Raw genomic sequence first — 288,358 nt, 5'->3', positions numbered from 1 at the left:
TAGGAACTTCAGCATACTTAAGGCATCTAGCTTTTCTCACTTAATTCTGTGAAGTTTTTAAGACTAGCAAATTACAATGATATTTTGTTGCATGGAATAATCTTCCTTGCTCTCCCTAATCTCTTCGTCTCCACAGAGTCTATAATTTAATGGAGCAGGATGCTTCAAGATATTGCCAAGGCCATTATCTCTAGATGTATTAATAAACTTGCCTTCAGGACACGCCCATATTAACGTTACCACATACTGTAAGACCCATTTCACACAAAAAGCACACAAAATGCCTTAGCCCCCACAGGCAATGTTTAAAAGTTCTACGCAACAGAAATAGGTAGGGCATCGCAAACAGCTATACATGCATGCAAAAAAATGCTCTCAAATACACAAGAAAGCAGGCTGCGCAACTTATTTGCCAAGCTGTAAGTTTCCTCCAGCAAACAAGTCAGTAGGAAACTCCTCAAACAAGCCAGAGCTGGCCACACAAAGTGTCTGCTGTGAAGTAACCCCTCCCTTTGGTTGTTACATCAATAATGGGGCAATCCCTGGCCAGAGGGCTCAAGAAATAGGAAGGCAGGAACAGAAGATTTCAAGATTCAGCCCATGGAATGTCATAGTGAAGACTGCCTACCAGAGCACTGAAAAGAAAAATTAAATAAAAATTAATAACAATAACACAACAAAAACAAAAACCAAACCTATCTCCAGCAAAAACTGCTGCAGTAGATACCTTGATCTAAAAGCATAAAATAGATGGTTCAGTGAGACAGTCTTCCCAAAACAGTACTGAACTGCTTTGTCGGACAGTTGTGATTTCATAGGTGAGGAATCCATAAGCACAGGTTAATATTGGTACACATACAATCATCTTGAAAGGGCAATGAAGTAAACGTGGAGTATCTCCGTCTGCTTTGGTAGCTAGCCTGCTTGCTACCAGTGTGCTTTCTAGGTACTGCAGAAATAAGAGATGAGGTTGGCCAACTGTAATAAGACATACAGTGGGAACACACAATTGATTTCTGCCACACATTTTTGGTCCACATTGCAGTTGTGAATTCTTACCACAGGGGACAAAAGAAAAAAAAAAATTATTTATACCAACTTCATATGTTCCTAGACCTTATATTCCTACTCTGTCCTACATTATTTCTCAGATACATTAAGCCAGCCTCAGCTAATATCAGGCTGATTCAGAAACACTCAAGATCTTCTAGCTTCTCTCCTTGTCCTTCTGCTATTCAGATTTGTTCCCTACGTGGCTACTTATCCACTAATTCATGTCAGGATACTTTTCCTCTTTTTGATACCTTCTGAAGCGTATGGTCTGCTAAACCAACACAGAAGGCAATGAGGATTTTTCCCAATTTCATATACTATCTTTTGCCATTTGAGTAGATCCCCACAAACAGTAGTGGAAGAGATAATCAGGTAGCTTTCCCACCCGTACAACACTGAATTCAGTGATGACAATTACTTCTCTGCTATTTTGTGTCTGAGTGCTTCATTCCTTTTTCCTCTGGCTATTTGTCCCTGTGTTCTTTAGCACCCATATACTCATTCTAACTTTGGCTTTTCTGCAGATGCTGTCCAAGACGGCAGAGACATTATTTCACTTAACAACACCTGCCTGCTAACAGCTATAGAAGAAAAAAAAAGTTCTTGAATACATATCCCAACAGTCAGATAAACAGAAAGATGTGTTTTTAGTACCTTATATTCCTGAGCTATAAGATATTCCCTTGTGTATTAGTATCACTTGTATCCCATTGCCATCATACGCCCTCCATTTCCCCCATTTTACTCTAGAACAGAGAGAACACAATTGCAGATACTTTTTTTGTCCTCTTAAATCTATCACTCTAGATACCAAAGAGCTGGGGCAAGGCAACATGTTAAAGTAACCAAGCTTCGGTCTCAGCTTCAATCTGGCAAAGGAAGTACCCTCCATACTTCGCCACTTCAAGGTCTTTCTTTGAAAATCCTTTCTTTTCTTTAAGTAACAAGGGGTAGCAGTCAAGTGAAAGCACGGGCTACTTGATCCATTGTTTGGCCCCAAGCCAGGTTCTGCTGGTCCCGCTTTTCCTCTCTGCCACCCGTTTTTCTATCGTTCCTGTAATTTGGGGAGATTAAGATGTATAGCCTGTAAATTGGCTAAACTTTTCCAGGCTGCTTTAATGAGACTTCATATAATAGAGTTGGCTTTTTTTATTTTTTTAATATTTTCCTTAACGTGACCCATATGGAAATAAAAAGATATATTTTTTAATGTATGCTAGATTATGGCCGACATTTTCCTCAAATTAAAATCCATGCTTCAGCAGCAGCATACATTTTCAATGATGTCAAATATATTTTTTCAGCCAACTGGCTGGGGTCACCCTTATAACTCAAAGTTTAAGTGTGCTGGATAATCAGTAGAACATGTGAAACTCTGTAGGGCACTGTGGTTGCCTCAGCACAGCAGCACACAGGACCTATTCTACTCTCAGGCACTTGTGGCAGGAGACACAGTGTAGGAGAGTGGTAAAGCCCTGCCTCCGAATGAGCTGACAGCCACATGGTTCACAGCAAGAGCCATGTGGCAGTAGCCTATGTCAACATCAAACTCTTCCAGCAAAGATCACCGGAATGCAATCATCAGTCTATAAGCTTAGTCTTAGTCTGAGCATAAACTACAAATGCCAGGCGCTCACTCACCTACCAACTGATGTGATGCCCTTCATTTGTGGATGCCATTCAAGCCTTGTCAACCAGCAGTGCTACCATTTAGTTGGGAACAATTCCCAGCAGAGGCCACCAATGGCTGTTGTCAACATTGTGCACAGCCTCTATGTTACGAAAGTACTTATCTCCCTGACATTTCCCATCTTAAAAATAGGAATAAAGCAGGAATTTTAGTTACAGAGTAGCAAATATTTGGGCCAAATTAACACTATTTTTTAAAGGCTTTAAATCAACTCATGCAGTTCGCAACTACACACAAACCAGAATTTAAATGAAATTCTGTTGGTATATCTGGATAGTCTAAACCTGAACAAATTAGAGAAACGTTTACCAAAAGTTAAAGCACAAGAGAAAACTGTAACAATTTCCATATAAATATTGTTGTGTTTTTCTTTTTTTTTTAAACTACTGTTTTTGTTAAAAAGTCTCTGATAACAAAACTACATTTGTTTGGGAAAACAGAAGAAAACACCAGGCTTTCAGCAATCTTCATTTCTTTCAGTATTCTCACATTACAGCTTCTCATTGGAAATTGCATTGTTATCCTATTTAGACAAAAATTCCAGTGGCCATAAAAAGGTTAATTTATCTTTTCAAAACAATGCATTTTGAAAAATTTCAGAGCTTGCACAAGAACTCAGTGATATTTTTGGATGGAAAACTTGCCTACACTTAAGTTTCACATGTATATTTATAGTGTCTAGGTGTAGACAGCCCCCCCGTCACCCTAATGGGGATGCATTTCAAATGAGAAAAAAAAATTGTTTACGTAGTTTATTTTGGGGAGTGGGAAATTGTTATGAACTATGGCAACAAATGCTTCTTTCACAATAGAAGTTGTGACCCACTCCAAAAGTTCAGCGTTACATCTCTATTAGTTAATTTATAGTGACAAATCCTCTGTGGTTAACACATAAATAGCTACCAAAGCTTCACTCGCAGTTCAAATGGTAGATAACTGAGGTATACACGATGATATTACCTGGACTAGGATTCAAAGAAGATACATGACACGCGTCAGGCTTCTAAGAATAATTTTCTGTCACACCTGTCTTGCTGAACCCCTCAAGCTTCTCATCACCTTCTGCTTCTCTCACCTGGCTCCCACTGTTTAATGTTTCACCATGTGAAATATTCATTTCCAGTCTACGTCTCACAGACACTGAGCCCCTTGGAGCCTTACTCTGTCACTGTACAGCCCTAGAACATATTCACAGCGGTGCATATTCACAGGTTTCCGTCTGTGCACAGGCCGTGCCAGCCCTGCACCTAGCTAGGCAGATGTGTGTCACCAGACGCTCTAGCCCTGAAGTAACTTTGTCCCAGGACACAGAGCACAGGAAGGGAAACAGGAGCAAAACATGCTACCTGAAAAGCATGAACCTGCTGAACGTATTTTAGAAAAAGAAAAAAAAAAAAACATTTTGATAAAAGCTGTCCACCTTCTTAAGTAAAAATACACTTAATATTAGAAATATAGGCTTCAGAAAAAAATGAACCTTCAGGTTTTTTGTTGTTTTGTTGATTCTGAAATAGCACAACAGAAACCATCAGGTCATTTTTTAACACACTTCACGAAGAACGAAGCACATAACCCCACCCACCCCCCTTTCTAAAGTCATCCTTCAGCACATACCACATGCAGCTCCTCAAGGAAAGCTATGCCCCTTGAAGACCTCCACAGTGCCTCATCCCCGCTCCAATCCAGCGGCCCACATCTGTGCGCATCCTTTCTGGCAGCCATCTGAGTACCTAAACGCAGCCCTAAGCGCCTCAGGGCCAGCTCGTGGTCGCCTCAGGGCCACCCCGCCGCCATTTCGTGCCCTCCAGCACCTCAGCGCCTCAGGGCTGCCTCAGGGCTGCCTCAGGGGCCGCCTCACCGCTCTCCGTACCCCTCCGCTCCACAGCGCCTTCGCGCCTCTCACACAGCGCGTGCCGCTCGGGGTCCCTTCACCTCCACGCGGCGCCGCAGGAATTCCTCCGCCCCTCAGCATCGCACGATGGCCGCTTCGCCCTCGCTTAACGCCTCCGTGTCCCCCCGTCCCTCCCCGCCACCTGCTGGCTCCTAAGCAGCGTGCGGGGATAGAGGGCTCCGGCAGAAAAGAGACGGCTCACCCGGCTCGCTCCTAGGGGTTGTGTGAGTAGGTGAGGGCAGGCTCGCTGCTCCTCGAGCGGGTACTTAGCCCCCCACACTGCCAGGAGCCCCTCAGTGCCTGTCCGGCCACCCGGGGTGGCTTGCCCTGTCAGGATGAGGAGCAAATACTCCTTTAAAACACCGTCAGGCTGTCCACCATGCTGGGAGGGGACAAAGTGTCAAGCTGAGGGGGGAAAAAAAGTCACGTAGATGACCTTGTGTGACACAGAGACACTCTCAAGTGTGACCTGTGGGGTTCTGCTGACTTACAGAGCCTTGTACAAGGCTTGGCTCAACCTCAGCTAGGAGCTAGGGGTGGCTCTTGCTGTCCTGCCCTCTCCCTAGGCCAGCTGAGCCGACTGCCTTTGGCTCTGGGGAAGCACGGGCAGCCAAAGGCAGATCCTGAGCCAGCAGCAGTGCATTAACTACTGGCAGCCCCACTCCTTCCACTGGGGACCGATAGGGACGATTAATTCCAAAAAGCAAATCCAACCTCAAGGCGTTCTGTTAAACTCACTCCTGGCTTGTGGAGTGATCCACCGTGAAGCAGAAAGAACAAGGGTCTGTTTTCTCTCTCTGTTCATTGTTGTGTTGGTTTCAGTGGGGTTCCTCCTCATCTACACTGGGAAGAGCAAGACTGAAGTATTCAGACAACAATAAGGAGAGAAACTGAGGGGAAAACAATTAAGATGCTTCCTCATGAGATAGTTTGCCAGGACTAAAATCATACCAGATATTGCCACGTTTGTTGAAATAAAGCAAAAATACAATAGGTAATTGAGGCAATTTCTGTAAAAAATTGGGGGCCATCACTGGGTGCTGCAGTGTATTATCATCAAAACATCTGGATATTCTCTTTTAAGAAATTCCAAGAATCTTTAAAATGTTTAATGTTATGCTAGGATGTGCTAGTGGCTGGCATTGTAGGCATCACCTGTAAGCATTCAGGATGAAAATCCTATGAAGAGATTAATGTACTGTGCAGTGACTGGACCAAGGAAGTGATACAGAATATCATGGGGTAGGTTCTTTTAGTTGATGTAGAACAATGAGGATGGCTGGTAAGAGACTTCTGTGTGAATTTTTCAAGAGAGACAGAAATGCAAAGTAGCTGCCTTTGGAAACAGTTGAGGTGCCTAGTTTTTGAGTTCCGGATGATTGCTTATGCATTACATACCACTGTGCTGTGCAGTTATCAAGACTTGCAAATATTTTGGAAATAAGCCAATTATGATATGAAAACACCATTCTCAACATTATTAAACAAAAATACTTGTAAAGGCCCAGGAAATTGCCTCTGCTCTGCAGAATAATACTACCTATCAGCTGAAATACAGATTTGCTATCCCAGCTATAAAGGATTAACCATAGGATTTCATCAGTGGAAGCCTCTATTGCAAAGAACAACTCCACAAAATCATTTTCGGTATCGTAACATCAAATCATTTTACTTTGCTAAATCAAATTTGTAGCATGCAACCAAGAAACAGAGAGGCTGAGTTCTGAAACCTATTCAGTTGCAAGTGGTCTTTTTTGGGTTGGAGCAAATTCCCTGCCCAAATGATGGTTTGTCAACATATACAATCATATAAAGATGTCAACATATCTGTTTTACAGAAGTTACATACTTCTGCAGATATTCAGAGCTAACTACAAATAACAGTACTACTATGAACGGTTCCTACTGCCAGTACTTCATTTCCCATATCACAGGGTACATAATTCTACATTGTTGCAGAGCTGTATCCTCCAAAGAACCAGAGTCACTTAAATGACACAACAAAGCAAAGCGAGACTGCGACTGATTAATGACAAGATGTTATTAAATTTTAGCTGAGCACCAGAAACATTTCTGAACGATGAGATCTGTTAGATAGTGAAACAGTCTTCCAGTGGAACAAGCAGAGGCCCTGTCATTACAGTCATTTGTAATTACATTGTACAAAATTCTCCAAAATATTCTGCAGGGAGCAGTTTCAGGAAGAAGCAAACTGATTTTCTCTCTCCAGGATTTCTGTGGCTCACTGCATGAACCATGCGTGTTGGCAGCTATGAGGAAGCTCGTGATTTTCCAGTCTCCTTGCCTATACTATTGACCTGTGTGTGGTTAAATTTTCACTTCTGTAAGCTCTTCAGAACTTCCTGGAAGGTGATAAATAATCTTGACTCCCACTGAAAATTGAAATTATAGAGTTTTCAGTGACACAGAATGGCTGTATCTGCAGAATCAGGCCCAAAGTGAAACATGGGAATGTGCAGGAGCAGCCTTTATTTGAAATTTGAATAGAGCATTGATACTTATGTTCCTTCTGGTCATCACAATTTTTTCACTGTGTAGTAGTAACAAAGGTATTAATTTTGCAGTTAAATCTCCTCATGTCATTAAATAATTTAAAAAAAAAAAAAAAGACATCTCTTCTGAACTTTAAAAGAAATTTCAGACTATTTTTTGTTTCAATTCATAAGTAGTTGTTAGGTTCCAGCTTCACTTGGGGATTAAAGGAAGAAATAGAACTAAATGGCAAATGAAAAGAGGTATTTCTAAATTAGCAAAGACTCAGATATACTAGAAATCTCATGAAAACGTTACTTATCTGAGTTCTAGAGAGTGTTCTCAATCAGATGTCCAGAAAAAAAAAAAAAAAAACACCTCCAAAGCCATCCATGTAGAATAGAGAAAAGGGTGAGGAGAGAGAGAGGGATGAAGGTTTTCATAGAGGTTGAGAGTTGCCAAACAGAATAAATCTCCAATGAGCAACAGGAAAAAAGAAAGGGGAGATTCAAATTACTGCTTTTGCCTTCAGCAATAAGTATTGCAGAAATACCCTGCTTTGGCTGATGATAGGTAGAGAAAGGGATACAGAGGATCTTTGAATACTCAGCCAAAATGATCATCTCTGTCCTCTTTTTAGGTTTCCCAAGCAATGGAGTGATTTGAAACCCTGTCTGCTCGCAGATACAGCTGTATTCAGCCACACAGCCAGATACAGGAAACCTTTCGTCTGGTTGCCAGGACATCCAGAGTGCAAAAGTAAGTAATATAGGCTGGTGTCACCTGCTAGTCTTGTTTGTGTGTGCAACAAGTGTTGCAGGGTCATTTCTAGCACAGTGTAATCTTGTTTCCCCTGTTTAGGTACTCTGCAGTTTCAAAAAATATATTGTTTCAAGTGGTCATCCAATACTAGCAAGTGTTTTTCACAAAATTGATCTAATGTTCATTATGGCTCTACAGGAATGAAAATAGCTGTGGTCAGACTAGAAGAAGGCTATATTAAATGAACAAACATCATTCCTACAGGACAACTGTAATAACTTCTAGTTACAGGGCAATGGAGAAACTGACAGCATCATTTCTTTTGGATACAATGATGTCACACTGCACAGCTCTGGTTTGTTGACTGAAGGAGTTTTTGTATTCCCATGTATCTTATCGTCAGCACTTTCAAATCAATTTTGTCCTTTTGAGGACTGGAAGTGAGAGTTGGAGGTTGGGTTTTTATTAGACACAGCTGGTCTGAGGGACGTCATTTGTTCCTAAAGCTAGGGCTGTCTTTCATATGAAACCGTTAGCAATGGGGGTAGACGGTGGGCAAGGGGAATCACTTGAAGTAGTTTCAACAGCTGGGGGTCAAATTATAGAGAAAAGTGGAGAGAAGTGAAATTTATAATCTATAATTTGAAACCAAAATAAGAATGAGACAAGCTTATTTGAAGGACTGGAAGGAAAAGGATGTGATATATGGCCTGATACTGCCAAGCAAAATGAACACTGCCATTGCACTATTACTTTGCGGACAATCCAAAAAACCAAAAGGGCCAATTAAGGCTGCCTCTGTGGAAATCTAATTAGGTCATACAAACAATCCCTGTTGTTAATGGGACCCTTGAACTGCACACGGACGCCTTAAGAAGTCTGTAGCAGATATAGGAAAGATTGTGATCCATGAAGGAAATAAGAAGTGAAAGAGAGAAGGAATGATAGATTATGAACTGGCATAGGAGAAAACCTATAAAAACAAGAATGAAAGATGTAGGAGAGGAGCCACATTGTTTCCTAGGTATGACATTGTCCTGTTGCATGGGTACTTTGAATCTGCTTTCTTGGCTTTATGTTAAGGGAATGGAGAAGAGCAATTGGTAGGCAACACTGCATTTTAGGGAAAAGATAAAGAATTAAGGAAGAGCTTCCATAGACAATAACATGGGAAAGACAATGTTAAAATGATGTGCTTGCCTAGATAGAGTTCTGATACCAGTGATTGCCCATAACATCCTAGTGAAAGAGATATAAAGGAAAGATCAGTATAAATTAAAACAGAAATATACAAAGACCAGTGGGACCACTTCTGGAATGTAGATCTGCACTCAATGCCAACTGAACTTGTTAAGGCAACAGCAGCAGAATGGGACCTACCCATCCTTGTACTGAAATCATGGTCCTTCTTTACACTCGTTATCTTGTTTCCTTCCCAGGCTCTCAGGTAGCAAAGAGTTATTTCACACCCATTGCTCCCATTATGTCCCAATAACATTCTGACCACCTCTGTAACAGAGAACCCCACTCCTGTACTTAATATAACTGTTGAGAAATATTTATTTGAATATACCCTAGAATTTTGAACAAATTATGGATTTCAACCTAGCAGGATACTCTACAGACTGATGAATTTTCAAGTTATATAGCACTGTATCTACAGAGGGAGAATTTAATACCTGAATGTTTTCAGAAAGCACACACTGAATGGTACAGTTCATAACATACTTGGAATGTGCTGCTTGGTAACCAGTGAGGGTACGGTATTCACATCACCTGAGTCTTGTAACTAACCCACTTTGCGTGAATTTGCAGATGGGATATTCACAGCAGGCAAGTTATGAGTTATTTGCAATGAGGAATATTGCACACCGACATTTACAAGTAATAATGCATAATGTGGTATTTCAGAATGTCACAATCCACTTGCAAATAGCTCCTTACTATAAAGGACCCAATTCAGTACTCAGTCATACACAATCTTCCTATAGACTTAAGTCCCCCAGAATCAAATCCCCAAAGAGTAAAAACATGAGAAATAAATACTTCAGGCAGCTTCAGTAATCATATGCATTCTAATCCAGCAAGGCAGAGGTACTACAGCCTTTACTGACAGCATTTAAGCTACTAAATACCCATATGAGAGAGAGGAAATACAGTGCTTTGTTTATGCTGTGTTGAAATAATTTCCTGAAGTTTGTATAAGGAACCTGTAGCTCAGCCTGTAAAAAAACACTACCCTAACCCATTCCTTGACTCCCCATCAAGGAACGCTACAAGTATAAAAGTCCTGTGGCAGGAGATGCGTTAGATGACCTTTTAGGGTTCTTTCCTGCCCTGTTTTCTGTGATTCTATGCTGTTCTACCAAATAAGCCTGGGATTCTTCACTGCTTGGTATTTGGCAAGTCATAACTAGACCAGCTGTAGTGAAGTGATTGTCTCTACTTGTTACCTTAGATAGTTTTTACTAATGTGTGTTGCCTCAGAACCAAGAGCAAACTTTGACTGCTGACAGTCTGTGGAGGAACCCATGAGTTTTAGAAGTAGTTCTGAAAAAGGCCTCAGTAATGGGGCAGAATTCAAACTCAACTGCTTCTGGGTAGGGCTTTACAGAAAAATGTCTTAAATATGGAGTACTTTCTTGATTCACAGATCTGTCATTTGTATACACAAGGGAAGCAAAGAGTTGCATGGGAGTTCAGCCTGCCATGACTGAGCTGTTTCACTTTGGATCGAGATGGGACTTGTTTACAATAGGCCTTTTTCTGTTGCAAATAAAACTGCAAAAGTTTACTTGCATGGGTTTAAAATAGCCCAAAAATAAAGTAACAAAAGTTATTTTTAAGCATTTATAAAATTTAAGCAATATATACGCCAATTATATTCAGGCACCCTGTATATCAGCAGGTGCCATCAGATATAGGAAACTGTAGGCAATGATTTGGTAGCAAACTAACCAAGTTGATATGGTATTTTGCTGGTTCCTATGACATCATCATTGCTGGATGGCTCTCTAGAATAAATAACCTCTTCCACATGTCCCTAAGCACACAGCTCCTGAAATAAATTTCTTGCTGTAAGGCTCAAGGACGTCCTAAATCACCTTGGGTTAATAAGCAGCAGGAATAGAGGAGGAGGGGATCCAGGTTTTGTTTTCATTATTCCATCAGAAATATTTCAGATGAAGTCATTGTTAAATGCATTAGATAAAATGCAGCACAATCAGGAAATAAAAATATGAAGGCAGGAGTGATGTTTATATCGGATTTATCTACTGAAAACCTGGAAGGGTGTGATGAGGTAATTCATGTATTCCAAAGCTCTATGTGAAACCCTGGCAGCATTCAAGGCAGGTTGAAGTTCCATAACTGTTGAAAGAGCAGAGTGTTTGTTAGGCATCTCTGCAGAGATATGTTAAGAGATATTTTTCAGAATAGAGAGGAAGTTGAATTCTGCATAATTCCTAATTCTGGAGTGTAAATTGTGCCTTTATCTCATATTGTCCCCCTGAACAGAGAAAATTTAAGAAGTCCTGAACAGATGTGCCATGGCTAAATAAGAAAGAAATGGCAGTTTAATTAGAAGTGTCAAGATTAGTTACTTGTTCTTCCAGGAACTAACGTGAAAACAAGTCCTTGGCCAGTTTATGCTGGATCTCTTCTAAAAGGAGTACAGGTGAATTATTCCTCTGTAGTCTTTGCTTATTGGTCTGTAAGACAGACGAAGTTGTCTTTAGAGATAACTTGTGGCATGCTTGCATGTAGCATGACCTATCATTTCAACAAAAGGTAAGTCCTATCCAGGATACTCAGTTTGTTTTTCACTGGATTTTGGGGAGTTTTGGATGCAGCTTCTAGCCTGGCGTTTGTGATGCATCATAGAGAATACTAGGGTTGGATTCCCTGCAATTTTTGGAAGACTTAATGTGAATATGAATATTGATGGAGTTCCAGTCTCTAAAGACATACAAAGTCTCTTACTACTCTTCATAGCAGCACAAAATAGATTCCTTCCCGGTTAAACCCAGAACCTTTGGACATTGCAGCCTTTCAATACTTAAAGAGGGCTTATAAAAAAAAAAAAAAAAAGCAACTTTTTACACAGGCAGATAATGATAGGACAAGGGGGAATGGTTTTACACTAAAAGAGGGGAGATTTTGATTAGCTGTTAGGATGAAATTCTTCATTCAGAGGGTGGTGAGGCACTGGTACAGGTTGCCCAGAGAGGTCATGGATGCCTCATCCCTGAAGGTGTTCAAGGTCAGGGTAGACAAGGCCCTGGGCAACCTGATCTACTGGATGGCATCCCAGCAGGGGACTGAAACTGAATGGTCTGTAAGGTCTCTTCCAACACAAGCCATTCTATGATTAAATTACACTAGTGGAAAACTGGTTTCCAGAAGCCTGCTGCTCACCAGGAACTCTAGCAATTTATTGCCCACAGTTTCACGTGCACCTAAGGTATTGATTGCAGAGCTCTATATATTGCTTAGATAATGTAAAACTAAAAATCTTCTTTTCCTTTACCACAACACTCTTAATTCCAGAACTTTTCTAAAATGCATAGGTACTGGTGCCTTCAGGCTAAAGGCACAGTCTTTGCTTCTGGAATTAGCTTCACGTTTGGCCATAAAATCCAAATGCATTAAGACAGAAGAGAAGATAATCCTTTTTTTTTTTTTTGAATAGAAAAAGAAAGGCCTGTTTTGATGATGGACTTCATCTTGCTAATAAGACTGATTTTGTAAAGTTCATGGGTGATGATCGTGTTGTCAAAAGTCATTGTTTGTAACTGTATAACTTACCGCCACAATCAGTCACATTGACCATGAGCCTTATGGCATTTGTGTCAAAACAGAAGATGTACAGCTTTTCCAAAGTAAGTTAAAACCTTGATATAGAAGGAGGGAAGATAATGCGTTTATTTGTATCCAGGCTTACTGTATTTTAAATGTGATTGCATGCTACTGTAATGAAAGGGGTGCAGTAAAAACTGTTGGATGGGTACATGGCTGGATAGAAATGTCATTTCTATCACCTGGTCCAACCTTTAACCTAGCACTGCCAAGTCCAACATTAAACCACGTCACTACGCTCTACATCTATGTGTTTTCTGAAGACCTCTAGGGATGGTGACTTAACCACTTCCCTGGGCAGTCTGTTCTAATACCTCACAACCCTTCCAGTGAAGAAATCTTTCCTAATATCCAACCTAAACCTCCTCTGGTGCAACTGCAGGCCATTTGTTTCATGTATCTCTCTGCTACCTTTCTAATAGATGATGATTTCTCTCACTGAGTTCACACAGACATTCCACTTGATTCGGTATCATAAGCTTCCTGAATTTCACATCATCATCTGCAAAAGAGGTATCTGCATAAAGGCAATCCTGGCCTTTCAACTCTTTCCCAACTAGCTCCAAAACTCTGTCCTTAACAGCTTTGACCTGTCCAGGCAGGTGACGGCTGGACAGAAACAAAGATTTGACCAGTAAGCAAGAAGAAAAGGGACTAGTGAAAGTATACAGGTGCTGGTAAATTTTAAATACAAAATATACAAAGATCTTGTCCCTACGGCTAAGGAAGAGATAAGGGATTTCCTGAGAGCAAGGAGAAGGGGCTGAGAAAGAGTGATAACATTTTCCAAACGTCAGATTTTCCTTCTCCCTCCCCTCATGTTTTGTTCTCCTTAGACTGGATAATAAAGTATGAAAACATAAGAGTTTGACCTGAGAAGCAATCTCCTTTCAAGACCTAAAGGGAGTCCATTTACAAGGAATTGCTACCTCTTTTAAACAAACAAACAAAACAAGAGAAGAAAAGCTTAAGTTTGAGCAATTTATCTACTTTCTATGAGAAAAAATAGGCTGAGCTTACAAATGCAATGGGAGAAGTACCCAGTGTCCAGAAACAGATTTTTCTCTTCCCTTCTTCTACACAGCAATCTTCATACTGAGCTGAAACCAAGTTTCCCCCAAAAGTAATACACACCATATTGCAAAACCTAAAATTGTTCTGAGAGCAAAGTTCCAGGTCCTTTGGCTGGCTTCTGCTAATACACTATTGAGCACAATGCTATTTTGGTTCATGACAGAAAAAGATAAAACAAGCAAACAAACAAAACTTTCCAGCCTTTGATTGGCATCATCTGGCAGGTCAAGTGGTGTGCAGCTGACGTGGACTTAGAAGCTGTGTCATGTCTTTCAGTCATAGAAACATAAAAGTCTCATCAGACTACTTCATGTACATCTCTACCATTTCTGAATTGCTCCCCACAGGACAGCGTTTCCCATTGTCCTTCGTTCAACACTGCCTTAAACAATCCGAACAGCATGGTTTCACAAATTCCTTGCCGAGTCCATTCATCATCTCACATTTCAGCCCATCACTGCTCATTAAACTGCTCTAGAGAAGCTGAGGCAATACCTTCCCCTGCTTGGTGGTTACATGCTGGTGTGTTTGGCTTACCCACTGCAGCCCTGTCAAAGGTGGAGGTGGTCAGAAAGCAGTGAGTGGGAGACTAGAAGGGAGCACCTGGCACTGTGAGATCATACTAGTAAGAGCTGGGTTAAAATTTCTGTCAGTGATGGGCAGTTGAGAGATACTTGACAGTTTTATCACAGGATAGTGGAGCACATGGTAATTTCACTGTTTACATGGTGGCATGTGCTTGCGTTTTACTGGTGTTTGTCTGTCTGTCTCCTCACTTAGCTGCCACACTTCTCTGAATACAATGACTTGATTCACAACATTGCTTTACATTCAATTCACAAAATTGCTTTACACTCGTTCTCTCTCAGCCTCAAACCACATTACACTAGAAATTCAGTAGGGAGGAGTTTATATACCCCATCTCTCAGAAAATACTGTCAGAGGCTGCATGTTTTGAAATATGTGAACAGCACAGGAGGTTGAGGAACTGTCCACTGATAAAAGTCATTGTTTTAGACTTCTGCCTTAAGTTAGCATTTCGTTAACTATTTGCTATGTGGAAATGGTTCTCCTGTCCTTGGACCTAAATCCCATCCCCCTCCCACATTCCCTTCCTCACCCTCTGTATTTATAGAGCATGTCAAAGTCACACTACACCATCGTTACACCTGTCACAAAGTAGATATGCCTAGTCACAGTCTTTCAGAATTGTAGCTACTTGCAGGAACAGCATTGTCTGAGAAAACCATGGTCGTCCTTGTTTCCAGCTGCATGTATTCACATCATACACCTTATGGACCATGTAATGGGACAACTAACAGTGACACAGTTGTGCTTTGGTTGTTCTCATCAGCACTAGCCAAATGTTTCATCTTCAGATTGTAAAACCTTCCAGCTCAGTTAGATCTATATTATGAAGATCCCAAGCCACATTGTACTATCATAACATGCTTGAAATCACACAGGCAACAAGCCTAACCTTGACATTAAATCTTATGAGGCAGAGGGACCTTGACAATCATTTCACAGAAGCAGAAGTACTAAAGATGCCTGCATCAAGCCAGATTTTTGTAAGTCTTAACTTGTTCCACAATCCTTCCACAGCGAGTCTCGTGTGGTAAATTTTAAGTACACCCTTCAAGGTTGCTCATAAGATTATTAGCACGTAAAAAAGCCTCCATGCTTTTCCATAAAAGCAAGGCACGCTGCCTGATGCATTGAAGCAACCAAGCTAGCAAATGACCGGTGCGTGCTCTCTGACCTCCCAAGAAGAGAGCCCAAGTGAGCCTCTGACAAGCCTCGTCCTTCACACCCCTGAGACCTTGCTATAAGCGCTGTTCCTGCAGACCAGTCAGGGCAGCAAGAGGAAGGCTGGGACAGAGGACAGCAAGTCCAGGGAAGTTTAGTTTAGCAGGCTATAAATCCCCCTTCCCCTCCTCCCCTCTTTATTGCCTGTCTTTGGAAAACACAATCCGATATAAACCAGAGAGAGTGGAAGCAGGGCAATAAAACTGTACGGCAGGAGCAGCGAGTGTCGCAGGGGTGTTATATTACTGGCATTCCAAGTGGCTGATGTCAGGCAGTGAGCACGAGGGCCCACAACCCACCGAGGCAAAGAAATTCCCCAACTGTCCCTTGCAGCCCTGTGACATCCCTTCTTCTCAGATCTGTTCTCGGCTGTTATGCCATTCATCTCTTCTGCCCTTTGCTACTCCCAAGTCCTTGAATTATGGTTTGAGGGGCTCTGGTTTCAAAGCCATTCAAGCTGAGCACTCAGGCCTTTTGGCAGTGATGTTTTGAGTCAAGATGTTCTTGAAATGCACAGTGTGCTGTCTGATCCATTTGTCACATGATCAGCAGCGTCGCTCAGATAAAGATTATTTCTTAATATTCACATGGCTGGCTTAAAGTATACATATTTCTATATTATATTTTAAAAAAATTGCATGAATGTAACACCTTTTGTATAGGGCCAAGAGTTTCAAACATGATTAGCAGTTTTGAGCACCCTACATAACCTTTAATGAGTTGTTTTTGTGGGTGGGCTCTGAGGACTTTCCAAAACTCAGGTACCTTTAAGGTAGCGTAGATTGGGCACTGAAAAGAAGACAGACAGTGTTTCCACTTGTCTTTGCCAAAGCTTGCTGTGAAAAACTGAAGAAAGATGTTTAACCACAGGGCGTGAGATATAAATATTGCTCAGAAACTCAGACCTATTTGCATTCACAGGGGCTTGCACAGGTATTTCTTGGGGTTAGGTTTTTCTCTTCAATTGCCTGAAAGTTAGGTGTTTGCTATAAACTATCTGGCAAAGCTCCCTGTTTAATTGGTAGAGTGAAAGAAATATCTCTGAAAAACAATTCATCCTGCTTTTTTAGGATATGGTTGCACAATCAAAATTAAGCCTTCCTAAGTCATCGTGTACTGACTCTTCTGTAACTAATCTTTTTCTCTCTCTTGTTGTTGTTATTGTTATTCAGATTTGGTTTTACTTGGATCACTTTCCCGACACAATTAGTTACGGAGCTGTATGAATGCCTGCTGGCACAAAGGAGATGGCAAAACATGCAGCTAGGGACAAGGGAATATGAGGTGAACTTTTTGTGGACAGTTTGCTCCTACATTGACTTAAAGCAATTGTATAATGGCAGTGCCGAAGAGGCATACCAGGATGGTTTTATCATCTTTTAGGGCTTTTTATCTCTTTCTATTGACTTAATCTAGGCAACAAAACTAAACTAGAAACCTAACTTTAGACAACTGAAGTTAGATGAAGTGAATCCCACCATTACTTAAGTATACACCAGGAGTACACAGCAGCACCAGTATGCTCGTAGAAGCAGAAAATCAAGGTATTTTCAGAGCCCTTTCCCTTGCTCTAGATTCTGAGCCATCTTATAAAATATGACATATGCGCTCTATGGTACTTGTGAGTACATCAGGAAAAAATATCCAAATTAACTTTTGAAGTGGACTAATTAAAGCGTAGTAAATCCTTGTGTAGACACTCTTCCTGAGTATTGAAGAGGCCTTAATTCAGGTCAGCCTAATTTATTTTGAATTGATGTAAAACAAATCAAATAACAGTTGCTTTAATCCTAAATGAGAGTGCCTGTGCAGGCGGGTGGAGGGGGCTTAACGCTATTCAGAATTTAATAGTATTTGATAGCAATTACTTATAAAAGAATAATCTCCTTTATGAGGTTTTTGGACCCTCCTCTAGAATTAAGTAGTACTGTATAACTGTTAAATTATATGGAATAAAGATAGCACTGACGAGTTACCATTGGAAATTGAATTCCAGAGGGCTTTGCATACGTGAAATGTGGAGGTTTAGAGTGACCGAGGTAGCAGGAAAAGGACATTTGACTATCTCATCATTGTTGATTCTGCACTGCTCTTCCTATCAGTTATTTCTACATGTTTTTGCAAGTCCATGTATCACGTATTTTTAGATCTGAGCTTTTTGGTTCAAATGAACATACCACTTTCAATAGAAAGCTTTTAGATTAAGTTTCCTCTAATGTTTATGTTAGGGGAGGTCCAGTTCTGTTCTCTTCTCTATAAATATATATTTAATGAATTGAATATCATACTATTTTGCATTAATATATAACTTCCTCCTGTCATCCTCAAATGCCCTTTGAATGTCAATGAAGAAAGCTTCCCCACTGCCCCTGGGAAAAATTGCTAAGTGCCACTACCCCAATTTTACAGATAGGAAAGACAGGATGCTAAGAAGTGAATTGTCTTGCCTGAGGTCATACATAAGGAGAGAATGACTGCATGGAATAAAACAAATTCTTCTAAATCCCTGCCTTGTGACTCAGTCACAAGACTGTCCTTTTCTATTGTTTTATAACAAGCCTTTATTTCTCTATCTCCCTTTCCAGAAATTCTGCTGTCAATACAGGCCTTCTGTGGTAGCCACGTTGTCTTGCACTATCTCTTATGAAGGATGGAGACGTTAGCGGTCATCTGGTTTAGGGCTGCTCTGACACTTCAATATGGTGGGCTCTTTCTGCTCCTAATCCATTGTATTAGCTTCTGGCAATTCAAGCACCGTCTACTGAATTGCTAGGGGTGAAAGGTCAATGCATTAAGCATAGCAGATTAATACACTGCAGTAAATCCCAGAACCAGCACTTTAAGGAGCCAGTAATATTTCACACGTGATTGTTCTACCAATTGATTGCACCATCTTGTGAGTGCGTGTGTGTATGTGTATTTCTTTTACTCCATTTACGAGCTTTCCCAAGCTCCCCTGTTTAGTGGAGATTGCTGTGTCCCACACTGGTTGTACTTTGATCAGGGAAATTCAATACCTGAGGTCTGGGCTTTATAGGAAAGCAAGGTCCAGATTAAGGGAATTAGCCACAGTATATCACAACTAATAAAAGAGTGATTGAGCCCCACCACAGTGCTGCCCCAGGGGAAAGGAGGAAAAAGGTGGGGGGGCAGCTAGCAGAGGAGGGGGAGAAAGACTCGCAGATAAAGCCGTGTCCATAATTAGAAATGAACAAACCTGCTATCAGATCATGCCTCTTATAGTCCTAGTAACCAAAACACTTCTTTCAACAAAATCTTTCAGCTACAGCCTTTGCTTTACTATTTTCCTGATATATGTAAAATTCTTTCATTTTTCTGTTAACCTTCTCCATCCCCAGGTTTTCAGAGCAACTAAATTACTAGTCATTTTTAGGAACTGTATAGGGAAATAAATTACATATTCTACAGATTTTCATGTCCATCTGACACAGTGATTAAATAATTACCAATAGTAGGATCTGCAGTTTCAGACACTTGACAAAAGCAGGACTGGGAGCTACTGACACTATTGCCATTGTGTGAATGTCAGGGCTTCTCTCTAGGTGAACCCGAATCTACCTTTTGTGAAGACCTATTTATCTTTATGATGAACCAGATGAGAATCATCAATCATTCCTTCTCCGTGGTGCTTGAAAAATCAAACCAGGTCTGAGGATATGGTTTGCTCTATAGCTGTTTTTTGCTGGACTAACTTTGAAAGTTTTCCCACTGATGTGCCAAGACACAGTCTAACATCTTCATATCTAAAATAGGAGTTAATGTTTGTTGTTGTATAGACAGTGATTGAGGAAATAGTGATGAGCATGCAACCAAAGAGAATCAGATAGCTGCACTATCAACCATTATTTGGTAACAAATATTTTGTGCAAAGTATTTTTTCTTAAGATATATGCTCATTTTCTTCATATGGGAACACATTTCCATTTCCCTGACTTTTTTTTCCCCCCAAGTTCGTAATTCAGACACAACTTCCATTGGTTTTCTTTTATTTCCTTTTTTTTTTTTAAAAAAAGAGTTTTTTTCATTTCTTGTTCAAGCAAATCAGTAGGAAAAACAGCACATAATCACTGTGTCTGGCATGTCCTTTGCCATAAATGTCTGTGGCTGAGTGCACTGTTGTAGGTGTGGTAACACATGGTAACTCTTGATTCTTTCCCAAAGTCTGTGTACTTGGCTTTTCAGTTTTGATGTACTTTGTCCATGATACTTGTTTGGAAAACAAATACAGAAAAATAACTGACTTTATGGTATCAGTTTGCATTTAGACATCTGTTATCATAATAGAATTTGTCATTTATTAATTTAAATTTGCCTCTGTAGAGCAAAAGCATTTAAACATATGCCTAATTTGATTGTTGTATGCTTTAGGATCTTACTTGGAGTCAAATACATGGTTAAGTGCTTTGGTGATTCAGTCACGTTAATTTAAACTGTAGGCATTAGGAAAGAAGGAATGTATTAATTATACTTAACGCTTTACAGAGTTTTATATTTTCTGAGTGCTGAATAAATATCATCATCCTCTTCAGTGACAAATACCTCTCTTTTCCTAAATCTCTTAATTTTACCATTATCATTACCATTACTAAATCTCTTTTTACCATTACAACATGAACAGTGGTGAATACTGAAGCCAATGGAAAGAACGTGTTGAACTAACTGCTTATTTGATCAGGTTCTGAGATACCATAATAACAAATGGTATGTGAAAATGGTATAAGTTAGATGGGTATTTGGTATAATTAGGCTGATCTGCCTGAAATCCCTATTCATTTGCCAGATAATGCATTCTTCACTCATACGGAACAATAATTTTGATTAATTGTAAACCTTTTTTTTTTTTTTTTAAGAGCTTCTGACAATGCACAGTACTTCAAAAGCATATACAAACATTTTTTCTCCCCTCATGCCCTACTGCTAATTAAATTTGCCCCAGGTTTTTGGAAGTACATAAAGTCAAACTTTTCCAGGATTGGGGCTTTGTGCTTTCTAACGCTTCTGCTTCCTGTAACAGGGATCTTCATGCTACCGCTGTTATTTGTGCTTGTCATGTTCTCCCAGACAGCTTTGATATAATTCCAAGAGGTGACACAAAGGAAAAAAAAAGAAAAAAAAAAAAAAAGAGAGAGGAGGAAATAATGTTAAATTCAAATGAGAATTTATAGTGAAAATCCATCAGTAACTCATGGACAAATGGTTGGTTGATGAGAGCAGACAATTTTAGTTAAATACCAGTTTGTGACACAACTGAGCCATCTGCTTGATCTGTATCTGTCCAAGGTGGACTAAACTTAAGAACAGGGTTGTACATACTAGTTAAGAGAGACAGTGACAGTGGTGAAACAACAATGACAGCAGCTTGCCTGGCTACAAAAAGACCCACATTGATACATAACTTTGAAGCACTCATGCAAATTTAATTATTTTTTAAATGACTTTGGAAATAAGGTAGATAAATTCACAATTCTGAGATCATCTGCTTTTGAGAACTTTAACCTAAATTTCATGTCAGGAAAGAGCTTATTAGGCAATTTTCTTATGCAGCCCATTACCTCCCAGTAACTAGAGACCATTTCCATGGACAGACTGTGGCAGCACAGCTACTGAACCCTAGCTTACTGCAGATGGCCATTTTAGCAGTGATGCTGAGCAGTTTTCCCTGTGCTAACAGCCTGTATCACCTATAATTCTGTCATTGGTTATAGTACAGACTGGTTCAGATTATCCACATTCATTGTTTTAATATTTGGAAATGGAAAAGGAAAAAGAAGAAAGAGAAAGAAGAAACTTCCTTAAAAAAAGAAAAAAAAAGAAAAAAAAAAAGGAATGCTGGGAATGCTGTAGCTGTCATATCAGACGATACCTTTAAACCCATGCAGGAATGGATCACAAATTGGGGTATCAGTGAGACAAAGTTGCCGAGGGAAATCATGTAAATAAATAAATGTGGAAACTTGCTTAAGAAATACATTTTAAATCATGAAAATTAGAGCAATACATGTACCTTATGCACTTAGGCTTTTCTTAACATCCCTAGACAAGTCCCTGATAACGCTCCAAGCTACCACAAGATTAAGTCTACTTCACAGAGACACTAACATTTGAATTAGGCAAAAATTTTGTCCCACAGAAGCTAATCTCCAGGATATCAGAAATGTCTAGGTAAGAGAAAAAAATACTGATTTTTTTTATGTACCCATTAATCTTTCTTTCACACAATACTACCATTGAACTATAAAACTATTTTTTTCATATTAAAAGAAGAAAGTATTATGCACTAGTTTCTAGTTACATGAAATGACTTAAATGCATTTTTTTTTACATTCATTCAGAAAAAGATTATGAAAAGAGAAGTTTTCCAGTTTTCCTGATATTTTTTCCAATCCACGAGCAACATATGCAGTGAGGTCTGAATTCCCACTCCATTAGTTTTTTCTTCCTGCTACTATTCACATCAATGTTAAAATTTGGATAGATTTGAATGTTGTATGATCAAGGCTGGACGAGCTGATATGAAGTCTGCTGAAGATTCTCAGCAATACCTTAGTTTTTGAAGCAGCCCCCATGAGAGTAAACGTGAAGCAGCTCAATGGAATTAACTAGAATAACCCAAGACAAGTTTGTGACTGTAAATTAACCCTGTTTTATAAAGTGGCAGGAAATGAAGATGCTGTTGATGGGCAGACCTCAGGAAACTGATTAAGACCCTCAATCTCTGCTTTTGAGATTGAGATCCCCACAAGCAGTGGATGAATGCTACAAGGGATGATAAAATACCAGTGAGCAGGGCCAGTCCACATCAACTGCTTAATAGCTGCTTGCCAGATGAACAGATTGGTTGTCAGAGCAGCAGGATAGAAACAATTTGCCAATAACCATAAGCTGAAATTCTGGCAAGGCCAGTTCCTTCCTCACATCCTAAGACCGGGATGTTGACTTGTGATCCCTACTGAGAATGCGATATAATGCATATAAGTTAAAACTAATTTCAAGTAGTTACACTGGTTAGTAGCTAGGCATTAAAATAGCTGTGTAAAGATATCCTAAACTGTACTGAGCACTTCCTGTATGTTGCTGTACAAAAGCTGTGCTGATGGGACTTTAGAATTATGATGCTGTCATCTCTGCATTGTCATGAAAGATACTTTTATGAGACTTCCGCATCCAGCTCCGTTAGCAGATATTCCCTCTTCCACCTGAACTGTACGTTCCAGCACACTAAGTCCAGTCTCAGTTATCCAATAAAACTCATCTTTCTCTTTCATTTTAACACTTTTTATCCATTTATGTCAATATGTCTTACAAAGGAAGCCCATTTGTCCTTATCATTTCATAGAAAGGGACAGTGATTTACTCACAATCTCAAAACAGTTTAATGGCAGAGACAGCAATAAATGCAATCAGTTTCCTGACTCAGTGCCCTTTCACTGAACTACTCTCCATCTAATGCTCCGTACCATCTGCAATCTACGCTGTAGTCTATTATCGAAACCGTAATTATCTGGTATTATGCATACCAGTAATGTACTGCTTATAAAGTGTGTTCAATTCTAAGAAAAGAGACATTAACAAATATTAGCTATAATGCCTACTTCTCTGGTTTTGCTTACTGTTTTCCCAACTGCATAGTGTTGCAGTTACCATCATGCCATCCCTCTCTGCCTACTAATCACTCGTTACTAAACCATTTGACTGAAGTACAAACTTCATTTTACTAACACAGTAGGGGAGATTTTGGCATCTCCACTGCTTATGTCATTCTTCCCTTTTTTCTTCAGAAAGGTCCCTTATTAAAGTGAGGACATCTTCTATTCCAATCCTTTTCTTTATAGCAAATTAGCAGCCTGAGCTACAAGTTCCTCTTACATGCACACCATCTATATTTCTTTGCTGTATTTATAGAATGCTATAAACAGGTGTCACTTGACAGCTCAGTGGAGACTGTTTATCTGTACAACAAATAATTTTGTTCATTCTGTACTTGAGCTGGTATCACTTTATCCTCCTGCAGTTAACATCTACCACATCACAGGGGATACTAATCACAAGCTTGTTCTATATTAACAGACTAATGACTAAGCCATTAGGCCTCCTGTTTTTCCAAAGCAAAGGAGAATAGAACATTCAGGACTCTGGGTAATAGAAGGCAAACAAAATGCTTCCCTGGTCAGCCTGAAATCAAATGAATCAAGGACTATTTTGTATAAATACGTTCTTACAAGGTATTCAAAATGTTTTCAATACTTCCTTCTATAATGTATATATGAGTATGCAAGGAAGGTAATCCTTGGTTTGGGAAGCTGACAGATCTTATACCATAGAGATGACTATCATTGTATCCTGGCAGCTTCCTATTCTAGGCTGCCACATTTGGCATGGCTTCTGATTACCATTATGCACTAATAGACACTACACATAACATCTTCTAGTCAGGCTGCTGTGATGAAAAGCCTTCTACACACTGATTCTGGCTGATCTCCTTTTGCCCAGAGGTAATCCTAACAAATGAAGTGCTGCAGTCAGGAGCAGATGTTGGTATACACACATTCAGAAGGGTAGATTTGTTACTGAAGATAACACGGAAATAATACAGTGAGGTCAGTATCTGAGTACCCTGATGCCTTCAGTACTGACTCCTTCTGTAACTGTGAAGTCACTTACATAAAACCTGTTCTAACCTCATATTAATTAGCTGCCTTGTTTACGTCCACTTTTATAGCCAGTGTATCAATGAGAAGGCATGGGAATATCCACAGATAGCTTTCAGATCTCTTAATTTTCTTATGAGTTTGAGGACAGGCAGTATAATAGATTGTAAGAGATCACAGAAGGGATGTAAGTTGCTTATCCTGAGTGTCTTTGATCTGATGGAAGGGAGCCTAGTTTGGACTGGAGGCTAAGGCAGCAGTGTCTACAATAGAGTATTAGTGTGGGGACAAAGTTCTGCTGCATGGGATCCATGTACCTGGATCTATCACACTTCTATCACACTGTATAAACAAGGAAAACTTTTTCTAGGGAAAATTGGACTGTCACAGAATGCCTCAAGGCAGCAGCAGGAAGACAATACAAAAGTCCAGTGACCTTAAAAAGAAACAAAACAAAACAGATGAGATGTCTAGTACCACGTGAATGGAACATGAGCAATTAGAAGGATATAGACAAAACTTGGAAAATCTAGGACAACTAGTATTTTACCATTCTCTCCTCGCAAGTGGCTGTGTATCCACCTCTGCCATGGAGCTTGGCAGTTTCACACAGTGTCCCCACACCAAGTTGGTTGCCTGAGAGGAAGACTCTTCAGTGAGTTCAGTGAGCCCACAAGGCCTAACTGAGATAAAGTGAATGCTTATCCCTTTACTATGATTCCCTTCCCTGATTTTCCAGTAAGCACTCTAAAATGTATATTCACACCACCCTAGAGGCAAGTTCTTAATTTGCTTCCTGCCCTGCACCATGTCTTACTCTTTCTTGTATTTTTCTCTTATTTTGAGGGTAGGGGACTGGGTTTTTATAGTGGCCATGTTAATCGTATCCCTGGTGGTCACAAAGGAGTTTAATAAAAGGGGTGGGTGGCTGGTTTAATTATTTTTTCCATCTGTATCAGGAGAAGAGTGTTTTAAATAAATACAGCTCTGTTGGAGCAGAAGGGTTGCAAGGGTAACCTTGTTTCCCTTCTTTTTTCACCCCATCACCCTCCTTTCCCACCCCCTAGTTTATTTCCTGCTGTGGAGACAAGTGACTTAATAAACTATTATTTATTTGTTAAAGATGTCCCTTTCCAGCACTTACTTTCCTGCTAGGGAGATGAGTGTCTATAAAATATTCCCAAAGGTACCTACTTTAAAGGTTTAGTGAGTTTCCCCATTGCACACTCCAAGTCCCCCTGCTGTAAAGTTGGTGGCAGTTTATTTTGCACATGTAAGGGTGGTTAAGCTATAGGAAAGTTTAATTTCTCTCCAAATTATTTTATTATTTTTTTATTATTATTTTTATCTGCTTCAACTTTCAGTCTATGTTCTGTACAGCATGAGCAAACTTCCAAGCCAGCACTAAGCCTTATTTTGTTTAACAAGGCTCTGGTTTAGCTCAGGTTTCTACTGCACAGATTTGCTAAGCAGGACTCAGACCTTAATTTTAAATAACTCAGTGGAACAGTTGCTGAGCAGGGAGTCTGAAGTTTACTTGAAGGCCTTGGGCCACAGTTCTTAATATCAGATGGATCAACTCAGGTTTTTAGTGTTTCAAGATAAGAGTTTTATTATTATTATTATTATTACTGCTACTACTTTGGGTTTTGCTACACTGGTATATTTGGAGGAGACTGTACACAAATCAGGTTCTTGCTGCTTTGCATAGACTTTTTGCACCACAACACACTGATCCGTTTTATAAGAGCAGGCATTAGCTTCTCGTGATTGCTCAAAATTCAGTTTGCCACACTAAGTACTGTATCCAGCACCATTCTGCTTTCTTCATAGAGGTGAATACAGTTTACTGCATAAATAACTGCATTCTAATATTTTGTCACTACAAATGGTATTTTTTTCCCTTCCAAAGCTGTAGAATTAGGAGTTACTACTGTACATGGCTAAGTTTATGGAGGGAGTGCACATAGACTCCTACGTTTATCTGTTGTCCTAAAGGTGAAGCCAGTCCAGTTCTGCAGGCCTAGTTTTCATGAAAATGCAAACCAACAGTGTCGCTTTGGATGGGAACTCCTGCCTGTAGCAGGTTTGAGCCCAGGTTCTGGTTGTACAACACTGGTGTTGGACCTGTCACAACTGTTAAGCCTGGAGTCTGATTATGTACGCTTAGCAGCTAGCTTCCTGCTATTCCTGTCTGAAGCAGAAGAGCGCTCAGGAACCCTTCCAAAAGGAAGGAGCTCTTTGTGGTTCTCTGCTTCCCCCAGGTGGAGGTAACTGTGCTAGCAATTGGCTGCTGACACTGGCATGCCATTCACAGAGGGCACGTAGGGCTAGAGTGAGGGTAGGGGAAAGGGCAGTTTTACAGAAACAGGGCAGGTGAGAATGCTACTGAGAATTTTCCTGCGACAAAAATGGAAATAAGTCACTATGGAGAGTCACTGAGACAAATTGGGTGGAATAAATTGGCGGCTCCTGAACAGAAGGCAGGAGTACTGGCAGAGGCAAGGAAGAGGGAATTCCTAGGTTGGACAGTGGGCAGAATAAGATTTGGATGACCGGGTTGTTAGACTGACCACTGTTCTGTACAAGCTGTATTGGAGACTTCCTGAAGTCTCCAGGGACCAAAACCACTACCTTCTCATCGCAGGGAGAGCTCAGCATTGCTTCAGTGTAGGTACACATTACTTCTGAAAGAGTTTTCAGAATATTTGTGTTCACACTTAGATGAACTCAGAGGGAACAAACTATTCAAGGAGGAGACGGAAAGGGAAGAACTAATAGCTTGCCTGGAGATTACTTCTTTGAATCTGTGAAAAGATGGAGAGGTGTTATTCTCCACTGGATAGAAGAGGAAGGAAAGACCCTGAAACGAGGAGTAAAAGATACTTCAGAAGTGTAACTACTGAGAGGCTGCAGCGCTATCTGCTGAGGATGCACAGAGCTCAGTGCCACGTGAAGAGAGATTGGCCTTGTGATGAGCAGAAAGAATACAGAGAAGGTTTGGGTAGCGGTGCTTTTTGCCTAGTCAGTTGTCTAATCACAGAAGTCACTGAACAGAGATGAATCAACATGTGATAAGAAATCCAGAGAATGAATGGTGGAACCTGATAGTTAGCCAGCAGCAACTGGCAACCGTGTAAAACAGACAATTGTAATTGAGATTCAGCCCCACAGCAACAGTGACACAAATTAGAGAGCAGATTTTGCTAGCTTGAATTTTATTAGCCATAAGTACAGGACTCGGTCTGCTTTTTTTTTTTTTTTTTTGACACATTTAGGAGTAGGACAGCTGAACGGAAAAAAGAAATTAAATATTTAATTTCTGTGTAAGATTGAAAAAGCTAGTAAAGTATATGAAGAGACATCCTATGGACTGTGAATGAAATAATGTATTATATTTTTCAAAACCTTCAAATTCGAGCTGCTGACATTACACAACATTATAGCTATGTATTATTATAGTAAAACCAAAGGATGACCCCAGTTTTGTCAGTCAACTAAAAAAAAGAAAAAAGAAAAACATTAAACCAACAACAGTTGGATCACATGAGCTTAACTGACTTCAAACCAGAGAACTTACAACAGCAGTGTAAGGAACTTTCACTTCTTGCTCATCCACCACATTTCTCAAAAAAATCTAGCTGATGCACTTTGACAGCAATGTTGAAGCCATGCCAGGACTGAATTTAAGATACTGAAGCAACTGTCTCAAGACTGATGATCAAACTAAGTGGGAACTGGCATATTCAAAGCAGCTGAAAGAATTCCAGTTCTGACTTCCCTGTAGCTAAGGTGTGATGCTGTTGGTTTAGGACACCGGCTTAGTGATAAATAGTAAATAGTGCTGCGTGCTGTGACTTGGAAATCCTTGATAAACATCTCGAACATACAGGTTGCCAGCAGGGCTTGGAAGCAGTTACCAGTCATATTAGGTGGAAAGTTATTCAGTCCACTTCAGACTGTTACTTGGCATAGAATCAGAGGTCATGAAAATAATTGATACAGCACCCACTATCCTGAGTTCAGACAATTTAAAAATGTCATGGCTGTAAAACAAGCAGCAAGGTTTTGACTTCCAGCATCATCTCGGGATAGCCTTTTGTACAAAGGCACCTTATAGTTTCTGGTTTTATCGTTGTCCTAGGTTGGTGTTTTTTTTCCCCCACTTACACAGAACTATGCAAATCAGATCCTGGGTCACAGATACAGCGGTGCAGAATTAACGTATTCTGAAACATCTGAGGATTTGCAACACTGGAATGTGAATTCTGCATCTTCCCATAGATTTAATGACACCCTTCTTTCTCAGTAAGGCCCTCACTGATTTCAGGGACAGTCTTGCAAGTGTAATAAAGTAAACACTTCAAGCTTTGGCCCATAGAAGTAGTCATAAATTATTTTTTTTGTTTGTTTTTGAAGAGCCTGATCCTTCATTCACTAACGTTCATAGAGAAATTCTTATTTGACGTCATTTGGGAGGAACAGATCCCAAGGCGGTTGTTCTCAGGCATATCAAAGCAACTATTTTGTATTGAAAGTGAATTAAAATGCAATATTCTTACGTTTGCCAGGAGTGTAAATTTCAACATCACTAATCAAATCTTAATTGTGTATCTATGTTAAATATTCCTAGTGAAACCTGTGACACAGTCAGACAAGTTGTTGGCTAAACAATCTTTTAAGATTTTTGTCAGAAGTGAGATCATTCATTCAAATGATTACCTAAAATTACTTTTTAGTGGCTGAAGCACAAAGTGATCAAGATACAAACCTTAGGTATAACAGTTTTAATTTGGAGTTTGTCTGTAGTTTCTCAAAGATGCTTGAGAGCAGAATGTTGCCTGAACGAGCTACTCCCTACACTAACCAGAAGGTGACTGGACAATTTACACAAGCATCCTTATTGACGGCAAGACTGAAGAATCTTTTTAGTTGGTGAGTCTTGCATCAATGTTATTATGGGGGAAAACAAACTCTAAGAAGAGTGAAGGAGGGAGAAGAGCAGGAATTTCAGAGTGATTTCAGTTTTCTGTGGCAGAAATGCAGAAAAGAACAAACTGAAATTGTTTTTGATCACATGGAATTTCAGATTAACGGTAGGATATTGAGAGTAATTCTTACTGCGGCATTTAAAAATAATTTTCTTTCCAGTTTAGCAATCATACTTCACCTCACTTTTGTTCAACTAAAGTACAAAACATTCCTGACCCTGTAAATTCAATACTTAGTGCTTTGCATCCTTATGGTAAGGAGGAATAATTTTTTTGCTTGTCACATCAGTAGGCAATTTGGCTACCTTGAGTGACTTGCATGATTTACTTGCCATGGAAATCTTAGGGCATATATATGTGTGCATATATGTGCACGCGTACACAAACATGCACACCTTTGTAAGAGAAACTGAAATGAGTTGGTTTCTTTTCAGTTTTTCTCCAAAGTTTCTTTCCAGGCAAGGCAACTATTTCTAGGTTTTTATAAGCTGATGGAACAGGCTTGTCAAATAGTCTTTATGAGAGAAGAAACAGGAAGATGGTTTGGTTTGCAGACAGAGGGTTATTGGGCAATTATGTTTTTTATAGAGCTGTTGTAGGACAAATCACGGGCCTGCTTTTGCCTTTGATGCTACAAGGCAGACGGCCCAATAAAGATCAGAACAAGGGAGGGCAAAGGGGGTCAGGGACAGAGCCTTCCCTTGGGGTCCCGCTTCTGCCTCTTGGCTCAGAAACCAGACACCCCTTCCAGATGCACTGTAGCCACTCATCACGAGGCTTCGTTGTGACCCTCCCGATAGGCTGTGCTATGAAAAACGGGGACTGCTTCAGAAAGTTTTCACCCTGTATGTTTACTTAGATGCTTGCATGGATGTTTGAGAGTCCACAGCCCTCTACCGTGTTCTCAGAACCAAGCATGTTGTTTGCTACCACATATAAAAAGCCATCGTATGAACTCTAAAGAAACTCAGTATAACTGTAAGGAAAAAAAAACCCTTACTCACAGTTGTACAACTGGCATAATCTCTCCCTGCACGTGTTCCTTTTTTTGATATTGATTTCCTTCTGTGCTGTATGAACTCATCTCTCAGTCATCCTCTAACTTCTCGCAACTAGGAAGAATTTTCCTTGGGGCAAGCTGACCTATCAGTTTTTGATTTTGAGTTTATTTCACCTTTATCTTAGCATCTGGTACTGGTCCCTCTCAGAGACAGAACCTTGGCTTAGATAAAATACAAGTCTGTCTCTTTATGCCAATTCTTTTATGTAAAAGCAGCACTTAATAGAATGGTGTGTTTATTTTCATGATGGGGGTTCATCATGTGCCCAGATGGGGCACACTGAGGAAGTCACATCTCTGAAGATGGTATTTCATGCAGTGTTCCTGGTCACACAAACATTTCTGCTGGCATTTATAGATATCCCAGTTGGCCAGTTAATTCCAGGTATAGAATTGAGAAATAAACTTGAATAACAGTGGTACAGTTAATATCATCCTTTCGTCGCTATCTGTAGCAGTATGTGATATGAACCTGAGATGCTTCTGTTGTAATTTATTTTTCTTTGAGACACCTTGATGACAGCAGTAAGGTAGAGATCGTGTCCACATAAAGTTATGACTACAGTGTTAGAGATGTCTGAGAACGAGAGCCTTGCTTTCAGACAGGTGATTGGGATAAGTGTCAGAGCACAGAATTGCCAGGAGGGAAGAGGCTAAATCTTTGGTGCTTGGCTAATCAAAATAGTAAAATGAATATATACATGACAATACAGGTAGTACCGAGGAAATGCTTTGAGCAGTAGAGCTGTTAGAATAAAATTGTTTCAAAGAGTTAAGACTGTGGCTTAGTTACTTAAGAGACAGCTCCTGTACTGATATTTGGTGGTGGTTTCTAAATTAATCTATTTTGAAAAAAGAAAACGTGTTTAAGCACTGAGGTTGAAAAGACCCAGAAGAGGATTTAGGGGTAGGACAACCAGAATCATATGAGTTTATGCAGTGTATATTATGTCTGGGAAAATGGAAATAGAGTAGGGTGTTTTGACCCTTGACTTTCTCTGCTGTGAGTATTGACCTCCTCATCACTCATGCTATCACAAAATTATCTGTTTAGTATGAACTGGACTTAGCTTTTGCACTGTCAGTCAGTTTTGTATTTAAAAAAATCCTTTTATCCCCTCTGCCCCCTTCCAGAGCATATTGTGCCACTGTGCTAGTTGAATACCAATGGAAAAGGGAATAAATTTATTACTTGATGAAGCTTGTGGGTATCTACCGTATAGTTTATTTGATAAATGCTTGATTACTTGCAGAGAAAGTAAAACTGTCAAATTATTACTGGAATATCAGGGAGATTAGGTAATACATAAATGGTATACAGATAGATCAGTTCTGCTCACTATACTTCTTGCTTTTAATATAACTTATTTTCCTGCTTGACAGACCTGTGACCTTTCTCCTTCCACTGCCATCAGTCATGGTTAAGCTTTTTCTGAGATACCTCATGCTTCTTTCTGAGACATCCTTCAAATGATAGTTTTCTTATGTCTGATTCCAAGTTTAAACCATAAAAGTAACATGACTGGCAGGTGTTCATTATTGTTATTCAAAACTCAGCTCTAAAAATTAAGTCTCATTCTGACAGCTTAACAAATCTCTGAACTGCAACACTGGAGCAACCTTCAGATTCAGACAGAATGCTGCATCAGGGCTCTGTACAGGATGTACAGGATTCATGTTTCCGTGCTTACAAGATGCCTAACTAAATGTTCAAAATGTAAGAAAATGGTCAGTAAAGTTTCATGTTTAAGAGAGCAAAGGTTTCAAACCCAGAAGACCCTTCTTAATATGGGTACTGAAAGCCTGGAAGCCTTGAAGATGAGTCACTACAGGGCTTAAATCTTTACCTCCTAGAGTTGAGGAATCCACATGTAACCCATTGCCTGAGCAGTGGGTCCCTGACAGTCTGAAAAATGCCAAGAGCTGTCCCTTAGGCCTCTTGCAGCATTGTCATGGGCAAGAGCCAGACAGAAGCACCAAGCACCATGCCTAAGACATCTTGAACACTTAAAGAAATTATAACTGCATACTCCCTGCCCTCCTATCTGCCTCTGCCCCCAAGTCACGTTTGACTCTGTAATTCACCTACCTTTGGAAATCTGCAAAATCTCACCTGTGACAGCTCTGCTGACAAACAGAGGAGATCAGAGTCTTTCATCTGGGTGATGAACTGCCAGACTGTCAGAACGGTGGAGTATCTGTACTGTGCTGAGACAGGTCAGAGCTGCCGCAGGGGGGTCTCTGCATTCTGACCTTGGAAGGGTTTGGGGAGGACTATCAGCTGTACCTGTTCTAAACTGTCAGGGTCTACAGGACAGTAACTATGTGTGTTCTTGTAAGAGACAGACACACACTGATATGCAAAAAAGATACATCCCTGAGTGCAAACAAGGCTTGGAGAATTTTAGAGAGATTGCCCCCGCTGCCTACAACTGTACTCCACTTCTCAAATGAGGGCCTCCCACACTGGATGATTAATTGGCAAGTAGGTTCTAGAAACTGATAATGAGGTAATTACATGTAAAATTAGGTCTTTTAAGTACCTGAGTATGAAGCCTAGAGCATGGTATTATTTACCCACAGGACGGTTTGATCCATTTGTAATTTTTTTGTCTTAAAAAGGATCAACAGCAGCAGCTTTGGTTCTGCAGCCTGGTAATTGTACATAAATTCCACTTTTCTGTGTGCAACAGAGTGCTATTAAAAGAAAAATCTCTTAAGTACTGACCCAGGATGAAGGGTAGTAACAGAAAGTTCTCAGCTTTTTATTGCAAATAATGTTGTCTATTTGCTTTCTCCTGCACTAATTGCCCTCAGTGCAGTGACCTGGATAGCCACGCACTCAGCTCTGGATTGCAACTTGTTGATCTTTAATCATTTATTAGAGCAAATAGGAGATTGAATAGGAGGAAGATGACAGCAATGTAAGAGGACAGTAAGAGCACTACTTTTTATTCTGTCACTGGATCACTGTAGCATTTAATTTTTGATTGCATCATGTTTTCAGTCTTGTAGTTAACACTTAATTTGGTCCTTTAGCCCTGTCTAAATCTGGAGTGTGGAGAAGAGATCATAGTCTTTTCTTAGCTACATTCACCATTTCCATTAAGCACGGACTTGTTCTAGCACAGAGTAAATTGTTAATGTTCAGAAGTTGAAGACAGAATGAGAAAATCCTAGACCAGATTTAGAAATGTATGAGGTGCCCAGTACTGATATTTTAAACAATGGCTTAGTAAGACTTTCAGAAGTGCCCCCCATCTGCAGTTTTAATTATCTATATACATTTAAAAATAATCTGTCTGAAACTGGCTTTTTCTGATTGCCCTCAATCAAACGGACATCACTTCTGTTTTTAAGCCACCATTCCTTTGTAGCATGGTCATACAGTTTGCAAAACAGGACATAACTATAGTCTGCTGGAAATAAAGCAAAGTATCTACATGAATTAAATACTTTACCCTTGATTATCAAAGGCCAAGAACTAACATTACAAAACTGTTTTTGTTATTGTGCTGGGCTCCAACTATCTATTCAGCACCTTCTAAAGAAGGAAAAACAACTCACTTGCACAAAATGCTTCCCATCAAAGCAGAAGGAAGTAATTAGCTCTAGCAGATGCAGTGACTGAGGATGGTCACATCCCTTTAAGTGAGCCACCTCTAAGATTGAGAGTCTCTGGAATATGAACTCTGAAATACTGTCCTGTATGACACTGTGTGTATCAGAGCTGCACACGAATACTTAAGGAATTTCTCAACACATCCTCTTCCAGTTTCACTGGGACTGATCTTGGAAAGGGGAAGGGTTTTATCTGGATCTTTTGCTAACTACCTTTGAGGATGCATTCTGGATTGGGTTCTCTGCCTTATCATTACTGCTGGGATCAGTTCACTGAATAGCTTGTTGCTGAGTATTAGGACAGAGAAACAAGAAACATGTTGACCATTCAGCACTTTTTGGTTGGAAATAGCTAAACTATCAATTGAGAGATTTCCACGGCCTCCAGCTCCTGTTAGAAAATATGGTAACTCCCACAATTAAGCCTCTGAATGATTAATTTAATATTTTTTGGTCTGACAGCCAAATCCAGACAAAAAGGCAGGTCTGGATTACATAGACTAAATTACACATTTTGCTACTAAAATGAAGCAAAAAGTTTTACACAGTATTTAAAAAATAAACATTCCAACACAAAACAGACCTAGCTATTTCATGGTGGAGGAAGAGTGGACATTTGTAAGAAAAATATAGAAACCAAGGGTTAGATTCATAAAAGTACTTGCCATTGTTCCTTTACCTGTTAATCTCTTACTGAAAAGCATCCACCAAGGAGTTAGAAGGCCCACTTTCATTACCCATTTCTATCTGGAGCAATCTGAACCCACTTCTGATCTCTCTCAATAGAATGGCTTGAACAGTGTACTACAGTTAGTCTTTCTTGTGCCTAGGCTTAACATAACTAATATATATAAAGGATAGAACCAAAATAGAGTGATCAAGAGCATCTCTCTATCCCCAAATATCCCACATCTTTGTGTTAGTGCTTTTGTAAGGAAGATGCAAGATAGAGGCTTAAGTGAATGAATGCCTTTAAGCCACATTATTAGTTATAAGAATGAAGGCTTCGTCAGGCTGTCAACTTTATTTCAACCCCTCCTTTCAGTTAAAATTATTTTGTCATCTCAGAATTAATTTTTGTCAACACTTTGGAACTTTGTAGAGAAAGTTACCCTATCTTAACCCATCACAGATGCATTTTTTTACATACATCCTGAATATAAAATTCCAGTTTGGAACTAGAGCCAGAGGAAGTGGGGAAGGTGGCTTTCATTCAGGTGAAAGCCTCCTATGGGTGCATTGGTCATCTATTGCTAACATCTGTAATTCCTGAGGGGACTGACATGGGATGAGATTGTTTATATTTGTCCTGTTTCTTATAACCTTTCCTTTTGCATCCACTGATAACCATTGCAACAGACTGGGTGCTGCAATAGATGCAGCTGTGATCTAATCTAGTTTGACTCCGCTTGTGCAATTTGATAAGGCTCCAAAACCCTGCCTCCCCAGTGAGAGGATTTAAAAGGTTTACCCAGTTTAAATAGTCTTGATCAGTGAAGGTATGGGGCTGGGTTGCATGTAAACTCTTCACAGGACGGTGGCTTTGTTCATCTAAAGTGGAATCAGGAAGCCTCTCTCTCAATGAAGAGCAAGTGCTATCATTCTTTTTCTCTCTCACTCCCTAAATTTAAGACACTGAATTGTTAAGATCAGTTGCCTCAGGTTAGAATGTTTTTCAGTGATATAACAGGATACTCTTCTCCTGGGGAAAGTACCGTGTCTAACTAGTTAGTACCTCCTTGCTCTTGGTGATTTATTTATAATGGCAGACGCCGGAATTCCCCTTTCAAGCTTTCCACAGTAGAAGAGGAGAAACTTTTTTTCTCCCCTGATACCGTTTAACACTTTCTACATGTATTTTTGCTCATTCATAGACATTGAAGTCTAGTGCTTCAACAGCTAAATACATTTTCTCCCTTCCCATTTCCTCAAACATGCCAAGAAAGTCCCCTAAGTCCACATATTAAATTGGAACTTAATATGTGGATGCCAAGTTAGCTGGATCAGCAGTAAAATTCAAACTATAAGACACAGCAAGAAGTTTTGGGCAAGTGTTGATCACAGAGAGTCTGCTACAACAGTGGAAGGTAAACCTCAAAAGAGAAATAATCTCTGAATTGCTCTTTTGGACCTCTAGATATTTCAGGATAACCCTAAGTTATAGCTGCTTAAAACATCAGAAATACAGGCTTTGATGCATGTTGAGCCCTCTCTGCTGCTCTCCTAGTATAAAACACCCTTTCAGAACTGGCAGAAACAGACCAGAGAGAAACTGCTTGGGAGGACTTTTCTCATCACTTAGTCCTTAAATCTAGCTCACTGAAAAGTAAGGAGGATGCAACACAAGCACAACATTAGGAAGTAAAAAGGATGTGAATATGCTGGGGTGGTTCTACACTAGCACTATGACAGGCCCCCTAGGAAACAGGTATAGTTAAAATGGAATAACGTGAAGGTTGGTATCAAGACCAGTATGTAGCATCAAGGACAACGTACGGTATTTCGTATCCATCCCCTCCATTAAAGGAACAAAGAGTTGGCCTAAGCTCTTGTTAAAACTTTCCTTATTATAGTCCTTTCTAATTGCCTCTAATTCAGGTCTTAGAGATGTTCCGCAAATTCTGCAGAAAAGGGAAATTTGATTCTGCAATGTTGCAGAATCAAGAGAAAAGACTGAAGGGAACATACAGTCCTAAAACTCTTCAATTAGCTGCTTTTCCTCCTATCTCCCTGCTTCTTACCTCTGGGAGATATAAATTACACCACATTAAACTCCCTCCATCCATGGGAGTAAAACTAAAGTGCATAAGGGAGAAAGTGGGAAGGAAGAAGGAAGGGAAAGAATATGATATTCATGTCATTAAAAAGGAAGCAGGTTCAAAGAAGTGCAAGTTTTACAAGAAATACATGATGTTATGGGTCACTCATATTCTGCTAGCTGCATACCAGATGCACGAAGGGCGACCTCTGTAAATGCTCTCTATGGTCACTGTGTTTGAGCTCACTTATCTTGTTTAAGTCAATCCAGCTCAGCTCCTATGTACTTTTTCTTTCTCCAAGGCTTTTGTTAAAGCACCCAGCTGTGGGATTTGCAGATACCTTCCCTAGCCATATTCATCTGCCAAAGGAATGGTATATGCTCAAGTTTGTTTCACAAAACTGGTAGATCTGCCTTGCTGCCCTGTCATTTAGGGTTCTGTCACTAGACCCAGGAGCTGTTGGGAAGACAACCATCTGGGTTTCAGACTACAACTTGTTTCACAGAAATTAAAAGATATAGATAGAAGAATCTTAATCTCAAGGCAGCCAGCCCTCTTTTCCCCAAATAAAAGCATCAGAGAGGGGCTTTCCTATACTCTTTGTAGAAATAAAGAACTGAAATCCCATTTCACCCTCCTGTTCAGGATTGCCTGCCTGTACCTGCTCCTCCTGCCTCTGCTGGTCTGGTGTGTGTGTTTGGAATGAAAGATTTTCCCTGCAAGCCACCCTGAACCTCTTCCCTGGCCTGTCTGTCAGATTCTCTTTTATCAGCACAGGTTTCTCTGTGGGCCACAGTGATTTACTGTCCAAATAGTTCTGTTCTTTGTCAGAGATTGTGATCGAAAAGCCTTAGTTTGCAACTAATAAGAATCTCTTCCCTTTCCCTCATGTTATTTTTTTTTTAACCTTTCTTCAAATATTGTTTTACGAGCCTGTTGCTTGCTATCTGCTTGACACAGAAGCTGCACCTCAGGGCATCATTTTCTCACCTCCAAGCCAGAGGGTTGCTTCTTTGATGCTTGGTTTGAAAAGCTTGGAACAACTCCACATAGGGTATCTACCCTATCTCCCCAGGGCAATCTACTCATCTGAGGAAAGTGTCCTGCATGGTTCAAACTGGCATTCTTGGCTCTGTTTTTTCCAGCTGAGACAAAAGAAGGAACAGTTCTTATCCATTTGAACAAGGACATGAGCCTTTCATTCTGGGACCAATCTGTATGAACACTCAAAGCAAGGAAGGCATTTCTGGAAAGAATAGACAATCCTGATTTTCCAAGTCCAAAATGAAAGCAGTTGAGAATCTATACAATCTTTTAAATTAAAAGATGTCTCTAAACAGACAGTACTCTAAGTCTTCTTATCAGTGGTCCTAATTCTGTATTTAAATTAAAAATGGTAGTTCAAGTCATGCAACCAGAATTCCCATCAACTTATTTTAAAATATCTTTCAGGATTTTTGCTTCTAAGCTACAAATGCAGAATCCAGGTCCAGATTTGGATTGCAGTCTCTACACATATCTGGAAGTATGCTAACCTACATCTGGTTTCACCCTATTAGTCTAGATAGATGCTATTTAGAACAGTGGGACCTGCTTGTAAACACCTATTGTTTTCCAAGTTTAGAAATCTGGAGAATTAGAGTAACCTTTACAATTGAGAAGGCTCTAGCTGCTAGATCATCAGTTCAAGCTTTTATGTAAATGCACGCACCTGAAGTATGTTTCTGAAGGCTTATTTCATTTTGGCTCTAGTTCAAGTTGAGTACTATCAGTACATGCAAATCCTTAACTGGGTGTGACACCGTCTTTGATGGATACAGTAGCTCACTGCAGCATGCACGTCCTTGGAATCTATATCCTTCCCTCTGAAACTCAGTTAATTGGAGGATCCTATGAGAAACTACTTAGATTGCCCTGTTAATTAAGAAATCCCGAAAATAAAAGAAACAAGACAGTAGGTTTCCCTAGATTCATCAACACATCTGCAAGCCTTGTAATTCATTCATTTATCCAGCTTTTAAAGGAGGTTTATGCCCCATGCCTCTCAAGTGTTCAAGAGGCATTTGGGTAATACCCTTTATATGCTTTAATTTAGTTTAGCCCTGAAGTTGTCAGGCAGTTGGACTTGATCTTTGTAGATCCCAACTGAACTATTCTGTTCTATATTTGGTCTCCCATGCTGTTTTTGGAAATGCTTTGAATACCTTTGTTGTGTTTGAGTACACAGGCACACAACAAAGATTAAAGAATGAAATAAGAACTGAATGGAATATCAAAACATTTGGAGAGGGAGAGGACTTAACATTTATCAAATGCTAGGAAACTGCAACATCAATAGGAATGGGGAAATGCCTATAGTTCACTACTTGTATCTAAGGTTAAACTTCAAATGGCTGGGCACTTTGTTCTTAAGAGGTCAACACAGCAATCAGGGAAGGGTACTCTGGACTGTGGTATATTTACCAAAAAATAAAAAATAAATAGAAAGACAGCCATCCTCTCACTAGCTTACAACTTAGATTACTACCTGTCAAGGTCCTACATGAATAAGAAAGGTGATGTTTTGACATTGATCTCAATGAAACCAGAAGTCATGCTGCTTTGTTTTCATTAACAGTTTCTCACTCAATGCACTATTCTCAAAATGATACCATCCCATTTCTGGCTAGAAATACGCATACTGAAACTAGAGCCATAACCTTTAAACAAAATCTTGTCTTAAAATTCCTTCAGCTTTGTGGAAAGACTTTTGTAACTGCTGATAAATAAATGGAAATTGTAAATGTTTTATATCTTTATATCTTTAATTCAGGTACAAATACTGCATATCAGACGCATTCAGTTGATGATATTTCAAGCACAAGGCAATGGAGATGTCTAGACTACTTGTAATTCCACTCTAAATGGATTTTTCTTTTCTTTTTTCCTTATTTTACAATGGGGAATGCAAGTGTGCATTTCACTATTTATCTTCATACTGTAAAAATGTGTATTTTACCTTACCATTTTTCTCAAATGCATGTTATTATCTTGGTGTACACCTGAATAGTGATTTGACAGCCTATCATTTTCACATGTTAGAACACATTTTAAAATGTCTATTAAAAGAGCCTGTTCTTAACACCAACTACATTCACCCTTCAACAAGGCTGCTTATTAATCATCATTCACATAAAAAGCTGTTTCCTTTGACTGTGCAACAACACAAGAAAAAGAAAAGGGCAAAAAGGTAAAGATGCACAGATTCTTTGAAATTTAGTTAAGTACAATTGTAGATTGCATGCCATCTCAAGATGTGATCTTGTCAAATTCCATACATTTGAGCAGAATTACAGGGCAGTCAACAATATGAGTTCCCAAGTAAATGCAACATTTCAGTTAATGACGTATATTATGCAATAAATAGGGTGGCATCGTTACTAAACATCCTGCGGCACTCTCTGCAAGTATAGAGGTGCTAATCCTGACATCACGTCCAAATTCCAACCATAATTATATTCTCTCCCTTAATGTGTTACTGAATTTTCAATAGTGCATGTTTCTTTGCTTTCTACCCCGTGCTATTGTGTAACATCTGTCCATCACATCGCATGGCTGTCAATTTCTGCCCTGAAGGTGGCTTCATTTGAGCAACGGGTTTGTGGTGCTCCTTGTTTAACCAAAAGCAAGCTTAGGTCTTTGCTGAAACAGAAACCTGTTCCAACTACCTCACTGCACTGCTTGGTTCTCAGAAAGAAAAACAAACCTGGACTTCCCAACTGGCTACAGAGAGTGCCGGTACCAAGAAAGTCAAGAGTACCTGTCTAAAATGTGTGCTCTTTGACCAAAGGTCCAGAGACTTCATCTAATTTGAAATGGACAATAGTATGTTACTGATATGCTGTGAAACTTAACAAAAGATCAAATAGCTCTCCATTTATTTTCTTCCTAAAGTCGGGAAACCTGATCTCAAAGTAATAATAATAAAAACACTTAAACTGAATGAAAAATCTTTCAAAGTCATATTGAAGCCCATAAAATGCTTTCCAGTTGACTTATGTGAACTTTGGCTTGTGCCCCATAGCATCCTATACAAATTTGGTTTGTCTCATTCAGTTATGATGTCATTAAGCTTTGAGATTAGTTTATGGCTGAAGAAAGAACGAGCACGATAAACATATTGTTGCTGCATATAAGCAGAGCAATGAGTTGCCTACCAGTACAAAGGAATAAAATGATATCTGAAATTCTTGCATCTAAAATGTGTTCAGCTGTGACTTGGATGAGCGACTCAGTTTCCCAAGATGTGAGGCCAGGAATGAAGACAGTCTTTGTGAAGTGATGTGCAGGTGAACAAACTTAGATAAATGTTATCACCAGCCAAGCCCAGGAAGGTCACTGTAATGAACTCATATCCAAACTGAAAGATTTAAATTACTGTAAGAGCCAGTGATGTTCAAAAGACTGATCCAAAAGACGAGACTGACAGGGATTTTTCTGTATGACGTTTGGGTAGGGTGCCTGTATTCATTATGAAGAGTTATAGCGATTTATAGTGTAAAGAAACCAAATTAAAATACAGTTCTTGATTTGGTACAGGCAGCAAGAGTTCTGATAAGATCTAATACATCACAAAGCAGGACTAACCTTGTCTGATGTGGCAACAGTGTTGTGGGTTTGTGAGGGCTATGAGCCGCAGACTGCTGTGACTAAAGACAAGAATTGGACTTCATGTTCAACCACCTACCTCAGCCATATGGAAAACAGGTCACATAATTAATATTCTGAGACTTACTGTCACATAATTAATATTCCAGAGTAAGAAAAAAACAGCCCTTAATATATACAGAAAGGCAACTGGTAGCTAATTACTCGAATCTAATTGCTGAAGACTGTGGAGTTGAAAGTACTTGGTCACAGTAGATGTCTGGATGTCAAATCAGGATGACTGAACTGTTAAAGTTGTCCCTCTGTACTGACAATTTTATAGAGGGATAGAGACAATGCTTTTTCTGGGCAAAGATAACAGGGCTTCATAAGGAAAACTACTTCACCATAGAAACTGCTGCCTTTTCAGTGCTAACGGCTGTTACTGCTTAGTCCCGTTTGGGGGGATTTTGTTTTGGTTACCTTAAAAATGCCAACTAACGAAGACTCAGTGGCCATGTGCATCTGCTAGAATGAACCCAGCAAAGGGTTTCTCTGGTATAGTGTTACAGTATTGGGTTAGCATCACACTGAGAAAAAGCTATCACACTGAATACTATGCTGAGGGCTTGCTGTCCTTTCGTCATCTAATGCAAAGCCACTTTGCCACAGGGTCTTGGAGACAGTTGGCTCTGATTTATAGAAGTCTTTGCAACCTTGATTCATTTGATGCATTTCCATGTGAGGTGTGACTATTGCAGACCTCACATTGGCACTCTCACTTGTAGGCACCTGGCCTACCTAAAAATAGTGAGAGGGTAGTGCGACTTGTGAATTCTCCCAGTCAAAGTTCGTTTGAGAGTGATCAGTGCATTCTAGTTCTGTAGAAAACAGCTTGCCACCTTCCTTCCCCAAACCTGCACACCCATTTGAGAACAGAGACCCTTCAAAAATGCACTGAAAGAGCACTTACTACATGAAGAAGCGGTTCTTACTGGTAGCCTTATTCTTTATGTTGCTTCTCAACTGAGTAAGCAAGACTTTTTATTGTCAGTGCAGTTTTGTTTTTCCAAGTCAGATTTGAATTTGTTTTGTAGATGCCAAGTATTTGTGGTATGTGTGGAAGCATTCAGCATTAGTGATTACGTTTGTGAATACTGCTCTCATGGGCCTCAGACATGGCATTTCTCACTCTTTTCTAAATCTGAGCAGCATTTGAAAATGAAGCCTTTAATTAACTGAAACTCAGCCGAGGTGGCTGGTGACTGCTGTCTTGGTTCAAAGCAGCATTTCTTGTCCCATTTGTCAGCAGGGTGGGGGGGAAGAGAGAGGGAAGACCCACGTGTACAAAATCGCAAACCTATGCTCCTTTTAAAAACTTGTTTTAGCAGTTAGAAGAACTGAACTGTTTAAGCTTTAGGGCTGCTTAATTTTTTAGACTCTTAATTGTTGAACCAGCACTACATCATTTTAGTCTCTTCTGCAGCTTTCACGTTGCCTGTGTCAGAAGCAATGTCACTCATCAGCCAAGTGCCCACTGGCACAGGCACTGAAAATGTCCAAAATGCCAGCTGCAATTAGGTCCTTCTGTTATGAAGCCCCACAGTTCGCACATGGTGAGAACAACTTCACTGTGATAGCCTTCCCTTCTCAACAGTAAGAAAAACATTTTTTTCTCTCTCTTCCCAAGGAGTTTTTCTTTCAGGTACTCACGCTATCTACAAAGATAAGCATGCAATCTACATTTCAGCGTGTAGATTTAAACAACGTATGACCCTTTTGTGCATCCATCCACTGCTTACAGAGAGCAGAAATACAATTAACCTCATTTCTGTCCTCAGGATTCTCTCTAAAATAGCAACCACTATGTGAGAGAAGTCTGCTTGACTTCTCTCTGGAACAAAAGTGGTTTGTCTTTTTTTTTAAAAAACAAAACAGAACACACCACCGTGGTCACCCATCAGAGCTAGTAAAGTCAAGAAAGTGAACTGGATCTCAGTATCTCTTTCTAATGTCACAGAGCTGACATTTTACTTTTGTCCATCACTACTGTACATAGGGAAAATGCAACTGCTGTAGTTTACCACAAGATTTGATCTATAAATTGCCTAAATCAATAAGGAGTTGAGGCAACAGGCCCTCCCATTTCAGTATAAACCACTGCTTAAACAGCACTCCCAGGTTTGCAGAGACAGCAGTTAAAATCATGATCATTTTACTTGCAGATTAAACACACTTGATCTGAAGTCTTTGTGACACAAAACAAGACAGTGCTTCCTTCACAGTTACTTTTAACATAGAATGGCCCAAGAGGCCCTTGCTCTAGTCCTCAGGGTTTATATGGGACTCAGAGTTACCACCTCAGGTGGCTTAATTTATCTGGTTATGACATTCGACTAATGCAGTACTTCATCCTACACAAACAGATTTTTCTCTTTATTACAGAGCAAATAGGTTTAGATAGTGCAGATTTGCTTTCTTCAGGGACTGGGGAGAGAGAAGGCTGGGGCAATAAAATCCATTATATCTATCTTTTTGTATCTCCTTGTCATGAACTTCTAAGAAAAGGAACTAAGAGGATCACTACTGAGAAGAGCACTATAATTGTAGCTCCCGAGCACCGCATGGAGAAGATTGCCAAGGCAACCAATCATTCCACAGCAAGGGCAGAGGTAGTTGAGTTAAGATGAGGTTGTTACAAACCCCTGTTGTGCATAATCATATAGTAAGCAACATTTTTAAAAGGCTCTTGAATAAAATAGGACAGAGGGAAAAGGAATGAGAGAAATTAATTTCCTCTATTTTTCTGCTTGCTCACTGATTGAGGTACAAGAGCAAATTATATGCATGTCCTGCACCTGAGGACACCGGGGGCTGGCAGGGAAAAGCTAGCCGCTTTCTTCACAAATGTAATGCAAGAGGCTGTGACAGGTAGGACAATGGGCTAGTTTTATCTGGAAAAGACATAATTTAGTTCATAACATTTTTAAATATGAAGCCTGGAAAGAAAAGTGCTCTGATGCAGAAGCTTAAGTCTTTGCCATTTTTGTTACAAATTGCATTCTTGGGGGAATGTTTGAAGTCAACAAGATCTTTTTGCAAGTAGGATTTCCAGTATGAGATTTGCAGATTGAATTCCTAAAATCTGAAAAGGATAGGTCTTTCCCTAGCTTTCTCTATCCCACTGCTCCTAGTTACTTATAGGAGTACAATGGTTCATGGGACTGGATGGTCAGCTGAAGCAGATAAATTTTTCTGGCTGAAAGTAACCTTTATGGGGGTTATTTCAGTGATTCAACTTATACTGCTGCCCCACAACAGTTCATCAGCATAACCGAAAGGGGTGTCTTGCCGTGGCATAGGATGTTGCTGAATCAGATTCATTACCAAAGAAAGTCTACTATAATGCTTCAGTGAACAGAGCTGGCAATTTACCACCTCATAGACACTGCTTTCCCCTGCTGACCTTCCATTTTTCTTTTTATTTTTTTAAGAATAATTATTGCTTTACAAATGGCTGTTTCCTCTGGGCTTGCTGCTTCCCTGTTTTGAGGGACGTTCAGTTGCTGGCTCCTTCACTAAATTCTTTACAAACTAGCCTGGCAGCATTCTAGAGCCAGGTTGTAAGGATTCCAATTGCTACAAGTTTAATTGACCCCTATGTTCTGCAGCTAGATCTGCATCCACCAGATTTTCAGTTGCAATGGGAAAGAAAACAACACCCAAATAAGTTCCAACAGGTTATTCAGTGTTACTTGTTGCCAATTTCCTCTATGTAGAGCATTAAGCATCACCCTTACAGCCTAACATAAAAGGCACTGTGTTCAGGAGTACCAAGGGAAGAAGGATCAAAATGGAATTGTGTTTCTCATTCTGTCAGTAACTTGTGATATATTGGACAAATGACTTCTCAGTCCTCTCTTGCTTAATCAAGGGTGGCAGTGGTGTCTAAGCAGTAAAGGTACTAGGTGTGGTGAATTTATATGCATGAATTCACCCCCTCCAGCCCCACAAGAATGCTCTTATATCTAGGGGTTTGGCATGCATGGAAAAGGCCTTTTCTTTTACATTTCCAGGAAGTGTAATTGCTGTGTTCTTTTTTCACCAGCCAACTGTATTTTGTATGCAGGACCATTTCCTTGGTGTACAGCCCTTGCTTGTTGGAGTTAAGACAAAAACTATCCCCATGAAACCAAAGGTGAGTATGGCAGATATCAAAAGTGAGATTCCCCCACTGTTGTCCTGCAGTGATGCTGTGTTGCAAAATTTATCTGCAGCCATTGCAGGGATTCATTTAAGCAAAAACCAAAACATTCAGGGATGGCATTTTCAGACCTTACCATCTTACATGACCAGGAAGTTTGCTCATCAGGTGTTCTCCCCATCACATAAAACATGGTTGTTAGCATTATTTAACTGAACCTCAGAGTGTACACGAGTCTTCAAGGGCAATGAGGGCCTGACATGGACTGACGGTCCTGCAAGTTGCTTTCCCTCTTTTGTTAAAGACCTTTGGTGTCACCCATCTTTGTGGACTTAAGTACCCCTTGCAGAGAAAGGGGAGGACTTTCTGCTGCTTGTAAAAATTGTTCTTGCTGGTGTTAAGCTTACTGCTCTTTCTTCTGCACCAAGGTTCCTCCTCTATGTAGTAAAGCTAAGGCCAGATACAGGACAGCAGCTTATTTTCTTGGAACATCAGTTGATTAAGTTTTTTTCTGGACAAAGTGAGCTAAGAAGAACAAAGACTAAAATCTTGCTTGGCACTACTAAGTGTCAAAAGGGGCAAAAGGTCATGAAATGGGTTGGAATATGGCTCATTTAAGCAGGTGCACAGAATGGTACAAAGCACTGAGAGGTGTGGTCCGTTTCTGAACTCATTAAACTCATTATCCCACTATATCTTTATATATTAAAATAATTTCTTTATATGCCTGAAACTAAGTAATTGTAATCAGTAAACTCTGAAAATTCAATATAAAATCCTGTGGAAGAACAGATGTGAGCTGAAAAACCATTATTGGTAGAAAAACTGAGGCCCTTTAGCAGCCTGTGACTTGCCTGAAATTTTGCATTAGAAAAGTTTTGAAGCATCACATCTAATAAATAAGGTACAGTTCTTTGCATTATGGTGATTAATGGAGCTGATAAGCATTTAAATAGATATCTAGCAACAGACCAACTGCAGAGCTGTCCTGCACTGGGAACTGTCTTCATGAAGTTGCAGCTAAATACTCTATATCCCTTAGCTGGATGTTTCTTTTACTGAAATTAGGCTACAACTCACTCTTAAACAAGTAAGCTTCCAACTTTCTATATGCTTGCCCATCTGGGTTTTTGGTTTGCTTTCCTGTAAAAAAAAAAATATATATATATATATATATAAAACTTGCAAAGAACTGAAAAACAAGTTCTTTGGTCAGCACAGGCCACTTGAGGAAATTACTTCTTCCATGAATGTGAGATGACCAAAGAAACAGATATTTCTCTTACGTAATTCTGAGTCTCTGGGAGCTTAGTTGTTTGACCTGCAGTTCAAGTTCCACCCTCACATTCATGTTCTAATCCTCTTCTTCATATTTTATGATCCTCAAAGTAAACTGCATGTTTTTCATTGACATTCTGTTCAGCTCGTTTCCCTCCTTTTGTTTTAGTACACAAATTGGTCACAATTTTACTGTTGTCCCACTTTTTTTTTTTTTTTTTTTTTTAAAAAGTATCTTTCCCATTTTATATACCCCCTTCAGCCTGCAGTACCACATCTTTTCCATAAAGAATTCAGGTGTGGGTTTTGTTTGGTTTTGGTGAGGAAGGATGCTTTTATGTTGAGGCAGACAACTTCAGTTCAGGGTATTTAGGTTCTGCCCACAGGGCTTTTTACAATGTTTTAACAGTTTATTTAGCAAGTCATTACTTGACTTCTGTGGCATTGCTAAAAAAGATGGGAATAATACTTCACTATTTCAAGCCAATGCAAAACTAAAATAGTGCTTTTGAAAGTATGCTGAAACAGCCGCTTTCCCCTCAAATAGAAGGTGCATTGGAGGCACTTTGTTAGTGTTATCTACTTACCCAGTCTCATCTGGATTTTACATGTTTTTGCCCTGTGGTTGTTTATGTTGAGTAGGTACAAATGCTGGAAATATGATTATATGCTGTGAAGTAAATTGCTCTTATTTGCTGTTTTGTCCATAAAAGCTTCCCATAGGAGCTCAAAGGTAATTTAAGCCACGTAGGAGTAGGTTTTATGCACCAAAGAAAATTTTATCCTCTTCAATGCCCTGATCACTACCTTAATATGACTTGTGTGTCCTCTTCTCAAGAAGTTTAATGAGGGGCCCATGTGCAGTGACAAGACTAACTCATCAACAAAAAATTGTGCCCAAGTATGCAGAAGAAGTGGGAACTGCCTCAAACAAAGCTATAAAAGTCTTGCCTAGTTTTACAGGCTTTACAGCCCCAATCGCACACATGCTTCTGTAAACCTGTATTGCATACTAGTGGCTTGGGCTAAGAGGACAAGACTCTTCTGGTATTATTGCTTCTGTCTTCAGAGCACAACCAAAGCCTTCTTCCTCCGAGGGAGGAACACAGCACTCCCAATCCAGAGAACATAGAGTGGGAAACAGACCAAGGTGTTCTGCGCAGCGGCACAGTGTATTTTATCCAGCATACTCCACAGAGGGAGTCTTCTGTTTATGCCAGTGAAACTTCCCCATGAAATGAGAACTTATTTCACTTCCCCCTAAATTTGAAACAATGCAGATAGGGCTCCAGTTCACCAGGCCCAAGATGTTACAAACCTCTCTCTCACTTCTCACCTGGAAGCTGTGCATTCTGATGTCTCTCAAGTCAACATTTATCTCCCCAAATAAGCTGTAGGAGGAAAAAAGTTATTAAACTCCTGGGAGAAACTGGTTCCTTTTCTGAGAGATTTTGTTCCCTTTCCCATTGCCTAAGAATGTCATTGTATCTGCTGTTTGCTGAGCAGGAAATGCATTATTAAAGCAGTTTCTCCTCCATAAACTGCTTTGCATCTGACTGTTTCATTGTAAATCCGTAGCCACAAAGTCAGGCCACCTTGGGATAACCCAACGTGAAATCTGACCTGATGAAAATGGTTCATGCCTCCCGGCCTGCATTGCAACCTGCGAGAAGGGCTTTTATTATTTATTCAAAACCTGTTTAAATCCCCCTTTTTCTGAAACAACCATTTTAAAAATATTAAAACGCCACAGCTAAGCTGGGAGATTAAACAAGTTTAAACCTTATCATCGCAGGTGGGATATTAGTTCCAATAAAATGAGGAGAGATGGCAGGCTGCATGGTAACTGGAGCCCCTTCTACTCAGTAACTAATCACTGAGAAAGCATTTGGTGAAGGAGGGGGAGAGCGGATGAGGGAGTGAGACAAACAATGCATCCAAGCTCCTGGCAACCCTAACTGTTTACCATGGTGATGCACAAAAGGAAGAATGCCATGCAGAGTAGCAGACCTGGATCTGTCCCCATAACACTTGCCCTAGATTCAAGTGCTCTGAGAAGCTGAAAATGTGACCTTTGGATATATTTTTTGTGTGTGTTGGATGCTGCAGCTGGTCAACACTGTTCTGAAGTTGTCAAAAGGGTACACAGTCTTTACCTTTATATCTTGTTATATATTTTTCTTCTAAATGTTCAGGTTTAAGTGCAGCTCTACCAGATCTCTACTCTTGTACCTGTACTTTTTAAATTGAGCCTTTTTGTTTCCTGCCAGTAGTATTAACAGACTTATTGCTTCATTAAAAATAACTGAACTAACAAAAAGGATCAAGTTCTAAATTTTGCAAGGGAAGGGATGACTTTAAGTTCCCCTTCCCTCCTGCCCCCCATGGGAATAACACTTCCTAATGGGCTGGTCCTGTTCAGGGCATCATAGCTCCAGATTTCATGTCAGGAGTAGACCACTGGAACAACTTCATTGTCCCACAACTAGGTCAACCCTTATCTTTCTCTTCCCAAAGTCCTCCCACAGATGCAAGCTTGTATATAGTCCTGTGATGCAGAAGGACCACAAGTCGAAGCACAAAAGAAAGCTGGAGCCCCAGCACACAGTCTGGACACCTAACTCTTGAGGTACGTACAGAGGAATCCTGCAAAACCTAGTGAAAGTGCTAAGTGAGGCTTTCATCAGTGCAGATACTTCAGCATCTGACTGGTAAGAGGATCATTTACTGCCAAGAGAAATTATATTGGTTGCTTGCAAATATTCACCTCATTTGGTCATGAGCGTTGCAACTTATGTATCTGGTCCATTTCTAGGGCATCTTCCCCTAGGACACGATGTAAAAAAAAAAAAAAAAAGTGCAAGCCAGGTTTTGAAACCTGAGTGAGAGGCAGTAACCATTCAGTCCTATTTCAAGAACTCAAGTACACTGGCCATGAGAATCTTAGGAAAACTCTAATATGTAAAAATTCACTAGGATCCAAGGAGCTGGAGACAAAACAGCTTGGAACTCCATTACTCCTGTCCCTCACTGTTGAATCTGACAAAGTTTTGAAGCAGAAACTAAGACCGCCACTCCTCCATATACAAACACACTGTAAGGACAGTTGTTCGAAAGGAGAAGGAAAGCTTTGACAGCCTGGAGCTGGCTTATTTGGGCTGGACAGCTTTTGTATGGCCATCGCAGAGGAAAACGCTGGGCATACGTTAGTCTTTTTTTTTTTTAAACACAAACCTGTTTCTAACAGAAGAATTTGTGCTTTTACCATGTATCACAGGCACTTAACTCCTTAGGCAGGCAGGCAGTGTGATTTGTATAAACCCAAATCATTAAATAGCCCTTGGCCTTAAAGTGAGGCAAGTACCTGCCTGAGCTATGTACTTAAATTCTTAAGTGAGAAAACAAGGGGGGCAAGGTTAACAGAAGCCTCAGAGAGCTAAAAAAAAACAAGCAAAACACCCAGGAGAACTCCTGAGTAGTACATCCAGAAAGAAATGGGAGAAAATCTGAGAAGAGCAAACAAGGAGTTTTATCAGCTTTGATGTGTCAGTGGGGCCACCAATTGGTGTCAAGGACTGAAATGCAGTTGAAATATTGGTGGAAAACCTTATATGCCTTTGCTATATTGCTTGAGATAAGATCAAGAAATAATAAGACAACCAGACTGCACATCAGGAATAGTTGTGGTACAGAACCAGCTATCAGGGTCTATACAAGCACACCTGCTTGTGTATTTGCTGCCTATGTTGCAAAGACCTCAGCGATGCTCTCTGCCTTCTCTTTTCATGAAAGAGGACAGAAAAGTCTTCTTTCTGACTGAAAGGACACTCCAAGGAGTGGGACAAGGTTGATCATACCAAGTTAGGCATTTCCATGAGATTCCAGTGAGTAGCACATAAGTAAACCCACAGACAGGGCCTGTGCGGGGTGCAAAGCATCCCCATCCATTTTCTCTTGAAGGATTGACTTCCTACTTGTGAAGTGGTTCAGCTAAGTTTCCTACTGGGAACTTCAAAGGATTAGAGTGATTGCTTTTTTTTTTTTTTTTTTTTAAATTTCCCTTTTTCTTAGTCTTCACAGTCTAGGATATTTCCTTTTTCTGAAAGCATCACAGACAGTTCCTCCATATTCAGTATTCCTATATAGAGTTTAACTTCAGGCAGGGGATAATCATTTCCTATCTCAGCTATATTTGTCTCTTCCTATTTATGCCTATTCCTATGTATCAGCAGCCTATAATTACTGTTTGGGATGTAAAGCATGTTTAAAACTTCAGGTTTAAATATTCATTGTCTGCATCATCATTGTGATGCCTGCATCAAAGAGATGTATAGAAAAACCTCTTGATCTGATGTGCATGATTTTAAAACACCTCTACTCAAGGTTACTTGCTGTTGCCTGGTTTGCACTTTGAAAATGTCACAGAACAAGCAAGCCCTAAGAACCCATTGTGCTGGATGCCACAAGTAAAATAAATGAATAGCATTAATAGCAACAAATAGAAGTGATACGTAATTTTTTTATTTAAGTGTCACGGCACTCATTAAAACCCTGGAATTACAGAGATCCTCCACAAAACACGCAGTACTACCTTCTGCTCATGATGTGGTCCCACAATTCTAAGGTAACTGTGTCCTCAGTGGAAGAGTTCCTTAATTTTGCATCTGCTTTAATGTAAAATTATATCAAGTCTCTTCTGCATGCAGAAATTCAATCCCTTACCAGACCGAGTGCAAAGTCCCTCCATATTTCAAAGTGTCTGAAGCTTTAACACAAAGGATGCCACACAAGGCATCCCAGCTGGCAGCAGGTTCAGCAGCCCACAGGTAGAGACCCACACTTCCAGCGCTGGCCCACAGGCTTGAAGGTAAGATCCCACATGCACTTCAGTTGTGCTAACGACTTTGAATGTACAAAAGAAAGATTTACACATGGAACTTCACCTCGCTGCTGTCAGAGAGCACTAGAAAGGCAGCACCGCAGATCAGCTAGTTCTGGCATCTAAAATTCAGTTGCTCCACAGCTCTGCTTTTAGAAACCAGGTTTTCAAACATAGGCAAAAGACAACCCCCGGGGCAGCAGAGAAGCCCCTGTCACACCGCAGCAGCGCAACAAACTTTTCACGAGTGACCCGTGGAGGCTCCTGGCGCCTCCTGCTCCCCGGCACTCCCCAGCCTTGGTCTGCGGCGACACCTCCCGGATGGCTCCGGGAGCGGCCCCAGAGCAGGCGGCTGTCGGGATATCTTGTGACAGAGGAACGGCACACGCGTCCTCTCCTGCTGCTGTCTTTTGTCTGATACTCAAATTCACTACTTGTAAAGATCCTTTTGAATACAGATATTAAGACTGGGACCAAGAACTCAACATCCCTTGGCAGACCTTTCCCAAACCCATTCACAGAGGAAGACTGCACTTTCGCTCTCTCCAGACCCTAACCCTAGTCAGCACCCCGGTCCAACAGCACCCCACCTAGGGCTGCCATGAAATAGTGCTCTCAGTGGAGAACTTCGGGTAGCTCTCATCCTTTGGCAGCCCTTTCTTAAGCACAGCAAACAGAGGCAGCAAACAGATGCAGCACTTTACACAGCAGTGTCCAGGCTCTGGTTAGAATTTCTGAGGATCTTGGTGGAGGTTGTAGGTAGGGTCTGCTGAGAACTAGAGGTGATTATTGCTAGTCTTCTGATCAGAGGTGGATTCAGTTGACTTGACTGAGTGGTTCAAACACCCTGTGAGTCAGTGCCAGAAGAGGCCCATAGAAGAGCCAGACTCAGAGCACAACAATCAGAGGCAATGGCTTGTGCAGAAGGGTGCAAGAGGTCACCTTTGTTTCCAGTCCTTGTAGCACATTCTTCCTCAGATATGACCATGACGCACCAGAGAGCATATTCCCCAGCAGCTGCTGGAATCACAGCATCAGCTGTGTCAAAGGTCTCAACCCGGACAGACTCCTGACAACAGAGGTGTTTCTTCTGGTCTCAGTGCCCGGGACCTCTTCGGGAGGCCTGGACTGAGTCAGCCCTCCTGTAGAAGGCGTGCTGTTGTCCATGAGCTGTGCTGTCAGGTAAGGGAGTTACAAGAGGAAGTCAGCATGTTGTGAAGCATCTGAGAAGATGATCAAGAGAGGGACAGGGTGTTCATGGAGACCATACAGCTCCAGGAATCCCAACCTTGTCCAGCAGTGGAGTTGTCAGAGGGCTCTGCACAAAGTGGTACATCATAACACTATAGGAGAGGGCTGCAAGCTGGTCACTTCTCACAGGAAGAGAAAGGGTTACTCCTTACTCCTCTTACTGCTTCTGAAGCCTTGCCATTGAGGAACAGGTTCAGTGCCCTGCAGGCTGAGGAAGAGCTGGGCAAGACTTCAAGGGAGGCAACTGCGCCGACAGAGCCTGTGCCCAGCAGCAACACCTGGAAGAAGCAGCAGGTGATTGTGTGACTCCCTGCTGCAGGGTATGGAGGCACCTCTCTGCCGACCTGACCTCGTGTCTAGAGAGGTTTGTTGCCTGCCAGAGGCTTAGATAAGAGATGTCATGGAAAGACTGCCAAAGCCTGTTTGTGAGTTAGACTATTACCCTCTGCTGCTCTTCCATGTGGGTGCTAATGACACCAAGGGTAAATTAGAAGCCATCAAGCTTTAGAGCTCTGGGCATGGTGGTCAAGGGCCTGAGAACCCAGGTCTTTTTTCCTCCATTCTTCAAGTAGAGGGAGAAAGATAGGAAGAGGAAGAGACATTTTCCAAGTCAATGACTGGCTACGCTGCTGTTGTTGGTGACAGGGTTTTAGTTTCTATAACCACAGAACCCTGTTTGAAGACCAAGAACTGATGGGAAGAGATGATCCTCCTGTGGAGGATCCTCTTGCAGCCCTCCTGGGAAACCTGTAGGCTGTCACCTCCCTGAAATGCTTGTATAGCAATGCATGTAGCATAGGAGATAAACAGGAGGAATTGGATCTGCATGCAGTTACAAGAGTATGAGCTCATTGCAATTACAGAAACATTGTGGGATAGCTCACATAACTGGAATGCTGTCATGGAGGGCTATATGCTTTTTTTAGGAAAGACAGTCCAGGAAGGTGAGGTGGAGTTGCTCTTAATGTCAGAAAGCAACTGGAGTGCATTGAGTTCTGCCTAAGGGTAGATGAAGAGTGTCTTGAGAGCTTACGGGTAAGGATTAAATCAGCTCCATGCCATGGCTGATGTTGTTACGGGTGTGTTTGCTATGAGCCAGCTGATCAGGAAGTAGATGAAGCCTTCTGCAGACAGCTGGAAGTAGTCTCACAGTCACAAGGCCTGGTTTTCATGGGGAACTTCAACCTCCCTGGTACCTGCAGGAAAGACCACACAGCTAGGCACAAACAGCCCAGAAGCTTCCTGTAGAGCACTGATGACGACTTTTGGACACAGGTAGTCAAGGAGCTGAGGAGAGGTATGCTGTTGGACCTTGTATTAAGAAACAAAGAGCTGGCTGGAAATGTGATGGTTGGAGGCAGCCTTGGCTGCAGCAACCACAAGATGGAGTTGGGGATCTTGCAAGGAAGAAGCAGGGCAAGAATTAGGATTGTAGTCCAGGACTTCAAGAGGGCAAACTTTAGCCTCTTCAGGGACCTCCTTGGAAGAATCCCATCAGCAGGGCCCTAGAAGGGTAGGATCAAAGAGAGATGGTCAATATTCAAGCATCACTTCCTACAAGCTCAAGATTAATGTATCCCTACAAGAAAGAAGACAAGCAAATGAGGCTGGAGACATGCATGAATAGGCAAGGAGCTCCTGGCAAAACTCAAACAGAAGACAGCATGTGGAAAAGAGGGACAGGCTACATGGAAGGAATATTGGGAAGATGACAGCATGTGGAAGTGGGTCAAGGCCCATTGGGAATTCAATCCCACTGGGGATGTCAAGGACAAGAAGGGCTTCTTCAAATACATCAGTAGCAAAAGGAAGGCTAAGGAAAATATGGGCCCACTGCTGAATGGGGCAGGTGCCCTGGTGACAAAGGATACAGAGAAGGCAGAGTTACCAAATGCTTTCTTTGCTTCAGTCTTCACTGACCCTCAGGAACCTCAGGCCCTAGAGAGGAAAGAGGAGGTCTGGAAAACAGAGGACTTCTTCCCTTTGGTCATGGAGTATCAGGTTGCAGTCACTTAAGCAAATGTGGCACCCACAAATTCTTGGGTCCCAGTGGGATGCACCCACAAGTGCTGAGGAAGCTGGTGGATGTTATTGCTAGGTCATTCTCCATTATCTGTGAAAGGTCGCAGAACAGAAGTCAGAAATACCTGAGGACTGGAACAAAGCCAGTGTCACTCCAGCCTTCAAAAAGGGCAAGAAGTAGGAGCCAGGAAACTACAGGCCAGACAGCCTCACCTCCACCCCTGGAAAGGTGATGGAACAGCTCATCCTGGAGGTCATCTCTAAGCACATGGAAGACAAGATAACAAGGAAAATGTTTTAATAGTGGTTGTGAAGAGCTCTACTGCTTCTTGGCCTGGTGAAGAATTGTCAAAGGCCCAGAGCATATGCCCTGTAGAGACAAATGCAGGCAGTTCCTGACTGTAGGTAGAGACAAGCACATGTGCACACACTTTGGAATTTAAGTTTGAGGTCCGCCCCAGAACTCTCCCAAATTGTACAAAGCCTTTGTTCTGGCTGTGACCTTTGAAAGGTAATACATGAGAACTTAACATGAGGTGCTGCTCGGGGATCTTTTGGAAAGTCTGTGGTGCAGCTGACTCATTTCCACCTTAGCCCCGTTCAGACATTCTCATTACTGATGCTTGTTGTACTCTAATGGAAGTGGAGAATTTGAGGCCTCTATCAAAGATGGACCCTTCTAAAGTCTGAGCAGCAAGAAAGAGTCCATCACCTCCTTGCAACGATTTGGGCTTCCCCTAGCAAAAGTAAGTGCCTTCCATAGCTCTGAGTCGCACACCACTACTGAAACAATTCACTACACAAGTCCACCAGGTGGAACAGCCTGGTGACTGCAGTGGCTCAGAGGCCCTGTGGCCTCAGCTAACTTTGAGGGAACTTTGATACTTGTACATCCTTCAGTCTGTGCTGCTGCACAAGTACCCTGCCACATTGCTCTTGGAAGCAAAACTTGGGATTTCATGCAAACTTCAACCTGCAGGTTGTTGAAGCTGGATACTGACAACAGGAAACAACTGACCTCTTCATACTGCTGGAGGCAGCTCCTGCAAGCTCGGTCATATCCTCTCAGGTCTCCTCAGCACCGCATTTCACTCAGGGACAGTTCTTATTACTCCAGAGACAAACATGCAACAGCATCATGACAGGCAGACACACAAAAGCACACCAGATCTTCTTAATTTAAGAAGTGGGATCCTGAAGTGTTTTGTAGATGCAGACACCTGCTGTCAGCTGCTATATCGTGAGCAGCACAAGAACGCTGGCTACAGGACAGTGTCTCGCTACACTATTGACACCCCTTCCCTGAAATGGGAGTTAGACCTGTAATTGCAGAAGTATTCCTAGATGCTTGCTTTTCAGTCTCAGCTCTTCTCTATAATGTTCCCCACTCTACCCCCTACTCCCCCCCAGCCCCTCAACAGAACAGCACATACAACTTAACAGAACATAACAGCTTCTCTAAGGCCTCTTTGCAATTCTACAGGCTTTTGACACATTCCTCAGGAAGCACAAGGCCTCATCTAGTGAATGATTCAGATAAATATCAGCCTGGCAGCTAAAGATGGAGCAAGAGATGAATATAGAACTGGCTCGAGCTTTCTGGAACCTCTTCGCAGTCTTCAGCCTCCTCCCCTGGTTCCCATCTTCTTTGGAAAATAAACAGCTCCGATTGTTGTGCACTTGAGATTATGAAAACATCAAGTCCATTAGTATTTGGCAAAGTGCTCTCTCATTTCCTTCTGATGTAATAATTGAGAGAGAGGGAGAGGAGACTGCAAAGATAGCACAAAGCACAAGTTAATGACCTTCTCGCATGTATGTGTGGGCTCTTTTATAGGGAGCCTTTTCCAATCCCCATCTCGCCTCCACTCATACTGTTTCAGCTGAAACACTGCTTCAATGTGGCTTTTATTATTTGATCTGATGTCCCTTGGCTGGCCTTCAGAGGCAGCTAAATGGCAGGCAGGTGGGGGTCTGAGAGACAAAAAGCAAATGGAGCTAGTGCTTCAACAGGCCTACTGCATACAGTCATCGAAGCTTCACTCTCAGCAGGCAAACGTCACTGTAGCCAAATTCTTCTTCGCTGCTTTCACTTCTGTTACGCATTTGAGTTAATTTGTCGGGGTGTTCTATTCCCCTCTGTGGGAGATTATTTGGAAAACTGTAAGCCCAGTACGATCAGAACATGGGTGGAATGACCAGGTGTAGAGAAGAATCAGCTGTTGAGGGAAAATTAACTGAGGTTATTGGTTGCCACTATGAAATGTTGGACCAGCCACCCACTTACTGTGTTGCCAGATTTGTGGCTTTTCTTTAGGTACCTAGAGGCAAATTAAGGTCAGATAAATTCCACAGAAGGGTGTAGTGTTCCCTATTTCCTTCTAAGGACTTTACTTCTGTCTTTTGAATTACTCCCAGAAGCCTCCAGAAATGTGTAGCTTTCCACAGTAGCTTAGCTGGAACCTATGCCAAAAATGCCATCTCATTTTGACCAAAAAAAAAATCTTAATTCTGATCATGAGTCTAAGTTCAAATTTTAAGGAAATGAAAATTACATTTGTCAGAGGTGGTTTTAAGTTTTGGTGATCCACTAGGGAATAGCAAATTTCTAGGCTTCCTTAGCAAAAACAGTGATAAAGTGGATGTTCATTCTCCATCATAGAAGTCCACTGACAACTGCAGCTCAATCTAGCTCTGTACCAGGTCTCCTTACCCCTACAGTAGGGAGCATCCTAGAAAGAGGGTGCACATGCAAGATCACAGGAGGTTTCAATGGAACACCTGCTCCTATAGATAGGGCTTCTGTCAAGACTGCCAGTAGTGCCAGAAGGCAAGTTACATATTTCCTCAGTGCCTGGAGGAGTTCTCCCCCTTTCCCCAAGATAAGGTTGTGCATACATTTGTTCCATTTGTATCCAAGACTGTTTTAATAACAGAATTAAGCAAGTTTTGTCTGATGTCTCAGCAGGGTTTGGACTATTCATTTTTTGGCCAAGGCATACTAGGCTTACATGTTCCTGGACAAACCACTTATCCTTTGTACAGCAGCATTAGAAGATTTGGCAACAGGTGGGGAATCAGTTTTACCCTCTCTTAACCTCCAATTCCTAAAAGGAACTGACAAATGGATTACAGGATTGATGTGTCCCAAGAGATGCATGATTTTTGAGAAGCCCTTTAGAAGGGCCACCAGCTAATTTCAGGACTGTAACAATTTCCTTGCCTATCTAATATACCCTCACATTCAATCAAGAGATATTTCATATCATAGAATAGGGGTCTTTTTACAGACCTGGTTACATGTACAGTCATTTCCTTTTTCCTTTGTACATTTTCTCCCCCATATTTTATGTGTGCAGAGATGCATACATTCTTACTCCTTTCTGCCATACTTATGGCTTCAGTTTTGATTTCATTGATTGCACACACCAATGTCTGCAAAGCTGCCTTAACTTGAAACAGTTGGGAATTCAAGGTGATTATGCCTTTTTTTTTTCCCTGCAGATACATTGTTTTAGTTAAAAGCCACTCTGGCTGCTCCATAAGAAAGCCAGACACAGTGGTCCCCATTGTCCAACTCTTGGCCAAGGTAGCGTGTATGGATTAAGTGATGAATTGCAAAAAGGGCCTAAAAGCAAAGCTGCAACTTCACAAAAAGGCCATTAAAGGTGAGCGCTGTCAGTAAAGTGCCCATTTAGAATAAGCTTTTATGACCCTCAGCCTTCCTAAGATGTACACGAGCCACAGATTGTTCAGTCTGCCAGACTCTCACTGCTGCAAAGTGACAGATTCTCATCTGAACTTGGCTGGGAGACCTTGCTGGGACCATGGTTCTCTGACTATAACTATCCACTCCCAGTTGGTGAGAGAGAACAAAACCTTGGTCCTGATCAGAGACACAGAAGTTTGACAGTGAAACTTCAAGATGAAAAATTAAAAATTAGGAAAAAATATAACACCTACTTTCTAGCCTTTCCCCACCTCCCTCCCACACACACACACACTTAGCCCCATTCAGTTCTACCAAATACTATCAGAAATGATTCTAAGAACCATTTAGCTCCTTTCATACACTCTTTAAATGGTTCTAAGTCTATAAAGCATCTCAGACTCAGTGCTTTGCAGGTTTCTGGTAATTGGAGAGCCTACAGTTGGTAGGAACAAGGACTAAAGAAGCAAGGCAGGATTATAAGAGATGCCAGGTAGGACAGAAGCCTTTTTGTCATGGAATTTATGGTTGGTCACCACTGTTGAACAGGCTTTTCAGATTTCCTGAGAAGCTCTTAACAAGGCAGTTCCAATTTGTACACATCAATTTCTCACAGAGAGGTTAAGATAATTGCTGGTTTGGAACTGAAGCTCATGACTATCATTCCTTCATTTCAGATTGCTTTTAGGATCTTGACTGGAAGGTGTTATAAAGGACTAACAAACATTCACCATTTAGATGCCCATGGTGTGATCCAAGACACTTCTCATTCTTAACATGTCTATGCTGACTTTTTCCCCCCAAAGTTTTCCAGTTCCTTCTGGAAGATTAGAAGCAGTTTCCACAGCCTGCTATAAAAAACACCACATCTCAAAGCATGACCACTTCTACAGTCAAATTCAAACCTAACCTAAATATTCAGTCAAATGACTGCAATGCAATTGGAACAGATATATGTCCTAGAGCAGACAACATGAAAAATCTTTGCCAGCAGATAGCTCCAAATGCTCCTCTTTGGGTAGCCCTTGTTTCCCACCTGAGATGGAACAGAAGAAAACTTGCAGATGTGAGGAGGACAACTCACTGAATTATGACATGCCATGCCATTCTCCTAACTGTTCCTGCAACCTTTCCTTTTGTAATTTGGAAAAGCACATAGGAACAACAGTCAAACTCAGACAAAACAACTGAAAAAGCCTCTTAAATAATAGTGTTGAAGTACAAGTGTAGGCAGCTGGCAAACAGAAGGCTTGTCAGCTTGAGGAAGGAAGGGAAGTAACACATTTATGGTAGCTAAACGGAAGACACAGGGATTCACAGTTAACAGAGAGAACGAATAGACAAAGAGCAGGGCATGAGCATGTGTAAGGATAGGCAAGATGTTTCTTATGCAGAGGTCTAGACAACAAACCACTCATGAAGTCACATTACTTCCTACAGCATAGCACATAGTGCGTTAGCTTCAGTTACTTTCTTGATTCCTCCATCAGAATTCAGGGAGATATTTCATAAACAATTCTATCTGTCAATCCAGAAGTTTAAAAATAGTTTTATAGGCAAAGCAACTTGGAGGGCACAGGAACAACCTGTTTATTTCCACATATTCCAAAGATTATTTTTAAGAGTCCCCAAGAGCCCAAGACTTGCGCTATAAACACTTGATTTTACATCAGAAGAATAAACCCAGGCAGGCTAAGAAGGATGCAACAGTGGCCTAAACCTAAACCAGGCTCCTAACCAGGAAACAACAAGCTATTAGCAACCTGATCTAATTTTACAGTCCTTGTACAGCTAGCGCCCTGTGAGAGACCAGGCCTGATGCATCCTTCCCTGGCACAAGGCCCACCACATAACACTTTGCTACTTAAAAGAGAAAAAACACCAATATAACAACAAATATACAAAAAGCTTATCAGCACATAATGATTATTCTTACCTTGTAGGCTACTTCAGCTAAGTAGTAGATCCAGAGGTCCATAGTAGGTCCTTAAGTAAGGACTGCTTGTAAATGCCAAACACCATTTAAAACAAAAGCAACCCCACAAACAAACAAACAGAAAAACCACAGCCTAATCAAGAAGACCCCTTATAATACCTGTAGAGATGATAAATGTTTAGAGATGCACCTGTGGGCATGCACGTGTGGGTACCTGAAAGGCTAGATGGGACTGATCAGCAGGAGGGCCAGAGAGTATTTTAGGATCGGCTGACAGCAGACAGGTGGAAACACTGAATGAATCATTTCTAATTTTTAGATGGAAAATTCAGTTCTTACTGTGCTTTTTGCACTTGAGTCAGCCTAAGCTGTATGGGTCTTAACTAGGAGTTGGTGATGAAATTGTTGTAATGTGTTAGATACTTTTTTGAAATTCCATGGCTTTCCTAGTCATGTGAAGACTTCTAAGAGCACAAAAAATGCAGTGATTACACTTTTTCCTTTTCTGTATAAACAAACAGTTTTTTGAAGTTTACATTGAATAAGACATTTTAAATATCCCAAAACAACATACACAACTTTGAAGTTCCCTTTGTTGAAAGCTTCCAGATAGGTCAGATGAGGATACAGTTTGTTACCATTCAGAACAACTCCTGACTTTGAATACATCTTATAAAGTGGGACTTCTACCTCTTGAGTGGCTTTATATGTATCTGTGAATTATAAAGTACAGCTCAAAGAGTTGTGCCACAACATCCTCTGTGGTGTTTCCTTTCTGCCTCTCTCAAATAGTCAAATTTGATTTCTCATTCCCCACCTCAAGCAGCAGAAGAGATCACACGTAATAGCATACTGTGCCACCAGTCTTCACCCAGTCTTCTTTTTTTTTCTTCTGTGGAAAATTAAAGGTTTTGGTTTCAATAATCAAAGCACCTTCCAACAGTATATTCCACCTGCAGCAATCTGAACCTCTGTGCTTATTTTGGCATGTGGATAAGGGCTGGTCTGTACTGCTGTCCATGTCTGGATATTGTGCAGCTATACGGAGCGATCTGCAGCTAGATAGCACGGGTTCTGAAAGACATCGTGGCAGTGATTTAGGCTGCATATAGGTGTTACCTGGAGTTGAAGACAAGCTTGTAGAGGGCACACAAGCGGCTCAGCTGGCAACATGCAGTTATCTCGAGAACATCTTCCTGAGCTGTAAGCTCACCTCAGGACTGCAACATACACATGCTTCATGGTGTAGCCTGATACTTTCTGTAAGCTAAACGTGTGTCTGAGTTAAGAATACAGATGAAGGAGATGGGACCGAGCCTAATTCTGACTGTTTCTATGACAATGTGGTGGCCATATCAAGCTTCAAAAAAACACAGTTTATAGAGCAGCAGAATCATGATAGGTATTTTGATTGCTCCCTGAAAGAAAAACATGCATTTCTCTCCTTTGGGGGAAACTGAAAGGACCAGTTCACTAACTTCTGTGCAATGCTTTGAAATCTGTAATGTGGTGAACTCGTGAAAGGTTAGATGATGGATTGGAAAAATGGTGGTCTGAAATAGAGAGGGTTCTGCAAGCCAAACCAAATAACTTTACCTAGAAACTGGAGCATCAGATACCTTGTATAGCTTGAGGAAAAAGTTTTCTTGCTTTGGGATCAATAGCTGGAGGTGTTTCTTAGATGTCTCCAATTTAGCCTGAATTCTCTTTCCTTTTTCTCCAGCTATTGGCTGAATTTATTTCTTCAGACATCAAAGACAACAGTTTTGACAACATTTCTCTCTTCACAGCACAATATCCTCTTCTAGCCCTGCTTTTCTGCCCCAGCTGGCTTTGCAGAGATCCCCTTACTTTGGCCCGCATTAGTGCTTCAGATTTGAGTTCCTGCTTCAGTCAAGGTGCAGCCTGTAATTCTTGCCTGCCTCTGTCATTTCACATTTGACTGGGAAGAATAGCCAAGGCTGTGCCCTGTAACCAGCCAGAAGAAGTCTTCTGAATTTGATTGCAGTTATTTGCTTCGATGCAGTTGTTTCTACATGAGCAAGTCCCTCCCCACCACCCTCCCGGACATACAGGCTCTCCTCAGCCCTAATGAAGCCAGTCCTTCTGGCTCAGTGCCTGTGTTTGGGGCTTCACTTTGACATGTCATAGCCTCACACATTGCTGTGAAGGTGTTGGAAAGGCACCGCAGCCTCTCTCGGAGCGGTGCTCTTTAAACTTTCCACTGATTAGGGGCCTTTTAGCACTCAACTGGCTTTTCCTAATGGATTTTTCCTTTTCATTGAGACTTTTTTTTTTTTTTTTTTCTCTTGCAGGCGTTGCCAAAGTAAACAGGCCTGGATAGCTATTTGGAAAGCAGGGGAAAGAAGAAAGGGGCAGAGAATCAGAACTGGTCCAAATGTGTCCCGACAAGCACTATGTATCAATTGATATGTGTTGAGGGCCAAGTACTGCCAGAATGAAAATCTCTTGGAAAATGAGGCCGTTTGTTGAGAGACAAGCATGAGAGACAACTCCAAGAGCTTCTTTTGGACCAGAGATGCCACGCCTTCATCCCTGGGCCTTGAGGGGGAGAGAGGCATGAGGCTGGCATTAACCAGCCCCCTCTTTCCCCCCTGCTTCTGATTTATTTGCAGTTTTGAAGTCAGGGAGCGTATGAGTAATTCCAACCTTAGAGATTTCAAGCACATCGGTCCTTCACAGCTCTGAAATAGGTAAACTTTGTTCAGCTTGATGTGTAGGAGCCAATGAGGCACTATCATGAAAGAAACTCTCTTCCTTCTGTGCTGACCTGGTCAGTGGCATCCCCACATCTCCTTTTGGAGCTGTTCAGAATTTGGTTCATGCTGATAAAGAAAATTATGCACAGCAGCTCTGATGTTCCCAGCTGGATAAGCATAGCCATTCACTTTTGTGTAGGCCCTGAATGCACTGCAGACATACTCTGAATGTACCACATTCATGGCCTGCATTTTTATCTATCAGAGCTTGGGGCTAAGAGAAAAATGTCCTGGATTTTACCATTCTCTGATTTGCTGCCACAAGGTATGGGAAGAACATGTCAGACCTATTGAAGTTCTTCCTTCCCTGTCCCAGGTCTGTACTGCTTTTGCCTGTAGCTTGGCCAGCTGCTGAATTCCCAGTCTTTCCTGCTCAGATTAGTAGCAAAAATTCATATTTTTCTTCTTCAGCTGATGTTTGTTTGCTGCTGGAAGCTTCAGCTTTGTTTCCTCAGGCAGTGCACTGAAGGTTCACCTGCTTTGTTCTGGTCAAAGACGAGCAAGCTCCCAGTGCAAATGGGGTATTCTGCTCCGAGTTCCTCCACCGCCCAGCGCAATGGTCATGGATAGTCGGGCTCTGACCGGCATTTTCTGATGCTCACTAGTTCCCCCAGCTCCTCTCCCCACAGCAGATCCTCCTGAATGGCCGGGTGCAGGCTCTTGTACAACGTTGATCCATGCCAGGGCTGGATTCCAGATGGACACCTCCCCACTGCTGGCCTACGGGCATGTTTCACACAGGATTGATGGGGTGTTAATGATGCTACAATTTCAGCCAAGCTTCTTAGACGTGCTGGGTTGGGAATGGGGAGAGCTCGGTTTTTAATCAAAACCTGATGTAAAATAGAGACCTCTACCTGCAGCGCAGCCAGGGGAGCTACCGACACACCTAAAAGAGGGAAGTGAAGGTGGATACCTGCCCGATAGCACCCTACAAAGGCAGCAGTGGCTCTCTGGATTTTACCAGACTCCAGCTTGAATCAGGGCCCAGGATGAAACCATTTTTGGCAGGAAAGCCCTCACCACGGGAGCGGCCGAGGTTCCCACCTGGCACGCTGCCCTGCGCCGTGGAGGAGCCGCATGGAACTGGGCTGCGCCCCACTCGGCTCCGGCAACACCCATGCCTCTCACCCCGACGGCCGCAGGCAGAGCTGGGGGACAGGATGCAGATGGAGCCCCCCCGAGGTATCCCCTCTGCCTCCTCTTCCTCCGCAGGGCCCTGGGAGCTTCAGGACATGCGCCTCTTCAGGTCAGCCCTGTGCATCAAGGGGTGTAAGAGTGGTTTCCCCTGCCCTGCAGGCTGTTTCCCAGGGCTTGATGCCACCCTACAAGCAGGAGGGAGTGGAGCTGGTGGGCTCTGTGGCTGTTGGGTGTGCTGCGGTCGTTCTGGGGCTGATTGGTCTTGGCTATGTTTCACAAGACAGGAGAAACCCGGTTTAGGAGGGAGATTCCTCCTCAGTGGGGCTCATCCACAGAGCTCATCTGTCCTGGCTTCTGCAGGTTTTACAGGATGCTTCTGGGGCTTGTGTAGTGAGAACGATCCTTGCCCTGTTGGGCTTTCCTTAACTTCAGACAGCTTTTTTTTTTTCTTCTTTTTTTTTTTTTTTTTTTTTTTTTTTTTTTTTTTGGTGAAGTGAAGGACCCCATTGTGTTTAGTCTTTTTTATGGGCATTCCTTGGTTTTGGTCACATTTGTTATTGTTGTGCCTGTCTTTGTAGTTCTACTGTGTTCTTTCTGCACTGGATGGCTACAGGAGTGTGCAGAGCTGAAGCCACAGGGGAGCAGTGTGTGTGTGCTGGGGTTGGATTTAGATTTCTTTTATGCTCTCTTCCCCACCCTGACAGTCATGACAGTCCATGTGGTTTTCCAAAGGCATTGTGCTACTTCCCCTCCCATGGAAATACCTGCAGTGACTTTGGGACCTTTTGCATATTGCATCCTAATTTATGTTATATCTTCAGGTTGTGTCCTAGCTTAGAGCTGATTCTATACCCGTGTGTTTTGTTCTTAACTTTCTGTGTCTTACCATGCATTTTCTGAAACTGAATCACTTCTGCCATTTTATTTACCGCTTACTCAACATTCTGGGATCTTTTTGTAAGTCTTTGCTGGAAGTTTTAGTTTTCATTGACCTGAATGATTTTATATCAAAGTACAATAGTGACTGAAGTTTGCAGACTAATTCTCCGCATTCTTCTGTCCAAGATTCTCTCACTTCCAATGAATCTGACATCTAGACAGTTGTATCAATATCATTATGACTGCTACACAGACAAAGCATAACACAGCCAACAGCTTGCCCAGTATCATCCATCTATTATGGCAGTTTTAGAATTAGGGTTTTGATCTTTCCTATCTGCCCAATCCTTTTAGCATGTCTTGCTTATTAAATCTGGAGCAGTTCTTCTGTATAACCGTGGACTTAATAACTGGAAACACATTGTTCAGGAGGCTGACATGGTGGGTCGTAGTTGCACAAAAACTTGGAACAGCAGCTCCATTCCACAACTGCTTGGCCTCAGGCATACTGGGATTAGGCATTAATGCTATGTGCCAGTGCCCCTCACCTCTGTCGGTGCTGTGGGCTGCCTTGTGCTTGCCCTGGTGGCTGGTTTGGTAGTAATGCCTAGCAAACAGAGCACAATACTCCCCTGCTATCTGCTAGATGTCAAAGCTAAGGGGAGAGGGAGGAGTGGGTAGAGAACTAGGTGGGGTTGCAGGAGGGGCTGTAGAACCACAAGAGGAAGGTGGACGTGTGGCCTGGTGACTGCAGTGAACAAGATGCAGCTTGGCAGCTCTGCTTTTGTGCACTGAAACATGGAGCTTTCAAGCCATATGAAACAAGAAAAACAGCTCATGAATCTTGCAGTTGCACTGAGATTTTGCTTTCAGGTTATCCTTTGCAATCACATTGGCTAGAAACTTTTTTTTTTTCCTTTCTTATTTTAAAGCAAAGGGATGTGCATATTCTTTAGCTGGGCCTTGGTTTTTTATGCTGTGGTATTTAGAAAGAACAGAGATCAACAAGTGTGAAAAGCAGTGAGAAAGTAATTGCCATGGAGGGCCCTACAGACGAGAATCTTAGAAGTGTAACAGAGGTCACCCTAAGTTTTACTCAATGATCAAAAATCTGTAGACTATAAGAAAGGGTTTGTGGTGCCTGTGTGGACAGAAGACCAAGTGATCCCAATTGCTTTCAGAACTAAAGAAAAGTGGAGGTGTTCTGGGAAATGGAGCCTAGCTCGCACAGCTGGTGGAATGGAGCCACTTGCCACACACAGGTGTTCTCAGGTTAGTGGTTGAAACATTTTAATTCAACTTTCTCCCTAATTTGTCTCTCTCTCTCTTTTTTTTTTTTTTTTTTCCCTCTACATTTTTCTTCTGATTAAAATTATTTAGAGAATGAAGGTTTTACTACCTCAGTGCAAAAATGCACTTGTGGAAATAAAAATGTATGTTTACTTGAGTGTGTTAGAATACTGATTCTTCCAAGTGGAAGCAACATTTTGCTAGCTAGGAAGCCCTGACATCAAAAATAAGCCAACAACAGTGGTAACAGAAGGGTGAGTGAATGGTTGGGGTTAAGTCTCCAGTTCTGCTGCCAGCAGCATAGGAGGGATGACCTATCCTGCCTCTGTCACTGTTCTGCATTATAGCACGACATGGGTCTTGATGCAACAGGCCTGCTACAATGTGTGTGTTGTTTTTCACTTAGACTCCCTGTTATTTATGTTTAAAGTCACCCTGAGACCAGGCTTAGACCCTGCCTAATCAGGGTTCCCCTTCAGGTTTCTTTTCTGCCTTCTGTCCATGGCTTGACGATCCAATTGTGCACCAGTGTGTGTCATTGCAGCAGAATGCCTTCCCCACACGCTCCCAGCTTTTGAAGCAGGAAAGAAATACAAGGGCAATTACTTTTTGCTCCAAAATGCTGCTTAACCCAGGAGCTAGGAGAGTTGCTCCCAGCACCTTTCTTTTAGCACTTCTATGGGTCATTACCCTGCTGGGATTAACAGCCTCCCTTTCCCTGCCATACGCACCTCACCCCGTCACCTGCTTCTCTTGTACTTGTCTTTTCCCCAGGCACTAATGAAATTACCACTGAACCTGATTACAAGTAGGGGTGGAGCACTTTGACCAATGAACCTGCACCTGTGCGCGTGGTTGACCTTTAATGATCGAGCTCTGTGTATGCGTGCAGTTCATTTATTTATTTATTTTAAACCAGTCCTATTAGGAATCTGGAGTTTTATTTGCCATCAAAACATGACCCCTGCTGGAAGAAAAGGGACATGACTTCAACTTCATAAAAATACTGTAGACAACACCTGCACAGAGAATCTAATAGGTGTGATTGATGCGACACTCCACAGCTGTCACTGCAGGAAGTCACAGACAACTGACAGAAATGGTTGGCTTAGAGAGAGACTTTCTGAAGTATTAATCCAACCATAGTTTAAAAAATAAGTGAGATTTTATTTTTCCCTAATTCTCTGCGATTAGATTTTATACAATTGCAGGAACCTGTGAGCTTTTTGTGCAGGTGTGTGTGGTCCTTTGTTAAGTGGGACTCTGGATATTGGAATCTGTTGGCAGGAAAATCTCAAAAAATGTGAGGGAGCAATGATGCCCTTCAGAATGTTGTTTTTTCCTGGATCTATACCAGTTAGACATTTTCTTGTTAGCATAATATTTAAATAAAAACAAAGGGAGCATTAGGCTGGTAGGATAAAAACGTCTGATTTTCTTTGTAAGAAAAAATTCATTTGTGAAGGGCCTAGGCATGTTGTAGTCACCATGTGGGTTGGACCAGTTTTCTGCTGGTATGCACATGTCTTTTAAAATGAGCCTTCTGAAATGAGTATCACTCTCTGTGACTTTAGACGTTACTGATTTGTAATGACAACTATCTTGTAGAAGCAGGTATTTCTGAAATGAAACATCTCTTGAACAGAAAAAGGTGCCTGTGTATAGGACAGAAACCTGCTCATGGGATGTGAGGGTGGGTACCATAACAACTACAAAAGGAGACTTTTTCTGGGGGTGGAGAAGGTATTAACAGCAGAGGCTAGAGCCTGGTAATGGTAACCCTCTGTGTAAAGCAGTCTCTGGATGTTACAGGCTCACACTGAAGCAAGACAAAGGCTAGCAGGAGTTTCCCCTGGTTCTTGTTGCAGGACAACAGAAGGTACATCGTCCTTGTTGAACGACTGTGTAGGAAGTTCTGGATGTAAGTTTCCCTGCTTGCTTTCTACAAGGGGCCTTGGAGCTAACCAGTTTCATGTTTGATTTTTTTTTTCTCCTATAATAGTGTCATGATTTCAAAAGGGTTCTAATAAAGAGGAAAAAAAAAAAAGGCAATGCTTATACAGATATAAAGCATAATTCATATTTCTATCACTTACATAAGCTATATTGTTTATTCTTATCACTTGATCAGCCTGCCTGTTGGCTGCCAAGTCCCCACTTTGAACCTCAGCGAGAGCCAGCGTGCACCAAAGGGTCTCCTAACCCCGGCTGGAGGAAAGGTGGTAAGTTTGGTGGCAGCCGGTGGCAGCCAGGGACACGCTGTTCATCCGGAGCTGGCCTGTCAGAGAAGTGGCCATCTTCATGTTCCATCATTTTGAAGAGTATTTCAGATTTTGTTAAAATAGCACTGAGGTTTATATATCCTCTGGAAAACCTTATGGGACTGCTGCTGGGCAGGTAGGCAAATAGTCAGCTAAGCATAAAATAAGCCGACGTAAACATTTGTTACAGTGTTGAGGTTCAGTTTCAAAATAGGGAAGTGGAAGCAGCATAATTCTATAAATACAGCTTTGTTGCTAAAGACCAAAGACTTCCTGTTTGGGGATCTCAGGGCTGTTTCCATTTCCACTGAAAATGGTGAGACCGAACATACCTCATTGTTTACTTTCATGACTTCCAATGCTTTCTACATGTGCTTAAACTGTTTTCAAGTGGCTGTGATATTTTACTAAAAATAGAAATGGCAGTTAGGGAAAAAATTAATTTCAGCCTAATCTTTAGAAAGCTTTTCTGCATTGGTATTAAAGAATCCATCACCACAGTAACATATCCATTTGTTAGAAATATTACCTTATTGTTACAAACCAGCTGAGATTAATGTTTTTATTCAATTCTTCCTTGTGGTCCTCAGGGAACAGCATACTAGATTGGTAATTATTTTTTTTTTTTCTAAAGCCAATGAATTAGCCACAAAGTAGACTCCATTTAAAAAATACTGCTCTGCAGTAACTCCTTCTAGTTACAGCACTCAGTGGAAGTATAACTTTCTCTAAGAGCGTATGCATGTGAACTCAATGTAATTTTTTAAGAATTTACCAATAGTAAAGAGAACTAAAAGACAAAAAATTCTAAGTGTAAAAGATTAAAACAACTAGAAGTCTATGGGACTGTTTTTGTATAAAAAAAATTAATGTAGGCTAGAAACTGCAACTACCAAGGAAATCCCAACTGGTCATTAAAACAGCCCTGAAACCGAGTGGCAATTCCTCGATGCAGTCACAAGAGCTGTGAACGTGGGCTCAGTTTGTCTTAATAGAAAGCGAGTTGCTGAAGTATGCTTTGCAAGAACTACAAGGCTGGTTTTAAAAGCATTATGAGTCTGCAGAAGCTAGCTCATCCAATTTTGACATTCATTGCTGCTGTAAATAGACAGCTCCCATCAGCTGTACAGGCTAATTGATGGTGTAGTGAGACCTGGCAAGAAACTAGGGGGCAGGTTGCAGATTGCTTTTGTTTTTCTCTTATTTAAGAGTAAAGCACAGGATATGATATTTAAAAAGTAATTAGCAAGGCCACGGGTTTGTCATCTAAGTACAGAAAAATGTGTTATCTGAAGATTATTTTTTTCCAGAACTGTTCGTACAGGAGATGATGCAAAATAGACCTCACATTTTATATACAAACTTCTTGAAGTGTAGCACTGGGAAAGGGCTTGGGTCTAGTTGTTTGTCAAATTTTGCACTTCTGTGTTTAGAAAGGAACCTGCTAAGTACAGAATGTCTTAGTTTGGAAGGGAGCTGCTGAAGACTAACCGTCCAAACAAATCCCAGGTATAATTAGATCATGTTGCTCAGGGACATGTCCAGCTGAGACTTCAGCACCTCCAGGATGGAGATTGTACAGCTTCTGTGAGCAACCTCAAGTGGCAAATCTGGTTTTGTATTCCTCTTGTCTGGGGCTGACTGCACTTCAGTTATCTTATCTGTAATCCTGCTACAGGGGGAAGGAGCTTCAAGACTTTGATGTGCCATTAAAATCTCCCATTACAGACTTACCTGGTGCATACAGAGAAATTTCATCTGTAATTGGTGAAGCTCTTGTGATTAATGTTGCTAACACAAAGCAGCTACTGCTGCTGTGTCACCACATTACCCAAGGTTGCTTCCACCCACCCCATTTGGCAGAATTTTAAATCTCTTCATCTCAACATTAACAGCAGTGGCACCAATTTCCTTCTACCAAAGGCATAATTCTAAATAGAATCACTATTCTATTTTGCATGATAGCAATCTTAAAGAAAAGTACTGTTGCACTGTGAACTTTAAAATTAAAATAAGCCTTAGTGCTGTGAAAGGGCATCTGACAAAGCCATAGCTTTATCAACATGCAGCAAATCTAAAAGGCAAGCAGGCACCGAGTTAATTCATGGAAGGCAGCTGTAGTTCTAAAGTAAATAAACATTAAAGAAACTTTAAAATGAATTTCAGTTCCATTCACATCACGTGGAATCTATACCTTGTAATGCAAGCCCTTCTTCACTAGGAATGCTAAAACTTCAGAGTTAAGAAACTACTCGTAAGAATAAAACTCCACCAATTGTTTCAGTAATTCAATAATTTATTCATCTAAAAAAGTGTGTAAAAGTATATAGCTCTCATCCACAAGGTATATATGAATGACATTTAAAATGGAGGTCTTTATTATTATTGTTTCTTTTTATCAAAGTCTTTTTTAGTGTATTGTACCAGCGATATACTGTAGATTTAAAATGAACTTCACATTTTTTTTTGTTTTCTTTCAAATTGTCGGCTATATATAAAAGAAGCTCACTGCAAAATGCTCAGAGAAAAAAAAAAAAAAAAAAGGAAATTCAGAACTCCCCAGAAATGTACAGCTTTTACATTTAAAAAAGGTTCTGAAATATACATACAAGCATGCTGGACATTCCCCACCCCCCCTCCCTCTCCCTTTAGCTCAAACAACTGTAATAATAATTCCGATTTAGGCATGAATTTCCAAAGTTAGAAATTAAAAAAAAAATAAAATAACTTTCTTCACTCTGTAGGAAAGCCAGGGCTTGTACATTTCAGATTAATTCAGTAAAAAACTCACAAGTAAAATAATGCATATTTAAGGGAAATATTATACAGAACTTTTCACACTGAAGTACATAAGATTTTTCTTTAAAATCTATTGCCATTCATTTATTTTGCACAAAAACGTATAAATATGTCACCAGCTTCTCTTAACTTAAAAAAAATTAAATAAAAGACACCAGATGAAAACTACTCCTTGCTGCCCTTTTTTATTTTTAATTTTTGCTTAGAACCAGGTTTCTGGGGAAGAAATGCCCCTGGATAAAAATGGCCCATTTAAAAAGAACAAACAAAATAATAATCAAGGTTCAGATGATCTTGGGAACAAATAACCCCCAAATGGTAAAAGATTACAAATGTCTACTTTACATTTTTCCTCCCCAAGTTAAATTTTTTATACAAGTTTACAATCTTCATTTTTTTATGCTCTTCAAAAGGCCTTGAGAATTTTCTTTTCTGATTAAGAAAAAATAGTACTGCAATATTTTTAAAGTCAATTTTACACTGTACACATTAGATACAAATGGTTTGATATCAGATTTTTTTTTTTTTTTTAAACCTATACATTGCAAAGAAGATACCCACATGGGAGGTTTGGTGCAGAGAATGAGATAATCCATTTACAGGTTACTTCTCTGACTTCACCTTCTCATTACACACGCAATTCTTATTTTTATATAATTTGTTTTAAATGTTACATTATCTCAAGAAAAATACTTTTTAAAATCATAGAATTTTCATTTTTTTTAACCAGAACATGAAAGTCTTTTGGAAGAACTTTAAAATTTGTAGGTTTTTCTCCACAGATAGATAACTAGGTCACACAGCCTGATCAAAGTGCCCGACCCCTCATATAAGGCAGTCCATGCCTGCTGCACAGTGCAACAACATTAGAAAATGGAGTTTAAATATAAACCCCTTGAAGCCTGGAATGAAGGAGTCATAAAAATACTTCAATTAGCCATTAACCTTTGAAATGGCAATCATTTTACTAAACAAAGTAACTTTTCCACCACAGTGGTATAACTTCAAGTACTAATTTAATGATATAATTTTTAAAAATTATTTCTTTGAAATAATATTCCTATAGTCAGAAAAAATACACCAGATTTGTAACTGATTTAGTGTAAACAAAAACCATATTTTTGGATATGTACATGGACGAGTCTGCCCAGAATTAAAGGGCGACTTGGGTTTCAGTAAATAGTTTTCTAGTATCACTAAATTTATTGGAAATATATTTCAATCATAGCTCTACAATAGATTAATTTACCACTTTCCATTTGCCCTTACATTGGGCTTTAAAGTATTTTTCCTCCCTACCTCTCAGTTACTCTTCTTCCACTAGGTAGTGTTATCCTTCATTAAACACTGGCCTTTTCTTGCTTTAACCAGGCTAAATGCAGGTGAGAATTCCTTAAAATACAGGCACATCCTCACCAGGATACGCTCCTCTTCCCAACTTGAAATTTTGATTGTTATTAGCTTCATTTTGATTTCTAGGTCAGAAGAGTGAGAGGTATGTAGATAAATAACCCTACAGTGAGTGGAACGGAGCTGGATTTTTAAGATATTCAACTGTTCCTGGTCCTTTATAATTTAATCCCTCCCCTCCCCAAACCTAAAAATAAATAAAATATCTCCAGACCATTCATATCTACATGGACAGGTAACAAATGCATGCATTCATCCCAATCCACTCTGACAGGAACTCCAGGTAGACAGAAAACTGCAATATTTATACGAGACCACAACTGCATGTTTGTTTTTTTCCTGCCTAGTCCCAGTTTACGATGATCAAACAACAATTAGCTTTTGGACAACCCAAACTGGTCACTACAAGGTGTATTTACTCGCAGGGCTGAAACTGCTTATAGCTGTTTAGCAGAGTTCTTAATCCAAAAAGATACTGTAGTCTTCCTTAAAAAAATAAAATAATATTAAAAAAAAAAAAAAAAAAACAACAAAAAAACACAGACTGACCAGTAGTTACTGGGCCACCAAACTAACACTGGCTTGAGGTTACTCTGTGTTCACTGTTCTTGGATGTTCCCAGAAATTGGACTGAAGCTGCCAGAGATGTTAATGGGTGTTTTACTTTTCAACACTGCAGAATTCACATGTGCTTTTGGAGGAACAGAAGCACAGCACAGGACTGGTCTGAAGAGAAGCAAAATTGTGATCTTTGCAGACTGTGGCACGTTTCTCAGGTTGAGGGGAGAATAAGCCAGAAGAACAAGTGCTTTTCTATCTATTAGAGTATATTCATGATGGCATTGTACAGCTGGGTGAGCACCACAAAGTGGACAGGAAGGCAGGAGCTGCGATCCTGAGTGGCAGGGTTACACGTAAGCCAGGACAGTGCATTATACTGCTCCAAAACAAACCTGTGGAAGAGAAATGCAGAGAAAATGAAATTGGAATTTTACTGTTCATTTTTTCTAAAAGATTTACTTCAACTTCTCTCTGATTTGTTCTGGTGGTGCCATGTGGTGAGGACTGCCTGACTATTGATGCTTGTGGTATTGGCAAAGTAGGAAACTGAGCAAAGAGTGTGTGCCTTAGGGCATGGGGGTAATTTCTGTTTTTAGCTTATTTGAACTGGGTCCATGCTGTTTGAATCCAGGCCCTTCCCCATTACACAGCAGAGATTACAGAATCATAGATTAATTTACACTGGAAGGCACCTCTACAAGTTTAATCCACTACTGTATTAGAAACCTTGAATCTTGAACACCTCTCGGGATGGAGGTTCCACAGCCTCTCTGGGAAATGTTCCGGTATTTGATCACAATTTTTGTAAAAAACATTTTTCCTTATGTCTGATTTGAATTTCTTATGTCTTAACGTGTGTCTGTTTTGTCTCCTTCTTTCCCTGTTTATCTCCAAGAGCACCATCCTTTTATTCAATGTGAAGATGCGATAGCTCAATCCTCTCTCTAAGAGGACTCAAATTCAGTTCTAGAATGGTACATAACACCACCAAATTGAGTTAAGGAGATTGTTTTTCGTGTTTTCTGCCAATACTCTCTACTTGGTAGAAATTTACATGTTTGCGCACTGGTGTGTTCCACCCTACATACTATGTCATAAAACAGATCTACTTTCAGTCTCCAACAGGTGGCATAGAGCAAACCAGTCCTTAAGTTATCTTCTACAACAGGATAGATACACAATGCTATTGATTTGGGAAGTGTCCCCTTTATACCCCAACTGCTAAGATAGCGGGTATCAGCAGAGTACCTCTATTTCCTTTGATAATTCCATTTGGTTTGGTGAGTAAAAATGATTATTTACACAGGCCAGATTAGACTGCCAGCTAAACTGAATGATCTTTGGGAGGCAAACCAAGGAGTCCACTTTATAAGGCACAAGTCATCGCTTTTCATAGCTTTGCAGAGTAGTATGAAAAATTGATGAAGTAACTCTCCAAGTCCTGCTCTTTGGTAGTCACAGGAGCTATATATATTTTTTGTTTTGTTTCGTTTAGGTGTAGAGCATAACAGAGATGTAAACTGTTGATACACCCAAGAAAAAGTCCCTCTGAAATTTCATTCCAGAGTTCCCATAGCCTTATGGAAGCACTACGAAACCTAAAAGACATTACCTCAAGACATCTGATGTAGTTTTAGAGTCAAGGGGGTGAGGAACTCGCTGAGAATTTCTGGCAGGTAGTAGCTCATCTGTCTGTGCTACAGAGATATGATGATGCAATGAGGCCTGTGAAAGCAAAAAAAAACCAAAAACAATGTAATTCTTCATATAGCAAGTACTTATGAAGATTCACAGTGAACAAATATATTCTGAATTGTCTCTGATGGAAAGTTAGCGATTCTTTGTTGAATCCACCATAAACAAGTGTATTTTGAAGTTCTATACTGACTACATCTTTGAATATAAAAAACATGCTTTTTGACAGGAATCAAGGACCTTTAAAAAGCATGCTGAATTCTATTCTTAGTTTTAGTCATGGAATAATAAGGTAAAACGCTTGGCATATGTCACTGTTAGTAAAATACCAAACGAAACAAAGCATTCTAATTCTTCAGACTCTCCCCATAGGAGACCCACCACAGAGTACCAGACCCATCAGAGTGAGATGTCCAACCAGAACACTTAGTGCAGCCTTTGTCCTGCTCCGTGCTTTCTGAATAGCTCTCATCTGTTTTCTGGAGTGAGTTTTGTGCATAACTTTACGCAGGAGCAGGAAAGGGATTTCATATTGATGATGTGCCAGGGGTAGAGCCAACCTTTCAAGTGGATAGCCTAATAGGCCACACAGCCTGCTGAGGCAAAACCTCTAATTTATACTCCTCCAGTTACGGCATGCACTGTAGAGGTGAAATACTTCAACTCAAAAATACTTAATCCAAATCAGACAGAGATGACTCGAATCTGTATGTCTCACATGCCATACAAGTTTCCTAATTGCAGCACTGTGCAGCATAAAGGCGGCAGGCACCACCTGCTCTCTGAACAGCGTACAAGTTACTGCATGAATTCAGCCCCTTGCTTTTATTAAAAATTGTCCAAACCAAAACAGTATGTTCCAAGTCAAATTAAACATTTAATTCAGCCTAGATCTGAGAGAGCAATTGTGTTCGGCTGAGGGGGAGTAGGGGGAAGGGTGGTGGCTCCTCTCTAGAGCAAATCTAGTATAAGCTTATGGAAGGAATTCATGAGGTTGCCTGGAGCTCTTCTGACAGCGTTTTTAATGCTGGAACTGAAACAGAGTCTTCATATTATTCATTCACAAAAAAAGGTAGTTCTAAGTTTAGGATAAAACTTATCTCTAGCTCCAAAAATATGGTGCCTTATTTTTCACATTATTTTGAGATCTCCATTCCATAGGTTTAGATCAAAGCACATGCTTCTGGGAAATGTCTCCATGAAAATGTAGAGGGTGTAAAGAAGTAGGCAGGTGATCTCATATATCTGAGTACTTTAGTACTTTGCTGGTGAAGATGCTATACTGAATATAAAGCCTGCCTTGCCGACTGCAAGGGACATTCTTAAATGGCTTTTTTGCATGAGGAAAGAACTGAGAAATATCCAACACCTTTACTCTGATAATTGCCTGATAGACATGGATGAGAGTTTAGCTAGGAGACTTGCAAAAATGTTTAGCATTTGTTAATTAACATGGGAATAGATAAAGAAAGTGGTACTATCTTAATTAGTTTTTATGTTGCTTGCTCAAGTATTTACATGACACTACTCAAGGCTGATTTTTCACCTTCCTTTTTCATCCTCATTAGTTGGCATCACTGCAATAAGAAGCTGCATGTCACTCTACAGAGGTTGGCGAATCTCTAGCTGAAGCAATTCAGCTCTTGCAAGAATGATACCAATACCTCTTGCAAGAAATAGCAATCTTCTGGATCAGCAGGTATCAGATGCACTGACAATGCAGACTATACCATGCAACTTTTACAACTAGGGAAATGGACACTAAGTGCTCTATATGGAAGTGCTACTCCCCTTTCTAGCTTTTAATCTCTGTATCATAACTGGATTATGGCAGAATAGGAGATACATCCCTCCTGGCTTAGGTTAACTGAAATTTAGAAAATGAAAATTGGGACATTTCCGTAACAGTGGATACAGCTCTGATGAATCTGTACTTACAAGCTGCCAAGCTATTCCATTTTCAGGTAATGGCTTTAGAAATAGAGGAGAGTAAGTTCTATTAGCCAGTTATCTTAAGCAAATTTAAACCTACAATTGTAATTCTGCCGTTCTCAGTACTGTCAGTAGAAGTAACACGCAAACCGACCATTTTCAAAGGAAATTTATATGGTTTAAATACAATTCTTCCTCCCTTTCCCCTGTGGAAGGCTACCAAGACAGACCTTCAGGAAGAGGGGACACTGGTTTTGTGCCTGAGGACAGGATGACCAGAACCACTGTGGAAGATTCTCAGCTTTGGCAGTTGATACGAAGTATCCAAGAGCAAGAGGTTGCTGCTTCAGTTCTTCAGGGGCTTCTCTGGAAAGGAGACGTTCACCTTGGCTCTGAAAGAACATTTAAAGGTACATTTGTTGCTTTAGGTTATTACATCCCCCCCAGTAACATTCTTTTTTTTTTTTTTTTTTTTTTTTCTTTTTCTTTTTACTAATCACTCGGTCTTTGATCCAGTTGTGTCTTGCTATTAATGAGCTATCCTTCAGTCATTTGTGAATCTTAGTCAAAGATGTCTAATCACTTCCTTAGTTGGGTTCTCCAGGCTGGTGTTGCAGAATCACCTTAGGTACCTCTAACAGCAACATCAGCCTCCTGAACCAAGGTGATTCAGTGTGGAGTTTGATGCTACAGAGTAACTTAAAGGTACTGGGCTCTGGCTATGAATCTGAATAGGTTTTCATGGGTATGCGCAGAGTAGAGCGGTGTTGAATTTAACTTTATATAGCCTCACAAAGTTTATATAGCTTCACAGAATTTTCCCATACCTGGAAAAAAATATCTGCTTGAATTGACAATCTTTCCAAATACAGCTGTTCTTCCACTCAAACATGGAAGAAAAAAGAAGACTTTCATCTTCATTAACTTCATTGTGTTTCCTCTTTTAGCTAGTTACATTGATAGCTTAGAAAAAAAAAAAAAAAGCTACATTTACTATTTGCTGTGAGAATACCTTGGGCAGAGGAAACTATGCCTTGTATTTGGACTACCAAGCAGAGGTGAAGTGTGAGCAAAAAAGAAGCTGCTGTCCTGCATTTGTTTCTATTCTTATTTATTTGTATACTGCATTTCTGTAGCATTAGTCACTTCTGTTCTTATATGAGGACCAAAGTTATTAGGAGAGGAGAGTTTTAAACAATTTTATAAGAGGCTTTAAAATTAATTTCATCAAATTTGGGGTCACTGCTTGTCAGGATATATGTCTGTGATTTTATTTCTGCAGACTAAAACCAAGACAGATGAACCTTCCGTATCTGAGGCTGTCGTACAGGAACATTTGGGTGTGAGCTTGTTTTCCTCATCCTGTCTCTCTCTCTCCCTCTCTAAAGCCTTGTATATGACGGACCACAATACCATACCTACAAGTATCTCCTTAGGTATCAGAAAAGGTTACTGACATTCCATTCTACAGTATATTACTTTTTTAAAGAAAATATTATTTTGCTTTCACTTTTTAGTTCATAGAGGGTAAATTTAATTCATTTAATCCATAACTTAGGCCATTTAACCCATATACATCTTTTAAGTCAATAGGTAAAACAGATTTCACTGAAAGAAACTGGCTTAATCACCAAGCCTTCAATGCTAGCCCCTGAAGCAGGTCTTTCTCCAACAGTAGTATCTTGAACAGGAATCAGAGGAAGTTAAACAGTCCGTAAAGCCTGCAGAAGATTGCAGCTCACCTGGCTGTAGGCGCTTGGAAAGCCAAACAGCAGACCTTGAAACTGGCTGCTGAGCAGTCAGGACTTACATTGCTAAGCTGCAGCAATCAATTATGGGTTACATGGACGAAGGCTTGACCTTCCCTGACCCACAAGGTAATGATCACACGCTGTTGCTTTTTTAAAACCAAAAATTACACATCAATTACTAGGCACTTGTTAATGGTTAAACTGAATTACTATGACAGGTTCATCTAGAAATGGCTTGTCCAGGTCTCTAAGCTCTTTGGTCATTAACCTTTCAGTGCTGTTCTTAGGGCCCTTGGATGGAGTTCCATTGAGATTAAGTTTTGTAAATGCATTTTTCTAAAAGGGGTACAGAAGAGAGAAAAGTGTAATGAGTGCTGAGTTGTGATTTATGGCTGGAGGGTTTGGTAACTGAATTTAAAACTTTTAATTTGCCCACATACCAGTTCGAAATAACCAAAAGACAGAAACGTGCAATTATTTACCCTTTGACAAGTGGGTTGGAGTGTTAACATAAAGGTGAGGTGGTTGCGTACCGCATTCACAAAATACAGTATTAGCATTTTTGTGGCTAATGCAGAAGTGATTTTTCACTCACAGACTGCATTAAGCTGACCACTGAAGCATTTTGTTTGAGGTTACAAAGAAAATACAGGGATGACTTTCTCCTTCCGGTGGTGAAACTGACACATCTCTTAACCTTGAAAATCAGTCATTTTCAGGGTGTAAGAATTCTTAAGAAGATATTTACATTTAGAAAAATTAGCTGTTTTAGTACAGGGGCTGAATGAGCAACATCATTTGCAGTCAAATATCTTAGCTGCACATACACCTCTAAGTATTTTTGTACTTCCTTCCATACCAGAAGTATCATTTATCTTGACTGTTTCAAGCCACCAGTGATAATCACAGATAGAGACTCAGTTTCTTAAATTACTGCAGAGCACTAAAACAGACCTTTTAAATGCATGGATTTAACCATTTCTTATAAAAAGTTGGCCTATTCATTATTAAAATAGTGAGTTTTTTAGAAAAGAAGTAATATGCTACTGCTTTAAATGTACCATTTCTAGAATAAAACTAGACGTACAACTAACTCTCTTACACAACTAAATGCGTGAGTAAGAGTTCCATCAAACTAAAGCTGATTCAAAAAATACCTTGATTTACCAAAAATCATTTGCATTTTAAGTAACGACTGGTGTTGGAACTAGCTTTATAAAAGCCACTTCAAACAAAATAACTTACAAACGCTATGTGCTCTGGGCTAATTTCTACTAAGAAAACAACATTTGCATAAACATGCAGCACCTGTGGAGTTTAAATTGATAGGGTTTTATTAGTAAGAGAATTATCTCCCTTCTTGCTTCCCTAGAAATTCACATGATCAGAGCTGCCATGCCTTCTTTTCTCTCAAAGACTTGTCACTTTGAGCCAGGGATATTCCATGTGATCCTCCACAGATAAATGGATGAACACATTAAATTTACACAGGGTCATTAAATGTGGCTCTGCAACAAGAAGCAAAGCCTCCTCTCTTCCTCTCAATTATCTTGTATGTAACAATTAACTTTAAAGTTGGAGGTGTAAATAGTCACGGCAGAGGCACCTTTTACAATAGCATTTATCCAGTCCCTTCACTTTTAACGTTAATTTCTGCTTACTGTTGAATTACTGTTTCAAAATCAACAGTAAAAAAAGGTTTTGTTGTGGGATTTGTATTTTTCTGTTTTAAGTAGCATATCTGTTATGGTGCTTACCCTACTATGCTGGAAGTGAGATCCCACTCCAATGCCAGATGGGGATCCAGGGGAAGGAACTGGGGAGGAATTTGGTGAAGAGTGAAGATTCCCTGTTATTAAAATTCTAATGTCATTGTCCATGTCATCTGGGAATGGGAGGTCAAACATATCATCTGAAAAGAATGAAAAAAAATCAATTTTAATTTGCTGTACTCGTTTCTGTCTTGACATTTTTGAAATGTAGTGGCAGTGACTTTTTTTTTTTAATATACACTTGAGACAGATGAAAGCAGTGATGAACATTTTACTATCTTAGTATTTAATCCTTAGTACCTTTGACTACAACCACACAGACTTGGAAGAAAAAGTTGGCAGACATCTATTAAAATCGCGTATTTTAACAATGGTCATAGAGGGAAGAAAAACCCTGTTATGCCAGCCTGATAATAATCCAAATTGTACTTTGTAGCATAAAAAAATTACATCTCTCTGCAGCTGTTCAGAGAAATCCATTAAAAAATACTTGAAATACATTTAACAAACCAATGTATGTTACCCTCAGCAGGTGTTGCTCTTCAGACTTCTAGGGCTACACACCAGCACTTTGGCACATTTGCTCAATACTCTGGGATACTTCAAGGAAGCTGCTCACAGAATCAAGTACTACTCAGCAAAAGAGCAGCAAGGTCTGCTCCTCACTCACATGCAATGTACTTTCATGATAATTTCACATACTGCACCAGGATTTCCTACAGCTCAGCTTTTAACATTTCACTTTCATCTCAGAAATTAAATACAGTTGTATTATCATAACTTGTTCTTTTAATTTGCTATATGTTAATATGTGGGAAAGGAGTAAAGATACAGGGAAAATGCGTTTGCATTCTATGAGAAGTACATTCCATTGCTCAGTCATTTGGAACACAAGTTATGATAATATGGGTAATTTACATGATGGAAAGCTAAGACATTAGAAACACAGAGTAGAAAATTACAAACATCGCAATATAGTTTAAAAGTCTTTTCCTTATCCAGGTTTTTCAGCAAAGATGTTTAAGCAGTAATAATGACATTTAAAGTACAATTTAGGGGACAAAAATGGACATTGGGAGCTGTCTGAATTAGCTGGATTAATTATAATTGCAAGTAGATTAACACAGAGACTTTAAGAGTTGTATGTATCTACATAGTTCAGGAAGTGCTGTGTAATAAATCATTTCTCTTGAAAAATAACTTGCTTCACATGGAAATAGAAAAGAATGTGTGTCTTGAAGTAATTTATTTCAACTTCAAGTCCTAGTGTTGAAATAGGCAGGTGGTTGTTTTTCATCTTCTGAAGAGCAAGATTGCAGAAGCAATGAATTAACTCCGTTTATTAACTTCTGTCCTACAACCTCAGTAAACAAAACAGAACTAATGTCATGCTCTGCTTAGCCCCCAAAGCATAAATGAAATGGCTAATAGCATAGGAAGCAGTTTAATCATTAAGTAGAACACAGTTAAGAAAATTAAATTTAACACCATTTTGGAAAACGCCAGTTCTTGTACCTGATTCTAATTAGCATCTGAGCAGTAAAGGGCAGGTTAATGCAGGTTAAATATTTGTCAGCACAGCATTCAGTCAGGATTCTGGGGCCTTGAAAGGACAGCTGCTTAAGTATTAAGAGGGGTAACTTCCCTTCTGTGAGGCCCACTGAAATTCCAGGAGGAACAGATCAAAGCAGACTCTTTCATTAAAAATAGTGTGCCTTTCTACCTCTCTATACCATAACTTGCCTCTTAATGACATACTTTCATTGTAAATGGTTGTAGTTACTTTAAATTATTTTATACTCATTTTAAAGACTTGTGACAAAACAGTCCAGTAAATGCTTGATATAAAGTATTAAGCAGAGTCTTGCTGATACAAATTACAGGGTTAAATATACTAGGAAAACCACACTGCTGATAGTAAGAACTATTAAGAACTATCAAGTTGGTCCATCTATTTTGCTTATTTTTGCATGAGGATTAAAATTCTAAAACAAACACCTCCCCTCCTCACAACCTTTGTACACTACAGAGCATGAAGCAAACCCTTATTAACCCATAAAGCAGTTAGACCCGACCAAGTCACAAGTTAGTCACAACGAGAAAAAGCATTTTATAGTCTGTGCCATTTTGCATATTAATCGGCCAATATTGCTTTGGGAATAAATCAGTAGGATTATCTGAAAACAAAGTTCATAAAAATGTAGTATATTATCCTCTAACCAGCAAGTAGGTGTTGTTCTCTTTAAATTAAATTAGGGTGGCATAGGGTTCATGGGAGAAGACCGGTCCATTCAGTTCTTACCAGTAACCAGTACGGCTTTGCTTCTATTCTAAATAGGCCACTGAGCAAGTACCTCACCTCTCACACCAGACATATGTGCTTGCTTACCATTAGTAGGGCTGAATCCGTCCTCATTGGGGTAATTTGCAGGTGCTACCTGGATAGTAGCAGAGGTTGGGAAAACCAGGATATGTGTACAGGAGGCATCCTGAGGCGTATTCAGCTGAGATGACTGCAGATTCAGTGCAGTACTTCGGCCAAACACTGATCCCATAGTGACAGCATCTTCCAGAACAGAAACAATGGCAGAGACATTAATTTGCATGGTTTTCAAAATGTATGTTCTGTGTTCAATTAAATTTCTAAACATCTGATCTGGGTTTGCATGCTAATAAAAATGTTTAAAAGGTTCTTATCTTAAAAAGAATAAATTACTAGAAAAGACTGAAATTAAGATCACAAGTCATATAGATAATGTTTAGCGATGTGAATTCCCATACAATGCCCCACCTTTCCTTTCATTCTGCTGCCCCTTGATTTGCTTGTTAAATGAGCAAGGCAAATTTATTTTGGACACGCACATCGGTAGAACTCCAAATTAGGCAATAACACCCCACTTTGGATGGCATTAAAGGAGGGATAACTTGCCATTTACTTTCTCATGTTACAAAAACTTTTGAAAGGTTTTTGAAAAATTATTCAACTTAGTGAGTAATTTTTAAGTTCATTTACTTCTGTTCCGTGTAGTAATCTTTTCTTTCTAAACTGAAAAACAGAGTAGGTTTGTAAAGATCTCTCATCACCTACACAAGTATGTGTACAACAAATTAGGGAAGGGAAAAAATCCATTATGGAAGAACCTCAAACTTAAAAACCTTCAACTTAAATCTATAGGTTGCTGTTTATAATAGAATTCTCTAAAACAAACCAACAAACAAAAAAAGCATATGAAAAGGTAAGCAGGCTTATCCTTACTCTCAACATCCACAACCTCCAATTCTTTCATATTACAGACTTGCGCAGCATTTGCAGTCCTCTTTGCTTAAGGATTTCTACCACATCAGACTTCAGCTGATGAGAACTTGTCTTCCTCAAAACATAACCTCCCCATGGAAAAGGTCATCAGTTTGACAGTGGCAGAAAGCAATCTTTTGCTAGGAGTTAATGCTCCCAACAAAGCGCTTCTTTCTGATATTTTTGGGAATTCTGATGGCTCAACCTATTTTCTACTGTAGAATGTATTTTCTGCGTATTTTCTACCAGACCAGTCAAGTCTTCTTGGGCTCTAGAGTCTCCCAAAATTGATTTGCTTTTGATGTGGTAAGTATGATAAAAGAAGAAAATTTAAATAGCTGGATAAAATTTACCTGGCATCACAACAAATGACCCTTGTGGCTCCATGGCAACTAAACAGGCACTGAGGATAGAAGGAGAGTCTGCTGATGAGATGCCGCACATGCGGCACACCTCCTTTAGCTGTTTGCTGATTGTCTGCAGGGAACATTCCCCAAGGAGGATACTCCAGTCTGAAATGAAGAAGTTTAGACAGAACAGGTAATGGGGTTGTGAAAAATCCAGAATTTGCTTGAAATTAGCAGAATATTAGTAACACTTTATGAATAAACACTTATTTCTTTAATACTGGACTATTCTGGACTATTACCCCATGTAAAGTTGTATGACTCTTCAAACTGTGCTTTGAAGCAATTACTGCAAAGCAATGATAGCTTGTTGGTTTTTCCCATGAGCTAACTGCATTACTCTGACAAATCAATCAAAATGATGAGTTTAAAAATGAGTTTTTCATTTACCCATGAGATACAAGATGTGAAACAGGGCAACATACCGTTCTTATTCTTATTTGAAATGTTTTTATTTACATCCAAATCTTTTTCTGAACTGTGCTGATTCTTTTTTTGAAAAGGGCTATCCATTCTCATCTAACATGCTGCATAATTGGAATACTTGAAATCTAAGCAAATAGACATGAATTCACATCCTTAATGTCAGAGAGATTTTGTGAAACCTCATTATGAACACAATACACTAAATAAAACAAAGTGAAGGTTTCATCAGAAATTTTTCACTGGTGGTGTAGGTGTAGATATACAATCAAGAAAATACATTTAGCCATTTAACTGGCATTCAAATAATAAAGGAAGGTGTTGCTTGTTGAATTCTAAATTTGTCTTCCTGCCTTTGTTCTGCTTAACTCCCATGTATGTGAAGGATAACGAATTCCCCTACCAGGACAGACAACATATCTTTTTCCCTGCATGTACTATATAGAAGAAGGCATTTAACTGGTGCTTCCCCACCTCTCCTGCCCCCAGAGCATTTCCTTGTGCTCTCAGACTAAATTGTTATTTGTTGTGCACGTTTTCTTTTTTTTTTTTCCAATTCCATGAAATACAGAATCTCTTACAATAAGCTAACTAGAGGAATTAACGTCACCTTCATTTACTAACAGAAAGTGACAAACACTCGTGAAGCATCTTCAAATCATAATTTGTCTTCATGTTCCAACTAAGGAGGTGTGAGAAGACTTGGACCACCCTCTCAGAATACCATTTTCTGCAGTTACCAACCAAAACCTGAGCAGAGCACTAGAACTTGGAGAGGAGTTGCTGAACGCATCTTAGTGAGAGGAATCACTGCTGAAGTGAATCAAGGCAGTTCCTACCCTTACTGAGTTAAGGCATTTAATCCTCAATCACTCCAATCCTCCATTTCTGTTCCCACTGAGCTGGTAGGAATGCTAAATCTTCAGACCCCTTTGCAGGCTGCAGGGAGTCTTATTGCTGGCTAATGCCCATTATCAGTTAGTTTCTTGTACCACAGAAAAAAGTTACCTTTTTTCATTCAGTAATTTTATTTGCAAGAATATTTTGTTTGAAGGTCAGGCTTGTTAATATATACTACACTACAAGATGTGCAAGAGGGGTGTCAAGCCTAGTGTACAAAAACAAGGACAGACTGAAGCAAATGACTTATACAAAGCAATACACAAATCCAGTGCCAGGGCAGGATTAGCATTCTACATTTCCTGGTTGTAAAGGTTCATGATCAACCCTGTAAATCATCCTGCCTTGCAGACTACGGCTCTCTCTCTGTTGCAGAACCCCAGGCAAGACAGCTTGGCACCGTGTACCTTTTAACTCCCCGTGGCCGAGGCGACCGAGGCGGCCGATTACAACTCTCCAGGGCAGCGATGTCATCTGCACGATGCCGATGCACCATTCCCACAGCTTCTGCAGGCCGATTTTACGTGCAGACAACTTGCTCCTCCTTGACCTGGAGATTAGGGGGGAAAAAAAAACTTAGAGAACCAAGGACAACATTCAGATCTGTTACTGCTTCCCATTTATAGCAGTTTTTACAGTTCTGTGGAGTGCCTAACCAATGTTTTACTAGCAAGCAGAAAAATTACGTCTGCTTTCAGTACCAGCATTGCAATGGTATGTGAGAAGTGTCAATAAGCAGCATACCAGTTGTACTTGAAGGTAAGATCTGTAGGTGTAGGCAGCATTTGTAAAACAAATGTAATACAATAACTTTTCCCCTCTGCAGTTTATAAGTGCCAAATGAAATGTTATCAGTGTTAACATTATCGTGGTCACATCAGGAAATATGATTAGAACAGGAGGTGCAAGAAACAAATACAGCGAGGGATGCGAGTGAGGGTTAGCAACTATACACCTAGATTTAATGTAAAATTAAAGGTTTCTACCTGTTTGGTAAATCAATATTAACTATGCAGGTTTCCAACAGTTCACCATGAAGATCAGTGCAAGATGCCAGAAGCCAGCGCTGATCGTGAGACAAACAATATCCAACAAAAAGCACGTTGTATTTCTGGCTGGCCTCTCCAAATGTTTCTCCCAGCTCTGTCTGTTTGTCTTTGATGGGTGCCAATATGAAAGGAGGTGAGTATAGCTGGATTGGGCTGGGTCTCTGCAATAAAGTAAACACAATAATCAGCAGGCATATCACAAACTATTTCATGCAAGAAACATACAACACAGATTGTCAGTGAGTACAGAAAATTATGAATTTGAAACAATAGATAAATTCAAGGCATTCATGGTTAAAAGAGATACTAGAAAAAGTATCTCTTTGTGGGTGGATGTAGACAAATCATTTTTGCTAGTTAAAACTGATGTACTTCAAAATTCATCTAAAGATTTATTTTTATACAGAGAAACAAAGATATGAAACAGTTTCTGTGTAGGGTGCTATCAATTTCTGAAACAAGGAGTAGCTTAAGCCTGTACTTCTATGTATCCTTTTGCTAAAATTGATGGCATCTGCTCACTTCTTCGCATACTGACTGTAGAACAATGGACATCATGATCTAATGTAAGGTTCCAAGGACATAAAGCGGCGAAGGCAGAGCTCAGACTTCACGTACAGATTTCTATCTAGGCATTAGGGGTAACATAATTTCATGAATATCAACCATGATGTTTGAAATGCTTTACATCTCTCTTATCTCACAGTTTAATTTCAGAAATACTCTGGTCTTTGAAACGACTGAACATTGGCCTGCTAATTAATAAGATCCTCTATATGCATTATAGTGCTTATCTTTAAGAAACAAGCCACCCCCCAGTCCCTCAGAAAACCAACTTGTAGAAGATCGTAAGAAATCAAGGCCATTTAATACTATTAAATGATAAGCAGAGGCAAATTAGTATTGTAAAGAATATCATATGCAGTTCTGTTAAGTCTGATAGGAGCAAGTCATTAAATCTTTCTTTTTTTTTTTTTCTTCATAAAATCACAGAAGGCTGAGACTACAAGGGATGTCTGAACATCTTGTCCCACCCTCCTGCTCACAGCAGGGTCCATTACGTAAGGTCAGCCAGGACTTTATCCGGTCAGAGTGCCTGGGCAACCTTTTCCAGTGTTCAGTCAGCACTACAACATGGATTTTTTTCATTTTAACTGAATTTCCTGTATATCAATGTGTGCTCACTGCATCTTGTCCTATCACCAGATATCACTGAGAAGAGTCTGTCTCCATCTTTACTCTCTCCCATCAGGCTCCCATTAGAGCCCTCCTGGTTGGACCACTCCAGTTCTCAGCCTTTCCTCATGTCAAATGCTCCCGTCCCATAACCATCTTTGTGGCACTTTGCTGGATTTGCTTCAGACACAGTACTACAGGTGTGGTCTCACCAGTGTGAGAAGAGGGGAAAAACCACCTCCCTGGCTCAGCTGCCAGCACCTTTCCTAACGCAGCCCAGCGTGCTGTTGCCTTTCTTTGCTGCAAGGGCATATTGCTGGCTCATGTTCAACTTGTACAACAGAGCCTCCAGGTCTTCTGCAAAGTTGCTTTCCAGATGATGGGCCCCAAACCTGTCTTTGTAACACCTCTTCAAAGAAAGAACTATTGGCCTGGCAAGATATACACAATAATTTAGAAATAGGTTATTTTCCTAAATTTTCAGGCAAAGTTTGGCAGTCTGCGGTGCAGACTGATAGCAAACGCATGTAAAATAGAGAAAGCAGAAATCTAACGTAATTATGCTAAATGCGAGCAGCTGCTCATGAAAACATTTACAGCCCCTCACCCCCCAGTTTTTGTCTTTTGTCTCTTCAGGAATTTCAACACAAAATGCAAATTGCAAGTTAATCAGCTCACATGAAAAAAGGTTATGGTATTTTCATAGCTGTACTGTGAAATGAAAAAAAAAATCTGCAAGCAGATTTCTGCTTACGTCACTATAGGGATGGTCATTAAAGGGAGGAAGATGCTTGCAGGGGTCTTGAAATTTTATTGTTCTTCCCCTTATACCTAGCTTCCCTGAAGTTTAACCATTCTCACTTGCTGCAAAATTCATCCTGTGGAAAAGATATCCTTCTGCAGGAAGGACGAGGACAGAATGCAGAGAAGATATGCCAGGGGTGATGCTGCTTGTAGACATTTTCTGCGAGAGCTTCTGCTTTTATATGAGTAGTGTAACATACCGGTATTTTGGTTTTATGATTATTTTGAAACTAGGCTTTTATAAACCCTAACAAGCAGGTAAATGTTTAAGTGTTTAGTTGATTCATTAAATTAAATAAATCAGTCATCGTTATCTTTGAAAGAATGAAAAATATTCACAGAAAGTAGGATGGATTATTCTTCTTTTGAAATCCCTGAAATTCCAGAAAGAGGGCTTGAATACTTACAGTTTAAAAAAATCAGATGAAAGATAAGCCCACTGAAGTAGGGGGATTTCTCCATTACCTCAGGGAATTAGTAGAACATACATAATTATGCACAGCAACCTATTTCATATATATGCATATATATGTATATAGTTCATATATATGCATATATACAAGTTAGACATAAACACTTTCTTGTAGGTCTACTATAGACAAATCTAAAATATCTCAGAATCCCAAATAACAACATACATTTTCTCTTTTTTCACTCTGAGCTTAAATTCGACCTTTTACTCTTATTCAAAACCATAAGCTTGACGTGTTTTGAAAGCAAGTAATCCGGCGTTTTTCTACTACTTTCTGTTCAGTATTATCTTACCTTTTCCCTTTATATTATCTTTGTTTTCTGTACCTTGAAATAATCTTGAAAGAATACTCCTAAAAGTGCTTTCCTTACTTTTTATTTTATGTTTATTTTCTTGACACTGATACTAACCTCTGGATTTTTGAGGGTCATCTCAATGCTGGCAGCTGGCCCAAAGCCTGTGAGAGACTTGATGTGAATCTGCGTGGGCAGTGGCCTTCTGCATTGGCAGTACACTGAAAATGCCAAAGACTTCAAGTGCTGAATGTAGAAAACCTGTTCATCCTTCATTGTCTGCAGCATGTACTGGCAAGGCACAATCTATATAATTCACATAAACAACAAAACATGATTGAACATCTTCAAAGAGCTGTTCATTAATACCAACCCAGATTCACACATTCATTAGTCATTTAACATCCATGACACTTTGTATGTTGTATTCAATTATTTTCATTACAGTATCTGTAGTTTCCCATCAGGGCTGCTGCCCTTTTGCATGAATGGCTGCACTATTTGCTGACTACAGTCTGCGATACAAAAGTGCTGATTCCATTATCACAATATTTAAGGTTAAAAAGTCTCTGAGATAGCTAAGACTTCTATAGTCCAATGTAAACGGAAAAGTCTTCTAACAGGGGCAACTGAATGGTACTCAAAATTCAGGCTATAATAGATGACAAGCAGATCTTACTAGAAATTCTAAACAAACTTTACTTTCTATGATTTAAATATCATGGAATGAAAAACTATATCAACTACACCCACACAAAAAAAGTCCAAAATCAAAAACCCATAGTCAATCACCTTTAATTAAAAAATAAAATAAAATTCTGATCAACCTCTTCATTTCCAGGCTGTCTTTACTAAAACCTTGATATTCTGAATTTTGTGTTTCAGCAGGTTTGTTTCCACAGTCTGTGGTTAGAATCAAGATTTTCTTGCTGTTCATATAGGAATCAGCACTACAGTGATGATCTTACCTACTGTAGAGAGCAGAATTAAGATATTGCAATGTTTTTTGTGGTTTGAGAGTCTTGCTTCTCCTTTCCAATGTAGTAAACAGTGGAACCTCAGCAAACTTACGCTGCTGCTCAGTTTTATTTGTTTGAGAAAACAATGTGAAGCAAAATTCTTAAATGTACGTGTTCAACCAGCAAGAAGCATAACCATAATAAGGTTTGCCTATAACACTGAGGATTGGTGGCTAGGACCCACCTGCACAGTAAGAACATGAAGGAAAAATGGAATAACATTCCTTCAGAAGTAAACAAGGCATAACAAAAATAATCTTTTCAATTCAAATCCTCTTTAAAATCAGAATAAAATCCTCGTAAACTCATTTTTAACGTACTGCTGAGAAGCACAATGTCCTACACATGGCTGTGGAAACACGGCTTTTCTTTTGAACAGTGAGATCACTGGAGCAGAAACCGTCAATCCAAACTACTTATGCTGTATCTAACCCAAGAAGATTCTTTTTAAAAATATTTTAAGTAGTAAAAGCAAAACAAAACTTAAGTATCACACAACTTTTATTATTCTGTATTTCTTGCTTGAACCATTGGAATTTCGGTTTGATATTCTAGTTAAGATAATTTCTTTAGCCGAGAATTTCAGGACCTGGGCTCTTCTATTCTACATATCAATCTGTAAACGTAATTTGTTTTGGTTTATTTTGAAATAAATGTAGATCTGTATAGACTGTGTACAGCTGTGAGAATATTGTGCTGGTAACTACATCCCTTAGTGAAAATTGTCTACTATTTTGACTTAGACTTGCAAAATGCCACATATTTTGAGAAGTGAACAGTAAGCACCCAGAAAATAACAGCACTTATCAAAAATTCGTAAGCCCATTCATTAGTCATCTTACATAAAGATACAATTTCAGCATACAGTTTGTGTGTTCTTGTTTTTCAGACATGGTGATGTCATTGGCTGTCAATTATTTTAGTATCTTCAGTTCTGAATCAAGTAAATTGCCTGCAGACTACCGCAATTTGCAATTGTGAAACTGCTTTTCAGTTCATCCCCAAACCTAAAGTATTTTGGTGACAGTTTCCACATCACTTCAGGGAACGGTAAAATGGCAACTAAGCAAAAGGTCAAGACTACCAAAAACGACAACTGCTTTCCAAGACCAATTTGATACACTTGAAATAGCTTCTAATTCATCTTTTAATTAAAATATATTTAAGCCAAGCTGAGCGCACAAGAATAAGGCATTCAGAAATCATTCACATGTTGCTTCTTGCATGTGCTGCATACACACATGCATAGGTTGTAATCTCTGGCTTCCCATTCTTCCCCCTAGTTATTTAATAGGTTGGGTTGCTGTGAAAGAGGCATAGCCAAATGCAGGCAAGTCTGGGCTATAGGCCAAGCTCTGTTTCAGACTACACAAATTCAATACTTAAGTAATTCCATAGTAAGTAATTATTATTATTATTATATGCCAAGATACATGGTAAGTTATTTTTAAGAAGCAGATAATAACAATACACTAGTTAAATTATGCATTAAATGTCTGGTTTCACATACCTCTTCTGGATTAAACAGTATAATTCAGAGAGAATATAGAAAGCAAACAACTCAACATATAACGTAATCAAAGGAGAAACTGGACACTTTCTGCTTGGCATTGGCAACCCAAATAGCAAGTTAAATCCTTCTTCAGAAAGCATCTAGCATATGCGATTGCTAGACCCATGCAACAGATTTGTTGTAAGGATATTGTAGCTGCTTTAAATTAATCTCTTAATTAAAATAAAAACATTTATATATATATAGCCACGTGCTTTCAACAATGTAATTGTAACTGCTTTCTAGAGTTTATGTATCATCTTGCATTTTGTCTCCTTCAGTATAGCTCACATATACAAAGCATGCTGTGACAGAATGACTCTCCAGTGTGAAGATGCAAAGTGAGGTAGAGTTACCTGGAGAATGAAAGAATTCCTCATATTCTCAGGCAAGTTATCCAACATTTCTGTGTAGCATCTCATCAAACTCAACAGCCAGAAGTTGGTTGAGGCAGATTCTTCATCTGCGGTGTAGGTAAAAGGATCCACCATGTAGATGACAACTGCTGGAGGATAGGCATTGCTGTCCGCAGACTCTGGTTCAGTGGGAATCCCTATTCTCTCCCTCTCTGTAACACTGGAGACATGCATGTTGTTAAATTCAAAGGCAAATTACAGTTGTTAATTATTGGTTTTGCTCTGAAAGGGAGAGATTCTGAAGCAGGGGAGTAGCAACTTACGTTCAGAAACAAAACTAAAAAGCACAAGAACAGTGATTAAGTAGGGATGACTTTTATTCAGAGCACTACTTAATCCAAAATACCTGCTAGAAATGATGCATTGAAGACACTGTAAAGTCTGCATTAAATGAGATTATAGTAATCAGAATAGTGTAGATCTAAGCAGTATGGAAAAGCTGACAAATGCTAGGTCTATGAGCTTTCTTCTGATGTTTGCACATGCCTGGTTTTGGTGCTGCTGTTTATGGTTTTCTTTTGGGAGAGGTGGGAGGGAAGAGGGAGAGAAGGAACTGAGAACTGAGGAAAAGTGCCAAAGTAATATTCATGGAGACTGAAGTCCTCTGATTAGTTACAGAAAAGGTTCCCTTAGTAGTGGGAAGAGCAGCTAAACATTTTATTTTTTTTTTTAATCTTGGTAAAATATTCCTCTATGCCTCAACAGTGAATGGGAGGCTCAACATCTGTAAGCGATAAAAAGCAGCTCAGACTCACTTTGTCAGAAACCACAGTGCAATTGATAAAGAGGTATTTTGCATAGATCCAGTGAACAGATGCCTTAAGAATAACCTGAACCAGTACAGGATGTGGGCTTTTCACTTAAGATACAGGAACTTCATAACATACATCATGACTAATAGCAATATGCATTATTATGAAAGTAATGAAAAGTAATGAAAAACATGTTCGCTCAGGAAGTTACTTACATAAAATATTAAAAAATATTTTCCTAATTTTAATGTTTGATGGATTATTATAATGAGGTCTTTAAAAATGTTTTGCTGCTAAAATTTATTTTAAAGTAACAGGAATATAATCCTGTTTTCTGACCTTGCAATATATCTCTGCACAAAGCAACACTTGTAATACAAGTCAAAAAAAAAAATCCACGGCTCTTATTTTGTATCTGTTAATAATACTGGCACGATGGAGTTGCCAGTGTAAGAGGCATTCAGTGCCACATGAGATATACTGCAGTACCTGACGTGAGATGGAGCTAGCAGATATGGCACAGAACCTGAGACACCTTGTGGTTTTCTTGTACTGCAAATGCAGGCCAGGTGGGGTACCCTAAGGCACCTCAAACAGCATGACAACACCCATGTTCATGTGGTTGTATCAAGCTTTGTTTCTTATAATGAAAAGGGGAGATCAGTTTTTTCCAACTCTTGTCAGTAATGACTACAAATGAATAAAAAGGGGCCTCGTTCCGTTTATACCTGGACAGTAGTACTGCACACATCAGAGGGTCCTTTCATTTCAAGGATTTACATAAAGCTTAAAGATTATGAGTTGTATGAAAGCAGAACAATGGATTTATTTAGTACTCCAAGTAATTTGAACACTTAAGTAACTTACCCTTCCTGCCCTTCTTGTTGCTGTTGTGGTATGTTTTGACCAGATTCTGCGTCTCCTCCAGGACCTGTGCTTCCTTGTGAACGGTCTGCTGTATTTCCCCCGGCGCTGGCGTTTTGCCCTGAACCAATGTTCCCACTAAACCCTGGAGTAGAGGTAGTGGTCATCTGGTTAACGCTGGGTGTTGCAGAAGATGCTGACAGCTGTGGCACAGAGGATCCAGAGGATGAACTGCTTCCTGCAGGAAGGCTCGTAGTCCCACCATTGGGAGTGGAGTTAAAAGAACTGCCTGTTGGTGCTGCCCCAGAAGCGGAAAGACATGTTGAATTCGAGGGTGCAGGTCCAGTGTTCCCAGGTATTGTCTGCGTCTGGCTTGCTGGGGTTTGATACTTCGGTGGTAGCAATAGGCTGCTGTCAAGCTGCAGAGTGGCTAAGTAAGGTGCTGAAATGGCATGTAAAAAGGAAAGGAGATTAATGACAGTCTTTCACATCAAAGTGAACTGGATTAACCATAAAGTCATACAATACTTTCTGTGCTTTTAGAATATTCTAAGACTGTACAAATGCTAAGTGAATATAATCTCCATTACAAATATTTACTTTGGAGTTCATTCGTCGGGGTTTCAGTTGTAACCGATATGAATCAGATGTCTTCAAAAACAGGACTGACTTTGTGGAGCTTTGTGAATCAGAGTTGGTTCCGACACATCATTACCTCTGGTTAGATTGTGTTGGGATAACACCTTTATACAGTGTTTGGCTTTGCAGTCTGTTACAGGTTATCTTAATCAGACTGAAAATCTCAGTCCTTTTTACTTGAGCTAAATAACGGCAAACTTTAATGTAGTTATTTCTATTCCTGAGCATCAGAAAAACAGATACCACAGTGATCATTTAAAAATAATTAATGAATAACAATAAATGAATTCCTCAATTGGCGGTGCATATGCTACGCCTGTAAGCCTTAAGGATTTATGTTAAGTAGTGTTGTAATAATTCCTCCCTCACAGTTATATGGTAAATTAAAACTAAAAGCAGACTGGATGTGGTAACAGAATCATTTGAGATAAGTAAGTCCTATCTTTCATCAGACTTTCCTCAAAGGATGGTGTGAGCATTCAGCAGACTGTAGAACTGCCCAGCTATTTCTCATCTCCATACACTTTCCTAAGCTTTTCTCCAGTACCAAATGACCATTCCACACAGCACGCAGACTCAAGAACAGTCAGTCCTTTTTCAGAACAAACGCAGTAAGTGCTTTTCAAGAAACTACTTACAAGTTCCTACATATTTTTAAACAAAAAGTAGTTTGCATGCTTCAGCTCAATTAGAGATTTACATGGCTTGTTTTCTGTGACCACTGCCTGCCTTGCTGACCAGCACTATCTCAGCAAATGTATTTCCAGTGACATTTTGGATGGTTCTGGGTCTTGTGCTAATCCAAGCTGTGTATGCCATGCACGTTAGGTTGCTTCTGGATCCCTTCTGAAATGGAACAAGCATAGCTCTCCCAAGATGAATCTCCAACATGACCACCAGACTGATAAAGAACAACAAAACTTTCTAAAATATGCAAATATAACATGGAAGTGATTAAGAAATGATTAAGTGTTACCATACTTTTTATTCTTTATTTCTAAGCAGATCTTAATCTGTATCTTAACAGAAACTCCTCTGCTCCCACCTGCTGCAAATAACATCTAAAATACCTACAGAAAACAACAAAAAAAACAGCCTTGCTAGCACCCTGGTAGACTTACCTAGGTGATGCCGGCAAACTTGCGCATAAAGTTTGAGTCTGGAATGATTGTCACACTCCTCAGTGCCCCAAGGCTGGTTAAACCATTCGCTCACGAGCTCATCCGTTAGCTTTTGTGCCACAGTCTTTCCCACCCGCATAATCCCATCACGTAACACTTTGCAGATTGGTTTGTGCTGGCCAAGTCTACACATCTGGTGAGGAAAGAAGAAATGCTTGTAACTAGATGCAAAGTACCTGAAGAAGTTACGCAGCCTAAACCCTTCATGACCACCATACATCTGGTGACCTCTTAATAAATAGAAAAACAAAAGGCTAGGTTTATCTCACGTATTGAATTGCACTTAGAGCAAAACTGAAGTCGCAAAATACTCTTATACATTCAGTAGTACACAATGAGCACTGTTTAAAAACAAAGAAAAAAAGGTTTTATCTCCAGCATAAGCAAGTTTCTTTAATTGTTCTGTAGGTTTGGTTGGGTGCTAGGTTGCACCTGTATCAATACTCATATTGTATTCCCTGTATAGTTTATCCGCTATAGCTGCTTATAGTTTGTTCATCTGTGTGATGTTTGAGGAACATCTCATGTGGTTATTCCCCATATGACCTTATTCAGACAAGCTAAGAAAAAAACACCAAATGCTTTGCTTTGGCTTTACTGAAACATTAACCAGCACTGCATATGGCCGTATTCCAGGATTAAATTTTGTCTTTCATAGGAAACAGACTAGTCAAGATCCTAACAGTATAAGCTCAGCAAGATACCATTCTTGGCTCTGAAAGTGTAGAAAGTTCTCAAAACAGAAGAAATCCTTATACAAGCAACTGTTACTTTAAAAACCATGGATGTCTCTCAATGAACATGCAGTAAAGCAGAAATGACACAAAAGGAAGAAATAATTCAGTGGGGTTCCTCTTTCCAACCTCGTATACAGCACTCAAGTCCCTGAAGAAAGTTTTGGCTCCATCGAGCAAGGCCTCATTTTCTGGACACACCACAATGTAGGCAACATCCCGATGGCCCCCATATGGGTCTAGCAACAGCCTCTCCCAGAATGGCAAGGAGAATGGAGAGATTGTCAGGAAGTCCTTGTCATATCCCACCAGTAAAGTTGGGATTGGAAGAGGCTCAGGAGATTCCTCAGAACCTTTAAAGAGAAGAAAAAGAGAAAGAAAAGATGATGTTAAACATAGCTGGTTTAACTGCAGTGGGCTCGCTGATGTAACAGGAGGTTGGTGGTCTGACAGAAATATTGGAAATCACCAATCCCTTGCTGTGCTGAGTTTCCTGGAAGTTTTACCACAATATAGGAACATATACAGAGACTGTATCATGCCTGATAAACCACATCCTTCCACAGACTTTTCCATGGAAAAAAAAACTACCTTTAATTAAGGAGAAGACAGATTTACATTGCATATCAGAAATGTCAAGAAACAAGTTCAGCCAACTGAAGCATCACTACAGCTTTCCTAGAAAGCTGCAATAAAACATGTTTCAGTGTATTGTAAATAAATCCATTGCCCTCCCTGAGGCTTACTCTCACAGATTTAGGAAGAAGAGGTTTTACTTTGTCATAACCATAACCACAACCACATCTCATGAGTGCCTATTCAACCAAAAGCAGTAACATGAATAAAATAAAATCTGATTCTATGGTTCATCTACCTCCAGATGGGGGTGCACAATTACTGAATAAAATGGTTAGCCAAAATTTAGATTTCTAAGGCACATGATAATAACCAAAGTTATCCTAATTCAAAAAAAATGCCACTCTCCTCTCCGTACCAGCGCACTTGCTGTCACAGCTGAGAGGATTACCATCAAGTTTAATGTGTTATCTCCCAGCCACTGCTCATTAGAAGAATGCTGCTGAAATATTCAAATAAAAATATGCTGCTAGTTTCTGCCAAGTATTATACAACTTTATTGAAAAGCCGACATTCAGTAAAAATCACTGAATCTGTATCAAAGGCTGCTTACTATAGAGGTAGCTTTGGTTTTACTCTCTGGTAACAGTTGGCAGGTCCTAACTAACTTAAATTTACAAATGCTGGATAAAAGTTTAGATTAGAAACACTTCTTGTGAAGCACAACAGCTTTAGACAGGAACTGTTGTTAGCCTAATTGTCCTAGCCTTGAAACAAAGTAGCAATATATCAAATACTAGCAGGAGAAAAAACACTGCAGAACCTTGGAAAAAAACACGACTACATCACCTAAGACTGAAATAAACTGCAAGCAAGAAATACATATTTAAAGGTAAGTCATGCACACACAAAATCTATTTTGTAATGTGTATTTTTGAGAAGTATGGCTTATAACCAGGAGGTGCTTGAACTGAAACGGAACTGAACATTAAGACTATGGGAAAGCTCATGAGCAGCACAGCTCTGTGGGGTAGTATATGCATTTTTGTATTTAGAGTGTTAGCTCACAAAGCCACTCTTCCCCATTATGACTTGGTACCATTTTAACAGCTTCCCCTCTTCACGTTATGCATATAAAGTGCAAGCCAAAGAAGAGATTCATCTTTATGCTCACCCAGCAATTCTGCACTCTAAGCATTCATCATCTGGGAGGGTAAAACTTCCACTGTAGTATTGAAGTGTGTACTTCAGAGGCCATTTAAGACCATGAAAGTTATCTGAAGAGCCCGACTGTAATGATGTATTTCCAGAAGAAAGCACGCATTTCTAGAAAACTATACTTTCATTTTAACTGTATGTAACATAATACACATACCATAGGTTCCTCGTCCTGCCATCTTATGGAACTGCTGCCAGGTGAGTGGTCCCTGCACATGCTGGATGTTCTCCCAGGTCCGTCCTGTTCGCTTCTTCTGGATAGCATCCTGGAGAAAGGGCTGCAGCGACAGCAGCATGCGCACCACATCCTGGGAGGAGAGCATGCTGATGTCCAACACTGCAAGACAAAGGAGCACCCGTCATTTTCAGCGAGGAACAGGAGTTGAATAACTCTAATTAGCTCAACGGAATTTGGTGTGGTACTTGATGAAACCAACAATGAAATAAAGCTGTCATCATAGTCCTTTTCACATACCTTTCAATGTTACCATTGCCCAGCTCAGCTCATCTTCAGCATATAAACACATAGTATTTGAGTACAAAATCACTTTTCTATTTCGAGTAACACATTCATACAGTGCAGTTCTTTTCTGATGACTACACCCTTCTCCAAAAAAGGGCCATAATTCTGCCCTCCCCCCCAGTACTGGACGCTGCTTTCCATCTGTGATTCAGATTTGTTAAAAGATAAATTCTGAGTAAATTTAGACCACTAAATCTAAATGCTAAGGACAACTGGACTACTGTTATTTTCTGTGTAACTCATAATGCTTACAAAAACTTACTTTACTTCTAGAATGTTTTAATGCATTTATTTCCTGCATAAAGATTAATTAAATCATGATTGCCAAGTTTCAAACAAAGTCATAAAGGTCACAAAATTTAAAGAAAAAAACTTGTTCTGATCCCTACCATTGCTGTGAGGCCAAGAATGCACAGTGGCACTTCTTACTAGGGCTTCATCCACTTTTCCACCAGTGGGGTTATCGACATACTGCCTGCCTTGCTCAAGGGCGTTGAAGCATTCTATCCAGGAATCGTTGCTGTCTGCCTGCAGTCTGTCATAGCTCCAGTTCATACACGGGAGTGTCTGACGGTTATTGGAGGACATGTAATCCAAGCAGCTCAGAGATGTGAAAGGCTGTGTGTGCTGATTCTGGAGGAGCAGGAGGAGGCTCATTGGAGGTTCCTGGGTCCTTCTAGCTCCCTCTCCCATCTGAGAGATCAAGTTGCTCTGACATATCATCAGTCGTCTTTCTGCGGCTTGGCCGATGTCTGAGGTCTTGCCAAAAATATCCAACTCGTCCTCAATGAAGAGCCCAGAGTTGTAACCTAATTTGCGATTCATAATAGCACTAAAGCCACAGGTGCAACGGTACTGATCCTCATTAGATGAATCTGGGATGTACAATCCAACATCTGCACCTTTAATATTCATATTACAGGCGCATATACAACAACTGTCAAAGTTACGATCTTTGAAGATGTTCAGCACGGAGTCTGAGAGAATCAAGGTGACGTACAGGCTGTGTGCTTCGGGGATTGGCTGAACAGTGGCTGGCTCCACAGAATTAAGCGGTCGCGTCGTAGACGGGGTAGAAGCAGGTGAACCTTGATCTGTGCTGTCGTATTTTACAGATCCTTGACCGCTTGCAGTACCCCCACCTCTAGGAGTCCTTGGGGTCCTGGGAGTGCGTGGGGTAGGGACAGAGAAGCGGGGAGTTGCTGGTGATGGCAGAACTCCTGCTCCACTGTTGCTGGCCGGAGCAGTACTATTCAGTGTCACTGGTGTATTCATCTGAGGAGTGTTCATCTGAAGATAGTCTTGGTCAGCCAAACTCCCAACACTAGGCACATTGCTACAAGGAGTGTGAGAAAAACAGAGACAAATGCAACAAACTGGTTGGTTGTGAAGACTGAGCTCATGAGAACTATTTTTAAGTAGAGGGAGATGGTTAAAGCTGAAAGGATTCATTGTAACTGCAGTAAAGAAGGAACACCTTCAGACACGCTGCTCAGAACCTTTTACTTACGTCTCTTTCAACTAAAATTTTAATTCTCATCATGAACATAGTAGTTTCTTATCAGTATGATTAAAAGGGATCCTTTCAGGCACTTAACCCTCCTGCAGATTATTTCTATGGGATAAAATTCAAATTGTGAAAAAGTCTCTTTAAAAGACTCTAGGTAAATTAAGTTTTTAGGGTATTTGTAACTCTTTTATGAAAAAGAGAAGGAAAATTACGTTTTGTTATTCTTTTAAACACAATTACCTGTAAAGAATTACACTATACATCAGTGGAAAATTAAAATATTTCAGAGTCACAGAAATGTTACTTTATTTAGAAATTATCTCTTTAAGTATCTTTCAGAAGTAAATGCAGCATGTGGCATTTATATAAGGTACTGCCAAATGGCGGTCTGCTATTGACGATAGCATTTTAGATGTTATAAATTCAAAAATACTCATTCATTTAGCATTACATCATCTGCAGCACAAAATGACAGGTACCCTAACAAACTTTTAATCCACTAAAGCTAAGAACCGTATTTTTGGGTTACCTCTTGTCCTCAGTGATTTTTATTACTCTATTTTTATCATTTGCTGCCAAACTCAAGTGACCAAACCAGATTTTGTATAATCCCGTGACATCCATCTTCCCTCTGGAATGACTCATTTTATCAAGAAACAGGTAATAGGGAGCCAACCAGAATAAAAAATCTTTACTTCGCTCTTTCCAAGTTGCTAATAAGTTGCTCATTTTTCTTGAAATGTCTTCATTACACATTAGGGCAAGGAAAAAGCGTTAAGAGCTCAATATGTCTCTTGATAAAGGAATGGATTTTTTTTTCCATGTCTGTTTTTACTGTGTATTTTGCGTGTTATATAAAATGAGTACTATTTTAATGCTTACATATTATTAGCAGCTTGAAAAGGGAAACAGTGAAGACCTTATTTCTTAGGATCGTTTTATTACCTTGAACTCATGTGTGTCCAACTCAAAGCAAGAGGAAAAAAACGAACAAAGGTTTGAAGGAATTCTGAACCTGAAGCATACTGAATGCCTCAGACTAACAAGAAAAGGTGACCTAGAAACCTTGATTGGCAATCACCGCTCTGTCGGAAGCCTGCGCTAATAATCTTCACTCTAATTGGATTATATTGAAAATGAAAGATTTTTTTTCCCCCAACAAATACTTGAAATTAATAAGCAGCCCAGGCCTGGTGAATCAGTTACTATTATGAAAAAAACTGAGAATTAGATTGCTCCCTAGGCACTATCAATGCTTTACAATTTCTTTTTTGCAATTCTTTTGAGAACACTGAAGGATCCTTTGGAGCTGGAAAGGGACTGATTTAAAGGAGTTATAGACTGATTTAAAGATACAGGCTACTTCCTCTAGAAGCTAGTGCAATGCAGAAAGAAGACTTTTATGCTTTAAAAAGCATACTACAGTATGCTTTTTAAGAGGATTTATGAACTTTATGGTGGAAATTCTTGATAGCTTTGAAGATGTCCAGCAAAGAACTTCTTCCATAAACATTGCTAATTTCTGAGAACTGAGTAAGGAAGGCTATCTTTAAAGTTTACTAACAGAGATGGCTTATAGGTCACAGCACTGATACTGGAAAGAGGTGTGGCATCTTTTCTTTCAATATTTAGAAAGAAGATGACAGCACACATCCAATCAGCATCTATCCCAGCAGCTTAGTACGTGACCCATTCAGACGAAACCACGGGAACTCAGAAGAGCTAACACTGGGTTCACAGAGAGCTGTCACAGGCTTACTCAAAATTTTAGGAGCCTGCAGAAGGCAAACTGGTATCGGGACCAGCTCTCATCGACTGACTGTAGCTCAAACTGAATATACAGGTACAAATAAGAGCGGAGCCTAGCTGTAGACCAGAGAACTCAGTGCTGAAATGGGAGGACAGAGACCTGAGAGGCTAAGTGCATTCATTTTATTCCCTAGCTCTTCTGTTTTTACGTTGAATTACAATATATTCCTGTATCAGAAATTGCAATTAATTCAAGTACCATTTGTTCCTGTTCTTTTAAAAGCACTAAGAGTGCAATGGAAACAATGTACTACATTTTCCAAAAACTGTTTTTAATTCAAACATTCCTACAATCAGAACTTCTCTGATCTGAGGCAGTGACAGATTTAAAAGGTTTAAAACACATTTGCAGACTATTTTATTGTTCTGGTGCTTAGCTAAATACCCTTTAATATATGCAAGAATTTTAATTAACTAGCCCTTTGAAGTGTGGGCATGACAAACTCTGTAATTTCCTGCAAGACTGTACTTACTTGTAGCCATCTCTAATGAAAGGGGCTGCAGGTGGCAAAGGAAGTTGTTCAATTTTAGGAGGAACAGCCCAAGAAGGCCTGAAAATGCAGGCATCTGGTATCTTCAGAGGTAGGAGGCACTGACTTGGCAGTATCTTCAGTGGAGCAAACATGGAGGAGCCCACAAAAGGTTGAAATGATGGAACTTTGTGCACATACGAAAAATCCTGTAACATCCAAGTGACATTATTTACAACACTGTGGTAAGATGGATTTTTATGTTTACATATTTAATTAAAACCTGTTGTACTGTTTGAACCCTCTATAACCTCATTTTTTTTCCCCATAATTAAGGATATTTATTCATTCTACAAAACATTCAAGAGCAGATCCTTCAAGGAAACTCAGCTGAGGCTCCTTGGTACGCTAAGATACCATACAGCTTTAACTAGCGGCAGTAGATTGACAATTAGACTACACTCATTAAGTCTGTCTGAAAAGCAAATGGTATACTGGGAAATATTCATACTCTGACTTAAAGCACCTAATTTAGGCACTTAAAAGGTTCATGTTCACAAGACTTCTGTACTGATAATGCAGAGGTTGAGTCACACTGTGAAGAAAACTTAGATGCCTTTAACTCAGCCTCTTTGAATAACCCCCACATTGGGGATGAATATAATCCAAATAATAACAGTGGACACTTTACACTAGCACCACTCCTAGTATTAAATATAAATAATATATTATTATAAAATCATTTATTATAATATAGCCAATACAATAAACATAATATTGAATATAAATTAAATCCAGTCAAACTGGACTTCCAATGGCTGTCATGGTTGGTTGCAGATAATGATTACAAGAACTTCAGCCAAGTTTCTAAAGCTATTCTGTGTTTCAGAAGAAAAGAACTGATTCTTTTGAGGCATTACTGCAAAGTAAAAATAATTATTAAAACACTAACAGCAATCTTTCTTAGAATTTCAGTATTTTATATCTTAATAGATCTTTCAGTATTTTTCCCTCACATCTTGTACAGCATTGAGAGATGAGAAATGCGTGGATTACTATCTTCAGCTGCTGAAAATTCAGCACAAGAAATCTACTTACATGTTCTCAAAATGATCAGCAATGGGTTTAGGTGCTTGTTTCCCCCACTGGTGTATATGAGCAGGTGTGACACACTTAAAAGCAGAGTAAACTGTGCTTGTTGGAAATGTTATCAGGCAGCAAATTAAAATGTATATTTTAATACTCCTAAATCTGTTGCAAGGGAGATTAAAGTACCTCCAGTATCAATGACATGCTGAACTCTGTTCCCACTCACAAATTTTCAGCTCATCAAATCACAGTAAAGACTTTCTTACCAAGGCCGAATTATCCTACTGTTAGCAAATAGTTTACTTTGCAAATAGAAGAATTAAACAAAGCAAGGTCCGTGGCAAGGCAAGGCCTTACAAACCTTGTTCAAAACTTATTTCAAGCTTCTATAATGATATCCGAATTGATAGATGCACAAACTATGCAAAGAGAGTGGACAATTGTACATCAGCAAAGCCTTTAAGAAGATGCCTTTTCTCATCATGCCTTCAAGTTACCAAGCTAGGAGAGAAGGAAGAAGAGGTTTTGCAATAACACAGTAGACTTGCTAAGTGCCTGATTTTCCAGGTGGGTGACTCGTCAGAAGGGGGCCACTGCTAACTCACTTCCTTACACTTCTGCAAAGTTTCTCTTTCTCAACAGCATTGTTTGTTAGCTGGCAACTCCTGGATCTGACTAGACACAATTTATCAGTATATGGAGCTGTAATCTTTGAATGCAACCATCCGTCCAATCTCCTCCCATGGAGGTAGCTGAACGCTCTTTCAGAGGAAGTCCCCCCGTGGCTCGCCTGTACTTTACTTTCAGTCTGCCTTAAGTTACACCAATACTGCCTAGCAGGAAAATTTACTCATTCATAGCTGACTAAATCATTTACACTCAGGCAAGATTATATATCAGTATTCCCATATTGAGTTATAGCCACTTCTTGTCCATGCAACTACAAATTCTTTATGTGCACAGCTCTCTCAGCAGTGTGGATAATTACAAATAAGCCCTCAGCTAATTCCTAGGAGCGCAAAATGAAAGGGAGGTAGATAGTGTTGGGGAAAGAAATGGCTGCTGAAATAGAACGAACAGGCTGTGGCATATTAAGGAAAGGGTGGGCCAGAAGGAGAGGACTTGGGCTATAAAATCAAAGGTTAGGGAATAGCAGGAAGACGGAGTTCTTGTGTATATCTGTCTACTTATTACCTTTGTACAAAGAAGTTCACACTGCTGCAGAAAAAGGAAATGTGCATTTTTAAATTAAAAAAAAAAATCCCTCAAGCTATACACATGGAAATATGATAAAGATAACTTCCGACAAAAGTGACAAAAATTGGCCAAACAAGTTAAGTAATGCAGCATGTACACAATCAGGCAGAATGACTGTAACCTACCTGTTAACCTGGGCTAAAGATGGAACAATGAAATACAGATCAATGTAGACTGGGTGCTTATGTTAAGTCTTTTTATGTGATGCTATGGAAAAATGGATACATCTGGATATGTAAAGCAGGGGAGGTGAGTACTAGTACCCAGTAGCAGAGTCCCCATTTAAAAATACTTCGTTACTCAGATATACTATAGGACTCAATAGAGGAGTAACTATGTGACATTACCTGACCTGTGTTATACAGAAAGTCAGATAAGAATGGTCCCATCTGGCCTTAAAACTTGTGAAGTAACATCAGCTGAAGAAGAAACAGAGCAAGTTCAACCCCTGGGCTTTCTCAGTGATTTTCAACCCTAACCAAAAAAGGCAACATTTCAGAGAGAAAAAGGCAGCCTTTCTACATGCATGATTTTATCCTAGCTGCATCCCCAGAGACTGGCAGCAAGGAGTGGCTATACATAAAAGGTGCTACAGAAAAATTATCTGAAGAAATAAATCATTTAAAAGCCACATAGTCACAAGTACCACGTTTTTCAAATACGTTCATTCTTTCTGTTAGGCAGAGGGCTCATTTCACATACAATACTCTTTGTTTCCTAATAGCACCCAAAAACATTACAAACATAAAATTATACCTATCATATGAGAAGAAAAATGCCTACAGTTAAAATCAGAGAAACAATTAAAAGGTCTTTTACTAGAGAAGTTCTTTTTCCAACTAAAGACCAATACAAACTTTATATGGATCTCATTCACATTTGTTAAAGTAGTCTGCCAGGCACGCTACAAGTAACTTGTTTGTAAAAATCAAAACATACACAGGTGAAATGATGAGAACACCACACGTGCAGCTTGTTACCTTAATTTCTTCAGGTTTAGGGCTACCTAATCCATCTTCCACCTCCATTTTGAACTCAGCAAGCTGTGTTGGAACCATGTTGACCATGGGACTTTCCATCATTCCCAAGGTGGTCACAGTCTCTGAACTTATTCCATCTTTATAACTCATTACCGGGGAGAAGGCAGGGTGTTGTTCTAAAGAAGGTGGTGTTGGAAACATCCTTTGGAGATCTGCCACAGCTAAATATGATGAAATAACGCACCATTAGTCATTCAAGTATAAATTCTCACGGAAGTCCAATAAAATAAAGGAGACAACTCAGTACGAGCTCTTATTTTGTCAGCTAAAACCTCGTAAAGATTCTACAGACTTTCTACAGGTCTGATGCCAGACTCTAGACAAGAAATTAATTCCAAGTGATGCATTTCAAAAACTCCTAGGGACACTTTCCAAACTTATTGTTCAGCAGAAACAGCAAACTGGTAGATACACAACTTTAAATATACAAATTTTAACCAAAAAAATCTTAATAGAAGAAATTAATTGACACTAATGGAAAGTTCACCCCAGCAGCTGTTACTAAGGAGATACAGAATTTTTTCTTCCCTTTTTTAGAGCTGACACCGAATCCTAAAGCAGAGACTTTTGGAATTAGCGTGCACTTAGCTCCATTTTTCCACTGACATGCAGTCATTGCAGCCTCATTTGGTCCATAGCAACAAAACTCCTGACAAAAAGACAGGCTACTGTTGCTAACACAAACACGGGTGATTTTGCTTAGGAATCAGCCTGCCAGACATCCAAAAGTGTTAGTTCTCAGAGAAAGCTGCAAAATTATGATTTTGCATCCCAAGACATTAAGCCAGGAAAATCCCTAAATTTCCTCTTACTATATTAACACACTGTAATCCTCCATCATATATTTTTAATTAAAAAATAAAAAAAAAAACACACACAAAACAGAAATGCTTAATAAAATGTATTGTAGTCTGTACAAACAGAAGTCGGAACAAAATTCTGTATTTTCTGCCAGCTACATTCTTTCTCGCTCCAGCTACCAGCTTCCATATTTATTTTGCTTAAAATTCAGAACACGTGCTACCTTTTCCTTATTTGAATTAGGACAGTTATTCTCTGAACATAACAATCACTCTGGTGAATTCATTGTTAAAACACTCAAATTAGAGCAGAATAAATTCCCGCAGGTGTCTATTCTGATGTTCTGTTTTTGACAGACTAAATGCCCAATTCCTTTTCCATACCTATACATACCATCCAGCCGTAGCTGATAGGACACAAGGACATACTTGTATGCAGTCTAAGGATTATGGAAAATGTATTAATAAATATAGATCAATTTCTGACTTGGAAAACAATGAGTTGTGGAAATTAAAACTGGTGAAACAGTCCAAGTCTCAAAAACTAATTGGAGAGGAAGGAACTAAGCGATGGAATTAAAATTATATATAGTTTATGAGTACATACACACAAAGAGCAAACAGTATATTTTTGTAGGATGCTGCGACCTCAAGTTCTGTCTCCACTCTACCTTAACAGAGCCAAAACATGAATTTTGTTCTTTTTTTTGTGCACAGACCTTCTGTCTCCTATATAATTCTTAAGACAAAATTAATCAATTTGAACAAGTGAAGTCCTCCCAAAATGGAGTTCTGGTGATTACAACAGTCAAAGCTGAACCCAAGTCTTACACAACCTGAAGTAGCACAGTAAATAAGTGGCAATGCTAGTATGAAGGATGCCACTGGGATTAAGTACTGCCTCTGTTTTTCAAAGAGATGTGTGCTTGAGAAAGTAGAGAAAGAAGACAGGAAAGAAGGTTAAAATGCAACATGGTCTGTAGGACTTTACTATGATGTATAAGGTGTTTCAGTTCCCTGCATATACTGTTATGCCTCAACAGCTGGTGTCAAGGGGAGATGGCTACAAAACAGAAGTGAAGTCTATCTTATTTCATACAGCTCTATACTATATAGCTTGCTCACATTCAAGCCCCAGTTAGCAAAATTCTGCAATGCAGAGTCATAAAAAAAAGTTTAATTACAAAAAATCCCCCAACCCTATAGCAACAGGCTATCATTATTCATTTTCATATGTGTTATGCTTGAAAAAGCTTTGCATATTTAAAAAAGCTATGGATCAACTAAACCTGTCAAAATCCAATCTCTGTATACTTCAGACTTCTACATTTGAGTAAATCAGCCCAGCTTTTATGGGTCCATAAAACTCTGACTCATCTCCTTCACACCGTATTTTTTCCCCTCAATTTGTCCTCATTACCAGCTAAAGTTAATGAGAAGGCATTAAAGAATGATTTGCAGAGAGATTTGATTTCTGCTTATAGCAGCTACAAAAATCAAGTATTCTTCCTTCTCACCACAAAGTAATTTGTAATTCATAACCTGATCAGTTAGTATCACATAAAAAATTCTCACCTTCCTCCTCATACACATGCGAACACAAATGCATACACACAACTCTCAGGAGAAATACCACCTACATAAATAATGCAAGAAAACCTATACATCTCAGAAAGTAAAAGTTATCATTCCCAGTATTTGCTGCCACAGTCCTTATAAAAAAAGCCCTATTGTTTTAATTTGCTTAACACATTTTCAGTGTACTATTTCTAAATTTCCTATACTTCTATACCTCTTTGTATTACACGTGTAGTGCCTGCACAAGCATCACTTCTACCATGAGCATTTGTAAGAGGTTTACGACGTGTCTGAAATTAGAAGCTAGTAGTTCTATTCTGTTGTATTCTGGATTCTTCCACACCTAGATTAAATCCTGAAAGCGACTTTAGTCTGAATTTATCACATGTTGAATACAGTTTTCTATTGACAGGTTGCACCATAACGGCCAATTGGTAAGTCACAGCTTTAAATCCTGAACAGACATGTAACAAAAGATTTGTACTTAAAAATGCATACGGTAACGGTGTAAGTGACTAAATGAGTTTAAACACCGAACTGAGGATACAGGGCTAGCTTCCAAATGAACATTTTTAACAACTCCCTTCTGTGCTTCTATTCCAAGACAACAGTGTCAGAAGCAGAGCTTCTTAAATCTCTGTAGGCACATTAAAAATGTATGTCTGTATTACCATCCACTGTTTTCATTAAAATACACTTATCCTCTTTTAATACTGGCATCCAGCAATTACAGAACAAAATAAGCACACTAGCTCATAGTTCTTAAAAAGTGACATTACAATCCTCCTACAAAAGAGGGAGCGTGGTCACTATAAGGAGATTCTGACGGTCAACAAAGCGGTGATCAGTTGTTGCTACTTACTTGGTGGGTAAGGTACTGCTGTTCTACCATCCTTCCCTACAGGGCGTTCCTCAGACCCTACTGCAGGCATTTTTGATGACCGAAGAGCTGGTGATACAGCCTACAAGCAGAATAATTATATACCATATTAAAAACATATGAAATATTAAAATTCACAAGCTATTAAAAATTCTTAAAACTCTCTGAATGAGATTTCACAAAAACAGAAGAAACAAAACTGTACTTTTCTGCTCTCCTATCCCGCCCCACTATTTGGATTTCTTTTCCCCCCTATTTCAATACTAAATCCAAAACAAGTCTTTGAAATATTTATGTGGGTATACACATGTACAGACACATAGAAACACACAAATATATCTGTATATACACAAATCATTATCACAAACACTGGGCTTGAAATTCATGTGACTACTCTTTCTTCCATGTTTGGATTACTCTAAAGTAATACAAAGAACTGAGATAATACTGAGGACGTGTCACTAAGAGTAAGAATGCCATCAACAGAGACTACAGGGTACAGCTGAACACATCACAAGTTTTAAGGCAGGAAGAACATGAGGTTCACCCAAGCCAACTTCACAGAAAAACATTATTTTTTTTTTGACAAAGTATTTCTCTAGTAGATTGGTATATTAACGGTGACATCTTAACTGCAGTTTGTGTGAAACCACAGAACAGGGAGAAATGGCAAATAAAGAAAGAAAGTGGTGTACTTGAAAAGTACTGCCAAGAACCAGAAATTACAGTTTTAAGCCATATTATCTATCATCAGTCAGTTTAGGATCACTTTTGTAACAACATGGCTATTAAGCTCAAAAAGAGTAATTATTCAAGTTTCCATGAGTCTTGTGGTTGGTTTTGTTTGTTTGTTTGTTTCCAGGTTATCTATGTAAATCAGCTTTTCCTTGTCTATTTCCTAACTTGTTGTCTTTGCACAGAATAAACTGCTCATAGACATACAAAGAAACATGCTTCCAAGAATCACTTCAATAAATTTGGATTTATTTTTCCTTTGTGCAGCTTCTCAAACATGGTTAAAGAACAAATCATCAGTCAATGAAACTAAAATCCTTCCCACAGCTCTCAGAAACACGAACTACTGACAAAAATCTAAAGACACTCAACTAGATCTAATGCACTCAAAAGGCAACTGCATTGCTTTACCTAAGGAATTACTCTTACAGCCTGTCTCTGCAATGACTGTGACAGCAAGTTAGCTGATTTTCCTCACAGTATACAGGTTCTCTTCATGACCAAAAAAATGTCAGATGACACAAGCTTTGACATTACCTAACTCATCTTCTAATATTCCCGAACTGTACACAGTGATGATTTCTCTTTTGCAGATCTCCTTAAAGGATACGTCTGTTTGCTTTCAATTATTCCTAGTTAAAAACGAAGCCTGCCCTGAAAACTGTCCCTCCTCTCTATTAAGAGATAACTGTTCCCCACTACAATTGCAGCATCTTTCTTCTGATTTTTTTTCCCATTTGATAGGGTTTAAATTCACAGAACACTCAATTAAAGACTTACACCAAGCTCGTCTTCATCTGAATTATCAAAGATATTATCTAGATCATGAAGTGACGGTGCCAGATCTGTCACCTGTGTGAGGCTACTAGAGCCTACTCGGCTTGCAGCATTGTCTTGCCGGGTATCTATCAAAAAGAATGGAAAAAATAGATGAAAAATAGCAGCAAACTTAAAAACCACAAAATTGCCTTTTTTTTTTTCTTTTTCTTTTCTTTTTTTTTTCCAGTTTTACTTCTCACTCTAAACAGGGAAGAAGCAAGAATCACTGAGGTCCATTTTCTATGATGTAGACTAGAAATAGCTTGGCAGTCAAATTTTAAGCAATGGTGATTTGGAAAGAACAAAGGCAGCTACTGTTAAACTTCAATATTTAAAAAAATATTTATGTTGTCATAAGGACAAGCAGAATCAAGCTCCATATCAGAAGCTGTCTGTAACTTTCATGTTATGGTACTGTGTTCAGTATCCTTTTTTTTTTTTCTTTGGGATTTTTTGTGTAGCTTTGAGTATTTTTGATTTGCAGAATGAATTAAAGAGATTTTACTCACCAGTCTTAGGTGCAGAACTGAAAATAGACATGGCATCTTTTCCATCAGGAACTGGTGTAGAATGACCTGTTGTGGGGATTTCCTTGGTTCCAATTCCATCTTCTGACTATACAAAAAATCCAAGAATTTTAATGGATATGAATTCAATCTGAATAAGAATGACTGCTGTATTATTGGCTTTCCTATGTCAAGCTAAACTCAGGGCTCTTGATTCAATGTTTTGAGAAGTACAAAACATTTTAAGAAGGAAAAAGAACACAGTTGTCTGACACTCATCTTAGTATCAGGAAAAACATGAAGTAACATAGTATACGATTTACAAAGGATTCCGCACACATCAGATAGCTCTGATAGGCAGTACAGAAAGTTAGCCACCTTGATTTCTTTAGAAAACACATCTAGAATTTTAAGTGCAAATTTCATTGCGGTGACATGATATGTGAAGCTCAAGAAAGTAAGAAAAATGTCCAGCAAATCCTTTTGTCTCTACAAGCGAATATAAGGCTTGAATTATTTTATTTCTTGGCTTAAATCTGGAACATGCTGTGGTCAAGTTGAATATACATAAAGAGTAGGCGTTCCTTGCAACAGCAGTGTTTTCATCTACACATGGGTTCAGAGGGATGCCAGCAAATGCTGGTTCCAAAATACCACGCTGAAACGAACCTTTTTCCTGTGTGCCTGAGCAAGAAAGAATCCCTCTGAGCATGCCCAGTGTAACAGGTTTGTGTCTTTCTGAGAGCTGTAGAGCAAATAGTGCACCACAGTACTATCCCCCCAGAGAGAACATTAATGACAAAAACTCTGGATTTACGTTACCTTGTTCTTTTTCAAAGGATCTTTTTCTGCCCCGAGTTTGCATTTTTTATTGCCAGTGAAGCTGTACTTTATGTCACCATCTTCAAAAGTGTAAGGGTCACTAGCATCTCCCAAGCCTTCTCCTGGTTGTTGTATTAGAGGCAAGGGATCAAGATAGTTCAGTGTCTGCACTGGTTTCTGTTCTTCCAAAATTTTAAACCGTTTATTAGGTTGTGCTAAGAGCCTGGAAGTAAAAATAAACAAGCAAACAAAGTCACCATGAAACAAACCAAGCATACCTTTTGCAGCAGAGAAAAAGAACAGTTCTTAAGATCTGTAGCTGTCACACACAAATACAGCCCATGTCTTATTCCATCCTTTTTGATATAGCAGGAATACAAGTTTTCTCTAATAAAGGATGCATTTGCCTACATTTAGTATCAAACACCCCACTGTAATAAGAACTTATACTTGGACAATGAGAAAAAAGTGAAACTTGTTACTAAATCAATATTCTTTGAAGTACATACATATAACCTTTTCAGCCTAGCAAGTTTTTATCAAAGTAATTATCAGTAATTATCAAAATCAATGTTGTCACAACTAAAAAAGTGTTCTTTAATTAATTCTAGCTTAGTCATTTTCATTAACTACTCTTTGCTGCATTTCTTCTACGCATTGTCAGAATGCAAAACTCATTTTTAAGCCTGCATGTAATTAATTCAGACACTCAGGCTACAGTTGATATGAAATATCTTTGCATAAAAGGAAACACATAAAAAAAGCTGAAAATTCTGTAACATTAGGTAGTTCACATTCCCTACTGAAGGAGACACTATTAGAAGCTGCAGCATTTCTAAGAGATCACATTTACTAATTTCTTTGTAGACAAGGCAGTCTGACAGTGTTTGCAGTTTCAACACCACAGAGGCTGAAGCAAACAGTAAAGGACCTATCTTGGCTTCACAGTACTGATGCCATTACAAAAAAGCAGGCTCATTCCATAATAAAGAATCAGCTATTACTTCTAGAAAGCGTGGGGTACAGTGCAATTTTAAAACCACACAATTGGAGAAACCGCACTGAAGTGCCTCTCCAGTGCCATAAACAGCGCCTCGCTAGCTGAAACCAAACACGTATGTTGCTGTAAAGTTGCAGAACTGAGCACAGATTTTGTTTTTATAAGCTTATTAAATTGCTTCCAATTGCTCAATTATTTTGATATAGGTTACAAAAAAGATTCATCAGTTGTTCCAATGTCCAACAGAAGGCTAGATATGAAAAAACAACGCGTATTACAACAGCACAATTCTACTTGAGTATTCAATGTTGACTCCAGCACACGTTGCCTTTGATGCTACAGTGAAGCCTTCTACCTGTTGCAGAACTTTTATTTGGCAGCAAAGAAATTAGATGAGAAAACTGCTATTAAAAATCTCTTTTCATTGGTTATTTTCCTACCAAATATCCCTGTCACACAAAACTACCAGGGAGAGGTCCCACCTTCTACACCCTCCTCGTCCCTATGCTTTTGGTATCAAAAGTGAATTGCATGCTTACAACCAAAAGCAGAGTTTCATTGTTGTTTAATACAATAAAACCAGCGTTCAGATCAATTTTCACTCTTACCTTTTCAGTGCAGTGCTGTCCGAGTTGACTTCCATCTTGGAATCATACCTCTCACATGGAAGATCCGGTGGCCTGAATTCTGGATCATCGCTCGGGGGGACGCTATAGGTCCTCCACATATCTAGTGACTCATTGTTCTGAATTAACCCACAATATAATGCTGTCTCACTGACCTCTGCCATCAGAGGTAACCTCGGTCCAACAAGAACTGTCCTATCTTCTAAGCTGGGCAACGGCTGGAGCTCCAGCCCACTGCCGTAGAGTGCTGGGTTTACAGGTACGGAAGGAGGGTCCAGGTTCTCCGCCTCCTGACCTCTTGGCTGGGGGCTAAGTGTGGGAGGCAGAGGGGAAGTAGGGGAATGGGGTGAATCCATAGGATTCATATTAATTTGCTTGCTTGGATTTCTAGCAGGTATAGATAGCGGCTTCTCATATTTTCTGGAATTAGGGACTTCTAAAGAGGGATCCATTCCTGCTAATCCCAGTTTCTGCCCTGACGTGTCCTGCTCCATGCACAGCTCTTCAGTCACAGAGGGCCGATGGTGAAATGGCATCATAGGCCTTTTTTGCAGTTTATCTCCTTTTTCCTGTCTTTCTGTTGTTTTGTGCTTTGAAGAGGCAGGAGGTGGCAACGACGAAGATGACGATGCTCCCACACTGAATCCTGGCTGATTTATCGTTGGGGGACGGCTGGAACCAGCAGCACAACGCTGTTTGAAAACCTTGTGCCTGGAAACAGAGACAAAAACAATTCAGTTGATGGTTTATAAAGTTATGTAATCTAATGGGATAAAAAAAGGATAGCATCAAGAATCTGAATCTATTCCTGATCATTTAACAGATTCTGGAAAAGTCATGTGATCCGCACCAGGCTGTTCAACTCAACTTGGCTGCAGCATCTCTGACCTATAAAATGGAGAATGACAGTCTCCAGAAAGGAGGATTTGAAGCAAAGAGGATTTAATGTTTACAAAAGCTCAGTACTGCTCAGATCAGCAGGTAATGAGAAAAATAAAATAAAAATCAGGCTGCTGTTTTCACTACCCTAAAGAAAGATAGCTTTTCAATAAAATGACTGCTGTGGAACTACACCACTGCTCTTGTACTCTGCTGAGCATCTGTTACTAAAGATATAGATCTGAATTGTTTTAGTCCACAGAGGCAATACACAGCAGAGTACTTTCATGTCAGTTTCCTCCAGGTCAGGTTAAATAAGTAAGTATAATTAGTTTAAAAAAAAAAATAAATATATATATATATACACACACATACACACACACATATATGAAGGAAACATAAATCACTCCATCCCTATTTTTGTTTATAAACTGCAATATCTATTAAAGAAAAAAAAACCTTCAAAACATGTAATATGCTTCTTATTCACAAAGATGAGATAAACTACATTCTTTCAAATAAGGTAGACTAATAGACTGAAGAAAACCCATTCTGCTTTTATGACTTAGTTATGAAAACATCCAGGTTTTATAGTACACAGTGGCTGTCAAATGGTACAAAGCACAACTACTTGTACTACGTCTTTTTCCTGTTTCCTCAGATGGTTATCTATGTTGTGTGGTATTGTCCTGACTTTATTTGTGTTTGTTTTCTTTGTGTTATCAGGAAATGTTACAAGTTCTCTGTGCCATAGGTGGTCCTTAGATGCAATCACCCATAATGCAGACCTAATGCCCTAGTAACTGAAGATTTGCCTTAAGCACGTGCTTACAGCATTTCCTTGAGCTGATTTCTCTATCATTTGCCACATGAATGTGACCCCAGAACTCAGTGACCCCAGAAATTTTTTTTAGATACTCTTGTTACTCTACACACAAAGCTGGTCAACAGAAGATTGCATTTGCTGCTATCTGACAACGCTTTATGATTCCATATTTAAGATCACATCTTCATATTTATGCTTGCATTTATACAGTACATGGGCACATATGACTAAACAATTATATTCATATGACTGTAGCTGTCCAGCTTCTCTGGCTGTACAGAGAACTGCATGGCACACATTTATTGCTGTTTGAAATCAGGTTCCTCCTTCACTTCAAACATAATGTTTAAATTTCCCTGTTGCTGTATTTACTACCTTCAGCATGATGTAGTCATCAGCGGAGGTGTTAAGAAACTGTGTGAAATTCAGCTGAACCTATCTATAGATTCAGGCTTCCATTACTGGTTCCCCAAGCTTTCCAGGGAAGTCTGGACTTCAGTTTTCTACCGAAAGCACTCGGTATCTCAACAAAAGATTTATCTGTTCCACATTCTTAAGCATATATACAGCCAATAATAATCAAGAGTAAAGAGCAAGGCTGCAGAAGAGCAACGCTTTCATTTAGAATACATCACAGTCTGTCCAGACTGAACGCTCTGCCCTCTGCATGACACACAGTTCCACTGCATCCCTTTATCTCTTCTTCTAAATACACAAAGAAGAACCTGCTTCATGAGAAGTCAAACACAAAAAGTACAAGGGCACAATCATGCTTCATTTCATTTTGTACAATGGAAATTTCTAAACAACAACTCTTCAGAGATCCAGAGAATGCTATATTCCTCAATTTCTATGACAGCCAAATCTATACTTAAAGCTCTACAGAGACTGCTGTGGCAGGTAACACATTTAAAGATTTGGTGAGACAATGCATTAATTTTAATATCACTAACTACAGCATTATTATCAAGCTTGCCCTGCTATTAAAAGAAAAACAGTAACAATAACAACAACAAAACAGCTATGCCTAAACCACCCAAAAAGCAGAGGATCATTTCAGCCACATCACTAGCCACTGTATTGACTGTAATTCCTGAGTAGATCCTTCTTGTAGTAGTAAAACAAACAAAACAAAACAAACAAACAAAAAAAACACAAATCAAACAACCAGATACCAAAGGATTTAATCAGCATGGCAGGATCAGCGTTTCTATTTGAAAAGCCTGAAGGATGAGCTCATTACAAATGAGAAATGTGTGAGTGATTCTAGTCCCCACTCTTCAGTCTGGGATCATTTTTCCACTTAAGGTGGAAAGTGCGGCAAGTGGACAATGACAAGAGATGCTTATTAATCACCTGAATGTGATTGATGTGCACAATTTTGATATTAGTTTCCTCATTTCGGAGCTAAAACATAACTCACTTTGAAAAGCACGCCGCTGTTTGAATCGAACATGCTCTTTCAATATGAGAAATGCTTACTGTCTTCGAAGCTCACCTGGAACAAGAACAACTGACTCTTTGGACTGGATCCACAAAATCCCAAGAAACAGTATTGTTAGGAACTTCCTCTTCCAAATTTGCAGTTGTAATTTGACTCCTCCTGAGGAATAAACAATTTTAGTAATCATCACCTTGTGTAAAACAAAACTTAAAGAATACACATGCATAAATTCACATGTTAGCCTCAAATAAATTACTTTATTCTACTTCACCTTTGAAATAGAATTGCATATTTAACAGTAATTCCCTCTGGTACACCTAGAAACTCACAGTCTGATTTGTATGGGAGGATGTTACCAGCTCTAAAACAGATAGTTTTGTCTGGAGTTTGAACACAAGAAACAAGGGCCAAGCAATTTAAACTGCATCTGAAAATTCTTCTGACGTATCCAATAAGTAAATTGTACAGAAATACTGAAAAAATAAGGATTTTTAGGGCACATCATGCCATGAATAGACTTTAAAATTCAAGGCATACAATACTAACAGAAATACTTTACCATATCCTTATTGATTGGAATTTTAGTCCAGCATATGTAATGTAATGCTTTACAAATATTACCCATAGGGTTCTAAATATCAAACGTATATTCTTTGTTCTTCACTACTTGTAGTCTAGGAACTAAAACTGGAGCAAGACACTGCAATCGTTAAAACTGAAAATATCTAGCTGAAGGCACCTACTATAGATTTTTAACCTCAAAGCCTATCGCAATTAACATATGCAAGTGCAAACACAATGTTAATAGTGTTAGGAGTTTTCAGCTGAATGCAGTAACAAATTTTCTTTGATAATGCTGTTCTGCATCATTAGCTTTGATTAGTGTCAAAAAAACTCTGTCAGAATAGCATTATCTAAGGCACAATTATTAACATTTCAACTACATATTATGTGTTATTAATAATAAAAAATATCAGGAGTGCTGCCTTACTTGGACTGTGACCTGTTGAGGATGCATTCCTTCCAGACACGGTGAACCATATGATTGTGAAATTTTGGAGTAATCTTGCTTGATTTCTTTGGACTGTGTACACTGACTGTCCCCTCCTGTACAGCTGAATGGCTGATACTGCTCTGAGAACATCCGCTTTCTCCTGGAATATAAATTAAGAATTAATGTTAGAGCATAATTTATGTATACTATTTGAAAGCAAGAACCAGTTGTTTATACTCAAGATAAAACCTCAATGAAGAAATGAATGGAATACTGTGACACTATTTCTTTAAGTTATGCTTGAATTGATATATCAGAATCAAAACTTGCTTCAGTAAAACCTTACAATTTGGATGTGTACATTACAGAAATTGTTCAACAACTGATTAGTATATACTAGCAACGTAGTATGTGAGATTCTCAATAATACTGCATGATTATTGAAGAGATAACTAGTGAAAATATAACTCCAACAGTTAATAACCTGAAATTTCCAATTTACATTCCATACTTCATTTCTTTCTGTCTGTGATGCAGAAACTTTATCAGTTATTGATAAATAAGCAGATGTTTCTTTCTCTACTATGAAATGTTTTTGTTCATATTAATGGAAGTCTACTACAGTCATCCTTAAAAACCCAAACTGGAACAGCAGAGGGAGCTTTAGGCTCATTTGGCCTGGCAGCTGAGTAACGCTGTATTCTGTGCTCTGGATGGAAAACTAAGTAAGGATATGCCGCATTTTAACAAGGTCACATCAGTGTACAGAACACTTTGTCCTTCTGCCTGACTCAAATTAAAAGCCTTAAGAATGAAACGCTGAAAGTATTCACTGCCATACATCACTGCATCTAACAAGGCAGTTCTGCTGATTTCCACTAGGTCACTTTTTAAAATACACCTTTTAAAATTGCACACAAGCTGCCTAACTCCCTATCTTCTCTCATTCTTCACGCTTACAGTTATTTCCTCCAGTCGGAACTTTCCTGCTTCTCTTTTGGCAAAGAATGCTAATAAAAAGGAGGCAGTCAGAAACACGTTCCCAGACATGCTGAGGCCAGAGGCTCTGACAATTTGTTTCACTGGCTTTCAGATGTTTTACTTCGTTTATGAACATGACACGGTAACAAACAGCGCACACACGTACACATTGTGTAAGTTAACAGCAGGAGAGTTAGAAGTGGTGGTTCGGAAAAAATAGTGCAATGGACAGGGGGAGATAGGAGGTAAGGGAGGATAACTAATGGGCTACCAGAGCTTTGAAATTACATTTGAATGCATTACCTATTGCTTTCCAAAATTCTGTAGTATGTTTATACACACAGTGCAGCTAGATGTGCCATAGTACGAAATGGCACTTCACAGCAGGCACAAGCGTTTCATTCTCATACTCTGACACTGATTTCTAGCCATGAAAATCACTGACAAGATACGGGAACACACATGGACATCCAAATAACTGTCATATAATGGTGTAAATACAACAGGAGGCAAACAGCCACTCACCAGTGGTCACTTGGTAATCCCACTGCTGCACCCTGGTCCTACACGTGAAAAAATCCTATTCCCTAGTTTCAGTGGCAAATTATTTTGTTCCATACTTTAGACCCAATCATATAAAGTATGCTTGGTAGAGCATACTGAAGAGATACCGAAGTCTATCCTGTTTCATCCCTGATCAAATATTGAATTGAAAAAAGGAAAAAGGAAAAGAAAAAAAGAAAAAAAAAAAAAAAAAAAAAACAAACAACCCCTGCACCTCTCTGCTAATGGTAGCTTCCCACCAGCCAATTTATTCTAACACTTAATTATCCTTACTCAGAGAAAGTTTTTCCCCATGTTTAACCTAGATTTGCTTTGCTCTAGTTTAAATTCATTACTTACTGGTTGCAGAAAAAAGATTAGTCTTTTTCCCTTTTATGTCTCTGAAGATTGTTTCACTGTCTCTCCTTCAAATTTCTCTTCTCTAGACTAAACAACCTCAATTCTTTCCATCTTTCCCTGTGGGCCCTGTTTGCAAAATCTATAACCATTCGTACTGCGCTTTTCTGGACTCCATCCAGTGTGTCCACATCTTTGTTTAATAATGGTGCTCAAAACTGGACATGGAACTACAACCACATTTTTACCAGTCCAGGGCAGAACTGAAGGATTATTCATGTGCCTCAGATTAACCCAGTTTATGTATCCCATTTACCAATTCCAAACAGCATGCCATGTTTTTCCAATCCATTTCTCCAATTTGTCAAGGTCTTTTAAAATCGTAAATGATACAATATAATGGAATCCTTTCGTTATTCACAGAGGAGGCACCAGTTTCATATTGCCCTCCTAAACAACAGCAGAAAACTGACAGAAATTGCGGGTGCCAGATCGAACGGTCTGAACATTTTTTAGATGTTAATAGCTTTTAAGCATTGAACTCGCTTGTGATATTATATAAATTTCTTAGGGATCTGAAAGATTTAAAAATACAATGGCAATTTTGCACATTTTAATCTGCATCAGATACTTTAACAATCCCTAGATTATTTAGAAGTAGATTGTCTTGCTTCAGTTACTAATAAAGTAACTTGCTTTTTCCTTATTTAAACTATCAATTGCCTTGAAAAATACTATTCAAGGTGAGTTTATATCTCAGATTCTACTTGAGTAGAATTATTAGCAGTAGATACTCTGTATTTTTTTTATTGTATTCATTCACAAGCACTGTTCATGGACAAGTACTTCCATGGCAGTGGAGATGATGATGATTTTCCTGGGTTTTGCATCAAGATTGATCCTCTTCATCTGACAGAGGTATCTATTAAGTGCTAAGCCAGCCCAGTATCTCCCTACGCCTCCGTGAGGGTATTGAAAGGATTCCTCAGCCCCATCTGGGAGCTTACTCTCCCAGAAACTTGTAGGAACTTCATGTCTCCTGCTCTGTCATGGCAGACACTAATCAACAAGCTCAAAAAAAGTGTATTTAGTGTTTTGCAACTGCTTCAAATACTTTCAAAAATAAAGTTTAAATCCATTATTCCGCTCATGTACTTTGGGCAGCATGAACAGATGCTCCTTGACAGATGTGTATTGAAGATTCCACTGCAATGAAGGCTGAAATGTTTCTGAGAGGCCTCTGGCAGAAGGCTGTCCAGTGGGGAGTGGTCTCTAACGATTTTGCTAACTGAGACAATCTGAGAACTGAGAACTCTATTCCGAAAAATTTTCATTTGCAAAGCATAAAGCATGCCAGTGCTTGTGAAATCATTATTAAGAAAAGTTACAAGGCAATTGCGAGAATGCTGGGGGAGGAATGTGGATAAATAATACCTGCTGCGGAGAGCAGAGAGGATACAGCCAGTGGTACCCGTTGAAAGGAGATGAGGCAGTGGGCACAAATTGAAATACAGGAAATTGCATTTAAACATGAGAAATAACTTTTTCTTGTGAAAGCAGTCAGCTATTGAAACAGGCTGTCCAGAGAGGCTGTGAAGTGTCTGATATTGGAGATACTCAAAACCTAAGTGGATGATGTCCTGAGCAGCCTGCTCTGCCTGGCCCTGCCTTCTGCAGGCAGATTGGATGAGATGATCTCCAGACGTCATTTCCCACCTCAACTATTTTGTGATTCTGTTATTAATTGGTAGGTTCATAAAAAACATGTTCAGAAGACAATCTATACAGAAAAAAATAGCTGTAAACATACCTTGAAAACATTTTTTTGAACAAAAGTCAGTTTATTTTTTTCCCGTATCAGATAGTTCATTTTTTTCTTTTACTTCTTCATCTTAGATGTTTGCACACAAGCATACGTTTGACTCCTCTATTCCAAAGTCCTTGTTTGCACACAAATGTATGACTCCTCCGTTCCTTAGTCCTCACTTGAAACTGCAATACTGAATTTGTTGCAACGTAACTTCCCTAACAACAACTAATGTGAAGATCTCATCTGCATCCCGGATGACAACAGACTGTATATATATTTATTTTCATTTCTGAGGAGCAACAGGGTATATTTATTTATTTATAAGAAGCAAAATACTAAGGATCTAGCACCCTACCTACCAAATATTTGGATAGCTTCCAAGATTACAACTACTATGGATCCAATTGCTTGAAAGGGGCATACTCCACCCAGACAAAATGGGTATAACGCACGTATAACGCAGCGCTCTGTGTGCCACTTGCAGATGATGCAAGTCCATATCTGACCCCATTTGGGAAGCCCAGCTCTTTGTCACCAGTTCCGGAGACTTGTACTTTTCTTTTGACTGGCCCCTAATTAAAACCCAGCTGTCGTGGGTAGCTAGTATTTGCAAATTTTTATTCCACCAACACAAATAACTAGTTAAATGCTCTATTTCTAGTTCTGTACAAAATGAGCTACATATTCCTGTACGTTCACTACACCCTTGTACAACAATGAATCAACACTCTCCTCCCACTGTGAGCTACGCAAAAATGGAAGAATGACTGCAGCCTGCTGGGCATATTGCTTACCCATAACAGCCTGCTCTGGAGAAGTGGGTGGAGTGAGTGGCATCCCACAGGTACTAGCAGGATCTTTCATGCTTCCAAGTCCCTGCTGTCCCACATTTATATGGCCTCCAGTATTGGCAGCATTCTGTGACACAGGAATGTCACTCTGGGAGATGAGAACAAAGGCTGAAGGATACACCATCCTTACACCACCTAGAAAGAAATGGAAGAACAAAAGTCTTAAACATACCATATAATATTCAGCAGCCCTAGTCTCTTCTACTTGTTTTCAATGTCAATTAGACAAAACTTATCTGAAATACAAAGAGCTAACGAAATTCACATACTAATAAACATTCAGCCCTCTACAACCAGTACAGGGATGAAACAAGTAGCTTGATAATGTGAATAATAGCATGTGGGATACAGGGAGTAAAGAAGCTTGAGGCAAGATAACTAGTCAGATGTTCCAGTGTCAAGAGAGCTACAAGAGAAGATAGGAAAATTATAATAGCTGTTTCTGATTAATTAGATTTTTTTTAAGCATGTGGAAGAAGAAAATCCTTCAGGCAGAATACTGAAACTTACCAACAATGACTTCAACTGCCACAGGGAAATCGTTGTCATATCCCAGCTCTTCTTCCTCTTTCATCCCTTCTTTTTTCTTCAGCACCATAGGGTAAAAATACTGCCATTCCTCCATCAGCTTACGCGTTGCTGGGTCTGACATCTTATATGACTGGCCCGTGAGTGTACCATTCAAACCATAAGGACTCACCAAAACTGCAAAATAAGAAACAATAGTGCCTACAGTACGTGTATTCCAATAATATCAGGCATTCTGTGCCCAGCTTGACTCAATATTCCATTTGTGTGCTGATTTAAGGAGCTGTCTTCAGGGAAAAGCCACTGCAAAATCAGGTAAGGGCATGGATTTAAAGCTTCATGTCACTGCGTTAGCAAACTTACTGAGCCAAAAAACTTTTTTTTTTTTTTTTTTTCAGTTTAGACTAACGATATCAACACTGAAGTTATCACGTGTACTGGAATGATACTCACCATGGCAAAGGTATGGCCATATACGGAAATAATGGGAGACAGATACTCAACAACAGTTTTGTGTTTTTTTTTTTTTGTTTGTTTGTTTGTTTTACCAGAACACATGATGCTAGGGCCTTCTCAGCATTAAAAAGGATAGAAACAGTACCTGAAGAATACTACAGCCATGACAAACAGGGAAAACTAGTTGCTCTATGACAGATACTTCTATTCAGACTCAGTTTTGCTTTTAGTCATATTTGATTTGAGAGACTAATCAACTTAGCTCACTGAAATAAAATCTTAAATGATTTAAGTGTCTACACTTCTGCCAAAACTTCACATTTTGTAATGAAACATTTTTCAACAAAATTTCTACAAGCACTCATTTTCTAATCTCTCGGTGTTTCTTTAATGTTTAACTTTATAAAGATCTCTTGCTTTGATTACTTTGAAATTACAATTTCAGACTGTAATAACAGTATAACTCAATGACTGAATTATTCCAAACTTGGGGGGTAGAGATTTGCACTGCAATTGCATCATGATTTTAAGAAGCTGTAACTTAGTTCTGTAAAACCCTAATTTCTTACACTGGCAAATATATAATCAGACTTTTCATTCTTTCTGATGTACCTTCAACCCTCAGTATTAGTATCCCTGCAGTATTAAAGTCATGGGTTTGAACCCACTGACCTAGACACCATGCAAGAAAATGGAATCAATGCACTCATGTTTTAAAATAATAAGTCCTTCAACAAAAAATATACACTTCTTTTTATTTACTATATATGCATACTTTCAGAACCCATATTAATGAACAGAAAGCTCTGGAAATTTTGCAGACAATTTATGGCTAGCTATAGTTTTGAGGTCCTAACAACATTTTGCCTCATGTCCACAATTTCCTGAAAAGAAATTTAAGTTATTTGAAGAATTCCTTAATCTTATTTTAATTCACCTCTGAAGATAACATCACCAGGAGCCACACAGCAGTGAGGATAAGCACATGACGTTCCCAAACTACCTCCCTTACCTTGGAATGGCGATGGTGAGGACTGGGCCATATGGATATGCTCCTCGTTGATCAGGTAGATTGGCTGGTGTTGAGCAATCTCCACACTGGTGCACACATTGCTTTCCCCATGAAGAAAGAATGTGAAGGCACATGACAAATGTTCACTGGAGATGTGGGGAGACAAAAAAGAAACAAATGTAATTAGCATGTTAATGAACTCACAGGAGTGATTTCATAGCCTCAGAGGCCAAACTGGCTCAAAATACGCTCTTAGGGTTTGTCACTTGTGGCTACTGAGTGCAGTGTCAAGGACTGACTGATGATCTTGTACAACAGAACGACCTCTCCCTGGACAGCTATTTAACAGTGCTGGCACCTCTCTCAAAGATGCGTTTTCCAGCCTGTTTCGGTTAATAAGATCATTACAAACAAAGAGGCCCTTAACCAGGATTTAAGAGGTAAAAATAAGGGTCTTCAGAAAGAAAAGGCAGTTCTTCAAAATTAACTCTGAAACTGATTCTAGCTGAACAAGAGTAGGGAAGGAACAGGAAGATGATTGTACAACACCTCATGAGAACCTCCATTAGAGGAAATAAAAGCATTTGTTACAAGAAGCTGGCAATGGTCTAAGATGAACAACAGATCAGCTACTGATGATCAAATTTGATTTAAAGTGAATGCTATTTAAACCTTTCCTACTTAATTCCACCCATTAAGTAACTCCCATCATTGCCAACTATTTACCTAAATATCCCTTGCAACAAAGTCACAAGAAAAAAAAAACGCACAACCATGTTTCATGCTTTTTTATCATTGTGATCAGCGAAAAATGTACAAAGCTGCAGTGGTAATGATGCGGTGACTTTTTGGTCCGATACAATAGCTGCACGTAGTTTTACAGCTGCTGGCTTTGGCACAGGACCAGCCATCATTTTCAAGCCACCTCTTAACTACCTTGACCAAAATGGATTAACGCAGGCAACTGCATTTAATACGACCAACTGCTCAACTACTGCTTCTTTCTAAACAAAGCACTGATGGGCTGGAACAGGACACTGTTTGCATCTCACTAAATCCCGGTATGACTCCACACATCGTGTAGAACAAGTTTTCATCCCACAGCATAAGTTAGCCATCTGTAAGCCTCAGACATTTCCAGAGGAAAACAGAAAATGGTCAGCTGAGAAAATCTGGAGGGAAAATGTCCCTTAAGTGAAAGAGAGCAGCGAGACTTCCTTGGTGCTACCATTCTGTACCCAGAGGCACTTTGTGGCATTTATTTAATACTATGAAATAAAAGGGTTTTGTAGATTTCCATTTTCACAAAGAAAAGAAATTTCAAGTTACAGGGAACAAAGGGGCCCAGGTATTCCTACCCGCCCATCTTTCTTGCCCCACGTTAAAGGGAAAAGCAACTAACAGGAATGGACTGTGTGCATCCAAGAAACACAAAAATAAAAGACCAACTATACCATCGAAACCCATTACTTCCCTGACATAGGACAATAGCCTTGAATGTAAAGAAGATCCTACTAAATACAAAAGGCTGCGAAATCTGGTGTAAGATCAAGCGGGAGGATAATCTCTGCAATGAGTTCTGCGTGCAGCAGGTCAGCCTCTCTAAAGGAGAGAGCAAAGCTATTTGTAAAGGAGTCATTTTCAACTCCTGTCTTTAGGATATTACACAGAAATCCTCCTGATTCTGCAAGCGTCCTACAGTGTTTGCCTATGAAAGTCTTGCTTGTCTTCTATTGAACTGCAGGAAAAATAGCCTTCTGGGACCACACAGGGACCCTTTCAAGCCTCTTGCAAAGAGGTCTGGCACGAACAAATCACGTGCCATCTTATGCAACAGTCACAACCGACCATAAACACTGTCAGAATCAGAAATAGACAAAACCAGAGTTTGAGAGACAAAAGATTCGTTTGTTTTTCCAGGGAAGGGAATACGTCTCACTATTTTTTTCAGAGAATCAGCTAACACTGAAATTAATGATTAAGTTCAGAAAATGAAATAGCTTCAGATTAAAAAAAAAAAAACAAAAAACAAAAAACAAAAACAAAAAAAAACAACCATACAGCTAATTACAGACCAAAAAAAATATCCAAATACAGTACTAGGTCCAGTTTTGTTTCCTGAAACCATGGCACATCACAGAAGAACCACACTAGCGTGGCCAGCAGCACACACTCGAGCAGTGAAGGACGGAGCACGGCCAGCACGAGGCATGCACAGAGCACACACGGTGAGCACAGAACCCGCCAGGCATGGCTGCACCCCACTGCCCTTCCTGCTCCTCTTCCTCAGCCTTCCTCCCTCCTCCTGGGGTGGCCCCCAGCACCCACAGGAACGCTATGCTCCCTCCGGTGCCAGCATTGGTGCCACAAGATCAGCTTTCAAGACAAAAATTGTAAAGATCAAGGCCCGGAGACTTCCTGCACTCCCAACAAGTTTCTGGCAGATGCTGAGTAGAATATTTACTTGAGTAACAAATAGGAATTTTATTTCAAGAAAATAGTGTCAGCGCCCGGTGATGTATTCCACTAAGGCACGTCCACCCCAGCCTGCTGACATTCCTGACTTTAGTACATTTCACACAATTCCTTAAATACCAAGCTGCAGAAATCACCCTGGCTGCAGACGGGACACATGGCCGGATGAAATTCATGCAGCAAATTTACCAACAGCCTGATTTCGCAGGCAGACCGAGCTCTCAGACTCTGCTTTTCGGAACCACCTCGGCATACACCAAGACCTAGGTACTTCAGCCCAAGTCTCTAAAACCCAAACGTTGTTCCAGTCCTCACTAGAACCCTCCAACCGCATTTTCTCCACGCCCTGTGCTGCTGACCAACCTACTGCTCTCCTAGGGCTAAGGAAGGCGCCGTACAACAGCTCCACACAGGGTACATCATGCTGGAGATCTGAAGATGCTCAGCACCATGTTCAGACTGATTTTCTTTTTGAAATTTAAATGCATTCAGAAACAGAAGCTGTCAGGCTTTGGAATCCCACTCCACAATCTCTGCAGATTCATAAACCTACCTGTTTCTGTGCCTTCTTTTATCTCTCTGCCATTTGAAGTTATCACAAAGCACCAAGAGGCCTGTGAAATGGCTTCCAGGCCATCTCCCCTGTTCTCTGAAGTCTGCTGCGCCACCTTGAGCTGCCAGTTCATAGCGGCTCAGAACCAGCACAGTAACAGAAGCACTACCACGTTTCAACAGCTGCGTTACACGCTCTCTCTGCACAGATTAAAGGATTGCGCAGGGAACGAGACCAGCTTTACAATCACGCTTTTGAGCTTGTATTGCTATGCAAATGAAAGAAAGAAGGGCCAAAACGTCCTCAGGTGGAAGGGTGACAGCAGGATGGCCATCCTGAGCAAACTGCCAGGCAGCGCAGCGTGCCTCACGGACCCTGGGAGCTCCCCATCAGGAATCAGGAGGCCCAAGCATCTGATGGATTTAAAAATGTTGGGAGCATTCAGAATTATTTAAGCCTTGGGTGTAGTATGAAGTGGAAATGCTTAGTGATACTTTTATGACCTTACACTTCATATATTCGTGATAAAGACTTCAGCTGGATTTACTCAGCCTGCTACCGCTTAGAGTTTAAGGTTTTTAATTCCTTCCTTTCCTTTTTTTTCTTTTGTCCAGGCATACGAACAGTGCCACCACAGCCAGTGGTAGTTGCAGTGACTTCCCATCACAAAACTTCAATACAGATTTTCGTAAGACCTATTCTTTTACCCTCTTTTATAAAAATTGAAAGCATCTTAAAGGAATGCAAATCTATACAGTACCTCTGCTATGCCACGCAGGACTCATCATCCCCTTTTCACAGGCGTTTTTTCCAAAAACCTCTCTTTCCCTGAGAGGTGACTGACAGCTGCCGCAGCTGTGATGTCACATTCCCAAACAGAGTATTTTGTGCTATTTCCAGCTGTAGCTGCATTCAGGCCAAGCTCTAAGAATGCTGAGCACTGTGGTCTTGAGCCAGCAAATTCTTGAGCATATACTTTAAGGACTATTTCCAATCTATTTGCTGAAAAGAGACTTATTTACTAAAATTAAAGTCATTACTTAAGTAAAAGGCTTCTATTAATAGAAATATAAAGAAAAAAATCACACTGCAATTCCACAGTGACAAATATTGCATGTCATTTCACTTAATTGAACTTTGAATCTGTTCTTTGTGTAGGAAACTAATCCTACTATGCTTTAAGAGCAAGGAAATTGATGAGGAAAACCCCAAAAAGAAATAGCAATGTTATCTTTTCTTTTTTTTTATTGTAACACAAGCAAACATCTGTGTCCTCCTCCTAAGTGCTACAGGTACTTTTGTTTTCTCCTCTATTAGCCATACAAAGCAAACAAGATTTATCACAGAAAATCCTTTCAATAAAGACTATTTTCATTTATCAGGCCTTCAGTTTGGCACCTCATCACCTGCAACTGGCAATAACTGTCTTTCAGATACTTCCTCTGGGATCTCCATTCCCTTAAATAACTTCTGAGATACCTAAAAGGTACCTAAATCTCTTTTTAATGCAACATTTAGGACTTCCCATAATCTTTCTGAACACCATTCCCTCCGTTACTATAAATGACTTAAAGGAAATACATGAGTTTAAATTTATGTATATATAAAAATCAGATGAGAACTATGAAAACATGATGAGGTTTATACTACACAACATTGGCAGAGAAAGGAGAACATCTGATGGATTTATTATCTTACTTTTCCCATATGTAGTAGGTTTATATAAATACCTGACAGAAAATGAGCGAGTCTGCATTCAAATTTTAAAGGGCTTATTTCCCTACAACTAATGTCAATGAAAAAAAAAATGCTGAAAAATTGCATTTCATAACTGAGCTCTGAATGCATGTACAAAATGAGAACATGCACACGTGGATTATATGAAGCACTTTGACAAATGTTATTCTCTCTTACTCTAAATTAAGACTGTATGTATTACATGTTCTAAAACCCTCTCATCACCGGTACAGTTGTTGAAATGGTCGTTTATCATCATAAATGTAACCCCAGTCTTGGGTACACTTTTGCTCTTTTGGAGCACACCTTAGAACTTCTCTTCCTAACACAGGCACCAGAACGTTGAGCTCAAGCTGCCAGGCTGCTGGCTGTCATGTTTCTCTCCTTTAGTTTGTAAGCTATTGTCAGTAAAGCCACTGACTGCTTTAATAATTTTTTGGTTGTTGTTTAATAAAGAATAATCTCTATTGCTGTTCTAGTTCCCCTCAAAATTAGGGTTGGGATCTGAAAGTCCCCAAATCACAGTTACCCCAAAATAGCTTTATTAACAAGCATGATCTAAGAAGAGGCAACAGTAAGCCATGAGCATTAGCCTCATTTGTATGATGGTGTGTTTTCCTAATCACTTGGTTGATGTGGTATACGAAAAAGAGCACATGAAAAGGCTCGGCACCAACTGGGAACATAAGAGTAAGAACATAATGACAGTTTCCTCCGCGTTTGTCTCAAGCAGCAGGACAGCTACGAGCGGGTCACAGCGATGGTCCAGGCAGGAGACGGCAGCACCTGGACACCCACAGCCCCCAGCATGCACAAACACATGTCAGGACATCAATAGCACAGTTTGAAAATTACCTCTTTTTAAATAATCTGGATATAAATATCACCAGTGAGGTCTGAATTTGACAAAGCTCCTCCAACTACAGATTGAATGTATTGGGAATGGAGAAGAGAGGCTTTTTGCTTTGGTTTTTAATCACACCTTTCCCAGCTCCTATGCTCATCCTTAAATGAGCAGTGGTGCGCTCCCAGAGCACCTGCATCTGCAGGACACTTCTCTATGACATACAATGGTGCAATTTAGGAACTGGTGCTGCAGGGACCTGCCAAGCAGCTGTGTTGAAAGAGGAAGCTTCTCCGCACATACTGCGAGTGCAGAAGAGGACTTGGAACTGAGACTTCATCAATAGCAGCTAATTAAAAAAAAAAAAAAAAAAAAAAAAAAAAAGGCTGGGACCCATTTTCTGGCCCTTACAAGAAACAGCACAGCCAGAGGATCATATGGTTAAACCCTCCTCATCTCTCCCCCAAAGGGAGGCATTATCCACACTGATTTACTGGAACCAGCCCTTGGCCCTTGTTAGCCCCAGAACCTCTCCCGGGCTTTGCCTTGGTCGAGTGCTGGCTGCCACTGCCTGAAGCCAAGCAGGGAGCACGCAGCAATTAGGCAGACGGGATGATTGCAGGCCCCTTCTCGAGACCAGGACCTGTCTGGTCTAATAACTGGTGTACATACAGCCTGAGAAGCAAAACATTTCCGTGCTATTTCTCATGCTCACAAGTAACCCGTAGCATCCCCTGCCTAGCAGATGGACTGCGAGCATTGGCCAGGCTGAAAGAAGACAAAGTGCATTATTCAGAGGTGCGGCTTCAGTAGCCTGCAATATACAAACATTTAAGAAACATAGTGTAATTAGTAACCACTTCTGCAGAAACCACAACAAAACCAGAATGGAAAATAGTGCTAGACATGGACAAACACGTGAGTTCTGTGGATACAACAGCCTTGCTGCAGGTGGTCGGCAGCCCACCAGAGCCGGTGGTTCCCTGTGCTGTGGCCTCAGACGCAGCCCCTCAGCAGATAGGTGAAACAACCTAGAGCCAGCTCCTTGCTCTCCTGTGCAAGGAAAACTGACCCTGGGAGAAACCCCAGTATGTCGTCTCACATGTTGTGCTGGAATTTGTTTTAAATGTATGAGATGCGCACCCAGAAACTCAGAATAAATATAATTACTTGTAGTGTTTTTCCAGTGTGCTAGCAGTTTCACAATGCAGCAAGCATTTAGATAGCATTATCTAAACACTTTTTGTGTTAGACTTATTATCCTAACACTTCCTCAGTCATCACCGACAAAACCTCTTGCCAAGGCTATCACGCCTCACCACAGAATTGCTCTCCCTGATCCCCCCTCACAGCCTTTGGTCCTTTCCCTCCACAGAAATGTACGTGGGGTGACACGGGTGTTTATACTTCAAATGGGTACATCAATCTGCAGCACGGCAAGGCTAACGGCGGTACGAACACCTCCATGAAGTCAAGGGGAAACTGCTGCACACTGCATTAGTGAGTGCTTGGACGAGTAATTCTATCAGAGGCTCTGCGTACGAGGCGCACTGCGGGTCTGTGCTGGAGGAAAGGGCACGTACAACATATGTAACCTTAACAGGAACACAGACGAACTGCTCTGTGCTTTCTGCACTGGCTGTTTATGATCTCTTTAGATTAAGATTTTTTTGTTTGTTTTCTTTTCTTTCCCCGTGTCCTTAATAAAGATGGATGGGGCTGTACATGGAGCAGCGGCGCAGCGCTCGGCACTGTAAGAATATTGCACTGCGACAGCACTCCAGCTTCGTGGAGTTTTCCCCTGTGCAGACAGAAGACCACCAAGCTTTTGCCACACAAACTGTGGAGGGAAGAACATGTTCTGCAGCACTAGCCCCCCCCCAGTTTTCCCTTAAACCTGTACAGAAATAGGCAAGCTTTTACGATATAGCTATAGGTAGCTGCACACGTGTATCATGCAGTTTGTCAAAAATGTGCTGTTTTGATCAAAAATCTCATTATTACTATTTTGAAGATGAACTGCAGTAATTCCTCGACTGCTGATAGTTACTGAACAAGTAAATAACCCAGGCTAACACAGCACTACTGAATAATTAGACATTAGGCTGCCTGCCCACTGTTAAGTTTTTCCTTTTGCTACACACAGGGACAAATCCTGCTTTCCATCTCGGTCAATGCCACTTGGAGCAAGAAGGAATACTGAAAGCCCCTGGATCAAGGATGAGGCTTATCCTCACACCCCCAAGTGGAAATACAGGACAATGACAGATGGCAAGAAAAACCTGGTCAATATACCTGCTAATATAAAAACAAACCAGTTAAAAATCAGAGTAAGGCAGCGCTGTTTGTTCAGTTGGCACTTCAGGCCCAGTGGCACAGCTCACTCAGACCAAGCGATGCGACGTCCTGCTCTTCAGCAGCGTGCCACCTGCACATCAAACAGCAGGAAACCAAACACTGTGGCCAAGCACAAGGAGACTGCGTGCATCTGCCTACCAACAGTTAACATTTAGGAAGCTTTAGGGTGCTGCAGGTTACAAAACACACAGTCTGCAGATAAGAAGGTGAGATAAAAAGATAGTTTCACTCTATCAGAGTGAAATAAACTTAAAAGAGATTCAGCATACTTAAAAAACAAAACAAAACAAAATACTGATTCTTTAATTAAATCCAATTTTTATTAATTCTATTCAATGCCAAATGAAAATGATAAAATAGAGGTCTTTTGTATGCTACGAAGTAAAACTTCTGCAGTGAAATCCCAAATAATGTTCTCTTAGCAGCAGGTAGGTGACAGAGGCAGCACTCCAACCTTGGACTCCCCAAATACCACAATGTACAGCTTGAGGCACCAATGATTACTGAATGCATTTTCTTTTTATTTGTGTTGCAGTTCAAAGTAGTGTTGACTTAGAACTACGGCTGTTTTCAATTATTTCAATTTGCATTATCAAAAAAATGATTCTGCGAGTTTATCACACACATCATGAATATCAAATCGCTGTGATAAGACACTGGATCCTGCCTATTTAGGAAATAAAAATTGTTGCAACCATCCGTCTATTGCAAGAAATGATATACAGTCTTTACAATAAAATCCAAAAACATACCAAAAAACCAAACAAAGGATATTAAAGGGATATGCAAGTTAATGTTCAAATAAGCACACATTTTCACTGAAAATTCTAAGCTTCTGTAGGGGAAAAAAAAATTAAAAAATAAGGAATTTGCTCTTAACAGTATCAGTCCTCCCAGTTATTTTGAAAACAAAAGCCCAGTTGGCAATAATGAATTATAGTTAACTAGAAAATTGTCAGAATGGCTGCAAGCTTTCTTGCCCTAGGATACTCAAGAGAACAACATCAGGAAAAGTTGTGCATACAGTTTCTAAGATCGCTGCTATTCCCATCCTTCTGACCTGCCTTATCATCACCCTACCTTCCCTGTTTGACTCTTTCTGTTCGGACAGTTTGAAACAGACTCCATGGGAAAATTCATTTCCATGGAAGATCTCTCTTTAAAACAGGAATGCAGCCAGCTCAGCACATATAACCGCAGTGACACGTAATACTCATGGTAGCTGAGTAAGTTACATGTTAGGTAACATGTGGTATCCCAAAAAAGCACTCTTCTTGTGCTATTTCTCTTAGCTTTTTATTAAATACTACGCAGGCATAAGATCACCTCTGAATTGTCATGAACGGTTCTGCTCTGGAGACTGGGACTGAAAAAAATCCTTCTGAATGTTAATAACCTAAAATCAAGAACAAGCCTGACTAATGCTGATGGAGGCTGGCCAACCTTTTTTTTTTTTTTTTTTTTTTTTTTAAGCCTAAGGCATAAACTGACCTTTTCTCAACAGCTCAGTACTGCAAAGTTTAAACTCTGTATCTCCCTCAAATTACGCTTCCCTCAGTAATTTTATCACAGATAGTACAGCTCTCAATTACTTTGTCTGATGAAGTGAGCTGCAATCAAACTGCTGACCAGCGCATCCGTAGGGCGATCCACTGGCGGGTCACAGACCCCCAGGGCAGCTGAAGGAGCCAAGGAGGCTTCCCACTGTCCCCCAGAAAGATGCTTTCAGCAGTCGCACCGTGGATTAAACTGACCTTCCTTCCCTTGCCAGTGGCGTCACGCTGCTCTGCCACCGGCAGCTGTGAGTTATCACCGCACCAAGGCAAGGTAGTGATCTAATCACGTTCAGCTTGTAAAGGAAAAGAATACTTACACACAGGTACATCGGAGTATCAAGCCACATTTACACTAGGAGCTTTGTTTTCATAAGAGTAAGCGCATTAAGCAGCATTACTACTACTCTAGAAGCAAAGCCATAAGTTATTATCAGTCCTTTGGTATTAGGTGGCAATTCAAAAGCATGTTAGACAGTGTTATTGTTTTTTTTAAATGCACCCTTGTGGCACAGATTCACTCAAAGGCACAGCTATGTCTGCAAATCCATCTCTGCTCTGCGTTCCAAAAGATTAAAAATACACATTTTTGAAAAGATTTTTTATATGGGATAATACAAAATATCTTCCAAAGGAAAAAGTAAATAAAACCCAAACACACTTAAATTATATTTGGACAGTTATGTCAAAATTTGCTATGAAGGCTACGGATTTCAGGTTCACAACTCTCTATTCTGCCCTAAAAAGGCTTTGATCTCAAGAGCAGTTTGTTAACAACCATCACTCACAACAGCTCTGCAACTTGAGCGAATACTAACTATGACATATATAAACACTACTGTATGCATTTTGGGGAGCTACCATATCATTATGTGTGTAAAATCTGAAATACCACAACTTTTTTTTTATATATGTGGCCATCTTTGTACAACATAGCTCTCTATTTCAGTAACCAAGAAAACATAGTCTTTGTGTGGGAACAGCTAGTTGAACAATCTGCCCCAGTACTGTTCTAACACGGCTACAGAGCCTTGATCCTACAGCTACCATAGCAGAAACCATAAAATATATGGGGAAACAGTACGTGAACATACGATGATTCTCAGATGGCAAATATCACAAGGAATGAAAGTGAAGCAGACGCGAGACATTGCTACTTCAGCACTCCTCCTTGCAACGTCTTGAAATAGATGGATGGCTCGTGTCCAGCCTTCAATTTATTGTTTTCCAAATCTTCAAAGATTATAAGATTGCTAGAGATAAATCCCAAAACTGGGGCTCAAAAATAATGAAACCTGAGGTCTTGTGGGAAAAAAAAAAAAAAAAAAAAAAAAAAGAAAAATGTCCCTAATAATAATGGAAGCTAATTTTCTAAAAAGCATGCAGTCTTCTTCGTCGTTGCTTTTTGACTAATTTAAGAAGAGCTGGCACAGTAATATCAATCCATAGTATTTTACAAGTTAATAGACACTACAATTAATTTGCTGGATCTCAATTGAAATTACTTTTTCAATCACTCACAAATATGCTCTCCAGACATGCACACAGGCTCTGTCACCACAACGAAGATACCAGACCACAAATATGTAGCACACTTGACGTTTAAGTTATAAAAATAAAAACACAGCATCTCAAATACCACTCCCCTTTTCAGCAAGGCTTCTGAACAGACGCTTATTTTTGCTGTCTGCTAATGTAGGTTAATGCACCACTCTTCTCTTCACCCCCACGAAAGCTGAATGCTATTATCCAAAGTAGCATTATATTAGATTAAGGGCATTCAGAAAGAATATTCTTGAGCAAATAGGGCAACTGGAAGGGAAAGAAGGGACATAAGCCCGTACTTTGTTGTCATTAAGTTCAGTGAAGATGAAATTACATTTATCTGTCTCGTTCACACAACGTGTATCAACAATGCTACTTAGTTTCTTCGACATAGAAAAATTAGGAAGAAACCTAAAAACTACCAATGTGGTTTTGATTTATACCTTCAAACAGCTGCTTACAACAGGCACCTCAAGGAAAAAATATAAGTAAATGCATTATATCATAAGGTTATTTGAATCTTTAACATGGAACTGAACAAAAAACCACAAACCCCCAACAGGCATTAAATATATATATCTATTTTTCAGTATTAGCCATATTTTAGTTTACCTAGCAGGTAAACTCCAGCTCTGTGAGCTCCCTGCTGCAGAGGCAGCCAGGCTCCCCGAGCACGCAGCGAGATACCTTGTGACCATCCCAGATCAATTTCAAAATGACAATGGCAAACGTGAGAAGACGTGACTCCCCTCTGTGTTCCTTTGTCTCCCAGAACAAATCTTCTGATACCTTCATATGATTATAAAGCTAGGACACCAAGCCTGCATTTGAATTACAGAACATGAAGTGATATGAAACTTGACAGAGAGCTTTAATATTCCTAGGACTTGCAGCCAAACTCTCACATTTAGCCAGAGGACAGCACTCCCATAAAATGAATGCCTTTTTTTTGTCCCCTAAAAGCGAAAAAAAAACAACGACACGTCGACTGCATTAAAAACAACAAGAAAATCCCCGAAGTACTTAAATCTCCCTGCATTTCTTAGTGCTGCACACCTCAGTCAAGAACCAAGGAGCTGAGCACTTTTTTGGCTAAGGGTATGATGTCCTTCACCCTCCTGTTGAAGAGCATAAAGCTTAATGAGCTACACATGATGGGCCTGAGTTTTTGGAGAGACCTGGACCCGACTCATTTTATGGCACGGTTTCAGAGAAAATTTGTCATCCTTTGCTGTATCATCTGTAAAAGAGACTGCAGAAGATGTAAATACCTACTAATATACATTGAACATAATGCTGTAAGCCTGCTGCCAGCTGTGCTTTGAGAAGATGGCTGTGGAAAATTATTTCACAGGCACCCATTATGCAGTATGATCGCAATTCCTGGAATAAATTTTATGATCCAAAACCATATTAAACAACATGTAGAAAATACTAAAACCTTGAAAAATGCATTAATTTATTCATTGCCATGCATTTGTGATCTTTCCACTTTCAGAGTACATTTTAATTGACTAGTTTAGAGACCAATTAATCCCTTTGCATTTAAGTCAATCACTGAATCCTCTCCAAATAATTTAGCGTCTACATGCTGGGTCCCATTTGATGTCCCTGAAGAGTGAATGCAGTTGTAACGGGTGGCACTCAACTCATGTCTAGCAATAGAGAAGGAACTGTATTAAAAACTATAAAACAAAGCTTTGCAGTTCAGTCAATCGTATTCCCTGTTTCCTACCTCTGCACTTCCTATTCACCTCCTGAAAGTTTTCTTCTTTTCCATGACAACTTCATTTGTACTAGTTTTTTTTCTCTATGGCACCTGGTCTTCTCTTCTAGCTCTTTTATATTTAAACTAACACTAAATTGGACTTAATTAAGGTAACACATTATTTACCTCTCTTTTTTTTTTGACTTAATTTCAATTTCTTTAATAACCACCTTCCTTCTAGGTTTACTCTTCCATGATCAGGATTTATTTTCTTATTGCCAATCTCCCATACCTAGTTTAATGAAATTAGCCCCACTGTGTCACTTCATATCGCTTCACAGAGACCACAACATCTTTAGGAGATACTTGAAAATAATTTGGTATTAAAGAGAGGGAAGAATAGAGGGGGGAAAAAGACTTTTTCCTATTAAAACCACTTGAAATCTCACTGATATTACAACTGGATAGGACATTTGCTTTCCCTTAAAATAACACACTGAATGGTAATAGAATGAACATGGAATTTCTCTGCTACACCAGTAAAGTACCTTTGAAAATGAGTCACCTTTTCTATAAGCTACCCAACCAAGCACGAAATCTGAAAAGAAAAATTATTTTCAATAATCCGTAGTTAAAAACACCCCCTGAAACTACACGAGGCTCAAATGAATAGAGCTTAAACAGATGAAAGGAAGATATCATCTCGGTACATCTGTCCAAGATGTACTATAATATTTTTAACATTTACATAGACATATGATAAACAGATCATCTGAAAACCAAAGAACATATGTTCTGAGAACACAATTGAAGAAAATAACGTGAGAAGGAAAAAAACACTCTTCTATCATTTTAAATGTAAGATTTCTTATTTTCAGTTCTACCAAGCAACCTTATAACACAAATTACTTCCTCCTCAGTTTTTCCCTTGTATTAAACAACCAGTCTCTGGCTGAAACTTCTGCTGAAAAGAAAAAAAACACCACACACAAAAACACTTCTGTGGCAAGAACTGTTTTCTATAAATGCCAAGCATACCAGTCATGTGCCTTACAAGAAAGGAACTACAAATCGTGCTGCAGAGCGTGCTGAAGCAAGCAGAAGGCTCTGGTGAGCAGCACCCATCCAGTTGTGACTCCGTGAAGCCTGATGACCCCCAGAGAAAGGGAAGCCAGCATCATTTGTTCATCTGTGATCTTTAGCTGTGGTAATGCCACAGCGAGCTGAGTGCAGAGAGTTACAGATCTCTCTGCTCTGAAACACATGAGAACTGGGTGTAAGCCCTAAGTAGGCTTTCTCTCTTTCAAACCCAGTGCCTGAGCCTCTACTGCCATCTATACTGCTGACTCAGGACTGCTGCCAGTCCAAACAACTCCATAGGAAGGAATGTGCTGCAAGCACTCATTTCGTACCGAGTTCTCACCCACGTAGCTAAATGAGACAGTTCAAACTGAGGCTGGTTCTGTGCTACCAGCTATTGTGGTGATGGCACGTGTTTGTTCGCAAGTTTGGAACAACGCTGCTCAGAATGATTACAGTCCAAACGTGGAAGCAAAATTACAACTAAGAGCTAGCTTAGGCCACTCACATCCCTGCAGAAGACGCGCTGCTCTTGCTTGTATCCAGGCCCTGTGTGCAGAGATGTACACAGGTAATTCTGAGCTCCAGCAGACAACACAAACCCACAGACCAACAGCATGCTAGGAAAAAAGACGCAGTTTGCCCTCATCTCCAAACCAGCCTGACCAGGTAAAGAAATCCAAATCATGGGAACAGCTGAACTCCACAAGCTGTCTGCATGCGCTGTTGGAAGGAAAAGCAGCTAGACTGACGCATACCTACGAAGTGTTTAGATTGTACAAAGTTCATGAAAGCTTTCTGAAAACCCCAAAGACTTCATTATTTGCAACAAGTCACTGAAATTTGGCAGGATTTTCCTCAAGGTCAGAAACTTTCTCTTCACGCATTCAATTAAATACTGCTGAATTTTGACTGAATTACAGGGTGAAGAAAAAATAAATAACGGCTTCCCAGTTCTGGTTCTTCTTTCCACCTTCCTGCTCCCCCCCCAAAGTATAACTTGACAGCCTGCCAAAATTTCTGAACGTTTCAACTCAAGTCCTTGCTAGAGCTATTACCATTGCCGTCCTGTTCCTGAAGAATCCAGAAACAGAGAAAACCCAGGTGTTACCAGTAGATGTGGGAGAAGGGAAATGAGTGAGACTGAAATCACGCTGATATTCTTCGGTATAATTTGTGGCTTCACAATCCAAGTTTTTTCAGTCTACTTTACAGAAAAGTCTCCTAACAGAATTAATAAAAGGGAACAAAAGAAAAGGAATTATACCTCTATTATTTCCTCTACTCCTGTTTTGTAAGCTTTTAGCTTTTGCAAGCCCTACAAAGCAACATGCCATCCCCTATAAAAACACACGTGGTTTATTCACAAAGAAGTGATGCTGAGATTACCAGATGCAGAATTTTTGCTCCCAAGGAATCCCTGCATCGATCCCCACCAGCCCTCCCAAAGAACCTGCCATAACTTTGCCTAACGCAGGTTTCTCTGCTCAGTGGTACCCAGGCCATGGCCGATTCAACATGCTTTATACCCCTGTTACTTGCTGTTTCACTGCAGCTCAGAACGAGCAAAGCAGTTTGAAAATATTTTTCTTTGCTGGCTGGTCAGGATTCCTGGAATGGGGCAGGAATCACTCCTGTGAGCATTACCAGCACATATATTACCATGGAAAAGAAATAGTGCTGTAAAGAGCTGACAACTGAAACAACCCAAGCTACTTAAAGAAATGGTCAAATGTCATCACTACCAGGAAATTCTGCCACAACATCAGCCAGAGCCTCTGCTGCCTCCTTGGACTCCTGTCTTTGTGTTGGAACAGCTGTTTCTCAGTGGTGCAGACAATTACTGTATGCAACGTGCAGCCTCACCAAGCCCTCAGTTTGCTCCCTAGTGCTGCCTATCAAACCCGAGCTGTCCGGAACCACTGCATCCCAGTAGCTATAACCTCTCGTATGCCCTCTGTTCCAGTGGAAAAAGAGCTAACAGCAGAAAATAGAAGTTTCTTGTTAACACCAAACTGCTCTTTCTTCATGCAGACATCTGAAGACAGGCGGAGCCTCTGTGATGTGCTGTTTCTACACCAACAAAGGAGGCAGTCGCTTCCTTTTGAAAATATTCTGATAAATGGTGGGGTTGCTCACCAACCTGATTTCTATCAGGGAAAACAAGGCACGCAAGAAGGCTTTTGAAGATGTGAGCACAATAGCCTGCATAATCTTAACGCTGTTCCCGCAGAGATGTCAGGTTTCCATCACACACTTAAATATCTGTCTGCACATATACCTTTATCAAGCTCCTTTCTTCGAGCACAATCAACTAGTGCATGAGATGCATTCAAGTGTTCTAGAGAAAGGGCACGTAAATACATGTGAGCAGAAGAGCAAAGAGGAAAGGCACAGTGGAGAGCTTAATGTGGGGTCTTGTGTGTGGAACAGCTTGGTAACACCAACATTGAAAATGACTGAAAGGAACAGAGAACTTAGGCCGTTATTTCACCTTCTTCTTTAGCGTGGATGATTTTTCTCAATATGCAGGCCACCCACCTGGTTTAACTATTAGAAAGACACAGGCCTTCTTTGCTGGTGGTTAGTGACCTATTCAAAAATCCCACTGTAAACAGACTGGTGTCAGGTGTTACAGGGGGTTGTGAGATTCACAGATAGCATTTGTTAAAGGCAGCAACAGACACAATGCACAAAACAATACTGAGATTCTTCACTGTGTCATAAAAAATTTTGGGGGCCTTACTGTCACGGGAATGCCAGGATTGCCCTGGGGAATCATCCCTACCTACCGAAAGACAAGTCCCCCTTTGCATTTCCCTCCAAAATTTAAATCCAAAACGCAAGAGGACGGTGGTGATGCCTCCCCCAAAGACACCACTGCTCAGACACCTCTGTACCTGGCCCTCTGCCCCAGCACTGCCCAGGGACTGGGGCACCTCATCTTGCCCACCCCCAAGGAGTTACCCCCCTTTCACAGCGCTCAGAACGAAGGTATCTCATTCCCAAGTGTACCCATACCCATTTTGGTGCCAGGGAACTCTGGAGTTCAGAGAAGATACTGGTGTTTGCAGTCTCATTCACTGCTAGATTGAAAATGTGCTGTCTTTCATCACTGGGGTAGCACTAGTATGTATGTTTTGGGGTAGTATTTGTGAGTATTATGAATGCAGATTGAAAGTGGATCGACTGATTATTGGTAATGTATTTGCAATGAAAATCACAGAGGTACTTTATGTCCAGGAGCAGCAAACAGATAGGATGTCAGAAGCTATAAAAGATTTTGCTGCATTCCTGCTGAGAATTCAGCTTGTTAGACACAGCATTCATACATTTCTGTCTTCTTTCATTAACTCTCCAATAAGAAACAGACTAAACTAAGCATATCCCTGGTAACACCACCTTCCTCTCTGACAAAGCAGACAAAAAACAATTCCATTATAATGCCTCTCATGTCACTGAAGAAATTCCCTTTCTGAACTTGAAGCTACATAGGAGTAAAAGAATTAAAAACTGCTCTTAAAATAATTTTCTATAGCCCAGTAATTCCATCATGACTTTAAATAAAACTTTGAGAATACCCTAAGTTGGTGTGTAGCAGGAAAATCTATTTTATTCTGACATATTCCAAAATTACATCTCTTCACAGAGAACTGAGAACTGACACTTACAATTAGTAACTTAATGTACTTCTTTAACTGTTGTAAGTTGTTCCTTAACGGCAATAAATTGACAGAAGGGAAGAATAAAAGGAAAATAATACAACTGCAGATTAAGATAAGATGCCATAGGCCAATCAGTTTACAAAAAGCACCTGAGCAATGTTGAAAAAGTGTTGGAACTATACATTGTACCGATGTAATGACTCAATGTTCACTTCTAATTACTGCAGTATTCTACAAGAATCAATTTTCCACTCAAGACAGAAAATACAAAATATAGGAATGAATGAATTTGAAAAATGTCTGCGAAACCAGAGGACTGCCAGTTTAATGAGAGAAAGGGGAGACCTGAAGGGTGCCGTGGCTGACAATATACTCAAGAGACCGGAGCAGGGGAAGGTATTTATGTTCTCATCATTGTAACTTTTGGTCCAACCCAGTCACACAGGCTTTAGGATGGAACTTAGCCCAACTACATCTACATCTCTCTAGGAAATGAAGCTTATTCAGCTATTTCATAAAGCCCATAAAGAAAAAGAGCAGAACAGTTATGATGCTGAGAAAGGAGCAGATCTAGTGGCATCTCAATCATCTGACTGAAGCCCAACCCACCACTAGTTTTAAGTTGTTAAATGCTATCTTCCTGCAACTACCAGCAACGCAATTCAATAGGAGTTCTCAATTTTCAAGTAACCCCCCCCCCCCCAAATAAATAAATAAATAAATAAATAAATAAATGGAGAAAACCCAACACACACCCCTCTCCCCTACACCAAGCAGTGGAACTAACAGGACATGAGTGATTTTGTGGCTCTTTGGCAGTTGGCTGCTCTGTAAGGCTCTGAGGCCCTGCATTTCCTACACATCCCGTAGCCTTTCTCCATCTTTCAGATGCTGTCAGTTTAGTTAAGGCAGGCTTTCAGAGAAAATGTAAAGGCTTCTCTGGAATACAGAAGAATATCTCTGTCCTAAAATGAAGTTTAAAATTAACATTTCAAGTGTTAGATTATTTGTTCCACTGGCCAATACTAAGTACATGACAAAAATTGTGAACATTTTCTGTTTAGACATGGAGCAACTTGCCGTGAGTATCGGTAATGAGACAATTTGTTTTGTCAGTGTGCATGCATTCTTCACAAATTTGTAACAGTATGTAAAAAGCTGCACATTTGTATTTTACATAAATATAGCTCCCAACAAGTATCTGCTCAGAGGAAGAAACATTTCAATGATAAAAATGTAAATATATATTCGCAAATGTATTTCATATTCATACATGACAATTATTTTTGTCACACAAGCAGTCAGTTTCAAAATGAGACCCCGGTATGGAGAATTCTGGCTAATTCTGCTGCTGCTTCCTGCCAGCAGCAGTGCCGCGGGAGCTGGAGGGGTTGGCAGCTCTGCAGCGGCTTCCAACTGCCAAGCGAATGTGGTGCAGGCCCTTCTGCGAGAGGTTTCATGGATAAGGAGGGAGCATCATGCTCTTCTTACTTCAGACCTGGTGGAAGACTTTGTGTGATTAAGCAGAAGCTGTTTGTTCTGGTACTCCTATTAAAGTCGTAAAAAGAGTTAAGAAATGGATACAGCTTCTCTCATTCAAGATGTTTAGTCAGTTCCGATCCGTTTTACTGATTTCTTCTTGGGGGGGTGGGGGGGGAGAAGAAACAGAAGAACCAAGAGAACAAATGCAATTGCTTATCTTAAGCTGAAAAGAGCATGGAACGCTTCAATATGATTTTCGGGTGTAAAAATATGAGTGGGACACAGCCAACACATCAAAGCATTTGCTGCTATGAAGAGGGAAGATCCAATCATCCCCGCTCCTCACAGACGTAATGATGCTGGCAATGGCCCTACCACAGATGAATCTACATAAGCAAAGCACTACCTTCTGCTAGCATGAATTATTTCTGTTCATAACTGCTTTAAGCCATTTTAATACAAATAATTCTTGTGAATGTAAGCTGTAGTAGGATAGGGCAGATTTGTTGGTTCATGTCTTCACATCCAAAGTAGAGGAAGACTTTCCAGTAGTTGTAGCTGTTCAGTCACTATGGTCAATATTTAGAGGTAGGAATTCTGACATACACAGACCGAAAGAAAAAACGTCTTTATCACAAATTCATATTTAGTGACAACTGGAAACGAGACATCCATACTTATCTATTAAAAACAGTCCATAGAAGTACCCATTTAATTATCATACAGAGTATACGTGAACTGTAAGCATAAGGTCATCTAGGGGAAAAACCAAAACTGTAGCCAGCTGTGAAACACCATGACTTTCTGGGTTTGGGGAAGAGTAGAAGAACTTTTTGCAGTACAAAACTACTGGAGCAAGACGTGTAATGATGGAAATGCCTGGTACTAGGAACACTGGCAGTGACTATAAAAACACCACCTTGTAGCAAGTAACAGCCAGCGTTGTAGCTAACTTCTGATGCCTTGGTAGGAAGTAATGTATAACCCTGTTTGGGTACAGTGTACACACTCCAGTTGTTGCCAAAGAATTAAACCATATGAAACTAATTACAGACTGGATTCCATACTGCTTTATTTTTTTCTTAAGCAAACAATGCCAAGATTCTTAAAGCACCTAAACGTCCCTCATGAGAACTTTGTAGTTAACTATGCTTTTCCTTGCAATTTGTTCTTCCATAACCTAACAAAGACTAATCACAAGTTGTGCAATGCTGATCCAAGCTACCCCGAAAATTTCCATTTCTAAACCTTTCTTCATAAAGCAGAAAGGATTTCAATTTTCCAGCAACCACAGCAATTCAAAAGAGCAGACAAAAAAATCAGTTCAGACAGAGGGCAAATTTTATTACATGCAAAAGTGTGAAAGAAATCTATAACTAAGAAAATTATTTAGAAACAAAACATTGTCTGGTTTTGTAAAAACTACATAGATTTAGTACCAAGGCAAGACACTGCCATCAAATGGCTTTAGCAGGTTCTGTTTTCCTTGTGTTAGGATCAATTCATGAGCTGAGTATGAGAGAAGACTTCCTTCAGGGTTGAAAGGGTAATTTAGTTTCTATGGTCCATTAATTTCTTGGCTTCTTTCCCCAGTCTGCTCATTAGTGTGAAGTGCAGTGATGAGTTTCAGAACATGGAAGTTGAAACTGTATCTACAAAATTCCTTCGCACAATGATTGCAAAACATCTATCAGAATTAATAAAGCTTTGAAATTTCCTGGCCTAGAAGTCATACTGGTGGCCTGCATCAATAACCATATTTACCTTTAAGAACGATTCAAAGTCAGTTAATTGCATTATTCATGGCTTCTCACAGTTATTCATCAGCATTTAAGCCAACAGCCTCCAAACAAACTAGTTCTACTTCTGCTGTATGAGTAACAGATGGAGAAGATACATTACCCTCAATCACAAGGTTAAGCAGATAATTATGAAAAACACGAGCCTTCAATACTATCTGATCCCATTAAATGTTGCACGTGCAATAAGTAACACATAGCTGAGTTGAGGAACAAAGAATTATTTAGGTCACTTGCAGAAACTGGTTGCTCTACGATTCCTTTGTCAGAGCTCTGACTGCAACACTGCTGCAGGAACCATGCATAGCACCGTGGAGGCAAACACAAGCCCCAAGCCCCATGTAAGTTGTAGACTCCTGGAGTTACTGCTCTGCAGTACCAGTAGCTAGGTTTAAACACTAATGTGATTTGATCCTTTTTGTTCCAGAGTACGGGGTAGAAGATGATTACACTTCAATCTGGTATCCTTTTTACAACAGCTGTGTATTACCTTTGTGTTCTGTAACACATAAGAAAGAACTATCCCTTTTTCTCATACAGAATTAAGTGGTCTTGGTCAAAAAATGCCAATAGCATAGAGGCATTAGGGGTGGTCAGAAAAAGATTTAGTAGATTATACTTCCTGCATTCCCACCCTGTATCTCATGGCACGGTCCTTCATTTTTTGTTTTTAAAACAATGATAAAAAACAGTATAAACCTGGGAAAATATTAATTCTTTTGTTAGAGTCCATATTCAATTTCAAAACTTTAAGTAGATTTGCAGCAGAAAATAATCTGAGTTAAAACACACACAGATGTTCAAAAAAAAGTTGAATTCAACCACTTTATGGGATTTGGCTTCACTGAAAACTCCTGACAAGTGAAAAAAAACTTCACTGTAATTCCTGCCATCCAAGATGACTGCAGCAGGACTCCCAGCAAGCCTTAACCCTTGTCAACTCACAGCACTCGGGTGGTTGCACTGCCTGCTATGCCACGCCAGTGGGAAGTTTCTGTTCCCTGCAGCGGAACAGAACTATGACTGTTTTTCTCCTTCGGGCAGGTTTTCTATAACAAGCTCCTCCTGACAGAGGTGAGAAAAAAAAACACAGATATACCTTTCAACAAACATACCTTTCCAGAACCAGGTGTTTGATCACTGAACTAAACCAACCAGCTCCATCTATCGAGTGGTGTTACTTTCCAGCGGTGGCTTCCACACAGAGCAAGCTATTCAAGGCTAGAGAGGGCACTACAAAGTCAGCAGAGAATTCCTAGCCTACTTTGTCTTTTAGTTTTTAGTTTTACACGTATGGGGAAACTATTGCACAGATGATCCCAGCAAGTGTTACGCTACTGCTTGGAGATGGTCAACATACCATCTCTTACGGAGGTCACTACAAGAAGTGCAGGTGTGGTTTTTTATTATTATTTATTCATATATTGATTCAGGTGCTTCTTTTTTTTTTTTTTTTTTTTGTCATTTCAGACTAAGACAGTACGGTGGTTGCTGCATTTTAATTAATTAGCCTTGCAGAATGGGATTTTGACAAATGAAAAAGTAATAGTGTAGTATACCTGCTTTTGAAGATGCCGACATAAAATAGGAACTCTGCATGAGAAGAACTTACTTCATGGCAAAGGAATCAGACCACCTGCATTCCTTTCTTACTTTCTACAACAAATACTCTCCCAATATTAAAATGATCTGGGTGGAACAGCTCAGCTAACATTTTTCTACCATTAGGAAATGTTTTCATAATGCTACTGCTGAAAGGCAATGTTTTATCGGGAAGACATTTGAAATGAGCCTAAAAAAAAACGTTGCAATCTACTATGAAGCCTAGGACAGATCAAGTTGCAAACGAGAAAAATCTAAATATTAAATTATAAATCACCTGGCCACAGCACTCAAAACTAAAATTAGGCTCCTAAAAATATGATTACATTTTTGAAGTGTTTCTTGAAACACAAATTATACTGTGTGCATTTTGCCAACAAAACAATCCAATGAAATAGGGTTTTAATTAGAAAAACAGAAAGAATAACGTGATGATGAGGAAATCAAGATATTTTTAAACACACATACAGGAATACACATCCACACACATGACTGATCTGAAACCATCACTTGTACCAAACCTAAAGGTTCACGTAGAGGGGTGGGGAAGGGAAGCAGATGCCTTTGGTCCTGTGCATAAATACAGGCAAACACACAGTGCTCTTCAGAACCTAATCTCATATTGGAGAAGATTCAAGATTTTGTAGGTTTATGACAAGTATACAATAAATGAATTTTTCACAAAAACATGCGAAATCAAAGTATCTAGCAGAAGATACTGCAGCACGAGTAAACAAATCCTGGTTTTGTGTGTGTTGCTACCTACAGAGGGGTTTTATTAATACATGTTCAGGATAGCTGGACTGCTTTGGAAACGGAAAGTCCAAAACTGATGTGCCAGTCTAGACTTGTCAGTGTACCAGACAATTTTATAGTCCAAACATAGCTAACATATCCTTTAGAAAATAGCCCCCAAACTCGATTTAAAATGGAGATTTCAATTTCACATTCAGATCACAAAGCATCACTGGCAGCTACTCAGCTGGGAAAAGAATCTCTTTGAAGCCGTTCATGAGTTAGGAATGTAGAAATGAAGACTGTATCCTAATTCAGCCAGACAAGGAAGTAAGGACATAACTTTAAACAATCATGTGGTTACAATGGCTTCAGTGGAATGTGATACTTTGAAATTATGTGCAGCTCAAGTGTTTTTTTAAGTAAGAACGTGAAGCAATCAAACTGCAGATGAAGGAGTCATAATACTATTAAAAACAGCATGCATCACACAATATTTTTCACATGTTGTAATGTAACTGAAGTATTAAAGATGCATTTCATTATTTACCCTAGTTCACACACTTTTACCTTCTACAATACAGATGTGTGCCAAGTTCATGCTCACTGTGAGGAATTCCCCCCCCTCAGTTTGTTTTCCCTGACCACTGCTCTCATTAGTTTATTTCGCTTTCTGTTATTAACAAGACAATAAATCAATTGTATACTAAATATTTTATTGGCAAGTAACTAATTTAAAGAAAAATATCTAAGCACTAAGTGTAAAAATATCTAACACTTATCTGGTTAAGTGTTCCTTTATGCTATGATTCTAATATTTTAGGACAGATTTTTTTTAAATTAAGTTACAGGCAGACTAGTGCATTAGGCCTATGGTTGGGGTTTTCCAGCAGTGACATGTGCAAGCATGATTTAATTCCTCAAACACCTTTACATGACTTGGTAAGTAACCCCGGTGGAACTGTTCACATGCAAAATCAAATAATTGTGAAGTGTTTACCACATCTTGATCTTTAAGCGATGCTGTTTGGCTTAGGAATTTTAAATTGATTGCAACTGCTGTTATTTATTTTTTTACAGAAAAAAAATCCATAGAAAAACATTCATAACATTCATATATTCAGCTACAACACAGAAGAGCAGCTGTGTCTAAGCATTTCATTTTTCTTACTAAAAAAATACCTGAAAAATGTTTTCCCTAGGAAAATAGCTACAAGGAATAGTGGCAATAGGTATCTGTCTATGGATGCATAGCAAGTTGTAACGTGTGTGTATATGCTCGAATGGTCCCACAAGCAGTGGCTAGGCATCAGTTTTTGGTCCCATTTCTGCAGTGCATTTTAAACTAATAAACAAGCAAAGCAAAAGTCCAAGGGGTTGCTAAGAAAGCTAATCACATACAGCTGTGTCATCTGTATTAAGGCAGAAGTTTAATTTGATCAGTCCCATTTTCTGGGACATAGAAGGAGCCATCCAGTAGCTAGAAGAGCCATTAGCATAGGAAATCCCTTCTACTTCATGGACAACGCAGATAAAAGCTTCTCACCAAGGGTCAGCTTTGCACAGTCAGCAAAAAGGAAAGTAAAAACAGCTTTCCACTCCCACTTCTCCAGGGAAGGCTGAATATTAGGCTATTAGGTACTCAGATACATTATTTTATAGCTAGCAAAGCCCTTGGGTAATAAAGAATGAGTGCGACTGCCACAGGCAGCTTTACAGGAAATTGTGTGAAACAATGACAGATGCTCCAGAATTGTTTCAAAACAAAGACAGCCATGAAGAGCACTGTATCAGCTGAGGGTTTGGGTTTTGTTTTCTTCTTAGCTCAGACTACATGCTCTAGTACACTGATGGAAACATGCATAAAAATTGCATTTTAAATTAGGCACATATGCGCATACACAACCATATGAATGCAAAGTTAAATGATTCTGCCAATAATTAAAGATGCTAATAAATATTTATTTATATCGCCATCCTCAAGAACAGCAGAAGACCTTTCCTCACGTGACATGAATCGTTTGAGAAGCTGACTATGAAAGAAAGCCAACAGGAGTAAGTGACAGAATTAAAGTCTTTACAGCACTCCCTTTTGGAAAAACACCCAGGTATTTAAAATACTAAACCTCATAAAACCTTGGCTGGATTAATATTCTTCACTCAGTTCTGAACAGGGGACTTACACCACCTACTAACTTTGGAGCAAGGTTTTTTATAAGATTTACAGAATTGCTTTAAGACAGAAGATGATAACACCAGGCAGAATCTTAACCCATTTTTGCCCAACTCCTGCTGAAAGGAACATGAAATAGGAGCCTAAACAAGTCTGAATGCCCTCCAAGTGGCTACCTGTGCATTAAATCACAGAAATGCAATTAACTGCCCCCCCAAACAAGTTTATCAAGGTTTTTAACTACAAGGAAAAAATATCTTACAGACTTAGGACCAGGAAAAAAGAACTGAGTCTTTCGCACAGTTCAGCTGTGATCTGCTTACTGTTGGCAGGATGACGACTTCTTATTTCGCAGTGCCATCTGACTGTTTAATAAATCAGGCTGACCTGCTCTGATCTTCTAGTTGTTCCATGTGTCGAAGCAGCCACATCTTTTTCTCACTTAATATATGTTTACATTTCCAGTGTACTATTTCCTATAAAATGCTTTAATCTGTTTATTTGCTTTAATATGCTACCTATGCAGTACGTAAAAATTAATTTGACTGGCATTTATAGAGACTTTTATAAGCAGTAATAATATTTAAAAGTTTAACAGTAAAATCATGTCAATAAAATTAAGTTCATATTTTCTGAAACAAAGTACTGGAACTTCAGTAAGGTACACATCTGCAAAGAGCACCGACAGGTGAAATTCCTGCAGCACTGCAAACTGTCTAAGCACTTGGCTTCAGTTGTGATTCCAACTGTTTATTAAGATTTAGCGAAAACCCTGCTATTTTAAAAAGAATTTAGTCAAGAGTATTTCTTCAAATGATCAACTTCTTCATTGAAAATGTAATGCTTAATCCTCTAAAACACATCTGAAATGTTTGAACTGTGTAGCAACTGTACCTCAAAACTCTTAATCTGACAAAGTGAAGAAAGCACTACTCATTTAAAGAAATAATGTTTTTAAAAAGGTGATGGAAACCAAGTTTTCTTAGGTTCAACATCCTCAGTTTTGCATCAGGGAAATTGTACACTCAGCTGTATTAGAGAAATCAGCAACAAGATGGGGAGGGAGGGAGCACAACTGCTAGCAGCCGTCTCTGCTGTCAGAAAGAATTCTGAAAGTCTAAGGTAAAGCAACACTACTTTTAAATTTCTGTTGCTGTTGATTGCACCACACCATAAATAGATTCTAAAATAAGTATCAGGGGTTGGTGAAGAGTTTATTGGTCCATCTGTTCTCCAGGAATGTTGGATTTTTTTTCTCTAGTGCTGTATAAATGACAAAGCTGCTGTGTATGAAGCTGTTCTTAAAAACAGATACATAAATCAAGAGTACTTTCACAAAAAAACATGTCACTAAAAGTCAGTCCGGTCTCAAAACAGCGGTTTACAGTTTTCAACTTAAAAAAATCACTGAACTAACACTCTTATTGCCACATCTGTTATGACAACATATTGTGAAAGGGCTGACTAGTTTATTTTCAACTCAAAGTATATAATCTTCACTCACAGAAAACAGTCACTCAACATTTGAAACTTTTTTTTAAATATATATTCTTGTACTAGTCACTTACATCCAAAATACATCTTTAGAGATCATAAATACTACATAAAGGGAAAATGAGAATACAACTGAGATTACCAGCATGTGACACCATTGTGAACATTCACGTTTTTGCAATGAAAAGATGCATTTTAAGAAAGATGAAGTACAACAGAAAATCCTGCTATACTGCACACTTTGATACATATTACAAACATTCACCATACTAGAAAAGATAAATTTAGTCCCATTAATTGTATTATCTCCTGTAAAGAAAAGCAATAGTGATGCATGGGGCGGGAATAATTAAGTCCATTGGCTAGTGGAATTTCAATCAACTGCTTTAAAATATTTAACTCCTTCATTCAGAATAACCTTTTTCTATCCTAAACTCCATCAGTGATACTTCTGTTGATTTTTTTTTTTTTTTTTTATAGTTCCTTTAGTTCTTTCATTTATACAAACACCATAGCTACTTGAGTACCTCTCCTGAGATCACTCAGGTTCCTGTTATTTCCCCACTGTATTGAGACACACTCCTTGACTTAACTTCCCATATAAAAGAAATGTCACAATTATTTGGGCCAAATAATGAGAATTACAAGAATCCCTATAAAATGAGGAAGAGAAAAAATAACATTCTGCTACTGCTAGGATACTGAAAAATGTGAAAAAACAGAACTCAAGGCAAAGAATTACAGAACACCTTCACCAGCATTACTGGCAGGATGAGAAAACTCACAAATGAAATTCATTAGAAAAGCAAAGTAAAGGTGCAGGAGGGGAAAATACAACACACATATTCTTCCTAAGGGATTCTGGTTTGGGGCAAGATATTGCTGGCCAGGAAAGAGCTTACCGGATCTATAGTAAACGTTTTTACAGAGATGCATCAGTTTAAAAATAACAAAAAAATCCTAATCAAACAAAATAAAATACAACAATGCTCAGAATTCAGATATGTATAAAGAACAAACAGAAGATATCATTGCAACAGCCTATAAACCCATGAAAAATAGCAATTGCCCGTTAAACAAGTATTAACAGGTTTATTTCTGAATCTCCTTAACCTGAAGAAATGACAGTAGAAGTAAGAAACGCACGAGGAGTTGATTTAAAAGGTAAGTATAGAATGGTACTCATATGGAATCCATACTTAAGTATGTACATTTAAGTACATAAAAGAGTCTTCATTGTGAAGGCAATAACTAAAGGATTGAGACAAAAAAGGAAATAGTTACATCTTCTACTTAACGCTGGAAGTAGAAGACAAAGCCACACTAGTGTACCGGAACATTAAAATAAAACAAAAAACTTTTTTCATTCATTGCATAGATGAACTATGGTATTAATTACCAACAAATATCTGCACATGCGAAAATTCTGTGTGGGTTCAAACTCAATTAAACAAACTCACATAAGAAAAAATTCACCAACAGTTATTAAACACAAAAAAATGTCAAGCTGTATTGCCAAAATCAGCAGGAAGCTGACCACAAATACAGAAAATCACTGTATTCTTGGCATGACCTTATACTTTTCCCTAAGCTGTTCCACTTCTGACCACTGCTGGAGACAATTTTTACATTAAGGGATTATTCAAGAAGTGTATCTGGGCATATTTAAGAAACTAAAAGCATATAATAGCAGACAGCTCCCTGAAACATCCACAGAGTCTATATTATACTGCCTTTTATCTTACTTGGTTAAATGTCATGCCTGTCTCATGACTGTGCCGAAAGCAGACAAGATCTGAAACACTTCAGGCAACATCTCTGCTCCTTCTTAAATTAAATCTTTTTGTAGGAATTGGGTGGGACAGTAAATAATTCCACTACATCTTCCCGTGCTAGAGAACCATTCTTGAAAACATCAGGTCATAAGTATAGCTATATGTTATAATTGAAGCAAAACTGTGTGTATGCATGCAGGTATGTTTTTACATGATCTGAAGACTAATAAAAAGGTAATTCCATACATTAGACATCCAATTCCATAAATTAGACTGTCAGATCCCTCAGCAAGAAGGAATACATTTTAATGTTCTTCCTTCAGATCTCTATCACCCTCAATGGGCATTCTTTCTAGTCAACAGATGGAAATTATAAAATTAAATGCACTGATACCATCGTACAAAAAATACTTGCAGTTCCTCTACTCATTAACAGTTGGTACCAAGAAGAGATTAAAGAGTTGAGAGCCCTCAAAGTAATTTTTAAAGCTTGGTTTATTTAAAATAAAAGGAAAAGACACCAAACAGACAAAAAATCTTAGGGAATGTCACCAGGAATGCCTGCTCCCCGCCAACAGGGAAGAGGAAATTTTAAAATCAAATGTCACCATGACATTCTGACTGATAAAACAGAAAATCAAGGGAGCACAACTGTTTTCCATGCAAGTTTCAATTTGCACCTAAATATTGTGGTATTATTGGCTTGTCTGTCTAGTTATGTGGAACTTAAAGATGACAATTGTTACAGAATACAGCTTAATTAACAAAACTGCTTCTCAGTTCAAACCTGAACTGGTTCTCAGAAATCCACAGAGAACTTGAACCACGAGCCAAGAAGAAGAGGTGGGGAAGGATGGGGAAGCTGATTTTGCAGGCAGAAAACCTCTTGAAAGCCAGATGCTGAAGAGGTTCACTGAGACATTACTAAATCCAACAATGCATGAGGATGACTGGTTTTCTTACAAATTTCCGAGGATCAAAAGGCATTGTCACATGAGTGATGTGAGATTAGAGTATCTTTTATCTGTAACTCCCTGCGTAGATGAACTCTGACCAAAATACCAACTGAAATAATTTTACACAAGTACAGCTTTAGGATTTAGAGTGCCTTTTCCCTACCTAATGTAAACGCTCTGTAACAGACAGAAGCTATTCCAAAAGTAGTACTTTAAATCCTGAAAAACAGCATCCAAATCCAAGTGTTATAATGACAGAGCTGCAGAGGAACAGTTATAACAAAGTAGTTTGGACCACACGTTACCACAGATGCAAGCCACGACTGGATCCCCTGCTGGAACAGAAGGTGAGGTCAGTAGATGGCAGTATGAAGCATCTTATTGGTAAAGAGATCAGTTTGTCAATACTTGAAGAAACGAGCTCTTTGCTGGCTACCTTTGCCAGCAAAAAGAGATTTTCTCCTTAGTGATTTCTCTTTCTCAGCTTTAGTATCAGGGTGAAGTCCAGTAAGACTAAATGCAGTCTGTATTTAGTATGGGTATTTTTATCAGCACTGATTTTCAGGAAAGAAAAACAAACATAGCATCTGTTGTGACTGACGGTGAAAAAGACGACTGCCTACACTTTAAGTCAGAAGCAAGAATGCCATGCAGGTGGATAAATCCAACCTGAAGTAAAACTCAGCTGGGATTCAAACACAGCAATGAGCTCCACTTTTCTTTTCAGAAAATTTATCCTCCCCTTGCTCATTTACAAAGTTGAGAAATTCTGGACAAGCGTTTGCACTCAGAACATACAAAGTCACTTCTCTGCCAATCTAAGAGCACTTGAAAATTGCCCAGTATTTATGATTGAGAAATGACCTGCTCCATGCATGCTTTCTTCATCTTGCCTCAGACTTAGACCACATCTTACTTGTCTGAAGTTCAGACTGAAGGAACAAGGTGTACAGTACAAACTCCAAACAGGACAGGAAGGTTTTCCTGGTGAAAGGACAGACTAAATTCTCAAGAGGACGGAAAAGGTGACACTCCGCAAGCACTAGTTCATGTACTTCTCCAGTTCATTGTTGAAAGTACAGAAGACTTATTTTGCTTTACTCACTTATCAAGAAAGTTGAAGCTAATAGAGTTCATTAATGCTGATATACTTGAAGATGTATCTTCTCTAATTACTGTACATCAGCAGATGGGTCCTATGCAGTGTTCATTTCAGTCATGAGAAGGATGGCCTACAGCTCACTGGTTCATTATTAAAAGGAAGAATAGAGTTTTATTTATATTACTAGTCCTACACAGAAGAACTACATAGCTTTATTTATATTATTTATGACACAGTGTTCATTCAAGTTCCCTATCCTCTAAACTAGCAGTAAATTAAAACTAAAGACGAGTTATTTTGAATGTGTTTTATTATCTTGAATCTGAAAGCTTAATAAGCCAAAACATTAAAAGGATTCTGAAAAGTGTAATTCAGCTTTCTCTTCTTTAAATAATTTGCTGGAACCATACATAAAAAAAAAAAAAAGGCATTTCCATAAACTTTTTTTTTTTTTTTTTTTTTTTTTGATATAACGTCATTCACAGAATAGACTATTTATATCACATCTCCCAGTGATCTCCTGAACAAGCACCCTGACTGCACAATGTCTGACTGATGGAGCGGTATTGCCCAAAGATGCCACTGTGCAGTATTTTAAAATGCTTGTTTCTACGGACTACAGAGATGTGCAGAACACTGTGCTGGTATACTACCTGCTACAGCTCACATTCAGGAGAGATCCTGGAAGGTATGATCAGGAAATCAGGCTGGGTAAGAAAGACTTCGGGGAAGAAGATGAGAGAGGAGCCTGAAATTGTGATTGCAACCAGTTAAAACAAACAAGCAAAATGTCATGAGTGCCTGGAGATGTGCAGAAAAGATTACCCATGAATTAAAAGGGAAAAAAACATCAAACCCACTGCAGCTGAAATAGCCTACGTCTTCAGAAATTAAAGGTTAGCAGAAAAACATCTAGGTGAACATAAGTCTCAGAAAACACTTTCAGTATAAATAACCTAGATAATCTTGAAAGAACTTGGTTTCCAAAGGGAGTTTAGTTAATTTTAAAGAGGCATAAAAATGTCAGAAGGATAAATGAAAAAGGTATTATTGTTGACTAAAATAATTCAATGGAATTTCTTTATTTGAATTTTCCTCCTGTTTGTGAAGAGACTGAACAATTTTTTGGCTTTAGGCACCAATTTGATTTGGGAACACAAAGAGTATATTTCACTTCTGAATTGGACTCAAAACAAATCCTATACAGTGCCACTGCTTTCCCAGAACTTAAAAGACCACCTGCTGCCTACAAGGATTATAAATCAGTTTAAGCACAAAATACAGCTTGATTTTTCAGAAGTTCAAGAAAGCCGATACCTCGTCTGTTTGTGAAAGATCTTGGAATACAGTAAGCAGAGCTGTAGCTGTAACTACAATTATAGTTGCAACAGAATAAGTATTCAGAACTAAGGCCCTCTAAATATCTACAAAAGCCCTTAAGTCAATTCATTACTGATACAGTAAGTGACAACACTTGTGTTTGGCAGACAGTACAACTGGGAGTCCTGACAAATCTAATTAACAGCACATCAGGGGCACTTAGTTTATCCTTTATATACAGTGCCAATAGCGAGTGTATAATGAGAAAAGAAGCTTACACATTAGTGGGACTTCACTAATTGGTCACCAAGTCCTGATTAAGCCAGGCTTCATATATAATTATTGAAGTTCAAAACAGTTAAGCTACTAAATAATTTCTAAACTAGATAAGTATAAATGACTAATAAGATGACGACAATAGAAATACATAACCATGCTTTCCTTGAATTACTTGCTACTTCTATAGCCCTAGTCCAAAACATGTCAACCCTTTAAATAATTATCTTTTAAAAATTGGCAAGTGTGAAAAATAGTGTTTCAATTACATTAAATAATGTAAACATTTGGAGTACATGTAGGCATTCCAGTAACCTTATATGTGCACATATTTGTATACAAAATAAATGTTGCCTGCAAATAAGTACCAGAAGAGAAAGTTTTGCAAAATGCAGCAATTAGAGATGAGAAGAACATTTTTATATAACTTTGTTTGCATTCATCACACCAGCAAAATGATCTTGTATCTATAAAATTCTAGAGAAAACTGATTTGCATTTTTATCTACCAGTGTATTTCACCATACACCCCAAACTGGTGAAACTGGTGACCTAAACAGTACAATTAGATACCTGTGAAAAAACATACCTCCTGCATATCCTGGTTTTCTCAAAATCCTATACAGAAACAGTAGTTATAAATATATGATGAAAATGCATGGATTCAGAGTATTCCAGAGGAGAAAAAAAAAAATCTAGAGTTTCAGGCACCTCACCAAAATAACATCTGTGAAAGCTCCATGATACTCAGTGACAGCACCTTGAATATTTCAACTGCCTCAAGTACAGAATAGGAAAAAAGGCTATCTTTAGAGGCCAGAGGGTATATTTCCTTCCCAAGGCAGAAAGGGTAAGAATTCTGCTAACATTTCATTTTGAACTGGTAGAGGTCTGTCAGCAGTGCCTTGCTTCCTTGCTGGAAACTCCTCAGAAGCCAAAGTGGAGATTACAAACGTCCTTTTCCAAGGCTCCTGAATGCCAGGATGCCACCCTCTGCCTCACAGCCTCCTGCCTCGCACCAAGCTGCCCATATTTTAGAATTGCTCCATGAATTCAGGGACCCACATCTTATATTGTCTCTGCCAGAGATAGGCAGGCACTCCAAAACTTATAGTGCACTCCAAAACATAGTGCGAATACCACAATAAATTTCATTTGGCAAGCAAGCAACAGTCTCATTTTGAGATAACGCTGCATCCACACAAAGAAGCAACTGCAATAATATAAACCCTGCTATCAAGACAAGGGTAGACTTGCAAAGATGGAATTTCAAACTCACGTCTATCAGCAAAATGTAAAATATCGCAGAACTGAGCAACAAACGGCACACTTATCAACATCCCTTACATTTTATCTTGGCTGCCTGGCTCAGTTCCATACTTTCAGCAAACAACTGTGTAAGACATTCTCCAGCATCATGAATTAGCTGAAGTGGATACAGGCAGCATACGAGAAGCACCGCTTCTATGACATCTTACCAGTGACCCCACGTTGGGAGTCTTTCTATTGTTCCCAGGACTTTATTTTGATTGGCAAGGGTCAATGAATCTGAGGAATCGGTGCCTGAGGTTGTTTTGCCACTGTTTTTTCCTGCTCTTACCCCAGGGGAGGAAGATGAAAAGGTTGGGTCATTATGAAGAAAGTACAGTCCTCAGCAAAGGTTGCTACAGGTACACAGCTCTAGATTCTTGTTTCATTTACTGAAGGCCAGCCATAAAACAATGTAGGTGGCTACATGCCAAAACACACAGCAGTGCAGAGATAATGCAAGCTGGGTAGTGTATTTAATACACTCAATGAAAATTTTACTGTATGCGCTGAGACAGTTCTTACTGCCTTTTTCAAAACATTATTATTTTCGTTATTAAATGAAAAGTATCAGGAGATTGAATAAAGAATACTACTAAATTTATAGCTTATCTAAGAATTACCTTGGTAATAAAACACGTGAAGGCTTACAGTCCAAACCACTTTTTTCCTGCAATGTGCTAGCATCTTCAATCAAGTTTTACATGCAATATTCTTGAAATTTGATACAATCAAAGGTTACCAGTAGCATACATCCACAACAAATAACAGTAATTAGCAATTATTATTTGAATATAGTTTTTCCAAATTATCTTAATTATATCCTTAAGTATCCCTAATTAATTGCTTTACTGTCTATATAAAATATTTATTGTACATATAAATTGTTTGAATAATATACTTGAATATAGTTTAAATATATTAAAATGTTTTAGAACATTATTAATATAAACATATTGATATAAGAGCTTTTGCTTAAGAATGCATGTGAAAACATGTACTTCACATTCTATTTTATATCTTATTCCTTCTGCTAAAATATGAATACAGACTGCATTCCCATGGCTACATTACCCAATATTTCAGAGCAGGTACAAATGAAGTCAGCTTTAGTACACAAGGTTGCAATATAATTAAAAAAAAAAAAAACACACAATATAAGCTTGGCATATGAATTTTGCTGAAACCCTAAGACTGAGAAAAAAAGATTACCACTACTTTTCAGAATTTAAACCTTGGAGGTACAAAAACATTTGTCTGGGAAGTAAGCCTGTTCTCGAACCAAAATAGAAAAGCCTACTTTTTCGAGGGTAGGAACAATTTTTGGAAAATATGCAGTATTTCTTACCACCCAGTAGTTCTATCTCATTAATATGAGAAGTAAGCAATAATCATACCTGATTTAGAATTAAAATCAGGTTGATTTTTATTTTCTTTCCTTGTCTTTTCCTCAGACACAACAGTGTTCATTGGCTACACTGTGAAGATGTATTATTGGAGTACCAGTATCTTCCAGAAATGCATACAATCACATTACTCAAATCTTTTCTTAACACTGTTAAAATACAAATACATAAATAAGATTATAGAATTAAAACAGTTTAAATAGCTTGGTTTTGCCAAATTGAAGAAAGTAAAAAAAAAAAAAACCTCCAGTTTTAATTGAAGCACTGTCATTGCACTGGAGCAGACTATACATGCACAATCAATCAATTACCATTTCTCAGCTGAGGAATTCAAATCCTATTAAAAATCTAACTAGATCAGTTAAACTTGTTTTACCATGCTCTTACTGAATTATGTCATCATTTAATGAATCACCTTGATACCATTTGCCAGAAGACATAATCTGGGCAACGTCATGTGCCAGAACCAAGCCTCCATATCAGATTCAGACAAGGTGCTCCAGCCTTAGACAAGCACCAGTTCCACTGGTTTCCAGTTCCTCCCAGCACAGCACTGCAGTTTTTTCTCCAGGGCTCACTAAAACTGATGTTTTCAGATGAAGATACTGACTGACCGGCATTCCTAGCATGGTGGAAAGAGAAAGCACCTTGCAATGTTATTTGCGAGCAACGCTGAATATCATTGTTGGTATCACTGATACCAATATTTCTTGGATAAGTCCTACGACTACTCCTAGGAAACTGAAGGCATTGAAAACTTTCAGGATCTCAAAGAAGAAGCTGTGCTTAAGGTGGATACAGTCTTCAGGTTTCAATGGCACTCAATAGCACACTGTTTTGATGCTTGCAAAGAGACGAATACAGCTATTGAGCAAAATGGATATGGATGTACTCTGAACTCCATTAAACTGGTACAAGGGACTTAGGATAATGTATTTATGAAGACACTGCCCATGAGCTCCTAATTTAAACAGTTCTATGAGCATTTACACGAGGATGTCAATCAACTGTCTTACGGAACAGTAACAAACCAAAAACCTGCTCTGAAACTGAAATTAAAGAACTATTTTTCATTGCAGCCTAACTGTACTTCCACTCTTCTACCTGCACAGAGGGCAGAATGGCTACCTAAACATCATCGTTTTCAGATTTCTCACCTTTTAAGGAGAAAAACAAATTTGACTTCAAAATACTTCACTGATGGAACTTTTTTCCTCTTAACAATAAGAAAAACTAACAGTCTTCAGAAAAAGGAGTTGACCCATCAGTTACTTAAGCAATTTAAAAATAGCTTAACTTACGTTAAGTTGTTCACACAATTCACTAAAAACTATTTTCTTTCTCAATTTTCTATTACACACCAAGAAAACAGATACTGAAATAACTAGTGAAGATCCTTGCATAAGGTGGTCATAGGATTTTATTTTTTCTTTTTTTTATCAGTAACACATTAAAAATTTTATGGCAGTGTTTTCAGAACCCACAACCCCAATACAGTAATTGGGAAGTGATTGTGAATAGATACTGACGATGAGTTTTCACCACACAGTGCAAAGAGCAATTCCTTGTATCAGACAAATTCTGTAAATTACAAACATTATCTCCTTTAGGAAGTTCTGAAGATAAATAAAGCTTAATATTTTCCAGCAGTCACTTGGAAACATATTTAGACACACGCTGCTGTAGAACAGACAATAAAACATGTAGTATTATTTAGGAAGAGACACATAATATTAAATGATGCTACCAACAAAAAGAGAGCTCAGGAAAGAAAACCCACAAGCACAACACTAAGTTTCCTGTCAAAAGCATCTGGTTCCCACTGTAAACAAAACAATTGCATATGGATCTGTAACTCCCTCTGCTGTTCCCTCGCTTCTGAAAAGAGTGGAAAAACTCATCTTGCCTACTGGTTCTCATGCCTTCTCAGAGGGTCATCTGCTGTTCTTAGACCTCCTTTTCACATCTCAGGACTACGTAGGTCACGGCCACTGCCATGCTCCACTTCATCTTTGATTCCATTCTAAAATCACACAACTCTTCGCCATTCTCCTTTAATGCCATTCACGAAAATCACAAGCCCTGAATGATTACTCCTTGAATGATACTTCTTGAAAACCAGCTGCCTGAGTTCTGCTCTCTCCTTATGCCCCTCTCAAGACTTTTCAAGTATATTTCTGTAATGAAGTTAGGAACTCAGGCTGTTCAAAATCTGAGATGACTACACCTTTGCCACGAGTATAAGAACAAATTACAGAACCATTTGTATTTCTTTGCCTGAATGACATTTGCTCGTTTTTTCCTCCATTCAAGAAGGGGAAAAAATGTTCATTCTATAAACATATATATAAAATATATATATGCTTGTACATATATCTCTTCCCTCTTTCAAGGGCAATACTGCATTCATTTTCAACATAGATTACATGTTCTCAGAAACCAACTTAATTAATGTACATAGGTGTAACTTATTTCTAGTATTTCATATATTAACATAGGTTTAGCTACTGTGTTTTCACATACCACTTTTTTGTGGTCATGAAGGTATTATCCACAGTGCTAGAATACCTAGAGACCTCCAGCTGGCCTCTTCTTCCTGCAACTGCTCTTTATTGTATTATCTACTACAAGCTGCTGCTTAGAACCAAGGTTTCACATATAATTTATATGGAACCAATGTGAATAAGTTAATTTGTGTAAGATCACTTATTGTGCTGTACTGAGACCGAGTATAAGGAAAAAAGCACAAGAGATTAAATAAAGTCAGGAAAAATTACTCCCCAAAGCCTTCTGATATTTGCTGCTACTGTCTGAAATAGACTCTACTGCCAACCTCTGCAGTTTTTACTGCCATCTTTCAGTAAGATTAGCCAACTCCTGTGATACAGATACTGCAGAAAAATCACCAATCTCGAATTAGGCCATAATTATATTGCTAAATAAATGCTCCTAAAAATGTTGTGTATCCATAGGATCTATAGTGACAGTTACTTCATGAAGAAAACAACAATCAGTATCTTCTTCAAATCAGGAGTCTACCCTTCAGCCCTAAAATTCTGTAGAGAAGTCCCTTTATATACAGTAATAATTCAAATATGGTTTATAAGTTCAATGTTAATTCATTTTTTGTACCATGTTCCAGAGAAGATATACTTATGTGCATATTGTACATACATTTACAAACAAATGTAATGATCCCCTACAGATCACCCAGCTTACAAATGATCTGGTATTTCACAGATGTAAATAAGACACAGAACCTGCGAGTTTACAAAATTCTGAAGTAATGATCCCTTCCATGCCAGTGCTGCTGCTGTTTGACAGACAGTCTACTGTATCAGATGCTTCAGTTTTCAGACTGACGCACACCAGGAGTAAATATTAGATTCACAAATGCATTTAATTTGTTTTTATCAACTTCTTTGCAGCCTTAGAGCGAAAAACTTTTGCTGAAAGAAATTGTCTCCCTTTTCCAGGATCTAGTACCAAACCATTTCTGGTGCCACTTTAGGGAACTAATCTTCCAGAAAATTAAACTAGATATTGGTGCGATTAAAAAAAAAAAAAACAGAAAACATGAGGGGGGAGGGGTTACATACAGTCAGGACATATAAAGGCATGGATAAAACCGGATGTTTCAACAGCTTCTTGTCATTAGGACAAAAGGGAAATCACAAAGGTTATAAATACACAGTGTAAGCCTACTAAGGTACGAAGAGCTTAAGTAGTGCAAAAGAGAATTTCACATGCTAAATTAATGCTTTCAGTTTTTAGAAAGACAAATTCATGTTTAATTACCACATTGTATCTTAAGAATAACTTCTGTTTAGATGCATCCAGTTAACACAAATTCTGTGACAGAATGAAGCCAATGGTTTGTAATAGCTCACTGTAACAGCAGACAGTTCTGTTGTAAGATAATACAGTGAGATAAAGAGATGAGAAGCAGACGGTATGGCCTACAGAATGATCTCCACCTGTACCTATAGATGCCCTCAGACACGCTGTGACCAGCTACACTGGATGAAGAAGTTGCCACCCCACTTCATCTCCACTTGCTCATTACCTTCAAATCTCCCAGCATAACTGCATGTTTAGTCACTTCCTAACCCAGTTCTGTCAAAATGATTCCCGTTAGAAAATCTGTGTTTCAGCTTAACTCAGATTATTTTTGACAGAATTTGTTTAGCGGATGACTATAAATGCAAGTACCAGAAGATCTGAGAACATTGTAACCTTTAGAGCTAGGAGAGGAAATAGCAATGAGCAAGTGGAGACAGTTACCCCTTTCCAGGCTTCTGTAGCTGCAAGAGCAGCACATTCATCAGCCATAAAAGTCCAACCTGTCAGTCTGCCTCATCAGTGAAAACTGTATATCAAGGCTGGAAACTGTAAATAAAAGAAGTAAATCTATAAGTAAATCTATAGACTACTTATTTTACTGCTTAAAATTTCAGGTTGGGGTTAATTGTCCAGAAATTCCAGAAGATGTTTAAATAATTATCTGGAATGCTGTTTTATGAGTAACAGACATGCTATTCAAAACCTATCAAGAAGTGTGACCTTTCTATAAGCTTAATGGGCAAATACTATCCTCACCTTCTTATCTCAATTTATCATCACTAACAAAACCAAAACTAATTATTTTCAGTGAATTATTGAGGTGAATAGTGATTGTGTTTTTCCTTGTTATATGAAAAAGGAAATGGAAAACTACCATCAGAAGGCAACAAATTATCAGTATGTGAAATACAACACTGACAGGAAAAGTACTTGCTACATAGATCACCTTACCTTTTATTAACAGGCTTCTCATCCTTGTCATAGGGTCTTATGAACCATTTTCCAATTCTCACGAAGTTTTTATCCATCAAGCACCTAGAAAATAATTACATCAACAATTAATAACTGCATCTTAAAATGTAATTAAAAGCAATCTTTGAAGACTGTCAATTTAAGAGATTAAACAGCTGATTTTCCATCATACTGAAATCAACTCTGTTACTTTTGGGTTCAGCATTCCATTCAATTTCTCCACTTCCTGTTTTCCCACGAGTCACAGCACAACCACTGTCCAGTCTCACCGATGCTGATCTCCACACACACATTCCGCCCCATCTTTGACAGAATCCCTTCCGCTCCATGCTACTCTTTTTGCTGAATGATCCATCGCTTTATTTTTCGAACCCCTCTTCCTGAACAAAGATGATTCATAACACATTTTCTACACTGATTTCACGATGAAGAATAATGTATTTTTGGCTTGTAAATGACATAATATAGCTTCCTGTAATTCATATGCCATTGTTAGTTTACATTAACCAAAATTAACAAAGAACCATTTTTTATTCACATGATCCACAACATTATTTCAGATAACTTAGATAATTGCTCTTTTCTCTGTCATAAAACTTTTCTTTAGCAAACATATTCCTATGTGACTAAATTCAGAACAACAAGTTGTCAGCATTCTGTGATACTGTTAGAAGTGCACAAGTTCTTTACAGAAACAGCAGGTTCTAACAGGCTCTGTGGCTTTAAAGAGAGCAGTGAGAATCCAAAGCAATCGATAATCATTTTAGGCTGACAAGTTATAGAAGTGCTTGATGACTGCCTAAGTCCACCTGTACCTATCAATCACACTAGCAATATGCTAAAACAATTTAAATATGCTTTTGTACCTTATATTTGCAGTTGAACATACAACCTAAAGGGATCACATACAGAAATTTGTTAGAAAGGCTTCTTTTTCGGTAAGGTAAATATTATGGTTTGAAAATTTTGAAGAATTGGTTGTTGCCAGTGGTTCATATTACAATATGTTTACAAATGGCAAGCATTACACAAGCTTTCCCTGCACATTTCATGTCTAAATATTATTTCATTCCTGGGATAGAAGAATTATAAATCTCCATTTACCAAAGTTTTTCAATCATTTATTTCTATAGCAGTAGCTAGAGAATAGCTAAAAAAAATAATCATATGAAGCGTTCTGGGAAAGCACATTCTTCAAAACTGAGAAAAACTGTATGACACATAATTTAAAACTTGCAAATCTAGTATAGATATATAGGAAACAGGCAACAGACAATGTAAGTATCAATACATTCCGAATTCTTTGGTATAAATTTGGCAGGGTTTTCGAAAATTAAAACTAAGCTGAAGAAAACTCTAAGAGCAGCATTTCTCATTTAAAGCAAAAAGAATCCAGTTCAATTGAATATACTAATATCTTTAACTGAAATGGGAAGCTAAACCAGGAGAGATCTGAAGACACGGATCTTGTGCTGACAGAAAAGAAAAGCGCTTCAGTAAGTGTTTCTCTAGGAAAGATTTGCTGTCTGAGAAAGTCTTTCACTGTCAGCACACTTTATAAAAACAAAGGAAGTCTGTAGTGCTTACATTAAATGCCTAAAGAAAATAACCTATACTAGCAAAAAAAAAAAAAAGTTATAAACTCCCTGCACATACACACACTTCAATGCCACATCATCATGTCTCAGGACAGCAGGTTTAACTGCCTCTAGCTAATAGTAATTTCCCAGCAAAGAGTCTTCATGTGTAGAGCTGGCCTTAAAAATCAGCCACCCCTTGCATGCTAAGCTAACTCTCAGGTTATTCAAAGTATAATCCCCTATGAAAGGGGAAGCATGATTGCAGAAGCATGGATCTCAAAGGTTTGTCCAAGTGAACAACTATCAACAGCATTGCTTTTTTTTTTTTTTTTGTGCTATAGAAGTGTCCAGTAGTAACAAGAGCAGTAACAATAAGCAGTAATAATGAGTGTGAGTAAAAAAAAAGATGCTGGTCATAAACCCCCAAATATACACTTAAAAGCAGTTATTTAATCATATGAAATAGAGACATAAAATACTTTGAACTCCTTGGCTCATTTCTGTAGTTAAGGCTGAGTTATATTTTCTTCATAAACAGTACAGCTGTTAAAGCATTTCACTGTCAGTTGACCTCCCATATTTCTGATTTTACTTTTCTAAGATAAAATGACCTGAGGAGGCTATACTAATGATTATAACATAGTACAGTAATATTTTAAGTATTATGTCCTCATATCTTTTAACATTTTCTAAATGGCAAGCCACCAAGACACCAGGGAGAGCAGACAACATACCTCTGGTCTTTACTCAGTTATACTGAATTCAGGGGCAGGCTGAAGGGGACAAAAGTAGCCTGAAATGTTTCTTCGTACCCTGTCACAGCCAACATGGGCTTGATTGAGGGGATTCTTATTTTTATTTATTGCCATTTATCAGGAACTTCTGATCACTAATTTGGGTGCTAAGAAAAAAAACAAGCTCCCCTCTCGTTCCTAGCCACAACTCTCCCCTTCGGCCCACAGAGGCCAACGCTCCGTAACAGGCCGAGCAACCCCGAGGAGCAACGGTGTTAACTGCTTGGAAAGCCCAAACCACCCCACTGAGAAACCTATGTCTTAGTCGGACATAAGAGGTTTCAGAGACAGGAAAATCCTGCCCTTCAGTAACTGTAAAATCAACTAAAAAAATTATTTCAAGCTAAGGCCACAGCCCTGTCACTTCCTGATAAGATCAAAAAGAAGTTCAAGACTTCTTGTTGATTAATCAAGCTTTTCCTAAGCACAGGATAAAATGGGTCTTTAAGAAAGAGAGAACAGTATTTCACTCTTTAATAAAGCCTGCACGCTTACTGCTGTTATTTTTAATGAAATGATTATGATGTTAAGATTTTGTATGGCAAAGAAAGCCGCCAAAAATGGGATAATTGTAAAATAAACTCAGCCTAAAATTGAGGTAGCTAATTTGATAGATATTTGGCAAACCACCATCCTCAGTCACCTTGCCAACTACTTCATTAGGATTACAAACTAAAGGGCTTCCCACCGGCCTCCACTGCGGCTCCTCTGTAGCATGAGGCTAACGCGGGGTTTCACCTCAGGAGCAGGCCGCCATGTTCTGCCCCGCAGCCACCACCAGCCCACAGCAAGGAACAGGGAACTTCAACGGCAAGAGGCTGAGCCCAGGGCACGTGTCTGCTCAGCCCAGGGGACACCCAGTACCACTATGAACACCCAGCACCGTGTGCCAGCCCGCACAATTTCAAAAGCTACTGCTGAAAGAGAGCTTGAAGGTGTTCTGTCAGCTGTGACTGAGCAACTTCACTAGCTCTGCCAACTGTTTTCAGTACAGTTTGTAGTTGTGGTTGATGTTTGCTTTGGAAATTCTGCTTCACGAGCTTAAAGTGTTCCAATAAATAAGAATATCCACTAGGAGCCGTGCTTTAAAAGCAAGTTGGCTGGGTACCACAGATCAATAAGCGTGTGTAAAATGTATTTTTCACTTACACACTGCAAAGTGACTAACAGAGATAGTGACCATTCCAGACTGGGAATTGAATTCCTGTACTTTTATTCACTTTGTTTTAAAGTAGTCTAGTCTGTTACTTGCATTAAAAATCCCCTAAAAAGACTGATAAACAGAAAAATACAAAATACAGCACCTAGTCCTACACCTGTGTAGGCAACTACTCAACTTGCTAGCAGGCACGAACAGGTAACTGATAGTCATGGGGAAGTTACTATGCTCGTGGAAACACAGCCTCATGAACGTAATGCAAATCTGATTACTATTAAGTAGATCAAAGCAAGCAGTATACTAAATGAGACAAGATGAAAGTACTTTCAATTAGCTTGCTTTCAGAGAAAAATATTTACTGCTACATTCTGCAAAATTACTCTAACACAGAGATACAAGAGATGCATTACATTTTTTTTATTATTCTTATATATTAAAAGAAAAGCAGGAATAGCCTAGTGACACTTAATTCTGAGAAGATTTCCAAATATGTAACAAGAAGAGCTGAAATAGAACACAGAAAAGATGGTGTAGACCTGAAGAACTGCAACAACAGACACGGAATAAAATGAACAGTCTGGGTGCAGTGTCACACACTGAAGGACTAACAAGCTATTCTTCTGGATGCTTATAATCTGATAGCTAGGTTAAGAAAAAGCCTTAAGTATATTAATAAATCACAAAATAACTTTGCAGTCAAGCCATACATATACAATGATTTAAAAATGATTCAGACAAAAAGCTAGGTTATACTAGGGCAGTGAGACAGAACTGTTAAACTTCACCCTGAATATTGTGCACAAAGTTAGTCAGGTTGTAACATGCATGTAATTAGGATGACTGGAAGAATGGAATTAAGATCTTTTAATATCAGCTGTTAAGATACATACTATTCAACCTCAAAGGGGCTAGGGATGTGATATAATAATTCTATGCAAGTATCCTTCTCTGTAAGAAGGTATAAGTTATACATATTTTTAACCATTTGAAACAGTTCCCCAGCAAGAAGAATCTAAGCAGAAAAATATATTGATATTATTTATCGTACATTTAATTAATCTGCACAGACCTTTATGATACATTACCAGATTCAGTGACTTATGAGATCCATTTCTACCCTGCATTTCTCGTACTGAACCTCTGCCTCTAAAAAAGCTATTTTAAGATCGGTAATATAAATGGTCTATAAATATTTCATTTTTATATTTAAAATACTGCAGGATCTTGAGTGCGATAGAGAATTTCTTACCTTTCCAGAAGATTATGAATTGCTTTGAAGAGCAGGGTCCTACACTCATAGGAAAGTCCATTCTCCCACAATCCTTCTTCCACCACTACAAAAACATAAATGTCAACATGCTCAGAAGAGGGAAGTACAGACATTTCAATAAACACAACTCCAACATTTTTTATTTCCAACAGCAACATGTTTCATAAAGCTATTTCAATTATTGAACACTGCCAGACTAGATCTAGACGTTACTAGCTGAAGACCCCAACTTTGAATTTAAAACATAAGAAGAAAACATAGCTATATAAAAGCAAACACATTTGTTGATAGTAAAAGTATTCAATATTAAAAGTGGAGGGGAGGAGTTCACGATCTTTCTTTGCTGACAGATTCTTTAGAATTTATGTGCAGATGCGGATAACGTGAATCGTTAAAGGAGTAAAATCAATTCATACAACTTAAGAAACATTAAGAACTCTGCCAAACTCTCACTCATATGCAATTGAAGTTCCTGCATTGTACTGACTGAAACTGCAATGAAAATACACAGCTGATTTTTATTCCAAAAATCAAAATTGAAAATTTGCTAACAGAGCTGCAAAAATTTATGAGTGTGAAAAAAAAGCTATTCATCTCCCTCAGTGGAATGGAGCATAAACTAGCCACCTGAATGAGTATCTGAAGGGTCTACAAACCTCAGAAATATCTGCTGTCCTCATTCTGCTGCTTTCGGATTCTAAAACTACCAAAAGTAAAAACATTTTTGGGATACCTGTTCTCGATTCTGTATCTCCTGGCTGAAAAAGATTTAATCTTAGCCACAGTGCAAAAGCAAATGATTAAATATCTTTGTCAAGGAGTATGGATTTGTTAATTGTCTGAGTTTTGTCATTTCAATTTAAGAGGAATACTCTGCAGATCTTAAGAAATGCAAACACAAAATTCTGCAGCATGTTAAGAACTGAACACTTAACACCCCTCCTTGGCCAATTTAAAGGATGAAACCTTCCAACAGCATGACTACCATGCAGAGATCGTTATCCAAGTGTAGTTTACTCTACATTAGGTGTTTAAAGCAAAGCTTCTAAGGAGTTTCTGCTGTATGTAAAATATTAAGATTGTCAACAGTCTTCAAACTGCAGCTTCAAAGCCTCAAAACGCATCATTGTTCATTATTTTGCTTCTTCTCCCAGTAACCTTAAGTCATATACCTCAAACAAGAAGAGGCACATTTTTTTGAACATGTAATGTTATGATATGCTAACACTGGTAACAGTGTCTCTCTTTTTACAGGATGAATAAGCCAAGGCTTTAGTACCTAAATCACCTTATCGAATACCACAGTTATTTTTTCAGAAGAATGAAAAAGCAGACTTGTGCTTCTGGGCAAAATCATAAGCCAAACATCTTTCCCTGTAAAACCATTAAAGTCCTTTTTAATGCTCGCAAAGGCTTACTATTACTAAATATGTAGTGTGCCGTAGACATCTAACTACACACTTCTTCACATGAACTCAGATTTAACTTTTAAAACAGTATTCTTAAAAAATCATGCATTTTGAGAACTGTTGATATGTCTATACATTTTGTAGCTACTGAAACCTAAGAAACTGCCTCATGAATGTCTTGCACTCAAAACCAACAGTTGTCAAGTATATACTGTGACATGTAGCTACTCATGAGAGATATCACACCTGATTTCATTCCTATGGAAACCCACACGTCAACACAATTCATTTTTTGTTTGGACAGAGCCACAAATATGGCAGAATTTGTACCAACAGTCAAAAGAAACTCACTTACATGGCACTGAGCAATTCTCAAGTTCCACACTTAATCCCATTAGAGCATCTGTGCCAGAAACAAGCATTGCATTTGCATTAAGAACCTCACGCAAAATGAGGACAGGAATCCATTCCACGTTTTCACAGGAAACTTCTCACAGCCAATTCTGGTGTTCCCAGTCATAACTCGCTGTCCATCTTTTCTTCTGTTCCAAAGTATTCACAACAGACTAATGGGCCCCAATTAAAGAACAGCTCCCGGAACCACTTTCTGCCAGTATAATTCTGCCATTTACTCCAGAAGAAATGAGTTCAGATCATACTGCTTTATAATTTCCAATGTAAAACAATTTTAACCCTACAGAACATCACTACCAAATTCATTAGGTACTTGGCACTGCCTGGATCGTTTTGCCCTGATCAGCTATGTGTGCTACACCTCCTCTGTGGGCTCTGTGGTCCCGCTCTTTTAATTAATACTTCCTTATCCCACTGAAAACGTTCACCTCACAAGCGAGAGCCCATACATGTGCCGGTTACCATGAAAATGGGGGCGAGTGGGATTAGGACTGCAGAATTTCACTTCCTCTCTGCTCTCTGGCTTCCTGATCCACTTTTCCTAAGAAAAGGGTTTAAATAACTGGAACAAATTACAGCTTCAAGATGCAAATGGTGACCAGTAACAGAACTTGGCAAAACACTAAAGCTTAGACTCTCTGCCATTTGCAAAGTTCCTCCCGTTGTAACAATAGATCTAGATTTTAGATGTTGAAGAATATTTTGAATTCCTTACACAAGATTGAAGACTAGGAAATAATCGTTGCTCTCTGTCTGTCTGCACAATGATTTGTAATGCTTTTAACACTTGGTGCTTTCAACTTAAGCCCTCCCCTCCAGTTTTTCAGCACTGCCTGGCAGCATTTTCAGGCACGCAGCTAAGAGAAAGCAGGTGCTACTCAGGTTCAGAAACAAGCTTGTGCCAAGCACCTGTATCCTGTCCTGAAGGTATGCTCTGTTACTCTGGTTGAAACATTGCTCTTTAGAAGCAGCAAAGCTGGCGCTATACTACAGCTGTGAAAGCCATCTTACCTCCCCCCAAAAAATAATTTAGAGCAAGAACCAAGTTAAGACTGAATTTTAATAAGAGAAAAAGGATGAGAGAGCAGGTAAGTGCTTTTTCCTCCGTGGAAATCAGAGTTTGGAGAAGCAACAAAGCAAACAGGACAAAACTGCCAGCTTGTGGCTTTCAGACTGGGCTGACAACAGCAGGCTGGTGGAACAGACCAGTCTCTGAAGCTTGTGTGTCATTTCCTCCACCTTTAATGACTAACAGAGCCACCTTAATTTTTTTTTTTTTCTCCCAATAGCTTTAAAAAAAATAGAATGAGAACAACAGCTAGTGTCCAATTCTCACAGTATCATAAGATTAACTCCTTCTTCCAAAATTAAATATCTACATTGTTTTTAAGGCCATCACTTTCCAGGACCTGAGTAGAGAACCATTATTGATGGGATCTGTTGTTTGCAGCAATCCCATTTTGAGTTGGTCATCAGACTGGGAGTCCTAGCCCCTTCCCACCTGTGCGATCTTGTGAGATCTACTGATACTCTACTGGGATAGACGCAGGTATCCCTATGCTTACGTGTGTCCTCCTGTATGTCTGTATATGCTAACAACCTTATCTCATCCTCTGCATATGTACACTTGTCCTTGGCTACTCTGAAACATGAGCAGCTCATCCTTTCCAGTAAAAACAGGCAGAGGAGTTTATCCCCTTCTCACTGTCGGTCCTGTGAGAGAGGTGGTTTAAACACTACATTTGTCAAAAATACGCAACATCTATTGTTTTGGTTTTTAAAATGAAATAACCTCCCAGAATAAACAACTTAATCTACTATTGCTCAGTCTCTACAGATCTGGATTCAGGGGCAGGGAGATAAAACCATGGTATCTCTGCCATTAACTGGAACTCTATAAACTGCTTAGTTGAGATACTCAGTCTAACCGTCCTTACTACATCATTCTCACACTCTTTAAACCCCACAAAGATAAGAGAAAGCCAAAGAAGCATATGGATCTAAAGAGAAGTGTGAAATTTTCAACCTCAAAAAAAGATTCAATAGCCAGTTCCATACAAGAACATTGTGTTCACATCTGAAGAGAACTCATTGCTGTAATCCATACAAGAAAATGAAAATAGCCACTAGCATTTTCATGTAAAAGGTGATAAAGCACCAAAACCATGTTTTAATAGTTAAAATGGCAAAAAAAAAAAAACTTCTGTGTAAATTGCCATGGTGCTCTGTAGCAAAACCATAAGTTAGTTACAGCTGAGTACCTGCCAATTACCGTTATCCGAGGTATGTGTGCATACAGGATTAAGTTAAAAACCTTTTGCTTGCAACACCTGAAAGAGAACCCAACGTGCTGTTTCTCAAGTGAAGTTCCACAGAAAAAATGCTTTTTTATTTTCTCGTTGCTGAGACATTAACAAGAAAATCCAAAAAGGAAAAATGCGTATTTGGCAGTCATCATACTGGGTTATGACTGGGGGGCTAAGGATCTGCTGCTGGTCTCTACAGGACAGGAATTCATCAGTAGTCCTCACGTATAAAGCTTTTAAGTGTGTTTGTTATTTTGTTTTCACTGGCTCCAAAAATGAACAGAACATTTGTGCTGGTTTTTAACTTCACCCTTACAGATCAGATGTTAAATTAAAGGAAACTACAATAATTTAGACTCGTATTGTACATTTATAATTTAAACATACATTAATGAGCACCTTAGTTGGTTTGGAGTCTCTTTTTACTTTTAAATTATTGGAGTATTAAGGTCTTCAAAGTGTCCAACCATTTTTATGAAGCCAACCGTGTTCTCAAAAAAGCCATTATAAAAATTTCAAGGAGAAAAGTCACAGCAAAATATCAAAGCAAATACTTCAATAATTTTAGGTCTCCCAGCAGAGACACTGGAAAGATAATAAGATCTCTGTTCTGCTTCAGTGACCAAACTGACATATTTTACTTAAAAGAACTAGAGGAAGGAAGGAGAGAAAGCAAGTGGAGACTGTGTGGGCATTGCAGAGATAGTTATACCTTTAAGAAATTCAGCCACCCACATTTTAATAATTCAGGTCACACTGCCTTATGCAGTTAAAAAGTGGAATTAGTTTCAAAGAATACATATTTCCTCAGAGCTATGTTACATATTTCCTTTTAATGTATCGTATTGCAGCAACAGCTGAAATGAACGTCTAGACATCAAAAACAGTCTTTATCCCCACCTACTGCTTTTTTACCTCAGGCATCAAAACTAATGAAACCTATTATCCAGAACATTGAGTTCAGTAACCACATTGGCCACTGCAAATATGAAAAAACACTCTGGGACAAGACCAGTTATTCAGCCATTAAAATTACTGAAAATCAATTTCTTGCTGCACACTGCAGAAATACTGATAGATTAAAGCAGGACACATGGGACAAGGAGATTACTTCGAGGGAAGATTACTATGTCAAAATGCTGAGGATGGGGAGTTACTCGGCTACTTAGGACTCACATTTGGAGTAGTGCATGTTCCCCTTTACTCTTTGATATTTTGTCCCTTTTACCATACCATGAAACAAAGAACATGGCTTCTTTTCCTTCCCTGTGTAGACAACTTTTAAAAACACATCACCAAACAATTCAAACAAAATCAGAAATTCAATTACTAAAAGTAAGCATTTCATTTTAATTTTTATTAACTGTGCTCTGAAAACAATTTTTCAGAGACCAACCAGCATTTCTTCTAAAGAACTGAGTTAAAAGAGTAACAAAGCAATGCAATGGTACATTAATTCTGAAAAACTATATTACACCCATAAAAATCCAATTAAATGCAATGCTATTGATCGATCATTGTTATACTGCCATTGATCACCTTGTAAAATCTGTGTTTGAAGTCATTAGTGATTAAATTGACTTATTACTAAATCAGATTCAACCCACTTAGAGATCTAATTTCCTTGCACTGGTTATGATCGTAGGGAAATTGTACTGCTAACTCTTACAGGACTGAGAATTCATCTTGTCTCTCCATCTCCCAGTCAATTCATCAGCCAAAAACCAACTCAGAAGAAATGCTCACCGGAATAATCCATTTTTTCTAATTTATTTGCAAACAGAACGTGCAGCTCTGAAAATATGCGCTGCCAATCCACAGCAGCACGTACAACAAACGTCCCAACAAGGCATCCCTGCCAGCCTGAGTCCCGCATCGCGGGGCCGGGGCAATCAGAATCTTAATGAAGGCTCTTGCCAGAGATTGCTGGTCAGACGTGACTCGAGTTTGCATTTCAATAGATCACGAGGTTCTATCTGGGCACTAGAATTTTCTGGCAGAGCTGACTATGAAAGTGAAATTGTAGCACTTCAGAAAAAAAGATAAATAAAATCTTCAAAGGCAACAGCTGTTGAATATCACAGGAATACTACAACGCTTTAATTGTTGCGCACTGAAACAAAAATTAGCATAATAGCTATTTATTGAAAAACAGATGGTAGGTAAGTATCTGCACTTAGAGTATGTTGGCGCTACTTGCAGCAGTACTTCCTCATTCCTGTTAGGTTTAAAATCATTTTAACAAATATAGATTAGATCTTGCATTGCCTCCCTTCTTCCTGTCCTGGCCTCTCACATTCTTCTACACCTGCACGGTCTTTTTGCCTTTTTGTTGTCAAACACCACAATTCAGGTATTAATAGAGAAATTTTTGCACTCTCACAATCGGCTACATAACATCTGAAAGGGCACAAGAAACAAACTGGTCACATAAAAATTTCTTTAGTTGACTTCAAAATACTCCAAAAATCACGGGGTAATATCTAACTTCTCCAAAACCAAAATTATTATCCATGAAGTCAGTAAAAACATTTCTGTGTAATTATAGCTCAAGTCTGCTTTCTATGTAGGAATGCAAAATTAGCTATACCAGAGAGCTGAGCAGCTCGCTTCAGAGATGTAAATGTTTCCAAATAAAATAGTTAAGCTTGCTGTGTGGTTTTTGCTTTGAATGCCTTTCACAATCACCAGCTCTGTCTCCAGAAAGAGCAAAGTGAACATAAATAGGGCACAATTTTGTATGCAGTTTATGCAGCTTACAGCAAAGTGGGAAGCTGTTTGCAATGTCAATCCTGCCCTTATGCTCCAGAAAATCCCCCCAAATCCTTGAATTAAAATGTTTCATTTACCTCCTCCCCCTTTTTTAAAGTAGTTTAATTTTCAAGCTACCTTGTATTATCCATAGAAGCCCTTCCTATAGAAGAAAAGCCAAAAACCAAGTTGACCATAGTGAAAGCGGACTACAGGTATGGAGAGGTTCTCACCATCCTCCTCTCAAGAGTTCGGGGGTAAGGATGCCACCAAGAAAACAGCACTCTCATACAGCTACTCCGGGGAATTTCCGGCATTTCCTCCCACATTTCTGAACTTTTGCCTTCCCATTATAGCTCATTTTGCTCTTCAGCTCTTTGGTACAAGAGTATTAAGAAGTATTTACTCAAAAGAATGCAGAAGTAAGCCAAAGTCGTATAATATTTTTTAAAATATGAATATGCTCCCAGGAATTTCATTTGCTCTCTTCTTCCCCCTTTAGATCTCCACTGTTTCTTCATTTCATTCCATTTCACCAACTTCCAGCCAGTGCAACAACCCTTGTTCCCCACACTAGTTGCACCCCTCAATTTCTGCCTTTTGATCTTCCTAGCTTCAAAGAAATAAATCTACCAAATCTGCGTCAGTACAATCTTCTTCTCTCCACTGATAATGGAGAAAATACAGACCTTTATTTGTATTTTCTAAAGACAAATGTTGTTTTGCATCGCCCAGCAGAGGGTCTCTGCAGGATGCAACAGGACTCAGAGGGCAGCAAACCTTTTCCAGGAGGTATTCGGGCAAGTCCAGCCACCAGAGGAACACGAAGATTGTTCTTAGAAAAAAATACGGTTGGTATTAATCCATACTTGGAAAGGGAAAGGAACCAAAAGCCTTTCCTCATTTGTAAAGTATGTGAGACGTCACTCCTGACAAGCAGATCGAGCACTTTGGAAAGCAGCTCAGGGATGCTCTTTGCCCTCTCCCCGAGCACAGGTTTGTCTTCAATCTGACCACACAGCTCAGGAAGGAAGGCTCCATTTTAACCTGCAACCCACTGAGCCCCTGAGAAGCCCTCTCCTCGCCTCCCATGAGCAATCCCCCCGCAGCCGGAGCGATGCGGATCCTCATCAGCATTCATCCTACCGCCTTGCAGCCCGCGTTTGTGCTTCCACAAGAGTCCTAAGGAGCGTTTTCCAGGAGGCTCAGCCTGGCTGAGGGCACCGCGCAGCGTGACCAAGAGAACAGGGAAACACGATTCATTAGCCATGCCTGGAGAGATAACAATGGGACCGCTTCTTGCTGCCTTTCATCGCTCGCATTTCGATGGGGCGAATGCATTCCTGCTGCACAACAAGCACACTTACAGACAGGGAAAAACATGAGCATCCTTAAGACAGCATTCTTTTTTTTGTTGGTTTTCAGCCTTATAATATGCTTGCAGGCTACTACAGTTTTTAATCAATACGTTAAGATTATAAATTGAATATACACACAAGATCTCCAAGCCAGCCAGAGAGATATTTAGAGGTGTGATGCTGCCAGGTCCCTCCATGGCCACTTGTACCTTCCTCCCACCCAGCCAGCCTGGGCCTCGGGGAACAACCAGCTACAATGTTCCATCTCAGTTGTACGCTTGTGTTTGTAACTGAGGAAATACTTGGATTTCCATTCTCCAAAATCCAAGTTTATTTTTTTGCATAAGAATTAAAATTGCGCTCATTTCCTTCTCATTCACACGTCCTTCTGGTACTGCCATCCCGCTCTACCTGAACTACTTACAGCTCCTGCGTTACCACTTCCTTCTTTTCCTTCATGCTTTTTAATCTAATCATTACAGAAGTTACAATTTCCATCAAAAAGTCTCCTTTAACTTATTTGCAACATATTACGAGAAGACTGCATTTTGACTTGAGGAATTCCAGAAGATATTTTGGAGCAGCTTCCCATTTTAAACACCCACCACGTCACACAGACACAGAACTAATGGTTACAGGAGTAGACTACAGCACCAAGCTCAGGATATGCAGAACATCCAAGCTAAGTCCTCCTCTTGGTACTTTTTGAAACCTAGAAAAAGCATTGCTCAAGCACATTTGCTTCTTGTTTATACACCACTCGAAAATAATGTTTCCTGCCTAGCTACTGGAATTCATTATAACAGGGTACACAGGAGTGAAGTACAAAATTGACTCTGCAATTTGTTTACAGAGGAACTTGCTGAAGGAGAAGTTGAAGCAATTTCAACAACAACAGCAAAAAAAAAAAAAAAAAACCAACCACATACAAGCACAATAACACAACTCCAAAAACACTGCCTACCAGCCCCAAATATGCAAGTAGAGAGCAAATGCAAACAATAAGACCAAATTTAATGCTACTGGCTCTGCTTTATTTTTTGTTTGGTTGTTTGTTGTTTTTTTGTTTGTTTTTAATGAAGCACTAAGTTTCAGCTATAATACTGATGTACACTTAAGAAGCAGAGGGTCTTGATTCAGCAGTAGCCTAACAACATTGCAAAAGTGTTTATGGTCAGACTTAGTACTTATACACAGTATCAGAATAAACGGTAAGTTTCCAGAGTCCCAGTTTTGCTACTTTTTTTTCTTGGAAAAAAAAAAAAAAAAAATCAGAGTATGCATCTTCAGCTCAGGTATTAAGAGCAGGAGAAGTGGTTCAAATAAAACTTCTTTTAAAAAATATGACAGTACAAACAGTTTCTCTCATACACACATCATCTTGGAGAGAACAGCAGACATTCAAAACCACAGTTGCAGAACAAAAGGCTAAAAAAACATTTCAGAAACAACACGACCAGATTTTTGTCATTTTGTTTATTCTGTACTGGATTTTAGTGCTCCCCAAGAAGCATGCCAAAACACTTTGTGCTCTTCTGTGAGCACAAGTTTACTGTAGTTTGCCACTATTTAAACTGAGCTAGAGTGAAATGACAGCTTTTTTGCAACAGCATCATGTATCGAGTCCTCCCAGGGAAGGGCTCTGCTCCTGGGGCAGCTGAGTGTCAGGTTTTTTAAATATGCTTTTGGCATCTCCTGATAAAGAGCCAGCAGAGGGAGCTACGTGTAGCCGGTTCTTGGACTCCAGCAGGATCTGGTTTTCAGATTGAAAAAAAGGGGATGCAAGATCACAGATGCTAAAAATACATCTTCTGACAGAAATGACCGCATTCAACAACAAATATATTAAAAGTACGCCAATTTTGAGTAGGAAAAGTTTAATCACTTTTTTTTTTCCAAGTGAAACCTTCCATACAGAACAGCTTTTAAAGCAGAGTAACATGCCTGAAAAAAAAAAAAAAAAAAAAGAAAAAAAAAAAAAGGAAAGACCTAGTCCCAAGTGTCCGGTACCAAATCTGTATAATGGCCCCTTGAGAAAGGCTAGATAGGTTTAGTCAAAAATCCGAAGATACATGAAAATATTCAAATCTCTATTAAGCCTTATGGAATTAAGGGCCATGCAGAGTGTGAAAGACCACACCTTGTGAACACAGTCTTTCCTGGAAAGTTTCAAGATTTCTGAGTTTAAGTTCTCAGTTAACCAGGACAACGCGATGATAGGAGACCGACTCGGAGGTGGTGTGTTTCTGTTTTGTGTTTAACTAACACTGAGCCTCACTAAAGCGACTGATTTTTACCATAGTGATGTTGGCAGCACCTCTCAGCACAGAAAGCTTCAGCTACAAACCTAACTGCTGCAGATGTGCCCAGACACTTCCACCTCCTTCCCAGGCTCAGGAGAAGACAAGCACAACACACGGCTGTTTGTACGGCTGGCCTGACGAAAAGGATGAACAAACACCCCAAACCGCAGTTACCAATAAGCTCCCTAGTAAAAAACAAGCCCTCTCCCTCCCCACCCCACCAAGTGCCATTTTCAAGCTGGGAAAAATACAGATGCTCCTTCTGCCAGAGACAGAAAAACAAGTTGGGAGCCCACACGTGATTTTCCTTAAATGGAAGGTTTTACTGTATAAAAGATAATAAAAGTGACAGAACTTAGCTCCCATAGGGCATACAGCATTGCAGACGAAAAAATGACTGAAGACTGAAAAGCTGTTCTGCAAATATGCAGATCCTTGGAAACATGCACAAGTACCAAGATTTTGCAGGCTACGTGAGACCATTAGATCTTTGTCATAATCAGCAGGACTGAATGGACAACTTATTTAGTAATTGTTTAATGTCAGTCCTGTTCTGTAGAGACCTCCCCAGCCCCTACAGGCGTTGGTGCAGTCAGGAGGTGGGACAGGAGGAGGCTCCCTGATGAACACAGGGTCTGGCAGAACCAGAACCTCCTTCCCAGCGAGGGAGGATGGAGGACTTTCTATTCAACCCAAAGCGATGCAACTTCAAACTCCCTTTTGTACCTGGGACTGCTTTTAAAAATCAGTTTAATAACATTTGTGACAACCCATCCCCAAAACAATCCCTTTCCCAGGCGTTTCCTGTGCTCACTGCTGGAGTTGTTTCACACGGCCGTGTTTCAATAGGAGCTATCTCCTCACGGCTGCTTCTGCAATGCAAATGTAATATGTTGTTCGCTTTACAGTCTGTTGCCATGGATATTAATGTGATGTCATAAATTGTTATATCTTCATTGCAGAAACAAAATGAAGGGGGTTGCAAGCAGCAGAAAAACAAGAACTCATCTGAGGAACCATATTTAAGAAGCAACTCTTGTACAAGTCAAAAAAGGCACAGATTTATACTTCAGAACTGTTGTATGTTTCTTTCACTGCATAAGAATGAATTTGAAGGTTACAAATTACCTATTTAATTTTATGTACACGGAGGGAACTCCCCAGCCCCAAATACAACAATATTTCTGCAGTTTACCTGTTCAGCATGCCTGAGAATGGCTGGCTCTGAACTCTCACCTCATGTACCGGGCAGTGGCTACACACCCCAGTGATGCCTGTGTGACCTCTCTCCTCTTTTTTCCTTTATTTTAAGCTACTTTTTGGCCCATTCATTACATCTATTGCATAAAATTGGCCACATCGAAAGCAAGAAAACTGCAAGGACCTCACTTCTGAAAAATGAGGGTTGCTGATTGCCCTTAAAAATAATTATCATACAGACATTCCTGCATTTTTGTTCTTCAAGGACTCCAGGAATAAACAAAGATAAAATCTGTCTTTGTTTTATTAAAACAGTAGTTAAGATTACGAGTTCATCTATTTTATCTGCACACATACGCAAAGAGAGAAGGAAAGAATAATTTAGCTCAGAGAAAAGTATAGTACAGTACAAAGCACACCCACTGTTCATAGTCCATTTACATCTTTTAGGATGGAGAGAGAATCCAGGATTTCTCTCATTTTCAATTAGTCAAGCTCTTGTTTAATCTTTTTCCCAAACAGTTTAGCTTTTCTCAAAGTGGATTTAATGAAGTCAAAAGACACACAGCACACAGCAACTGGGGAATGAATGGGCACTTCTGCCTGCTCAGAGCTGCCGACCTGCCAAGCAATACACTACGTGGGATTCAGACCCTTCACACGACACAGGGAACATTTTACACCCATTTAGTGCCCCCTCGGTCACCGACACATCCAAGCCTAAATTCAATGACAACAACTTATCTGTTTACAGTGGTATGTAAAGTGTTAAAACGTTCCAACCCTCCTCAAACTTACCTGAATTCTGTATTAGAAAATAAAATAAATCCAAGCCTTTCCATTCAAGTTGGCCATCTGATATATATACAAGATCAGAAAAGAGGACAGATCTGATCTTTCATGATTTAAGATTACTTTCCCTCGTCTAATCTGTAGCTTCTGCTTCCCTGCTCAATCTAATGAGGACTCTTAACCTTTTCCTGTAAGTCTCTCCCTGCTTAGCTCTCCATCATAATTCATTACATACATTTTTGTTCCCATGCCCACAGCAATTTGTGGGAAAAAAGAACATGGAAAAAAGGGAAATACATGAAGAACCACTTGCCATTCAAATCTCTCCAAACCTCAAATGGCTTCTGAACAGCTGAACAGAGAAAAATATTTTTTTTCTTAGACATCTTAAAACTGAGAAAGGTGTTCTGCAACTACAACTCCCCTAGTTTTTGGATATTATAACTCCTTGTCTTATCACATGCTTATGAGATCTGTTACTGGCAGTAAAACACACAATGAGCAGTAACCCTTCCAGTTCAACAGAAAGCACGATACTGCATGGTGAGGTGCACTTCTTTGGGAGGTTACCACTGGCATCAGCTCTACAGCAGGTGCACATGTGTATCAGGTGTTTTAGAGTTGTATAATAATTAACATATAATGTAGGAATTGTGTGTATTAATATATGAATTAATAATCCATATAATATGTATAATTCTGCACTCAGAAAGGGTCACCTACACACTGTGCTCCTGCTCCTGTCTCTAATTCAGAAGCTTAAAAGGGCAGAACAGCCACAAGCTGCCATCACCCCACTAGATGCAGTCATTTTCCGGCTATTGGAAACAAAGGGCAGAAGCTAAATGTCATACACAAAATTCAAATTGGGGAAAAGCAGGCAGGCCTTGAGGTCTTGTCTTCCACCTGCCAGACTTCACGCACAAGCGGAGGGTTAGTTTAAGACCAAATGCAAGCCAAAGATCATGGACAGCTTTGCCACACTCCCAGATTTGTTTCTGAAGTGCAACCTGAAGGAAACAAGGAGGGTTACCACCCCTCACTTGATTGAACCTTCTTTTCTGCATACTGGGATTGTGTTACTCATTCCCATTTAGTGAAATCAAGGTTGCAGACCCACATTAACTTCTCACTTTCAAAACATTTTTGGGTCAGTATGGCTGAGTTAGATTCCTAGGCCCGGCATACTTCAGAAATGCTGCCCCTCTGCTGCAGGACTGACTGCCAGCCAAAACTTGGCTGTGTTGACAAGCTCCAAACAGGTAAACAGCAGCTACTGTAACAAGGAATAATATTAAGAATTAACCCTCCCTCAAGGATAAGGCTATCCTTCCTGCAATCCCAAGTCCAGTGTCAAAGAGTAATAAAAAGCAGGCAAGTCTACAAGCCCGCCTCCAAACCCCAAGAACACAGTGTAGTGCCATGCAGAAACACCAAACAGAAGTGGCACCAAGGATTGCACAGCCACTTGAGGAACGCCTGCAGGACACAACCCAAGGTGGAGGTCCCAGACGTGCCCCAGTCACAGTGCCCAGGCTCTGCCAGCCGGCCCCTGGAACAGACCCAACCAAAGCCACCCGAGGACCCGTGGTGTGGCCACAGCCGTGCAGCTCCTCGCCTCCAAGTGCTTCTGTGCATCTGGCTCCGTGCTCCATTGCATAAGTACACAAAAATACTCTTTTCCAAAACCATTATTAAAAATGAGGCTTTATTTTATTTAAAATGTACTCCTGCTTAAAAACACTGCTTCAAAGAGATTGTAATTCAGCCCACTTCATTTTTCCTTAATATTTCAGTAAATAACAGCCATCTATTTATGCATCCTGAAAGAAAGACCTTAGCTGTCAAGCAGAAGGACCTACGCACGGAGCTCTTTGCAAAGACTTAATTGAAATTAGAGCTGACACTGTGATCCCAGCAATCTTCGCATGCCCTAAGCCGAAACTCTGTTCTGGCTGACCATGCAGCCCACGTCGCCGTGCATTAGCTTCAGATACCGCTCGCGCAGCAGTGAAGTGTTTCGTCCTTTTGTGCTTGCCTTAGGCCACAGCCTCCTTTCACGTACATCAAACCATCTCCGCTGGACACTCCAGAAATTTAACAAGCAATCCAGGATGCTGACTGACTAAGATGGGGAATCTGTGAGATCATTAACAAATGCAAGAGAAAAACGTAAAAATCTGTTGCCAGGATGTCTTAACCGACAAGTAGATGCTGTAAAGGACATTTTGCCTTTCTGTCAAAGATTTTTGTGACAAAAATACACATTCACCTATATACCCAACAGACTGCCTGCAAGAACTGTATGTGTTCTTCGTGTAGTCAATAATCAGCTGGTTTTATACATATGATAAATCACTCCCTGAAATCTTTACCTACAGAGGATGGAAGCAAACATACCGTACCTCGCTGACTTGGTCATGCTACAGAAGCAAAAAGCAACTCCTGAATTCATACACAAACACTCCCATCATTGCTAAATACCAGTCACAGAGCTCATGTTTAAGCTGTAAATTAACAATGAAAAGTCCCCATCTGAAATACCACATCAAGCTGGCAGCCCTGCTCAGCTTGATCTTTCTTGGCCAAAGCACTCCACTGGCTTGTAACACTTAAACCTAATCTGACAGCAAATGAGGCTTCCAACGGAAAATTACTGAAAGGCTGGGGTTTGCTTATTTTTTCCCCCAAGGAGAAAATGAAGGACCAGAAATGTATCTTGTTGAATATTTACTGAAGTACATATTCCCTACTCTGGTCAAAAGGAATTATCAAACATAATCAAAAGATCAATGATAAACGTTACTGACAATCACATTTGTTTTCTTTTGTGCCTTCCCCCTTGCTTATTTGATATTCTTATAACCTATAAAATGCCTTCACCTTAAAGAAGAGAACTTTACAATTACTCTAGATATTAGTCTGCTGGGTTAAAAATCCAGATATAATAAATTTAAGTTTCTACAAAACTTAGAGGTTGTTTAGACAGGGTAGCAAATATGGGGATAATCCCCATTTAATAGCTAGATCCATTTGCTCTGAGCCACCATCTGAAGAATTAGTTCTCAATAGGATGACAGCAGTGCCTCTTTCCCATAAACTTAATTCTACAGATGCATGAAGACTTCTCTAGTACTTTGCATAAAGCGTAGTGAGAAGCAAAATTTATCTTGATTTTACAAGTAAGCAATATGTAAGCTCTTTTTTTCCTTCCATTATTATTACATTGAAGCATTACCATATTCAAATTGTAAACATGCAGGGTTTTTTCTAACAATTATTACAGAAGATCTACAGCTCTAAAGTAATTGCACCACCTCTGTTTTAGTTAAAAATAAATTTAGGAAGTAAATAAACAAAGCTACTACCACTGCATTTAACCTGCATTTCCAGATCTTACTTTGAGTCATGGAAGCCAGGCTTTACTAGTGCCTTCAGAAAGGAATTAAAATTAGGTCAGCCTGGATAGTTCTGGAAAATTGTGTTCATTTACTCATGCAATATTCAGATCAACCGAATTACAAAACTTACCAAAACCTAACTAGACAATGCATTAAATTCCTACCTTTACACACAAGAAATAATTTCACAACTGGTGATAGTTTTCAAGACAGAACAGTAAGAGAGACAGACAAATTATTTAACAAGTACTTAATTTCCACTGGAATCTCTCTCAACATAAAGCAGAAAGACTCTCATACTGCAATGGGAAAACAAGTTTGGTAAAGAAGCATTTTATACCTAAAATTCTCATCCCTGACAAATTTGCAAAGAATTCTCAGCAAATCTGTAAGGCAATATATACTTTATGTTCTCACTACTGTCATTTTTTTTTGCTTTTCACAAGAACTGCTTTGAATGTCTTTTCTTTTGACAAGGTGTCATTGCAATGATATATTTATTCTGTATTTAAGACAAATCTACCCCACTCAACTTACTCCTGGTCTCTATATATTTTAAAATGCCTTTTAACATGCTATCAGTCACAGATTAACTCCAGACTTCACTTACTGCATTGCTTCACTGCACGCTGCCAGCAGTAGCTCAAGCCAGCTATCACAGCCGTAGCACTGCTACGCCCATGGGTGCCACGGGTGGCTTGTGAGACAGGGTTAAGGACAATATTTAGCACATACGTGCACCCAGCAACCTCACAAGCGTTCTTCATACTCAGTGTTTGAAACGCTAAGATCCTGATTAACTGATAGCATCTCCTTCCTCATACTGTTCCAGAAGCTCAGAACCCTCAAGATGTTCTCTCCGTGTCCTGCGTCCTCGGCCAGGGACACCTTACATCAACAACACTCACTCTCAGATACTGACATCAGAGATGGTTAGAAAAGAATCATAACTGTATGAACAGTATGAACAATAACATTAAAAAGATCTAACAAGAGGCAGATGTTTATGAAATACAAATAGATTAAATCACCACTTTGGTCTTTAAAGATGCTCCCCAATACACGCGGCCCATTTCTGTTTCAGGGTTCCAGGTTCACATCTTGTTTCACACAAGGTGTCGTGTCTGATAGTAGTACTGGGACACCATCCTCCAACCCCAAATTGGACAAGCAAATAAGATGACAATAGCCAAGTACTGACAAGATTAATGAAAATTTCTTTGAACCTACTCCTTGCTTAATTCTCAGCAGCTCTCGCTTACAAGAAGTGAGCAGCTCAAAATAGCAGCAATGCTTTCCTGTAACAAACACAGCCAAATGCCATCTACACGGTGACTGAGGCATTTTTGAGATGACTGAACCCCTTACAAGTAATTATGAAATGAGATACTAAGTGAGAAAAGGATTTAAGTATGTGCTTAAGTGATACGCTAAAGAACAGGATTATTTACCTGTTTTGCTAAACGCACTCTGAGGAGTATTTTGGAAGCAGAGGTTACTGAAATATGGGAAGCACCAAAGGGTATAGACAGGTACTTGTAAATGAGCTATCTTGGCAAAAGTTACAGAAGCAAATTTACCTAGGCTTAACTAAGGGGAAAATTAGTTTTCTTTTAGTTTGGTTCATTTTTAAACCACAAGTTGTGAAAAAAGACGTGGAAGTGACACGCATCATCCTGTAGTTGTTTATTAAACTTACTTCCATGTATCAAAGGAAGATGTAGATACATATACACACATAAACAAGAGTTGTCTTATAGTCTTCACCACCCTTTAAAATATTAAATCAATTTTCAAATAGATTCACTACTCACGGAAATATTACAGAAAGCTCCACAGACCATTTTAAACAAAATGAAAAACTACATTAAGTACTCATAATGCTTAGGAATGATACCTTCCAAACTCCGCGATATTCATGTCAAACAAGTGTGCACTGAAGCCTTGGAACACACAAAGGCTTTTCAGTGGAAGCTGTTAATTTAGTACTGGCTGGCTGCCCAGTGGATACCAGAATACATTTCAATCCAAACAACAGAATGGGAGGGAGGAAGCTCAAAAGCAATTTCAAATCTATCAAGATTGAAATATTACCTCAATACAATAACAACATTTTTACTTTGGGAGTTCTGCCAAAAGAGAATAGTTACCCTACAGTAACTATTGCTCTTTGGTATGTTATTTTTAACAGAGGAGTACACCTACCGTCTGAGTTGGCTGTCTTCTGAGCAGCCAGAAATACCAAGGAGTGCAGGGGATCCAACACCTACAAGAGCCATAGGCAAATCAGTCGGGAGGATCCCCCTGCAGACTGCTGGCAAGAGGCATCCTTCCATGATCTTACTGGTAAGGAATTGCAGATTCACCAGTCAAAGAGGTACTGCAGTACCATTTGCCTGATTTTGGCACATGACCCAAGAATTACAGTCAAAGAATACAGTCCTCTTTGCTGGCTCACCTCTCCCACATTTTTAGATGCCTGAAACAAGCAGAGCCAATTTTGACATTAGCTGCAAAGTCCTAGTGGAACAGACAGAAGTTGTTTCAAAACCTTTTTGCTATGCCTCAAAATTTAGCAGAACTGTTGACCACACAAGCTCAGCACCCAAAGCTAAGCAGTAAATTGGAGAGAGAGATTCACTGCAGACGTAACGATTGAGCTGCAGAGCAACGCGCAGCGCAGGCTGAACGCACACCCCAGTAGGCACGAGCGTCAAATGTTTTGTCACACAAGACCACACAAAGTGCCGATAGCAAAATATCCAGCAAGGAAAAGGTTCATTTAACAAGGAAACCAGAGACTATTGCAATTATATTTGCAAGGTACGATTCTTATTTCTACCTCCCAGTTTGACTCAATTTAACTGGTTATCATTTTTATTAGTTAAAGTAGCAGGAGAAAAAAAAAAGATCTGAGAGAAAGGTTTAGGATGAGTATGCTGTTGTAGGGGGTGCATTTATCTTTACTTGAGCATTAGAGAGGTTTTGCTGTTCATGGATCAGTTATTTATAGCTCATCTGGGCAGCATCCACATCTTTAATTCCGTAACAGCTTTCCTTGCCTTTTGAATTAAAAATTGAACTTTACTCCAACTGATTCTCAAGGGGAAAGCATTAAATGTGCCACATCCTGTCCTTTGTTTCAAGGCAGCAGTGTGAAATAATGTAAAGAGCTAACACAGCCCTGATGATTACTGCATATTTCATTAAGACTCCAACACTCTTTGTCCCACTTAAAGGCTGACTACATGCTTTTGGCCATATGGAGTTAGTTAAGTAGGCCCTGTGATTACTACTTAGAAAAATCTACAACATACACAGATTCTCATACAATTCTCAGTTTAAAAAAAAAACAACAAACTTCAAGTAATCAACCATATATCTAGAGCATCAAAAGGCCCTGACTTCTCAAAACTTACTAAAAGATGTAACAGGACTCACAGCAAGCAACCGAACCAAGGCACCAACGTGCTATGTTTATTTTTGAGCGTTGTTTTTACTGAGTTTAGGGAAACCCAGTCCTTTAAAATCAAAAGCCAGTTATTGCTTATCAGGCCACAATACACGGCTGGTAGGTGTTTCCCATGAGCTGCAGGCCACCCTAACCACCAGCTTCTGTAAATGGAGTTGTTTTCCATTGTCTGAGCAAAGCTTTTAAGCAACTTAATTTCGCTGGATCACTTTTTGGCTCTGTAATGAGTCAGAGATGAATTTGTGACCCAAACCAGTTCACTTGGGGTGTTAGAGGAGACTGCCTAGGGGGTGCAGACCTTCAGCTGCGAAGAACCCGTGAGTCCTGTCCCAGTGGCATGCCACCCGTGGGTGCCAGCGCCCGGTCCGCAGACGGTGCCCATTTCCTCCTACTCTCTGGACACAGGAGTGGTTAGTTAAATAGAACTGGACAGTCAAAATAATTTGGTAATTGTTGTACTGCATCTGGGAAAGGAAGACACAATAACGTAATCTTTATTGACGATTCTATTTAAATTTACAATGGACGCTTTGAAAGCGATCTTTACCTTCTGCTTCTGCCATGCAGCCACAGAAGCAGCTCTCCTCCTGCCATGCTGCCTGCCCCGTGCTCACAGACCTTTGCCAAGTGAGGAGAGATGGCACTTACCGGCCAGCAGAGACAGGACACATAGAATCAAGGTGATTTTCTGAGGTCTTTGGCCTGGTAAGTTTCATAACTGAATCCTGACAATTGCTCAAGACACACTAAAACCACTCATCTCCCTGCCCAAAAAACAGACAAAACTAGTATCTGCTGCTGAATTCGGTACTCAGGTATTTGCTACATAGGATACAAAGAAAGCTAAAGTGTAAATGATGAAAAAGAAACGGAAAGAATTTCTGCAAAGATTAAAGACCACCTTCACCAAATTTTTGCATTTCTTAGCCAGAATTTCTTTTCCAGAACCAGTTCTCTTCCCTCAGCTCGTCCCAAGCACAGACCTACCTACCAGTTCCTAGTGGCTTACCAACAACTCTGCTGGCCAAGCCTTTAACATCAACTGCCCAAAATGCAAATTTTGTCATATGCTCATAACAGCTTCTTCCCAGTGGCCCAAAGTAAACGCTGTATTTTCACATGGCTGCACATGAGAAAAAAGAAAAACAAAACTCTCAAGGCGATGGAAAGAGGAGGCAAGGAATAAGGACAGAGCAGGGATTGGAGTTTTTGCAGGGATCTTTCACCTGCTGCTGCTCCCCAGGGACACTGTGCTCGCCCTCTCCCCACCCTACAGCCCCCGTCTGACACAGGGGAGCCAGAGGACAAGCAGAAGGAACAAATCGCCCACTTCCTCATGAACCAGTGCAAGGAAAGCCCCAGAAGAGAACAAAACCTAACAGAAGAAAAACATCACCTATAATTGCCCAGATCCAAGTAGTTGAAAAATGTTTTCCTTCTTCTCATTAATTTCAATGTAAATTGCAACACTTTTGAAAAATTAACATTATTACATCCCAGCAGAGTACTGCTGCATACATTCATCAGCATACACAACACAACATCATAATCCAGTAACTTTGATTTAGAAGCAGCCCATTTTCAACAGCTAAAATGAGAATCTGATTATTTAACCACAGAGGATTTCTGCCCTGCTCTCGCTCTGGCAGGTTGTTGGTAATACTAATGGAGGATAATTAAAAGTCTTGAGTTTAGAGTTAAACATCTTTATATCAAGCAAGCCTTGCACCTCTTCTAGCTTGTTCATTCAGGCCAGAAAATGTATAGAAGCAAAAGAAATGTGTTTTTTTTTTTAATTATTTTATTATTTTTTTTAATAAAAAAGGTGAGCTCTGCAGATGAGCTACACCAAGAGAATTTACATTTTCTGAAATGCAGTGTAACAGAGCTCATTTTCAGAAAAAAGGGTAAGGATTTTTTTTCTTGACTTTGTTCCTCCAATTCAAAATGGCTGGAAAGGAGAAAGTTCTCCAAAATTATTCCATAAAATCAAAATAATCAGGAGTGATACTGACAACTGTCAGGTGCTATAATAGCATGTGATTTAGAGCAGCATATATGATACTTTAAAGAATTTCCCTGAGGGGGGTTCAGTGCTGTTCTATTACTTTGTGGCTTATTATAGTCCCGGTATTATAAAGGATATTTAAAAGCAAAAAGTAAAGAATTTTATGCAGAAAAACAACACTTACAGCATATGCAAAAGCTAGTTTAAGAGCAAGCACAGAATTAGCTATACAGATATTTTTTCAAGTTTGACAGTTAAGCCTTCTGTGCTTGTCATGCATATGCCACATTAGAAAAAATAATATTCTTATGTAGTAGTGAACACATGTTTATTTAATGGCATCTGCCCAGAGGGATGATATATTTTCTAGTTAGCATTCACAGAACTGTTTCTATCAAACTAAATCACGTTTGAAATATCTAGGTTAAAAATGATCTGGAACAGTTTGATTTTCAAAAAAACAAGACCTTTTTAACTTTTTAGAATTCAAAAACACTTATTTTTAAAGACATAGTTGCAGTTACTGTGCAACAAAATACCCACGTGAAAATTACAGAGTAAATTAAATAAAGAACATTCTTAAAATGTTTTAACATTTACGAACCAAAAACAAGGTTTTGAACAATGTACTGGGAAATTTTACTCTGTTATTTCCCCAAACCACACTGGATATCCTGTTTGATCTACAACTTTAAGCTAGAACCACAAGGAAATAGAAACTAATGCTTCAAATGAAAACAGTTTGGCTTGCTTTTGTTTTTCACTTAAGAGCTTTTTTGTTTGTTTGTTGTGCTTTGGGTGGTGGTTTTGTTTTTATTATTTTTTTTCCTGTAAGGCAATGGAATATTTTCTACTTAGAGTGTTTGTTAAAGGAAATAATAATATTGCAGAAAAAGATTATGGCTCAAGACTTACTACTTAAAAAGATTTAAAATGTTAGGAAGTATTGGGTATGGCTCTAAAAATAAATAAAAATGAGAAACCCTTTCTTTTGTTCCTTTTCCTCTTGTTCATACGATCGTGACTTTAACAAAAACTTAAGATTTGTAAATCTGCACTAACTCTCACAAAGGCCAAACGGTACAAATTCATTCACCTTAAAAGCAAAACCTAAACCTCTCTCCAAAAACCAACCCCCTCTCCCAAACAAATTTTCAGATATATGAGTAATACACATACATATAAAAGGTTAGTAATTAAATTAAGTGATGGGATCACTTACAATAAAATAGGGCTTGGCGTCTTAGATTCAAATTTGACTGTAACAAGTGAGAGGAGCCTGAAGAATTATAACCTCTCCTACATTCTCTACCAATGCTCATCTTTCACTCTGTTCAATTAGTAACATGTAACAACACACCCAACGGCATCCATCCAAGCAAGCTGCTAGCCTGCAGCAAATCTAGTTTTATTCTCAATATTTCTGCAATAATTTTCATCCAACTCAAAACCAAGTGAAGGTGCATAGTTATTGCTAGAGCAGAGGGGTTTTGTGTTTAGCAAATTGAGTCCTCAATCAATGAAACTCCACTTGTCCAAATTCTGTTTACAATTCGGAAAACCTGCCGTGACACTTCTGCACAAACACCACCAATTACTTCAATCTTTGGATACAGTGTAAGTTACAATTAACCTTACAATTTAGAAGACTTAGGTCTCTTCTGCTTTCTAGCTTTAAAAATATTTGTTTATGTCAGAGAAAGAAAAATAGTTGTTTTTTTTTTTTTTTTATTAAAGCACCCTAAAACATTTGTTGTATCATCAGGCAAAATGACTGATGTTTACCATACTGGAGTCTTCACAGGAATTTCAGACACACCCCGAGTCTATCTACATTCTGGCTGTAATATCAGACAAACGAGAACGCCAATGTGCAGCTGTGTGATCACAGACTTGAACACTGGCCATTCCTGTCCTGGCTCTCTTTGAGAGGCAGCAAAAAGAAGCAACTACAGATAGCTTCTGGATCAGGAGCAGGACAAAATTCCTAGTGAGCAGAAATCACCTACATCCTTATGTGCGCAGACACTATCTGATAATGGCTGCTGTGTATGCCACCCTGCAAGAGCAGGAGCAATTACATACCTTGGTAGAGGTGTGGACTAGGATTTGCTCTCGATTTAATCTGCATGCAGGTCTGCTGAAATTGTGACTGAAGGTCTCAGAGACATGCGTAAGCTTCTCCCAGAAGGAAATGTGACCCAGTCATGCTTGCTCAACGCTTAAGGCAGGAGTAAAACGTACTTCAGATTTCAGAGAAGAGAGTTTCTGCCTGACTGATGATCACTTTTACTATATGGAAGTCTGAACACCTCTGAGATCCTCAGACTACGATGTGAGGAAAATGCTAAAAAAGGCAAACACAGGGTGTGCCTGGGCTGTCAGCATGAACACTATCAGATTAAAAACCAGAACAAGGCAACATGTATGGTGCTACAATCCCACCTCCCTTCATTAGTAAAACCAGCACCAAGGTAGGGGAATACTTGAGGAACCCACCACATAAACACCAGCACAAAAAAGAGAGAAAGCGTTACTGCCGTTCTATGCAAACATCCAGGAAAAGAAAAGGCAGTATTTGAGAAGGTATCAATGCCTGAACAGAAAAGTAGTGTTTAATTTACTGCAGGTAAGAACGTAAACACGCTTGTATCATCTTCCCTGCTGCATAGCTACAATTTAGTAATGTAATACATTACCACATCTACAGCCTATTACTTGTGGCTGTATTAAGGTCTCTAATAAAAGTCCTAATCTTTAATCAAATGTGTTATCACCTACTCATAGATGCACCGTTCTGTGACAGTACAACTTTAAACAGGTTGTCAGAAAATAAATCAATTTGATTCAGCACTCTGATGTTCTTCCAACATTTATGTTGAAATCACTAATAACAAGGCCCTTCTTTCAACTGCACTACTTCAACTTCCACACAAAAATAAGTAACTCACATGCACATAACCAATACTTAAAGAAAACAAGCAATCATGAAATTTTTATCTGTAACTGCACAGATGACTTTATTTTGGGCTTTGGAGGGTTTTTGTTTTAAAAACTCTCATCCCTTAGTTAATTTTTACCTAGATTCATTATTCTTCCTAGACTACACATACAGTGTTTCAAGGCGTTCATCATATTTATTACAGAAACCTCACAGAAATGGCAGAGCAAGTGAACCACAAAAGCAAATAAACACTTATCTAAAAACACCACTTACCTGACAGAATAAAAGCTGAGAATTTGGTTTCTTAAAAATACAGAATAAAAAAATTGCCCAATTCAATTCTCCTGGCTGCTGCGATTTTCTTCAGGACTCAGCCCAGGCATCACCTCCAAGAGGTTAGGCCCCAACTTACGCTATATGTGGCTCTCTCTTCAGGATGGCCTGAAATTCCACACTATATGTTTTTAACAATTCGCGTTTAAGGTCATCTTCTTCCTCACAGAGCACAGAAGCCTTCAATCTAGCCAGAATGAAGGTACTGAAACATGTTGTGGGCAAGCAGAGTGAGGAGGCTCTGTGAGGATGCTGCACAGGCATTTGGCCTCCCGGCACTGAGAGGCAGCTGCACCGAAGGCCCTCAGGGCATTTTGAGGCCTACACCGTTACGGCTTAATATCCATGTCACAACACAGCCTGCCTATGCTTTCCATCATTGCCGTGACATTTGCTCCTCGCCGTATACAGCCTGACCCCTCTCTCCATCATTTTTTCCTTCCCCTGTGTCTCTTCCCTTGTCACCCCCGCTCTGACAGTACTGCTCAGCTTCTGGCAGAAACCACAAGCCCGCAGACGTCTGCAACCTGCAGCCACAGTGACAAAGACAGGGGTAGAAAAGCACATCTGGAGGCAAGGGGGATTTAATTCCCTGTAGCTTTTGGAAGGAGATTAGTTTCAAATTAAGATGATCCTGAAGACGTGGCTGGAAGCATCTCCTTCAGGAGGCAAGGGCACATCAGATTTCCAGCACTGCCTGTGGGAATACAGGTTTAGGGGGAAGTAGGTTCACAGAAATAAAATTAATGGCACAATCATTCACTGTTTAAGCAGAATTTCTGAAATATACATGTTGGTAAATTAGGGTTCATGTGCCAGAAATGCCATGTGCTTGTCTAAAAAGTCGACGTAAGCTACATATGTAACACACATCATAATTACCAATGCATTATCTTGTTTCTGTGCAGCCTGAAGGACTCAAAACCAACTGCATTAATATCTAAGGTACTGCAATTCTGCTTTGGCAGCAAAAGGCTGTAACGCATAAAGAACTTTTCCTCCAAACATCCACAGAGACCTTAAAGAGGCCATTTTCTGTTGCAATATTTTGTCACGCTTTGCAAGAAACTCCCTATTTGTGCTGTTACGAGGAAGACAACATCCAGTAGCACAGCAGCCTCCCCCGTGCTTGTTTGCTCTGCCTTCCTCCTGAAAAGCAGGGCACAGTGCAGAGGTTGCTAGGATGACAGTGATTAAGAGCTAAATGCTCTTGATTGGAAATGCAGTACTGCAACTTTGCAACAATTCTTTGTGCCTGTATCATTATTAACCTGGAAATTTTTGAGTTTGTCAATTTTGCATTATTTCATTTCTTTTTATTGCTAATGCTATAATAAATTTATCATGAGCTATAAAATACATCATTTATTTCACATAGATATCTGAAGCCAAGCTGTTTGTCACCCATTAATTAATCTTGCATGGGTTTTCAGGGACAAAACAGAGAAACAATAAGCCACTGAATAAATGGAGATTTAATTCCCTCACCCTCTCATCTTCCATTACTCGGAGAACGCTCAGTATGAAGCAGTCTATTCGACAAGTATCAACATATTAAGCACACACAAAAGCCATCCATCCTAGAAGTGCTTCCTTCAGAAACATCCATTAACTGTGATTAATTTACACTAATTTGTAGCTTAAAGAAAGAAGAAATTGATAAGATAATGTTTCACTCACCACTAAGATGAAAATGGGGAAAAACATAGAGAAGGCAGCAAAATCTACTGCCTTACAACCATACATAAATCAAGGGCCAAGTTTAAAGACTGTGACTTCGGCTTTTTATCATATTCCACCCAAGAACTGTTAGCATTTCAATTGTCATCAGTGATATTTTAAAAATGCGACTACATTCTACACTTCGTGGTTTCACCTCTTAAACCATGCTTTTTGGTTCGTGAACCTTAAGAGAATACTAATTGCTTAAAATGAAGGAGTTCAGCGTACCACTTGCAATGTACATGCAAACATGCCAATTTATGGAAATCATAGATTTGTCTTTAGCTGAATACAGCATCAACTTGATTAGATGCATATATATATATATATATATATTTTTTTTTTTTTTTTACAACTGCTACAAACTATTTCAGCTAATAAGGAAAAAGATCTTAAATGTTACATTAGGTTAGTTTACTTGCATTTTTGTCTTATAAAGTGTCTTACTTGCTGGAAAACAGAACATCACTTATATTTATTCTCTTTCATTAAGAATATTCTCTTTCTTTTCCTGAGGATTAACCTGCATTCGATTAAAGATCATTCAGAACCACCCTCCACACCCAAAGGCTCTAGAGTCAATAGTTATTAGCTGCTGTATACCCTCTTGCCTGCAGAACAATGAATTAACTTTTTAAATTAATTGCTTCCTTGCATCTTCCTATAGAAGTAACTGCATTGTTAGAAAGATCTGAGAACACTGCTTGTCATTTAACCTAAATGTGCACCACTAAAAAAAGCAGGGTATCAATAAATTCAAAAGCAATCCAAGCATTTCAGATAAACTTAACTCTTGAACTCCATAATAACTTAGAAATGTTATCCTTCCATCTAAACAATAAATTATGAAATTTATTTTCAGTGCTGTCCAGCAAACAAAAATAAATCTATTTGATATACAATCACATCAAGACTGCTTAATTCTTGTGGCTAGATATATGAACGGCTCCTATTAATCAAAGGTTTTTGGAAGCTTCAGACAATAAATCGGAACAAGTGTTTTCTCCCTGCTTTCACTTGTTAGCTTAAGTTTGCAAGGTATTTGAAGTTTTGCCATCATATTTGTTTTTGTGCTTTCTACTGCCTCAGCTCCAAGTTTTTACAGCCTTTTCTGAAACCAAAAGAAGAGAGACAACAGATACTACCCACAGTTCATAAAACCAAGTGCAACAAGTGTCTCAATCTGTAACAGGAACATTCCCTAGATAGTTCATCTAAAGCTTACCTACAGAAAAGAGATAAAGCAAACAATAAATCACCATCACTAACCCCACTGTGTACATTTGGAATTCCTCTAAGTGTGAGACTGAGAAGTGTTATTACCCAAACGCACATTTTGAGCTTTTCCCTACCTTAGGTCCTGAAAAACAGGCCCACTGCTCCACGTTTTACTGTTTTCCACTGGAGTTTCACAATGCTACATTACAGCTATAATGAGAAACCGATTCTGAGAAACAAAATAGCTGAAGAAAGCTGGAACACAGGAAGGAAGAGAGAGAGCCTAAGCCCTCTTCTAAATACTGGCAATGCTTACTGTGTTCTGTTTTTGGAATGGAGAAACTGCTTTAAACACTACCCACACCATCACCTGTAAGTATCTTCTGGAAGACGATCAATGCATATTAACGGAAGTAAAAGGAAGGGGTCTTTTCTTATAGTTTATTTTTCCTAAACAGCACATGATTATTTTGAAGGCTCAGCAGAACTGTTTGAAGTTGTTCTGTGGGTCACAGCAACAAAGTAAAACATTTTTTATTTTTTTAATTATGTGACCCTTAAATGAATCTAATGAATCAATCTAATTTGAACAAAAAGGAACTATACACATATAACATATAAAGCACCATGATCTTCTAACTTTTCTTTCCCCTAGTATACATTCATGTTGCTAATCATAATATTTTCAAATGCACATTCCTTGCAATGGTTTAAGAGGACAAGAAGTATTTGAAGCTCAGGAAGTACCTTCCTTTTTTACTTCTTAATTGCAAGGAGCAACATAAACACAAAGAATGTGACAGCCCACAGGCTCTGCTGGAAGCTGTCTGACAATGAAACCCAATAGCTCTCCAGTTTTAAGTGTCACGCTTTACCCAATGTACCAGTCCAACATCCTCCAAGGCACAGATGATAACCAAGTAATCACAGGTTTTAACAAAAGCATTCTTAAGCTATTTATCTATTTAACAAAGCAATACGGATCCAGACTTGAACCCAGTTTTACTTGCACATTTTGCCTTTAGAAAGCATAATGCCTAATAAAATCAATCCTAGGCACATCACCTTTAGAATATTTCAATTACAGAAAAAGAGATTATGGCCACATCCTCAGATTCTTTCCAGTTCCTTGAACAGAGCTGAAATCAAGCAACAAGAAATTGCAATTCTGGTCACAGCTCCAAGTTTCCTTCTATATAACAAATGATCCAAACAGTTTGAGGTTTTCTTACGGCTCCATTCCAAAGTTGATTCTGCTCATGGCTCCAATTTTCCTGACCCAGCTTCTCTAATATTTTCTCCTGCTTCTCTAAAATAAACATACAATTCACTAATCAGTTACTCTTGTTTTTGCAATTGCCACGTTACCTCACAGGAAACCTTTCACCTCCTCGCCTGGTGCAGCTTTTGCTCAGCCTTTCCAAAATGTTTGTGTTTTTGGTAGCTATAGATACAGTTTCATGAACACACAAAAATGGGATTATTCAATTTTGCCTTCACTTAACATACATGGTTGCTATTACACAGACCTAGTCCCACTCCTTTTCTATCATTTCCAAAAACATTTGAACAGACTCAAAAGAACAAAAAGAGCATATTTAGAAGCCACTCAACTTTTTTTTTTTTTTTTAAACTTACCATTCAAACATTCTTATTTAATTTGTGTTAATTTGAAATGTTGCATACTTACTTCACTCTGTATTTCATGACTTAAAATGTAAAAGCTATCTCAAGCCAGCATTTCCTGCTCAGTTACAAGTTTGTCACCCCTCCCAAGCCATTGCTCACTGGCCCCTACTTGAGCCCAAGTTCTTGAGCTAGTGGCAAAAATCCTCCTTGGACTGCAGCTCCCAAGGACTCCAGAAGTCTCAAAGTGTGCACCCCGGGACCTTGGCTCTCTCCTCTAACCCTGTGGGAGCTTCTCGCAGCAGACAATTATTCCCATCTCAGCTTCACTTCAATGAAGACAACACTAACACAGAGTTTAAGATGTCTGGTGTTGCTTACCCAGTTGAAAATTGAATTTAGGTCACAACAGGCACACTGCAGTAGCTGAGTGGCAGTGCCTCCCTCCCCTCTCTGGGCCCTGTTCTGGAATAGGGCCTGCTGCTGTGCTCTTGGATCTTATGCTCTGTATGGGAAAATGTGGAAAACTGAATTGTCATTACAGAGAATTCACAGATGGGAGGAAAAAGGTTGCAGTAAGATGTTTTCAATGTTTTTCACAGTACAAGGAAGGCAGCAAGCATTTTAAAATATTAAAGCTATGAAGGTTGGCCAACAGCTTATGTCATCATTTCAGTAACTCTTCATGGCCAACACACATCAAGTAATCTCACTGCAACTAGCAAGCCATTTCTCCTCCAAAACCTGTCCGGTAACATGGAACAACAACAGAAATTGGTGCAAGTGCTGTTCTACTCGACAAAGCCAGGGCCTGACTTTATGCATTAGAACATGCTACACTTGTGCTTTAACAACTGCATATAAACATGACAGGATGAACTGGCCATTTAAGATAAGACAGGTTAAATCCCATTTGTGCCTAATTAGCCACTTCCCCATGCAACTGGCTTTGGTTTCAGCATACAAAATTGCACGATGGACCTTTATATGATGATAGTTTGGAGGAAATATTTTCCTACGAGAGGAAGCAGATAACACACTAAAAAAATAGCTTGATTATATCTCACAAAGTATTCACTCCCTCTTACCTACTTCCTCTAATTTTCTAAAACAGAATTTCTAGGTGGAAAATGGATTATTCAGCATGCCAGCCACCCGGGATCTCACACGGGAACAGCTCAATGCCACCAAAAAAGATACACCTGTCCTTCATTAAGAACAAGGTCCCCTCCAAACAAATATCTCCCTTATTCCAAGGGTTTCACAGAAAGCGATATAATATTGTGATGTTCAAATTACAGTAAAGAAGAGGATAGGCTGGTAGCTGAAACCAACTACAGCACACATCCCCACAAAAAAAAAAAAAATAAATCACACCCTAAGCTCTAACAAAGAGTTCCTCTAACAATATGTTCCTCTCAGGCAAAAGACCAGGTAAAATCCATAAACTAGTATAGAATTGCTCAAGCATTTAATTAAGAAAGATCAATGCCCTGAGTCTTAATTCTGATGGTTTTTGTACAACTTGGCATAAAATACTCTTTTTGTTCAATTGACATCATCTTGAGTCTTGACTGTTATATATCAAGAAATTAGAATACTCAATTCAAATGAAAAGCAACTCTAGCATACAAAAAAAGAGGAAAAACAAGAATAAAGGATAGATAAAATAGAAAATGTATTCTTCTTTCAGCGCTGTATTACAGAAAGATAACTAAATGTTTTTCAGGATATAAAAAGGGGTCAAAGCACAACACATCACCATCAATGGATGAAAGTTCAAACTGCTCTAAACAGCATATAGGGTGTTTCATTCTGAGAACATGAATTTCTTTAAGACTGAAATACTATAGAAAGCGTTTCTATTTCTGAAAACAAGTCAAGCTGAAAAAAGGGGGTACGTTTCTCAAAGCAAAAGCTGTGTGGCAGAGAGCACTAACTAGAGAAATTAGATTTCTAATATTTATTCAATTTTATCTAATCTCTAGAGAACAACCCTATATTAAAACAGAAATCAGCAACCTTCTTCCAGTAAAGAAGGCCTGCATCTACAGCAGTTCTGGGTCACTCAAGTCCTCAAGAAAGATGTTAGCTTCAAAACAAACAAACAAACAAAAACAACAAATAAATAAATAAATAAGCAAAGGAATCACAGCGTAATTCAGACTGAAAGCCTCACAAGGCTAACTGCTGTAACCCCCCAGTCATACCAGGGCCAAACCTGAGGTTAAATCAATTTGCTCCAGACAATTTTGAGCATCTCCAAAAAGGCAAATTCCGCCACCTCTCCAGACAACCTGTTCCAGTGTTTAACCACCTTGTTGGAAAAAGAAACAGCTTCTGATGCCTAAGTGAAATTTCACTATTTGTGGTACCTTGTTTCTATTGTCTTTTGCTTTGTTTGGGAAAATAGAGAGAAATCTGCTTCCTTCTTCCCCAGAACCGCCTGGCAGGTAGCCAGCGGTAGCGGTCAGAGCGTCCTCCTTATCCCGAGCTCAACCCGAACCCCATCCTCCAGATGGGGTCTCACAAGTTCCTCATCAGAAGCTGTAAGCCATTCCCAGAGCAGCAGGCAGCTACGCACATGGGCATTACCACCAACGCTCAACCTGGCATCCATCAGGACCCAGATCACTTCCCCCAGGGGCTTTGCAGGCGGTTGGCCCCAGCCTGCACGAGGCAGCCCATGACATGACCCCAGGCGCAGCACTTTGCAGTGCCTGTAGTAACTAGCAAGAAACAGCCTTTGTTAATCTGTAACACCAACTGGAGCCTGAACCACTGACCATTTCTGGTGGAACCTAGCAGCTCAGTTCTCCAATACCCGAGATCAAAAATATTCAAATAGCAGCTGTAAGTTTATCCAAGCAGAGTCCAGAAGACACCATTGAAATCAGAAAGCTCATTCCATGGTCTTCCCAGCTTTTAATTGGCACAGGCCAGAATTGTCCAGTAAGAACACAAAATCCTTTTGACAGGTACGTGTATGTTTTGTATCATGCTAGTGCAACAAATAAAATCTCTTCCCACCTTACAGAAAGTGACATTACCTCAAAACAAAATACGTTCCTATAAAACAAATAACGTAAATTATTTGTCACCCACTTCAGAAAACTTATTCAGTAATATTTCCTAGGCTTTTTGCCTTCATCATTCCTTTCTAGGTGACCTCCTGTTTTAATGTAGGAGTTTGGTGATCAAATCATTACCTAATTCTTCTGAAGGTTATCAGCACACCATTTAAACTGCTAACAGTCTATTACATGTAAGGGAAAAAAACTATTGCTTTTAAAGATTAAGAAAATCCTTGCTCGATTTGTCTTTTTGAAGTCATTCAAACTATTTTTAAGAACTCAGCAGAAAACACCAATGTATTACTCTATATTTTGTAGAAGATTTTGTACCTTTTAGGAGTCACATAATCTTACAGGAATGCTATAAGATAATGTGACTTTGACTTGATTGACCCAGCAGTAGATTTCCAGGTAACTCAAGCACCACTACTCCTTTGTATAACATAACTAAACAGCAAAACAAACAATGTAAGGCTGAACAAACTGCAGGAAGCTATCTTCACCCCAGTAAAGCCCATGGATCAGCACACATGCAAGTCTGCTAACAGTTGTTCTGCTTCATAACTGCAGAGGGTGAAGACAGACTATAAACCCCGGCTAACAAAGCACCTTACTCGTACCTCAACTCGCAGAACTACATGCTAACAGTGCAGGTAACCTAATCCTCAGGGCTGAAAACTTATTTCAACAAGAGGCAGAGCAAAGCTTCAAAACATTAATCAAAAGCAGCTTTCCATATAAATACACATTCATAGCCTGCACACAACCAAATGTGCCACAGCACAGTAGAAAATGGCCTGAGCAGAAAACTGAACGAGTGCATCCATTTGTCCATAACAGATGGATATGATGGACTTGTCAAGGAGAAACCCTCTTCTACCACTAAAAAAATAACAAAAACAGACGAACTGCGTCAAAAACATAATACAGTGACAGGCTTCTAGGGAAAAGGAAAGATGCGCCGTTTGATTCTTCTAAAGGTTATTATCAAAACCAACACTTCAGGATTTTACGGAGTTTTTATATATCCTCATTAATAGGTGGCAAATATAAATTATGCCACATTGTAAGTGACAAGTAGTTATCACTGCAGATTCTACTTAGATTTCATACTGGTGGCTTTTTTTTTTTTTTTTTTTGCTATCTCCATAAACATTTTTGAATGTTTTGTGCTCTAAGAAATGAAGAGAAAAACTACTGTAATCTAAATTATGTTGCATTCGTGTGTGTGTACAGACAATGCCTATTAGGGCAAAATCTTGTAACTACATATGCATGTGCATGTAGATACACGTGCATAATTCTGGGAATTTGTTCTTATCACAGAGGTTGTGAAGAAGTGAGTATCTGTCATATAAAATCTGGGATCTGTTACCCATCCAACTGTTCCACTTAATCAAAAGCAAAGAGACCCATAAGAGCTCTCTTGCTACTTCTGACAGCCAATTTCCCAAAGAAAGAGCAACTGGCTGCTAGCAGATCTTAATAATTCACAGGGCCTGGAGAGCTTTACCTTAAAAAAAAAAAGGTGGGGGAGGCTTCTCTCTGACATCAGCCAGCCTCTTAAAAGCAGCAAGAAAAGAGTCTGCCCTGGCTGCATGCAAGTCTGCAGGAGCCAGGAGTGCAGACACCAGCGCACCCTGCTCCCCCCCGATGGAGTTAGGAGCTTTCCCATGCCTAGGCAATGTGCTACACCGCTGCCTCTTGTGTACTGCATTTCACACAAAATGCTTACCTTACAAAAGCACATCCCCTCAGAAGGCTACTGCAATCTTTTATAGGTGTTATCATTCAATACGTGACCTTGTTAGACAAACTTTCTTTTTAAACAAACTTTTTCTTATGGAATCGCATAAAGTATCTCGATATTTGTAATAGAGCATAGCTCTAAAGAAGTATTCAACTTTATTCTTCACTATATTAAAAACACATGTTTCTGCAAAAGAAATGGAAGCCTGACTTGGAATTGAAAAAACCTTGCAAGATCCATTAAGACATTTAGGTATGAAAGTGGTGTTTAATACTGAAGGTAACACAGCTGTTCAAAGTATTTCATTTGAAAATACCATATTTTTGATTTTTTTCCCTATTTCAGTTGTATTAAGAAAGCCTCCCACTTCTTACCGTACCACGCTGCTGTGCCCGAGGTCACAGTCCTCTCACCAGCACAGGCACAAGGGTTTCAGGCTGGTTCGGACTTGCCTGCAGAGCTCCCGTGCATGCACCTCCTACGTATCATGCCGGATTACCAAACCCTATTCAAACTTTAATACCTAAATTATATACACATAACTACTATGAATTCAATACCTGAAGTCAACTACACCTAGTGCAGTAACCAAGCCTTCTAAAATGGTTTGGTTAACAGAACTAGGAATGCAGGATTTGCCCCTTTTTCTGAGTAATGCCACTATCCTGCCTCCTACATCAGTCTCAAATCTGCACAAGGGTGAACCCCGATATAAGCTGACAGTACTGACCTGCAAACAAATCCGTGAGCCCCATCTCTCACTCCACGTTCCCTGCCATGCAGATTCTGAAATGTAAATTCTCATTCACCGGCCACTCTAGCAGGAAAGAGCTCACGGATCAGGCCTCCCAACAGGAAACACTCACGAAGCTGCAGATGCAGATGGCTAAGAGGAGGCACATTCTGTGCCAGAAATATCTCTCCCGAGCTGAACACTTCAAACAATAACATTTTTCCTTTTTTTTTTTTTTTAAGCACTGCCTGAAGAAAAAGAAGTACAAAGATGACTGGAAACACTGGCATACTTACATCACAAAATAAGTCAAAACACAACCAAACCAACAACCGTTGGAAAACATCTCTCACTTTCTTATAAAAAGTAATTCAATTTTAGGAAGCAAAAGAAAAAAAATAGGGTAAAAAAGCTTAATCAAGAATCTACATACAGAAAAAAACATTTTTTTTCAGCTGTTTTCGGAACATACGAAGTAAGGAATAAGAGCATAATGAAACGATAATAAATTAGGAATCTAAGAATGGCTGTTACTCCATTTTATAGATTAGTATTAAATGTTTTGTTTTCTTGATTTGTAACTTGATTTAAAACCAGAAATATGCTACTGTTTATTTTCTGGCACTTCTGTTCATTTTGTTTTCTTTTATTTCTGGAGAAAGATAAGACCTTTGTTTCCAAGCCCATAAATCATGAACAAATAAATGAATGCCTTCAGGGTTTTATATTGTTTTCATGGCACTTCAAGCATCTACTTTGTCATTCCCTATGAAGACACAAACAAAAAAAGGTGGAAGTGAGGTTAGAAAAGACCAGTTTACTGGAGGCAGGAGAGGTGGGAGCATGTCTACTCATATTGAAAAAGCCGCATGTGGCAGCTTTACTCAAATAAATAAATTAACAATAAAAATAAAATCAAAATTATAATGAAAATAAAAGCAATACCTCCCCCCCCCCAAAAAAAAAAAAATCGTATGATAGCAAAAACATTCAAGATCATTTCAAAATCATTTCTAAAATGACAGTCAAGACAAATTATTTTAATTTACATGTTAAAAACTCCTCAGCTAAGCTCAAAATCTGTAGAAGTCAAAGGAATGACAGAATTAACAAAGGACATCTCAGCATTGGAAAGCCCATAGCTTCAGAAGTTTCATTAGTACTATGCTATTAATTGACTGAATTTCACAGATGTCACGCTACTTAACGTGAAGTTTTAAGCTTTCAAGAAAGAATAGTTTAAGCCAAGTAATTACACACAGAATAAGGACTGCAGAGTGTGCAGCACTGGACAATCTCTGCTACTTGACCAAAGAAGGACCTCAGTTCTGGGGAGTGCTGCAAGAGAAGAAACTGCAACCTTCCCTGATCAAAATACCGCCTGCTGCTGCCTAGAAAAGCCAGAAGAACTTTGATCAGACACTATGAAGCTTACATTTCTGTCAAGATCCCTGTAAGGGAATTTTTGCTTTCTTCCATGAGTTCAGCCTCTGGATCCCAGAACAGGTAGCAGCAAACAGGAAAAGTTAGCCCAGCTCCTGCTAGTGCCTGAGGAGCCGCCACTACAGGCAGCAGAGAAGGAAGCATTTTGTGCAAAGAAGCACAAATGACCAGTCAACACATGCCAGGAGAATGCCTACATTTCATACAATTCAGGAACTACTACTTTATCTCCCATTTTCTACCTCGCAGACAGAAATTGTACACAAACCAACCCTGATAGGAAAGGCAGTTTCAAGTACTTCTACATAGTCTTCCCTGCAAAGAAGAGATGTGTTTAGGACTCTCCTACCTGTTTACAGTTCATATTCCTATTTATGAAATAGGAAATACAAATATACTTTCTCATGTCGCCCCAACAAAGACAAGACAGAATCAGTTTCCAAACTGTGAAACATAGAAGTATGAGATAAAGCAGAAGTGGAATAGTGAAAGTCTCCATAAACCAGTCCTCCTGGGAAATGGCAGGTGTGCCAGTGGCCTCCGCTCCTTCAGCCAAGGCAGGGGACTGACCAATGACATCTTCAGCCACCCTGTCCCTGGGTCGGTACCACCCAGGTCCAAAAAGAGTTTGGTTCACCCACCTATAAAAAGGCTTCTCATTAGCAGAACATTAAAGCCAGAGAAGGTTATTACTAAGCAGCAATTAATCTATTGCCCTAATCCAACACCTGCTGTACAGAAGAACTTAGATAAAAAATTGAAATAATTATAACAACATTGAAGTACAACATAACATGCTGGAAGAGATTTTTAGGTTAATTTCTCAAAATGATTCGGGGAATTGTGATGTTATTTCCGTTAAATTGCAATTCACAGGCAACTACTTCATTTGGACGCTGCTAATACTCCAACTTTAACCTATTCCTCAATGGAGTTCTGTCAAAGCCTTACTATTTGATGTAATTATGGTGTTTGTTCAACACATACCATTGTTTCCAAACACACTGTGGAAGATGTAAACCTTGATAAGTTAACTTGCAAGGAAGCCAAGGATGTCTAAATAAATGCATCTAACGTTATACAGCTACACAGAAGAAAAATCTGATTTTGGCAACAAGTCTTAAATGCCACGACTACTCTAATAAAATGCATTTTCAAAAGAACTTAGGAAAGAGTCTCTAAATGGATGCTTGTAAATAGAAACAGCAACACATGACCATAAACTTCTGACACTCACAGAAATCAGGACAGTTTTCCATGAATAGATGGGTATCTCATAATGACAAAAGGTCACAAACTCAACTTCCACTCAAGTAAAAGCACTGCAAAACCTTTCAGAAGTAACAACTGTATGCCTCTTCTGAGACAAAGCACTGGAAACCACGGGTTGTTTTAACTCAATATAAAGTCATCAAGTCACATCGTTTGTCTACTAGCATGACACAAGCACACGAGACTCTTAAGAGCGCTTAAGTCTCCATATAATAGTTATAATATAATAGCCAACATATTTTGGTTCACTGCTTAGCACAACACAGGATTTGAAGAGCACTTGAACGTCAGGCTTACAGTTACAGCTCACTACAAAACCCTGCTACTGCTTGTCCACCTAATGATGCTGTTTCTAGAACTACTAAAAGCAGGGTGGGTTTTATTCACGGTTTCACCTCACTCCCCTCTTCTGAAGCACTAAGCACAACTGCTGTGAAACCTGAAATTCAGTTTAAAAGCACCAACAGACATGTAGTAACACTAATAATGAAAGTCAGTCTAATAAAATGCCTAATGCTATACCTTAAAATTCTCACATTGTGAGTCTGTAAGGGCAGGAGAAAGTCAGATAATTAAACATCTTCGCTGTAGAAGGCAAACCCCATCTGGCTGCCGTTTGTTTTCCTAACTGCAGGATCACTGAGCACAATACTTGGCTTTTTGTAAGGATAAACAGAATGGAAAACTGGTTTTGTTCCCTCTCAGCTTTTTTTTTTTTTTATTATTATTTAAAAAAAAACAAAACACAATTTGCTATCCATATGGATGCCCTCTCTCTACTGTGCTGGAGAACCACTGTGACTGAGCTACAGGTGTGCAATATTAAAAGCTACAGGAGGGGGAAGCTGAGAGGCAAGGAGATACTACTTTTTTGTGTATCAAAAACTATCCACAAAGAAAGCATTTTTGCTTCTTATGTTTCACAATTCTCTGCCTGCGTTATTTGATCACAAGCACATCCAACAGGACTTACACAGTATGCCTGTAACAGCTCATTTCATCCTGATTTACATTTTAAAGAGTCCACCTACACATGACCAATATCTGCTAACTCTGAAAGATGATCCAACTGTTTTAATCAAGTTCATTCCTGTTCAAACTGGTCTTCTTAATTTTAATGCTGAGGAACACTTAAAAAAATTCCTAGTAAGTTATATCACTGTATTTACTAAATTATATCACTGTGTTTACTAAAGGCAACCCAGTCCAAGTTCTCCACATCCCTTATTCAGTTAACAGCTCGAGAGTGTACAGGCACATTTGAGACAAATTCTGTTTCTACAAACACTTCCCTCCTCTTAATCCTGAACTCACACGCAAGTTCAGATGAACCTGGGGTATCCCAAAGGATGGCAAAAATGAAGTCAGTGTTATTTCTTTATTTCCACTGCTTCCCAAATGCACCATACAGGCCAAGGTCATTCCGAGCTGTTTCTGACTGCCTAAAGCAGGTGAACTAATAGAGAGAAAGAATGTTGGGCACTATCGTCTGGTTTAGAGAACCACACACATGTAAATGTGTGCTTTACTCTTCATCACTTTATGCAAACACTAGATATACCTATCCTAATTCTAACTTCTGTAAGAACATACTGACAAGCGATTAGGAATGTCACTTCCAAGGCATGACGTGGTCCATTTACTGAAGCTAACAAGGTCAATTCCAGCATCGATGCTCCTGCTTCTACATTTGTTTTATGAACTCAACATAAAGCAGGAAGAACATCCATAGATTACAATGTGGCCTCTCCTGAAATACCACTAATGTTGGATTCGTCTTGAACTCCAAGATTTCAAGAGAAATCTTGAATTAATAGCACCAGAGCTTCCCAATTTCTAGAAGTTATGACAGGCACTTCCAGTAGCAACATCTACAGACACTGGTCTCAGGGCCAGGAAAGTAATTTACCATGCTAAAAATCATTTAAAAATGCTTACCAGAGAAGTTAAAAAAGTAAAATTAGTACATTAAAAAAATAAAAACAGAATAATTAGCTTTACCTTTCCATCACTTACAGAGCAGGAGACAGAGAGTTACTACTGAAGTCAGTTACTACTGAAGCCATAGGGAAAGCTGTGCATTTCCTCGACTGGTTTCCCAAAACAATGGGATTTGCCCCTCCTTGACACTGCCATATGACACGTTAGCTGAAACCTCACATTATTCTGATACCAGTCTGTATTTGGGAATTCTGACGGCTTTCAAATGAAACAACTGCTTAAGAAGAAAGCATAGCTGCCTAGATCCCACATCTGCCTAGAAAGCCTGCTGGCGTCCCCAAGACCCACAATGACAAGTTTTTCTGGCACCTAGGCCAAATGCAGACCTCTCATGCCAGCCCAAACACAGGTTAACATCAAGCTCAGCACTAGCGTTACCAGTGCCAGTGTCAATATATAACAAGCTTCATTACAAATCAATAGGATTTCAATTGAAATGAGCTGAAATGCTCTCATAGAGAGCAGCAAACTTCTGAACACAGCACTCTAAGCTAAGACAGATGATGTGATGTCTGTTACAAAGACGCTACAGAGCCTGACAGGATTTTAAGAGCAGCAAATTTCCAGCACCTCTGGTTTATTATTAGACTGAAACACCCTTAAATATGACTTTAAATCTTTAAACTGTCTAAGGTTTTTCAGAGTCTTGAAAAAGCGTAAGTAGAAAGGAGACTAGGGGGAAAAAAAGTTATTTCTCCTTTTCACTACACCGTATCAGATTTTTAGCTCACGAAATCAAAAACAACCTCAGAGATGTTTGTATTTATGATCTCGTACTTGAAACAAAAAATCTACCATCCTTTCAAATTATTATGGTTTCTTGATTGTTAATTTATCCTATTAAAAAAATAAATCTCTCTTCCAACACTACCTACTCTGTCTCCGCAGAGACTAAATTCTGAGAAAGGTCATAAATTTTTGCATCAAAAACATTTGACTCATGAAAGCCTCTAGAAATGCCTCTTCTCATGAATGCAAATGAGGCTATACCTTCCCTCTAAGATGAAAAGAGCACTTCTGTAATTAATTTGAAAATAAATAAACCTGCTTTTTTAATGCATCTTCCTAAACTATGCAGACATCCGTAAACTAGTATATTATGTGTAATACTGAGCCTTAGGCCTGCGTAGAAGCATGTGCAACAACATTTAACAGTAAGAAAAGCATCCCATTTGAAGTAATGAACAAAGAGGCAGCTTTATGGCTTTTCAGGAATCTAAAAATATTCCTTGTAACTTTGATAGACATACATTTTCTTTTTTCTCTGAGCTATCTAAACCCACAACGGGCCCAGAATAAAATAAATAAGAAAAAAGAGCAAAACAGCAAAAGCGAAGTCACAGCACTGGTTACAATGCGAGCAGTTCAAAAGCTACATGCAGCTCGTTATGTATCCAAATAAAGCTGGCACGGCCTGTCAAGGGAATAAGTTCCATATGTTTGCACTTACTGTTCACTCTACTAAACAGATCCCATTAAATCGAACAATTGCTTACTGTCTGCAAGATAAGTCCTTGAACAGGTGTTGTGATCAAATCTTGCTTTCACCTTTATTGCCCTTGGCTTGAACACTCCAAACTTCAGCAATTTCACTTAAAATTATGGGCCAAGTTCACCCCAAGAAAGATGGCATCACTTGGTCCGAGCTAATAAAGAGATTCCTTAGACGTATTTAAGCCACTACTTTTTCTCCATCTTATTTTTGCAACAATTTTATCTGAATAGCACAAAGTACTTCCAAAAAGGCAGGTAATAAATAATTACTCCAACATATTCTCAGAAGACAATAATACGTACTTCCCTGTAATATAATACTCCCCTGACCATTGCAGGGTAAAAACACATCCAGGGCTTCCTTTGACTTGAATTTGAAACAAGGGTGTTTATGTCAAGAAATGCTTATTTACTTCAATGATCTTGTCCAGGTGTTTACTTAGTAGGGTCCTTCTGAGAGACATGTTTCAAAACTTGAGTGCACAGCATCAGTGACCCACAAATCTGTTTTCATGGAGAGAAAAAGACAGCTCCAAGACCGCCATCACAGGTCACCCAAACACACAGCTCCAGTTCCACATAGCTGCTGTCCTTCATCCTCACAGGGGCTACTTTATTGTCAAAGAGCATCTGAAAGAATTCAGCAGACGTCTGCTGAGTTAAAACTCTGAGATTCACTTAATTAGATCTTCTTAAAAAAATGAATCGTTAAATTTAACAACAGAATTAGAGATTACAGACGTAATGCTTCAACACAGTTCTAGAGACTTACTCAGTAAAAAGATTTTTTTTCATTTTTTTTCAGCTAGAATAACTTACACCACCCATGAGGCTTTACTCCAGGAGTGGAGCTTACAAGTATCTTAAGAATACAAATAATGGATTTTTCTCATTTTAAGTAGCATACAAAGTTCTCCCTTACATAGTACCTCTGGATTTATACATCAGAGCTGTAACAAGGAGTAGTAACAAGGAGTAACCTTGAACAATGACTGATTAAGAATTTATACTTTTTTCTTTTTTTAAAAAAAAAAAAAAAAAAAAAAAAAAAAAAAAAAAAAAAACAGGGTAGTTTAAACCTCTCCCTACTGGCACTTTAAACACAAGCCCTCTCACCCAGGTAGCTCTGTCTTCATTGTGTGATCAAGGACAGCTGTGTGTGTACACACAGTACTGGTTAGCTGAAAACTAACAGATACTATCCAGGAGCCCTAAGAGACCAGCCAGTGAAACAGCCAGAGAAAACCTATGAAGACTGATGTTACGCACAGAACCAGTTCTCTCTTCTCCTATAAAGTGGGAGAAGCAGCTAAGTGGAAAGAGCAAAGCCTAACACCTTGCAGATTCGAGGTTTTAATTATTTGCCAGAAGTTACCCAGACATATTGAAAGCTGAGTGCACTCAAGACAAACACGATGATCACATAATCCAAAAATTAGTACAAATTACTTAAAAATACAAAGAATAATGCTACCACTTCTGTTTCTGTTCAAGAAGAACACCAGCTCCTCTCTGGAAGATGTCAAGGAAGAGGCAGCACAGGATCTGCACCGCTGAACCACAGCAGAGAAAGGCAGCAGCTCAGGGAGTCCGGATTAAAGAAAGCCTTGAGAAAGCCCATTAAGCACCCCTCAGTCCCACCCCCAAAATCCAGAATTCAGACCTGGAAGAATATAAACACATAGGCACACACCAGCACGCATCCCCAAATGCTACCGAGGTTTCACTGCCCTGCGGCAGCCTCACCTCAGCCCCACCTCAGCAGGAGTCAGGCCCTCGCTGCCACCAGAAGCCTGCTCAAAACTGGGCTCTGTAGCCAGGGGATTCAAAAATGAGACACTGCAACACAGGAACAGGACGTTTATTTCACAGGAAAGAGGGGACCTCAGCAAAACCCACAGGTCTTTTCTATTTTTCGCCTGAAACAAAGAAAAACCAGCCTCCTTGCAATAGACGTTACCCTACAGCTTAAGCAATTAGACTAGATGGTTACTTGAATACATTTATCTTGTTATCAATGCTAACTCACTAATATGTCTCCAAAAACCTGTTTTTAACAGCATCCACAAGCTTCATAACCTAAATAACTTAATGTTGGTCTCAGCTAGCACAAATAAAGCCCCCTAACGTGACTGAACACCACGGTGCACCACTTCCACGCAGCATCTTCCCCTCGGCTTTTTTTTCAGTGACAATATTTCCTGGCTTAAACAAATAAACATCTTCTCAGAGCAGTCCAATATTTTTACAGCTGATAGAGCTGTCTCGCCCAACATGAGAAGTGCAGATAAACACTGTGCAGTACTATATCCCCAAAAGAAAAGCACAAAGGCAACAACAGACTGACAAAACGCAGATCTGCTTCAAGAAAAAGTAATTCAAAGCAGCGAAGAGCCTGGGCTGACTTCTGAAGAAGTTTAGAGGATTGGTAGAATTTATTGAAGAAAATAAATGCTCATGGGCATGAGAAAAACTGCAAGGGCATTCTCTGTGAGCACAGCACCAGCATAGGATTTATTGGCCAGTCAGACCCACGCAGCCTCTGAGCAGCCCCTGACCCCAATGGCTTTGGCTGCAGCACCGTGGCTCCAGATGAGGCCAAGGAATTGCTCCCACACGAGGGTATCCACCAGGAAAGCTGCACAGATCCACTGCAAAACCAATTTACTTACCAGTATTTTGTCATCAGAGAGGTCAGTATTTACGCTGCCCTAGGAATGCCTTTTCATTTCAGAAGCGTCAGGAAAGCTGAACAATGTTGAAACACACAAACACAAATAAAGAGGAGCAGTGGGACTGCACTGGGGTATTTATTGCTCCCAGCTTCCCAACTGTAAATAATCTCCTGCCAGACTCAGGACTTGAAAGCAACTTCTGGAACAATATCCAGCCATCATCTCTTTTTGGTGTGGGATGAGCAAACACCCATTAGCCCACTCCCTAAAAGTGGGAATATTTTAATGGTCCCATTCGGGCTGTTGACTGAAACAAGCTTCTAGTGGGCTTTAAATCCGGCACGCAGGGTGGCCCCATAACTTTACTGGGGAAGGAAGAACTTCCACTGTGGACACTGCAGTCCCAGATACCTTCTCTATCAGCTTAATCCTCAGATGTGACCAGTGAGCACAATTCACCTGCAAGACTTTGGACAGCAGAGCACAGAACAGCACGGCTGGAAAATCTGGGCTGAGCCACAGCCTTTCACCAAACGTGAAGGACGTTTTCACTCATTAGAGCCTCCTGAAAAAATCCACCACTTAAAAGGATAACTTCTGAGCCCCAACAAGAGGATTTCTCTGAAATATTTTTTGCGCTTTCTCCATGGAAAAAAAAAATTACTTGCACTGCTCTAGGCAGTGAGATCTTAGATAACAAGCTCATGAGAGAAAGGGCGCGTGTATGACTGCAAAGTATATTTTGAAAGTCTAATGCTATGTTGGCAATTCAGAATTTTAAGCAGCTCAATCTATATTTTAGATTTATTTAATGCTTCATATGCATTTCCAATAAAGTAAAGGATTAGAAAAAAGGTTAACAATAGCATAGCTGCACTAGTTCTGACAGTTCTCAGAAACTTGCAGCTCTACTTGTTCAAATACATTCAGCAAGCAACAGTGAAGATAATTAGATTAAGTTGTCAAGCCAATTCAAAGATGATGGACTCACAGAAATCTAAAAACAACAGAAATCCAAAGGGATAGTTTATTATCATTATTACAAAAAGGCAGTGTACATTGCATTCAATACAAATGCAGGAAGTACTAACAAGGGAAAGCCAAGGGTTCAGAAATGTGGTGAAGTGGAGATGTTTATCTTAAACCTAGCTGTGCCTCTTGCAGATGAAACTGTTACTGCGAAGTAAGTACTGCTCTTCTGCTGGAAAGCAGAAATACAAAGCCCACAGCTCCAGAAGCGCATGTTAAAGAGATTTTTCTACAGAAACTCTTTTACCATGCTGAAATGTTGAAGATGAAATAACACAAAACCAAACACTTAATTTTTGTCATACGTGTTCATGAAGTCATACTTCAGAGATCCAGCCGCAAGCAGAAGAGACCCCCTACTATTTATTTTTTAATTTATATTTCTGATATTCAAGTTTCTAGTACTCACTAGATGAGTGAGACGTTTATTAAATTTCTAGTGTTATTTTTCAGTATTATTTTCAGTATTATTAATTTTCTAAGACTATTCTAAATTAAATTAAACCATAAAAAGTAGAGATTATGCCATTTTTATCCTCCCCCAAATACATACCCTGAAAATTACAGATAATGCCAGCCACCTAATCATCCCAATCCCTGGATCAATCTTGAACTTCCTCCGAAACAAGTAAGCAAAATAGCTTTTAAAATGATTTCTTTTTAACATCACACATCTTTATAGCGTAGTCAGGAGGAGAGAGCAACATTAACATGCAGATGTTGCTCATTGCAATGCGAAACAAACAACTACAGCAGTAGATACTGGGAATAATTGAGTGTCCCAGGGAATTCTTCCTCCAGCGAGTTATCTTCCTATCACGGTTCATCTGTATTTTTATTTCTTACTATAAAGATATGTGTACAGTACAGTGCCTTGCAATTACCCCCCTTATATTTACAAACTTCTACATCTCTCATCTTTATCAGGAGAAAGAATAAACCTATGCTACCTTTCATGAGACCGGGATGTTTCAGGTTTGGACTTACCCACTGCTTACCAAAGTAGGAATAGAGCTGAAGCTCCTGCAGGTCTTAGGCTTCTGCTTAATAATGTTTTACCTTCTCATATCAACGTTATTTCAGGGCCTTTGTTTTCTTTTTTTTTTTTCCCCCCCCTCCCCCACTTTTGCTCAATGATTTTGCACACAGCCAGGTGACTGCAGAAATCAAAAGTGCAAAGGCCAGTTAGCGGTTCGACCACTAGACCTGGCTCATAGCAAAGTTTTATTTGCCCCCAGGAATGCTAATTGCTTAAGCAAACTAAACAAATTTGATGCATTTCTGTGTACAAGGATTGGAGTGCAGAGATCTAAGTCACGTCTTGGCAAGGTTTAATGGTTCACAGAGCAGGACACGGCCACAGCCAGCCGAGCCTTCCCCCACCCTGCACTCCACCCTACCCTGCTCTGCCGGGAATAAATTGGACATCTCCAAAAACAAACAGTCCGGATGTCAGCGACACACAAGTCCTTCAAAACAAAGGTCTGTTGCTAAAGCCGAATTATTGCAGTTTATTATTCAAAAGCCATATCATAAATCTTCATCTGGCATAAAGCGCTGTGTTGTTATTTTGTTTTATTAGCAGGCTTCTCAACCCAGTTCCAGCTTTCTTTGATAGTTATAACGGGTGAGCCCGTCTGATATTAGTTTCTACAGGACTGCACAGACACAGATAAATTGAGCAACAATCTGTTTGCCTAGAGAGAACACTATTTTTTCCCCCTACAGATTGAAGTTACTTTCTTGTCACCTGGTTTCGATAAGCTGCTAAAGTTTGGCCTGCTCCAATTTGAACAGCTGCTCCTTGAAGATGAAGGGATGATGCCAGAAGTACTTAATAACTCTCTTAAATGGAAACACTGTTGAATCATTCATTTTCCTTGCAACAGATTGCGCAAAGACTTCTCGGTGCTCAAGTCCACCCAACCTTTTAACTAGAAATAGTTATTCTGGTTGAGATTTTTTCCTGTCCTGGCACTAGTTTCTCTTAGAAGCGTCCACCTGGCCTGCAGCCAAAGCTGTAAAAGGCATCTATTAAAACCAAATTTTGAGAGATGGGGGAAGGGGAGGTAGGGGCAGAAATCCAAGACAAAAAGCTGCACAGATTTCAGTTGTTACCTACAATGCACCACGATCTTTTCCTCTCCCTAGTTCAGAAACATCAGTTGTTCTCCCGTTGTTGTTTCCACTCCAGCATTTGACTTGAGCACTCTCTCAACACCAAAAAAATTGGCAGGAGAGAAGACAGCAGAAAACAAACAAACAGCCATTGACAACAGGGAAGAAAAAAAAAAAAAAAAAAAAAAAGGACAATGAAAGGAAAAGCACAACTAAACAAGGCAGATTCAAAGCAAGGTTTTCTACTAGCTTAATTAATTTTCAGTTAGAAATGGCAGTTTCCACCTTGAATGCAAAACAATTTGCCTGTCTAAGCCTTCCTCAGTTCTGCCTCTACAAGCTTCAGGTCAACAACTTGCAAGCAGTATCATTCAAGTTGTGCATTAAGCAAGGAGACAAAAGGACAGCCTCTCTTCACTGAGATGCCTGCAGTCCAAACTTTTCCCACATAACCCCTTTGCACTGCTGTACTGTGCTCCCAACGTCCTTTAAAGAGAATGCTAGCCAACATGGCTACTTGGCTAGCCAACATGGGTATGAGGAGTGTCCCTGCCCTCTGACTCTTCCCTCTGTCCCCAATCCAGTTTTTCAGTTCCACTCCGCCCATCTCAGCCCAGCCAGTTCTTCAGTCCAACACAAGACTGTGAAGTAGGTTTGCTGGTACAAAGAATGAATTCCCTGTGGCATACACCACCTAGGGGCAGGGGGACCCCCAGAAATCTCTAGGCAGTATGTTCAGAGAGAAGTCGGCTTCATGAGTGTCCTCACAGGGGAACACTTCACAGCAAGGGAGGTGATGGTGTCAAGTGATTAATGGGGTTTTACTCTGTAGGTCTGACAAATTTATAGAGGGTGGAGGGAAAGACAAGAAGATGAACAGAAAAAAAAACACTTGAAATACAAAGAAACCATCTCTGGCTAAGAGCTGCCATTAAGTTGGAGACTGCTGGAACTGCAGAGACCAATTGCAAGACATTCCACCCACATTCTTGCTCTGCTCTTGCATCCTTTCCTTGGACATTTGCTACGCCATTATCAGCTGCAGGACACTAAACGGATCATTGATCCGAACTCTGTCAGGTCCCCCAAGAAATCTCCCACTGCTGGGGTTTCCAGAACCAGAGTCCCCCCCAGGCTCTGCTTCTGAGCCAGAGGCATCCTTGGAGCTGGCTGTCAGACCCACTTTGCCCAGGGACTTGCCTGCTGCTGCAGACCCCTCTGGCTGGTCACCTCCACAGAACAGTGGTTTCCCTGGTGGGGCTGCTGCCCGGACGCCTTTCTGAGCTGCCTGCTTGCCTGCCCTTCCTGTCACTGCTCCAACAAACACAGCTTTTCCTAGGCTTGTTACTGCTCTAGTCGCTTAGATGTTTCTTAGGGATTAACAAAATAAAGAAAAAGGTGAATTAACGCAAAATGGTATGGGAATTTTACAGAGTACTTGAATTCAAGACAACAACAGCAACAAGACTCAAAAGCAAAAACAGTATGACAGTCACACTTATGCCTATCAAGAAAAAATGTTCATTAAAACAAACAAACAAAAAAATTTCCTGGGAAAAGGGATAAACTTAAAACCCTACCAGCTCAAGGTGACATAAATTAATGAGAAGTAATTCACTAGTAGTTTCCCCACATTCGCTTTTTTTTTTTTTTTTTTTTTTTTAAGTGAAGTTCTTCCCGTACTTGCTACTCCAATACTGGCACAAAGAAAGTTTAAGCTGAATTTCATCCAATCTCAAAAAACAAACGCTAACTGTAGTTTAAAATAGTTGGGATTGTTCACTCCTCCTTGGCTCTACTGCCAATTCAAATAGTGAAAAAATGATGAAAACAGAGAGGCTGCCAAAGTGAGCACCTCACAAATGTCAAAGCCTCAACACAATACAGAAATATTAAGTCCGCTTTAGAACAGAGCAATCTGCAAACACCCAGCATGTTTCAGATTCATGTGCCTACACATATAACATGTGTGTACCTTAATAATATTCTTAAACATGAACAGTCCTGTATATATTTACAAAAATGTCCAGTTGCTAACTGGATTTGAAGCACGAAAGATGCTTAGTATTGCATTCAAATGCAATTTAATTTTTATATATGTATGTACACATATGTACAGACACGTACACAAGTTTGTGTACATACTCTTCATTTATCCAAAGTAACCAGAAAAGATCAGCTTAAGGTGTTCTGGTTCTCAAACAGAAGTATTTAAGCCATAAACTAAAAGTCTCAGTAATTCCATGGGGAAACATTTTACTGAGCCCGTAGCAAACATTTCTGATTAAAACACCTGCATTTATAATGAGAGCTTTTTATAAAGTTGAAAAATATTTGTATTTTGAGTACAGTTTCACCACAAAAATCCTCTTTTCTGAGAGCCTACCAACTACTACAAAGCCATACAGAGTATAAGATGATACAGTACATTTCATCTTACTTGCTTTGTGAAGCAAATCTACAAGAATCACCAACTCTTCAAAATCTTTGGGAGATGATGTATTTTAGGCTACCATCAGTTGCCTAGCAAAACGGATTGCTGTCAACATTGTACGCCTTCTTGTCTATTATTTTCTATCATTATCAACATCTCTTTTGGATTCTCCATCTCTTTTGGACCGGCTATCAGCAGCCACCGATATGATGTATTATAACTTTCACGATCACTTGCTCTGAACAAGAATGACAATGTACTGCTTAAAATGCTCTCAGCAGCCTGCATTCACATCTGAACATATTTGCATTCTTACCATCGAGCCGTACAAGCCAACAAAAACCACCGCACAATTCAGGTCTAAGAATAAAAACTAGCATGGATTTGCTGAGAGCTTTGAAAACAATATTGTCAGGCTGGCTTGTAGCTCTGCAGCTCAATGCTGCAGCTCCCACCTTTCCCTCGCGAACAACCTGAACCAGTGCTCCAGTGCCAGCAGCAGCCAACCTGCTCCTGCTGCACGAGGCCAGGTCCTGCACACATGACACTCAACCCACTCACTCAGCACAGGACCATGCTGCACTGTTTAACTGGATTCAATCCATTGTGCAACCTGTTTGTCTCCAGCGCAAATCAATAATCCCTCAAACTTTCCTGAATAACAACCCAAATCAGAACAAAGTGTGTCCACGTGCATCTAACACCAGCAATATGCACAGACCCACTTGGGATGCTTCTGCTGGTGCTTCTATTCTGCTGCTTCTGATGACATTTCTCTTCCCTGAAAATGTTTTTCTATCTAAGAGCACAATCTCCAATATTAGATATCAAGCAATACATTTTCTTGATGTTGCAAGGCCTACATATTGCAGATTTTCCTTGCCAGAAGTTTGTAAGAGTTCTTTTCAGTAGGTTTGGTGTTGTTTGTTTTTTTGTTTTTGTTCTGCCATCTGGCTGTTGCTGAATAATTTTCCTCCTGAACTTGCTAAGTGGCAGGAATCTGGTTTGGGATCTGCTTTGTAGATACAGAATCACAGCAGCTTTCAGGTACCGAATGGCCTGACACAGCCTCAACAAGGGGGAGTACAGAGCAAGCTTTACACAGAAAACAGTAAGATCTTCCAACAGAAGAATCTACGTACAAGGCGACAGTTTACGCAGTTCACAAAGAAATTTTGGATTGAGTCACTGTAACACCAGCTTGAAATGAGGTTTTCCACAGGGCAGGCGTCTTTTTAATAAAGCAATGGTAAACGAACAGAATCCCTTTCGTATTTTGAAGTGTCTGTTTTATCGTAAACATTCCGTGCGTAAAACCTACCAACTTCAGCTATTACATGACCGCAGACAGACATACAGATACTGCAGATTCATAAAAACGTCATCTAATCATTTCCTCTGCCGTTCGAACGGTTCAGATTTCCCATGCCACAACCTCAACTCAGTACCAGGAACTCAGGGCTGCTGCTTTGGTTTGTGAAGGTCAGGTGAGAAAACTGCCCTAAGCTACGGCTGTCTTCTGTCCATCGGGGGGTGGCTGCTCAGAGAAGATGGTGACTGGTGCGTAGCAAACCTGGCTCTGCAATTCAGAAGGCTGGGAGACAGTTATGAGTAAACCCTAGTGGCAATAAAACTGTTAGCATGAGGATGTACTTAAACATCAGAGATGGTACTCTGCTTTTATAAATAAGAAAGATCAAGTGAGATATGAAAATAGTCGGTACTTCAATGCATTTATAGAAGCCTTTCATGAATGTCAGGCAAGCTGACAGAAATTAGAAAATACCTTCAGCCAAGGAAAACTGTGCCTTCATTCACTGGAGCTATAGTAACCATCTGCTTTTTGTTGCCTCTGTACTTATACAATAGTATTCAGAGCTACGACGTTCAGAGAAAGTGAACACGGGGCGGAGGGGAGGATTATTTACAGCAGTTCCACAGCTCCTTTTAGTTCGATGTTCTATTTAAATATTCTGGCTGCCTCAACAGCCTAGTAAAACTGGCTTTTGTGGGCAGCGCACAAAAAGCAAACAGGAGAAAAATTCGGCATTTTTCCCCCCTCAGCCAGAACACACTGAAAAGAATGCTGTGTTTAAGCGAAGGCAGAGAGTAAGCTAATTATCAAGTACACAGCTGCTCATACCTGGCATAAAGCAAAGGGAAAAAAATACTATGAGTCATCAAATGCAGATCCTAAATCTGGAAAACCCTTACAAAAATAAGCTTCTACAAATAAGGGACTCGCTGTAGCGAAAAATGCAGATTAAAAAAATCATTATTTCAAAGTGAGAAACTGTTAACAGTTCAAAAGAGGTTTCGTTTTGTTTTATTGTTTGTTTTTTCTTTTTTTTTTCCCCTTTGGCAAGACAACTGCTAAAGGTGTCATTCAGCTTAAACAACAACTCTTGTGGTTTGCTGTAGCAGAGCAGGAAAGCAAAGAGATGTTCTGCAGGGTGCTTTTTGCACACTGAATGCTGAAGGGGGGTGGAGGGGAATCGTCCCTAACCAAATGAAGATGGTATTTATTCATCCCCATTATCACCAGCAGTTCTTACCACGCACCTCTGCTGACATACATTGCACTCCAGGTACTCGAGCAAGAATTCAGGAGCTACTTAAGACTGAATCTCCATTCCTCACAATACACAACACCACGAATGACCCAACAGCTTTCCTGGTAGAGTCACTTTTAGGTCCCACTTTAAGCAGGAAGAACAGCCCTCATTTCCCAGCTTTGTGGACACGCAGGCATACAAATGTACAACTGCTTATGCTGTGGCAGGACAGCACATCTATTTTGCAAAGTCCCTACCTTGTATAACTTCTCATCCATTTTAGGAAAGAGCAAGCGAGACTTATAAATAGATTCAAAACAAGAGAATTTGTAGCAAAGAGAGCCACATTTTTCTCATTTCATTTGGGAGTGCATTGCCTGAAATATTTGTTTTTCCACCCTCGTTGACTTTATAGTAACCTTTACTTCTGTTAGGAGTCACTTCTCGTAACACTGATTGCATTAGTTATACTATGGTGGCCTTAAAGTTGAAGACACCTGAACCAACCCTGGTTTTAAGTTTTCAGCTCTGATTTTTGTTATGCTTTTTGTTTGTTTTTATAGTTTTCTTAAGAGGTAACTAAATTCTAACACACCTACATTCACACAACCAAATACCCACTTAAATACAAGAGCTACTGCTGCCAGTATCTTACTGAGCAATCCAAAACTGAGTTTTCTTCAGATCTCCTAATAGAGTTTTTTTATCCAAATCTCAAACTTCAAAATTAAAATTATATCTGAGGAGAAATACAAAAACTTGATCCCATGCAGCAGTTTCATTATAAATTGCAAAGTATCACCAAAATGCATTAGAAATGCCAGTGGAAAGCCACTGCAGATCTCTAGACTCCCTTAAAACTATTTCAAGCACGATCTAGTCTATTCTCCCACAGCTCTCTCCTCTTTGTAACAGTTGCTAGAATTTGCTTCAGGTTTATTTTAAAAAGAAGTCCTTACATTTAACACAGTTCACATTGCAAAATACTCCTTGTTTAATATTCTCCCATTGCTAACCGCTTACCCAGTAACAAAGCCAGTTCAATTATTTTAAAAGCATTGGGATCTATGCATAGGGAGCATGCTCAGAAAAACAAGCAATGAGAGAAGCAGCCTGATGGGCTCAAAAAACTTAGCATGCAAGGAAAAAAGGCCATGCTTTGTAGGAAGGTTGTCAAGTTTCCATCTTCCTCTCAGACTGGCCTTGTGTTTCCAAATCTTGTACTTCCAACCAAAATTCATTCAGCTCAAGGGAGTTTCTTTTTTGATACTTTCTTCCCTTGATATCTGGAGAAATTATTGGCAAGAAACAAGTTCCTTCTTTCCTTACTGTCAATCCTGCAAGCATCCCACTACAACAGAATTCCCAGAACACACAGCAAGAGACTGATACCCACAGAAGGGGGAAAAAAAAAGTGAAACACATACTCCATTAGCAAGCACTGCTAGAGACACCATCAGATTAATAGAACTAATTATATATCTCAATAAGTACAATTCTTATTTCATCTCTGGTGCATTTTGCAATGTTTTCTTAGTATGTTGATCAAATTTGCCAGAATCTCATTAGTTACTTAAATAATGACATAGATGCTTAATTTGTTAAAAAGAAACAGACTGGATTAAGGTTTGCTTTGACTCATTTGTTAAGCATTAAGTAATTAGATTTTTCTTGTTACACAAGGGATAAACAGGTTGCTCATTTATGATCTAAAACCCAAATTTCTCCCCCTGCTTTTACCCACCAAAATGTTTACTCTGAAGGGGCACTAAGAGGTGGCAGCGTTTTCCAGAACATTTACTCGTTTGCTTCAATGCTTTGCAGCAGCAGGGCTAGGAACAACTTCTCAGCTATTGACTAAATAGTACCAAGTCTGCACCAGCCCACACCAGTCCCTTCCTACACTGCCCCCATAGGCCTCACTGGTGTAAAGTTGGGGTCATCATCAGCACAGACCTGAAAAGGAATTGAGGCCTCCACTGCCCCCAAGAATTTTCCAAGTGTAGATCACAGAAAAACAAAGGACAAGGGTAAAACCTGATATATTCCTAGTGAATTACACAACAGACCTAAATTTTACTGGCAAAAGGACGGCAAGAACATCACACCCAGTAGGTTCTCACTAATCACAAAAATCTAAGACACTCTTGACCTGTTTCATGTCACTGCAGTTTTTGCAGGGTATTGTCTTTAGACTTATATAGTCTAATGAATACATTTCAATAATTAAGCTTGCAGTGTCAGGTTGGGAGTTTTGAACATGCAACATCCCAGGTATTTAGAATGCCACTCAGCACACATCTTATGACTTTTGAGCCAAAGCTTTAAAATTTCAGTAGGCTCAGAAGATGGCTCACTGCATATTAAGCAAATTTTCAAAGGTACTAAGATACTTCAAGGTGTAGGCAGGCCTCTCAAGATGTCCCAGACATCTGACTTCAACTGAAGCTAAGATAACCATAGAACAATGCCCCAAAATTATTGCTGTGCCAACAAAGGTATCCAAATGATTTTTTCCTCTTTTTTCCCCTTCCTAAAGATCCTAGAAGACCTCTGTTACATTAGGTCTAGCAAATAGCAGTAAGTAACTTGGGCTGTCTACAACCCTACAAAAAAATTCTGGCAAAGTCATGAGGATGTATGTCAAGTCACATAAACCAAAATAAATGGAGTATTTTCATTTTAAATAGGTAAATAAAATAAACCAAAATAACATTTTGTCATTCTCTTTAAATGAAAATAAAGTCTGCACGCAGTCAGCTCAAAAATTCCATACTGTAACCTAGCTGTTGTGATTAACAAAACACTATTTTTAAAATGTCAATTTTTCCTTTCTGTCCTTCCTTAGTATGTACTGCTGCAAAAATAAAGATACATCTCTCCACACCCAAACCCCAAAACTGAGTTCTTAGAAACAGCTGGGAAAAAGATAGATACAGACTATAGGATGAACTAATGAATGGTGACAAAGCCTGAAGCTCAGAACATACAAATCACGCTGTATAATCAGAAGCAGCCAATCCTATAAGGAAATACCCCCCAGATCATTCACAAGATACAGCATCTAGAGATACCCCACGTGCCGTATGTTTGTAGTGTTTTATACCAAAAAGAGAAACACGGGAAAAATAGAGTCTACAAGCCCCTCATTCACAGGGTAGGATTCGACAAAGTTTTTATCAAGTTTAAGCTTGGAAGGGCTTCCACACTCACTGCTTTACACTTCCTGAGAATGTTTACTCAAGTCGGTGTTTTCCATCACTGCTGTGACTCCTGTCCCTCGAAGCATGCCAATAGCCAACACACTGAAGCGTCAGTACAAAACCAGAAAGAAAACAGACAAAGCTTACGAAAAACACAGCTCATTTAGAAATCAGAAGACACCTGTATAAATATCTTTTTAATTTAAGTGAAGAATAATCTCCCAAAAATATAAATTGAACTGAAACAGCCTACATAAAAGCAAGGAAGTTCACATACGCTTATACTGCATAATAAAACAGATCAGTTTGTTATCTACAGTGATTTTCCCTAAGACAACATTCACCAAAAGACAAATATTTAATATTACTCAAAAGCAACAGTCACTGTTTAAAGCTGTTCTGCAAGACCAACAACTCTGCTAACCAGCCAGTGTTTATAACAAAAACGTGCTTTTTATATCAGACAGTTTGTGCTAACTCTGCAACATTTACAGTTCAGTACACTCTGTACTGCTGGTACTTGCCAGAAACTCAGTACTCCAAAAGCATTTTCTTATTTGTTAACTATTTCTTTCAAAATAAGGGAACTGATTGTAGTATTTCGAAATACTCTTTGCAAATATTTAACAAGAAATAATTTGGCTTAACAAAAATAGACAGAAGGTCTAATATAAATATAACAATAGTAAAAGAATTTGAACTATGTAAGTCATACAATCTGATGTTCTCGTTTAAATCCAAAACAACATGGAGCTGACCACTGCCGTATTATTTATGAGGCTAAATTTGAGAGAAATCCAGCTGTCAGTAGAAAAGGCTTCTTGTCTTCTCCCAACTCCCAATGCCTACGTAACATCCAAAAGCTCCTTTACAATTTGATTTAGTAGTGGTGCACTTTTTTTTTTTTTTTTAATAGTTCATGAATATTCAGGACATGTTGAAGTATTTTGTAACTTTAAAGGAGAAGGACACTCAATCCCAGATTTTGTTTGCTTTGTAAGGGCCAGGAACACAGGCACTCCCTCACACAAGCACGATACCAAGGTTTGGAACAGAAAAGCATGTAGAGCATCATGAAGGAAACACATCCATGGTAACAATCTACAAACCTTCATTGGCTACATTATCTCTTTGTAACTAGAAACCATGCCTGACACATAAGGACTTTCAACCTTTGTGTGTAATTTCCAGGCATTTTGCAGCCTCACCCAGATGACCACCATAAGCCAGCACTGCAGCAGACCAGCAGAATAACACAAAATATCAACTCAATGCACCCTGGGTTCCTCAGGTTGTTCACACACATGCAGACATTCCTTACTCGCACACCAAGGTGTGGGTCTCCTACACACTCAAACAACTCAGACACAAATGCACGCCATCACTACAATCGGGTTCTCTTCAGGTAAACTGTCACCAGGACCTAACACCACCCATGCAATGCACTCGCTTGTAGGCAAAAAAAGCCAACGACCACAGTAGCATTTAGGTATAAATACTGATTAACCTTGATCGCCTATTATCTTATCACTCTGCCAGTTCTGGGACAAGCAAAATCAATTCCTTCTGGTGGCAATGAAGCCAGGATCTCTGCTCCACATACGTATTGAAATACACCCGAGCTGCTAATGCGGGCAGCAAAAAGGACACTTCGTAATTTGAACTGATTTAAAACCATGCATGGTGAGGTCTTCTGGTGCAGCTGAAATAAAACTCCAGATTTCAAAGTGTGGACTACAGGACCTTCAAAACAGATTGCTTTGATCTATTGAACTGCTTTTATTTCACTGAAATAGTAACACAGATACCACTTCTGAGAAACTTAACATACTTCCAAGAAATCAAACCGTGTAACTTCTGCTGAAGATGACAGTGTCCTAGCACTTCTTTTGCATCTCATCCTTGGACGCTGCACAGGGCAGTCCAATTCTGTTTGAAGCTTTCATTAAATAAACTATCCTTACATAAACACAGCTACATTTTCACAGTACATCCATTTTCAAGAACTCCCTTTGTACAACGGGCAGCTGCAACACTGAACAGAAGCTACAATCCAAGTTATGGTAAATGGTATGAAGTTTTGTGAGTCCACAGTTTCTGTATATTTTTATTGGGTTGCAAAATTTATTATTTCTGGCATGTGATAGGGATTTACAACTGGTAATGCATGACAGATTACAGTGACAGAATAATACAATACTAAGTATTTTGCTATGTATTGACAACCACCATGGCAAATAAATCTTCTGCAGTCCATTCTGTTCTAATATATTTATACAAAGTATCTCAACTGCTTTGATTTTCTTCAAGCTCCATGTATTCAATGGCTTTTTAAAAGTCACAGTTCATGGGATTTTGGCGTTGTGGTTGGTTTATTTTTTTTTTAATTTATACTCTCATCCCAGATGTGCCATCAAATGCACACAGCAGGCTGTCTTCCTCAGGCATCACTTCGCAGAGGTCTTTGTGACATTATCCAACGTTTTTATCATGTGAGATTCAGCATGAAGACTTCGTTGGGAGCAAGGAGTGCAACTGGCTATCTGCTGCTTTTAAAACAATCCCACAACACCTCTGCCTTTCCCAGTTTGCCCCTGCTACCAGAACACAGTAAGACAAGGCAAAGTGATAAGCAAGCACACCTTAACATTCATTAATCATTTACATTGCCTTCTTGCTTATCATAGCATGTAAAAGCAGCCGTGGACCAGAACTCCCTCCTCCTCCTCAGCCCACATCCTGGATACACATCCTGGATAACCTCACAAATTAAAATGCTGAGGAAACTTAAGATTATGCTGGTGGGAGGCAGGGGGGGAATTGACAAACAAAAGCAGATACCTTGGCTAGGCTAAAGTACCCTAGTGTGCCTGGTTACTGTCAGCACAGCAGCTACGAGTCCCAAAGCAGGGGTAACCACTAGCATCTCCTGCTCTTACAGTACTCAACTGAAAGGTTTGCAAACCACTGTAAAGGACCAGCTGAGAGTTAGTATAAAGACACAAAAGATCCAATATCCAGGTAGAAATGAACATGGGCTACATTAATAAAGGTGTCTCTTAAAAAAGTGTACAAATAACAAGGATAAGTGTGTTTTGTATACAGTGATTCATTATTCATCTCCATGGCTATTCATTACGTGGCTACCTGTGATGAAATAAAGACAACTCTACAAAATTCAGAAACTGTGCTGTTGAGTATAAAATACAAATTTCGGAAAAGAAACACCATATCTGCTGACAACAAAACTTGGAGCCACAAGACTGAAACCATAGAGCTTCACGTACAGACTAGCACTAATTGCAATTAATAGAGGCTTGTTCTAGCATGAAATGAGACAGCACAACAGCAAACAATCTTGTTATATGCAGATCACTTCAAAATGGATTAACAGAGAGGACTACAGCACAGTTACTGTTAGTTATCATTTTGAATGCATTAAAACCCCAACCAACATTTGTAACGTTTATAACAGGAAGCAACAAGTAAACACAGCCACTTCGGGTAAGTGATTATACAAATTCACGAGGTAAAACTTAAATCAAATTAATAGCAAAGATAAAATTGAATGTAGACAAGCCATACAGAAAGTATATAAACAGAAGTGGACTGATTGCATCACATACCAAACACACAATTACTTCAATGCAAATGTTCCCCTTTTCATTCATGACAAGTTCTAATGTATGACTAGCACTTACACCTGGGAATCAGATGGATATCAAGCTAACAAAGCACTAATCAAAGTATTAACAGCCGTGGGACAGCAGCAGAGATTCTCAAAAGTAGTAGGAAAAATGTGTATTTAAACTACTACTTACATAGCAAAAGTGTAAGGTGTCAATACCAAATACCATTGCTATGGCTATGAATGAAGAGTTATTCCACTGCTTGGGACAACAGCTGAATAGCCACTTCGGCCACTGCACTAGGTTACATATCCATTATTTCTGTTTTTAAATACTGGAGATTGTTATTTCAAAAGTTCTGTACTGAAGGCTGAGCTCTGCTTTCCCCCAGCCATGTTCCCAAGGGGAGACTCTCAGCCCATTAGTTACATAAACTACTTCTACAGGCTTACCCACCTCAGTAGGTCATCTAAATATATGCACCAAGATTTAAAAACTGTAGTGCAATCAAAGCACTTTCTCTAGAACAGAAGAGCTGACAATTTATAGGCTATTCAGTTTTGCATGCTTTTATCAAGCTAGTTAGTTGAAAGAAAATGCACACATAATTACTTAATCCCATTAAAACAAAGACAAATGACAGCACAAAACCACACAGCTCAGCAGTTTGAGCAGCGAAAGATTCTGAGCTAACATAATAATGAATCATGCAGCCTTATCAGCGTGCAGCTCCTTCCACATTCCTCTGTTATTTCAGCTAAATCAGCATCATGTTTCTTGTATATGCCATTCAGCTATATGAAATAGTATCTTTAATAATGAATAGCTACCATAGATTTTCCAATCTATGACTAATCCAAGGTCTCTGCTTTTTCAGTAGTGATCACACATCAGTTAAACCGAGCAATTAAACTCAGATAAAATGCTAAAAAGTCATTTGCTCCTTCTGACATTTGGGGAGGGCAGTGGAACATAACCAGGAGGCCTCCCCCCATACCCTTCTCTTCAAAGTAAGTTCAAGAACTTATTTTTAGCTTCTATTCAGTACATTATGTTAACAGGTAAAGAATAAACCATACCCACTTACTGAAGAGGGAAAGAAAAAGTAAACGTTTCCTACATATTATGCAACGTAAGATTGCCGGTAAGCTTACTCTAAAGAATAAGTAAATGCAAAATACTTGTAAGAATACATTTTGTATTGTACATACTGCATTTTGTATAATGTAAGAATGTATTTTGTAAATACAAAGTACTTGTAGGAACCTAAACCCGAGAGCTAAACATGTAGATTCCCAACTCAAAAAATATTTCCCCTGAAATGTTTTTATTTTTTTTTAAAAGGTGTAATACAAATTACTCAGATATACATACATACATATATATATATATATATATATATATTTTACAATTTTTTGGTTAGATAATTAACTTCTGAACTTAAAGGCTCAAATTACTTTTGTGTTGCTAAAGCACAGGCTCAGCCATACTAAAAGCTGAGTGTCTCCCTGTGGCACAAAGTTTAATCCTAAAATCTGGGATGGACACTCAAGTAAACAATAAGGACTACTTGAGCAGAACGTTTGCTCGCCAGCTATACGCAATTTCATGGGCTTACTGAGAAACTCTTAAGACAAGACCAGGCAGAACTCCAGAAAGGGAGGAGTTAAGAGTCCGAGTACTACAGCACACTTCTTTTGAAACTAAGCACAGCCTCACAGGCGAAACATTTTTCTTCCCACTTTCCACGCCTTAACTGCAGTTTCCAGCAAGAAGTAATAAAAAATTATGCTTAGTACAGTCTGGTTTAGTTTAAGAAGTGGGGGGACGGAGGGGCATCGTTCAGTCTTTCCAAATGGACTAAGAGCTCAGCGAGAGCTTTACAGACAGCTGGGTCCGTGGGCATCCATCTGAGGCTGCCCATTTCCAGGGATCGCCTCTCCCAAGAAGCGAATGTCTCCAGAGAGCGCTCTGGAACACGTCGCTGCTCCTTCCTCTCAGCATTACCTCATCTGTTCATTAGCTCCTGAACAAACTGTTTCCCAAAGAATGGGAAAGAAAACAGACAACTGCAAACTCCTCCATTTGGACTGCAAACTCTTCTGAGTATAAAGTGCAGCTCAATTTCTGGGCACAGTCCAAGACAAGATGGATCAGAGACTTGGAGCTGGGAGCACCAGCAAGCAAGCAGACGAGGAAACAAGGATGTAGACAATACTGCAGCAAGGTTTCAAAGTATTTTTAGAGTGTCCTATTAAATAACCCAGCATTTCACTTACCCAAAACCTTTTTTTATATTGCTGAATTACAAAGAAGTCATACCTCCAATACACAGCTCCTGCACACACAACCTAACACTGCGTTACTGCGATCTCCAGGAAGAAATGCAGTTCTTATGGTGACACTCACTGCAATACACAGCACAAAGGTCGAGCTGCACAAACATTCAGAGATCACTAAGAAAAGCAGCATATGAAAGTCTCCACAGCACTGCAGTTTGGTTTGCAGCATTGCTAGTTCTTCATGGGCACTACACAACATTAAGCAACCTGGAAAACCATGAAGTATCTTTAGGAGAATTAATCTCATGCCACTTATATGAAGCATATACATTTGGAATGAAAACCACAATAATTATTACATTTTTGTTTGTTTGTTTTTTTAAATTCACTAGCAATGACAAAGATGGATGTTAGACCAGAGCAGAGCAGCAGCAGACGTACGTTCAGAAATCTGATGAAGATCGTCCACGGCTGTAGGACTTGAGCAACAAAGCTAGATTAAGATTGTTTCCATCTCAATAAGAACTCTAGTTGGATATTTCATATTCTTCAAAATAATCATCTGAAGATAATGATCTATCTAATAATACTCTCAAATACTACTGTGTTTGAATTGACCTGTTGAACTTAAAATTGAATGACACTTCCTTTTCCCTGAAGACAGAAGCGTAGCAGCCTCTCAAGTTCTCTATTTATTCTAAAGTGATTTTTTGGTATGAAAAGGAGGTAACCGTCCACATTAGCAGTTTGAGAGTAGTAGCATATTCACCAGTTACTTTAACAAACAAGGAATGAAGGGGAACCTTTATATTACAGGTGTTGAATACTTGCACCTCTTTTGCATCAACAAAAAAAATCTTATTTTCCTAATTGCTCTCATTATGTTACAATAATGAACGTCTTACTTTGCTTTTTAAAGAAAATCAGAGTTGTACTAGCAATTAAGGGCTGTTATGGAGAGCAACAGAATCCTTAACTTAGTTTGAAGGAGCCATTAGCCCTGCCTATATGCAAAATGAAACGCTAGCAAAAAAAATTACATCCAGCACTGAGTCATGAAAATGCAATCTTTCAATAAGCCAACTGCACGATGCTAAAAGTCAAAGTAAACACATAAAACTTTTGTCAGACAAATTCCTCTTGATTCCCAGGCACATTTGGGAATACCACTGGAAAAAGCAGGATTTTCAGTTAAGCTTTTCATTATTCTACCCCAACCCAACATAGTCCAGCTCTGTATCCACTACTTCACCAGAGCAGAAGTTCAATCAAACACAAAAGCCGTACTTGCTTTATAACCACACCGTTTATTACCATGATATTATCAAAAATAGCATCATACTCACATGGGAGAGAAGAAAAAAATGACAGAGGGGGATGCACACTTCCCCCTCATTTACCTTATGGAACAGATTCCACTGAATCTTATTAACATATGTTACAAAATATTGCACAGAATAAATCTTACTGAGCTTCGAAGAGACCAAGAGATTCAACTTCCATTCCACAATTGGCCAACCAACTCCCAGAACCATAAACACATTAAGACTATAAGCTCTCCCGTTCCCCCTGTAGTCACAGTAATAATCTTCATACTTACCATTTGTTTAGAAATCATTATGGAATATATATAAATGGCTTGAAGAATTTCAAGTGAAAAAAAATACAATGCTATAATTGGAACTTCCTCATAGCTGTTAAAAATGTTATTTACATTTCAGAGGAGAGAAAACAACTACTATGTCATCAAACAAGTCAAATTATTAAAAAAGGTTTTTGGGGGAAAAAAGACATTTATTTCCAAATAAATGAACAAAAAGCGAACATTTCTGTACAGTTACAGAAAATGATTCAACAGCAACGTATGTCACAAATACATGTAAAGGACAAAAATGTTCCTTTGGTAATTCCCCATCTGCAATCCACTTCTTGTCACAAAGTTTTCTGACAAACAAAAAGTAATCGTGCTTTTGGAAAAAAAAAAAAAAAAAAAAAAGAAAAAAAAACCGACTCTTTTTAAGGTGCATTCCAGCCCATCACACAATCATTAAGATCTCAGTAAAAGATTTCTTATTAAGAAATAATAGAAATTAGCCTCCATAGTTGCGGTAAGAAGGGGGTAAGTAAGAGAGAGAAAAGTGAAAACTCCCTCAGATGGAAAGGTCTGCTATACTTTACTTTTCCTGTTATGCTACCTACAATGGGAAAGCCGAACTGCCTTCGGTAAGCTGCTGCCAAATGCACCACTTTGCCAGCACATTACAGCGCGATGCACTTCCTAAAGAAGCAACTCAACAGGGAACATGGCCACTGGTAGCTCTGCAGTGCAACCTCAAATTCTCACAACTTGAATTAAGCTGCCTGACACCAGCAAAGGAGTTCAGACCTGTCAACAATTATTCCCCTCTCTCCAGAAGAGGATCCTCTTACCCTGCACGGATTGATGTCCTCTTGAGCATTACCCATGTGCTGTCACAAATGCCCCAAACCCTTGGGGTGACAGGGAAATAATTAGGTGAGACTTGCCCAGACAACTCCAGCAGGCAGACATCAGCTCGTGCTGCGTGCCAAAGAGGAAAACCCCAAACCTGGTGCCAGCCTGCCCTGGGAAATTTCTCCATAAGAACCATGTAATATAGGTCCATTTTGAAAAGCAACCCGAAGCATCAAGTTTCAAGTTTTATGAGGCTGCTTTTGATTGCTTGTTTTTAAAAACAGGGCATGAGTGAGTACACTGAGAGCTATACTATTCTCACTGTGACGAGGCCAGCAGTACTCAGGATGCTCTCTGCACTCCACGTGGAGTCAGGGTCCACAGAACCCTGGACAAGGAAGGCCCACCACCACTCCTCAACCTTGTCACAGAGCACATATTCAGGAGATCCCAAAAAACTGTGTGTTGACCAGTCTCAGACTTGTAAAACATACAATTTTGCCTACCACGTTCACTGGCAGGATATTCCAGAACTCTGCAACTCTGACATGAGACCATTTGTTAGCACAGACATTCTCTTCTGTTTCTAGAAGAATTCTGGCCAAATGCAGACACTTTCCCAAATTTCTTTTCCATGCGTAAATGTGTACATGCAATAATAGTCACCCCTCACCTTATCTCAGCTCCTTCATAAGACAACAAATCTTTCTGGATTCTGCATCATGGAAGTTTCCACATCTGTGATGGCAGCTACCAGGACCGTATGCAATAATCTAGGTGCATTTTTACTAATCTCTGGTCCCGAACACAAAAGCATCTAAGTCAACCTGAAACACCTTTTTAATTCACAAGATTACATCAGCCTTTTTCCACAAAGGCATTGCCCCAGCATTCCTGTCAGGGCAATTACCACCACCAACTTTTAATTCCTTCCCAGCGCCCTGCCTTTGAGGAGCACTTTCAACTGTATGAATGCATTACTTCTATTTTATCTCTGGAAATAAAAATGCAGCGTGGTCAAATTAAGGTGCAATTGTGGCCACGTTACCATGTTACTCTGCAACATTACAGGCTATTCTGTTTTACTGTCACAGCAATCTTGATTCTTTTTGTAGAATTTATGGAAAATTTGCCTAATGAAACCCTCCATCTTACTTGGTAAAACTCCTCAAAAACTACCTTTTGGGATCACTAAACCTGTTTCTATTCCATTCACTACAGAATTCAATTCCATAAAGAAAAACCCTAATGGTATCCTCCCATTTTTGTCTTATTGAGATGATAAATCTCCTCCCATTCAGGCAGTTCCTTCCCTTAGTTACACCTTGCAACCAGTCTGAGATGCACAACGGGGCAACTGGGAAAGGGATCCTCTCCCATTCAGTGATTAGCTGGCGCTGGAGCGAGCCAAGAGGAATCCAATCATCCCACCAGCTCTTGGCAGAGCTGTTATTGCTCGCTATGAGCTGTTACACACATGTGCACCAGCACCACTGTGCAAGGATCAGTGAGGATTTACCTCTACACTCCACTGCCCAGCCCTCCCATCTCCAAGACCTTACTGTAAAACTCAAGGCTGGGAATCACAGATTGAACAGCCCCAATCAGTACTTCACTACTTCATTGCTTCCTTTCCCTCTTATTCTGTATTTCTAATATTCAAATGCACAAGTTCCCAGACCTTCCACTGAACCCTCCTCATTGTGGAAGGGAAATTTATTCTTTTAAATATAAAGTTGCAGTGCACTTGCCACATTGTTTAGAACACATTGTTTAGAGCACTAAGAATGCAAGCATATCCCAGTAGTGTGCCTTTCCTCTATTGTATGCTTTTCCTTCAAATTATTTAAGTGGTAAGTACTGAAAGCCAATTTAGCATTGTTTTGCTGGAAGTTCCAATTACCATTATAGGAATGACTGCAACACACAGGTTTTTGGTTTGTTTTTAAACAGGAAGCTTCAGCTTCACTAACAGCAGAACTCCACCTATTTGTCTTCCCACTGAAACCCACAATTCTCATGGGCAAGAAACAAAGGTAAGAATTCAGCTTTGTCCTTAAGCTACTGTATGTACTAAAACTCAACTGTTTTGTGCTTGCTCCTCCCCCTAATTCCATGCAAGAATATTTTTTATTTGTGTATTTATGGCATGCTGGTTTGGAAATGATGTATTATAACCATACCATGCCCTGTAGTTTCAAATAAACCTCAGGAAACAGACTTCACGTTCAAAAACCTTCATTCTCGTTGTACCACATTGCTTCTCAGATTTCAGGGCTGCTCACTGACATGCTGAACTATATATCAAATCTTTTACTTTCAAATTGCTATATGTACACGTTTAGGCATCCAATGGACTTTAAGACAGATTACCGTCAAATCCATGGATAAGTAAGTGCACGTGTATAATTAAGTCCATTCAAAATGACTTGCCAGCTTGAGGATAAAAATTGTGTATCGAGATTTATAACCTTTAATAGGAGTGTTAAAATAAAGCAAGTAACTTTTATGTAATGGAAAACATACCTCCTTAAAGAGAAAGCAGGGGTTAACTTCAGAAGAGTCGTGGTTCTATGTTGTGTCTTTGCAACACAGCGGCATGTATATATATCACTAAAAGTTCATTAACTGTTCCATGTATTGCTTTGCAATAATGCAAGTGTATGTTTATATGGTTGTTTTCAAAAAAAGCATTTTTTTTTTTTTTTAAGGATGATATTTTCCAGTAAAGTTTACCCTGCGTTCTTAGGACTACCCAGTACATGAAAATACAAACATCAGTAATGAGCTCTATTAATGCAGATTTCACTTCAAGCTAACTTAGATTTACTTCACACAGTTAAGTGAGTTCATTTCACTGAAAAAAAAAAAAAAAAAAGATTCCCTGAAGCAAAAACCATCAACTACTGTGGATGATATTGCCCAACACATTGCTGAAAAATAAATTCGTCTGATTGGATTTTTCTATTTTCCCCCCTCGAGCAGCACTTTTAAAAATACAATCTTTTAATGATTGTTTAATTTTCATATAACTAGAATATAAATCCTTTACATACTGCTTTGCTGCAGCTGCAGCATAATGTCTCATTTTTCATGGAAAAAAACTAATTACGTGGTTCACTGAGTTGCCTGTGGTAACACATCAATTTTATTTACATTCAAAAGTTGGACTTCAGTTTGGTCTCAACACTCTTTTTAATTCCAAGCACATTTTATACAAAAGTTCGCTCCAATTCCCTAGTAATACCTCACTCCAGCTTTTATTTGAAAGAAGTTCTGAGCTATTATGATCTTGGCTTTGAATTTCCAACACTTTTGGACACTACCAAGTTTGTAGCACCAATTCTGTTCTGCCCCTAGACATACACTATTTCCTACGGAGCCTAGACTCAGTGAAAAAGTCCTGCAAAAGAATCAATGAATGATCACCATGGAATGCAGCTAGTATGGTTTCACAATAAATGCCAATTCTTTATTTCCCCAGGAAAAAAAGTTACTTAATAGCAGTTATTTAATAACTGACAATAATTAAAGATTAGTTATTCAGAATTTCAACTATTTCAACTGAATTGAGATTATATTTTGAAAGCAGGAGAAGTAAGTAAAGAAAAAAGTTATTAAGTCCAGTAGAGAATTTATTGGTTTTACCTTCCACCATATTTCCTTTATACTTTTTTTTTTTTTTTTTTTTTTTTTTTGCTGTTAGCAGTAAAATCACCAAATTCCCAAGTATGAAAATATTTAAAAAGCTAATTCTCAGGACAGAGGGAAAATAGGAAGTGTTCAGCTCTTTTATACAGCCCTTAGGTCAATTTCATTTTTCTCATTACAGTTTAGGCCAAGGTATTGCAGACTGTAAAAAGGGGAAAAAGGTGGAACATTAAAATGGTATGCTGCTGACTAGAATCGATAATGAATTCATGACTGCCATATGTATTCATTTGATGCTACTTTAAGCACTGAGATTCACTGTTAATGTTCAGAGGAAAACCACAGAAGAAAAGAACTAAAGAAAAATAAAGCGTGATTTGATGTCTAGATGGAAGAGTCAGATCTGATTCCTTCACACAACTCATACGCTGGCTGTCTATAATCATAAACCAATTTTCAAGCAGAAATAAGGAAGAAGCTGGGGTGGAGGAAAGAATATTTGTTTAAAAAAATAAAACAGACTAAAATGAAGACATTTTGTCCAGACACAATAAGGCTCTTGTCAACTTCTTCTCTATAAAAGGAGTTGACACTTTCCCATGAAGCAATTCCTTAATCCCAAATGATGGCATAATAACCTCATTTCAAATGCCTCCTTAAAAGAAAAAGTTTATTTTGTCTATGCTAAACTTCAACTGGCAATCACTGGACACCAATTAACAGTGTCAAATATAAGGGTCACAGAACAATTCTGCAAGCTGAGAAAGTTTGAATTCACTCCTAAATCCTATCTTCTTCTCTGAAAGATTTTTTTTAAAGTTTAACTTTGTTTTCCTGTCTCTGGAAATAATCTATGCTAGGCAATTAAGAAAATGCAAATAGCTTACTGTATTGAAAGTAACGAGCCCAGAAACTTTTCAGTAACTTAATATTCCAACAAAGTCTTGTGTCATATGAACCTACTTGTTAATTCCACTCTCAGCTCAAGAGCTGGCAATTAACCATTCTCAGATTTAACTTCAAATTATTAATAAGTGGTACTCAGCTGCTTGATATTAGAAGCTGCCTTTCAAATAAAAAGCCTTCAAAAATACTTCCATGCCAGATTCCTTCTATTCCTTGTTGGTAAGCTGCCTTTCCATGTAGTAGCTGCTCTCCTTCCAAATAATACTGTGCCTGACAACAGTCATGAATTGTGTGTGGTTTAGAGTACGCAAAACAACACACTGTAATACATGTTCCGTGCTGGTATGTTCTTCAGCTGAGCCCACCAAAGCAGGGAACAAGGAGATAACCTCTTGGTCATTTCAAAGAAGCATCAAAGCCAGCCATGATGCAGCTTCAGCAGACGACACTCCCTTCTTTCCCACCTTCAGTTATTTATAAGCTTGCAACACAGTGGAATATTTAAGAGCATTTTCATTAAAAGCAGTATTATTAATCTGTATACCCATTTCGCAGGAAGTGGTGCTTATTCCCCATTTTATGCATTACTTCACACATTCAGACAGACAGGAATATCTTATTCAATATTTAGCACTACACAGCAGCTAAGAATATATTTCATTATATCCCTGAAAGTCTTCCCCATTCCTTAAAACTACAGTAAGTCACAGTACCTTGAAAGAACCCTAAGTAGGGTTCTAAGTAAATCCAATTGAGATGGAAAGTAAATGAGACTTCTCACTGCTTCTACATCTTTTTTACATTAACAGGAACAAAGAAGTTAATAAATTACATGTTTTCCTTTTAATTCCTACTAAACACTGAAAACCGGAATGTACTCAAATCCTCTGAATTAGGTAGATTTTAAACCTGTACATCTTCACCAATAAAATTAACTTCAAAAACTCTAAGTTAACAAGCCAACATCAAGAATCCTATCCAGCTGCAGTAAAAACACCTGAACTGAGCTCTGACAAGTTATTCCTCTCCAGAGCCACAGGTGGAAACATACAGCTTACATCTACCCATCAGCAGCCTGAACACAGAAATAGCTGAAATTAAGTCTGGACCCCAGCTGTATGGTCTAATATGGACACCTTAAGAAGTCCTTCCCACAGCTAACGATTTTTCTCTCCACATTTATCAGCACATGGGATTACAACTGTGTCAGTCCAGCACAGCAACAGTTCAGGAACAGGAAAAGGCTGAAACACCACATTTTTCCTGTCACAGATCAGATTTTGACTAAGTTTTCAAACTTAGCAAGCTGTGAATATTCTTAAAAAAAAAAAAAAAAAAAAAAAAAAAAAAAAAAAAAAAAAATTACTCCTTCCTGAAAGATTTACCCAACTTACACCAAGTAATCTTCTTCGTAAAAGTTTCCATCAAAATATTGCCATGTATCTATCCTATTACAAAGGTTAGTGGTATCTTTTGGGGGGAATTACCTCCACCCATTAACACATCAAGTGCAAAATATAGAATACATTTGAAAAAAAGGGACTGACAAAAAAAAATTCAACCCAGAGAAGACTAGTATGTCATATACACTGCCTTCACTTCAAAAGCTCTTCTCCTTGCAAGAGAACAGTGGCATGGAAAGCAACATCCATCTCATCTAAGGGAAAGATGTCTCTAAATCTGAAATGAGAGCAGGTCAACAACTATTGCAACACTTCCAAGATGACTAACGTCCCAAGAGTAGCAAAATGCTAAGACTCCATTTATTCTCTCTTAACAGGCTTGGGATTGTTGAGCATCTATTTTGGAGCCATATGAAGAAGCCACTAACACAATGTGGTGTTTTCACCCCCTGGTGGGTACCGGGGGTTTCCTCACAGATGCCCCAAGTTCCTCCTATTGGTTTGTCAGCATGGGTAGCTCCACAGAGGAGCATGGCATGGCAATCCCAAATACCTACCAGGATCAAACAGTGATTTTAGGCAAACAAGCTATTAGTCTGGAAGTTCTTTAAATGAAACCGCATCCTCTCAAACACCTCGAATCTTAGTTATTTGTTTTCACGGGTGCTGCCTAACCATTTGGGAGACCTCCACAGCCCCTCCCTAGGGTCATGCTTACAAGTCCACAAAACTCCTTTCTCATTAGAGAGGCACGTCTTAATCTCTGCATTATTTCTGACCATTCAGGCATTGTCTGCCACAGATGCAACCTACAAAACAGAATATATCCATAAACTCAATATGCAGATTACAAATTTATCAACTAAACTGTCAGACAAAAAGGGTGTTTAAAACGTCAGATGCAAGTACTCTTAGCAAAAAGAAAGCAAGCAACTAACAAAGAAACAATTACCACCTGCTTACAATCTAAGTGGAATGCACAGGGTACAAGAAAAAAACAACAAAAAATAAAAACAGGAGTCAAGTATAAATTCTCTACAGTGCTCCAGATGGCATTTGGTCACCAAATGCAAATGAGAGCACTGCAACTTGCAAATCTACAACTTTGCTGTCAAAAAACGTGCCAACAGTAAGATACTACCTCTCTCCATTTATTTCTCATGTAGAATTTACAAAAAATATTTTAGTGGGAAACAGCACAGCAGCTGTAACACTTGTCAAACCTCTTCAGGCAGTAATACCATTAAACAGCATTTCTCCTTGGGAAAACACTGCTTTCACAAATCAGAACATTTCCAACTTCTTCAAACTTGTAAAATCACTCTGTTTTTTCCTCCACTTGGAGACCCCATACCAATTATCTTCTTTCACTCGGGACAGACTAGAGATCTTCCATCTTCTTTCTACCAATTTAGAATTCAATCAAAATAAACAAAACTGAACAGCTGAGGCTGGCAGGAAAAAGAAGTGTAGGAGTATGTGCAAGACACACCCATGAGCACTATCTACTTCACAGCTGCCTAGCTAATCTAGCTGCTTAACTCATCCAGAGCTGTTCTACAAATAATTGTTTTTACTTAATCTTCCATGACAGTCTTTAATTATCTACACAGTTTTGGAAAGCTGCTGCATAAACAATTGTTGGTAGTCGTGTCTGTTTGTAACTTCTAAAGTTGTCTTCGCTACGACTATTTGGAATTCTTGCTATATTAAAGACAGACTGCTGCTTCCAAAATTATCTTGAATGTTAGATAAGGCAATCCACATGCAGACGCAGAACTAAGAGGTGTTTCTGAAAGAGAAGTCTCAGTATAGACTTCTCATTTGTTAAGCCTAAGTACTGAATGTAATGTATCATTATTTAAGCGTGGGGCTGCTTTCTTCAGATAAATCAGTAATTCCAATCTCTACTTGAATAAACAGAAGTATTAAAGTTGGCACTATATTTTTATTACTCTAATTTCACTTTCAAAACACAAGTCCTAAGCAGAAAACAAGAAATTCAGAACTGCGAACAACTTCATACTCCGGAAGAATTTGTGATCTTATGAACAACTGTTACGTCCTAGAGCTCACTTGTAATAAAGGCAGGACTGGTAAAGCAGCAAGTTGCAGATAGAGTACAATCTTCCACTTGGAATTCAGTTTCAGATTTCTGGGACCTGTGCTCTTAAACGCACACGTGCAATCACAAAAGTAAAGCCCTGCTCACTGAACTAGCAAGTTACTGACCACAGTGACAATCCAACCCGTATGAATGAGATTTTAAGCTACTATAGTTTATTTTATGGCTAAGCTATACTAAAAAAACATAATATTCTAGTACGGCTCAGCTGATAGGCAAGTCTATTGGTATACTCACTAACTTACTTTCCTTTTGTATGCCAAAATGCAAAAATCTTTTATATTTTCGAGAGCTGAGGAAACTAAACTGTATTTTCAAAATGAGGAAACTAATTTTAACTTTCTAGTATTTCAGTACTGTGATCTACTTATAAAATAATAACCAAAATAGCCTCGTGTATTATGCCTTGCTTTTGCAGGAAATATTCAACACTGTCCTTTGTCATATTTCAAGGAATCAATGTACATAAATGCCTCATTTTGCCAATCAGATGTTCAATATTTCATCAATAGGGATGTTTGAATTGTAAAAAAAACTGCTGAAACAGAACAGCTCTATCAGCAGCAATTTTATTTCAATTATAATGTATTTCATTCCCCTGAATGAATCACGCTTAGTCCTCCTTTCTCTAACTCCAAACTCGACTTCACATCTCTTCACCTCCCTCTACACAGTCCTTCCTCCAGACAATACTTTATCATTGAGCGATCTTTACTTCAATGTTCTTTCAAATCGAAGCCGTGCTGTTGTGCAAGGGCAGACATACCTTTTCCAGCACAGCTGGCTTTAGTGTTTGTGAAATACACCAAGCTCAGACTATTTTTCATTCATGTGGTACTGCTACAGTTGACACTTCACAAAGCAGTGCTCTGGCAGCCAATTTTCAGCTTTAATTCCACTTAAAAGTTTTGGTATCGAAGGCTCCAGCCTTCAAAACATTTTGGACCAGGCAGAAATGAGTCAAAGCGATGCCACTCACCACTTGGTATACTCTGTCCCGTGCTATGCTCAAGCAGGTTCAGCTACTCAAACATTTAAATGCTTCACCATACTGTTATTACTGGGTGCAGCATTATATTATTCTAACCAAAATCTTAGTTCCAAATAAGCTGTATCAATTCACAACAGAAATAGAAGCCACAGCCTCCAACTCCCCTTTAATAAAAAGACACTTCAGTCCCATATAGTATATTTGAAATATTAAGTAAACTAGATTTCCCAAAGAGAAAAACATATATTATTAAAGCTTTGCTGGGCGCATAGAAATATTACCCATGCCTTCATTCAAAACAGGTGCCTCATAAAAAATTCACAGCAGTGGAATGGCTTAGTGCAGCACTTCGGAGCCATCTCTTTAATTATACATGAACACGCAGCTACCTGCATGAAATATGCCTAAAGATACATGGAAAGTGTTTCATATCTGATTTCACAGGCTATCTTACCAAACAAACAATCCAGTATTTGTGAAATATGAAGTCTGTAACCATCTGAATATAGGTGGTTAGAGCAGGATTAATGAGGAAGAAAATGAACATACTATCAAGCAGAACCGAAACAGCATGAGGCAGAGGTGGGCAGATAACAGGCAACTAAAGCACACTTGACAAATATGATATGGTATATGCTGGAACTGACAAATCTTTATCACCAAGCAGCCAGAAGGTATGACAGGCTACAAGGATGAAAAGTTTGTTGCAAAACCCAAGGAACTGATCCTTGACCTTATAATATTATTATTATTATTCCAGGACTGGTAAACTTTCACTGTTTTAATCTCAGATGAGGCTAAATGAAAGTACTTATGGGGTCTGGTTAATACCTTTTCAAAGTTACGAGTTTTCAGGCAAACTAGGTCGATTCACAGCAACAACATATAACTGAAAAGATGGACAGACGGATGGAATATGGATGTAGTCAAAACCAAAAAAGGTTTACATCAGGTGAAGTTAATTTTGTTCAGTCATTTTAAGGCTACATATTCTGGAAACAATGAGGACACTCAAGCACGAAACATACAGTCACGTAAACTTATTGCCACCTTTGTCCTACCTTCCTCTTTCTTTTATTACACTCACTTGTTGCAACTTGCCTCCATTTATGCTCAAACCCTGCAGCATGACCAACATTGCAAATTCTGACCTTGCAGAACCTCAGTGATTTACCTGTGGTGCCACGGAGTTCAGCTGACCCTGCAGGATAGGTATTTTGTTCCATCAACTATTACCTTATGCCAGAAATTTTTGTTGCAATTATTCTTTGAACTAGAATTTACTCTAATTTTACAGTGCATCAGATTTCAGGGGAATTTAGGAGAAGAATATCCAATGCCAGTACCTAAGTTCAAGTTCTGTTTTGCACTTTATCTGCAGATCACTTGCACTGGAAAAGTCAATTTTGTAAGTATTTTTTCCCTTTAGGTCTCAACATACAAGTTGGGACAAAATCGTATATGGTAGCTAGTTAAAGGCTTTAACAAGAGTTTGTTTTCCACTGAAAAAAAATATAAATAAATCAAGAACAAAGAAAGAACAACTTACTGTGCAGTTCCCGATGTATCACATCTACTAGGTTTGGTTCATCTCCCCACCAGAATATCCACAGTTCCTTACAATCCGGTTTGACGTCACGGCGCCACACACAAAGCAAGTTGGCCTGCAAGCAGCGGATGAAGCTGAGCAGAATTGGATCATCCTGTGCTGGGGCTGAAATGATAGGGCCACAGTCCCCATGACCTTCAAAATTGTACCTACGCCATTTGATGCCTGTGAGTTCAGCCTAAGGAAAGGAGAGAAAAAAAAAAAAAACATTAAATCATTTCATTTCAAAACATAGTTATACTACTGGTTTGTTTCATTTCTTTGTTGTTTATTCCTAGAATTAAGCTCTAAGCAGCCAAATTTAAGAACTCCTCCTGTTCCCATATTTTCCCCTTTCTCATCCAAGGAAAAAAAAAAACAAAACACAATTTTAGAAACAGTACTGAATAGAAAACTGGCTTACCCTTTCAGTTAGGTTTTACCACAACCATACTTATTTTCAGCATTCCTAACCCGACTGTTATTTTACTGTAAAACAGGTTTAAAAAAACAAAAAACAAGGAGGAGGAATAAGGCCTGTTCCCTCATGCTGGTTGGAGGTTAAGTGATTTTGGCATCAGCCTGAAAGCCAGAAACTTGAAGATCACAAATAGCAGGTGCTACAGGACATAACTGACTGATAGAAAATAGCATGAAACTAATTTCAGACTGTGATGTTTTATGTTTATCATGCACGCTTTTTATTTTTGTTTTTCTCATGTGAATGGGAGTGGAATAAGGATGGTTGCCATTTACTGTCTCTCGACCTCATAATATTGTGTTAGTTAACCAGAAAAAATAAAAAGAACAGGAAAATGGCCACCACACCTTCTGGGGAAGAGGTTCTTCTACAGAGGGTGAAAATCAGTAAGTCTGGAGGTATTCCACTGCCTAGCCAAGTGAAGAACCAACTACCAGAAAGGAAGAAACCGAAGTACTCCATGAAAGAACTGGCAGCTGGAGCCAGGTTGGGAGAGCCACAGTTCTTTTTCCCTTTACATTTTTAGCAGTGGAGACTCATAGCTATCAAATATTGCTTCCCTTGGTTTCTGACTGCCAAACTGCCACTTTTTTTTTTTTTTTTTTTTTTTTTTTTTTTTTTTTTTTTAATTTCTCTCACCCTGCCCATCACACCCCTCCTTTTCCTTCCCCAGCCCACTGGCCTGGCTCCCACCCTGCTTTTCCTGCACTCCCCATCCAGCCCCACACCGCTGCTGCTCCATCCTTGCTCTCCACCTCCCGCTGCCCCCAGAGCCTGCCCAGGACACAAGCAGGAGCACTCACTCATGTGAGGACCATTGCCAAAGACAGCAGCAGTATGTATGTGCTCTGTGTCCACAGTGGGCTTGTATTCTAGTTTCTAGCCCATGTTACCCTGTTCTCACTGCTGTTACTACCTTTACTGCTTCATTGAAAGCATTCACACCCTCCACTTTACTGCTCAGAAATAGCCAGTGCACTCAGCTTGCAAATGGTCCTACAGGAAAAGCCAGCTGGTCTGCAGGAGCAAGCTGCAAAAGCTCAAATATAGCAACTACCCCCTGACAGGAGGAGTCATTGCCAGGCAGAAGAGGAGAGGCGCAGCAGTGGAAACACTAGCTGCAGGAATGGAGCGTCCCCCAGCAAGCAGTAAGTTAGGCAAGGAATGCCTGCTATTTAGATGTAGCTTTTCTCTGGGCAGTACATATGGGGAATGTGAACAAGAAAGAGGGCCAAGTTTTAGTCCTAAAGAAAACAAGAGACTTGCAAGTCACATGTGCCTCCTCCGCACAAGGATGCTTTGCCTACTGGTCTACACCACACACCGTGCATCACATACACAAAGATCCTTGTTTTCAAGGCCACAAATTTACTTTATTATCCATTTTTAAAAGTCTTTTGCTGCAGTAACTGGAAGCAGGCTGTTACCTGTTAACGAGCTGGCTGCTAGTTGGCTGCTGAGGAGCTAAAGGTGACATTCGTCGTACTGACAACATAGGCAGAAAGTGCTGAAGCTCCTTTGGCCTTACAGATACATCCAGTAAAAGTTTCCATCATTGTCTGCAAGGTGCCTGGCACAGCAGGGGTCTCACCTGTGACCAAAGTTCCTGGGGCTACACCTCAGGGAAAGTTTTTTGCACACAGGAGCGCAGCAGTGGCCCTCACGGGGAATGGGACAGCCAACATCAAGTGAAATTGCCCATACTCTCTGCACATTCCTATGAAATTGGTAATCCTCACCCCCACACTGCTACCACCCTGTATTGGGGCAGCAGAACGCCAACTGGTGTGAAACTGCAGGAAGCAGCAGAGTCCCCACGCTGGGGATTTTCCCCAAGCAGCACTGCCACACTGGGCTCACAGAGATGCTGCCCCACTCAGAGAGGTACAGAGTGATGGAAAATCAAATTACAAGAGGGGCACAGCATGCACGGCACGTTCCTGGCACAAGAAAGGGCACAGGAGAGCAGGAAGAAGAGGCAAACGGGAAGGCCAAAAAACTATTTTTTCCACAGTGGGCTGCTGTGTAGTGCTGAAATACCTCACACATTACATAATACCCTAAAAGAAAGTACTTAGGCACGCTGCTCCAAAACATCTGCATCTGTTCTACACAGATCCCTACCTACAGCTTAGAAAAGCAACATGCAGGGCTCCTGAAACACAGCGGTGGCTACTGCCACAAGTCACAAAGCCTCAAAGATCAGTGCCAGCACAGGCAACCCAGGAAAAAAATTACTTCAGATGTTTATGTTGTAATCCTCTAGAAACATACAGTAGGTCACAAAGAACATGGAACAGGAGGATAACAAAAGAAAGAAGTTACTCAACAGCACCACACACTTGATCAGCACAGCAACAACCAGAGATCAGCTGTGTGGAACAGCAGACAAGGTCCTACACAGCTTTCTGGTAGCTCAGGGGTATCAACCTGTGACTCCCCATCCATGCCGTTGATGAAATACAGTTAAGAGCACAGATGCAGCTCTCATGGCTTCTAATTTAATTCTACACTAACACATTTCTGGAGCATTTAACTCTGTAGACTGAGGGATGACTTTGTGCTGGAGCTAACCAGGACCACTAGCAAGCACCCATGTAAAAAAAAAAAAAAAAAAAAAAAAAAAAACAAGACACGTAAGAAAAGGCAGGCAAGGACTGGGGGTTTGGAAGTTAGCAGCATCAAATATCATCTCAGACATGCCATTTCCTGGTCAAAGCAGCAGAGATGCTGCTCAGTGCATTTATTTGGATACATCTGTTTCTGCTTACATTTTTAATAGGTAAGCACCAATAGTAATCCCTTGAAGCTTCCCGATTTTGTCCCTGAGTTTAATTAAAACTGATTTCAGGAAAAGATCTGAATCCAGAAGACACATGAGGAGATTGCACCAGGCACACACATACAGCCTGTACCTCTACAGACAGCTTTCCATTTAATATTAACGCACTGTGTGGAGAATAACAGCACCCACACTGAGGCTTTTGAAATATTCAGTTATTTAAACAAAAATCACTAGTTTTAGAAGCCCTCACCCTGTAGCCGGGTTTCACAGACAAGACAGCCAATCTCCTGCAGTTCTAGTGACCCAATTAAAGAACTAAAAGGTGGCTGCATTCACACATACCTCAGCAGTGAGCACAGGCTGCGACCCAAATGGCAGCCTCTTCCTTATCGCCAGCCACACAGGTCCACCTCCAGCTCTGCACCAGATCCAGCGATCACACAATCGCTGGGTGAACGGAGTCAGCTCACCAACTGGAAGATGGAAACCAAGAAGAACAGCCCAGCAGCTCAACACACCAAAAGCTTGCCCTGCTCTCAGCAGCCACAGAAAGACTTGCTGCAGTACAACGGAGGACAGCAGAGCAGGTCCAGGAGCAGAGCTGCTGGTTTTAGAACAGCCTGAGCAGTCGCTGACATTGGCAGTCTTGGTTTCTGTTTGAGCACTAAACTGAACACGGTGCTTTCTGCTCACAACTGTTTAGAAATGAATGCAGAATATAGCAAAAAGTCTTGCCAGGTGATGCAATCTACTGTGTTTCTTGCATCTTTTTCCATATGCATAGTTTGGGCTTATTTTATCTGCTAAAGTGTTCTAAACACTAAAAATGATGAAAATGAAAGAGTTTACAAATACTTACGATTAACTAATATTGTTAGTAAGTCATGCATTATGCAAAGGGCTTTTTGCTTTGATTTATAAAGGAACATACTCTTTGGAGAACTGGGCTGTGAAAGGTTCAACTTCACAAACAAAAAAATCTGATTCAGTTAACTGTAGCTGGATACAGAATGAAATGATTCTAAGAAGCCTGCTCTGCATGCGCTGGGCCAAGACCGTAAGGAAACAAAGAAAACGGACCTCTAAGTCTAACAATAGTATCTGAAGTCTTTACTAACATTCAACTTCTGACAGAATTCCCAAGACACTGCAGGACTTGGTTCTGACACAACCAAGAGCAGCTATCAAGGTAGAAGAGTGCCAGCATTCAGACCCCAAATTCCATGGAAGCACCTGAACACACCCAAAACATACCCAAGAAATAGGTAGTGATGAACACAGCCGTGCCAGTGCTTTCATTCAGAAACACGGCCCGAGAAAGAAGACCACACACCATCCTTTGAAAATAGGTGAGAACACGGGTTCCTTCTTGACTGCCTTAACCACTGTGCTCTGCAGAGCAAAACAGCTCTCCCCTTAAAAAAAAATACACCTCAAAAAAAAAGAACCAGGAGTATTCAGTCCTCTGATATCCCCAATATATACCAGCAAGAAGAGGCAGAGAAAGCATATTAGCACTTTCTCTTGCAACCATTCGTCTGCTGCCCTAAATGCAGACACCACCATTGCACCCATCCACAACAGCTGGGGGCTGCAGCCATCTTCACTCCAGGAAGCACTCAGAACCATAAATTCCCAGTAGAGATAAAACCTAAGCTCTGATTCTTCCCTCCCCGGCTTAAATCCGAATAATTGACAGGCAGGAAGGCTCTTCTGCTGAGCTCATAGCACTCCGCTCAGATTGGCAGAGTTGAGGCTGCTAAAAATCACAATTCCCCAGTAACACCGCCCGACTTGATTCTGGCACGCCACCAGCAGTCCTGAAGATTTAATTAGTGCTGTGTAGCCACTGTGACTGTTCTCCTCTTCTGCAGCCCCTGCAGATGGAACACAAACAAAACAGATCTTCCACCTCCTCTTTTTTTTTTTTTTTCCTTCTCATCTCCATCAAACGCTTGTCGGACTACATAAACTGTATGGGAAATCCACAGACCAATTCAAAATTAACTTCTCTGAAGACTCTAGGAAGTCCACTCGTTTTATTACACAAAGCTCCCTTGGAGAGATTACACCAGGATACAGCAAGGACCAGGCAGAGCATCAAAATTGGAGTGCTCGCGTTCAGGCACACTAAGTGTAAAGCGGAGTTCCTTCTGTATTCCTGCACATTATGTAACTTTAGCCATCATTTTAACATACAGAAATAACAACCACACACAATTTTTCCTGCTTTATATAGGACAGAAGGGTAGGAAAAGCTATGGCCTCAGAGTGTGGCAGATCAGCACCCCAGCACCTCCAACACAGGAAGAACATGCAAACAGGAGGCAAAGATCAACAGAAAAAGCCTGGAGACTCTCATGAATGGACCACCTGGTATCACCCAGGCCCTCAGTTCCAGCCCTGACTTTCTCAAAGACTTCCAACGTGGCATTGTGCAGATCATTTCCGCTTTCTCAATTCTACCTGGAACAAGAAAAAAAATACTAATATATTTTCCAATTACCTGTCCAAAATATATGATTCAAAGTCAGGTCCACATAGAGTTTCAAGCTTTCTCTAACTCTCTCGAGAAGCAAGTAATGTTTAAAAAAAAAAAAGAAAAAAACACCATCATGTCAGTCAGGCACCTTCTACAAACAAGTTTCAGTTAACTGGAGGGAGCACAACAAAAGAAAAATATTTCCTGTGGATGAAGAAAACACATCAGCATTTGAAGACGGCACTCTGTATGTAGGTAAATTATCTCAGTTGGTGGGAAAACATTTGCTCCTGTTTAGGACAGCTCATACAGTCAGAACGGGTATAAAAAGCCCCCCAAAATCCAATGAGCCCCAGCTCTGAGCATGTGTCGTGTGCAGCACCGAGACGAAGAGGAGTGTGCATAGCAGCCCACCCAGGAAGAACACTGTGCCATGGTCCAGAGGACAAGCCACGATGTGGCACCATGAGAACAGGCTACATCACACGTCCCTCTTGCCAAGGTAAGGATCTTACGCTGCCCGGAGTACCGCCCATCTGTTTGCTGGCCTCTCAAGTTTGGTGCAATCTAAACCCTTGCTCTAGACTCAACTTTTGTTTGCTTCTGCATGGGAAACTGTAGTTGCTAAGTAGCTTTAGTCTACAATTTATGCTTCAAACTGGAACATAAAAAAATGTAAGTGCCATATATATATTTGCCAATTTTATTAGTCTCATCTCAGAGAGCTCCATTCAAGTAAGTAGCTATTCCGAAGCCACTAGAGACTTGTACTAAGGACTACTCACAGGAGTAAAAATCTGCATAAGAAAGCCCTTAGTTCATAGTCCAAGAATTTAAACTGTAGTTAAAGGTGCCATGGGAATTACACCACCATTTTAATTAAATGCTGTAAGATCTTGCAGACAGATTCAAGATTAGCACCATCTGTTTTGGTTACAGGGTTTCATTTCACTACATCATCCTCACACGGCAACAAAATACCACTTCACACTCTGCTCGAGCCACTCAAATACCAGACAAAATTTATGCCACCCCGACACACCTCGGTACGAAGGGAGGACAAAAGGATGGAGACAGAGGGATTGAGGAGCACTGCAGACGCGTGCCTCCAGCGGGGCAAACAGCACACGCCGACAGCAACTCTCGTCCCCCACTCCCACTGAAATAAAATATTTAGTAACATCTGCCGAAGTCCCTGTCAAGTGAATAGAAAGAACAAAGGCAAGAAAAATAATGTACACACACAGACATCCCCCAAGGAACTGAGGAGACGGCTTAGCTCAAAAGATGCTTTTTTGGGTCGTGCGAGTGGCTGCAGCCAGACTGAGGCAGCAGCAAGCAGCTGCAGGCAGACAATGTCTCCTACCTCTCACACTCCCAGCTCTGTAACTCTTCTGGTTTCAAAACAACAATAATAAAACAAATCCTCCCCAGTGCTGTGCAGTCTCCTGAAATCATGCCATTTAATGAAGTACATATCACTCCCCTCTTTACCCTCTCCATCGGAAAGAAGGGGAGTGGTTTGTGTTCCCTTCCCTCAGGGCTTACCCCTCCTGTCCCCAGGAAAGGCAGGAACCCCACAGCAACAAAGCAGCCTCGTCCCATGCCACACAAGCAGTGTTGAGCTCCAGAGGGCATTCCTGCAAAGAAACCAGCAGGCCGGTACCAGCTAGAGTGACTGTGCAAACAATCCTGCACCAGTCTTTTTCATACTTCGAATACAAGAATGAAAAAAAAACCAGCAAATTAAAAAAAATCTCGCATTGAAACGGCCTTCACACGGCCAACAGAAAGTCCATGTAATGCTGAACGCTTCAAAGAGCGGAGCCATCAGCTGGGCTGAGCACCATTCCTACGTATGCACCTGATCAGCAACAGAATGATGCCAGACTTCATTCCCTTCCTTCTCCACACACACTATCAAGTGGCTGGAAAACAAAGGAGAGCCACTAACAATCATTTGAAAAAAAGAATGAACAAGTTACCCCTTTTTTGTTCTTTTCTTCTCAAAAGCCAGCAAGCACCTGAGTACACCCCAGCACGCAGCATGCCCCAAACTGCTCTCTGCCGGATCCCTCTCCTCGCCCCACAGCACGCTGCCCTCTCCCCCTGGAGCAGATTATCTGAACGCTGCTACTTCGGAGCTGTTGGTGACAAGCAGCAGCATCAGGGTACTCGTAGGTCATCTTTTATCTTTGCAAGTCTTGGTGAAGGATTTAGCTGTAAGCAAAATCCTATTATCAGAAGTACTCCTGATGGAGTCCTGTGCCTGAGAACATTTCAGATACTGCATCGTGGTCCTGACGACCAGAAAACCAAGATATTTAGAACAAAGTCCACACATACCATTGGTAAGAGCCACAAACAGTGGGAGCTGCTATGCCTAAAAACTAACCAGTAGCGACAGAAAAATTTCTTCCCCTCCCCTCCTAGATGTCAGCGCAACGCCAAGGAGGGGTATGAGGGAGAAGAGGCAGCTAGGAAGGTTAGCAGATTGCTCAAAAAACAGAAGTCACCCCAGTCTCAATAGGAATTGGAGGTGGTTACCAGCTTTCCCAGTGGAGAATGTAAACGGGCTCCAGTTTAATGCTCGTTTCAGTAGTCCTGGCAGATGGAGAAGCTGCCAACAAAGAATTCTGAGTGGCAATCATAAAAGAAAGTAACCTGATACAAAGGCCCAAACTGCAGATATATACCCCAACAGTCACAGAACTTCAGGGTTAAATAGGAAAATGAGAAGTCTAAAATAAAACACAGCAGAAGAAAGAAGTGCACGATGACATAAAGAACAGCACCTCCCTAGAGTCCAGCATCTCAGACAGCTACAACCCAGAATTTCTTAAACATTCCATTAGAGAAGGAGAATCTGTGGAAATGAAAGACCTTAATAAATATTCTCAAACGTTTATTAGAAATCAGCATATACTTTATTAATAAAGAAGCCAAATAAGCACAGGCCATGAGGGAAAAGCACTCCTGCAGGTAAATAGCCACTTGACTTGAAAAGTCTTCCACTTTCACAGCAGAAAACACCTGGAATCAATGCATAGAAAAGTGTTTTTCAACATTTTCACAGATGATAAAATGAAGGGGGAGAGGAGGAAACCTGCTAAACAACAAAATCTGCTTACAAAATTAGAGTCGGAAGGATAAGAGCCCACCGAGAAGAGCTTAAAGATTACACACAGTGGAAGAAATCTACACTGAATTAACACACTGACTTAATATGGGTGGCATAAATCAGGAGTGGGGTTTACACAAGCAAGAAAAAAAAAAAGGAATTTTTGGAAGATGACCTTTAGGGTACATCAACATCTTTCTACTGCAGCAAATGGCTTTGCTCAACAGATCTCCAGCCCCTTAACTGCATGGTGCCAAACTGGTGCCTGGTGCTCCAGCTCTCTTCCTTCCACCATAAAGACTGCAATGAGGTTCACCAGAGATGTACAAGGATAATGTGATAAGCGTGGCCAGCAGCCAAAAGACTGAGATTTAGCCACTACTTGAAAAGATGCTTTCAAGTCAAAAATATTCGAGATACACAAGATAAGGAAAGTGAAATATGATAGCAACACCTCAGGTAGGCACGTGACCCAATCTCGCACAGGCATGCACTCGCACGCACCCCTGCTTACCGGTTTGAGTGCAAGAACCAGGACATTGTCATGTCAGAGCCACAGCATGAGAAAGGGAAATTGAAAAGCCAATTTCAACAACAAAACAGGTAGCAAATAGGTAGGAACCCAGGTTTCACTGGGTGCTAGCTACTAGGTGAGATCAATCTGCCTACATGGATAACATCCCTACCCCTTAAACCAAAACCAGACAAAAGCATTTAAAAACAAGACATGGTGGGTTTTGATTTTGCTTTGGGCATTTTTATGTGGAATAAGGGAAGGGGAATGAAGCTTACCCGTGTCAAAAGTGAGCAGGGAGAATAAACAAACATCTATCAATGTATGCTTTATAATGTCTGGAAGCACAACGTCTTCTCCAGGTCAACAGACAGAAGGAACTAAATGCTTTATTTACATTTTAACAGACCCTAGGTTTACGTGTTTACTAACCCGTAATCCAGCTCCTAGGATAGCTTGTAAAACTCTCCTTTTGTGGTTGATGCACTTAAAGAAGATTTGTGGTAAGGTCTCCCTAATACTCTGTTCGCTGAACCTCTGCAGGTCAGGCTATGCCACGATTTTACTGAGCAGGCCAAAAGATAGCACAGAGCTCCACAGCACTCCAGCCAGTTTCTTCACAAAAGGGAACCCATTATATTGTGCTTCCGAGCAGACAGCTGAGAACAGATAATAAAATGGGAACTACCACTGCACTCTGCAGCCACTTCAGATAGCACACAAAAGAAAGCAAACAAATGTGCAACGTACTAACCAAATAATCCTTTCCCTCGCTCTAGAGGGAGTAAAGGATTAGGTTTCCACATTCCCTTCAAAAGGCTATAATCAAACTAAGTAACTGCCCACTCTCCAAATTTTAAAATAAGTAAATCCCCTCTCACAGAAAAGAAGTTGTCCAGAAGAAGTTGAAAGAAGAAGACAGAAAGACATATCAACAGCAACAAGAGAAATTAATAGCAAATCTGCAAGTAAATGAAGGAATCTTCTCTCTTCCCCAACTTTAACTTTTTATTTTTAACTGAAGGAAGGAAATATCAAACATCAGAGTCATACAATGGACTATCAGATGTTTCCCAAACCAAGTAATCTGACATATGGGCAGTAAAAAGGAGGAGAAGGGGGGGAGAGGAAATAACAACCCAAGCAGAGTAAACTTTGGCCTACTGAGTTAAAGACTGCAGTTCCTTTTCTTCCCTTATTAAAAAAAAAAGGCATCTCAGAGCTGAGAACTCGAACATTTTTGAACACCACATCTAAGAGCAGCTGCTTCGTGACCACCACCAGCAGCTCACGTGGTTGCTTCGCGCTGCCTGCCCCAACCGGCCCTGGCCCAGCCTCCTCGCCGCAGGCTGGGACGGTCACGGCGGCACATCCGCAGCTGGGCAGCCTCCGTCCTCCAGCACCAACACCAACACCATCCACCCTCAGCGGGGACAGCACGGAATGCCTGAACTGGTAGGCAGTCTGCCAAAAGCCCTTAGCCTTATAAAAAAAAAAAAAAAAAAAAGGAGAAAAAAAAAGGCAAAGCCTACCCCTCTCAAGAATTCTTCCATATGAATCTTCCTTAATATAGAACGAAGTGCGTAAATCCACTACATGACTGGTCATGTAGATTCACTTTGCCAACTTTCTGACTGTCACTCCTGCAAATACAAGGATCCAGCACCTTTTACCAGCAGGAAATTCTGGAAATTCAGAGAACTCAACTTAAAATTGTATTAAAACACACAAACAGAATTAAATAATCAGAAACACCAGGCTTACAATGAAACCAGCAAATTCAGAACAAAGTCATTTAACCAATTAACCTACTCTGCCAGCAAATAAATTATTTTTTTTTTTTGTATAAAAGTGTTTGGCATGGTTACTGCAAGACATTCCTGGAATTGATTTCATAGCTTGCCTAGCCCCAGCTACAAATTCAGTAGCAGTGCGGACCATCTATGACTGTGAACTGAGACTTAGAAAAACCCAACCCTAAGCAAGTGCAGATGTACCAGATGAGATCTGAAAGCTTCCGAGTAAACTAGAGACTCCAAGGAGAAAAAAAATAAGGTTTAGTACTGTCACAATCCAACACATTTTGAAACTTGTATCTCATACCCGTTAGCTCTGAAAGCACCGTTACCAAAAAACAGAGGACTGCAAACACCTGGATCAGTAGTATAGGGGACTTTACCTCCAAGTTTTCTTCTCGATCCTCTGTCCTGACAAATTATTGTATTTTATGCACAAACAGAGAGCAATAAGAACAACAAGGCATTGCCTGCAGCATAACTCCTTTGCAACTGAAGGATGAATTAAGTAGAGTTTTACTGAACAAGCTTTAAGCGTCCTTCTCTGACACACGGTTGGGGTCACAAAGCCACTCAGACTTGGCTGCAACCCATGCTGCTGCCCAACACTGGCGGGGGGAGGAAGGAGTCAGGGGTACAGGGCAAGAGCTCAGAGGAAGAGGTTTTCACTATGTCAGTAGCCTGATCTGGGCTTAAACGCGAGCTCGTGAATCCTTTCACGGTCACTAAGGCATAGAAAAGAATGAAGGGGGAGGGAGAAAAATGAAAGGGTCGAGGGGAAGCACAACTTTTCCCTGTAATTAATATTATTTTCCTTTCATAGAAAGCTGAGAGCAGTACATTACACTGCAACTGTGGTTGGAGAGAGAAGAAAGTACCTAGAAGTGACACAGAAATAAAAGCATGTCATATCTTACACTTAAAAATTAATTTTAGGGGACCAGCCATTTTTCTCCATTTTCATAAGTTAATTATATTCGTTCCTCAGCATGGGGACAAGGCCTTTGTGTATGTTTGACCTCATCTGTGTTAATCACATAAACATAAATATTGCCTAGAGGCACATTACACAACAGCAACACACAAAATTTCCTGTTTCAAAGAAACAAAGGAGAGAATGCCACTAAAAGCTCAGGTTGTATTTCCATACGCGCCATTGCAATTCTGTTTTGGAAAGTTAATTAAGCCACAAATGAGTCAGTGAGAAATAACACTGTCTGAGGTAAGAAGCAAGTCAGGATTTATCAAAACTAATCAAAAATCCCCAAACAAGCCAACAAAAAGAGCACTTAGACCTCTTAGATTTGTCATCTACGAAAACACAGGCATCACCTTATGGTGTAACAAGCAGAGAAAGCTCCTAAACCAAAAGTTAAACGTACTACAAGGCAAAATGGTCTGTTTTCAGTCGTCATCACCATTTTAGAGCACAAAAACCCCAGACCACATAACCCACTGAAGCCCTGGCAGGAAGCGACGCACACGACCATCAGGAGCATTGCGTATGCACCTCACAGCGCCTGCAGAGGGAATCTAGCTCAGCACCGTGTTTGAGGGGTGCTGTGGGGTCTGGTAGAGGAATATGTCTTTATTAGCTGAGATCTCTTGGAAACTGCCAGCTGATGGCAGGAAATGCTGGGAGAGAGGAGCTTCAAATGCAAGCAGTAGCGAAACTTGGGCTGAGCAAGAAGGATGCCCCCCGCGTAAATACACGCTCTGTATAAACAAATCAAGAAGGACTGGGATGTGGGAAAACACTCGTGCACTTTAAAAACTGGCAGGATAACACTAAAACAAGCATGCTTCTAATCAGTGCAGTATTTTTTTCATATTATTTGTGTTACCATGGCACCACCAAGTCCCAAATCCCACTGTGCTGGACTCTGCGGGAAAACAGCAGCGCACGGCTCACGCAGAGAACACGAAGGGGGGAAGGAATACGGGGATCGAAAGAGTACAAAGCTGAGCTGGTCGGCCTCAGGACAAGAGCCAGGCAGGACAGACCTGCACCTAGCCAGAGCTACTCAGTTGCCTGCAGGCATCACACACACAAGATTAAGAAAGGGTTCAGGACAGCAATGCAGTTAAGCCCATGGACATCAACTGGTAACCTTCCTCAAACACCACGAGCTAGAAAAAAATAGGAAAACAATCAAAAGATGGTAGTTCACTTTTGATGACAACAGCACCTATGGGAGTTAGGATTCACTTGGTACAAACCAAAAAAAAAAAAAAAAAAAAAAAAATCAAAGGCAGAACAGGGCTGACACCTTTGGAAGAAGTACCAGTAATGCAGGAGATGCAAGAGCAAGGGAAGACAACGAGAGAAAGCAGGGGCACAACACGGTCCCAGCCACAGGATGGGACAGAAAACTGCAGTAGCGTTCTTGGTAAGAGCAGGGATGGTTTAGGCAAACAGACAAAAGGATGCTGCCACAGCAAAGGGGGTAGAAGTGAAGACGGGGCGGGGATTCCCTGCAGCAACCAAGGCAGAGCAGAGACAGAAGGTTGAGAGCTCTCAGCAGCAACCAGAAAGCTTTCCCCAACAAGCACAAGTGTTCGGCTGATTACAAAGTATGCCATGCCTGTAACATTGATACCTCCGGGCATTTGAAGAGCAGTCTATCTACACACACACACACCCTTCACCAAGGAATAGCATTTCTGAATAATTAGAGATACAAAGAAAAGGGAAGAACATCCATAAAAATTCCTTTTTCACCTAGTGACCAACCCGATCCAGTTAACAGCTAGCAGCTATCTCACAGAATTTTCTTCCCTGAAGTTTAAAGATTTCAGTTTCTATAGATTTCTTCAAGATAATTGTATTGCAAAGAAGGAAAATAATAGAAGAAAGGTCTACGTATAGGATTAAAGAGTTCCTTCTTTAATCTCTCTCACATGAGGAGGTGCTCTCAGAAGCAGAAGGGAAAGAAAAAAACCTTGGGATCAAAACGTTGTTGAGAACCGGGGTTCTGATGTCAATGCTGCACCAGTTATGTAGAAACATCCAGAAAGGTTTTTTCAGCTAGCGATAGAGCAAGTGAAAGTTGTGTTTCCTAAAAAAAAAAAAAAAAAAAAAAAAAAAAAAAATCCTAGATAAGCAGGTCAGCCGCATCACTGCAATGTATTTTCTGAGTTGTGCTAATGCTGACAGCAGCCCTCTCTGCGAAGGACTCATGCTGCTACAAGAAGCAGGATGCGGTCCTTGGGCAAGGTTTCCCAGCCCCGTGTGTGTGCTCAGAACCTCATCAAGAGGTCAAGAAATCCTCTCTCAAATATTTCCCACTGGCTAGCTCGGGACCCTTGGGCACGCCTTGTCCTGATCCACAAATATAACTCCTCCTGATTTTCCTTGTGTGTTATTCAGAAGAGGTCGGTTACCCAACACATCGACTCCATCCCCAAGGGGGGGGGCAGGCTAAAGGTAGCACCGCTCTGAAGGCCGCTCTGCCCCAACCTCTTTGGGAACCCACAGCTATTTTCTTTAAGTTCACACCTGGAGGGACGCCGTTAAACTCCTGAATACTCTCCAACAGGACAAAAAAGTCTACCCCTGGAGATTCTTCCAATTCCAAATAAATAATCTCCTGTGAGATTAAAGTGAGCAAGCTTTCTAGAGTAGCTTTCCTACTTCTATCCTGTTACCCAATAAAACTCAGAAGAAAAAGTAACTGAAGAATCCAATAGTGCTGGGAAGTTTCAGAAGTTAATTCCATTTCTTAAAAATATATACATAAAGTCACACCTCCATAGAATGTGAAACAAGCACAATACCTACCACGGAGAGAGGCAGCATCCTACCTGCCTTGCAGCCCCGCGTTTATAACCAAGAGCTAATACGGGTTCATTTCCTACTGCTTATGGATTTGGTTGGGCAACCAACCATTTACGATGAAGTCTTTTACTGATAGTTATGCACCACCACAGAGAACTTCTACAGCAATCTCTGCATTCCTGACCTTTGCTTTCAGATGCCACAAAAAACCTTTAAGCACGAATTTCAAACACCCTCTTGCATCCCCTTGGCCCCTTTCAGTTTCACTATGAAAACAGCCACAAGACCCACTGATCAAAGTCGGCTCCTGTCACTGCTGGTGAGCCGAACGCAGAACCCCCCCAGCGACCCTGTAAGTTCGGCTTAGAGAACCAAAAGGAGCAAAGACCAAATCCCTGCTCTCCATCCCTTTCTTCCAGCAGGTTTCTGTAAGAACGCATTCAAACAAGTGCTCCCGACCTCTTTGCTAGCAGATGCTATGAAGCATTACATAAATTCGTATCGCTTCCCAAGCACACCATCGTGTTCTCCAGGCTGAAGCCTCCCACGGCACCTAACCTTCCATCACACGAAAGCTGCTCCAGATTTTCGGTTACTCCTGACACCTTGCTGCCCACTTTCTCCAGCTGCAGCACACAAGTTATTGTGCAACCTCAGCCCCACTTCCCAGAGCGACTCGTGCCTGTTGATCACCACAGCAGCAAAGCCAGACAGGTGAGGAAACGTCTCGGTACCTCGTGCGAGCCTTCACCTTTGTGTGATTAACCCTTACGCACAGGAAGAACCAAATTAATTTCAGTAAGGCTACCTCTGTGATTCAGGATTATTCAGAGGAGGACGGTATTAAAACTCCAAGCCCAGCATGTTACCTCGCAGCATTTTGTCTGGAGGTAGTTAATAGCCAACTCTTCATTAGGATTTAAATAAGAAAGTGTTAAGGGCCGGTTTATTAAGTAATGTTTTGACAAACAAACAGTCTTTTTTCCAAAACAGCAGCAGACATTTTGACTGCTGCCGAAACAGTTTGGATAAATATCATTTCTTCTCCTGCTGGGCTAGAAGTGCAGCCGCTGGTGTGTTTTAATGAGCCCATCTCTCCACGGAGCGCAGACAAGTTCTCATCCAAGGTGCACTCCGATGACAAATATCCAAAGCGGCCCTTGCATCATTTTGCTCAAAGACGCTTGACGTTTACAGCAGAAGCCCAGAAGTCTTTGTGCACGCTGCCCTGCCCGGCAGAGCACACACACACCACCCCGTTTTCTCGAAGGGCGCTGGATTCCTGCCTCAGCACAGAACAATGCACGGCGCAGGCTGCAGCCCTGCGCATCACCGCGTCCAGGGGGACACCTCACGACACGCAGCTGCGCAAGCCCGAAAGCTCTTTCAGTGGCTGGATGCTCAGAGCTGGGTTTGTCAGACTCACGTCAGGCTACGCCTTCCCCTCACGTGAAATATTGTAAGCTACAAACCTGCACACGTTCTGGACATCACCGATAAAGCAGAATCCGTTACTAGAAAGCTTTAGGTTATGTTTTTCATACAAACATAAAATACTTTCAGAAATTATTTCCCCTGAAGAGACTCAAATAAAAAGCAGTGTCTGTCATCTCTCTAAGCTGCCTGCAGCTGACAGAAGAATAAGCTACAATTCCTGAACTGCCAAAGCAACCCAAATCCACGACAGCGACCAGCACAGACTCGCAGCAGAGCCTGAGCTGCTCTGGGCGGGGAAGATGCCGCTCCACAGAAACCAGTGCTCGTGGGATGAAGTGTGCCTCAACACCAGCACACAGACATCCCATTTCTGAGCTGCAGCTTTCCAGGCGAGAGCATTCCTTCTCGATTCCAGCCCAAAACAAAGCGGGAGATAAACAATGACCTCTAGCAGCCGGCGCCTACCAGTGGGACAGGTTTCGGACAGCCTCGCAATGCACCGCGCTCCTAAAGAGGGGTGATTTCCCATCCCTGGCTGGCAGGGTTGCACACCCTCTTCTGCTGCACTGCAGAAGTAAATGATTGGCAAAAGCTTCTCTAATTAGTAACCCAGACTACTGTAGCTTTAACACTTCATAAATTTTTAAAAGAATATGACAATCTGAGGTGAAAAGGTCAACCGCTGTCAGCCACAGGTTCCCAGTCAGTATTTCCTTTCCCAGTACCCTGCACTGGTACATAAACCCTGACAAACACTGATGTAACTGAAAGTAACTCACACTAACAGTCACCGTGCATTTGTATATATGCGTGTATATACATTAAAAATACTATTTAATTGGATACTTTTTGCACACAGGGCCAGGAAACAATAAAAGCATTGCAGTTGGATGCACAGCACCGCACGCCAGGTATGGAGAGCTCCCACAAAGTCACACGGGAGATTAAAGGGTGGCACGTTAAACTCATTATCATTAGTAAGCCCACTCGCAAAAGAATTCAGCTGGATTTATTTTGACAGTGTTACGCACCCATGTAAAGATTTCACATTTCCCTAGTAGGGTGAAAAAACAAAGCAGACAGACCAAACCACAGCGACTATGAAATAACTCCACATTCTAACGCACGCTAATTGCACACCGCCAATTAACGTTGGCGCTGACAGACCTGCAGTTTGCAGCTACATGAAGTTATGCTCCTCAGAAACACGCTAATCGATTTTCCGTGAATAAACGGGGACCTCACAACTCTACACGTAAAGGATAAACATTCACTACCTCGCTCTTACAACCTGATCCAATCGTCTCCCTCGTGCTTATGGTTTTTTTCTCTGCGTGTATTCAGGATCACTGTAACAATCCCTGCACCTCCACACACGTAGCGCTGCCACACACCAGCATGTCCCAGAAAACTCTGTCAAGCAGAAGCCTACGTACAAGCCTAAGTAACGTAAAAGTTCATCAAAGAGCCAGAAATAAGAACTGCGTTTATTCTCGCTGAAGAATCTCTGGGCCAGTTTCCTAGCAGCATAAGTGACGACAGCTCTTGTCCCAAATTCTCAGTAGGTATGAGCAAAATACAGAAAGCACACAGACATAAACAAGCCATCAGGAGCAGAATAACAAACATACAGCAACAGAAAAAAAATATTAAACAAAAAGACTGATCATTCACATTTTGAGTTCTTCTCTCCCCCCCCCCCCCCTTAATTCCTATAAAAGCTAACACGAGTCTCTTCCTTTCTGTTGGAAAGGAAAATAAAACCTAAAAATCAACTTGTTCACCCACCTCCAATTCTCCCAGAGCACCGGCTAAGGGAGATGCTACCCACCAAGAGCTTTTGTATGCCACAGCCAAGCCTGCGTTCCAAGTTTGTGGTAGCTGTACCACAGCACGCACCGTGAGCTCCTCCTTCCCCCTGCCCCAGCAGCAGGAGAAGGCTGGGGCTGATCCAGCAGCCCTCCCACTCACCCGGCTGCTGCCCCACCACAAGGGACGAGGCTCCTGCAGGTGGCAGGTAAAATAAGGCACGGCAACAACCCCGTTTCCAAGCGGCCTTGCCCTGACACGGAACAAGACCGTTTTCTCGCTTTAAATTTAGCTCACGAAGCTGCAGCTGGCTGATAACGTAATTCCTGCAGCGTTAAACCAAGCGAGCCGAGTACAAAGTTGTCGATCGCCAACCAGACGGGAGGATGACATCTCCGCTAGCCGCCCAACCACCAGAGCCCATTTTCAGCTGCTTCCCTCCACCGAAAAAAAAAAAAAAAAAAAAAAAAAACAACACAAACAAACAGCGTTTCTGCCCACCCGAGCCCCATACACACAGTGGCAGGGCAGAGGCCCCCAGCCCCGACATGGCGCTTGTCCCTGCCAGCAGGGACCCCCCCAGTGCTGGCAGCGCCTTACCGGGGAGGGGGCCGCTCCATCCAGCTCCTGCCCCCCAGCAGCCGAGCGGGGAGGGCGCAGCAGCACGAAGCAACCCCGGGGCGCCGAGCCGAGGGAGGAGCCAGCGGGAGGAGCAGCCCCACGCTAGCGGGGCTCTAAAACAACCCCCCCTGAGGGGGGGGGTGCTGGCCGCGACCCACCTCCCCCCCGGTACCCAAATCATTTGTCTCCCCCCCCCCCCTCACCCTTCCCGGTGCCCCCACTCACCAGCGAGAAGAGGTTGGAGTGGCAGTCCTCCAGGCTGGCCCCGTTCGCCACCCAGTTGGCCGCCGCCGTCATGATCCTCGGCGAGCCGCGCCGCCGGAGCGGGGCATGTCTGAGGGGCCGGGCCCGGCGGGGCTGGGGGAGCAGCGGGCGCTAAGCCCCGACCCCAGCCCGGGGCAGGGGGGGGGGCAGCGCGGCCGGCAGGGGGCGTGAGGCGGCGGAGGAGAGGCCGGGGCGGCGCTGCTTCCAGGGGGCCCCCGGCGGGGAGGTGGAGGGGGGGGCGAAGCGAGGAGGAGGAGGAGGAGGAGGAGGAAGAAGAAGGGGGGGGGCCTCCCTCAGCGCCCAGCCGCGGCCCCCCCCCGGCGGCGGGCGGAGCGGCTCCGCGGCCTGCAGGCGGCGGGGAGCGGGGGGGCGCCGCCCGGCGGAGGCCGCGGCTCCTCCGCTCGCTGCTGCGGCCGAAGGAGGCCGGGAGCGGAGGGAGGGGAAGGAAGGGGACGAGGAGAGGCGGCGGCGGCGGCCCCGGGCCCGGGCCCGGCCGCGGGAGCGCTGCTGGCGGCGGCCCCGCTGCGGCCCCGCCCGGCCGCCCTCGCGCACCCGCCGCTGCCTCTCGCCGCTCTGACAGCAATGGCGGCCGCCCGCCGCACCGCGCCTCGCCATTGGGCGCCGCCGACACACGTGACGCGCGGCGGGAGGGGGGCGGGGCGCGGCGGGAGGCTCCGCCCACTCGCTCCCCTCCCTCCCCTCACGGCTCGCGGCCCCGCCCCGCCGGGGGCGCGCAGGCGGGAGCGCGCTCGGGGGTTGGGGTGACTGGGGAGGGGGGGGAGGGAAATGGGGGTCTGGGGAGGCCGGTGGGCACCCCGGCAGTGTAGAGGCTGCGGGAGGGGGGGGCACGCCGCAGGGTGAAGCTGTCTCGTGTCATTATTGCGGATTTTGTTCATAAGAAAGCCCAAAATTGGGGATTTTCTACATCCCCAGTGTCCCGCTGGGTCCAGCCCGCAGGAACCCGCAGGTGCAGGTCACAGCTCAGCGGCCTGAACATCACACGGACCGGCTGCTGCGACCTGCACGGGGGACAGAAAGCAACTGTCACTGTCCAAAAAACAAAGTTTGTGTAGAAACTCAAGCTTTGGGACAGAAACAGGATCATAGAATCTATAGAACTGTAGAACCCATAGAATCTGTAGGATCTATAGGAACTATATAATCATGGAATCTATAGTCATAGAATCTATAAAACGTATAGTATCTATGGAATCCTAGGATCATAGAATCTAGAATCATAGAACCTATAGGATCAACAAACCTATAGAATCTATAGGATCATAGAACCTATAGGATCACAGGATCTATAGGATCATAGAATCATAGGACCTATAGAATCATTCTATGATTCCGTAGAAAATGTAGCACGTTTCCAGTGCTGTCATTCAGTGGGAAAAGTTTTCCCTCCGTGCCTAATGGCAGCTTTCCTTATCACGATTTTTAATCTTATTTTGGCTTTTTTTTTTTGCTTTTCAATTTATTTTCTTTGTAATAAATTAAGAAGATTAGCATCTGTTCTAACGACTGAATGGCGTTTGTTTGGACTTACCTCACAGTAACAAACCTCTAAGACAAACAGGCATCACTGCCATTCACCCAACTTACGCACACAGCGAGAGAGAGAATTTGGGCTAAAAGAAAATTTCCACCCAGGCCGGCGTTCTCACGGCGTGCGTTCTGCCACCGACAAATCTATTGTGCCCCGTTCACGTCACTGTCACACCAAACAGGATTCTGTCTTGCAAGGGCTGGGGCTCTGCTGGTGTTTCCAAACACACAATTTAAATATTCACGTTCAGCTACAAGTGCACTTTTTAGTTTTGAACATGCTAAATCACCAAATAAACTCCAAACTCACCCTAGGGAGAGCTTTTTACCTTCCTTCATTTCATGCAGGAGATCAAAGTGCCACAAAGGTGTTGTGAAAGCTCCGAATTGGTAAGGGACAAAGCTGACAAAGTAGTCAAACTGCCAATATTCTAGGAAGCACTTGCTGCAAGCTGGCAGAGCAGAATCAGCAGAGTAGAGTACTCTGGTCCATATTACTCCCCTTTGTTTTAGAGACAAGTCTCATAAACAGAGAACACAATGTGACACTTGCAAATTTGTCAAGCAACAGGTGTTAACCACAAAGGTTGAAAAACTCACCCTTCCAAATTAATACACTCCTGCTTCAGTTATAAGTCCAATTATTAAGTAATGCCTAGGGTACAACAAACACTTTCACAAAGCATCCGTTCCATTTCTGAAATAGAACATTAACAGGAAAAAAATAATGTTTTTCTTATTATAAAAATATTTTGAAATCGAGGATCACTTTATTACTTATCCCAGAGAGCAACAACAGTGTGCAGAATTAGACCCTGCAGACCAGTGTATTCATGTTTCCTCCATGCACTGCTTACCCTCCAAACGGTACACCCACTTGTCAGCATTTCTCTTCTGTATCTCGCAAGTAAAATGACCTACTGTGCCTGATTTTCTCCTGATCTTAAGATAACCCCCACTGCGGCCTAACACATAATTCAAATCTGTTTTCGGGGGAGAAATGTTAATATACTCACACTGCTGCTTCTGCCATTTTTTCAGGATTCTTTTGAAAGCTAACAACTCCTTAAACTAAATATCTTTCAGTGTAATTACATTCCCTTTGTGAGCGAATGTTTTAAAGTCAAAGATTTGCTGTTCTGTTTGCATTTGTGCAGAGCTATCAGTTTAAAGTTTTGGCCACGTCTCCGCATTGCAAAGTTCAATTTGTTTTTAAACTGAAAAAAAGATACCATCTCTTTAAGTCTTTTACTGGTTACTTGACTTCATATTATGTTCAATTTATCAGACAAGAGAAATCACTATAGCCTAATCATTCACTTCTGTGTATCAAACCAGGAGAGTTCCCTTGCTGTCTTCTGTCAATAGTGTTACTTAGAACAGAAGTTGTTCCACTTAGGGATATCATATACAAGCACAAGTGACACTTGCTCATGCATAATTATCCTAGATGGTATGTGGTGGAACGTGTTTCCCAACTCAGGGTATTCAAGTTTTATTCCCTGTTTTCTTTTACTGCCAACTTATCGATGAACATGCCCAACACCACTGGGTTTCCGATCTTAACCAAACAACCATTTTTCTGTAGTAGCAAGGTATAGGAACTTTCTAATTAATTCTGCCAGCATTAAACTGCAAGCAGCAAGACCAAAACTCTGAACTAGAAAGGAGTTTCCAGCCTCCTGGAGATCAGCTGTGTCACACTTACCCCTCACTACTGGTAAGTGCTCTGGAAAGGAGCCAGTTACCTACCCTTCTGGACACCTCCCAGAATTAGAGTCCAAATAGAGATAGGCAAGATTATTTTATTCTACAACACCTTACTAAAGCCTACAGTAATGATCAAACCTGTTCTTCCAGGAGGATGGCTCAGCAGTTTCGTAGACTTTGTTTTCACCAGCAGGTGTTGCTTCTGCTTCAAACTAAACATGGAGGAAAAAACAAAGATGTCAGGAAGTTAAAGCAAATCTAAAATGTCAAGCAATCGCTTGGGTTTATTGTTATTAAGGTACGTCAACTTTGCTGTGCTTTTAAGCACAGCAGATTTATAACAAAAATATTTACTTGAGCAATACAACTGGCTCGAGCACTGGATTCAGGCAGGGTTATGAGTTTGGCCCTTCTTACACCAGGAGCAGTACTGGAGGTCAGCCAAGTTTCATCAGTATCAAAAAGAAGAAGTGTTTGGCATTTCACGTCAGATAATGCATTTCTAGGCAAAAGAAATGCTTAGAAGCCTAAGTTGCCAAAACACCCCCCTCTCAATTGTTGTTTCCAGCACAGTCATTATTGTCAAGATAGGCCCACATGTTTGTATGAGAGTAAGTCCAAATCCTAACTGAAATGCAACAGTGGTAGCTATGCTACTGACTTTGTATAATTCTACATCTTGTCATTTTCAAATTTTCTTAGAAATTAGCCTCTTCTCTGACATCCAAATATTACAAAGACATGATCAATACAAATTACTTCAAAATGCAAGGCAACAAAAATCAATAAGAGAAAGATAATCTTGTATTTCTCTGCTCAAATTTTATTTTTGAGTTGTATAGCTTAATAAAGATAAATCTATAAGGATTTTTCTAACTGAAGTTACACTTAGAAAACTAAGATTTGCAAACTTTGTAAGAAAAATGAAAGGTTTATTTTAATGTTATATACACTTGTGTTTGTTTTTTTAACCTCCAGGAATATAAAAATAAGAGCTTGCTTGTTGTGACTGACAGTCTTGATAAAAAGTTTCAGATAAATTCTGGACAATTTTAGTCATTAGCTGGAAGAGCTGCAAATGGATTTTTTTTTTTTGAAGTGTTCGTAATTTTTCACACATTTGAGATAGACACTATGGCTATTCACTAGCACAACTTCTAGCTTTTGCAGTATAAATAAGGATTGTCTTGTGTCTAATTTAATCAAGCATCATTTTTACCGTTTCCCACATTTTCCTCTCCAGATGCCTACAATTCCCAGTAATGGAAAGGGTAGGGTAGAGGAAAATGAGGAGAATAAAATTATGAATATAGTACAAGTAAATGGTCTTTAACTTTTCTCCAAGTCAAAAAATAAATGTTTAGATCCTCCCGCCCACCCATGAGATGCTCTTAAATGAAATCTTCTCAATTTAGTGATTTCAAAACCCCAACAATTTTAGAAGTTCATTGTCCATGATTCATGTAGTTTGTTACTGCATGTTTTTGCAATACAGTGCAGCTGAACAGGCTAATTTCAAACATGTTTCCAGTAGGCTCATTGTCTACTTTTTATGAGGCTGCATACATTTCTTAAGTGTTTTTTAATTTATCCAGTAATTACATTTTTTGTTCAAGTGGTTATGAATAAGAACACATAATGGTTTTGTTTTTAAACCAAATGTCTTTACTTCCACAAATTGAACACTTAAAAGAAAAGAAAAATAGTTCACTGACATGAATAAATTAACAGCATTTAATTTTAACATAAAAATAATTTTTTAAAAAAATCATACATTAAATCCATACTAAACAGTCCTTTGGGATATTTTTTTAAACATTCATAATCTAGAGATTGCATGTTAAGTAACTTTTTAATATCATTAAGATATGTGACTGGCTATATTAGTAAATTTATTCATTGTATCAATAAAGATAAAAAATTACCTCAGCTTTACAACAAGACACCGTGTTTCTGAAGGGAGGTACTTTTACCTAAGAGGAAAATAAACACATCAATAAAAGATCTGTTTGTAGAGAAGTAGTACATGAGTCCCACAGTTTAAGCCCAGCGAGCGATTAGACTGTGGCCTTTGAATTAGTCATCCTTGTTCACCATCGTTATCAATAAACATTGCAAGATAAATCCAGGCGGTCTGTTTATGATCACCCTAAGTATAGGAATAGCTATAGACACTCAGTGTATTTTTAATCAAAACGAGTAGCAGATTATTTTATCGTGCACAAAAGCAATACAACCACATCTCACGTGACCCCAAACCTGCCCAAGAGAGGCTGTCTGAGGTTTTTTGTGTTCTCTGGTACCTGAATATTGTCCTTTCACAATCAACGGCAGCAGGGATCATCTGCTGGGACTTCACGGAGTTTCTGTTCCTTGTCCTGGATAAAGAAAAGATGAAATACAGGCTACTGCCAGATGTGATGCCAGACCCCCCCCAGCTGCTATTCTGCAGGAATATTGCAAATGCCCTCAGAAACAAACAGCTTCACCCCACTAAATCTGTTGATGTCCCTGGAATTTCTTAGGTGAACAAACCTCACATGGCACAGCTGCCTCAGGGTCAGGCCCTGGTGGGGTTCAGAAAAGCACGCAGGTGGCAGAGGTCAATGTCTCAACACATCTCTGAGAATTATACACCTGAAAATTCCCTGAAATTCACTTTATTTGCTCATAATGAAGACTGTGGTAACAGTGCCTATTAAGGAGTAGTTTGAGGAAAGGTTAATGACCTGGAAAGGCAATTTTGGGAAGTTTTACACACCTGGAAGATAATGTTGAAAGAAATCTTCAAACTGTTTTAGAGGACACAGATTAACTGAAGGTCGTATCATTCGCAAAGTGAAAAGAGAAGAAAAGTCCAGGTTAATAGGAGAGCCATAATTACAATTACCATGAACCATTACACTTACCCTGGTGAAGCAGGAGGAAATCTGCATACGGGGTTACAAGAAAACGCTCCTATATTTTTATCAAAAATCAGAGGAATTACCTTAGTATTTCCTCATTTTCTGGATTGTAAAAGAGAGAAGAGAGGCAGGAAAGGAAGCAGGGGCAGGCAAGAGGAGCCTAGGTAAGGTCTTCTACCGGCAAGGAAGAGCAAAGGTCATTTCTTACTATTAAGGATGAAGTAGTAGCAGGAGCAGAGTAAGAGTGGTGACCACTGGTATGAGCAAAGGAATGAACAACGAAAGGCAGGAAGGTGCCAGAGGTGCTTGACTTGTTATAAAGAGCAATATCAATAACACAGTGCCTTTACTAGTGACAGAAGCAAGGGAGTCAGGGACAAAGGATGGCTAACTTTGGTCACATTAAGTTTAAGTTGCCAGCAAACAATTCAAGAAGAAAAAAAAAAATAAGGAAACTCTTTACAAGGTGGTTTTGGATGGCAGGATAAAACTAATTCAGGAGCAGAGAAGTACCCTGATTTCTTTCCCATGTCATGGTGATATTTAGATGACATTTCAGGTGTAACTGGAAGGGATGAATAAAATCATAGCCAAATGCAAACCGTTACTCTCAAGAAAATACCATGCTAAAAATAATAGTTGAAAATAGTACTAAATAAGATTAATAATTAAAGCTTTAGGCAGTCCCGTGTATGATGTCCAATCTGAAAGTCAAAATGCTATTGATGTGGTAGAAAGCTTTCACTTAAAAAAAATAATATATATATATACACACACCACAAGGACCTTTGCAAAGCTGATGTGTAAGTGGTCGAAGTCTCCACACGGGGTGATGGCCAGCAAGGACTTACAACAAGGGAGCTGCCCAAGGAGTGTGTTTATTTTTAGTTGGAGGTAAAGAACAGTTTTGTGCATCAGCATGCCCTGCTGGTTTCTGTGAGACACAATTGTGAATTCTCATTTAAATATTCTGTAGGACTGAGGCAAACAAGCTATTTGGAAAACCAGAAAGGAGAAAACGACAACTGAAAGTACTCCAGAATAAAAGGGGAGCATGATTTAAGCAGAGCAAAATGGCAAATATTTTTTAATTGTAAATTACTTTTGAACTCAAAAGAGGAAAGAATTGTGATGTCTGCTAGATACCTTGCATTATGAATAAACATACCTGAGTTTCTAAAGGATTTAATAATCTAACATGAAGCTCCTACTAGCCCTCTAGGCAGAGAGTGGGCCTGTTGGGTCATGGTTTCATACCATCAAAGAGATAGATTTCATCTTTCAGATGTTGTTGTGCTCGCTTGGTAAGAATTCAGCTTATTAAAAGGTGTGAAATAAGATACAGGATAAAAATACTACAAGAGAAAAAAAATTAAAAGATTTAAGGCTAAAAGGCAAAGTAAATATGGAAATAACATTTGGCGAACACATTCTGAGAACAAAACTCCAAGTTTATTCATTGGAATAGATCGCAGGGTAGGTCTGGATGGGTGATGTAGCTTGATGTGCTCTGACCTTGGAAGCAGGCAGTCAGGCAACACCCCGTGCTGCACATGTGGAATGTGCAGCTTTTGGCATGGGAGCTCAAATATTAAAATTGGCCCATAAATCTGAGTACAGTTTTTAGTGTTTAAGAAATTTATTTTATCTGGATTAAAGTCCTCTTCCCCTTTGGCATTAGAAGGTGTTTATGGCTGTTAAAACAAGAATTGCAAAATATTGCCCTGAAATACATATGGATTTATCCTGCAAATCTTACACGGTTTACTCTGCAGTTCAGAATTAAAAAAAAAAAAAAAAAAAAAAAGAAAAGAAAAAAAGTCTGTCAGAGGCAGTATGGCCTTTTTAGAAAAAATGTGCAGGAAAAATATAAGCAAATGTCATTTTTTTTTAATTCTAAAAATCATCTTACTTTACTGTATCAGAAGAAGATAAGATAAAGGTTTTGTTATAAGCCCTGAGAAATCTTTGTTCTTTGAGTCATGTCCAAGTTCTGTTACAACAGAGGAATGAAAAATGTGGCTTATGGTCTGTGATCACTGACCACATTAGAGCCTGAACCGATGAAGCTCTCATGGGTTTCTGCTGCCAGTTTGTCTTCAGTTATCTCCTAACTCATCTCCCTTCAAATATGAATTCTTTCTTTTCTAGAAATACCCTTTCTCTTCTTGCAAATCATGTAACTGTGAATAAAAGCTCTCTGAGAGTTGACTTTAACACATCCTTGTGTAGGGCTATTTTGATTGTAGTCTGATGTAAACAATTTCACACACTGTTGAAAGAAAGAAAACCAGGATTCTTTAGAAAACAGCATCACAGTAAAATCACAGTATATGCTCAACTGAAGCGCTGCCTAACGCATTTCTATATGGATATATGGAAAGAGTTGCCACCACCTGAAAACATACAATAAACTTCTAGACAACAGCTCCAGAACTTCAGGTCTTTTAGCAATCAATGTGCAGATTCTTTGTAAGGAAGGGATCATTTTTAATATCTCATTGTACATATATCCATCACTCATACTCAAGTCATTACAGGCACTATTAAATTTGAATCGCAGTTTTTCCTCTCCTTTCCTCTAGATTTGTTTTTCTTATCATTAAAAGTATACTAAATTGTAGCACCCCAGCTTTTTGTACTTCCAGATTTCTCAGGCTAAAAAGTTAGGTTGCAAACTGCTGAAGAGAGAAACCATTGAATAAGTTTGGGACTTGAAAAGGGGCGTGCAGTTGTTCCTGCCATATCCTGAACAAAACTGGGGTGAACAGAAACCAGTCTGAAGTAAATGCCATTGTCATGGGCTTTGCCATTTAAAGAGAGAAGCTCATCTAAAAACTAAAAAAGCTAGTGAGTCACAGGCACATTGACAAAAATGCAAAGGTTATGTCCATGCATTTCACTTTCCTCAGGCACACACATTACAGCATTTGTATTAATTTCTACATTGTTCACTTTTGATGCCTGTTCTCCCTTCCGTCCTTGCTTTCCCCCGTCCTGCTCCAAGTCTGGGAGTGTGAAAAACTAGGGAGGACCCACTGGAGGCCCATCAGTGATAATGAGATTGAATTAGAAGTGTTCTGGTTTACATTCTGTTGTTGCTCTCTTCCCTCATTAAGGCCCTTTTCTTCTGGACCCCAAGTACCAGGATTTCCTTTTGGCCACAAAGCTGTCAAGTTCACTCACAGCTCAGTTGTAAGAAATGTAAATCAGCGCAAATAGTGAATTCTAGCTAAATTCTGTCTTCAAGCCACATATAAACTGTATTTTTATAGAAAACAAAACATACGGAAGATGACGTTTGCTCTGTGAAAGATCCAAGTATTAAAATAATTCATTAGATATCTTTGATGTTCATTTTTTTTCCACTTTTAAGCATTCAGTTATCCATCAACTGCAGATAAATGTTGTGCTGAAAGCTTTTGCTGAAATTCAGAGAATGAATAAAAGAATTAGAGGCACAGCATTTCCACAGATGCCTTGTGTTGACATTCCCATTTCCAAGCCTTGTTAAATGAAACAATTCATTTCTCTGTGATTTTAAGGTTTCACGGGCCCTAACCTTAAAAAGGAATTACAGAGGAAATCCTATTTTACTAGGATTTTTACAAGGATACTATTTTACACTCCTACTATTAACAACTTAAAAGATCAGTCTTAGAAGAAATTATACTCATAGGTAATAAAATATTTCAACTGCTTTTGATTTGATTACTCAGGAAACTAGCCATGGCTTGAAATGTTTGTTTAACAGGAACCTATCTTTCAGACTGCTGGACAAGCTTAGAGATATCTGTTCATCCTTCTGTTTTTCTGCAGGCCAGCAAATGCTGCTTTACTGTTTTTTTGAATTTTTCTGACAGAAACCACTCATCTCAGGAAGAAACTGAAATGGCTGTCTTTGCATGCCATGTGATAAAATGATTTTTACAGTAATATTTACTGTTTTCTTGCACGCAGACTGAAGCCTCTTGGCCTCACTTAAGACATACAACAAAACTAATACCTGCATATCGTCTCAGTTAACAATTTTTGCTGAAATTCCTTTGACTGAGATTTTAGGCAGAAGAGCATTCAAAATGTGAATGGGTTTGCAAAACCAGATGGAAGGAGTAACATCGACCTGGTTATGACAGCAGCAGGCTTTCTGGCCCAAAGCAGGAATTGTCCTTGCCTTCTTGTTCTTTACCATCCACTGCCTGCTTGGACTAAGAGCAGTTCATATTAGAAACCTTATTTTCTGAAGGCTGTAGATGATTTTGTTCTCGTCTAATCCGGGATGACCTTCGATTTCCTGGCACATGGATACAACTTGGGCAAAGATCAGCTCTGCTGATTTAAACAAACCCTTCCAGTTATATTAGGAAACAAGCAGTAGCTGCACTCACTGATTATTTTGCATTTATGCCGGCTTTTTGGGTACAGCCTTATTCTGAGATTAGGGTGGGTTTTTTTTAGTTAGAGGTATAGCAAATGTTGCTAACAGAGATTTTTTAAGACGATTGACAAAGCTACAAGTCAGGCACACAGCAGTGTCTAAATTCTGTTCTAGAACTCCAAGCTAATACAGTATTTGACAAAACACATTTGGTGTTCCAAATTCATACTTGGAAGAAACATTTTTGGGTAAAATCTAAACTAAAATCACAGCTGTTCAGCTTGAGGAAAATGAGAAAGTTAATCATGCTACTGAATCTCTATTTTGTCTTTTAATGTTAGCCCAGGATGATGGACTGTATGAATGCATGCAAGTCATTATTTTGTTGCTGTTTAGCACAGCAGACACAGAAAGTCTTTACTAACATCCAACAGGACGCAGACCCCCCTGAGTTGCAGGGTGAGCAAATTCCCAGTCTTTGGATCTCTCCTCAGGGTATTAAGAACATGGAAGAGAGCAAAACTGAAGAAAGGAATTGGGAGCGTAAGAGCTGGATAACATTTAAAGCGTTATCCCTAATTCCCTTCACAGTTTTAGGGCAGTCAGTTGGCTTCTGAATGTCTGTCTGTAATACAGGCCCAGTATTTCAGGTAATTCTTGCAGATTTTAAACAAAGAATTACATCAGCGCTGTAAAAAGTTATTCCAGAACACTGTTTTTGAAGTAATGATACCATGTATGTGCCAAAATCCAGTTTGCAACTTCAGAGCCAGGAGTCCATCAGTTCCATCCGTTTGCAGACGCTGTGTCTACAGCGTCACGCTTGCTTCTGCCGCAGGCTAATACCTCAGGTCAAACTCTGTCATCACGCCCGCTGCCGGGATGCTGCTGTGTACTTTGGCTCCAGCCTGGGGTCAGCCAGCGATCTCCCTATCAAGGACGTTCTGGCGCAGGGTGGGAATCAATACTCAAGCCCTGCCTCTCGGCAGCAAGGACAGAAGTCCCCGGAGAGCATGTAAGCAGGCATTCAGGAGGTACCAAAAGCAACAGAATTCCTTTAAGTTCAGTTTTCAAATACAATACAAGCTGTGGCACTTTAGCCCGTACACAAATGTTGCAGCCCAACAGCTGGGAAATCACTTCGGCACTGTTTGTGTCAATAAACACAAAGCAATCAGGAGATGTATTCCGTAACCATTCTGATATCCCACTTTACTTCAGGAGAACCCACGTTTACCAAAGCACTTGTAACCCTGCTGCAGAGTCCTGGCGGTCTGTTTAGACAAGGCACAACAGCCCAGGTCGGACGTACTGTACGTATCAAACCCAGTATTTGGTCAACAACATTCCTTCAGCTCAAGTTTCGTTAAGTAGTGGTCAGCTAGTCGGGCCGTGCAGAAATAAGTCCCGAACTGTGCTACCAGAACAGTTCCTGTCTCCTATAATTACCTCTACTTGGAGATGGCTGCCAAATTCTTCCCAGTGGACATATGGTCTCAGCAGGTAGGAACAGGCTGAAAGTGCTTTTCTTGCACTGACGTCAGTGGGGGAAGTATGACTGAATTCAGCTCCCACGAAAATTAAATATTACCTGACTAGTGCCTCCTTTTCAAGAGAACAGTAGCTTGGCCTGCTTCTTTCTACAGCTTCCTGAGAGATCCTGATACTTTTTCGTCCAAATAGGAAGTGTCTTTACAGTTAATTAGAAGATAATACCAGTCAGCTTCTGCTAATTATTTGTATTTTCACTTAACGCTTATAAATCTACTTGTTCAGGTATTATTACAAGCTAATATTTGTCTTGTAAGATGCATTACTCATTACAATTAGCAAGTAGAAATAGATTAGTCATGCGCAAACAATCTCATAAATGAAGTATTTATGCCCCCTTTGGGGATGGAAAGGAAGGTAATTTGAGCCCTTTATGATTATCAAGGGAAACCCGAGTTGTCTCCTCTATACACATCATTGTTTCAGGATTTCTTCTGGGGCAAACTAACTGGATGTGGGCTTCCTTTAAAGTCTAGTAGCACTACTAGAAGCTGTGTTAGTGATTTAATGAAAACCATCAGGTGTTACCTTTTTTTAGGACTGCCAGTCTGCATTGTTCAACTGAAAGTCATTTTTTTTTCTTCCAAAAATCTTTTCAGTTAATGTGTCTGCTTTTCCTGAGGCTGGAAGAAGCCTTCTCTGCACTTGTATGAAACTAGCAGCGAACAAGACCTTTATCCAGACTTAGTGCTCCTATTACCCCTCACTGAGAAAGGGAGGCTGAAGGTTACAGACCTGGCTTGAAATGATTCAGACTGAGATGTCACCGAAAGCTGTGTGAGTGTGTAACCAGTGGCTTGCAGCTGAGCAGGCAGCTCCCTGTAAGACTGCTCTCAAAAAAATCCAAGCTGTGGTCAAGAGCTTCCACAGAAGCACCTTCCAAGGTAAGGGCTGTGCAATGAACTGGTTGAACATGTTAGTCCCTGGTATACCTACAGGAAGCATGAAAGGAATGGGTCAATAGAAGCCTATTGCTTTTTATTCCATTCTCCATTGGCTTTTCTTTATGTCACTTCTTCCTTTCCAATTTAATTAGCCACTCAAAAAGCTCTCTTGTTTGTGTGTGGCCAACGTATCCTAAAAAGTAATTTTAAAAACAGACTAAGTCAATACTCGAGACCTTTTACAGATTAAAAACCCTAAGTCATTTCACAAAAGTGAATTTAACAGCTGCATTAACCTAATACCTCCTTCGCTACTTATGCCACTTTCTTGCATGGGGCACAGCTAAGTGCACTACTACTGATAGTGCAACACGTCAGTCTGTTCCTCCTCATGTTTTGTTTTGTTTTTTTCTCTTTGCTATTCTTAATTTCCTCTAGTATTTGAAAACAAACAAACAAACAAACAAACAAAACAATTCACATCTCTTCCCAAAGGAAACATTTTCTCCATATAAAGAAGTTGTCAAGCCTCCTTGAAAGGTATCAGGAGCAGGGAAAAGAAGGAGTATGTGTTGCTGTGTTTAGCGCAATTACAGAAATAGGTCACATATTGTTTCTGAAAGAAATGGATCACCAGAATACAGCCCCCCCCAACTCATCCCGGTCTCCCTCTCGCCACCCCCGTACACAGAGCTTGAAGCATTCCAATATCCTTGCCAAATTCCCTCACAAATACTTTAATTCTTTACGTGCATGTCTCATTCCATCTGTTCCACATGCTCTTTATGCCATTTACATTCATTGGCAGAGGCTGTGAGATGACACCACACGTTTTAAATTTGCCGTGTTTTAAAGTGGCTTAGGTACACCGAAAGGGAAAAGCAGAGCAGCTCAAGGTCTGCTCTTTTCTCCTAGAGACCTGGGTTAATTCAGCTGCAGGGCAAACTGCACGTGAGTGTCACCAGCAGGTTTTCAGATCAGTACGGCTGTGGCTGTGAAACGTGCTACATTATGCCTTCAGGTTCAAAAAAAAAAAAAAAAAAAAAAAAAGGCAATCCTCTGCAGGATTTATGAAGTGACTGCATGTATAAGAGATTCTGTGCCCAAACAAACAACAAAGAAAAGGCAAGCGTGATGTAAAAGGGGACTAAAAGAAAGCCGTGCTCAGTGGGAAAGGCAGTGCGCTTAGGCATGTGTGCTTGTGAAGCAAATGCTATCGGTCTGATCCTTTGCCACAGGGGCACACCACAAAAATGGGCCCACAAACTCTGAGTCTTCAGCCTTTGCCTTCGGGAAATACGTGGTTGGTTTGGGGGTTTTGCAGTATGGTCACTCCAGCCCACAATGAGCCCTAAGTCTGTCGGTGAATGCAGAGGGGCCATCTGTTGGACACAGATTTAAGAGTAGTTTCCAGGATAAGAACAGGAAAAGAAAAAGCTCTTCAGGTTTCGACACAGGGACAACCAAAACACAGATCAGCTGCGTGCTTGGCCATGTGCCTTAAACTCCTTGAACAAGTTATATGAAAACCTCAAGCCATAAAATTTCACTGAAGTGCCGGACGCCAAACCTTTTCTTTCACCTGCATAAGAGCAGCTCAGATAAAAGAAACTCCCACTTAAAGGACACAGAAGAGTCCAGTGGAGATTCAACTCAAAAGCACCACAGAAGCTGAAGCTCAGAAGTGGCCAGGCTCATGGAAGGCAGCCGCAAGGCATCTGCCAGTCCCCTGCACACCCAAATGTTGGTGTATCCTACTGCACAGAGAGATGCTTCCTGGCCACCACAATACAAGGCCAGGTGCTAGAAATCAGCGTTAGAAGCATCCATTTCTCAGACCATTGTGCAATCCAATTGCTTCACTACTATTATTAAGTTGTTGTGAAAATACATATTATTATCTCATCTGAGGTCAGTCTGCAGTTCTTACAGCTTACTTACCTGGCCAGACAGATTCCTCAACCTTTACCTCTCCATTTTTTCACATTCCTTTCCTCATCTAATTTTTCCTGTGCGCTCTACCCAACACCTTGTTATCTTCCACCCCATCTCTCTCTTTTTTCCCTGCCTGTTATTACTACATTGGCTTTAATGCTTTCCCGCTCCCATTTGTTGCCAAGCTATAGTTTTCAGCCGCTGTGAAAACATTTGATTCATACACTTCATTGTTTCTCCTGTAAAGGAATCATCATCTAAAATAACCTGCACATGCTTGAGTAAAAGCAGTAAAGGAGAGACTGCCATCCCATGCTTGCTCTCAGTTTGACATCTTGTTGGCTGTTACATAGCAAACGAGAAATAAGAAAGACAAACAACTGCCAGTGTCTTGAATGGGGAAAGAGCTTGAGATAGTTTTTTCAGCGTGGCATTGGATTTGGGATGCAGTTTTTTTCATGTCAAGGAAGAATAAAGGCTAGATTCTGCGTTATCCAAACATGTGCCCCATACAGATGTGCCAAGTCAATGTAGAACAGTGTGTCTTTGATTCAGGACCACTTCACACCTTCCTGCTAAGAAGAGCAGAGAAGAATCAAGAGCTTGAGGTGTTGGCATCATACTTAGTTGGTTTGGTCTACACCTGAGAGCTACCAGACAAGTTAATCTGACAGGAAAAGCACTGAGGGCTAGATTTACAAGGAACTAAGGCTGATGCATGAGCCTATCTGAAAGAAGGCACTCTTCTTCCAGAAAGGTGTCCACAGGCATGTGTTCAGGACATTCAATCATGAAGAAAGTTTGATTCCTCAGCAAGGCAGTCACAGAAGATAACGTGCTGCTGAGAGGACTCTCAGCCCAGCCAGGGGGAAACACTGAAGAGAGCCATGGTATGAAGCCTCTCTCTTCAACAAATCTGTATGCCTCTTGGTCCTCAGAAACAAGATTATGACCTTCATGGCCACCTTTGCTCAACTCTGACACAACTGGATCCCCAGCCAAGAACATTTTTCTCAAGTTTAGGAACCTAAGGTCTTTTTCTAGAAAATATTTTCTTAAGATGCTGGGGTAATGTCCCCTTTGAATCCAGTAACAAGGAAGTGGAAGACATCTGCCTGTGGAGGTTCAAACCCGCATCTCCCATGAAAATGACCTAACTGCTAAATTACAGGGTGTTCTAGGTGAAGTGTTCTCCACCCATCCTTTGATGATAGTCCAGCGTGTGGCAGAGTGAAAGATACACTGGACAAAAGAGAAGGAGAATTATTAAAGCCTAGTGATTAAGGCACCGACTTATTTTGCCTTGCTTTACCACTTACCGCTTTACCTAATGACATCATGGTAGGCCCCTTGCAAAAGGATGCTTTTTGATCCACAGAACCCCCAATCAATCCTTCAGTGAATTTGCTCATCTCATGAATTCACTTGCCTACAAGTTAATTTCCCTTCTAATTTTTTTTTACTTCTTTTAGATTTTCTTCTCTTTTTTAGGTTCCTATTGTCTTTGCTAATTACTGCATTATCTTTACATTTGAACATTTCATCCCTTGCATGTGCTGCTTGCAAGTGCTGGTGGAGAGAAAGAAATCATGTCATAAGTTCATTTAATATTTCTTTGCAAGAAGACCGGGGGGATGGGATACAATAAATGACTCAGTAAAACCATCCAGGTAAGTCAGTTCTACTAGCTCCACTTCATCAAATTTAAGCAGTTCTACATTACAAGAGATATTAATTCATTTTACACTTTGCCTTCTTTCCAGGCAGATTTGAAATTTCACTTCTTCACATCATAAAGTATTACAGAACAATGTTATACACTGCATGTATCATTTATGGTTTCTTATATTACTTTGTGACCGTATATTTGGGAGCCAGAATGATGTGAGAATGAAAACTATGAGAAATATTTCCTATTCTCTGGTTAAGTTGCCAAGCATCTACATGTAGAAACAGAGAAGTGAGGAAAGTTCCCAACACAAGTGTGTCTGCAAAGTCACAGCCAATACAGAACGCTCTGCCACATAATAAACACAGCACCGTGAGCTGTCTTTATTGTAAACGTGATCATACGGAAAAAGCGCGTGCTTTTGTTCTACTGTCAAAAGGTTTTTAAAGGAGAAAAAAAATCTTTGTTTAAAAAGTTGTGTTCTCAAAATAATTCTAACAAAGAAGTGGGTATGGAATAAAATCCCTATCCAAAGAGCTTCATTAGTATTTCTGTTTTACAAGTGAAATGTCGTGAGCAAAGACATTGGAAACAAGAGTTGTTATCTACAACAGTTTAGGGTAGAGTTCAGTGTCTCCTGTGGTTTAGGTATGAAAAAGTCTCCTAAATATGGGGGGAAACTGGTCATGTGCACAGCATGTTAGAGGAGAAACAAGAGTACTCAACTGACACATGAGGAGAAGCAACAGCACGGGAAAGCATGGTATCTATTCACATTAAGCACCAGCCATACAGCGATTTGAATCAAGTAAGTCTGAGTAGTAAGCCCAGTGGGACTTGGGCCAAAAGGGTGAAAGGAAGGGAACAGGAGGGTGGCTGCACATTTCAGTTGTGATTCAGGAAGTCCTGGAATCCTTCCTGACCCTCTAGGTCGGAATTTCTGACTCGACACCCTGCTTTGACTCAGAATAGGAAACTGTATCCTAACTGCATGTTTCTTTTTATAGAGTAAACTTTATTGCCAACTTCCTTTGGAGCACAAGATTATTCCTCACAGTCTTTAAGCAAGACGCCAATCATAGGACACAAGTGCAAGAAAACGTGATCTCTGTTCCCGAAACATAACACAGGCTTCATCCAAAATGAAAACAACAGAACCAAAGTTTGTCTTTATTACCCATCTCAGTAAATACAGTATGCTCCGATGGTTTTTAAAAGCAGCTGGCTATTTTTTCGCCTCCTCCTTCTCCCCCTTTAAACTTGGCCAACATGAAAGGATAGTGGTATGGTCCAAGAAATGCTTGCCAAGATTAGAGGCTAAATTGGAGATTTCTTGTGTAATGCAGTAATAGGCTGGGGATGGGAAAATGGGCCCTCGTAGAGACACTGATCACAAGGACTTCCACTAAATTCACTGGAGAGGAGATAGGCTGTCCTAGAGTATGAGAAGAGACAGCTCAAAGCTGCTTTGGGCACTGGAACTGGTAATTTTGCAAACAGCAGAATAGAATATACCTTCTGCAATGTGTTTAGCTTTTGTGTTGATTACACCTTGAAAAGGAAGAGGTTGAAAATAATTGTTTCCCTTTTTGTATTATTTTATCTTTGAAAAGGGTAATTTGATTCTTTCAGCTTTTCCATTGAATCGAGAAGACCAGAAACACATTAAAAAACAAACCACACATAAATCATGTAAGCAAAGCAATATCTCTCAAAACCTTTTCAAAGCTTGAGCCAGCACCAACTCTTTGAAAAAGATGCACTTCACATATTTAATCAACCTCAATCGTTCCATCCTATTGTCTCTCACATGCTATCTTTTGAGTGAATGAATAATGCCAGATCAAGTGATGTTAATTAATCCTTCACTTTCCTTCTTACTGAGGCTTCTCTTTAAGGCTATGAAGGGGGCAAAGACAGCAGGCAGGCTCCAGCTCTTGGCATCCAATTTGAGCTTGAATGAAACTGAGGTGACTTGTCCAGCATTATGAAAAAATGTATAGAGAAACAACCAGACAGAAACTGTAGATCCAAGTCAAACACTTAAATTAAAAGGTCTTTTGCCCCATCCAAGAATTTTAAAAATAATATATCTTTAAGAATCAGAATTCCAGACAAAGGTGTTTGTAATACTGCATTTTAAATTGCTTGTTCTGTAAAGGAAAATAGTTTTAGGTAGTAAGCCAGTAATTTAAGTAGTAAGCCAGTAGTAAGATGTAAAGAAAGTCTTCCTATTCTTCCTATACAACAAAACTTCTATGAGTTTATGTTCTAATATCTGTTTTCCAGAAAGACTTTTACTGTCCTCAATCCCATCCAGTGTTATTACTGTGGGAAACTGCCAGTCTTTGTTACAATTAGGTAAAAGAATTTTCTACCACGTCATTAAAACACAGGGAAAATGCATACATTTTTGATTTTCTATTTTATCATTAACAAATAAATAAATTGCTTTATCTAGAAATTGGACCTGCAAAGACTGTGTCCTCTCATGCATGGTCTCACTGAAATCAAAGGAGAGTAAAGAGCACAGGACTTACAGTAGGGTGAGTTTCTGTTCCTGGAAATATGCATCCAACTGCACTCAGCAAACATCTGTAGCACATGGATTTAGCCCATTCTTCAGTCTGCAATGCATGAAGATTCCAACTCCTGGGGATTTGTTTCATCAGGAAATTTGAACTGACTTTTGTCCTTGCAACAGGAGAAATAATATTTCAAAATTAGTAATGTAATTACTAATGAAATTTGTAATTACTAACAAAATTTCTAACAATTCCAGAATTTATGAAATTATCCAAGCCCCACTGATTTTCAGAACTGTCAGGTGCCCAGGTCCCATTCCAACAAAAATTTTCAAAAATTTCACTCTATATCTTTATCTATTTGCCATACATATCATGGAAATTATACAATGGCTTGGGTTAAAATCTAAACTGGATGCCTTGTCTTGCCCTCTATCTTTTCTCGCATAAAGTGTTCCAGGCAGGAGCACACAGATTTCAAAATGGCTACATAAATACTTTTATTGGAAATTACTACCAAAATACAATTCTATTGCTGTTTGTGATTTTTAATTTGCTTTTCACACTACTGTAGGCATGGACACACGCAAATGTATTTGTATGAGTCTGGACGGACAAAAAAATTCAACAGAAAATCCAAAATACACCTAGGTGAGATTTAGGATTTTATTCCAATTAATATTCACTGCTGCTATTTCATTGGGTTTATTCATTCTAATTAGCTGCAATTTAAAGAGAAAATCCTGCTTGCATTGCCTCGAGGCATGCAGAAGCAGCAATTGACGTTGGCTTTAACACATTCTTCCTACACAAGGGACAGAAAAGTTACCTTCCCTTGTACAAATAGTGAAAGGATTCAGATCCATTTCATCCTAGGGGTCTCCTCCCTCTGGAATTCTCTGCACATGACAGAAAGGATGGGTTGGAGGAACAGTGACAGCTTCCCCAGCCAACCACTCCAGCCCAGCTGCTAATGAAGGTGATGCAGACATCTTTAAGGCAGCACTGTGGGGAAATTAATTCTTCCCACATGCTGCTAACAGCCCTGCCCGTAACCCAGGCTGCAGGGATTTGTCTCTAACGGCAAATTTTAGCTAGCAGGTTTGCAGAGTTATCGCCTCGTGATGAAGTCAGATTAGAGAAGCTAGTCACAGAAGTGTGCAAACCCTCGCCAACTTCTCCAACAGACCACAGACTGTTCACGGTTCCTCCAAGAAAATTTTTCAGTCCCATAAGAACCAGCTTAAAATGCTTGCTAGCAGCCTGACTTCAGTCCTGGGCTTAATCTCGGTCCTAGGCATTCAAGGTAAACCAGGGGAATATTCTTCCCCCTGGCCTGTTCTGTGTCGTCTGAGCAGAGCCCGTGCATGGAGCTCCCATAGACGTCAGTGGAAGTTTTATGCATAAAATGAATGCAGAAAAGCAGCTGAAATCTGCTCTGCGGCTAAGGCATCTGCATTGCAGATTGGAGAGGAAAATTTTGCCCTGAGTGCCAAATCTCATCTTTTAAGAGGAAAACTATTTTTGTTTTACACAAGTGCAGAAAATGATCGCTCGGGTAATACGGAACTCAGAAGTTTAAAAGTTAAGAAATGCAACTTTGCTGTCATTTGACCAAGTATTGCAAAAATACTTTTTATTTATTTATTAAAACACTTTTATTTCCACATGTTTGTAAGACTGACGGTAACAACACAGGGTATGTGTGTATATATATATTTGCCTACTAATTTTCAAAACAATTTTGAAAACTTAAGCTGATGTGCCGTGATAACTAGTCACTATTGATGCGGGGAAAGGCAGCGCCTTTAAGGAACAAGCGATAACCACACCGAAGTCAGAGGAGACTGCTTTGATAGCAGAAGTAGATGGTCATATCGGGATTTCAGTGTTTGATGGCAGTTCAGAACATGAAGAAAAGCATGCCATGTAACACATTTTGAAAACATAGTCGAGGATTTAGAAGTGGGTAAGCACTCTTTCAAGTTTGGGGTTACGTTTCAGATTTAACACATTTGTTCATGACTATCATGAGTGCCCTGGGACATTTCTTTCCATCTTTACTGCAACCTCCACTGTTTGAAAAATGAGCGATGAGGAAATAAAAAGCTTCCTTGTTCTTTTACTCGTACACTAGACAACGTTTTTTCCTTCTTTCCTCCTCTTTGCCCCCCATTAATGATAAATCCAACATACAATCTTCTGTCATTTCAAAGCCCCATTTAAGTAGGGGTTTAATGAACGCTTACAAAGAGTAGGTACATTTATTGATACACCTGATGATGTGAAAAATGGGTACTTATGCTTACAAAGTAAGTGTAGTGGAAGCTTTGTGTTATATTTCAGTTGGAAATGGGTTTCTTCTCTAGAAACGTGTTTTGTAGCAGTGGCATAGAATTAAGAGCGCAGTGATGGAGCAGTAAAACAGACAGGTTCAGCAGTGTCAATGACTGCAGGATGCAAAAAGAAATTGCTTTGACAGATAAACTACTTTTTAAAATAAAATATAGTAAATCCATTCAAGAAGCTCTAGCTTCAACTCCCATATTAATCAGTCTTTGAGAATAATGATAGAGGATTTTATGTGCACATGACAGTGCTTCAAGCACTCCTGCTACTTCTTTTCATTAGCTTGAACATGGTGATGCCTTTAACAGATACCTGCATCAATGACAGATGAAAGTATTTACATATTTGTAAAATCCTGTGTGTGAGCAACCACCTGTGAGCTCTGCCACTCTACCTGACCTCAAGAAATCTCCATCAGTTTTCAGATGAGCAGCTGAGTTTGTGAGTTGCAACTCATGCTGGGATCTCTCCAGCAAAGCAAAGTATCCAGCAAAGAAGTAAAACAGATGTCAAACCCAAACAATGTTGCTTCGTATTAGGGTTCAATAATACTGCTTTTCATAATTTGGCTTTCCTTTCTCTGTTGCCATCTATGTGCTTCAAGGAGATATTCCTCCCAACAGCCCTTACGTTAATCCAGACTGTTTCTGTTGGCTTGGATGAGGTAGATAATGACTTAATCTGAGATTTGATATAATAGTAAATGAAAATTGGCCCTGACATCAAAAGCATTTTGGGAAAGGGACATGGTTTTAATTATTGCCTGTAAACAATCCGTTTCCCTGAAAAAAGGTTTTTAAAAAGGGTTCCGTGTATAATTTCAGAAGATGGGATCCTGTAATGTTTTCTGTTCGAGATGGCTCCTCATAATTCTTACTGTGATTGTCCCTCTTACACATACCAAAAACTGACAATTAACGAGCAAATGAATAAGACCCACCTATCAGCCAGGCACTGGCTGCACTCATATAGCCAGAGAAACAATTACCTCACAAACTGTTTCAGAAAATGAAAACAAGGAAAAAAAACAAACTCTTAGTGACATACTTGTTTTGAACATTGTGTGCATTTCTTTCCCCCTGTATCAATACAGTTAGCTCATGTTCTTTTTTCATCAGGTTACAGTACATTTCACTCTGTCAGCATGATATAATTTGCAACAGAGGTGATATATCTCCCTTGTTGAAATAAAGGATCTTTTCATACCGCTTAACAAAGCTCTGATTCTAATCACATTCATCACTATTTGGTTCTGAAATTTGCTGGAATATTTACATTAAGGAAAACAAAGCAATCTGAATAGACAATCTGAAAGGGGAAAAAAAGCTTTACAGATTAAGATCCTGGTTATATCCAAATCCTTGAGAAGAGAACCTGGTAGAACTTAAAAGTTCCCATTAAAACTCTTCACTTAGAGCTAATCTCTCTTTCAAAGATTTAGCAAGGGAAAGAAGGGTTTGAATGAGACAAATCACAATTTAATAACAGTTAAATTACTTAAGAAATACTTACATAGGATTTTTGTCTTATCCTTTCACTTGGTCCAGGAATGATGGATTCATTATATGAATTGTGATTCATGAGGGAGGGAATGAATAAGGAGGTGTGGGGGACATTTCTTTCAGCTAACAGCAATTAACATTTTGAATGGGCTCACTGTATACTTTTCTTACATAGCAATATTCATATTTTAGAACCAAGAAAATTTTAGGAGCGTTTTCCATCAAATAATGGTCTTATTTGCCAAAAGCAATGCCTGTAATTGATATTTGTACTTTGTATGAAAAACAACTTGTGAATGAGAATGACCAAATTTATACTCACGTCACCGGTATGCATACTTGTAAATTAATTTCTAGGTTGTGAATGCTGCGATACCTTTTTTATATAATGGTCCTTAAGTTCTTTAAAAGCACCAATTACCTTATCGTGTAAGGAGTATTGTCCTTATTTCACATGCACAGACACTACGGAGCAGAGCCACGCAAGGACTCTGCAGCAGTGACAAAGTTGTATTAACTGTTTATCTTCAGCTTGGAGAAGGGGTAAAGAAGAGAGATACAAATCCTGAGTAGGGCAGATAAAGTGGATGAAATATTAATATTTAACATTTCTCACATTACAAGGAACAAGGATCCATGGTGAAGAAATGCAGTAATTTAGTTTAAAACCAGACAAAACAAAGATATTCATTCTCTTTTAGACATTTAATATTTGAAACTCGAATTCATCGATGCAGGATTTTGTGGAGGCAACATGACTTGAAAGGGCTTAAAATATTCCATGGAGGACTGATCCACCGCTACGTATTAAACATCATGACTTAGGTGAGTCCCTCATATAAAGATACACCATAAACTACAACTGCAAGGGGCCAGGAGGACATGAAAGCAGGACTTTATCCTATGCATAGCCTATATGCAGCTCTAGTTTACCCAGCAGAGCAGTTGTTGGTTGTATATTATTCAGGTGCCATAAATACACAGAAGTCAGGTGAGCTGCCCTGACATCCTCAGAGTTTTCAAAGAGAATTTCTACTTTGACTGGGAGCACAGGGATAAATAGGGGTACATTTAAGCAGCCCTCTGCGGGAGGTCTGGGTTCTGAAACAAGGTCACAGCATGGCTTTGGATTCTGGGTCCTCATCCTGGGGCAGGAGCAGCCACAATACCACAAGGATAAGCAATCTGAAATTACAAGATAATTTAACCAATTAAAAAAAAAAAAAAAAAAAAAAAAAGGAATAATTATACACAGCTTCTAGCCCAAAATTAATCTTAAGTCATCTTAAAATTCTTGACCTGCATCCAGTCAGCTTTCTCCCTGACCCCTTCTTCGAGGAGGAATGAAGAAACCATCACAGAGCTGCGCAGAACCCAGGCACACTTCTGGTATGGGGAACTGCACATCAGAAACTAGCCAGCTTCCTCTCCCTACTTTCTGCTCTGGAGAACTTCATTCTTCAGAGACGAAGGAAGAAACCAGGTTCCAGGGATGAGATGAGCCTGTAAACTTCATGTTTGCTGTGGAGCCCAGCCGACGGCTGTCCCGCCTGAGAGCAGCTCCTCCTTCCCGCAGCCCTTCAGAGGGCGCAGGCCGTGTCCAGCGCTCAGGCCGAAGAAACTCTCCAACTGCATTCCCCAGCTCTGCCTGAACTTTCGACCCCATTGTATACTCTGATTATTGGAACCAGCAGGATTATTTCCACGATCTACTATCTAGTATGTTTTGCTGCTGCAGAGTGATATGGCCCGAGTGCTACTTGATGCTGCAATTTTCGTGTGGCAGGAGCTGTTCAGCTGCCACATTAAAACTTGCATGGAATAAAACAGCGCTCCTCAACTCTCCGCAAATACGTGACTGTTATTTCCAACAAAACAGCTGTTAAAAAAGCAAGCTTTCTCCTGCTGGAAGCGCCCAAGACATTGCAATAAACAGTTTTTGAGTGGTTCCTCAAACTCATCGACCCTGAAGTCAGAAAAACTGAGAGACAAAGCCAAAGAGAGTTTCCTTCATGGCTTTATTAATTAAGCAGCTGCTTCTGAGGGATTAGTAGGCGTACGCCCTGCTCCAGAGGCAGACGTATGTTCTGCCCTTGATGCACAGCAAGGCATTGTCTGTGTCACATCCAGCTACCAGAACAACGGCGCCTCTGCAGCAAGGCATCTTCCGTCCCACCTTCTAAACCTCCAGACTCTAATCCTTCCCCTTGTCTCCCAATACATCTTCTTACATTTAAGTTGTCCTCAAATTGCCCTGGCCTCTGAAGTTTGTCATTTCAGATGAAACACCCTAATAAGCAGTGCCATTCACATCCTTTGGCAGGATGGATATGAAAGTGGTATGTTTGCTCTTTGTGAGACTGAACCTTGCCAGTTACACACACCATACGAAAGGTAACATTTTCACCCTTCCAGATTGCATCCTTTCTGCTGCCCTCAACTCTTGAATTCCTTTCACAGAACTGTAAATAATAGATAGTGTCAAGATTCCCGGCAAAAGACTACAGAAGCCTCTTGTGGTTCAGCCAAAGAGTACAGACCCTTTGACAGAGGGCACATGTGTCTGTGCTGCTGTGTAAGCATGGGGCTCTAGAGCCCTGCTAAAATCAGTGGAAGTACCGTGGTAGAAAAGAAAAGCTTATCAGGAACCAACTGTTTTATAGGGGGGCTTGCTTTGGTGACATTATGCAATGAGTGTGTAATTCTTGGCAAAGCCTTACTTTTATTATATGTTTTACTAGGTCTGTCTAAACCTTAAGTCAGGCAGGAGGTGACCCAGCAGAGCTCGGCATTGCCATTTGACTGCCAGGGTTAAACTGATTTCTCTTCTACTTAAAGTTTATTTCCAATATCAACGCAGCTGAATTTTTCCTTGTAATTCTGA

The 288,358-nt window shown here is 39.8% G+C and overlaps 1 protein-coding gene across 1 annotated transcript; it reads right to left on the bottom strand.

The window, feature by feature from the left end:
* Window positions 1–73,712: 73,712 nt before the first annotated feature.
* Window positions 73,713–262,648, bottom strand: MED13L (mediator complex subunit 13L). The gene is made up of 31 exons (XM_032198722.1): window positions 262,479–262,648; window positions 243,391–243,628; window positions 169,362–169,446; window positions 164,559–164,642; window positions 124,820–124,965; window positions 123,334–123,528; window positions 122,767–122,958; window positions 118,279–118,441; window positions 117,342–117,446; window positions 114,121–114,849; window positions 112,513–112,735; window positions 111,694–111,799; window positions 111,146–111,270; window positions 109,613–109,712; window positions 106,313–106,533; window positions 102,990–103,195; window positions 99,587–100,533; window positions 98,832–99,011; window positions 97,010–97,233; window positions 96,087–96,279; window positions 94,330–94,768; window positions 92,651–92,870; window positions 89,841–90,029; window positions 86,916–87,139; window positions 86,337–86,479; window positions 84,553–84,711; window positions 83,294–83,470; window positions 80,890–81,044; window positions 77,612–77,773; window positions 75,367–75,479; window positions 73,713–74,146 (listed from the first exon to the last, which is right to left on the bottom strand). The coding sequence occupies exons 1-31, from the start codon at window positions 262,548–262,550 to the stop codon at window positions 74,014–74,016; spliced, it is 6,648 nt and encodes a 2,215-aa protein (XP_032054613.1). The 5' UTR covers window positions 262,551–262,648; the 3' UTR covers window positions 73,713–74,013.
* Window positions 262,649–288,358: the final 25,710 nt, after the last annotated feature.

Source organism: Aythya fuligula, chromosome 17, assembly GCF_009819795.1.
Source record: "Aythya fuligula isolate bAytFul2 chromosome 17, bAytFul2.pri, whole genome shotgun sequence".
In the NCBI taxonomy this organism is placed as follows: domain Eukaryota; kingdom Metazoa; phylum Chordata; class Aves; order Anseriformes; family Anatidae; genus Aythya; species Aythya fuligula.
This window is presented reverse-complemented; position numbering and strand designations above follow the sequence as displayed.

Coding starts and splice junctions, on each gene's coding strand:
- MED13L (XM_032198722.1), bottom strand. CDS start 262,550: ATGACGGCGGCGGCCAACTGGGTGGCGAACGGGGCCAGCCTGGAGGAC. Junction 164,643..169,361: donor ATTCATAATCTTCTGGAAAG/GTAAGAAATTCT, acceptor ATTATTTTCTAG/GTGCTTGATGGATAAAAACT. Junction 109,713..111,145: donor CAGATGAAGACGAGCTTGGT/GTAAGTCTTTAA, acceptor TTCTGCTTGTAG/GCTGTATCACCAGCTCTTCG.